The 288358-nt window shown below is 41.2% G+C and overlaps 5 protein-coding genes and 1 pseudogene across 10 annotated transcripts; all 6 read right to left on the reverse strand.

Annotated features, from left to right (window-relative positions):
* Positions 1–8771: 8771 nt before the first annotated feature.
* LOC125884445 (endonuclease domain-containing 1 protein-like) lies at positions 8772–12942 on the reverse strand. Its single transcript, XM_049569409.1, has 3 exons — positions 11863–12942; positions 10275–10621; positions 8772–9459 (listed from the first exon to the last, which is right to left on the reverse strand). Exons 2-3 carry the CDS (start codon positions 10587–10589, stop codon positions 8782–8784), a joined length of 993 nt encoding a protein of 330 aa, XP_049425366.1. The 5' UTR covers positions 10590–10621; positions 11863–12942; the 3' UTR covers positions 8772–8781.
* Positions 12943–20381: 7439 nt separating this feature from the next.
* Positions 20382–34463, reverse strand: LOC125884446 (uncharacterized). Its single transcript, XM_049569410.1, has 6 exons — positions 34186–34463; positions 26272–26616; positions 25697–25910; positions 25519–25583; positions 23106–23246; positions 20382–22622 (listed from the first exon to the last, which is right to left on the reverse strand). The coding sequence occupies exons 1-6, from the start codon at positions 34322–34324 to the stop codon at positions 21931–21933; spliced, it is 1596 nt and encodes a 531-aa protein (XP_049425367.1). The 5' UTR covers positions 34325–34463; the 3' UTR covers positions 20382–21930.
* Positions 34464–37313: 2850 nt separating this feature from the next.
* On the reverse strand, positions 37314–164675 carry LOC125884447 (NACHT, LRR and PYD domains-containing protein 12-like; annotated as a pseudogene).
* A 163-nt stretch (positions 164676–164838) lies between these two features.
* LOC125884303 (ribonuclease inhibitor-like) lies at positions 164839–189965 on the reverse strand. Its single transcript, XM_049569201.1, has 7 exons — positions 189955–189965; positions 189448–189624; positions 180862–181035; positions 176405–176578; positions 173405–173578; positions 168031–168204; positions 164839–167198 (listed from the first exon to the last, which is right to left on the reverse strand). The coding sequence occupies exons 1-7, from the start codon at positions 189963–189965 to the stop codon at positions 167189–167191; spliced, it is 894 nt and encodes a 297-aa protein (XP_049425158.1). The 3' UTR covers positions 164839–167188.
* Positions 189966–198925: 8960 nt separating this feature from the next.
* LOC125884451 (myelin-oligodendrocyte glycoprotein-like) lies at positions 198926–273983 on the reverse strand. The gene is made up of 5 exons (XM_049569419.1): positions 273876–273983; positions 200710–201087; positions 200407–200493; positions 199698–199810; positions 198926–199604 (listed from the first exon to the last, which is right to left on the reverse strand). Exons 1-5 carry the CDS (start codon positions 273970–273972, stop codon positions 199581–199583), a joined length of 699 nt encoding a protein of 232 aa, XP_049425376.1. The 5' UTR covers positions 273973–273983; the 3' UTR covers positions 198926–199580.
* Positions 223930–281105, reverse strand: LOC125884450 (uncharacterized). Of its 6 annotated transcripts, none has more exons than XM_049569415.1 (8): positions 280917–281105; positions 271455–271555; positions 269962–270035; positions 268670–269029; positions 266568–266654; positions 260997–261109; positions 225205–225293; positions 223930–224693 (listed from the first exon to the last, which is right to left on the reverse strand). In XM_049569415.1, exons 2-7 carry the CDS (start codon positions 271502–271504, stop codon positions 225282–225284), a joined length of 696 nt encoding a protein of 231 aa, XP_049425372.1. In that variant the 5' UTR covers positions 271505–271555; positions 280917–281105; the 3' UTR covers positions 223930–224693; positions 225205–225281. The 6 variants fall into 6 exon arrangements, with proteins under 6 accessions (XP_049425372.1, XP_049425371.1, XP_049425373.1 ...); XM_049569414.1 differs by lacking the exons at positions 260997–261109; positions 266568–266654; positions 268670–269029; positions 269962–270035 and adding exons at positions 228360–228472; positions 229062–229148; positions 231480–231839; positions 232774–232847 and having other exon boundaries at positions 223943–224693; XM_049569416.1 differs by lacking the exons at positions 223930–224693; positions 225205–225293; positions 260997–261109; ... (1 more) ...; positions 268670–269029; positions 269962–270035 and adding exons at positions 226923–228257; positions 228360–228472; positions 229062–229148; positions 231480–231839; positions 232774–232847 and having other exon boundaries at positions 280917–281068.
* Between the last annotated feature and the right edge of the window lie 7253 nt (positions 281106–288358).

The following is a 288358-nucleotide window of genomic DNA, read 5'->3' on the forward strand; positions in this document are numbered from 1 at the left end:
TCGTCCAACTAAACGCAAACCAGATGGGATGGCATGTCGCTGCAGGATGCTGTGGTAGCCATGCTGGTTCAGTGTGCCTTCAATTTTGAATAAATCCCCAACAGTGTCACCAGCAAAACACCCCCACACCATCACACCTCCTCCTCCATGCTTCACAGTGGGAACCAGGCATGTGGAATCCATCCGTTCACCTTTTCTGCGTCTCACAAAGACACGGCGGTTGGAACCAAAGATCTCAAATTTGGACTCATCAGACCAAAGCACAGATTTCCACTGGTCTAAAGTCCATTCCTTGTGTTTCTTGGCCCAAACAAATCTCTTCTGCTTGTTGCCTCTCCTTAGCAGTGGTTTCCTAGCAGCTATTTGACCATGAAGGCCTGATTCGCGCAGTCTCCTCTTAACAGTTGTTCTAGAGATGGGTCTGCTGCTAGAACTCTGTGTGGCATTCATCTGGTCTCTGATCTGAGCTGCTGTTAACTTGCCATTTCTGAGGCTGGTGACTCGGATGAACTTATCCTCAGAAGCAGAGGTGACTCTTGGTCTTCCTTTCCTGGGTCGGTCCTCATGTGTGCCAGTTTCGTTGTAGCGCTTGATGGTTTTTGCGACTCCACTTGGGGACACATTTAAAGTTTTTGCAATTTTCCGGACTGACTGACCTTCATTTCTTAAAGTAATGATGGCCACTCGTTTTTCTTTAGTTAGCTGATTGGTTCTTGCCATAATATGAATTTTAACAGCTGTCCAATAGGGCTGTCGGCTGTGTATTAACCTGACTTCTGCACAATACAACTGATGGTCCCAACCCCACTGATAAAGCAAGAAATTCCACTAATTAACCCTGATAAGGCACACCTGTGAAGTGGAAACCATTTCAGGTGACTACCTCTTGAAGCTCATGGAGAGAATGCCAAGAGTGTGCAAAGCAGTAATCAGAGCAAAGGGTGGCTATTTTGAAGAAACTAGAATATAAAACATGTTTTCAGTTATTTCACCTTTTTTTGTTAAGTACATAACTCCACATGTGTTCATTCATAGTTTTGATGCCTTCAGTGAGAATCTACAATGTAAATAGTCATGAAAATAAAGAAAACGCATTGAATGAGAAGGTGTGTCCAAACTTTTGGCCTGTACTGTATGTCTCCAACATCAATCTGCCTTCTTCTGACATTGCTTCTGTAACTACTAACACTCCTCATTTAAACAATGAGCATCCTGTTGCCACTTCTGTTCCTAAAACTACCAAAACTCTTAAGTCTGTGATAACTCCTGCAATTCCATCTGAGGTTACTGCTACTGTTCCAGCCATTACTGTTTCTGCTGCTGCAACCAACTACCCAGGTCCTCCAGACAGTATGTCTGTTGAACCAACAAGTCCTCACAAAACTACTACCATTCCAAGAAAGGCCATTACTATTCATCCAGCAACTACTACCCAACAATCATCTGCCATTGCCAAGCTTCCAACAAGTAAAATGCCCCAAACAACATCCATATATGCACCCTCTGCTGTCGCTGTTACATCAACCCCTTCTGTCAGTGCAGCCACAGCTACGACTCAGACAGCTATTATTTCTAAGGAAAGCACATCTACTAAACCCTCCTCAGCTACTGCTGTAGTTTCCTCTACGCCGCAAACAGCCACCACCACTCTCAGTAACATCTCTGTCACTTCAGACTCAACTGATCCTCAACTTACACTAGCACCAAGTACTACTGACCTTGCAAAAATGACAACTGAGCCATTAATTTCTCCAACATCTCAGAGTAGTTTGTCCGTTTCTTCAAGCAGCAAGGTTACCACTTTTCCTTTCACAGATTCTCTGAATCGAACGAGCACAGCTGCTTTTCAAACCACGAATGCTTCTCACCCGACATTCAGTGTTTCTCAGTCACCCTCCACCACTTCAGCAGCTCGTCTCATCATCTCCACTCACAGTCAACCATCCTCTTCAGCTCCTTCTCAAACCTCAGTCCCTCCAGCTACGTTTAAGCCCCCTCTTCCGCCTTCTAACTCCTCCACCCTGTGTCCTCCTCTTACACAATTCGCTATTTCTCAATATTACCAGAATGTCCTTGCCTACTACCAAGTGTTACACCAGTACCACAGTAACAACTAGCAAGTGTTTTATGCTGGAGTCTTTATACTTGACATTAAATCTCAATCATGCAGTGATGGTAGGCTACTAACGCTTGGATTAAAATGTGTTATCTCCTCTTATAAAATGAATCTAAGCATGAATATAATTCCAAATAATAAGAAAAAACACTCCTGAGATTATCTTGCACTTCAATGTCATGTCTTTGGTAATGAAAATAGTTATGTACACTGCAAATATTCATCATACTGTTTAAAATCTTGAGGAGAGTCTGAGTTTTACCTTCCAAAACCTTTCTTTTGAAGATGTTATATACTGATTTTTTAAAATACATTTTATCGTACATGTTTTGTAGCTTTGTAGTAACTAGCTCCAGCTGATTGACATGGTTAATTTGATGATTTAATTACATTTATTTGCCTCTTTAATGTGTTTTAAAGCATTTATTTGCCTTATGTACTGCATTTTTAATTGTCTCTGTGTTGGAAAGATGCTTTGCAAATAAACTCTCCTTACCTCCACCTAAATGCACAGTATTTTTCAATATTACAATGGAAAAACTGCACAAACACAGATCTCAAAACACTTTCTGGGTCCCAGCCGCTAATGGCGCCCATGGACGCCAGCAAAAATAATCATGTTCATCCTAAATTTAGGCAATGATAACTAAATTTTATTTTGAAAGAAAACAATCAAGTATGGTGTGCCTCAGGGGTGGGTCCTGGGACCAGTTTTATTCCCCTTGGGCACATCATTCAGAATCATGGTGTCTGTTTTCATTTTTATGCTGGTGATGCACAGATATACCTGGCCGTTAGATCCACACGTTACTCAGTAAATTCTGCCTTTTGCTGATCCCCTATCAGATAATGTCAAACCTGTTGCAAGAATGTTGACATCTGGTTTGACAGTAATTCAAGTTTTGGGCAGCATGTCACAAAGCTTGTGCGGTCATGTTTATATCATCTTAGAAATATTTCAAAAATGTCAGGGCCCCGAGGCTCTGGAACAGCCAGCCAGAGAAAATCAGGTCAGCCGAGTCAGTGATCTCTTTTAAGTCCCTTTTAAAACTTACTTTTATCGGAGAGCCTTTCCTTATTTTGCCTGAGTTTTAAGTTCATTTAGACTGTCTTTGATTTCCTCAGTTTTTATATTCCAAAGTGTTTTTATCAGTTTTTTGTAACTCTGTTTTGAAAGGTGCTTAATGAATAAAGGTTATTATTATCATTATTATTATCTTATTTTAAAAAAAACATTGCACAGTACTTATTGTTGCTTTAGTAACATGTGTTTTTTGTCTGGTATGGAACTGTTGCAAAAAACACAATGGCCTGAGAAATTTGCCAATCTTAATGAACTATTAGCTGATGAGTGAACTTCTTTGCTTTGCCAGGACCTGCACATAAATCAGGATGCCAGAAAAGACGGAGCTGGAAAGGGCTTTAAACCCACTTCATAATATAATGACCACCTTCTTCAGTCAGTTCAGGGAGCTGCTCCCAGCAAGGCTAAAGAGGCAAACGATAGCCAGAAGGCTAATGTTACAGCTAACGTTACTAGCCAGGAGGTAGCTAGTGTCAGTGAGGGAGCCATCAAGCCCATCATCACTTGTGAGAAATTTGAGGAGCGGGCGCCAGTTTACTGTTCTTTACATCACTGTGAGGTTACATTATGCCAGTTTTTAGACAAATGTCATTAAAAAGTTATGGTTGATTATGTTTTGTTAATTGTATGAATAATTTGTCCCTTTATGTGTTACATATTTTGGCAAATCATTTGCAGTACCTCTTTACAATCACATAATAATAATAAACTTTATTTATATTGCACTTTTCAAAGCAAAGTTACAAAGTGCTTTGGTGGAGATTCTCAGTCATCCAGGTCATGGTAACGCTATATCATAGGCAACTGGACTTGCTTGCGTTTCTTGAAGATGTTTCGCCTTTCATTGAAGAAGCATCTTGCTTTGGTTGAACTGGGATGAAAACACTTCAGGATAGTAATGAGGCAAGTAAAATCAGACAATCAAAATAATCAAAAAATGAATTGGAATATAATTGCTAGCAATAATATAATAAAAAATATTAATGAAACAACAATAATAATGAAACATATATGTTTGAAATAAGAAAAATATTACATAAATAAGGAAATAAGACACTGTTAAAAATGGTGTCACTGATTCTGTAAGTCTCAGGTCTTCAGTCAGATCAGGGTCAGACAGTTGTGTCTGTGAAATGAAAGTGCTTTAGATCAAAATGTCCACCAGGTGGGGTGATGGTCTCCCTTTTGAGGACGACTCTTAACATCTGTCCAGATGCTGTGGAAGCTCAGAGTGCTGTGAATGGATTCGTCTAACAGAGTCTGCTGCCTGTGTTTGCCCTGTTAAATTATCACCTCTTTACAATAAGTAAACCCCACTGTAGGGGCATTTCACAGAAATATACTTTTAAGAGTTGCCCTCAAAAGGGAGACCATCACCCCACCTGGTGGACATTTTGATCTAAAGCACTTTCATTTCACAGACACAACTGTCTGACCCTGATCTGACTGAAGACCTGAGACTTACAGAATCAGTGACACCATTTTTAACAACGTCTGATTTCCTTATTTATGTAATATTTTTCTGATTTCAAACATATATGTTTCATTATTATTGTTGTTTCATTAATATTTTATATTATATTATTGCTGGCAATTATATTCCAATTCATTTTTTGATTATTTTGATTGTCTGATTTTACTTGCCTCATTACTATCCTGAAGTGTTTTCATCCCAGTTCAACCAAAGCAAGATGCTTCTTCAATGAGAGGCGAAACGTCTCCAAGAAACGCAAGCAAGTCCAGTTGCCTATGATATAGCATTACCATGACCTGGATGACTGAGAATCTTCACCAAAGCACTTTGTAATTTTGCTTTGAGAAGCGCAATATAAATAAAGTTTATTATTATTATGTGATTGTAATGAGGTACTGCAAATGATTTGCCAAAATATGTAACACATAAAGGGACAAATTATTCATACAATTAACAAAACATAATCAACCATAACTTTTTAATGACGTTTGTCTAAAAACTGGCATAATGTAACCTCACAGTGATGTAAAGAACAGTAAACTGGCGCCCGCTCCTCAAATTTCTCACAAGTGGTGATGGACCTGGTGGCTCCCTCACTGACACTAGCTACCTCCTGGCTAGTAACGTTAGCTGTAACATTAGCCTTCTGGCTATCGTTTGCCTCTTTAGCCTGGCTGGGAGCAGCTCCCTGAACTGACTGAAGAAGCTGGTCATTATATTATGAAGTGGGTTTAAAGCCCTTTCCAGTTCCGTCTTTTCTGGCATCCTGATTTATGTGCAGGTCCTGGCAAAGAAGTTCACTCAAACATCAGCTAATAGTTCATTAAGATTGGCAAATTTCTCAGGCCATTGTGTTTTTTGCATACCAGACAAAAAACACGTTACTAAAGCAACAATAAGTACTGTGCAATGTTTTTTTTAAAATAAGATAATAATAATAATAATAATAATAATAATAATAATAATAATAATAATAATGATATTAATAACCTTTATTCATTAAGCACCTTTCAAAACAGAGTAAAAAAAAACTGATAAAAACACTTTGGAATATAAAAACTGAGGAAATCAAAGACAGTCTAAATGAACTTAAAACTCAGGCAAAATAAGGAAAGGCTCTCCGATAAAAGTAAGTTTTAAAAGGGACTTAAAAGAGATCACTGACTTGGCTGACCTGATTTTCTCTGGATGGCTGTTCCAGAGCGTCAGGGCCCTGACAGCAAACGTTCTGTCCCCTTTAATTTTCAGCCTCTGGAACAGACAAATGATCTCTGCCTTTAGACCTCAAAGTACTTCCTGGCGTGTACGGTACTAAGAAGCCTGAGATGTAGCTGGGAGAGAAACCATGAAGAGTCTTTGAAGTAATCAGTAAAATCTTCAAATCTATTCTAAAACATACTGGGAGCCAGTGTAAAGAGGCAGAAACTGGAGTGATGTGATCACGCCTCTTGGCAGCTGACTTCTGTACAGTCTGAAGTCCATTAATAGATCATTCAGGCAAGAAAAGAGCCTGTTGCAGTGATACAGGTGTGAAGAGATGAAGGTGTGTAAAGATGTCTTTAAAAGTAAAAATGGGTCGCATTTTTGAAATATTTCTAAGATGATATAAACATGATTGCACAAGCTTTGTGACATGCTGCCCAAAACTTGAGTTACTGTCAAACCAGATGTCAACATTCTTGCAACAGGTTTGACATTATCTGATAGGGGATCAGCAAAAGGCAGAATTTACTGAGTAACGTGTGGATCTAACGGCCAGGTTTATCTGTGCATCATCAGCATAAAAATGAAAACAGACACCATGATTCTGAATGATGTGCCCAAGGAGAATAAAACTGGTCCCAGGACCCACCCCTGAGGCACACCATACTTGATTGTTTTCTTTCAAAATAAAATTTAGTTATCATTGCCTAAATTTAGGATGAACATGATTATTTTTGCTGGCGTCCATGGGCGCCATTAGCGGCTGGGACCCAGAAAGTGTTTTGAGATCTGTGTTTGTGCAGTTTTTCCATTGTAATATTGAAAAATACTGTGCATTTAGGTGGAGGTAAGGAGAGTTTATTTGCAAAGCGTCTTTCCAACACAGAGACAATTAAAAATGCAGTACATAAGGCAAATAAATGCTTTAAAACACATTAAAGAGGCAAATAAATGCAATTAAATCATCAAATTAACCATGTCAACTAGCTGGAGCTAGTTACTACAAAGCTACAAAACATGTACGATAAAATATATTTTTAAAAAATCAGCATTTAACATCTTCAAAAGAAAGGTTTTGGAAGGTAAAACTCAGACTGCTGTGTACATAACTATTTTCATTGCCAAAGACATGACATTGAAGTGCAAGATAATCTCAGGAGTGTTTTTTCTTATTATTTGGAATTATATTCATGCTTAGATTCATTTTATAAGAGGAGATAACACATTTTAATCCAAGCGTTAGCAGCCTACCATCACTGCATGATTGAGATTTAATGTCAAGTATAAATACTTCAGCATAAAACACTTGCTAGTTGTTACTGTGGTACTGGTGTAACACTTGGTAGTAGGCAAGGACATTCTGGTAATATTGAGAAATAGCGAATTGTGTAAGAGGAGGACACAGGGTGGAGGAGTTAGAAGGCGGAAGAGGGGGCTTAAACGTAGCTGGAGGGACTGAGGTTTGAGAAGGAGCTGAAGAGGATGGTTGACTGTGAGTGGAGATGATGAGACGAGCTGCTGAAGTGGTGGAGGGTGACTGAGAAACACTGAATGTTGGGTGAGAAGCATTCGTGGTTTGAAAAGCAGCTGTGCTCATTTGATTCAGAGAATCTGTGAAAGGAAAAGTGGTAACCTTGCTGCTTGAAGAAACGGACAAACTACTCTGAGATGTTGGAGAAATTAATGGCTCAGTTGTCATTTTTGCAAGGTCAGTAGTACTTGGTGCTAGTGTAAGTTGAGGATCAGTTGAGTCTGAAGTGACAGAGATGTTACTGAGAGTGGTGGTGGCTGTTTGCGGCATAGAAGAAACTGCAGCAGTAGTTTGGGGTGCAGTAGTTGTGGGAAAAGTTGTGGTTGGATAAGTGGTAGGGGTCGTTGCTACAACAGATGTTGTGGTCATGGGGAGAGTGGTGTCAGTACAATAGAAGTTGTTGGTGTTTCTGTAGTTGTAGGTACAATGGTGCTAAGAGTGGTAGTAGCAGTAGTTGAGGGCACACTGGTTGTCGTAGTAACATGGCCAGTTGTAGTTGTGGGAGGGACAGATGTTGTACTGGGAGGGGAAGATGTGGTAGTAACAGGGGCTGATGTAGAGGTTCCTGGTGTGGTAGTAAAGAGGCTAGATGTGGTAGTATGAGGAGCAGATGTGGTACTGGGAGGGTCAGATGTAGGAGTGCCAGCTGTCGTAGTAAAAAGGCCAGATGTGGTTGTAAGAGGGGCAGACGTAGTACTGGGATAGACAGATGTGGTAGATATTGGGAGTGATGTGGAAGTATGAAGGCCAGATGTGGTAGTAAAAGGATCAGATGTAGAACTTGCAGGTGTGCTGGTAAAAAGGCCAGATGTGGTGGTAAAAGGGTCAGACGTGGTACTGGGAGGGACAGATGTGGTAGTAAAAGGATCAAAGGTGGTCGTGGGAGGGCCAGATGTACTTGGAGTGGTAGAAGGTGGGACAGATGTGGTACTGGGAGGGACAGATGTGGTAGTAAAAGGATCGGAGGTGGTAGTGGGAGGGCCAGATGTACTTGGAGTGGTAGAAGGTGGGACAGATGTGGTACTGGGAGGGACAGATGTGGTAGTAAAAGGATCGGAGGTGGTCGTGGGAGGGCCAGATGTACTTGGAGTGGTAGAAGGTGGGACAGATGTGGTACTGGGAGGGACAGATGTGGTAGTAAAAGGATCGGAGGTGGTAGTGGGAGGGCCAGATGTACTTGGAGTGGTAGAAGGTGGGACAGATGTGGTACTGAGAGAAGTAAATGTGGTAGACAGTAGGTCAGCTGTGGTACTAGGTGGGGCAGATGCGGTAGTGAGAGGCGCAGATGTTAAAACTGGAGAGGTCGGGGCGTCTCCCCCTTTCACGCTTGACTGTCCTATCAGATAAAGGCTAAAAATGCTCTTAAAAATATCTTAACAAAAAAAAGGAAAAAAAACAAACAAAAAAAAAACTGGAGAGGTAGCAGTAGTAGTGGGGGAGGCAGAAGTAGTTGAAATAAGTGGTGGGCATTGGCAAGTTTTCTTAAGTTTTGGGTAAAACTGAGTGACAGTTGTGCTGAGAGGACATTGTGTTCCAGGAAACACTTCAAATACTGAGTCCTGTGTACTCAGTTTCTTATAGAGCTCTGCCAAGGTCTTAGTCTGCAGATATTCAGAACTATCTTTGATGTTTTCACCCCAGTGCGCACTTGCTAGCCATGTATTCTCACTTTGACTGTAGCAGCAGAATGCTGACCACAGCATGGAAGGAATATTAACCCTGTCCTTTAGCTTGTCGTTGCCAGGCTGTGCTCCAATTACCAGAAAGCCTTCTGTAATATCATTGTTTTTGCAGTATTCATCCAGAACACATTTGACGCAGCTCTCCATTTTCTGCCAGCTTCCCTTGTTGAATATGCCTTCTTGTGGAACAATGTTGGTCAGGGTAAAGGTTGCTTTCCTGTCATTTTCAGTCGCTCCATAAGAGCATGGAAATAAATGTCCTCTGTCGTATACTGTTTGGTCTTTGTAATCATTATCCCCGGCCTGGTTGTTGTAGGTCTTGTTTTTGGATACGGGGATCATGTTCTTGTTGCTGTCTATGTCTTCAAGCTGTAACAATTGAAACAGTAAGTTACTGATGCAGTCAGGGTAGTTGTAAAGTAGATTAAAGACGCAAGTTCATTGTGACCTTGACCTTTGACCCCCAAAATCAGTTCATTGTTGTGTCCAAGTGGACGTTTGTGCCAATTTTGAGGAAATTCCCTCAAGGTGTTCTTGAGACATCGCCTTCATGAGAATGAGACAGACCAGGTGCCAATATCCTTGATTTTCAACCACAAAATTTAATCAGTTTATCCTAAAGTTCAAGTAAATATTTGTACCAAATTTTAGGATATTCTCTCTGGGTCCTTAGTGAGATAACATGCCCACACAAATGAAACAAACCAGGTCACAGTAAACTTGAACTTTAATCACCAATATCTAATCAGTTCATTCTTAAGTTCAAGTAGACATTTGTGCCAAAGTTTAGGATATTCTTAAAGGCCCTTCTCAAGATAACATGTACACAAGAATGAGACCACCCAGGTCACAGTAACCTTGACCTTTGACCACCAAAATCTAATCAGTTGATTGATGAGTCCCAGTGGACATTTGTGCCATATTTGAAGGATGGGACGGACCAACAGATGAACAACACAAAAACATAATGCCTCCGGCTACGGCTATCACTGACGCAGGGGCATAAAAATGGTAGAAACCTCACGAGGAGCATCTGAGAAGATTACAGGAGATGCTGTGGGCAGTGTGATTTTTGCAGCATAGCTAGATTTACAGTAGTAGGCTACATATGTTGTTTTGCAACTATGGAACATGCAGTGGCAGAACGATATACTGTATGTCAGCTGTTTATATAAAAGCGGTACCTGTGGTTCTATTTTCCAGTTAGGTGAGGGTCTCTTACCCCCGTCTACTCCTGTGTACTTGCTAGCAGAAAACACTGGAATCCTATTCTGCGTGTCGTAAACCGTCACAAATGTTCTCACGTTACTCAGAGTCTGGCAAATGACTTTGTATCTGCTCTTGTCCAGGATTTCCCCTCCCTCCAAGACTCCCGGCACATTTGGTGGAGTTTGCTCCAGGAGAAACTCTGAACACTTTGACATCGACTGCACCACTTCAGTTACTGAAGGAACGATGGAAAGGAGGAGGAGAGCAGCGAGGGGCAGGAGGCAACACATCTTCAGTAATGTCTCTGTCCAACACTGTATCACTGGGAGGAGAGAACAAAAAAGAATGATCAGCAAGACAATTAAGTTAGGCTGCACGTACAACTACAGTTGATTTGTTCTGTTTGCAACACAGTCAAAGGTCGACAGTTGCATGTCAAGTCAAATATTTATGTTAGAGTTGAAGACTTTTTCTCCACTCTACCAGGGAGCTTTTTCATCAGATGGGAGATCCAAAACTTTAAAACAGGGTTGTTCCCACTATGTATAAATTCTCCGTATCAAGGTAGAAATTAATAAAGAAGCCATGAACACATTCTCTGTTTAACTAACCAAATACCAACGTACAGGGTTAAGTGGACAACACCTAAAATAAATACCTTTTTCAACACAAAAATATATTTTTTACATGAAAGTGTTTTGAACAGTTGACAATTACTTCAAGAAGTTGGTCCAAACCAAAAACATTTTTGACATTTTGGAGTGGGATTGAATTAAAATAAGTTAAAACATCTTAAATGAAATAGTCTGACCATAAAATATCACCACAGCTTTTGGATAAACATGAATTTGCTCCAAATTAATTAAGCTTTTTTTTTTTTTTTTTTTGGGGGCATTTTTAGCCTTTAATGGACAGGACAGACAAGTGTGAAAGAGAGAGAGAGGGAATGACATGCAGCAAAGGGCCACAGGCTGGAGTTGAACCCACGCCACTGCAGCAACAGCCTTGTACATGGGGCGCCTGCTCTACCACTAATCCACCGACACCCCGATTAATTAATCTTTTTGAGGCCAAAGCAAAACGGGTTGGTTGTACTTAAATTTTTTAAGTTTGTCAGATTATAAAAGACTCATAGGACTGAGTCAATACTGCCAGAGTTGGAAATACTGAAAAAGATGTATGCAAATAGTTACCTTTACTATTTAAAGTTAAACCAGTGCATTCTGTTTAAGAGTGTATATTAAAGTTTTTATTTCCTTTTCCAAATTACTTGATTTGTTTTGATCTAGTGCTCAATCTTGACACGCTAACATCTATCTGTCTTTTTATGAAGTTAACAGTATTGTAGTATCAAAGTACTTTGTATGTGTCCAAATATTTTGCATTACATTCACATAAGATTGAGAATTACATCAGCATGTTTAAACAAGCTTGTTAGAAGTGCAAAATGATAAACTTGACAGCTGTGTTGTTTAGCATTTTCTTCAAATGTTCACTAAAATTACAAATATAAAGAATAAAATAAAGCATAAACAGCGGGAAGGAAATCAAAGAAAAGCTTACCGCCCTCAGGTGTCCTGAATATCAGCTGAGTTGACGTCCTTCAGTTCACACTGCAGTGGACACACAACTGTCTTCCTCAAATATCAACTGCGTCTGAGGAGGAAGTCTGATTTTTATTTTCTGCAGGAAAGTGGGAGTGTTCGTATCATCATTAATATGTTTACTCTTAAATAGCCCTTTTCTAGCCTGACCTAGAGTACACTCATTAGCACCGAGTGTGACTGACCTTTAATGAAGCACTTTCAAAGACACTTAAAAATGTGTTAAATAAAAACAACAATAACACAAAAAAACAAGAAAATGACAGAACAAGAAAACTGAAACATTTGAGCTAATGGCATTATAAACAGCCATGGCAGCGCTGCACATAAAATAAAGTGGACAATCAGCTTTAAAAGTTGAGTTTGGACAAAGTCTAGAAAAATCTGCACAGAGTAGAGGCCACAGGAGAGGTGTCAGTGCAGATGAAGAGGTTATATAAATAGTAAAGTATACTGCCGTTTGAGTAAAGCAATGTTTTTCTAATGGACGTCTAACTACAGAGGCCGAAGTGAAATTGCAAAATCACAAAAATGCAAACGGCCCCATCTGGAGCCAGTGTTTGGTTTGTCCATTTTGGGCTACTGTAGAAACATGGCTGTGTACCTGCTCCCTGTGTAGATATAAACACCTCATTCTAAGGTAAGGAAAACACGATTCTTAATTTCAGGTGCTTATACGCTGAAGACAACAAACTTTTTATATTATATTCCATATTGCCAATCTATCCCCCTAAATCCTACACACTGGACCTTTAAGTAACTTTAAAATTTCTGATTTACTAAAACTGAAACCAGCTCAACAAACATGATCCCTTAAAGAGCCGCCTTTTCTTCAGGGAGAACTAAATATGTCTCTGTCTTATGAATTTCTGATAAGCAGCTTTCACAGAAAGGTCTTGTTCCTTTTTTGAGGTGACCGTTTTGTAAGTTCATGTCAAAAAAAAAATCTTCGCAGCACTGGCTGATCGTTACGCTCACTGCTTTGAGCGCACAGTCATGACTGAGCGTTTCGACATTTTCCTCTCGTAATACCTGGGGATTTGAGCAGCTGCATAGTTAGAATGATTCGAGAGCCTTTGGTGGGAAAATCAACCAACACAATAAAGTGAATGGGATAAAAATCAGATTAGTGTCTGGGGCGTGTTCCCCCATTTCCCCATTTCAAGTGGAAACTATGACCTTGCATTTCACAGTTAAGACTAATAATCCTTCTCAGAATAACCATCAAAAGTGGAAGACTCCACTGCAGCTGCAGGGCGGCACAGGAAATCTGAACCGTAGCATTTCTATGTAAGAGAAATGAAAGTGTATGCTTAGAACTCCGATCCAACATGAATTCAGAGAATTGTTTTTAAGACAAGTGAAACATGCTGCACAGACAGACAGAGGTGAAGGTTCTTCTACGGCACTGGCAATGCAACTGACGCTGTCTTTTAGAAACTGCATATGTACGACTAGCTTGTAGCCATAATTGTGTTATATTGAGAAACGTAACTGTCAAGTTAAGTCAAGTATATTTTTATTATATAGCCCAATATCACAAATTCCAATTTGCCTCAGCGGACTTCACAACCTGTACGGCATGAGACACCCTCTGTCCCTACACCCTCGCAGCAGATAAGAAAAAACTCCCCTAAAACAAGTCTTTAACGGGGAATAAACTGGAGGAAACCTCAAAACGAGCAACTGAAGAGGGCTCCCTCTCTCAGGACAGACAGACGTGCAAAAGATGTGTGCACTAAATAAGTAGCATAATTACAATACAGGAATCCATATGCATAGAATGTGATCGTATATGAAAAAACAGCCCTCCCAACTTGTCAAATACCACCGCTTTGTCAGTGATTTTGATGTCAGAGACACACCAGACACTTCAGTTTTAGAGGCAGCAGGCAACAACCCAGGGCCTGGTTGTTCAAAGGGTATAACCCTAATAAAAAATAATCCAGTTCAGTCAGGAACACTTTAGTCAAAGAAAACTTTATTTCCATTTGCAGTATTATATTTGGTGGTATGGCTCTGTTCTGGGGCCCCTCTGCCTTTCCTCAGGCCTATGCAGAAAGCCTCTTCTACGTACCTACATGGAAAGCATAAAGCTGAGAGAGCACACCTCTCTGCCCTTCCATGCGCCTACACGGAAAGCCTAATGCAGGGAGAGCAGCATCAACGACAAACAGAAATGACATTGATAAGTCAGACACAGCATGAAAAGGAGGAGCTGGGGTGGAGGCAGGTTGCAAAGCAGCTTGCAGAGGAAGCAGCTGATGTTGCTGGGATGTGAGCTGAGTTGAGCTACAGGAAGACCGCCAGCCAGTCAACGCTACTCCTGCCTATGGTTTATAAGGCACTGCATCAAGAAATGGGCCACCTGAGAGTAGAGAGAGTACTGACTCTCATCCGAGACCGCTTTTATTGGCCTCACATGTAGAGGGATGTTGAGCATTACATAGCACGAGCGCATAGTTACAACAAACACCCCAACCAGCCAACTAGAGCTCCCCTCACCAACTTCATTACTACGTACCCATTCAAACTGGTTGCCATTGATTTCCTACATTTGGAAAAATGTAAGGGAGGTTAGGAATAAATGTGTGCAACACTTTAGCTTAGGAGTGATTTAGAAAAATTCTCAGAGCAACTCTGAGCAAGGAAGAGACATAAACTTTTACCTTAGTGAGGAGGTGTGGCGGACCCTGTTGCTAGGTATGATGCATTCTTTTAATAGATGTGATTGGTTGTCACAGACACACACTTCTGAGCCTGTAAGGTGAGGACACCCAGTGGAAATGAGATGAACTGCAGTGCTGACTGTGAAAGTGTTGTCAATGTTAGTGTGATCACTCTGCTGATGGAAGATTGAGACAGACCTAGACTCTTAGATCCTGCTAAAGATAAAAGTTATTCACAAAGCATGTGATCCATTAAGAGAGCTTCTGAGGTGAAACACTGTTAAGAGCGGAGAGGAGGATTTTTAAGAGTTTTTATACAGCGGCTAAAATTGCGGAAAAGCAAAGAGCAGCAGAAATATTCTCCAAACGCTGAATGACAGTGAATAAGTGAAACAGTAAAATGATGAAAGTGATTACAACATGTAGAAATTTGACAACTGGAAAAATGCAACAGCTCAGCAGTGATGACTTGGGCCTGCCTCTCCCATCAGCAGAGCGATCACACCAAGTTCCAAAACTTGCAGTGTGACACAGTTTATTTTGTTTCCACTGGGTGTCACCATCTTGCAGGCTGACAAAAGGGAAACCAATTACATCGCCTCACTAAGGTAAAGGTTCCTGTCCCTTCCTCACTCAGAGTTGCTCTGAGATCTTTCCTAAAGCACTCCTAAGCTGGGATCCGAGCTGGAAACTTTTTGGCCAAGTTAGGAGCTCTCTGAGAGCGTTCTTGTTTAAACAGATCGACTACAAAGAGATGCAAAAACACAACAAGGAGCCACAAAGAGACTTATGATGACTAAAAGGGCAAAACAATCACACAGAGACATAAAATGACTACAAAGAGTCACAAAGATACTACAAACAGATGTAAAGCTATTACACTCGAAACGATCACAGAGACACCAAATGACTTCAAAGAGATTGAGATGACAACAAAGAGACACAAAATGACAACAAAGGGACACAAAATGACAATAGACAAAAAATGACCCCAAAGAAATTTAAAATAACCACAAAGAGACACAAAATGACCACAAGGGACACAAAATGACCACAACGAGACACAAAATGACCCCACAGAAATTTAAAATGACCACAAAGGGACACAAAATGACCACAAATAAGCATAAAATGGCCACAAAGAGACACAAAATGACTACAAAGGGACACAAAATGACCACAAATAAGCATAAAATGGCCACAAAGAGGCACAAAATGACTACAAAGGGACACAAAATGACCACAAATAAGCATAAAATGGCCACAAAGAGACACAAAATGACTACAAAGGGACACAAAATGACCACAAAGAGACACAAAATGTCCCCACAGAAATTTAAAATGACCACAAGGGACACAATATGACCACAAAGGGACACAAAAGGGCCACAAAGAGGCACAAAATGACCACAAAGGGACACAAAATGACCCCACAGAAATTTAAAATGACCACAAGGGGACACAAAATGACCACAAATAGGCACAAAATGACCACAAAGAGGCACAAAATGACCACAAAGAGACACAAAATGTCCCCACAGAAATTTAAAATGACAACAAGGGACACAAAACGACCACAAAGGAACACAAAAGAGCCACAAAGAGGCACAAAATGACCACAAAGGGACACAAAATGACCACAAAGAGACACAAAATGTCCCCACAGAAATTTGAAATGACAACAAGGGACACAAAACGACCACAAAGGAACACAAAAGAGCCACAAAGAGGCACAAAATGACCACAATGGGACACAAAATGACCCCACAGAAATTTAAAATGTCCCCACAGAAATTTAAAATGACAACAAGGGACACAAAACGACCACAAAGGAACACAAATAGGCACAAAATGACCATAAAGAGATACAAAATGACCAAAAAGAGACACAAAATGACCCCACAGAAATTTAAAATGACCACAAAGGGACACACATTGACCACAAATCGGCACCACAGGACCCCACAGAAATTTAAAATGACCACAAAGGGACACAAATTGACCACAAAGAGGCACAAAATGACCCCACAGAAATTTAAAATGACAACAAGGGACACAAAACGACCACAAAGGGACACAAAAGGGCCACAAAGAGGCACAAAATGACCACAATGGGACACAAAATGACCCCACAGAAATTTAAAATGACCCCACAGAAATTTAAAATGACAAGGGACACAAAATGACCACAAATAAGCACAAAATGACCCCACAGAAATTTAAAATGACCACAATGGGACACAAAATGACCCCACAGAAATTTAAAATGACAAGGGACACAAAATGACCACAAAGAGGCACAAAATGACCACAAAGAGACACAAAATGTCCCCACAGAAATTTGAAATGACAACAAGGGACACAAAACGACCACAAAGGAACACAAAAGGGCCACAAAGAGGCACAAAATGACCACAATAGGACACAAAATGACCCCACAGAAATTTAAAATGACCCCACAGAAATTTAAAATGACAAAGGGACACAAAATGCCCACAAAGAGGCACAAAATGACCACAAAGAGACACAAAATGTCCCCACAGAAATTTAAAATGACAACAAGGGACACAAAACGACCACAAAGGGCCACAAAGGGCCACAAAGAGGCACAAAATGACCACAATGGGACAAAATGACCCCAAAGATACTTAAAATGTCCCCACAGAAATTTAAAATGACAACAAGGGACACAAAACGACCACAAAGGAACACAAATAGGCACAAAATGACCATAAAGAGATACAAAATGACCAAAAAGAGACACAAAATGACCCCACAGAAATTTAAAATGACCACAAAGGGACACAAATTGACCACAAATAGGCACAAAATGACCCCACAGAAATTTAAAATGACCACAAAGGGACACAAATTGACCACAAAGAGGCACAAAATGACCCCACAGAAATTTAAAATGACAACAAGGGACACAAAACGACCACAAAGGGACACAAAAGGGCCACAAAGAGGCACAAAATGACCACAATGGGACACAAAATGACCCCACAGAAATTTAAAATGACCCCACAGAAATTTAAAATGACAAGGGACACAAAATGACCACAAATAAGCACAAAATGACCCCACAGAAATTTAAAATGACCACAAGGGACACAAAATGACCACAAAGGGACACAAAATGACCATAAGGAGATACAAAATGACCAAAAAGAGACACAAAATGACCCCACAGAAATTTAAAATGACCACAAAGGGACACAAATTGACCACAAAGAGGCACAAAATGACCCCACAGAAATTTAAAATGACTACAAAGGGACACAAAATGACCATAAAGGGACACAAAATGACCACAAAGAGATTTAAAATGACCAAAAAGAGACACAACAAAGAGTTGAAAGCAAATACAAAGAGGATCATAAAACCAGAAAGAGACACAAAATTAGTTCAAAGAGATGCAAAGTAACTACAAAAGGCATAAGCAACTCTACTGGGAGAGACAGAGATTCAGAATGACTACAGAGACAAAGCAACAACAGGCAGACAGCAACGACTTGGGTCTGCTGTCAGTTCCTTTCAGTATTTTTTAATCCTGTATTATTATATCATGCAATATTTAATTTCTTTAATGACTAGAAATATTATAGATTCCAGAGGAGGTTTCATTTTCAACTCAGGCTTCTAAATTCAGAGGTGGACATCTTGTGTTACAGTTTGGATGAAAATGCCCACTAGGGGTCGTGAGATAGTCACGTATGAAATATGTGTTATGATCCAACACAAGAAAATTAAAAGAAGGCAATGTCATGGGTCATCCACCAGGGAGCACACAATTTTTATTTTGTAGAGGATATACAAAAGCTTCAACAATGTGCAAAGTTATAGATATATATATTATAGTGAAAGGATTAAAGCTTATCCAGACAAACTACTAATACTATTTAAAACTACAAAGCAACCTGAAAGAATAGAAGGAACCTCTGTAAACAACCCACCCATCACATCACATCCTAAGTACTGTAGCATACGTATGAAAGGTTAACAGGATTTTTGAAATAAAGGTTTTACATGCAACGTAACACACAGTAACAAAAATAATATCAAAAAGTGAAAAAAATAGAATACTAAAAGTATGAAATTGAATAAAATAAAATATTTTAAAATAAGTGCGTAGGTGCGAAGCAAAGTTTCTGGCCTGTTTCAGGAAAGTCACAGCTGATCTAAGGCCAAAGTGAAGAGGTAAGTTTTAGTCGACTTTAAAAAATATTTAGCTATTTATTGGTATGTTTAATAAATTTCATGTCAGTGTTTCCAAAGTGACGTAGTTCTAATTCCATTTTCATGTGCTGGCTTTGTCACTGGGAGGTGGAGGGGTTGGTGCGTCACCAAAACCTGATGACATGATGCCATGCTGCAGACCACAGTTTGAGACCCATGAACAACAATCCCGATTTTTTTTTTTTTTTCATTTTGTTTTGTTTGCAGGTTGTTGCTGCTTTTCCAGCTGCGTTGATGTGTGTTTTTTAGTGTTTGTGACACCGAACATTTGTGCCATCAAATGTCACTGTTTCCAGTTCTGTTTGTGCCACTGGATGTGGGTGTTTTCTATTGGTCCACTGCTGCTTTTCCAGCTATGACTATGTCACTGTGGTTGTTTTGTAAGCATCATTGCTACATTTCCAGTAGCATTTGGGGCCTCTTTTCTGGTGGGCCAGGGCTGCATTTTCTGTGTGTTTGTGCCACCAAATGAAGGTTATGCATTTGTGCTACTAAACATGGGTGTTTTTTAGCAAGGCACTGCCGCATTTCATGTCGCGTTTGTGCCCTTTAACGCAAGTGTCACTGCGTTTCCAACAGCATTCATGCCACCAAACGTAGGTGTTATTTGGTGAGCCCTCACTGCATTCACAGTGGGGTTTGTGATTGTACCACCAAACATGCACGTTTTTAGCAAGTCGTCACTGCATTCAGAGGTTAAAGCAAGAAAAAATTTTGTGCCTGGAATGTGGAGCACGCAAGATTTGTGTGCCTGAAATCTGAAATCTTTTCCAGAGCGGGGGGCTTGGTGTTGCGGTCACAAAATGAAGAAATATGTATGTATGTGTTGCAAGGGAACGTGTTTATTATCAAAACGAACAAAAAGATTATAGCTTTAGTAGTTACTTTTCAGATTAAACTTTTATAGCATAATGAGTTTATAAATAAAGATTAAACTTTCAGTGGTTACCAGACGTTTTGACTTATAGCTCCTACATCTCTTTGTTGCCTTGGTGCTACTTATTTTTAGAAGCTAAATCATTTAGGCTGTTTGCAAATTTGTATCGCGCTTGATGTGAATTAAACAGGCAGTTACGTCGCCTCTGGGCAAGCATGTCATCATTGAAATGGATCATATAATGTTGTGGTGGTGACTTTAAAACTTCAGCATATTGGATTTTTATTGCAGCTTTCGTTTCTGTCTGGTTTCTGTTACCTTACCTTCAAAATTACCGCTGGCTTACCGGAGCCTCTCCCGCTCCGTCTGTGCTCTGTGTCTCAATGTGACATGATGTGAACGCATGCACAGGTGTCAGTGTTGATTGGCTATCACTTGTGCTGTGTAAGGAGGGAGTTTTAAAATACATTTATTTGATCGTTTATCGATGAAAAAACGTCCGGTGCCGATTATGGTAAACAGTAGGTTGTGTTTACTCGCACACTGGGCGCCTAAATCATTTTCCCGGTTCTCACTTATATATATTTTTTTAGGGGCAAATGCGAGTGAAATGCTCGTGACTGCAGAGCACTTCTGCCCGTGCCAGACAGAAGCATCACCACAGCGGAAATCCGCGCTGTGCCGAGAACTTTAACCCCTGTGCATTTCCAGCGACATTTGTGATTGCACCGCCAAACATGGGCTTTTTTGGCAAGTTGTGACCGCATTTCCAGTGGCGTTAATGTAACCGAATGTGGGTGTTTCAAGCCACAACGTGATCTTTTCCTATTAGCACCAAGTGGTCTTTATGCCTAAACATAATCACGTTAACCACAGAATTGTGAAAATGTAAAGAAGGCTAATGTTTTAATGTATCTACTGAATAATATCGTACCAATGTGAAAAGTATCAATGGTTTGCAGAAACATGCAATCCCAACATTTACACTGGCAGTTTGGTTGGATCATCGCAGTGTTCTTGAAGGCAAATAGTTAACAAGGAAGTTAGCAATGTAGCTCGGTCCTAGCTCATTAAGGACTCTGAATGACAGACTTCTAAATGTTACAGGAAGTCTGTGCAGAGCAGCTTAACCTAGACTGTTGTGCTCTCTCCTCTTGGTTCTGGTTCATAGCCAGCTGCAGAGGTGTGAATGAGCTGAAGTCCCTCAGTATTTTTTTTTGGAAGCCCAGTAAAAGGTGCATCACAGTAATCGAGTCAAATTGAAATAAAGGCATGAATTAGCATCTTTCTGATTTTTAAATGGTCGTACTTCAGCTGTTTCTTAGGTAGAAAAATAATCTTTACCTCCGCCAAGGAGGTTATGTTTTCACCGGCATTGGTCTGTTTGTCTGCAAAATAACTCAGAAAGTTATGAACGGATTTTGATGAAATTTTAAGGAAAGGTGGATAATGGGACAAGGAACAGACGATAAAATTGGTGGTGATCAGTTGAAGCAAAGTGGATAAAATAATAAAAAAGTCTATCATCTGACAGCTTCAGCAGCAATTCCAATTTCTAAAAAGACGATGAAAATAGCGCCATCTGGTGGCCGGAAAGCACGTCTTGTTCTACTTGCTAAATATTGTTGTAATTCTAAAGTTAAAATTAATGTTCTATGTTGGAAAAAAAGAAAGTGAAAAATACAAAAAACCCATATTCTGTGTTGGTACAAAATAAAAACGAAATAAATACACCACAGTGCCTCCATGGTGAAGGCATATATGACCTAATAATGATAGTGATGCAAATAACCTAATTGTGATGCAGGCTGCAAAATCTGATGCAGAGGGGGAGGGAATATCGCCTACTTGGCGGAGGTCTGCAGTCTGAGTGCTTTTCTAGTTTCATTATGTCGCTGATGTGGAACTTGAAATTTAGATCTCAATCTAGGATCACACAAGGTTTGAAGACCAGAAACCTGAATCACTTTAAGTGTGCAGAGACTGTTTGTTTTAAACGTCTACATCCATCTATACACACTAGCAGGTCTTTGGTTCACAGGATGTGCTGCACTTTTCAGATCTGATGAATGAGCAGCAACTCATCAGTATCAAGAGTTTTGTAAACATCTGTAATGTCACTTTTTTCTCTTACAAAAACCACCCAAACTCCTATCCAACTTACAGCTGTGAGTCGATCACCTCAAATTTTAGTTTCTTACGCTCGCAAAAACAACGGATCACAGTTTTTCTTTGTTCTCATTCACAGCAACGGCTCTGAATCATCTTCTGGCAAATTTGCCAGAACCTTAAAGCGGTTATAAGACATGGCTGAGGTGGTGTATCTTCGCTGGATCTTGGAACTGTTTTGACGAGGCCGAGACTCAGACATACTCATCGAACGGACAACGTGCGTTTCCTCCGAAGGCAAGGCTGAAGAAGCACTTGGCAACGTAGCACTGCCATGTGTCAAAAGGGCAGGACTGCTGTGTCTGTGACTGCCTCTTTGGATCGGTAGGCCGGATGCTGGAATTCGCATTGCGACGCCAGGTTTTGAATCTTTGTTCTGGGGTAAATTCACAGATTTTGGATTTTTGCTACTGATTAAGGCTGCTGGTTTTGGATTGTCGTCGTGGGGAAACTGGTCTGGGAGTAGGTTAGTGGGTTCTGAGACGTCTGGTGAGGATTTGGAGGGATTTTTGTCAACCGTAGGTTGGTCATGCTGGCACACAACAGGACCCTGCATAGATCTAAGGTCCTTGAGTTCCTCAGTTAGTTGGCGGATGATTCCCTCTTTGTCACGAAGAGACGACTCCAGTTCACTGATTCTTCTCAGGTGCTCAGTGGTGGCATTTCCAGTGGGATCAGCCTGGTTTCTTGTGTTGTGACCATCTGCATTGCTGCGTGTTGAACTCTGTTGTGATGACTGTGAGAACCGCATTTTCCTTCTCCCCACTGTCAAAAGAAAAAGGTCTCTTTAGCACTTCATTACTGACCTTTTAGGTTTTATTACTATTATTACTAAAAATTCTCAGATATAAGAATAATAATAATAATAATAATAACAACAGAAATTTGCTGGTATGCTGTATCAATCTACAAATGCTGTTTGAATTAAACTCAATACTTCCTGTGTTGTTTGTTTTACAATTAAAGCTCTTCATCACCACTTCTCTATACTGTCGAAGCTTTTCTTGTCAATCAGCTGCAGCTAGTTAATCACCAGGAGCTAAAATGGCAAAATTTTGGGTTGAATTTGATTCAATCCAATGGAATCACAACAATCAGTTGATGTGGTAGTAGTCGTAAGCATTTCACATAAATCTGTGTCTTGTAGATATCCAGCTGCGGAAGCTGCCGGTGAGTTTGGGATGTAGCAGCTGCAGACAGAAAAATTAGCTTCCATCTCCTCCTAAACAAAAAGTGTTATTGACTTACCAGAGTCGCCACATTTCTTCCACAGGAGGGAAGTTAATGCACATGAGATTGATCCAGTTACAACTGTGGTTAGTAGAACAGCGATGATAATTAATGCAGTGCAGGAGGTGCCCTCTCTCTCTGTTCTCTTGAAGCAGCCATCTGAAATGATAATCAAGATTACACAGAAATAATATTTTAGATATACTATATACTTCACAAAGCCACCACCTAAATAATTTGAAAAGTCAGATTATTAGGTACTGCTTTTTTAGTGCCATTAATTTTAACTATCAACAGTCACACTTAATGTACAAGTCATTAAATAAATAATAAATGCATTTTAGTTTTCTTTTCTGTCTTATCTGATGAGGCATTACCTTTTGGTAAATGGCGCCAAAATTGGAGAAAAGGTATTGTATAGGCCTCAAAAGGGCACATGACTTCACAATGCATTGTGTGTAACCAGCGCCATTTTTACGGGCAAATTGTTTTGTTTACATTGCGTTGCGCTGGGAGAGAGACGTGAAGCGAGAGATTTAAATGGACCGGGCAAAGGAAAAGTGTGTTGGATGGTACCAAGACAAGCTGGACCCTATTCAAGGCTCGGTACCTTGACAAAATCCAGAAAATAGGTGGAGTGGATCCGTATGAGCACGGAGACTGGACTCGGGATTTAAAAGCCCTGCCGCCGTTGACTGAAGCTGAGCTTGTCCTCTATCTCGTCAGCGGGATAAGCTATTATACCGACGACGAATTTAGGAATGCCAAATCTTTAAGGACGCATGGGCAAGCAAACTTTGGGTGGGTGCAGGACCTCCGAATTTTACGCCTTAAAGAGAAGACCGTCGTCATTTCAGAGGTATGTAAACTTTCCTCACTGTGTCCCACCTCTGTGTGGTGCTGCCTGTTTGCTTTTTTCCACTTCGCTACATCACCCTTTGAGCCCTACTGGGGAAAGCAACCACCCAACTATGACAGGAAAAACTGGAAATATCACTTTGCAATTGTATGCCTCGACAAGTTGCACTTCATATCCATGTCTGTCCGGACTCATATGGAGCCATAACAGTCGACAATGCTTCAGATGTAGAGCTGCATCAAATTCTAATTAGTTCATTGTTGAGTGCAAGCAGACATTTGTGCCACATTTGAGAAAATTCCTTCAAGGTGTTCTTGAGATATTGCATTCACAATAATTTGACAGATTAGGTCACAGTGACCTTGACCTTTGACCACCAAATTCTAATCAGTTCATCTCTGACTCAGAGTGGATGTTTGTGCCAAATTTAAAGAAATTGCCTCAAGGCATTCCTGACATATCTTATAATTTTGGTGGTCACAGACCAAAATTCATCAGTTCATCTTTAAATCCAAGTGGATGTTTGTGCCAAATTTAAGGAAATTCCCTCAAGGTGTTGAGACATCACATTCACAAGAATGCAACAGTCAGGGTCACAGTGACCTTGACCTTTGACCACCAAATTCTAATCAGTTCAACTTTGACTCAGAGTGGATGTTTGTGCCAAATTTGAAAAAATTCCCTCAAGGCATTTCTGACATATCACTCTCACGCAATTGGGACAGATAGACAACCTGGGTCACCAGACTATCATCACAGGGCTGACACATAGAGACAGACAACCATTCACACTCACATTCACACCTACGGGCAATTTAGAGTCACCAATTAACCTGCATGTCTTTGGACTGTGGGAGGAAGCTGGAGTACCTGGAGGAAACCCACGCTGACACAGGAGAACATGCAAACTCGAACCCCACCCTGAATTCAAACCAGGAACCATTTGGCTGTGAGATGACAATGCTAACCACTGCACCACCGTACCCCCAATATAAATGTGAATATCTTAAATATAATAGTTTGACCACTAAATATCAACACAACTTTTGGATAACTACAAGGTTGGTTTTTCAAGGTCAAAGCAAAGCATGTTGGTTGTACTGACCTAACTGAGTTTGTCAGGCTATATAAGACTCACTAAATAATGCCAGAGTTGGAACTACTTAAAAAGATACATGCAAATTGTTACCTTAATTTTTAAAGTTGAAGCAGTGGACTATTTGTCAATGGAGTCTAACGAGAGTATAGATGAGGAACTGAAGCCGTAAACAGTTTCCTCGTTGGAACAGACTGTCTGACTGAAAGGTAAAGTGGAAAAAATATTCTAAATATAGCCTACATTTAAACTGATGTTGATTTGTTTCAGGGTTTGTTGCTGACACCCATCCACAGCAGTAGCTTAGCCTCCGTGTCCTCCTGCCTGCTTCTCCAAACTGGGGGCGTACTGATATTTACTGTCAGTACCACACTCCCAAGTAGCTCACTAAGTGCCCACTACAAAAAATCTGGGCTATCCCTTTCAATGTAAATTTAGGTTTCAGATGCAAGTGGATTGTTAAGGCTCCAGCGTACCTGGTACATGAATCTCTTTGTGCCTCATCTCGTTTATTTCAGGCAGGTGAACTCTGCAGGTGACCCTGTAATGAAAGACTTTAGTGTGGATTTTAACTAACACATGTAGAGTTTTCTACTGGCAAAAGGCAGCAGCTGAAATTGTAGCATAAATCTGAGCATTAAACTGAAACTGAACCTGCTGGCAGTCCGCACAGTCGCTCTCCTTGTAGCTGTGAAACACCGCGTTCTGGAATCTTCATCAATCTGTGGGTCTTCAGCACTGATGTTCTGTCCCTGGGCATCAACAAATGTTATCTCAGGCTGCGGGGACCAGCAGCTCGCCTCACACAGCAGAGTCACGTCATCACCTGCATCTAAAACCATTGAGAGTTTTGGCTCCGAAACTGCAGCTACAAAAAAACAAACAAACAAGAATTACACAAAGTATGCTAGGTATTATGCATCCACCACTTCTGTCAAAATCAGATTCATTATCAACATGGACAAGACATCAGGGAGCAGTATTATCTGGTCTTTGTGAGAGAGAGATATTTAAAGTTTTATATTTGATCAAATTAACCTCATAGGATAATGATGTAGTCAGCCAGACCTTTCTCCAGCCTGAGATAGGTCTGGCTATGTGAGAATACAGTGGTATCTTCTCATCTAACTCTGGGCAAGAAATTGAGTCAGTAAATTTTCCAGAATCTTTGAGGAGGCTGTAATGCACCGCCACAGCTTTTCCTACATAAATAAAGGTTTTAGACGTACCAACAACAAGCTCTATTCTAACGATCTCCTGGGGCGCACTCCAGATTATCTTGCATATGAATGTTCCTGCATCAGAGAGCTGCACGTTGGAAAGCCTCAACGAGATGTTCCCATTTTTCAGCTCATTCATGAAGAGGTTTGTCCTGAAGTGGAAGGCCGGGTCCTTCTCCGCAAAGGTCTCACAGCCCTGCCGGTACACGAGGGCGATCTTTTGATCCGTACTTCTGTGGAACCACTCCACTGTTGGGAAGTCACCATTATTGACATTGATGTGGCAGGGCAGGATGACCGTTTGGCCAGTAAAGGTCAGGATCTTCACTGGTGCACTCACCTTCTGGACGTCTCCTAGGAATTAAAACAAAAAACATGGTGTCGGTTAAATTCAGCAACAAACAGCATGAAAAACACAACAAATGCCAGACTTAATAAGGGTGGGGGAAAAAATTAATGCAGCATATATAGCGATACATGCCGACTCGCAAATACACATTTTAACACAACTTTTGGTGCTAGAATAATACAATCAATTGTTCTTTTGCTCCACTAGATGGTGCTGTAGTTTTTTTCCTGGTGAAGTAAGCAGAGGTCTCAGTCAGCAGTATTTGGCAGGAAGTTCATCTCAACAAAGAAGGAGACACCGGAGCACAAAATCAGAAACGTGCCATCTGTGATTAAATCAATCTTCTGGACTTGTTTGGTTTTTTAACATGGAAGGAAAGGAGGACTTGGATATGGCACATGCAATTTGCAATGCGTGTCAATCGGCATATGAGGATACTTTGGGAACACGACGAACATGAGGGCTCACCTCACACTCCACCATCCAAAAACAACATTGCCATTGACGGCCAAGCTAACGCTAAAGCATTCCAAGCTGTGCCAAAAACCAATCAGCACAGTTTCAAGATGAACCCCAAGATTAGTGTAAAGTAATATCTCCCCTTCTGTTCCTGAGTGATGATGTTGAATTTTGGCCAAAAGAGTGTCTTTACAGAGCATTATGATGTCACAGTGACCTCTGACCTTCTGGATCTAAAATGCCATGACTTTATCATTTTGTCCTATGAGACAATTGTGTGAAATTTTGTCATAATTAGCATACAAACTCTTGAATTTGGGCCAAAAACGTATTTTGTGCAATCACAGTGACGTTTGTGCTAAATTTGAAGAGAATTGCATTCACAAGAATGAGATAGATGCAAGGCCACAGTGACCTTTGATTTTTCAACCATCAAATTCTATTCAGTTCTTCTATAAGTCCAAGTGGACGTTTGTACCAAATTTGAAGAAAATCCCTCATGGACCTTTTGAGATATTACATTCACAAGAATTAGAAGGGCACAAGGTCACAGTGACCTTTGACCCTCTACCACCAAGTTCTAATCAGTTCATCCCTGAGTCCAAGTGGATGTTTGAGCCAAATTTAAGTAAATTCCCTCAAGACCCTCTTAAGATATAGTATTCACAAGAATGAGACGGACACAAGGTCACTGTGACCTTGACCTCTAACCACCAAATTCTAATCAGTTCATTGCTGAGTCCAAGTGGATGTTTGTGCCAAACTTAAAAAAGGAAAAAATGATCCGCACACGATAAAGCTCCCAATTAATTGTCAGTCAAGTGCCGTTTCGAGCAACGCAGGCTCTTCCTCAGACTTGTAATAGGATACAAACAGAAACGCCATCTTTAAATATCCACCGTAATCAGTGAGATGAATCACAGCTGTGTGCAAACCAGACATTTAAAAAATGAAAAAATACAGACAAAGATGTATTAATATAAATACAGTAGTCCAGCATAAACATGAAGAGTGACCTTAAGTACACACATATCTAGAGTACACATATATGTAAAAACGTCACCCTACATAAATATTAAAGTACACATCATATAGTACAAAACCAGCGAATACAAAATAGCCCAAAAGGTCCATACTTGCATAACAAATAGAGGCATATTATCCAAGATATATATATATATATATATATATATATATATATATATATATATATATATATATACAGGCCAAAAGTGTGGACACACCTTCTCATTCAATGCGTTTTCTTTATTTTCATGACTATTTACATTGTAGATTCTCACTGAAGGCATCAAAACTATGAATGAACACATGTGGAGTTATGTACTTAACAAAAAAAGGTGAAATAACTGAAAACATGTTTTATATTCTAGTTTCTTCAAAATAACCACCCTTTGCTCTGATTACTGCTTTGCACACTCTTGGCATTCTCTCCATGAGCTTCAAGAGGTAGTCACCTGAAATGGTTTCCACTTCACAGGTGTGCCTTATCAGGGTTAATTAGTGGAATTTCTTGCTTTATCAATGGGGTTGGGACCATCAGTTGTGTTGTACAGAAGTCAGGTTAATACACAGCCGACAGCCCTATTGGACAACTGTTAAAATTCATATTATGGCAAGAACCAATCTGCTAACTAAAGAAAACGAGTGGCCATCATTACTTTAAGAAATGAAGGTCAGTCAATCCGGAAAATTGCAAAAACTTTAAATGTGTCCCCAAGTGGAGTCGCAAAACCATCAAGCGCTACAACGAAACTGGCACACATGAGGACCGACCCAGGAAAGGAAGACCAAGAGTCACCTCTGCTTCTGAGGATAAGTTCATCAGTCACCAGCCTCAGAAATCGCAAGTTAACAGCAGCTCAGATCAGAGACCAGATGAATGCCACACAGAGTTCTAGCAGCAGACCCATCTCTAGAACAACTGTTAAGAGGAGACTGCGCGAATCAGGCCTTCATGGTCAAATAGCTGCTAGGAAACCACTGCTAAGGAGAGGCAACAAGCAGAAGAGATTTGTTTGGGCCAAGAAACACAAGGAATGGACATTAGACCAGTGGAAATCTGTGCTTTGGTCTGATGAGTCCAAATTTGAGATCTTTGGTTCCAACCGCCGTGTCTTTGTGAGGCGCAGAAAAGGTGAACGGATGGATTCCACATGCCTGGTTCCCACTGTGAAGCATGGAGGAGGAGGTGTGATGGTGTGGGGTGTTTTGCTGGTGACACTGTTGGGGATTTATTCAAAATTGAAGGCACACTGAACCAGCATGGCTACCACAGCATCCTGCAGCGACATGCCATCCCATCCGGTTTGCGTTTAGTTGGGACGATCATTTATTTTTCAACAGGACAATGACCCCAAACACACCTCCAGGCTGTGTAAGGGCTATTTGACCAAGAAGGAGAGTGATGGAGTGCTGCGGCAGATGACCTGGCCTCCACAGTCACGGACCTGAACCCAATCGAGATGGTTTGGGGTGAGCTGGACCGCAGAGTGAAGGCAAAGGGGCCAACAAGTGCTAAACACCTCTGGGAACTCCTTCAAGACTGTTGGAAAACCATTTCAGGTGACTACCTCTTGAAGCTCATGGAGAGAATGCCAAGAGTGTGCAAAGCTGTAATCAGAGCAAAGGGTGGCTATTTTGAAGAAACTAGAATATAAAACATGTTTTCAGTTATTTCACCTTTTTTTGTTAAGTACATAACTCCACATGTGTTCATTCATAGTTTTGATGCCTTCAGTGAGAATCTACAATGTAAATAGTCATGAAAATACATTACAAACATTTTACATATTTTATACATACCCCAAAGTAGAAGTACTCACAATGAAGGACTCAGGCTTAAAGCCGTCATACTGTACTACCTATAAGAGGCGCCTCTTATGTAAATTTTTAGTCAGGGTAATAGAAACACATTACATTGCACTCAGATTATAGATGAAGAAACAGATAAGGTCGAACCACATGAAAAAACACAGTACACAAATCACAGAAAAGGTCTGATGTCAAACTCTTCATTGAGCCCTTTAGGAGCTAAAGTGCCTAACGATGTATCCAGAATAAGTCCCTTTTAAGTAGCAAGGTGTTTATGTCCCCCCCTCTGCGTGGATGTTTAACAGTTTCTATTCCAACGTATTTTAGAGTAGAAATATTGTGTTTTGCTTTTGCAAAATGTACAGCCACGGGACTAGAAGCTACATTATTCCTAATGTTGCCACGATGTTCTGTTATGCGGGTTGTCAGAGGTCTTGTAGTTTTCCCAATGTAAGACAGTCCACATGGGCATATTAACATGTAAATGACATTAGAGGTTGAACATGTGATGATACCATTGATTAACAATTTTTTTCCTGTATGAGGATGATAAAATGAATTGGTTTTATGAGTGAAACGACACTGTTGACAGCGACCACATGGATAATTGCCAGAAGGTATATCACTCAGAAAGTGAGATGGTGGTGGCTGGGGGCACATATGGCATATGGCACATATGACTCCATTGTCTGTTCTTTTGGGTCTTGTAGAGGTCAGACATTCAGTTTGTGACATACTGGAAAACGTGAAGGCAGCGGAGCGACTTTGCTTCACGTAGCTCGTCTTCGCTGGACTCTGACTTCACCTCGGACGGGTCACACGTTTTTTTAGAAACCGACAACGGATCCCACACAAGAAGAAATGCAGGTGCGGCAAAAAATCTCCCACCAAGAGAACCATACCCGACCCGCCGGAGGCAGAAGAAATAATCGTTCAGACCCTCTCCAGTAAGCCCATTTCACACACACGCATATCCGCTCTCAACAAAGGCCTTTCATTTGTGCCCACAACACAATGTAATGAATTCCACACGATGGTTGACATGCAAAAATTCTTCCATAACTTGAGACTGAAGGAGTTTTTTGGAGGCCAGACGGCCCAGTCTAACTCGCTCTCTACCTCCCTACCCAACAGGATGTTAGAAGTTTATGATCCAGCACCCTTTCAATATTTATTTGGGATGTGCGTGTTATCTTTTTTTTCTGTGCCAAACTTAAGGAAATTCCCTAGGGGCCCTCTTGAGTTATACCGCATTCATAAGAATTAGATAGATGCAAGGTCACACTAAGCTTTGACCTGTCACCACCAAATTCTGAGCTGAGCCGAGTCCAAGTGGATGTTTGTGCCAAATTTGAAGAAAATTCCTCCAAGCATTCTTGAGATATTGCATTCACAAGAATTAGATGGACGCAAGGTCACAGTGACCTTTGACCACCAAATTCTAATCAGATCATCGTTGAGTCCAAGTGGACATTTGTGCCAAATATGAAGAAAATCCCTTCCAAGTGTTATTGAGATATCGCATTCACAAGAATGGGATGGAGAGACTTCATGAACCCATAATGCCTCCAGCCATGCTAACACTGGTGCAGAGACATACAAACAAAGTTAGCATGTAACTGATGAACTGTATTTAGCAGCTAAAAAGCCTGACGTATAAGTGTTAATGTTTGCAGCTTGTCTGTTCTGCTCCCAAGTGGCCAAAAAAAATCATTTAAAATAGGTCTAATCTTTCCCTTTGCAGTAAATCTTAAAACTCAGGACATACTGCACAGTCTATTACAGTTTGGCTGCTGGAGTAATGTTTTGCTGCGTCATGTCGTGTCATGTCTGAGGGCAGACTTTCAATTCTTCTTTGGTGTTTACATTTCTGTAAATGATCCAAATGTGCGTCAGTTGACCTTTTCACAACTCCAAGATTGTGTAACTTTTGTTTTTTAATGTTTTTTTCTTAGGGACGTCAGTAAATCAGTTCACAAATTTGGTCCAGACTGAAATGAAACAACAGATGATCCTCTGACCTTTCTTCTCAAGGTCGACATTTTGAGTGAAATGTTGCAGCAACTACAGGATGGATTGCAATGACATCTGGTTCAGATGTTCATGATTCCAACAGGATGAAATTGTTTTAACTCTAATTTAGAGTTGGGCAATTTGGACAAAATATTTGACCACCTACACATCAATACTGCGACAATATTGTAAGGTTTAGTATCAGTGCTTTCACAAAACATTTACAAAATGAGACTTTTGATAAATATCCGTCAGTCATTTGAATATAAAGCATTCACTTAATGACTGCCTTACTGATGTTAAAAAAGAAGGTTGTCAAAAAAAGTTTCTTCAGCTGAACTCAAAACAGAAATTGTTGTCGTTGGACGCCACGCGTGACAAAACTAATTCCCCCTTTGGCTGCTCCTATCAGACAGCATCAAACCTGCTGCAAGAACCTTGGAGTTCAATCATGTTAGTGCAGGGCTACCCAGAACTTTACATCTGTCCCACGGACGATAGACCTACACACTTATAAATGAGAAGGTGAAGGACGAACCCAAGGTGATATGTAAACTCATCTTCATTGGTCGACTACAAACATGACGTATCATCTCTTCTCCTAAATTTTAAAACTGGACGCAATGGACAAAGACTGAAAACGGAGACAATGACGGTAAGAAAGAACATTGATCAGCAAACATGAATGATTAAAACTTCTCGTGAGACCCTCCAGGTTACAGGTCACGTGCCAATTGCTCTCCTCAGCCACCAGAGTTCAAAATTACCGGCACACCACGCTCATAGAAATGGACTGTCCCACATACTAATCATAAGACACGTGGCAGGTATGCGTAGGCAAAACAAACCCTCTACCAAGAGACCAAGAGCCCTCACAAAAGCAGAAGTTAATAAGTGAAATGTACTTTTCACTGTTGCAAGTTGCAACAGTTGCAACATCTCCTTCCGTCTTCTTCTGAGTGATCATGTTTCAGTAAGTATCAGGCAGATGAAGGTTTAAAACATGAAACTTTGGTTGATGTTGTCCAAATAGTCTCAGAGTGACGGACAGGAATGCAAAAAGTGTTGCAACAGTCCCCAGTTTCCCCTTTTTTTTTGATGCCAATACGGTTTTTTTTTACCTTTTTACTTCAGTAAATATTTAAATGTAGGATTTTTACTTGTAACAGCGTGATATTTCTCTGTGGTGCAGCCAGACTAATTTAGGCAATAACCCAACATTAAGCGCAGAGGTGGGTAGAGTAGCCAAATATTGTACTCAAGTAAGAGTACTGATACTTTAGAACATTATTACTCAAGTAAAAGTAAAAAGTAGTCATCCAATCTAATTACTTGAGTAAGAGTAAAAGAGTATTTGGTGAAAAAACTACTCAAGTACTGAGTAACTGTTGAGTAACGTCTGATTTATTTGTAAAATAAGAACATGAATGTAATCAATCAAAAATAATAACCTGCAAATTCATGTATTTTAAACGAAACCCCTTTAACTAAAACAAAAATAAATTAAATCTTTACAAACATAACATAAATCAAGGCACAAGAAACACAAATATATTCTTATATATACTGTACATATATATATGTAATCATGTACTCAGAGGTGGGTAGAGTAGCCAGATATTGTGCTCAAGTAAGAGTATTGTTGCTTTAAAACAATATAACTCAAGTAAAAGTAAAAAGTATTTTGCATTTAAATGAAAAAGTGAAAAAGTACAATTTATCCAAAAAGTTACTCAAGTAAATGTAACTGAGTAAATGTAACTAGTTACTACCCACCTCTGATTAAGAGGAACAACAAGAAAACTAGTCAGGCGTAAAAATCACACCGTCTCTGACAGACGCCGAATTGCTTTCCCACTTTCAAGTGTCTTTTTACGCCAAAACTCAAACTGAAATAAAATGTAAGTCTCCCAGTGTCTCCCACATCGCGTCTGTGATGACTAATTCAAACAAAAATGGCACACAGTTTGGATCTGCGGTGCGTAAAGTAGCTGCAAGCGTCTGCTCTCTGGAATCGTTTAAGATTGTTATTATATTTAGAGGGGCATTTCAGGAATTACTGACTAAAATAAAGAGAAGAGAATGAGGAGCGGAGGAGAAGAAAGGAGTGGATAAGAAAGGAGGAGGAAAAACTAATTTATCCCCAAACGACGCCATTATTCAGTTACACTAAACGGAGACTTGCGTTTGTATCTAACACAGGCATTTATAATCCGTAGCAAGGTAGAATTAATAATTCATAAACTACAGATACAAACTTGTAACCTTACCTGCGCAACAAGACAGCAGGGCGGCGACCAGGAAAAGACGTCCAGGCATGGCAAAGACGCAAAAACACCGACACAGAGCTCTTGTAAATCTATAAGCGGTTTGGAAAACTATTAATTCAGTGTCCGACATTGGTTTCATGGCTCAAGGAGCAGCTCGAGGCAGACTGATGATCAATAGCTCATTCAGAAGTTTTACAGGAGGACGCGACGTGTTCAAGACGACTGCAAGAGGTAGGGCAGACTATGAATATCATGTGACTATAAGGGAGGAACCCAAGGGCATGTGCGTCTGCGTTTGTGTGAGTTTGGGGGCGGGGTTATTGTTGGTGGTAACCGAAACTGAAAGTACTATTGCCAAATTCACTCTCCTGTTTGGAGACCTGCTGATTACAGTCTGACACGTGGTCACTACCTTTTATCAAGCCCTGGCATCACCTGAGTATGGTGGGGTTACACACCCATAAATGTCCTGAGCACAGAAAGTGAAAAAACCCAGGCAGAGGGCAGAGTCTCTGCAGGAAAATACACTCCCACACACTTCTAGTGAGTCATACGTGATGACTGAGAGGGGTCACCTCTGTGTGAGTCTGAAGGAAAATCCTGCAGAGTAGGGCTATATCTTGAAATCATTATTACTCAGCTAAAATTGAACAGTTGGGACATTTCCAAACACCAAAACATTCATTTCCAGCTAACATGGACGCTGGCTCAGCAACATGCAAAATAAGAAGCTGCCCGTAGTAAAAAAAAGGAAGTCAGACTTTCATCATATTATCTGTTTTCAGACATCGTGTCCAGAAGCCAAGCAAGGTCAGAGAGGGATTACAACAAGCATAAAAGAAGAAAGAACAATAGCCTGTTAGTAATGTTTTGAGACACAAAGCTGACAATCTGCACTTCACAGTAACCAAACACTGGAGCAAACGTGTCAAAATTCACTTTATTTTTTAACTATATACCCATTATTTATACATATACCACTGTCTACTGGACAGTGTCAGGGGCTCTCCTGGCCTTCACCTGCAAAATGATACTCAAATGGACATGAACGCACCAGGAAGAGACTCAAAATGACTACAAAGAGACACAAATGCCAACAAAGAGACACAACGTGGCTACAAAGAAACACAAATGGCTACAAAGACACACAAAATGTCAACAAAGAGACACAACGTGGCCACAAAGAGACACAAATGGCTACAAAGAGACACAAAATGCCAACAAAGAGACACAAATGGCTACAAAGAGACACAAAATGCCAACAAAGAGGCACAATGTAAAGAGACACAATGTGGCTACAAAGACGCAAAATGCCAACAAAGAGACACAACGTACAAAGATACACAAATGGCTACAAAGACACACAAAATGTCAACAAAGAGACACAACGTGGCCACAAAGAGACACAAATGGCTACAAAGAGACACAAAATGCCAACAAAGAGACACAAATGGCTACAAAGAGACACAAAATGCCAACAAAGAGGCACAATGTAAAGAGACACAATGTGGCTACAAAGACGCAAAATGCCAACAAAGAGACACAACGTGGCTACAAAGAGACACAAATGGCTACAAAGAGACACAAAATGCCAACAAAGAGACACAACATGGCTACAAAGAGACACAAAATGACTACAAAGAGACACAAAATGACTACAAAGACATGTAAAGTAACAACAGACAGACTCAGAATAACCACAAAGAGACAGAAAATGCCAACAAAGAGACACAACATGGCTACAAAGAGACACAAATGGCTACAAAGAGACACAAAATGCCAACAAAGAGACACAACGTGGCTACAAAGAAACACAAATGGCTACAAAGACACACAAAATGTCAACAAAGAGACACAACGTGGCCACAAAGAGACACAAATGGCTACAAAGAGACACAAAATGCCAACAAAGAGACACAAATGGCTACAAAGAGACACAAAATGCCAACAAAGAGGCACAATGTAAAGAGACACAATGTGGCTACAAAGAGACACAAATGGCTACAAAGAGACACAACATGGCTACAAAGAGACACAATGTTGCTACAAAGAGACACAAAATGCCAACAAAGAGACACAAAATGACTACAAAGAGACACAAAATGACTACAAAGACATGTAAAGTAACAACAGACAGACTCAGAATAACCACAAAGAGACACAAAATGCCAACAAAGAGACACAACATGGCTACAAAGACATGTAAAGTAACAACAAACAGACTCAGAATGACCACAAAGAGACACAATATGGGTACAAAGAGACGTGAAGCAATTACAAAGAGACAACCAAACATGGCAGAAATGCAAAAACATCTAAACAAAATTCTTCGACATCGATACAGTGATGGGAAAAACAATAAATTCAGTGTCTGAAACTGGTGTCATTGTTCACAAAGCAGCCCGAGGAAGACGGACACCATTTCATTCAGAACTTTTACAGGGGGTGGTAGCATGTGGTTTGTCCGCTGTAAGATGATGCATTCAAGTTTCAGAAAGGAAACTGAGAACACGTGTGTGTGTGTGTGTGTGTGTGTGTGTGTGTGTGTGTGTGTGTTGGTGTGTGCAAGTAAGTAACCAAGTCTGGTATCTGATCACTACCTTTTTATGGAGCCCTAACTTCACCAAAACACTGTGGGGTTACACCTCCATCAACATCCCATACCCAGAAAATACACAGAAAATACAGACAGAGAGCACAGTCGCTCCGGGGACATACACCATCACACATTTCCTGTGCATCAAAAGTGATGAGTATGACTAAGGGATTACATCTGTATGAGTCTACTGTTTTTAGGAAAATCCTGCACAGCAGGCCATATCCTGAAATCATCCTAACTGAGCCAGAAATCAAATGGTTGCTCTGTCACCAGACCAAAACATTCATTTCCAGCAAACACGGAGGCGGGGATGGGAAATAAAAGGCTGCTCGTAATAAAAAAAAGGAAGTCAAACTACATACGGCCTCATGATATTGTCTATTTTTAGACATAATGTCCAGAAGCCAAGCAAGGTCAAAGAGGGATTACAACAAGCATAAAAGAAGAAAGAACAATAGCCTGTTAGTAATGTTTTGAGACACAAAGCTGACAATCTGCACTTCACAGTAACCAAACACTGGAGCAAACGTATCAAAATTCACTTTATTTTTAACTATATACCCATTATTTATACAAATACCACCGTCTACTGGACAGTGTCAGGGGCTCTCCTGGCCTTCACCTGCAAAGAGACACAATGTGGCTACAAAGACACTTAAATGACTGCAAGATACTAAAAGAGACCCAGGCCTGGAAAATGTGTTTGTGGAATGAAACTAAACAATATGAAGTTCTTCCTTTTGGACTGAAATGTCAGTTAATGTTTAAGGGGCATAAAATTATCTCCATCTACTGGTGACTGAAAGTAACTACAACAACACACACACACACACACTGATGCTGCTGCTTAAACGTCTCTGGATCCTCAGGACACAGCTGATCCTCTCATAGCCTCCATCTGATGAGAGAAGAAGACAAGAGAAGTTATAAACCAGCTGTCAGTCAGTGATGCAGCACATCCAGTATAAAGACTAGTAGGGACTTCCTGTTCAGAGCAGAGTGGAGCGGCTGTGTAGCGTAGTCGGCTTCCTTCCAGCTCTCATGTTAACGTGTTGGAGTGAACACACTGAGCTGGAAGCTCACAGACCTGTAGAGACTTTGGACATCAAGTCTGTTTACTCTGCAGATTTCACTCAAGTACACAGTGTAAATAAACTGCTGAGAGTCCTGAACGCATCATGGCTGCACAAACAGAGGGATTCACTTTAATGATGGATTTACTGAGTCTGTTAGAACAAATGACTGAATGAAGAACAAATACCAACATCCTTCATTGTAACACTATAGGCTATATAACACACACACACACAGCTGTAATCCATCTTTACTTCCTGTAGACATGAACACAACAACAGTCGTCTTCACATCAACTTAAACACATGATCTCAACAAGCTTCTCTCTGATCTGATTGGCTGACTGTTCTCTCTGTCTGTCTCTCTGTCCTCTTCTGAAGACTGTCACCATTCCTCTCTTTGAGCCACTGAGAAGGTCTAAGGTTTACAGGAAGTACTGGATCTTTGCTCTGATAATAACTGTGTTTAATATAATACTGCTGAAACCAGCATGGACCCACTCCAACCCTCAACTGACCTCAGAGTCTCCAGTTTACAGTGTGGACTCTCCTTCAGATCACACAGCTGCTTCACATCTGAATCCTGCAGGTTGTTATCACTCAGGTCCAGCTCTTTCAGATGGGAGGGGTTGGACTTCAGAGCTGAGGCCAGTGAAACACAGCTGATCTCTGACAAACTGCAGCTCTTCAGTCTGAATGAAGAATAAATGATGTAAATAAAAATCATTAATAATACAATCAGATGTGTTCAGGTGTTAAATGTGTAGCTCAACATTACTATGTCCTGATCAATGAGCTTTGCCCTAAACTGAGTAGAGTGACTTTGTCATTGTGTTATTGTGCTGATCCCAACAGGATGCAGGTTAAAGACTGGAAAATACAAAAAGTGAAAAACAGCTCTCATAAATATCATTGACAACGTGCTGCTACTTCAATAAAGATGTAGTGACTTCACCTCTTAAACTCTGCCAGCTCCACCAGTGGCTCCATCATCACTAACTCATGTTGTGCAGCCAAACACAAATCACTTATTTAAAGAATCATGAGGGTAAATTTAAGTTGAAATCAAGTGTTTAAAGCAGGGCTGTTCAATTACAAATTCAACTGTGCTTGTGTAAACCATGATTGTAAACCATAGCGGCGGTGAATGAGGGACAGAGCAGATTGAAATATGGCTTTCTACATGCTGAACATGTGTATTGATAAAGCACTGGCTTTTTCCTGCTGAAGGTGTTACTGCACTTATTTATAGTAACAAGTGTACTTGTTGTCAACTAACGGATGACAACAATGTCAAATAACGAATGAGGGTCACAGATATCTGGGTGTTTTCATCACTCTTGATTTGAATAACTTATTTGAGACAAATTACTCTCCATTAACTCAAAAAATTAAGATGGATTTGAAGACATGGACCTCTTTACTGACATCGTTCCTCTGAAGGATCAATGTCATTAAAATGAACATCCTTCCCTGATTAAACTACTTATTCCAAAATTTTCCATGTTATCTGACGCCGGCGTTTTTTAAGTCACTGAATTCTGATATTTTTTATTATGTTTGGAACAACAAACACCAAAGGGTTAAGTTCTCCAAACTTACTAAACCGAAGGAATTAGGAGGTTTATCTCTCCCTAACTTACAATTATACTATTGGTCGGCTCAGCTCAAAATGATGTCAGACTGGTTTACGTATAGGCAAGAAGCTTTATGGCTTAGTCTTGAGTCTCTAGCATGTTATCCCAGAAGACTTAAATCCCTACCTTTTATCAATAATATAGACCAAATGAAATCCCTTGATCACAACATAATCATTTACAACACATTATTGGTGTGGAAGGATGTGAGAAAACACTTAGATATCCTGTCTGTCATTTCTGTTGATTCTCCCCTAACGTTTAACCCTGATGTCCTGGTGCAGATCAGGAGTATTGGTTTGAGGGGGTGGTTGTCCAATGGCTGACTTGATTTTGTGGGCCTGCTGATCACCGAGCAGATTCTCTCTCTCTCTCCTTTGCTAACACTCATGTCCTGTTATTGCATCTCGCTTACTCGGCTCTACTGCATGTCACTAACTCGGCTTCTCCTCCGGAGCCTTTGTGCTCCACTGTCTTGCAGGTTACCTCGTATCGCAGCGGTGCCTGGATGGTGTGACGTGTGTGGTTGTGCTGCTGCCGTGGTCCTGCCTGATGCCTCCTGCTGCTGCTGTTATCATTAGTCATACTTCTACTGTTATTGTACACATATGATTATTGTCACATACACATACTGGCATATATTAATATATACCTGCAACATATTGTATCACAATAGCTGTAATTATTATTGTAACATTATTACTTAAATGAATGTTGTTGTAAGCTATTATCATTACTGTCTGTCCTGCATCTCTCTCTGTCTCTGTCTCTCTTTATGTCTCATTGTGTCATACGGATTACTGTTCATTTATCATGTTGATCTGTTCTCGACATCTATTGCACGCCTGTCCGTCCTGGAAGAGGGATCCCTCCTCAGTTGCTCCACATTGCTCTGCCACAGTCAATGGATTAAACCACTGAACAAGACAAATAGACTTCACTGTGGATCAGTATAATCAGCCTCAGAGGTGGAAAGAGTACTGGAAATTTGTACTCAAGTACAAGAACTGTCACATTGCTTAAATTGTACTCAATTACAAGTAAAAGAACTGGTGTTTAAACAATACTTAAGTAAAAGTACAAAGTACTCTTCTCAAAAACTACTCAGAGTATTAATTACTTTTAACCAATGGATGTTTTATTGCGTTGTCAATAGCAGGCATTCGATTCGATTCACCTGTATAAAATATCAAAAACAGCTCACCTTATACAGTGAAATTACTGCAATGATATGCCTATTATGAGGCAAGAGTGTAAACACATGGTGCACACATGAATACATGGGGCTCACTGACTCCACAAGAGTCACACCTTTCCAGTCAGCCCCAATTTATCCAACTGTCATACTGTTTAAGGACCCCAATATGCAGGAATAATAAAACAGAATAGGTGAAATTACATAAATACAGCACGCAAAATAACCGCGTGGGTTTTGCACAAAACTGCAAGGGATTAGAGTGAAGTGGATGTGTCTGTAAAGAGGTAACGCTTATCATACTAAAAACATTTTCATTCAGGTATCTTGAAGTAAGAGAACAAGGGACCCCTTGCTTGTGCCCTGTTTTCCATGCTAAACGTTAGCCTGAATTTGGAGCACCTGTGTCTACTGCAGTGGAGTTGTCCTTTCCTTACATCATATGTTAATTGGCGTGGTCGCGATCAGACAGCCCTATTGGCTACAAAGATGCAGATGAAAGGTTTGAATATTAATTCAAATTGTGGGCGTACTCAGTAGCGACTTATGATTTTAAAAGTAGCGAAGTAGATTACATGGTGTAAATTGTACTCAAGTATGAGTAAAATTACACACTTGAAAAAAATACTCATAAAAGTACAAGTACCCAAAAATCTACTTAATTACAGTAATGTGAGTATTTGTAATTCGTTACTTCCAACCCTGATCAGCCTGGGGCCTGTTGTTCGAAAGTAGAATTAACCAATCCAGGATAGGTGAGAAAGCGAGGCTGGAAAAATTCCCCTAAGTCCATCCTGGCTTAATTGGTTGTTCGAACGCCAAGCCAGGCTGAGGAGGCGCGGCCTCCGGCACTTATGAAGAGGTAAAACATATAATCATGAAGAAAGGAAACACTGCAGCGATAATAAAGCAGAGAGAGTGCATGGCAAACAATTGCGGACCGCCCTCTTCATACAAGGTACATTATTCCAGTATACTGTACATGGAATCAATCGTTTTATTCATTCATTAATCAACCAGTGGTGTTATGTGGACTGTCTGACTTTGGATTGTCTTGCAGTGTAAGACAAATTGACAAATTAAAAGAAAAACCTTAAGGAAACTGGACTTAGAAATTAAGAAACTAGAGAAAGAGGTAAGTGATTTTAATGCACATTGTAAGCATGACGCAATGTATTAATCAATGTTATTTCTCTCTTTCTCTCCCCAGCTCCAATCAGACAGTGACTGATCACATTATTTGTCATACTTTTTTATAGCACGTTTTTAGTTAAACAGTTGCCTTAATAAGGTTTTTTTTTTTGTTAACATAGCTGCCTTTATAAGGTGTTTTGTTAAAATAGCTGCTTTTTGCAGTTTCATTGTATAGCTGCTTATATCAGGATTGTATTTTCATGTTTTGTTTTTATAAAAAGTATAAATCGCTTAAGATAAAAGCAAGTCATCTGAGGAAGCAGATAGCACTGGCAGATGTCAAGCTCCAGTGTGAAAAGAGAAAGCTGCAGGACATGGAGCTTGACAGACAAATTAAAAGAAAGACCTTAAGGAAATTGGACTTGGAATACATTGACTGTGATGCAATGTATTAATCAATATTATTTCTCTCTTTCTCTCCACAGCTCAAAGCAGACACTGACTGATTTTGGTATTGTTGATTAAATAAAATGAAGTCAAAGAATATTGTGGTTTCATCTTCATGTTTTCATTCATTGATGTAAAGTACACTGGAGTTATTGGTCCAGTTAACTGGAAATATAATTTGGGAAGGTCATACAGTTATGAAACCTAATAACCACTAATTGTGTTAATGCCAAATACACCTACTTGTATGGTTATTCCAACAATTAATCCTTTTATTGGTCAGGATATGTGCATGTCAAAGTATATGACAAGCAGAATGTTTTGTTAAATGTTTTTTTTTTTATTATTGCAGGCTTAATGTATTTTGTTCAAAAATGAGGCAAATTTATGCGTAAGAACATGAAATGACGGTAAAACACATTGATTTCAGATCGCAGTGACAGCTGACTGGATAGATAAGGCACCAGGCTAAACTAAGCCTGGTTGTTAGCCTGGTCGGGACCAGGCTAAGTGCACAGAATAAATCTCCATGGCAACATATGTGCCTCTGCTTTCGAACAACTGAATCAATGCTAAATTAAGCCAGGATAACCAACATATCCCAGCTTAATCCCTTATCTAGGTTTCGAACAACAGGCCTCTGATGTCTGCAGTTTAGTGTCAACACAACTTTCACATCATAATAATCTCAGCACAGGAGTAAAAAATGGTGTCTGACCTCAGAGTCTCCAGTTTACAGTGTGGACTCTCCAGTCCAGCACACAGCTGCTTCACTCCTGAATCCTGCAGCTTGTTGTCACTCAGGTCCAGCTCTCTCAGATGGGAGGGGTTGGACTTCAGAGCTGAGGCCAGTGAAACACAGTCGACCTCTGCCAACCAGCAGCCCCTCAGTCTGAATGAAGAATAAATGATGGAGATAAAAATCATTAATAATACAATCAGATGTGTTCAGGTGTTAAATGTGTAGCTCAACATTACTATGTCCTGATCAATGAGCTTTGCCCTAAACTGAGTAGAGTGACTTTGTCATTGTGTTATTGTGGATCATCATGATGTCAGCCTTCTACAGACATCATCCAAGTGTCACCACAACATTCATTCACCTATTCATATCAACACAGATTAACAACATGCTGCTGATCTCAGTCAAGTCTGTATTTAGAGGATCAATATCAAATCAGACACGCTGGACTAAAACACTGTTCATTCATTCATTTCTTACATGACCTTCATACTGTATTTGTATATGGAATAAAAAGGAGAGGGACACATTTGTTCAAGTTTGTTCAACAGTCACATGCACATTAAAAGAGTTATTGGTGGCAGTAAATATTCCTCCTGTCCATACTGAGTGTGAAGTGGTCTCTTCTTAACTCAGCTACACTGTAAGAAATGTCTTCATAAGTTCAGATGAAACTAATATGAAGCTTCAGCAGTGTGAGTTATCCAAATCAAGAGGGTGTGGACCAAAGTTACAGACTGTTTAGCACCAAACTCCTCTTTGAGTTACTGTTCCTCCTCTGCAGCTCAACAAGAAACTGACATTTATTTATTTGGATAAACCCCTTGAGATGCACCATCTCGTTTCGAGGTCCAGACATATAACAAACATGGACTCAACAATACACAAAAACAGAAACCAATAGACAAAAACAAACAATACAGCAAAAAAAAAAAAAAAAAAAAAACAGAAGACAAACCACAGTTAAAATCATGACAACATTAGGACAATACAACCATAAGAAGGCCACAATGGCCAACACTGAAACAACAGCAAATAATGTATATGATTAAATCACCAAATCAGAGAGGTCACACAGTTTTACTGAAAACAAGAACAGGCCATCTTAAAATGAGAAGACAAATGACTCTTGTAAATAACAAACGATGAAATAGATCTGATGTTAGCTGGTAAATTATTCCAATCTGTTGGTGCTTTAAACATAAATGATCTTGTGCCGAATGATTTATTGACTCTAGGAACAGAAAAACAGAGATGGGTAGAATGTCTGATATGATAATTTGATGTATACGGTATAAGAAACTGCTGTAAATAAGGTGGATAATTAAAATAAATACATTTTTATATAAGATGTAACCAGTACATATGTCTTCTCACATTCAGTGATGGCCAGTCAAGTTTATTATACATTGTGCAGTGATGGGTGAAGTAAGGGCAACCTAGGACAAATCTGCAGAGTCTATTATAGGTTGTGTTAAGTGAAGCAAGATCAGATTTGTTATGTGACATCACAATAATCCATGATTGGAAGTGTCAGTTGAGTGGCAAGTTTCTTGCGGACATTGAATGTAAAACAGTTACGGGAGCGATATAACATATTAATACCAAAGTTGACTCTCCATAGAACATGATTTATATGAAGTTTAAAAGTAAGTTCAGAATCTAGCCATACACCGAGATATTTAAAACTGTCAACTTTATGCAATGATTAGCCGTCATTGCAGTTTATAACACAACAACCAGGTTTGGATTTCAATTTTGCTTGGTACCAAATATCATGATGTAGGATTTTGATTTATTGAGAGGAAGTTTATTACAAAATAACCATTCCTGTACTGAGGTGAAATCAGATTGAAGAGAGGACTGAATTTGTAGTATGTCAGGCCGGGATGTATATATGACGGTGTCATCGGCACGAAGTTGAACACGGCATGTAGCAAGACTTGATGGTAGATCATTTACATATATAGAAAATAACAGTGAGAGTTGACCCCTGAGGAACACCATGCTGCTGAATAAGCAGATCCGACTGAAATCCATTCAAGACAACACACTGTTTTCTGTTGTGAAGGTATGAGCTAAACCACTGAATTGCATTAAGAGAAAGGCCTATATTAGATAATAAAGTTTGTCTAACAGCAAATAACAATCAACAAAATCAAAGGCTTTAGTTAAATCAATGAATATCGCACCAGTGAGCTCACCATTATCTGCAGCAGAGAACACATCATTCGTAAACTTTAGGAGGGCAGTTGTTGTTGAGTAATTAGACCTGAAGCCAGACTGGAATGGTGATAATATATTATTGATAGTGACATAATGGGAGAGTTGATTATAAATTAACTTTTCAAATACTTCAGCAATGGAACAAATTATTGAAATTGGCCTGTAATTATTGGTGTCAAGTATATCGCCACCTTTATGGAGTGGAGGACGCGAGCCCATTTCCAGACAGCTGGTAACTCACAGGTGGACAGTGAAAGGTTGAATAAATCAGCAAGTGGATATATTATAACATGTAAAGCTAGTTTGATGAACCTGTTCTCTAGACCATCAAGTCCTATGCTACTGTTCATTTTCAATTCATTGATGGTGTTCTGGACCTCTAATGGAGAGATTTTCCTAAATGAAAAAGAACTGGAACATGCTGAAATATTGCTAGAAGTGCACTTAGGCAGATAGTATACAGGTAGTAGTGAGGAACAGACAGTCGAGAAATACTGGTTGAAGGTTTGGGCAATAGATAATGAGTCATGAAGTATAATATTATCAGCTCTTATTTTATTAATAGTATGTTTATTAGATGTACTAGTAATAGTTTTAATTTTATTCCAAAATTGTTTAGGGTTCTTAAAATCAGAGGTGAGAGATTCTTTATAGTAGTTGGATTTTGCATTACGGGTTTTTGTTTTGCTCATATTACGTAGTTGCTAGTACACTTCCCAGTCAGCATTATCTCGTGTTCGACGATAAGTTGCCCATGCTTTATCCTCTCTCTGAAGAGACTGATAAGTTCGGAATTAATCCAAGGGAGATGTTTGCCCTTAACTTTAACAGTTCTCCAGAGTGCATGTTTGTCCACGACTTCAGAAAATTCTTTGTGCAGAAAATCCCAAGCATCCTGAACATATGGAATAAGTTGATATCTATCCCAATTAATGTTTATCAGATTGTTAATAAACAGATCAATGTTCAATTTTTTAAACTGTCTGATTTTAATCAATTTAGGGGGTAATTTAGATAATTTAATCTTCCATACACAAAAACTATTGAATGATCACTGAAGCAATCGGACATGATACCAGCCTTCAAGATTCTATCAAGGTGACACAAGAATCCAGTCGAGCAAAGATTGTGTTCTAGGGGTGATTCGGGTTGGCTCATTAATTAGTTGAATAAGATTTATACTATTAAATAATTTTCTTTCTTTATCAGATGACTTATCCATCCAGTTTTTGTTAAAATCTCCGAGTAAGATTAATTCATTGCTACTGGAGATGGAATTGATGGTAGAGATCATGCAGTTGAAGGACTCAGCTGGAGAGGAGGGTATATATACTACCAATAGTGAGACATTTATTTACATGAAAATTTATCTTAATAAATATGCTTTCAAAATGTAGAGGGTCAATAGTAGGAACAACTAACTCGGTCACAAGATCAGAGGAGACATATATAGCCACACCTCCACCCCTGGAGCATCTGTCAGATCTGTATAGGACACAATTTGCAATATTTAATTCATTATCTGAGATGTTAGTGTTGAGCCAAGTCTCAGAGAGTGTAATAATGTTAGGTTTATGTAGAACAACCCATGCACGGAGCAAATCTATTTTAGGCAAAAGACTCCTTATGTTCATTTGAATTATTTTTAATCCCTTAAATTCATACAATTTGGAGGTAAAAATTAACAATGATACTGTTATTAGTCAAACATAAATGTAGTAAATGTAGTACAAAAAAGTACAGACATAAAAAATAAAAAAATAAATGAAAAAAAAAAATACATACAACAAGAAGGCACAGTAACCCAGAAACCAAATCCCAAGGCACTTCCGCAAGTAAACTTAACTGTGTAGGTGCAGACCGTCAACTAAAATTAAAGCTCAGTCTGCACTGATAAGAGGGGAGAAAAAGAGTAGCTCAGAAATGTATATCTAGATAACACAAGCGATAGCTAGTAATAACCACCGCCAGGGGGCAGTGTCACAAAAGTGGACTCTATCATGCCAGAAAACTGAAGGCAGAAGTGACGTTATCGACACTGAAATGTAAACAAGCAGAGTAATGAGACAGGTAAAAAGTCACCTGTTGCGTCAAAAGACAACTGAAAAACACTAAAGGTGGGTCAACACATCACCTTAGTAAGTCATGACATTGAAAGAAGATAAGCACAAAAGAAAAATTAAACTGAGGGAGAAAGTCACTTTGTTTGACCAACTGGATCTTCAAAAGCTAATCATAGCTGCTAGGCTAATGATAGCAACTGCTAGCAACTGACAGACAACAACCTCACCTCAACGGCACTTTATTATCCAGGAGAGTCTGTAGTGGACATGAAGACCGCTTCAGCATCTTTGTGGGTGAAGAAGCGTTGCTGTTTGCCATCCATAACAACACACAGCGTGGCGGGGTAACGGAGAAAGTACTTCAGATTGAGTTCACAGAGCTTACATTTGACTGGATCAAAGCTCAGACGTTGCCTCACCAGGTCAGGGCTGAAATCAGGAAAGATGAAGATGCACTTCCCATTGAACTCCAGATTCTTCTTCTCCCTGGCAAGGCGAAGAATTTTCATTTTTCTTTCTCGAGCTGCTTCACCCGGACGACCAACTCCTGTACATTATCCTCGTTTGCCCCAGCATGTTGTTGTAACAAGTCGACTTGTTCTCCCAAAGTAGTCAGGGAATTTTGAATGCTGGTTAGACTATTCTGAATAGGGTCAACTTTGGAATCGAAGTGAGATAGCATGTCCTCCCTGCTCTGCTGAATGGCGTCCCACAAAGTTTGCAGAGACATGCTTCCCTCCATGGTAGCAAACGCAAAAATTAAACAGATCCAGCAGCAAATTAAATCACTTTAAACACTGGTTGACTTAAACAAGGACAATGTTTAAGTGTCAAAAAGAAGGCATATAAAGCTACTTTTACTAGCACCAAGCAGACAAGTTTGAGTCGCGTTCACTCACACTGCGGCCATCTTTTTAGTCTGAACAAGAAAAACACTGTCAAACACTAAATACTGACTGTAACTCAGACGTCTGAAGCCTCATATTAGTTTAAACTGAACTTTTACACAGAACAAGACTGTGGATTTTGTCCTCCATCTGGTAACACTGGAGTCAGGTTATAAAGGGACTGCTTCACAGACAGTATGGACAGAAGGAATGATTACAGACATCAACTACCAAAGCAGCCAAAGCAGAAAATATTGGGTTTTCATCTGCAGTGACTTCATACGAATCTTATCCGTCTGACAGCGAACATGAAACAGTAAAATAAGGCAGATATCTGAAAGTACAAACAGCAACGCAGGAGAGAAACTAAACTTCAAACCACAGAGATTCAGTTAAAAGATACAAAACTTATGAACACACAGACACTTTGAAAACTCTGGGCTGCTGCACACACCAGTTGAGCCTCAACACACGCTTGTTGGTAGGGGACGGAGCCTGTCAGCTTCAGCTCCACTAGTTTGGAGTCCACATGTGTCTGTCTTTGCTTTTAGGTGGATTACAATAAGAAATGACACGTTTGGAAGATTTTATTCCACTTACAGTGACGTAACCAGAGGCTGTTAACTCAAGTAACGTCACCTGTGTGGGTCGAGGAGGAGGGAGAGAAACGCAGCCCAGCGACAGGAAAACACAGTAAAGACTCTCACAATGAGTTCAAATCAAGGCAGTGCACATAAACAAGGTAAATAACATCAATAAAATATTTGCTTTCTTTCAGGGGGGTGGGGGATCCCACTGATAGAGGAAACACTTGATAGCAACTGGGATTGTTCCACAGCACATCAGTCAACACATGGATGCATAGGGAAACAGGAGCCAGTGAATGCTTGTCATTTAGAAATGAGATCACATAGACGTATGAATCCAGATCATTAATGGTGCAGTCCTAATGGGCGTGTGAGTGTGAAAGAATATCAACCTGTCCTTAAAGTCCAAGATGTTTCCAGTGCAGACTATTTATTTGCTTATTGTTGCAGTCTAAAGGTCTGTGACTTCAAATGATTATGTGACGTTAACATGAAAACAAAGAAACCTCAGAACCTCAGGAATCTTAAATTCTGTTTGGATAAATCTCAAACTTGATGATGTCTAAATGTTCTCAGTCATCATTTCTCTGCCTTTCATAACCAACTGTTCAGCCATTTGGAAAGACACAACATTTCTGAAAACACTGAAAGCTTTATAACCTCAGTCAAGGACTTATATTATATATATCCAAAAACAAACAAACAAACACCTACATAAGCAAGTGAACTGACCTCAGAGTCTCCAGTCTACAGTTTGGACTCCAGTCCAGCACACAGCCGCTTCACTCCTGAATCCTGCAGGTACTGGTTGTGACTCAGGTCCACCTCTCTCAGATGGGAGGGGTTGGACTTCAGAGCTGAGGCCACGACTTCACAGTGAGTCTCTGAGAGTCCACACCTAGTAAATCTGACATGACACATATATTACAAAAATCTGTTATTGTCAAAGAGACACTTCATATTTACTTTATGGATCTGATGATAAAACAGTTTGAAATATCCTGTTTTGATGGACTGAAAATAGTTAAGAATAAAAAAAGAACACAAAGAATTCAAACTAATTAAAAGCTGTTCTCTATCGTCTCAAGACTATCTCTCCACTCCGTTACATATTCCATATGTACGGGGTATGATCCCCCTGCTTGTCAGGGTATGTGGATAATTCTTTAAGACACACCAGCTTGCCCGGCCACGCCCCATAGCGTAGCTATAAAGCGCCTTCGCTGGCGTGTAATCACTGATTGTTTGATCACCACTTGTGCGTCAGGGTGCAGTGTCTCACAATCCGTATTGGAAAAAAAAGACAAGAATTGAGTTGTAAGGAAAGAGAAGGAAGGTGTACAGCTTTGAGTCCGCTTACCTGTGTAAGTCGGGGCGTCTGTCTTCGGCAGCCTCCCTGGATTGCTGTGTCCTAGAGCTCTTTCTGCCCCGTGTCAGCAGAGTCATCATCCTGCCTGGTTGAGCCGGAGGTTGCCTGGCTCCGGCAGCGGTGGCTGTGTGTTATTCCCGGCGTATTGCTCGCGGCTCGTGAGCTGACGCGCTGGTGAGGTCCACGTTGAGCATTGTCTGCCGCTGGTCTGGTCGAGCCGGGTCTCTGACTCCCGGCTTTGGCGGAGTTTCACCCTGGCGTATTGCTCGCGGCTCGCGGGCTGATGCGCTCGGCGGCGCACCCTCTCCCTCTCCCAGTTCAAGCACTCCTCTGCTCACCCCCTCATAGCGTACCACTCCCACAGCGGCCGGCACACAGAGTAAACTTCAAACAAACAAACAAACAAAAAAATAATAAAATAAATAAATATAAGCAAGGTTAGCTGCGGTGCTACTGGCTAACGGTAAACAGGAAGTGGCGAAGTACTTCCGGGTTCCGGTCCCTGGCAGTATGGCATATCAGGAGGGACATTGCTGTGTGGATTGTGGGGTGGCCATGCCCCTAGAAGATGGGCATGATAGCTGCGTACTATGTTTGGGACATGAGCATGCTCTGGTTTCTAAGGAGAATCCTCAGTCGTGCATGGACTGTTTTATTTTGCCTGCACATACTAGGGAGGCTCGTTGTCACTTTTTTGTTGCAAAGCGTGCAGGCTCCCATGTTTCTGAAGGGCCTAGGCAGAAAACTGGGAGAAAGGCTGCAGCCTCGGAGGGGAGAAGGGAGTGTTCAGGAGCCTGGCAGGCTCCATTGCCTCCTCTTCAGCCCATGGTGGTCCAACCTCCGCTTAGCTCCTTCCTTCCCCCGCCTTCAGAGTTAGGCAGGGAGGAAGAGGAGGCTGAGGAGGACGTGGACGTGGAAACCGTCTGTTCCTCTGAGGACAATGACCTCTCTTGTGCACAGCAGACAGTGGGTAAAGTAACAAAAGGGGAGTTAGCTCGCCGTTTTGAGGACGTGATTAACAGGACTTCCAGGGCTCTGGGCGTTGCCCTCCCTGAGAACCCCCGAGCCGCATCCTCTAGGTTTGAGGAGGATATGGAGGTGCGCCCTGCATCAACCCAGGTGCCCCTCCTACTTGACTTTAAAGAGCTGCTGTGCCAGCAGTTCCATTCTCCAGCGGCCGCTCGCAAGTGGTCTGCGACATGTCGCCGGTTTTCCAATGTGCATGACAGGGACCAGATTGCCTGTGGACCACTTCCCCTAGTGGACCGAACCCTCACCCCACTAGTTTCTCCCTCCAGCTCCATCCTTGGTAATGCCACCTGCTCCAGCAAGAACTGCAGGGTTATGGATAGTCTGCTCACTAAGCTACATAAGGCTATGGCGGTGCAGACTCGGCTGGCCAATACCGGGGCTATTCTGTCCCTTTACCCACGCGACTTGTCTCGTCGGATTCAGGATGACACCAGTGTAGGTGAGGAGCTGCAGACGGCCTCCTCATGCTTCTCCTCGGTGATGAAGGAGCAGGCTGGGGCAGCAGGCAGTGACTTGGCTTCCTTCTGGGTGGTTAGGCGCCATTTGTGGCTGTCTCAATCCCAGCTCCAGCAGGGGGATAGAGACTGTCTGCTTAAAGTGCCGGTGGAACCCACTGCTATGTTTGGGCCTCATGCTACCGCCTTGATGCAGCAGGCACAGGAGAGCTGTCGCTGTGCGAAGGTCTCAGGGGGCCTTGCCAGGCGTGTCACGGGCTCTAGGGGGCCAAGGCCGTCTCAGTCACCAACTCCAGAGGCCTTGACATGGGGTCAAGGGGATGTCAGACTCCAGTTGGAGGCTTCCCGGCAGGGTAGGTACCGCCGACAGGGCAGAAGGAGAGGACCACCTGCTACAGCCATGGGGTCCTCCAAGCGCCCCCTGCCCTCCTGACAATTACCAGGCCCTGGCCAACCTGTCTCCTCCGCCTGCCTCTCGCGAGACGGCCTGGTTGGCCCTGGGAGCGGACCCATGGGTGGTCTCAACCATGACCCATGGATATCGTATCCAGTTTTCATGCCGGCCACCTGTAACAAGGAAACCCACCTTTACAACGGTGAGCAATCCTCAACAGAGACTAGTTTTGGCGACAGAACTGTCCACTCTCCTAGAGAAGGCGGCTATAAGGGAGTTGGCCTCTGGGGATCACCAGACCGGGTTTTTCTCCCGCTACTTCCTGACCCCAAAGAAGGACGGGGGGCTTCGCTCGATTCTGGACCTCAGGGGGCTAAGGAGCCAGATACCCATCTGGAGGGGTCACTGGCGGTTCCTGCGCTTTGGTTTCGCAGGCAGGGTGTACGAGTTTCGGGTGCTGCCATTTGGTATTTCTCCGGCACCCCGAACCTTCACTCGCTGTATGGATGCAGCCCTCTCCCCCCTGAGGCAGAGAGGGATCAGGATCCTAAATTACCTCGACGACTGGCTGGTCTGTGCAGTCTCAGAGGAGCAGCACCGCCACCACGTAACCCTGCAGTTGGAGCACGTTCAGCGCCTAGGTCTGCATCTGAACTACAAGAAGAGCAGGCTCCAGCCTTCCCAGGTGATGACCTTCCTGGGGATGGTCCTGGACTCGAGGAGGGCGACGGTTGCATTGACCCTGGAGAGGCAGCAGGATTTCAGAACTTGCCTCGCCCTTTTCCAGTTGCACGCTCGGGTCTCTGACTCTGCCTTCGCCTCATGGGCTTAATGGCAGCCACAGTGCAGGTGGTCCCTCTCGCCCTCTTGCACATGTGGCCCGTGCAGAGGTGCCTGCTGGGCTTGGGTCTGTGCCCTCAGAGGTCCCACTAGACCAAAGTGGTAGTCTCTCGGAGGCTCCACAGGGCCCTCGAGTGGTGGAAGGTCCCGACAAACATCGCGGTAGGCCGGGCTCTGGGTCCAGTGGTCTATTGCCAGCTGGTGTACACGGACGCATCCTCCTAAGGGTGGGGTGCAGTACACGAAGGCCGCGGCATCAGCGGTGTCTGGACCGGCCGGTGGCTGTGTCAGCACATAAATGTCCTAGAGCTGAGGGCAGTTCTCCTTGCTCTGCGTCATTTCCTGCCGAGGCTGAGGGGTCATCACGTCATTGTCTGCACCCACAGCACAGTGACGGCCGCTTGCATCAACCGGCGGTTGCCGGCTTGCACAGGGCAGGGGAGCCCAGGCCCCCCTGACCTGTGCAGGCTGGCAGCTGCTCTGTGGCAGTGGGCTCACCCGCTCCTCCTCTCACTTAGGGCCGTGCATGTGCCAGGGACACTGAACTGAGATATGGCGCTGCTTCGGCAGGGCAGGGGACGACCTGTTCGTGTCCAGGGAGTCGACACATTGCCCGCTCTTCTTCTCCCTAAGGAACGACGGTCCCCCCTTGGGGTGGGATGCTCTGGCTCATCCGTGGCCCCGGGTTCTGCTCTACGCCTTTCCTCCCTTCACTCTTCTCCAGCCTCTTCTCCAAAGAGTTCTGGTGCAGCAGGTGCGGCTTATATTGGTGGTACCTATGTGGCCCCACATGCTGTGGTTCTCAGCGATTCCGCCTCTGCTGGACGGGCCGCCATGGGAGCTCCCGCACCGGAGGGACCTCCTCTCCCAGGCGAACGGAGCCCTGTTCCACCCCTTTCCATCGGGGCTCAGGCTGGTGGCTTGGCCCCTGAGAGAGAAAGGCTCCTGGCCTTAGGATTGCCAGAGCCTGTGGTGGCGACAATGCAGCATGCCCAGGCACCATCCAAGAGGGCTGTTTATTCACACCGTTGGCAGATGTTTACCAACTGGTGTGAGTCTCAGCAGGTGGACCCCTACTTGGCTCCGGCTCAGATCCTGCGGTTCTTGCAGTCCCAGCTTGAGGCACAGAAAGCTGCTGTAACACTGCGAGGGTTGGTGGCAGCAATCAAGGCAGTGAGTATCGGCGAGTTTGCACTGAGTGCGGAGGACTGTGTCCTCATTTCCCGGTTCCTTCAGGGGGCCCAGCAACTCACGGTGCGTACCACTGGTCCGGCAGTTCCCCCTTGGGACTTGGATGTCGTCCTTGGGGCCCTTCAGCATTCCCCCTTTGAACCCCTTGGGGGTGCTGATTTGAAGTGGCTCTCCATGAAAACCGCCTTTCTGCTCGCCGTCACTTTGGCGAGAAGAGTGAGTGAAGTCCATGCCTTGTCGGTGCATGGTAAGTGTTGTTGGTTCTCTCCGGATGGCTCGAGTGTCGTTCTCCACCCCAACCCGGCCTTCCTGCCTAAGGTTCTTACTAAGTTCCATCTGTTTCAGTCAGTCGAGCTTAGGTCTCTCTCCTCTCCTAGTGCTAGCGAGGACGTTGAGCAGGGCCAGTCTGCTCTGTGCCTGGTCAGGACCTTGACAGAGTACATTTGGCGCACTCAGGCTGTCTGGAGCTCCGACCAGCTCTTTGTGTGTTATGACCCTGGGTGTTTAAGCAGGCCTTTGTTGAAGTCCAGGCTGTCACACTGGATCGTAGACACTATTCGGCAGGCTTATGTACTGTCGGGTGTGCCTGTTCCATCAGGGGGGCCTCCCTTGCTTCCATATGCTCCGCCGCCATGTGGTCATCCCAGTCGACCTTTACCAGGTTCTACCGTTTGAAAGTGGCCGCCAGCCCCTCGTTTGGGAGCAGGTGCTGGGCGTGGCCCGACGGTAGACATTTTTGTCTCCCCCTAAGCTTTGCGTCTTGCGGGCTGATTGAGCGGCTGCTCCGTGAACAGGATGACCTTTGTGTCTTGCGGGGCCCCTACCTGTCCCTCTTGGGTTAGCCTTGCCTTAGACAGCAACAACTGGATAAAAGCAGTTTTTAGGACTTCAGAAATCTCCTTTGGCAAATAATACAGACCTTATTTTAAATTTTTAAGCATGGTGGTGAATAAACTCAGGTATTATCTGCATGTCTGATTCTATAAAACACCTTCCAGAACCTTCTTATGGAGTAATAACTTTACTGCTTTCACTCAGAACCATCAAATACTGCCATACTGTGATGAAATGCTGCTGTGATTAAACCTCAACAACAACCTCTGAAGTCCATCATTTGTTTTATCAGGTTCACCTCCATCACACAAAGGTGAAAAACTGTAAAATATTAAATGATTATAAATAAATAGAAGAACTTTGTTAGCTTACCGAGCCTTTCTGCAGTTCCTCACAGCTAGAATCAGTCTCCGTTGTCCCTCCCTTGTTGTCTTGTATTTCTTCACGTCCAACTCATCCAGAACCTCCTCTGACATCTGCAGCATGTAGGCCAGAGCTGAACAGTGGATCTCTGAGAGTTCCTTCTCTGATCTGTTCTCTGACTTCAGGAACTTTTGGATCTCCTGATGTACTGAGAGGTTGTTCATCTCCAGCAGACAGTGGAAGATGTTGATGCTTCTGTCAGGAGAGATCTTGTTCATGTTCATCTTCTTCAGGTTGTTGATGGCTCTCTGGATGATTCCTGGACTGTTGTCTGTCCGACCCAAAAGGCCTCCTAACAGTCTCTGGTTGGACTCCAGAGAGAGGCCATGAAGGAAGCGGACAAACAGATCCAGGTGACCATTTTTACTTTGGAGAGATTTCTTCATGGCTCTCTCTAAGAAGACATCCAGGGAACTGTAATTATCCTCGTCTGTCCCCAGGAAGTCCTCCAGTACCTTTGTGTTCCTGTTGGTGAAACAGTGGAACAGGTAGACTGCAGCCAGAAACTCCTGAACGCTCAGATGAACGAAGCAGTAGACGGTTTTCTGGAAGATCACAGACTCTCTTTTGAAGATCTCTGTACAAACTCCTGAGTACACCGAGGCCTCTGTGACATCAAGACCACAGCGCTCCAGGTCTTCTTGGTAGAACATGATGTCTCCTTTCTCCAGATGTTCAAATGCCAGCCTCCCCAGCTTCAGAAGAACGTCCCTGTCAGCCTCCGTCAGCTCCTGTGGACTGGTCTCATGTCCCTCATCATACTTGTGCTTCTTCCTCTTTGTCTGAACCAGCAGGAAGTGTGAGTACATGTCAGTCAGGGTCTTGGGCAGCTCTCCTCTCTGCTCTGTAGTCAACATGTGATCCAGAACTGTAGCAGTGATCCAGCAGAAGACTGGGATTAGACACATGATGTGGAGGCTCCTGGATGTCTTCATGTGTGAGATGATTCGTCTGGACCGCTCTTCATCACTGACTCTCCTCCTGAAGTACTCCTCCTTCTGGGCGTCAGTGAAGCCTCGTACTTCTGTTACCCTGTCAACACATGCAGGAGGGATCTGATTGGCTGCTGCAGGTCGGGAAGTTATCCAGACCAGAGCCGAGGAAGCAGCTTCCCCTCGATGAGGTTTGTCAACAGCACGTTGACTGATGACTTCTGTGTGACATCAGTCACAACCTCATTGTTGTGGAAATCCAGAGCCAGTCTGCTTTCATCCAGGCCGTCAAAGATGAACAGAACTTTACAGACAGCGAGCTCCTCTGCTGTGACCTTCTGTAATGTTGGATGGAAAACACGGAGCAGAGTGAGAAGACTGAACTTCTCATCTCTGATCAAGTTCAGCTCCTGAACGAAAGCAGAATCACCACACTGACATCTTGGTTTTCCAAACCTCGGCCCAGTCCAGAGTGAACTTCTGCACTGTGAAGGTTTTTCCAACGCCAGCGACGCCGTTGGTCAGAACCACTCTGATGTGTTTCTGTTGCTCAGGTAAGGCTTTAAAGATGTGCTGACACTTGATTGGAGTTTCATGGAGGGTCTTCTTCTTAGAAGCTCTCTCATCTGCTTAACCTCATGTTGGGTATTAACCTCTTCACTCTGTCCCTCTGTGATGTAGAGCTCAGTGTAGATCCTGTTGAGGAGGGTTCCACTTCCTGTTTCATCACTTCCTTCAGTCACACGTTCACATCTCCTCCTCACACTGATCTTATGTTCATCTAAAACCTCCTGCAGACCACTGTCTGCTGAAAGAGAAGGAAACATGAGAGACTAAAGAAATAAATCTAAAATCTTAAGATTATATTGTTGATCGACATTAAAATAAGTAACATGAAAAAATGAAGGTTTTATACATTAGTTTGATAAAATCTTTCATGTCTACACTTTACAACACAAATAAACCAAGAAGAATCCTGTTTTCAGACATGATGACATCAGCAGACAGATGTACAGTCTTACTTTGTACAGTGCTGGTCTGACTGGCTGTCTGCAGTCCAGCTCTTGTTCTGGATCTGTCTCCACACTGGGGACAGGAGGAGTCTCCTGATGAAGCAGACTGGTCCCAGTATGAGCTGATGCACTGTCTGCAGAACCAGTGTCCACAGCTGGTAGAGACTGGATCCTTCAGGACGTCCTGACACAAACTACAGCAGGACGGCTGCTCCTCCACAGAAACATGACTCCTCTTCTTCTCTCTGTGGAGATGAACACATTATTTAGATCTCGTCCTGCAAACTGTGCTGAAAATTAGTTGCTTTATTCACACACTCAGTCACAGGCACTTCAAATATCTCATGGTGGAGCTTCATGAAAACCTCCCGAGTAATGTCGTGCTCCACTGTGAGACGACTTTCAAAAGGCAAAAAGCTCCCTCATGTTTTTCAACAGGCTCTTACTTTGTGTCTGAGGGTCCAGGTTCATTACTGAGGTCTGGAGGAAGACCTTTACTGTCATCACTCTTCAAAGACAGCTGACAGCTGGACACTGGAGACTCTGATCTGTCCCCGTCTGCCTCCAAATCAGCCATCTTCCCAAATCTGAGAGAACTGTAACACACATACACAGTGTGATGAAGTCAGTAACTTCTTATTTATAGGACATGATTACATATTGGCTGGGTATTTCTATGACATACAGTAGGGGAGAGCGGGGTCAGTTGGGACACTTTTGTACTGACACTAAATAACCACAAAATAAAAATAATAGTGATGAAAATAATTTGATCTCTGAACAGATACAGGCGTCTGCTAACAATCAGGTTTTTTAGAGTCCAACCCAAACGTGAAAGGCACAGTTTAGTTAATGTCAAGTATTTAACAACACAGAGACGTGTGGTCAGTGGGATGTGGTGATTCTTAAACTAACATGTGTACAGATGTGAAGCCCTGACTATATCTGACTGATCTTTAATGAAAGCTGTTGTCTTGTATCAAACATGAAGCTCATAGTCAGACACAGTTTATTCAGCCTGTGTAGTTGAGGGGACAGGTCAAACTGATATGATGCTGATTTACAGGAGAATTCATATGAATGGAGGTTGAACCATGAACATAAACTACAGGTCGCCTGTAAAGCATTTTAATAAATCAATCTATCAGAATTAAAACAAATGGAGACTGAGAACAAACTGATATATGAGTCTGATTATATTTGAATAAATCACCATCATATCTGACAGGATTTGTGTGTTCCTGTGAATTCCTGTACAGACTGAAGGCTGCTGGAAACTGTCTGACTTGACCGCAGCTTTTTGTCACCGCCTCCTGCTGCAGCTCTGATCTCGTCTACTCTCCAGGCGAGGCGCAGGTCATCTCCAACGAGCTGATCTGATCTGAGGGCGGAAACCAAAACTCACTCTAACAAAGAGCAGGGAGAGCTGACTGTACACTCAACATCTTCCTCTGCAACAAAACTGCGCCACAACCCCTCGGCAGAGTCCCCCTTTTCTCTCTGTGTGTCTATAAACTAGAGCTTTTCACTGTGACGCACATTCAAAGAGTTGACACAAGAGCGCGCCCGAAGCACCGGAGCGCGCAGATCCGTAGCTGCGCGCAGGCCTCAAAGCCTGGTTGTAAAAACAGCGTCAGATGATGGTGGTGGTAAAAGCAAGTGTGATGATGAAGCTGTGAAGATGTGGCACTGACCCAACCGACCCTACTCTCCCCTAGAACACACTAAACAATGAATAAACATCAACACTCACCGTGTCTCACACCACCTGTCTTCCTCTCACTGCTCTGTGCAGTTTAACATGGAGTCTGAACACACCACTGACTTTATACTTTCACTTTCGTTGTTCCTCTCTGTTGGCACCTCCCCCCCTTTTTATTGACAGTAACACAGAGACTTGAGTCTCTGTTATTAGGGTCATTATTATTATTATTTTGGTGCATAAACATCAGAAATCAACACAACAACAGCCAGGCTGCCTCTGTTCTCTTCTCTGTGACGCTGACTGGTGGTGATTCTTAAACTAACATGTGTACAGATGTGAAGCCCTGACTATATCTGACTGATCTTTAATGAAAGCTGTTGTCTTGTGTCAAATATGAAGCTTATAGTCAAATATGAAGCTTATAGTCAGACACAGTTTATTTATTTTAGAATATTTTAATGATTGTAATGTCTGTCAGTAAACACCCAGTTTATTGACTTATAGTCCTCGTCAGTCAAAAAAAGCTCTACATGTGATTTATATCTTGTTATCTGCAGGAACAGACGAGTTCAGCACTGGTCATCAACTTATAGGACATATATATGAATATGACAGCAGCGATCGTTGCACGTTTCCATGGCAACGAGTAAAACAGTCTCAAGGGCTGTCTGTCAGCCGCTCACAGACTTTATGTGATGACGGTAAATACGTCGCCCAACTGAAGATGGTGGACATGTGGATTCAGCCTCCGACTTCACCCTAACTTTTGGTCACCGCCTCCTGCTGCAGCCGCCTGCTCTCGTCCACTTTACAGGCGAGGTTCACCTGGAACGATTCACCTGATGCGTGTAGATGACGTGATTCTCGTGGTTAACTAGCACCCACTCCTGGACTTTCCCTCTCCCACACACTGGCCCACACTGGCACTCTCACTCCACTGTTAGACAACATGAAAGAAAGGAAAAACGCCCGCACATTAGCGGGTCTCAAACCAGCAGGTAGTTGTAAAGTATACTGGCACTGACTCAGTCTGGAGCCCTGATAATATCATCAAATGATTCAGAGGACCTGGAGAAATTCCTCCATGTCAGGGGCAAGGCTGAAAACCAACCCTGAAGGCCTGTGACCTTTGACCTTCCAGGCTGCATTGCATTCAAAACCAACACGACTGCATAAAGGATGTTACTACATGGACTGAGGAACACTTTGGAAACCCACTGTGGGTAAACACAGTTCATCGCTGCGTTTTACCTCACTGAACGCAGGAGCTGCTGGTCTACCGCTGCCTCCATCCGTTAGCTTGTTTGTGCTGTTGTGTGTTTTAAAGGGTTAGTTCACATTCACCAAAGTCACACATGAACACAATAACGGCTTCAGTCCCCCGTAGGAAATCGCTGCTTGACAGCAAGCTAAAGTGGTTAAAGGTTAGACAGATATTGTTTTTATTTCTAGGTGGCTAAAATATATTTTGCCGCTGCCCTCGTCCACAGCAGGACATTGCTGAGCTTCCATGTCGGTACTCCTGCCTGCTTCTCCAAACTGGGGGTGTGTTGACTGCCATCTACTGCAGGTAATACACTGACTGTGGGTACGTGTCTCATACAGCCTCACTTCAAAAGATCCAAACTGTCCCTTTAATATAAACTGTGTGTCACAGAAATGCTTTTTCTTTTTCTCTCATCGGCTCCATACGATTCATTTATCTTTAGTATTTATTCAGGGCAGTTTGGCTCCATGTTCTTTCACAGCAAAGCTCCAGAAACACAAACAGACAGAATCAATACAACAAACAAGGTGCAGTTATTATAGGCAGGTTTTTTCTCCTCTGAACTTTAAATTTGAAACGTCAGGATTTCTTCTTCTTTGTGTTGTCGTCACATTGCACTGCTGGTTTTATGCATGAAGAGCTGAAGACAAATGTAACTTGAGTGAAACCCCCCTCACCTCTGACAGTCAGCCAGCTGTCTGCTGATCCTCCAGCTCCAGAGACACAGTTACATTTGTAGAGTCCTTCATCAGATGGAGAAACACTGTGGATGGTCATGTTTCCTGTGGAGCTGCTCCTGATGAAGACGCCATCTTTATAGGAATCAGCTGTGAGGTGGAAGGAAGACATTGTGACTCTTGGTCTGCAGCTCAGAGTCACATCACACAGAGGGAAATACATGACTTTATGAACACACTTTATGTTTCTCACCTCTGTTCTCATCTGAAATATCAATATGATAATCCAGCTGAATGGTGGACACGCAGAGTCCAGAGTGCTGCTCAGAAAAGTCTCAGAAACAGAACACAACAAGACAACAAGGATCTGACATGAACTTATTAAACCCACTGAGTGCTCATGGAAATATCTGCTTTATTTATTTGTTATAGTGTACCGTGCTCCTGGCCCGTATTCTGAATTTGTATCTGAATTCTCAGAGTTTTTATCCAGTTTAGTTCTTAAATCAGATAAAGTTATTATTGTAGGCGATTTTAACATTCATGTCGACGTTGATAATGACTCCCTGGCTACTGCGTTTATCTCATTATTAGACTGCATTGGCTTCAGTCAGGGTGTACATGAACCCACTCACTGTTTTAACCATACCCTCGATCTAGTTCTGACGTATGGAATTGAAATTGATAACCTAAAAGTCTTTCCACAGAATCCCTCGCTATCGGATCATTATCTGATTACTTTTGATTTCTTTTTACTCGATCACACGCCACTCAGCAACAGTTACTATACTAGATGTTTATCAGATAGTGCTGTCGCAAAATTTAAGGAAAAGATTACTCCGTCATTAAATTCAATACCAAGTCCTCAGTAACAGAGGTTTCCCGCACCGACTTTGATCATTTTGTCGATAGCGCCAGAGGCTCGCCAAGTAACAACACTTGACTCTGTAGCTCCTCTTAAAAAGAAGTTAAAAAAGCAAAGAAAATTCGCTCCTTGGTATAACTCTCAAACCCGTAAGTTAAAACAAATATCACGAAAGTTTGAAAGGAATTGGCGATTAACCAAACTGGAAGAATCTCGCTTAATCTGGACAGACAGTCTCAAAACTTATAAGAGGGGCCTCCGCAATGCCAGAGCAAACTATTACTCAGCATTAATAGAAGACAATAAGAACAACCCCAGGTTTCTTTTCAGCACTGTAGCCAGGCTGACTGAGAGTCAAAGCTCTATTGAGCCTTGTATTCCTTTAGCCCTTAGCAGTAATGATTTTATGAGCTTTTTTAATGACAAAATTCTAACTATTAGAGGCAAAATTCATGACCTCCTGTCCTCAGATAGTACCTATCTAACCTCAAACACAGCTGTAAAACCTAATATATATTTAGATTGCTTCTCCCCAATTTCTCTTCAAGAATTGACTGCAGTGATTTCTTCATCTAAATCATCAACGTGTCTCTTAGACCCCATCCCAACTAGGCTACTTAAGGAGGTCTTTCCTTTAGTTAACACTCATATATTAGATATGATCAATATATCCTTATTAACAGGCTATGTACCACAGTCTTTTAAGGTAGCTGTAATTAAACCTCTACTAAAAAGCCCACCCTGGATCCAGAGGTGTTAGCCAACTATAGACCAATATCTAATCTTCCCTTTATGTCAAAGATCCTTGAGAAAGTAGTCGCAGACCAGCTGTGTGATTTTCTCCATGATAATAATTTATTTGAGGAATTTCAGTCAGGATTTAGAGTGCATCATAGCACTGAGACAGCTCTAGTTAAAATTACAAATGACCTTCTGATTGCTTCGGACAAAGAACTTCGCTCTGTACTTGTTTTATTAGATCTTAGTGCTTGACACAATTGACCATCAAATTCTACTGCAGAGACTGGATCACTTAATTGGCCTAAAAGGTTCAGCACTAAGCTGGTTTAAATCTTATTTATCTGATCGCTTAGTTTGTTCACGCTCATAATGAATCGCCATTACGCACATCAAAGTTTGTTTTGGAGTTCCGCAAGGTTCTGTGCTCGGACCAATCCTATTTACTCTATATATGCTTCCTTTAGGTAACATCATTAGAAATCACTCTATAAATTTCCATTGTTATGCGGATGATACACAGTTGTATTTATCGATGAAGCCAGAAGAAAGTAATCAATTAACTAAACTCCATAATTGCCTTAAGGACATAAAAACGTGGATGAGCACCAATTTCCTGATGTTAAATTCAGACAAAACTGAAGTTATTGTTCTTGGCCCCAAACAACTCAGAGACTCTTTATCTGATGACATAGTTTCTCTTGATGGCATTGCTCTGGCCTCTAGCACTACCGTAAGAAACCTCGGAGTAATATTTGATCAAGATTTGTCTTTTAATTCTCATTTAAAACAAACCTCACGGACTGCATTTTTTCATCTGCGTAATATTGCGAAAATTAGGCCTATCCTGACCCGAAAAGATGCAGGAAAAATTGGTCCACGCTTTTGTTACCTCTAGGCTGGATTACTGTAACTCTCTGTTATCAGGTAGCTCTCGTAAGTCTTTAAAAACTCTCCAGCTAATTCAGAATGCAGCAGCACGTGTACTAACAGGAACTAAGAAACGAGATCATATTTCTCCTGTTTTAGCTTCTCTGCACTGGCTCCCTGTAAAATCCAGAATTGAATTTAAAATCCTACTGTTAACTTATAAAGCTCTAAATGGTCAAGCATATCTTAGAGAGCTCATAGTGCCTTATTATCCCACCAGAACACTGCGCTCTGAGAACGCAGGGTTACTCGTGGTCCCTAAAGTCTCCAAAAGTAGATCAGGAGCCAGAGCCTTCAGCTATCAGGCTCCTCTCCTGTGGAATCATCTTCCTGTTACGGTCCGGGAGGCAGACACCGTCTCCACATTTAAGACTCGACTTAAGACTTTCCTCTTTGATAAAGCTTATAGTTAGGGCTGGCTCAGGCTTGCCCTGTACCAGCCCCTAGTTAGGCTGACTTAGGCCTAGTCTGCCAGAGGACCCCCCTATAATACACCGGGCACCTTCTCTTCTTCTTCTTCTTCTCTCTCTCTCTCTCTCTCTCTCTCTCTCTCTCTCTCTCTCGTATTCTATTACTGCATCTTGCTAACTCGGCCATTCTGGATGTCACTAACTCGGCTTCTTCTCCGGAGCCTTTGTGCTCCACTGTCTCTCAGATTAACTCATATCACAGCGGTGCCTGGACAGCGTGACGTGTGTGGTTGTGCTGCTGCCGTGGTCCTGCCAGATGCCTCCTGCTGCTGCTGCCATCATTAGTCATTAGTCATACTTCTACTGTTATTATACACGACTATTGTCACACATGTATACTGCCAGATATTAATACATACTTTCAACATATTGTACCACAGTAGCCAGAACTATAACTATAATATTATTACTTTCAATAATGTTGTTGTAAGCTACTGTCATTACCTGCATCTCTCTCTCTCTCTCTCTCTCTCTCTCTCTGTCTCATTGTGTCATGTGGATTACTGTTAATTTGTTATGCTGATCTGTTCTGTACGACATCTATTGCACGTCTGTCCATCCTGGAAGAGGGATCCCTCCTCAGTTGCTCTTCCTGAGGTTTCTACCGTTTTTTTTTCCCCGTTAAAGGGGTTTTTTTGGGGAGTTTTTCCTTATCCGCTGCGAGGGTCATAAGGACAGAGGGATGTCATATGCTGTAAAGCCCTGTGAGGCAAATTGTGATTTGTGATATTGGGCTTTTTAAATAAAATTGATTGATTGAATTGAAAATTGATTAAATATTGATCAACTCCATGCAAACATTCAAAATCAGACTCAAATGATCAGATGACTCAAGATGAGGGAACAAAGCACTGTTAGATTTAAAATTTAAAGTAAAGCTCATCAAAAACCTGAGAAGATGTACAGATGGTGAAAGGTACGTGGAATAAAAGTATAAAGTCGATGGAAAGTACAAGGAGCTCAAAATGTTGCTCAAGTACAGTACTTAGTTACATCCCACCACTGCTGTGTGAGCATGTCCACATACTTTTGTCCAGATAGAGAAGTTTTTGAAATGGAATGATTTATTTTCTGAGCCCACTAGATGGCGCTCTTGCTTTAAAGAAAACAGCTCAAGGACAGACAGTCCAGTGTACCTGTAACCCTTTGTTGAACAGAGAGCGCCATCTAGTGGGCTCAGAAGATAAAGACAAAGCTTCATGAGGCTTCATTTGCTCATCACTACTTGTCGCCTACTTTACTTGAGTATTTCCATTTTCTGATACTTTATAGGCCACTTTTTATTCCACTACATCTCAGAGGGAAATATTGGACTTTTTACTCCACTATATTTATTTGATAACTTCAGTTACTTTGTAGATTCTTAATACAAAATACCATCAACTAATAAATGATGTTATTATAGATTAAACTACGCAGCAGTTTATAAAGTCATTAAAATGAGCTCCATCTTTACCAGCTGCAACATTAAAGTGATGAACACATGAATGCATCAATAATTATAATCCATAATATAAATGGACCATTCTGCATAATGAGCACTTTAACTTTTGGTACTTTAAGTGTATTTTGATGCTGATACTTTTGTACTTTTACCAAGCAGTAACACTTTGAATAAAGAACCAGTGATGGAGTATTTTTAAAGTAAAGATCTGAACACTTTCACCACTGGAAATATGTAAGAGTGTTCTGATGTCAAAATGTGGGTTCACCATCATGAAACCAAAAATGTAAATGCAGTGAAAATATTCTAAACATAGTGTAAACTGATTTTGATTTCTTGAGGTGGCTTAAAAACATTTTGTCTCCATTGATTTATTGTGTCAACACACTGGTGTCTGCTGCAGTCAGTTACAGAATATAATGACTCATATGAAATAACCTGAACACACAGAAGAATAAAGAAGATGTTTACAGAAATATAATCTGACTCTGATGAGAATGATTCAATGCACATGCAGACTTGTGCATTCTGACATCAACCTCTGAGATACAGGAGAACAAGAAAATGAACATCAGTTCTCCATCTTTCCACAGTGTGGCAGTCTCACAGAGCCAGCTCTATCTCCACAGCGCTGTGTCAGCACCAGAGAAAGGTCTGCAATCATCCATTATGTTTCTGATATATATATATGGGAGGAAAACACTCCGGATTGCTTTTGTTTCTTTAATCCAATCACAGTCGTCCTGGGCGGAGCTAAGCCCAGGATGCATATTATTAGATCATTCTGCTGTTGACAGTTTTTCTTTGGGGACATCATTTGCAGTTGAAAATAAATACAAGTATATGTTATCATAATACTCAGCATATCGCAAAACGTTTAAAATGGCAATAATATTATATCTTGATCATATCATAACGTGGGGCCTCCGATCCTTATTAACAGTCGTCACTGTGTGATTCAACTTTCAGAATCAGAAATACTTTATTGATCCCCGAGGAGAAAGTGTGATTCGTTACAGCCACTCTGATGTAAAGACTAAAGAATTATCAGTAAAAATAGGAGTATGAAATAGAAGCATGTGAATATAAAGTAATACAATTCAATAAAATAGAAATAACAATGTTTAACACTAGTACTTAAGATAGTAAGAATAAAATATCTTCAGTGTGCTGAGTCTGTGAGTGTGTAAAAATATACAGATATGTGCACTGTGCTACATTACACTGTATAAACTACTGTTACATTCAGAAATATAAAATATGTATTGTGCTATAACGGTTACTACAATATATACATCCACAGAATAAAGACAAGAATAAGAATAAGAGCTGTGGAGGTGAAGCCTGATGATATTCAGCTCTAGAGGAGCTGGTTAAAACCACAGATGAGTTGCTGTATGTGGCTCCAGCAGATCGTCATGACAACAGTAACACAGAAGCTCCTGTGAAGTGGAACCGGTCGGTACATTAGTTAAGTCACGGTGACTGGAGCATGCTGCTACCAGAGTTACAAGATGTGACATATCAACTCTGACTGGCCGAGACCGAAAACAGATCGACATCAGGCATGATAGTCCTGCAAGACGGAGTCGGGGCTTTTCTGAGGTGCGTTCAAGTTGTTTGATTTGTTGTAGATTTTAAAACAATTCCCTGAAACAAGAAAGCAGACACGCCTTATTGCACGATCCAAATCTTTGACACAACTCGCCATCTTCAGTGTGTGTTAGCTCGCTGGTTGTTGTTGTTTCCTGTAGTGAAGGGGATTTGGAAACACTAACACGCAGATAGTTAAAGGAAGGGAGAATGACGGCTGTAATCAGCGGCCCCATGGCAGGCTGATAGCCACAGTCCACATCCAGAGAGCCAGACTAACAGGGTGGAGACAGGCTCGGACTGGTAATCTGGCAATTCTGGCAAACGCCAAATGAACTGGACCACCAGCAAAGTGGGGAAAAACATTGTAGGGAATAAATGGACCTGCTGGTTTTGGCTGACTTGATGTTGGAACAGCTCATCTGATCAGAGGTTACACGGCTCCAAAGCACACTACCTATTCTGAAAGGCAGGTGCAGTGGTACGGACTGTTGTCATCTCCCCACCCCGTTTAAGTGGTTCTGTCCATGTGGTGTCAGAAGTGAAGCAGAAAGAAACAAATGGAATAAAGACAGAAAGAGCAGAGTTGAGTCTAGAATATAAATGAAATTGTTAAAGGAGAAAACTGCAAAAGGTGGAACCTCCAGATGAAAAATGCCAGAGCCGAATTTTGTTCCCAGTCCGACCCCATGTCGTCATTAAGAGTAAAAATCTGCAGTCAGATTCAGGTGACGTCCAGGTGGAGGGTGGAGGAGGTGGCTGAGTGCAGAGCAGGAGGAGTTTCAGTGTAGGAGGACAGAGCAGTCATTGACACACTGATGATGACACTGTCAGATCCAGAGGAACACACAGCGATGATGGTGGACTTCACATTGTGTCTGACAGTGGAGCTGATCTCAGAGCAGTTCAGGCTGCAGCACTGAGAGTCATCTTCACCTGTGATTCCTGTCAGTCACTGCTGGATGAAGCTCTCCTCGCCAATCTACCTCCCAGTAACATGGTCCAGTCAGAGTCTCCCTCTGGATCATCAGGACACAGCTGATCCTCTCAACACGTTCACCGTCCTTTTTTATCAAACTGCAGATGGCTTCCATCTGATGAGAGAAGAAGACAAGAGAAGTTATAAACCAGCTGTCAGTCAGTGATGCAGCACATCCAGTATAAAGACCAGTAGGGACTTCCTGTTCAGAGCAGAGTGGAGCGGCTGTGTAGCATAGTCGGCTTCCTTCCAGCTCTCATGTTAACGTGTTGGAGTGAACACACTGAGCTGGAAGCTCACAGACCTGTAGAGACTTTGGGCATCAAGTCTGTTTACTCTGCAGATTTCACTCAAGTACACAGTGTAAATAAACTGCTGAGAGTCCTGAACGCATCATGGCTGCACAAACAGAGGGATTCACTTAGGGTGATCATATTTTGATTTCCAAAAAAGAGGACACTCGGCCAGCCACTACATAGCCAACTTAAATGATACTCGCAGCTTACTCAAAGATGCCTTATCATTTTAATATATTTAAAATTTATATTTATGGATAGAAAATTCAGTAATATAACAAAATAATGTCTCTCAAAGACAGAAATTCAGATAGGCCCCAATAGGGACACATACACACAGTGGAGTGTGGCGATCCAAGCCCGACGGTACCCGACAGGTCAGCCGGGTTTGGTCAAAAATGTAGCTATAAATTGTATTCGGGCTCGGGTCGGATTTGGTCAGCTTTCAGTGAAAATGTAGTGTAAAACTAAATAAAATCCTATTGTCTTTCCTGTTTATTGCTTGGGCACTGTTATTTACGTGACAACACCTGAACATAACACACACAGACACACAGTGGCTGTTTGTTTCTACCTCTCGCCTTGCTGGAAGTCTCGGACCTCCAGCCGCCCGCCTCCGCCTTGATTAAACGCTGAAAATAAAATAAAAGAGGGAGACAGGTTTTTCCTATTTTATCTTATTTTGTTTTATTTCTCCCTCTCCTCTCGCTGGAAGCGGACCTCCGCCTCCCGCCTCCCGCTCCCGTCTCAAACACGGAGGTCTCCCTCTCCGCTGAGCACGCCCGGCCTGTAAATAGCCTGTAACCATAACAACTGTGTGACACAAACTCAGTGCTTTGGTCATTAAATAATGTCGGGCTCAGTTCGGATTCGGCAGAAATATGCTGCCCGTGCCGCACTCTAACACACACAAACCCAAACACACGGAAAACCGGATATTATCATCAGTTTATAAAAACCCAGACGCCCGGATGCCCCGGACGGGACATGAAAAGTGGACATTCAGTCTGTTAGAACAAATGACTGAATGAAGAACAAATACAAACATCCTTCATTGTAACACTATAGGCTATAACAGACACACACACACACACACACACACACACACACACACATACACACACACACACACAGAAACAGGAAAGCATAACAGGTCCCCTGTTATCAAGGTCAGATTTGATGGTGTGACAGTTTGATGAAGGAGGACAGCTGTCTCTATACATGTTGTGATGCTGTCAGCTGTAATCCAGCTTCACTTCCTGTAGACATGAACACAACAACAGTCGTCTTCACATCAACTTAAACACATGGGGCTCTAGTTTCCCAGCGCAGCGCAGGTGGCGCAGGGTGGCGAGCTAGAGCTAGTTTCGAGCAGTGCAACCTGTATGTGGCGCAGGCGCGCTCAGTTTGGTAGTTTGGCAGACCAAGGTGCGCTGAGATGGGTGTGGCGGTGCAGCAGGGGGAGGTGTCGACAGATCCAGCTTGGCGGCTTGGCGGTTGACAGTTTCGTGCCAAAAGGCTTCCCTGAAGGTCCGCTAAAAGCTCGCCAACTGAAACCACGTCTACTGTCAGCGCAGGCGGAGCGCTACCGGTGTAAGCCGAAGTTTGGCTGACTGGCGGACAGTGCGCACACGTCACCAAAACCTCACAGGCAGGTTTCCAGAATATCAGGCACATTAATAATGCAATAAATACCCAAAAAAAAAACACTATTCAATGCAACTATCTGCAGTCAGCACATAAATGTATCTCTATATCGACTGTCCCGTCACATCTGATGTCAGATCAAAGGGGATTGGCACCGTTTGGCACGTTTGGCACGTGTAATGGAAACCCAACCTGATTTGATTAACACAGCTGCAAAATAATGAGTTCACATCCCTCTCAGCCAACCACAAACAGCCACTGCATCAGATAGGGAGTATATATTCAGCATCTGTCATCTTAGAAAAGTCAAAAGAAAAGAAACAGAGTGAGACTGCGAGAGAGAAAGAGAGAGCGCACGCGCGCACGGGAGAAACGCAACACTGATTTACAATTGTGGTGACCTCCTCCCAGGCTACCTTTGCATCATCAGCCCGTGGAGGTCTGCTCGCAGTTCTGTATATTCAGACACTGCGAGCTTGGACCTCCCGGACCAAAACATCAATTTCCTCCTGAGAGAAGTTTGGCCGTCTGATGCTGCTGCTCTCTTCTGCCATGGCAAATTGAGTAAACTCTCATTACGCCGTCGCACGGCGCATTTAAGGGCAAGGAGAGGGGCTCATTTGAGTTCACATTACATGAAAGCACAGGGGACAGTATAGAGAAAGTCCCCAGGTTTCATATATTTTTAAAAAATAAAGTGAAACCAGCCCCGAACCTAATGGTGGGAGAATTTGGGGATTTCCAGGCCTAGGTCATGTTTGGACAAGGGCCCAAGGGGCCTGCCACCAATAGATTTGGACCAGATGGAAAAGGACTAAAAAGAAAAAGAGCTGCCACCAGTAGGTTTGGGCTTAGGTGGGAAGGATTAAAGGAAAAGGGTGGAGATTCTCTCGAATCTTCACCAGCATAAAAGGAAGAGCGCAGAGAGTGAAACTTCAGTCTTGCTCTGGAGCCTGACTCATAGAGTTGTATGTGTTGATGCTTGTGAATACATTAAACTCGACTGCACCAGATTCTTCTGACTTCTGATTCTTTGACTCTAGTGTTTCTCTAAGTGTCAGCCAACTGAACCTAAGATACTAAATCAACTCAGAGGACAATCTGCAGGAGAAGTAGAAGACGAGGTCGGGAGCCATCTGGCCCACTTCCAGGCACCGATTTTCACTTCTACAAGTGGCGAGCCAGCCAGGAGAGAGGGGAAGTCAGAACTGGAGAGCAGTGGGCTGCACGCCAGACATACAGGTGGCCACCAAAATATGGTAAGCAGAGCTTTTGTCTGCCTAAACCAGGTGTGTCTGGGGTGCAGTGCTGGGGCCACCCAGGTCAAAGGTATTTGGCAAATTTCCCTCCTCTAAAGAACCTAATTGTGGTGTGCTGATTGATTAAGGAACTAATTAAGGGCATTATTGAGATACAACTGACATCACTGGAGACGGTCGAGTCTGGTGCAATAAGTGTGATCTTGGAGCGGAAAGAGTGTATGTGTGTGTTAAATGTATGGTAACCAAGGTAAGAAGAGATAGTTAGAGTATTTAAAGTATTAAGAAGACAAACAAAAATAAGAAGTGCACAAGTGTAGAAGAAACCTGTAAGAGTTATACAGGAAGAGAAAAAGAACCGGTAAAAGAGGAAAGAAACAGAGTAAATAAAGAGAAAAGAGATAAGTGAAGCATATCCGTGGTTATCGCTGCCTATCTTGCTGGCACCCCTTTAAGCCTGTAGAGGCGGGGGTGTTGTGTCAGACGGCAGGTCCGCGCGCGAGTGAATGCCAAATAAATAGAAGAGAAAATAAAGAGCTAAGTACATGAGAGCATATCTGCGGATACCGCTGTCGACCTTGCCAATATTCCATTCCAACAAGGGCAGGAGTGGTGTGTAGGGAGGACAGGACTGAACGGGCAGAATGCCAAAGAGTTAAACAATAAAAGAGAACAGTCAGCAGATCGATCAGTGTATAAAGTTGTAACATACCTAAGTGTAACATATAAAGATTGTTGTAAATACAGTAAAGTGTGAAATAAAGATGTGAACAGTAGTTGTAAATACAGTAAAGTGATGAATAAAAAGTAAATGTAAAATAAATAAAAAATACTAGACGACTGACCTAACAGACATAAGGAGGGGGTGAGGCATACAAACAGTAGAAAAGACCTAACCAATAAATCAAGCACATAAGCTTCACCATTGTAATAAACTTCAATGAGGTGAGATCAGACAGAAAGGAAAAAGGGAGTACCTAAAATAGATGGAAGTGGGAGACGATAGTGGAGATGAGGTCATAGAAGAACACTACAGTACAGAGGGTCCTGTAGAGTACAGAGGGATACGCACACACTTTTGGTTGGAAAGAACCTACGTAGATAACGAAGGGGCTGAGCATTGGCAGGACGAGCAAGAAATTAAACAGAAGCTCTGGCAAATCACTAAATTCATCAACTTGAAAAGAGTAAAAGAAGAGTTTCCAGGTGCCCCGTGGGAAAAGATTTTGCGCAGACTGTGGGTCCCTTACTCACTAAATCCTCTATTGCAGAGCTTGTGTGATAATTATAAGAACAGACCAGTAGCTTCACTTCCTCTGCACCATATAAGTATACGAGGCCAAGAGGGAGTGAGATACGCTCCACGGCTGCAGATTGTTGTCGTGCCCAGAAAAGTTGAGTGGGAAACAGGTAAATTTGGGTGTTTAACCCAGGTTCCCCAAGGGGACAGGTCACACAAATTAGAGTACAACCCATATAGAGAAAAGAAATATAAAACTGCCATAACAGTAGGGAAAATCATAGTACTAATACGTACAAAAGAAACAGACGAACAGCCAGAGATCCCAAGAATTAGCGAAGCCAAACAAGGCTTCATGGGAGCCAACCAGGGAAAGATGGAAAAAGGGGTCTTAACCCCAGTGGAGGTAGTAATGCAGCAACACCCAAGTCGAGTGAAACGCATTAAATGATGTGTGAGCAAATGGCACAAAAGAACATCAGGAACAAATCGTTGGCCTATGGAAGGTACTTTCAATCGAGCATGCTGTGATGAAGTAGAGTCAGAATTAAGACACATTGAAGCTAAAGACATCAAAGCCAGCTATAAGATAAAGAACAAAAGAGCTAAGGAGAGGGAAGTGCTAGGATGGTTCAGACAAGCAGGAGGAAGAAGACAGATGGTGCAGCTGGAGGAAAAGAAAAAAGAACACCAGGATCAGGAAGAAGTGACACCTACAGCTCCGTGATGCCTACAGCACCACCCCTACCCACACCACCACCGCCCCCATACCCACAGGAGCCAACACAGCCAACAATAGGACAATATCCACTAAGAGATGCAAAAGCCATGGAGATGGAGGGTCGATTACAAGGGAAATTCACAGCGACCTTAACTAAAAATACTAAGCAAGAGGTGAAGAAAAAGAAACAGCAGGAACCACGGAAAAAGCTACCACTGGAAACAGCGCTTCCCTCAGAGACGGACAGTACTGACGGATTGTCGGATGATGACGGGGACACAGAAGCCACTGACTTTGAATTATACACCAAGGCACATAAGGGCAAAAAGGGAAGAGATGCTGAGCAACCAACCTGGAAATGACAGATCTCGCCAGTGTGGAAGACTCTCCCCCCAGGGAGAGGCGATTGCACAAAAGGAATGAGAAGCCGAGGCGGGAGGACGGATACGAGTCCCTCCATTCAAGCTCCGAGCCTATGAAAAAGTCTTCTCACCATTCAAGCTGCTCGAGCCTCCTCTTTGGGGAATCCAGGTCCCCCACGGCAGTATCACGGAGGAATGAGGAGGAGCCAGTGTCACAATCCAGACCCCTGAGTGCCCTGATGGAACAACAGTTGCAAGAATGGTTGGAATGAGAGGCGGAGCGCCTTCAAAGGCGCCAGGACAAAGAGCGTCAACAGGTGGCCGCCATCGACCCCACATCTCACCCAGGTCAGAAAATGAAAAATGAATCATCCAATGGGTGCGGGGGTCCCGAGGAAGGTGCCCCAAGGGGAGCTTCACCGGGGGGTACTCAAGACATACAGCTACTTCAGCAGTTGGAAGGGGTGGCTCGAAGAGCTGAAGATAGAGTACAGCGCATGGCTCAGGAATTGGAGAAATTAAAAGAGCAGCTGGAGGAGGATGGAGCCTCCCAGCAGAGACAGAGGGAACCCCAAGTTAGCCCCACAACAGAGCATATCACTCTGACACTCCAAGGCACTATGGAGACCGATAGAGCACAGTCAGAGGAAGCACAGGCCACTGACAAAGGACAGAAAACAGACAGAAGAAGCTAAAACCAAGTTGGCATGACACTAAGAAACGGGAAAACAGTAGGTGATCAACTGATGGACCTGTCAGATGAAGAGAGAGAAGGTTCCATGTGCCCCATTATAACAAAAACTGGTGGAAGAAAGCAGAGCCCTGGCCCTTCATGGACATGATAGGCCTGACAGAGTCTACCAGTGCTCACAGATGGAGCTGATAAATGGATCATGGCTTTAGAAGAAACCACAGCTGGTATACAGTTGGCTGTAGGAGATATTAAAGCTATACTCACCTATGTGGCAGGAAAACAAACCACCAAGGAGATATTCACGGAAGCTCACTTAGGAACAGCCATTGGAACCAATGTACACGATGGGGTGAGTTTTGGAGACTACTGTTCCCGGGTGTGGCAGCAACTGAGAGCACACTACCCAGCAAAGAGAGACCCATCCAAGGTGGAAGGAGAGACCATGGGGGAGGATGAGTGTCCCTCCAAGTTCCTACACAGCTTCCAGAAAAGGTGGAAGGAAGAAACAGGGGAAGCATGGAATGCTAATAAAACGATGAGCCTGTTCAAAATGATGGTTAAAAAAGCCATGCCGGGGGATGTACAGCGACGCCTGGAAGGTGTGGTAGGACCGATGAAGATGGATTGGCCACTGTTTTCAGAACACTATCCATCATGTGGAGCTCTACAGAAAAGATAAAAAGAAAATGGAAGAGGATAGCAAACAGCTAGCCAACAAGCTGACGCAGCTGCAGCTGGGAGAGCTAAGTAAGCTGGTCAAAAGGAAAAGAGAAAGAAAAACTAAAGTTCAGGCCCCATGGTAATGGCAAACCAAACAGCTCCCCAGGCCGTCCAGCCCCAAGTGCCTCTGCAACCACAGACCCAAACACAGCAGGAAATGACAATTCTGCCAATACCACGCATCACCATTACTATTACCAGCAGCAGGCACCAAGAGGCGGAGGCAACCAGCGGCCCCCAAGGGGGCGGGGCCGAGGTGGACCCAGAGGAGATACAACGTTTCGAGGAGGCTGGAAGGGAGGCCGAAACAACATACCAGGAAACCAGCACGTGTTCCAGCAAACCGCGCCCAACCAGTAACCAGGCCCGCCAGACATGGGTACAGGTTATCCAGGAGCCAACCCAGCTCCACCTGATAACCTGTGCTGGGGGTGTGGTCAACCAGGCCATATACGGGCCCACTGCCCTAGTAATCCATGGGACGGTCCAGCACAAAACTGGCCCAACACGGAGCAGGGACGCCCCTGGTAGGGGTGCCCGAAGAAGCCTGAGGGGGAACTAATGTCACCAGCAATATCACTGCAGTCACAACATGAACCAATCATACCTGTTGTCATCCACGACCATGAATACCCTTTCATGGTGGACACAGGAGCTACATATTCATGCATTGGAAAAGAAGGTTCTAGGTTCCCCCTCTCCACATCATCTATAAAGACAATAGGCTTCTCTGGGAAATCACAAGTCATACCACTGACGGAACCCGTTCCAATGCTAATTGCAGGCAAAGTTATATGCGCGCCCTTGCTATATTCAGCTCATACCCCAGTAAACCTATTAGGGAGAGACATTCTATGCCCATTAAAAGCAAAAATCATGTGCAGCCAAGATGGACTGTATTTGGATTTCCCGGACGAACCCCCACAGAACATGATGCCACAGCTTCCCCTGGGCAAAACGCAAAAACAACAAGCACTTGCCTACTGGCTCCAGCTGACACCAGAAGAGTCACACCTCAAACAGGCATGGACTGAATGGGAGGTGTGGATTCGACTTCACTATGACACAGCACATACCCCCACTCTGCCACTGCATTGCACTCATGTATGACAAAGATCTGACTCATGTAGATTACCAAGAATGTTGGGATGTTCCCTCTCTCCCTCCCTCTGTTGTCTGGGTGGTTTCAGGTACCTAATTCCACGCCGCATCACATTGTTAGTGGCAGAAGGTTATGAGTCTCATCATCTTGGTCCTATGGTCAGCGTGCTCTGCAGGTGCAAGAGTGGGTACCCAAAAAGAACAAGTACATTCACATCTCAAAAGATAAGCAGTTTATCAGAATCTCAGTCAAGGTAGGTGATGAAGCAGTAGCAGATAAGGTAATGGTAGATGGAAGCACACCCACACACATGGTAGTCGCCGCAGAACATGGTGAAATGCTAAACCAGGTCCCACCCCAGTTGTGGACAGCCCATAGGACCGATGTAGGCTTAATAAAATCAGCCCAACCTGTTCACATTAAGCTAAAGCCACACATCAATCTACCATATCAGAGGCAGTATCCTCTCAAGCAGCATGCGATTGACGGTATCAGGCCAACGATTAAGGGTCTGTGGAAGCAGGGTGCTGGTTAAAATCAAAAGCCCTTGCAACACACCCATTTTTCCCATCAGAAAACCAAATTCAACAGACTACCGTTTAGTCCATGATTTGAGGGCAGTTAATGCAGTGGTAGATGGCGAAGTACCACTCGTTCCAGACCCACACACGTTGCTATCGAACATTCCACCAGACACCCAATGGTATACAGTGATCGATTTGTGTTCAGCCTTTATCAGTGTACCACTACATCCAGATTCTCAATATCTGTTTGCCTTTACGTACGAAAATCAGCAATATACGTACTCGAGGCTTCCACAAGGGTTCTCCGATTCGCCGATATTTAACCGCATGTTGACACAAGATTTAGCAAGTTTAAACATGCCAAGCACAGTTTTGCAGTACATAGACAATCTGTTAATCTGTAGCCCCACAAAAGAACAATGTGAAAAAGACTCCATTGCCGTGCTCACAGCTTTAGCACAAGGAGGGCATAAGGTCAATAAAGATAAGCTGCAATTCTGCCAGCAGTCTGTAGAGTACTTGGGCAGACAGTTGAGTGGGGACAAAAGATGTATTGTACCATCTCAGTTAGAGGCAGTAATCAAGGCCCCTCAACTGCAAACAGTGGGCCAGATGTTATCTTTTCTGGGCATGGCAGGCTACAGCAGGCCGTGGATTTGTGACTATGCCATCAAAACTGCTCCACTCAGGGCTCTGATAAGGGCAGCAGGGCAAACCAATAACGCAGCACAGTTGGTGTGGACAGAGGTAGCAGAAGGAGCGTTCCAAGCTCTAAAAGTAGACATGCAATCCGCTCCAGCGTTGGGGACTTCTAACTATGCTAAACCTTTTCATTTATATGTAGCTGAAAGATCAGGCTTTGCTTGTGCTGTGCTCATGCAAGACACACCTACAGGGAAGCAACCTTTAGCATATTACAGTACCAAGCTAGATAACAGAGAAGCTGGGCTGCCGCCCTGTATCAGGGGCTAGCCGCAGCTGTATTTGCATTTCAGAAGGCATCATCACTGACCATGGGACACCCAGTGACGTTGTATACTTCCCTCCAACTTCATGCGCTACTGACAAGTCCACGATTTGTTTTAACACAAGCCAGATGCACGGGCTATGAGGTGATCCTATCAGCCCCTGAACTCAACATTCAGTGCTGTACTATCATTAACCCTGCCACCAAACTGGTGTTACCAACAGAAGTTACGCCACATGATTGTATTCATGATACAGACAAATTTATGCGTGCTAGAGAAGATCTTTTTTTGATGGGTCATGTTTCCGTGATGCCACTGGTAGCCACGCCGGCTACAGGGTTGTTCAACTCGATAACGATGGCCAGAACTTTGTCACATTGCAATCATGTAAACTCTCTCAGCCATGCTCAGCCCAACTCACAGAAATAAAAGCCCTAACAGCAGCATGTAAATTAGCAGAAGGAAAGTCATTAAATGTATATACAGACTCAGCGTATGCCTATGGCGTTTGTCACGTTCATGCTAACATATGGAAACAATGAGGGTTTTGCAGAGCTGACGGCACTCCTGTCACTCATGGAGATGCCATCCTTGAGCTATTGGAAGTAGTAATGGTAGTGACCATTGCGCAAGGGGGGAGATCCTACGGAAATTGCAAGCAGTATGGTGGTCACCATTCATGGCAGCTACAGTAGACAGAGTACTAAGCAAATGTGAAACTTGCACAAGATACAACATCAGGAAAGTTTTTACAGCCCTCTGGCACATATACCACCTCCAGACGGACCCTTTAGACACCTCATGCTAGACTACATAGACATGGGAACACAGTCGAGAGCAAGAGGAATGAGGTATATCTTGGTGGTTATATGTAGATACAGTAGATGGGTGGAGGCAAAAGCCACCGCAAGATGAGACCACAGAACAGTTGCCAAATTTTTGTGTCAAGAAGTCTTCCCAAGGTTTGGGATGCCAGATACTATATCATCAGACAATGGGAGCCACTTTGTGTCCAATGTTTTGATAGAGACACTAAAGAAATTAGGAATTAAACAAAAGTTTGGCTGCGTATACCATCCCCAGTCACAGGGAGCAGTAGAAAGAGCAAATGGTATCTTAAAGGCCAAAATAGCTAAAATAGTGGCAGATAGCGGAGATAAGCTCAATTGGGTGGATGCTTTACCGCTTGCTCTAATGTCAATGCGCTCACAAGCCAGCAGAGTCACGCATCTAACACCGCATGAAATGCTTACGGATTGACCCATGCCAATACCATATTTGAGAGGTCTCTACGAAGGGCCCTCGCTGGAACAGCTGCAAGGTGAAATGTTTGATTACTTACAAAGTCTGACTCGTATCCACAGGGCTGTGTTCCAGCAGGTGAAAGCCACCACTGAGGACAGAGGGGTCGAAATCCCAGAGGACCTTCAAAGAATACTTCCTGGAGAGTGGGTGTACGTCAAGGTGTTCAAAAGGAAGTGGGACCAGCCACAAAGGGAAGGTCCATACAAGGTCATATTAGCCACACCAACTGCCTTGAAAGTAGAAGGTAAGGACGCTTCCATCTTAACCACTGCTGCAGACCTAACAACCCAGAGAGACCTATACCTCGGCCTAGAGCCAGGCAGAGAGCAGCTCCCCCAGATCCACAAGGGGAGGGCGAAGCCGCCCCAAGGGAAGTAGAGGGTCATCCAGAGGGGGAAGGTGATGCCTCCCTGCAGGAACAGGGGACCAGGAGGTCAGCACGCTTGGCGCTCAGACGGGACCGGGGCAGAGTTCGGAGTGACAGCAGTGGGTCGCTGCCAGAGAGGGTGTCATCAGAGAGTACCTCGGAGGGAGGCACCCCGTCCACAGTGGCTGGCGATGAACCTCATGAGTCGTCATCTGATGGCCGCAGGGACGGTGATGAGGGCCCAAGCACAGAAAGAACAGAGAGAGCAGAGGGAGCAGAGGCAGAAGGAAGAGAAGGAGAAGAGAGCAGCAGCTCAGAAAGCAGCAGCCCAGAAAGCAGCAGCTCAGGAACAGGCGAGGCAAGAGACACAGAGGTCAGACGCAGACACAGGCAACGCAGACAGAGGAGACACAGGCTCCAGAGAGGGACCAGCCCCTCGGTAGACCAGACCAGGGAAGGCCTGAAGGCTCAGATAATACTGGGGGAGGAGTTAGATTAGGTATAATAGCGGCAGTATTACTAACCCTATTGCTCATCCTGGCAGGAGTGAAACAAAGTGAAGGAGCAGAGCAAGGTGGACAGAGCCAGGAGCAAGTAGGCAAGTGTGCAGTGGCACTAGGGACCATAGCCGCAAAGCAGGGCAAGATACCATACAGAGAGATAGTACAATTAACCTATTATAAATCGCATACTTACAACGATATATTGGTGGAGGGTCCAGGAAACATTAGGTTGCATGGCCAGTCCATAGGACCACGCTGTAGTGCAGAAGGTAGGGTGACAGCAAGAGTTAGGTGTGACACCAGAGGTTGCACCGACATAGACACAGGCGCAGCATACCTATAAAGGTAGCCCGCCAGTGGCTCCAGTTGGATCCAGTGCCCCAGAGAAAATCAAGGGATGTGAGGGAACGGAGAGTAGAGGTAATAAGAACAACTACTTGGAAGTCCAATTAATTCTATCAATGGCTAGAATACTCCGCTAAACAAGTCACCAATAGCTCATGTATAGCATGTATAGCACAGGAAGAGGGGCTTACCCAGGGTCAGGCCTCTCCCAGACATAGAGGAATGCGCACGCACATTTTTCTGTTTTACACAGTGTACCATGTGGATGGCAGCAGGGAGAGGGAAGCACACTAATAACACTGCAATTTGTCCTGTAAGTCCTAAAGGCGCCCCTGAACCAATCAAACAGGAGTATCAAGTGTCTCCAGTAGTGCATTTGGCACGAGATACTGTATTCCCATTTTGTATAGCACAAGGAGATGGGATAGAAAGCGTGCTAGACAATTCCACCTCCCTCAACACCTCCAAAGAGGCAGAGGAGCTGATCCAGTGCAGGTATGAAAATATCACGAATGACGGAGTTCCTACATCCTGCAGGCGGGAAAAGATATGTAATACCACTGAAGAAGCCAAAATTCAGTGTGAACAGGTAATCAGCGGTGCTTCAAAGAATTCAACTATATGGTCAGGCAATTGTACAAATGCCGCTTGGGTAGGGATTGGTGATCTTAGTAACGGCACAGAGCTATTGGCAGACATATTTTGGATGTGTGAGAGCGATCGCCAGGTACAAGCTGTACTACCAGCAAATTTGACAGGAATCTGTGCCCCAGTAATGCTAACGGGACAAATTATGATAATAAGTCTAAACAACAGTCTAAATAACAGTACTTCACACAGGTCTCGTAGATCGACTGACACTCAAACACACCTCTGGAAGGAGGATGGTAACATATACATTACATATGATCAGGTACCGTACGGGATGCCCGAGGGGCATCAGGCTATATCAGAGGACTGGATATCGTGGGCCAGAGGATGGGGTTCCGTGCCCCTTGGTGGATACTTTGTGAACGCTCAGTACATAGAACGTAATAGCCGCTGGGTAAATTATTTGTGGTATAATCAGCAAAGATTTGTAAACTGGACCATAGAAGCGTTACAAGGAGTAAGTGAGCAACTGCATGCCACATCCTTGATGACGGTGCAAAACAGGCTCATTATCGAGACGATGCTTGCTCAAGACCAAGGGGCCTGTGATGTGATAGGAGAAGATTGTTGCACTGTCATCCCCATGCACACAGGGAGGATGGCAACTTAACCGAGCCTTAGACAACATACGTACATTAAGAGACCAACATGTGCAGCACTCAAATTGGAACACTAGGATTTCCTCAATTTGGGATTGGCTAGCAAAACTATCCCCTGGGAAGATTTTACGAATGATAGGAGTGCTGTTGGGACTTATTGTGTTGACCCTTCTTATAGTAGCTTGTTGTGTTATTCCCTTAGAGCGGTTAGTGTTCAGAAAGGCCATGGAAACCCACATGGGACAGTTTGTCATAATAGACCAAGGTCTACGACTCCATCAAGGTGCAGAGCCATATGAAGACATGAGTGGCTCTCAGGGAAAGGTTCCAAAGGATCAAGACCAGATCACAGGGCGTTATGTCAGAAACCAATATGAGATAATGCCACGAGGCATGGCATAGAATTAAGTGCTGAAGGGAGAGGTAGACAAACCAAAAGGTGAAGTGCATCAAAGACGTCCTTTACAACCTTAAGATAGGTGCAGAATATGGCTGAGAACTGGAGAACCCCATATCCATACCAGCAGAACCCGGGGGGCCACCCTGGGTTCCAGTGCCAACAGCAGGGGCCAAATGTGCCAAACCAGCCTCCTCCGCCATATCCACAATCTCCACCTCCACTGTTCCACCCAGGGTTACCCTGTCCGATGGCCAGCTGTCCTGCACCGGCCTCTACCCCAGCGGAGGCGCTCCCCAGATGATGCTGTAGCAGCTCTACGCTCAACCCCAGCCATCAATTCAGCCACCAACCCAACCTCCCACCAATTCCCTGCTCTGCTACATATTGCAAGAGATCCCGGACCCGGTCGAAGCCCCCAGTCAGAGTGGGGCCCACCAAGAGGTGCCCAACCCAATCACCAGTAACACTAATCCGGATGGCAAAGTCCAGGCGGGTCCCAGCCGAGAAGGAAGCCAGGGGGATGTGAATCCAGGCCTGCAGTGTTCCCAGTACCTGGTGCAAACCACATTAAAGGTTCAGACAACCACCACAGCACAGGCACCACCTAAAAAAAGAAACCTTAAGGACAGTGCCCGCACTAGGTTGCTGTCATTGCACTCCCATGATCCATCGTCATCGTCAGAGGATGATATTGGACCATTGCCATCCTACTCACCTACCAGCCCACCGCCTATAATGCAACTCACACAGGCATACCAGGAATCCCACAGTGAGGGTCACCTGTCAGTACAGGCCCTATCACAAGAAACACATGAGGTCTTGGAACAGGAGTACGGGGTGTGTCCAGAATACGTGGAAAGTCGTCTCTGGAGCCTGCCTGATGGAGTGCCAACTATGAAAAGGCATTTGGACTTGGAAAAAGAACTGCGCACCCAGCTCCATCCTGTTCCCGCAGGCCCATTCCGCCGACTTGTGCGCAGTTACCCCCAAATACTGCGGAAGAGACTCCGCAGAATCCACTTTGCCTCCTACAAAATCAGAAAGGTTGAAAACAAACGGCTGCAGAGGGAACACATGCGGCTAACTGAACAGGAGACACGTGACCTGCGTAACCAAGTCCTGGAGCTGACCCAGGCTAGGGATGCCTTACAACAACAACTGGTCAGATATCAAGCCTTACAACAGGAGGTTGGAATGCTGAGGGACCAGGTGGCGTTCTATCGGCGCCTGAGGATGGTGGGCACATCTGCTTATGTGTCTGATGGACAACAACCAGACAGTAATACTGGCTAAGAGTGACATGTATTTTGTCAACTGTGACCAATATATAAGAAGGCCATTATAAAATAATCATGCATGCAATCATGCAAATCATTATTGCATAATGCTCACGCAGTGTGATTAGTTAGCAGAAGGCACACTGGAGTTTATGTGTGATATTTACTGATCATAGCTAAGTGGTATGGGACTATGTAGCCACATAGGGGTGAATGTAGTGTAAGATTTAATCTTTAATCAGGTAAAGGTGTTATACTGCATAAGTTGATTAAGAGTAAAAGTTCATATAACAATGTTTTATGTATAAGTTCCTATAAAACTGTTTGTTATGCATTTATGTGTGATTAAACAATGTTATACAAGTCTATGTATTCAGAACACAAGGTTATGTATTCACACTGAAGAGCACATATATACCACACCATGTACTGTTTAATAATAACACACACTCTAAAAGTTCACATTGCATGAAAGCACAGGGGACAGTATAGAGAAAGTCCCCAGGTTTCATATATTTTTAAAAAATAAAGTGAAACCAGCCCCGAACCTAATGGTGGGAGAATTTGGGGATTTCCAGGCCTAGGTCATGTTTGGACAAGGGCCCAAGGGGCCTACCACCAATAGATTTGGACCAGATGGAAAAGGGCTAAAAAGAAAAAGAGCTGCCACCAGTAGGTTTGGGCTTAGGTGGGAAGGATTAAAGGAAAAGGTTGGAGATTCTCTCGAATCTTCACCAGCATAAAAGGAAGAGCGCAGAGAGTGAAACTTCAGTCTTGCTCCAGAGCCTGACTCATAGAGTTGTATGTGTTGATGCTTGTGAACGCATTAAACTCGATTGCACCAGATTCTCTTTGACTCTAGTGTTTCTCTAAGTGTCAGCCAACTGAACCTAAGATACTAAATCAACTCAGAGGACAATCTGCAGGAGAAGTAGAAGACGAGGTCGGGAGCCATCTGGCCCACTTCAAGGCACCGATTTTCGCTTCTACACTGTGCCAGAGTGCACGGTGTGCCAAACTTGCAAAATCTGCCTGGCCACACCCAGTTGGCAAAGCGCAGGTGCGCGCCCCGCCTCGCCCGGTTTGCAAAACTAGAGCCCATGATCTCAACAAGCTTCTCTCTGATCTGATTGGCTGACTGTTCTCTGTCTGTCTCTCTGTCCTCTCCTGAAGACTGTCACCATTCCCTCTTTGAGCCACTGAGAAGGTCTGAGGTTTACAGGAAGTACTGGATCTTTGCTCTGATACTAACTGTGTTTAATATAATACTGCTGAAACCAGCATGGACCCACTCCAACCCTCTACTGACCTCAGAGTCTCCAGTTTACAGTGTGGACTCTCCTTCTGATCACACAGCAGCTTCACATCTGAATTCTGCAGGTTGTTGTAGCTCAGGTCCAGCTCTCTCAGATGGGAAGGGTTGGACTTCAGAGCTGAGGCCAATGAAACACAGCTGATCTCTGACAAACTGCAGTAACTCAGTCTGAATGAAGAATAAATGATGTAGATAAAAATCATTAATAATACAATCCGATGTGTTCAGGTGTTAAATGTGTAGCTCAACATTACTATGTCCTGATCAATGAGCTTTGCCCTAAACTGAGTAGAGTGACTTTGTCATTGTGTTATTGTGCTGATCCCAACAGGATGCAGGTTAAAGACTGGAAAATACAAAAAGTGAAAAACAGCTCTCATAAATGTCATTGACAACGTGCTGCTACTTCAATAAAGATGTAGTGACTTCACCTCTTAAACTCTGCCAGCTCCACCAGTGGCTCCATCATCACTAACTCATGTTGTGCAGCCAAACACAAATCACTTATTTAAAGAATCATCAGGGTAAATTTAAGTTGAAATCAAGTGTTTAAAGCAGGGCTGTTCAATTACAAATTCAACTGGGCCGGATTTTAAACCAGAAAATGTTGATGGGCCAGACATTTTCAGTCCACAGGTAGGCTGTCTCAGATACATTTTAAGATAAGTGACAAACTAAGTTAAACAGACTACATACACACAGCTTTCATTTTACTTTGTCTTTAACTATTTGCTATTGGTCCCACTAGTGTGATGTGCTTGTGTAAACCATGATTGTAAACCACAGCGGCGGTGAATGAGGGACAGAGCAGATTGAAATATGGCTTTCTACATGCTGAACACGTGTATTGATAAAGCACTGGCTTTTTACTGCTGAAGGTTTTATTGCACTGTATTTATAGTAATAAGCGTACTGGTTGTCAGCTAACAGATGACAACAATGTCAAATAACGGATGAGGATCTCAGATATCTGAGTGTTTTCATTTCATCACTCTTGATTTGAATAACTTATTTATCACAACATGATCATTTACAACACATTATTGGTGTGGAAGGATGTGAGAAAACACTTAGATATCCCATCTGTCATTTCTGTTGAGTCTCCCCTAACGTTTAACCTTGATGTCCTGGTGCAGATCAGGAGTATTGGTTTGACGGGGTGGTCTCTCTCTCTCTCTCTCTCTCTCTCTCTATCCTTTGCTAACACTCATGTCCTGTTACGCATCTCACTAACTCTGCTCTACTGCATGTCACTAACTCGGCTTCTCCTCTGGAGCCTTTGTGCTCCACTGTCTTGCAGGTCACCTCGTATCGCAGCGGTGCCTGGATGGTGTGACGTGTGTGGTTGTGCTGCTGCCGTGGTCCTGCCTGATGCCTCCTGCTGCTGCTGTTATCATTAGTCATACTTCTACTGTTATTATACACATATGATTATTGTCACATACATATACTATCATATATTAATATATACCTACAACATATTGTATCACAATAGCTGTAATTATTATTGCAATATTATTACTTAAATGAATGTTGTTGTAAGCTATTATCATTACTGTCTCTGTCTCTCTTTCTGTCTCATTGTGTCATACGGATTACTGTTCATTTTCATGTTGATCTGTTCTGTACATCTGTTGCACGTCTGTCCGTCCTGGAAGAGGATCCTCCTCAGTTGCTCTTCCTGAGGTTTCTACCATTTTTGTTTTTCCTTATCCGCTGTGAGGGTTGGTGGGTTGGTGGGTGGGTGGGTGGGTGGGTTGGTTGGGTGGCTGGTTGAGAGGGCTTATTTCTGTATGAGTCTATACACTGTTTTGAAGGAAGATCCTGCAGAGTTTATCTTTAAGGTTTTAGCTCCACATTGCTCTGCCACAGTCAATGGATTAAACCACTGAACAAGACAAATAGACTTCATTGTGGATCAGTATAACATCAACCTGATGTCTGCAGTTTAGTGTCAACACAACTTTCACATCATAATAATCTCAGCACAGGAGTAAAAAATGGTGTCTGACCTCAGAGTCTCCAGTTTACAGTGTGGACTCTCCAGAAAACCACACAGCTGCTTCACTCCTGAATCCTGCAGGTCGTTGTCACTCAGGTCCAGCTCTCTCAGATGGGAGGTTGGACTTCAGAGCGGAGGCCAGTGAAACACAGCTAATCTGTGACAACCAGCATCCCTCCAGTCTGAATGAAGAATAAATGATGTAGATAAAAACCATGAACAATACAATCAGATGTGTTCAGGTGTTTAATGTGTAGCTCAACATTACTATGTCCTGATCAATGAGCTTTGCCCTAAACTGAGTAGAGTGACTTTGTCATTGTGTTATTGTGGATCATCATGATGTCAGCCTTCTACAGACATCATCCAAATGTCACCACAACATTCATTCACCTATTCACATCAACACAGATTAACAACATGCTGCTGATCTCAGTCAAGTCTGTATTTAGAGGATCAATATCAAATCAGACATGTTGGACTAAAACACTGTTCATTCATTAATTTCTTACATGACCTTCATACTGTATTTGTATATATGGAATAAAAAGGAGAGGGACACATTTGTTCAAGTTTGTTCAACAGCCACATGCACATTAAAAGAGTTATTGGTGGCAGTAAATATTCCTCCTGTCCATACTGAGTGTGAAGTGGTCTCTTCTTAACTCAGCTACACTGTAAGAAATGTCTTCATAAGTTCAGATGAAACTAATATGAAGCTTCAGCAGTCTGAGTTATCCAAATCAAGAGGGTGTGGACCAAAGTTACAGACTGTTTAGCACCAAACTCCCTCTTTGAGTCACTGTTCCTCCTCTGCAGCTCAACAAGAAAAACACTGTCAAACACTAAATACTGACTGTAACTCAGACGTCCTGAAGCCTCATATTAGTTTAAACTGAACTTTTACACAGAACAAGACTGTGGATTTTGTCCTCCATCTGGTAACACTGGAGTCAGGTTATAAAGGGACTGCTTCACAGACAGTATGGACAGAAGGAATGATTACAGACATCAACTACAAAGTGCACTCAGTAGAGTGCAGACCTCTGCCAGGCGACTGCATTACAGCTGTGACTCTAGACAACAACACATGCTGCTCAGCTGCGACCGATGGAGTTGTCAGTGCACATAAACAAGGTAAATAACATCAATAAAATATTTGCTTTCTTTCAGGGGGGTGGGGGATCCCACTGATAGAGGAAACGCTTGATAGCAACTGGGATTGTTCCACAGCACAACAGTCAACACATGGATGCATAGGGAAACAGGAGCCAGTGAATGCTTGTCATTTAGAAATGAGATCACATAGACGTATGAATCCACATCATTAATGGTGCAGTCCTAATGGGCGTGTGAGTGTGAAAGAATATCAACCTGTCCTTAAAGTCCAAGATGTTTCCAGTGCAGACTATTTATTTGCTTATTGTTGCAGTCTAAAGGTCTGTGACTTCAAATGATTATGTGAGCGTTAACATGAAAACAAAGAAACCTCAGAACCTCAGGAATCTTAAATTCTGTTTGGATAAATCTCAAAATTGATGGTGTCTAAATGTTCAAATCATCATTTCTCTGCCTTTCATAACCAACTGTTCAGCCATTTGGAAAGACACAACATTTCTGAAAACACTGAAAGCTTTATAACCTCAGTCAAGGATTTATATTATATATATCCAAAAACAAACAAACAAACACCTACATAAGCAAGTGAACTGACCTCAGAGTCTCCAGTCTACAGTTTGGACTCTCCAGTCCAGCACACAGCTTCTTCACTGCTGAATCCTGCAGGCTGATGTTTCCACTCAGGTCCAGCTCTCTCAGATGGGAGGGGTTGGACTTCAGAGCTGAGGCCACGACTTCACAGTCAGTCTCTGAGAGTCCCCATGAAGTAAATCTGACATGACACATATATTACAAAATCTGTTATTGTCAAAGAGACACTTTATATTTACTTTATGGATCTGATGATAAAACAGTTTGAAATATCCTGTTTTGATGGACTGAAAATAGTTAAGAATAAAAAAAGAACACAAAGAATTCAAACTAATTAAAAGCTGATTCATGACCAGAATTACTGCCTCGTGGTCGTATGCTTCACCAGTCAAGTTACACTTACAGTTTACATCCATGTCTGTCCAGACTCATGTGTGTCCTTGACAGTAGACAATGATTCAAATATGGATGTTGCTGCAAAGAAGCTACTTATTCTAAAACACAGGCGCTTCACACACATCTTCAACCCGACAGCACAGAAGATCTATACAATCAGCACAGTTTCAAGATCAGTGTCACCAACTCAGTCTCTGACCAAATGTCTCCCTTCTGTTCCTGAGATATGACATTAAATAATGACCAGAAACATGTTTCCACAAAACATGATGATGTCACAGTGAAGGTGACCTTTGACCTTTAGGGTATAAAATCTCATCACTTCATTATTTTATCCTGTTAGACATTAGTGTGAAGTTGTGTCATAATTAGTGAATGAATTCTTGAGTTATGGCCAAAAACATATTCTGTGAGGTCACAGTGATCTTGACCTTTGACCACCAAAATCTAATCAGTTCATCCAACTGGACGTTTGTGCCAAATGTAAAGAATTTCTCTCAAGGTGTTCTTGAGATGTCATGGACAGACTGACAACCCAAAAACATGATGCCTCTGGCCACGACTGTCGCCGGCGCCGAGGCATGAAAAAAGAGACAGCAACAACCGGATAAAAGCAGTTTTTAGGACTTTAGAATTCTCCTTTGGCAAATGATACAGATCTTATTTTAAATTTTTAAGCATATTGGTGAATAAACTCAGGTATTATCTGCATGTCTGATTCTATAAAACACCTTACAGAACCTTCTTATGGAGTAATAACTTTACTGCTTTCACTCAGAACCATCAAATACTGCCATACTGTGATGAAATGCTGCTGTGATTAAACCTCAACAACAACCTCTGAAGTCCATCATTTGTTTTATCAGGTTCACCTCCATCACACAAAGGTGAAAAACTGTCAAATATTAAATGATTATAAATAAATAGAAGAACTGTGTTGATGAACTCAACAGCTATAAACACAACCAACTGAAACATCTACATGTTTTGCACTCACAGCATTTGAAACAGCTCAAGAACATCTGTGACAAAATACAACAGACACATCATTTGAACATTTTATGAATAATAAGAATTTCACAGTGTGTATATTTGAAGAATTAAACTACTAATCTACAATGATTTATGATGTTAATCACATCTGGACTTACCGAGCCTTTCTGCAGTTCCTCACAGCTGGAATCAGTCTCCATCGTCCCTCATCTGATGTGTTGTATTTCTCCACGTCCAACTCATCCAGAACCTCCTCTGACATCTGCAGCATGTAGGCCAGAGCTGAGCAGTGGATCTCTGAGAGTTCCTTCTCTGATCTGTTCTCTGACTTCAGGAACTCTTGGATCTCCTGATGTACTGAGAGGTCATCTCCAGCAGACAGTGGAAGATGTTGATGCTTCTGTCAGGAGAGATATTGTACATGTTCATCTTCTTCAGGTTGTTGATGGCTCTCTGGATGATTCCTGGACTGTTGTCTGTCCGACCCAAAAGGCCTCCTAACAGTCTCTGGTTGGACTCCAGAGAGAGGCCATGAAGGAAGCAGACAAACAGATCCAGGTGACCATTTTTACTTTGGAGAGATTTCTCCATGGCTCTCTTTAAGAAGACATCCAGGGATCTGTAATTATCCTCGTCTGTCCCCAGGAAGTCCTCCAGTACCTTTGTGTTCCTGTTGGTGAAACAGTGGAACAGGTAGACTGCAGCCAGAAACTCCTGAACGCTCAGATGAACGAAGCAGTAGACGGTTTTCTGGAAGATCACAGACTCTCTTTTGAAGATCTCTGTACAAACTCCTGAGTACACCGAGGCCTCTGTGACATCAAGACCACAGCGCTCCAGGTCTTCTTGGTAGAACATGATGTCTCCTTTCTCCAGATGTTCAAACGCCAGCCTCCCCAGCTTCAGAAGAACGTCCCCGTCAGCCTCCGTCAGCTCCTGTGGACTGGTCTCATGTCCCTCATCATACTTGTGCTTCTTCCTCTTTGTCTGAACCAGCAGGAAGTGTGAGTACAGGTCAGTCAGGGTCTTGGGCAGCTCTCCTCTCTGCTCTGTAGTCAACATGTGATCCAGAACTGTAGCAGTGATCCAGCAGAAGACTGGGATTAGACACATGATGTGGAGGCTCCTGGATGTCTTCATGTGTGAGATGATTCTGCTGGACCGCTCTTCATCACTGACTCTCCTCCTGAAGTACTCCTCCTTCTGGGCGTCAGTGAAGCCTCGTACTTCTGTTACCCTGTCAACACATGCAGGAGGGATCTGATTGGCTGCTGCAGGTCGGGAAGTTATCCAGACCAGAGCCGAGGGAAGCAGCTTCCTCCATGAGGTTTGTCAACAGCATGTTGACTGATGACTTCTGTGTGACATCAGTCACAACCTCACTGTTGTGGAAATCCAGAGCCAGTCTGCTTTCATCCAGGCCGTCAAAGATGAACAGAACTTTACAGACAGCGAGCTCCTCTGCTGTGACCTTCTGTAATGTTGGATGGAAAACACGGAGCAGAGTGAGAAGACTGAACTTCTCATCTCTGATCAAGTTCAGCTCCCTGAACGAAAGCAGAATCACCACACTGACATCTTGGTTTTCCAAACCCTCGGCCCAGTCCAGAGTGAACTTTTGCACTGTGAAGGTTTTTCCAACGCCAGCGACGCCATTGGTCAGAACCACTCTGATGTGTTTCTGTTGCTCAGGTAAGGCTTTAAAGATGTGCTGACACTTGATTGGAGTTTCATGGAGGGTCTTCATCTTAGAAGCTCTCTCAAGCTGCTTCACCTCATGTTGGGTATTAACCTCTTCACTCTGTCCCTCTGTGATGTAGAGCTCAGTGTAGATCCTGTTGAGGAGGGTTCCACTTCCTGTTTCATCACTTCCTTCAGTCACACGTTCACATCTCCTCCTCACACTGATCTTATGTTCATCTAAAACCTCCTGCAGACCACTGTCTGCTGAAAGAGAAGGAAACATGAGAGACTAAAGAAATAAATCTAAAATCTTAAGATTATATTGTTGATTGACATTAAAACAATTAACATGAAAAAATGAAGGTTTTATACATTAGTTTGATAAAATCTTTCATGTCTACACTTTACAACACAAATAAACCAAGAAGAATCCTGTTTTCAGACATGATGACATCAGCACACAGATGTACAGTCTTACTTTGTACAGTGCTGGTCTGACTGGCTGTCTGCAGTCCAGCTCTTGTTCTGGATCTTTTTCCACACTGGGGACAGGAGGAGTCTCCTGATGAAGCAGACTGGTCCCAGTATGAGCTGATGCACTGTCTGCAGAACCAGTGTCCACAGCTGGTAGAGACTGGATCCTTCAGGACGTCCTGACACAAATTACAGCAGGACGGCTGCTCCTCCACAGAAACATGACTCCTCTTCTTCCCTCTGTGGAGATGAACACATTATTTAGATCTCGTCCTGCAAACTGTGCTGAAAATTAGTTGCTTTATTCACACACTCAGTCACAGGCACTTCAAATATCTCATGGTGGAGCTTCATGAAAACCTCCTGAGTAATGTTGTGCTCCACTGTGAGACGACTTTCAAAAGGCAAAAAGCTCCCTCATGTTTTTCAACAGGCTCTTACTTTGTGTCTGAGGGTCCAGGTTCATTACTGAAGTATGGAGGTTCACGTATGGACCAGTCACTCTTCAAAGACAGACAGCTGGATACTGGAGACTCTGCTCTCTGTCTGTGGAAACAACAAATGTTTGACACATATTATTAGTCCTTGTAAAGACCAGAGGAAACATTACAACAAGTCTATATATACACATATATAAACACACACACACATATATATATAGTAGGGCTGCACGATATTGGAAAAAACTGACATTGTGTTTTTGTTTTTGTTTTTTGCAATATATATTTGCACACACACATATATACAGTATATGTATATATATATATATATATATATACACACACACATATATATATATATATATACACACACACACACATAAACATACGTGGACACCACATACACACACATATACACATACAAACGAGAGGATCACACACACACACGGCTCAGACAATCAAACCACACAACAGTTAAAAACAGTTACATTCAAGAGTGTGGTAGTTTGTAATCATGGTTTTAAACTGGCCTGTAGATACAAGTGCATCAAGTTGTAGCGTTTGCTGTAAGGTGTTTCATGTATGTGCAGCACAAACACTAAAGGCAGTTTTCCCAAGCTCAGTATTTGCACGGGGGACTTCAAGTGTCAGCCAATCACTTCATCGCGAGTGGAATAATGACTATTGGACCAGTTTAATAAGGAGGATACAAAAAGAGCTGGAAATAAATGTGGAATTATGAAATACAAGTCCCCCCAAAAATAAAAAAGGCCTTTGAAAATGAAAAATAAATAAATACATAAAAACAGTTTTGTCTTCAGGTCAGTTTACAGTAGAAACAGTCTCTTACTTTGTGGCTGAGGGTCCAGGTCCATTACTGAAGAGTAGAGGAAGATCTTTACTGTGGTCACTCTTCAGAGACAGCTGACAGCTGGACACTGGAGACTCTGATCTGTCCCTGTCTGCCTCCAAATCATCCATCTTCCCAAATCTGAGAGAACTGTAACACACATACACAGTGTGATGAAGTCAGTAACTTCTTATTTATAGGACATGATTACATATTGGCTGGGTATTTCTATGACATACAGTAGGGGAGAGCTGGGTCAGTTGGGACACTTTTGTACTGACACTAAATAACCACAAAATAAAACTAATAGTGATGAAAATAATTTGATCTCTGAACAGATACAGGCATCTGCTAACAATCAGGTTTTTTTAGAGCCCAACCCAAACGTGTTATTGATTTATAACAAGGTAGGAACTATAAACAAGACAGTCCTAACTGTCCCAGGGAGAGCAGACACACTTTGGACTCCTGTGTTAGCTCCCAACAAGCATTCAGCTAACACTAACACAACCTGATAGGCCTGAAAATCAACTCAACCATATGTTTTTTGCATGTAGCACAACTAAAAACAGTATGGTAGAAGACAAATGACAAAATAGCCAAATTATTTGCTTACATGCTGTAGACTTCAAAACTGTGAATAAATTGTGAGGAACAGTCAGACAGTCTCCATTTTGAGGTTGAAAGTGAACAGGGTGTGGCTGAGCATGGTGGATGACACAGTTTCTTTCTACCTTGCTAAATAGGCGGCACTGTCCGACCCCACTCTCCCCTATAACAGACTAAATAACGAATCAGAATAAAAATCAGCAGATTAATCAATAATGACAGTAATCAGTATTTTTATAGTATCAACACTCACCGTGTCTCAGACGACCTGTATTCCTCTGACTGCTCTGTTGACCTAAAAATGGAGTCTGAACATGCTGACTTTGGACTTTCACTTCCAGTGTTCACTGTATTCACCTCTTCCCCTTTTATTCACAGGAAATGTGAATGTGTTATTATGTGATGCAGTCTCTGGCCCAGACATGTCCAAAGTGCATTTGCATTCTCTCTGTTCACCTCACAGTGGCAGGAGTGTCATACAGTTTGTAGACATGCACCAAGCAAGGAAAATACAAAAGAAGGAAAGGTCATGATGTCAGTGACAGCGTACGATGAGCCAGACTTTGGTGTCAGTTCTGTTGGAGTCACACTATAATCTATCACATCTTTGTTGTTTCAGCTTTGACTGAAAAATCCTTCCACCAGATTAAAAGCACACCTCATGTGATGCTGACTGATGTTTTATATCTAAATGTGTGCGTTTGTTTAACTTGTTATTGGTCTCCAAACAGATCATGGCTCTGTCTCAAGCCCCTGGTTGTCATATATCAGCTCAGGAAGGACCCAAATGCAGAGCAGCAGGCAGGTTGAAGGGTTAAACAGGAAACTAGAAGAAAAAAAAGGTGATTAAAAGTCCAAAAGAAAGAGGAACCAAAAACTAAAGTGAAAACCAACCAGGATAACATGATGAACACAGGGACGAACCAAAACAGAACACAAGTCGTAATTACCGATATGTGACCGTTGTGTTGTCACGGAACGTAGTGTTTTCACGCGTAGTTTAAACTTCAAACCCGTGGTCGATGTTTTAATATAGAGCCCACTTGAATGTGAGGTCCGCTAGATGACAGCGGTGTCAGCGCTCATAGATAATAAACATGTGTATGAGCGCTCAGGCTGCCCCACAGAGAGCAGCCTCTCTCAGGTAGTCATTTTAAATTCGTCGCTGATATCTCTGTAGTGGTTAAACTGCTTTTGTTTTTTCCAGGTGAACCAAGTCTCCATAAAAATGCAGACAGAAAGCATAATGATAAGACAAATGCAGTGATGGACAGTAACTAAGTATATTTACTCAAGTACTTAAGTACAAATTTGATGTACTTTGGGTATTTCCATTTACTTAGAGGGAAACACTGTACATTCCACTCAAGCTACATTTATTTGATAGCTATAGTTCCTGTTCAGATAGTTTGTTTTATATGTTGTTGTTTCATATTTACAAGTTGCTGTGTGTTGTTATACATTAGCCTAGTACACCAGTGACAGGTGTTAAAATTAGTTCTACCATGACAACATTTAAATGCTGCTTACATGTAGCATACGTGTAAATGGATCAATTAATACTCAATACATATTCATGTGTATGATGATCACAACACTTGAAATTGGGTCACTCTGCATCATGAGTACTTTGAACTTTTCATTTGAAGCAGGCCTACATTTTGCTGACAATACCCTGATACTTTTACTCAAGTCAGATTTGCAGCACTTTGACTTGTGACTGAGGTTTTGTTCTTTGTTGTGATATTACTACTTTTCCTGGGTACTTTGTCCACAACTGGACAAACATATCAAACAATAGAGACATGCAAGCATCGCACGTCTCATCCTCATCCTCCGCTGTCTTTCTGGGATCTGCCTCCTCAGCTGGGCAGCCTCCTCCTCAGCCTGCAGGTACAGAAATCCTGCTGCAATAACTGCACCAAGACGCCTTCTCCGATCCATGTCAGTTATTGATTTTTGATTTCCATCTCGCCAATGCTCACGATCACAATAACCACCAACTCTCCACAAACTTTTCCCCCTGCAGCTGGCTTTTGATTATAATCAGAGGTCAGCTGCAGGAAAAAGGTTTTATGAGACATTTTATGAAAATATTTTGGCTATTTATATGTTTTTGTGTGTCAGTTATATATGTTGAAACCTTAAAAACATATACATATTAACTTCTTACAATGACAATGAAAAGACGCAGGGCTGGGCTGTGTTTATATTGTTTTATTCTAAATGCACGTATACAACACAGTACAACAGCCAAGGCGAGCGGAGGTGGTGACATCATCAAGTTCGCTGCTGTTCCAAAAGCAGAAATGACTGTACTCCCATCCTCCCGTTCTTGGGAAGTCTGGACTCTCGTGGACTTGCCAAGTCCACAAGTCCGAACTTGAGTATTGAAAAACGGCTAATGACTGGGAGCCTGATTTGATTTGTTTCCTTTGTTTTAGACCAAAATGATCTTTATTCTGTTGTAGTGTTCTCAGATCTGGAACAGAAAATGTACCCATACAGGCCAAATCACCGCGACATCATGCAAACAGATCTCTGCAGTTGTAAACTATTTCCAGTTATTTACTCGGGAGTGATTGTTGTTGTGACATCAGCTGTAACTGTAACATTTAAAGATATATAGTGAATCACAGCGGTCTCTAATGAACCAAATCTACCTGCACAGAAGCTTCATACAACTTTTGGTGGCAGAATAATAGTCAGTTGCTTTTTCGCTCCACTAGATGGTGCTGTTGGCTTTTCCCGGTGAGGTCAGCAGAGGTCTCAGTCAGCAGCATTTGGCAGGAAGTTCATCAGAAATAAGGAGAGTGGCGTCTGTGTTTAAATCAAACGTCTGGACTTATTTTGGATTTTTTAACACAAAAGGAAAGGAGGACTTGGATATGACACATGTGATTTACGAACAGAGTAACATGAGAATAAAACACTGTGGGAATACTACGAACATGAGGGCTCACCTCACACTCCACCATCCAGAGATAGCGTTAGCTGCTTCTTCAGGACTAGGAAATGTGTATTTATTTGAATCGCCTCACTATTATACAATATATACATAGATACACACAGACACACACAGACAATGACTCACACAGACACACAAACTGATGCTGCTGCTTCTCTGGATCATCAGGACACAGCTGATTCTCTCTATATATATAGTTGACATGACCACCATCTGATGAGAGAAGAAGACAAGAGAAGTTATAAACCAGCTGTCAGTCAGTGATGCAGCACATCCAGTATAAAGACCAGTAGGGACTTCCTGTTCAGAGCAGAGTGGAGCGGCTGTGTAGCATAGTCGGCTTCCTTCCAGCTCTCATGTTAACGCGTTGGAGTGAACACACTGAGCTGGAAGCTCACAGACCTGTAGAGACTTTGGGCATCAAGTCTGTTTACTCTGCAGATTTCACTCAAGTACACAGTGTAAATAAACTGCTGAGAGTCCTGAACGCATCATGGCTGCACAAACAGAGGGATTCACTGTAATGATGGATTTACTGAGTCTGTTAGAATAAATGACTGATGGATAGATATATCATGTTAAATGTTCTACATGTTCATCCAAAGATTGAACAGCAACGCATCAGCTGTGATTACTGAACTTCAGCAGAGCTTCTGCTCTGTATAAAGAACACATGGTTACTAAATGTAATGATGGTTCTATAAAATCAGAGCCAGTGATTTGTAGGCTTCAGTCAGACTGATCTCGGAGCTGTGACAAAGATGAAGACAACAAACACGTTAAGGAGGACATATTATGCTCATTAACAGCTTCATATTTGGATTCTGGGTTTCTACTAGAACCTGTTTACATGCTTTACTGTTCAAACTAAAATTACTGCCTCATAGTTGTATGCTTTATAAAGAAATCTTAGCTTCAGTAGAAAAAGCGAACACAGGGTATTCAGAACAGTCTGAAGTCTGAGGTTTTTCTTCACAGGGATTACTTTTACATACATTTAATTTTGGCCACATTTAATACCAACATCCTTCATTGTAACAATATAGGCTATATAAAACACACACACACACACACACACACACACACACACACACAAAGGAGAGCATAACAGGTCCCCTGTTATCAAGGTCAGATTTGATGGTGTGACAGTTTGATGAAGGAGGACAGCTGTCTCTATACATGTTGTGATGCTGTCAGCTGTAATCCAGCTTCACTTCCTGTAGACATGAACACAACAACAGTCGTCTTCACATCAACTGAAACACATGATCTCAACAAGCTTCTCTCTGATCTGACTGGCTGACTATTCTCTCTGTCTGTCTCTCTGTCCTCTCCTGAAGACTGTCACCATTCCTCTTTGAGCCACTGAGAAGGTCTGAGGTTTACAGGAAATACTGGATCTTTGCTCTGATACTAACTGTGTTTAATATAATACTGCTGAAACCAGTATGGACCCACTCCAACCCTCTACTTACTCCAGAGTCTCCAGTTTACAGTGTGGACTCTCCTTCAGATCACACAGCAGCTTCACATCTGAATCCTGCAGGTTGTTGTAGTTCAGGTCCAGCTCTCTCAGATGGGAGGGGTTGGACTTCAGAGCTGAGGCCAATGAAATACAGCTGATCTCTGACAAACTGCAGTTCCACAGTCTGAATGAAGAATAAATGATGTAGATAAAAATCATTAATAAAACAATCAGATGTGTTCAGGTGTTAAATGTGTAGCTCATGTGTAGCTCTACATTACTTTTTTTTATATACTTTATTATTAATCCCCGAGGGGAAATTCAACTTTCAATGAGCTTTGCCCTAAACTGAGTAGAGTGACTTTGTCATTGTGTTATTGTGCTGATCCCAACAGGATGCAGGTTAAAGACTGGAAAATACAAAAAGTGAAAAACAGGCCTAGGGCCACGGGCTGTCCTGTCCTCCTTCTGCATCAATCAATCAGAAGTCATGGAGAAGAAAAACAAGAAGAAGAAGCGCAAGGAAGGCGTGGAGAAGATTAGGGAAAAAAGAGACAGGCATTGCTGCAAATGCTGCAAAATGTCAGAAACTGACAACCCTGTTTTCTGCTGCTGGACCATCCTCTGCAGCATCAGCAGCAGCACCTGTGGCGACAGCTCTGGTGTGTGACCAGGTGGGAGATGCAACTCAGGTAAGGCGGCTGTAATGTGATCATTTTTTTGCTAGCTTGCTAACTTTTAGCACAGTGCATGTAGTTTAATTTTTGCTGTCAGAACGTCACTACTGTGTACAGACTAGAGCCAGACAGGGCTCAGTGGCATTAGTCAACATGGTTAAGTAGTTAAAAAAGTAACGTTAGTAACATCTGATCTATCATTATCTCTTGTGTATTCCCCTTAAAGCTGCTGAGGTAAATGCAACTCTGCTGTCTTTATTACTTTGCTAATTCATCAACATTAAAATGTCATTTTTCCTTTTGTGTGGGCATTGTTGGAAATTGAGACAGTCTGGTATATGCACTGCGAAGGGAAAATGTAATGTATTGTTCTTAGTGTATTATTCGCAGTCAGATTATAAAACTTAAGCTGTACTTTTTCAGTATTTAAGAGCATTTGATTGTGCTTATCTGAGGCACCATCTATAGGTTAATGTGTTAAACATTTTCTATAGAACATAAATGAAATTTAAATATTCTAACAGTAATGTTCCTGCATATTTAAAATATTAAATATCAAACAACATGATGTAGCAAAATGTTCCTCAATACATGTAAGTGAATTTTGACATTTCAAGTACATTTACTATATGTTAACAGTTAGTAGGGCTACAGAATAATATGTTCACTCAAGCCTACATAAAAATAAACTTAATGGTCACTCAGATTAAGCGTTCTGTTAGTGTATACTTTTCAACATCTTCTCCTTTCACAACACTTGGAAATTTTTGGATGAATTAAAGCCTCTTTCTTTTAGAAGCATTCAGAAGAGACCATCGCAGCCTTTTACTAACCTTTACTAAACCTGGTTTAGGGTGGAACCATTGTGTACTTGGGAATAACACACATATAGTACATTACATTACACAGTGCACTTTTTCACCTGTGTTTACTTATCAATCAAAACACAATTTTTCATTACCTGTATTACTGTTTATTGTAATGCAGCTTTTTCACCTGTTCTTTTGGGAATTCCCAAAACTTCAACCTAATGTCTCTCTTCACATCTCCTGCCAGGTTGAGTCACCATCCCCACAGAAGGACTGTGGCAGGATGGAGAGGAGAGCAGCCTGGTTGTACTAGTCCAGGTAAAGCCATATTCATACATAACATTTTTTAATTCATCTAGAGTAATGAATTAAACATTCATTAAAAAGTGCTTAACATCACAATACTGTACTACATTTAAATTCTACCATTTTAACATTTTACTGATGGTACTGTTTCAGAGGTTTACTAACATAAACAATCTCTTATATAGACTGAAGATGATCATGCATCCACCGCCTGCATCCCTAGAGAGGTACCAAAATAATAATCTCAGCACAGCAGTAAAAAATGGTGTCTGACCTCAGAGTCTCCAGTTTACAGTGTGGACTCTCCAGAAAATCACACAGCAGCTTCACATATGAATCCTGCAGCTTATTGTCACTCAGCTCCAGCTCTCTCAGATGGGAGGGGTTGGACTTCAGAGCTGAGGTCAGCGAAACACAGCTGATCTCTGACAAACTGCAGCTCTCCAGTCTGAATGAAGAATAAATGATGTAGATAAAAATCATTAATAAAACAATCAGATGTGTTCAGGTGTTAAATGTGTAGCTCAACATTACTATATCCTGATCAATGAGCTTTGCCCTAAACTGAGTAGAGTGACTTTGTCATTGTGTTATTGTGCTGATCCCAACAGGATGCAGGTTAAAGACTGGAAAATACAAAAAGTGAAAAACAGCTCTCATAAATATCATTGACAACGTGCTGCTACTTCAATAAAGATGTAGTGACTTCACCTCTTAAACTCTGCCAGCTCCACCAGTGGCTTCATCATCACTAACTCATGTTGTGCAGCCAAACACAAATCACTTATTTAAAGAATCATCAGGGTAAATTTAAGTTGAAATCAAGTGTTTAAAGCAGGGCTGTTCAATTACAAATTCAACTGGGCCGGATTTTAAACCAGAAAATGCTGATGGGCCAGACATTTTCAGCAGCAGGCAACCTATTGGAAACTTTTGTTTTAGCTATTGGTGATGACAAATTTCTAAACAGGTGCAAATTACTGTGGTAAAAGTAGCAATGTTTTTAGTGTCACATTTGAAATTATATAAAAAGTAGTCACATATCTGACAGAGGAACATCACATAATGCAGAAACAGAATAAAGAAGAGCTGTCAATGCACAGAAGCATAACAAGTGACATTAACAGTAACCCAACACACACGCACGCACGAATCACACATACACACACACACACACACACACACACACACACACGCCAACCCCAAATTCTTGTTTGGCATTTCTTCTCACTATATTTGTGTTTTCAGGTGTTGTATCTCTTTGATTCCTGCTGCTTGCAGTCTGGCATCTGGTCACCACCTTTTTATAAAGCCCTGACCTCACCTAACACAGGCAGAGGGCAGAGTCTCTGCAGATAAATACACCACCACACACTGAGAGTGGCTCATAAGCAAAGGCGGACTGGCCATCGGAGTACCGGGAGATTTCCCAGTGGGCTGCTGGGTCAGTGTCGGCCGGTACAGCCAGAGGAAAAAAAAAAGAAGAAACTTTGAGCACAGTTGGGCTGGCCTTTAATATGATAACCAATGTTCACAGTTTCTCTAGTAGTGTTTGGCTCATCATCTTTGGCCCATGTGGGTGTGTCACACCCCTTTCACCTCGTCGTTGAGCTGTTGGCCAATCACAGCCGAGGGCTGAGGGCCACGGGCTGTCCCATCCTCCTTCTGCATCAATCAATCAGAAGTCATGGAGAAGAAAAACATGGAGAAGAAGTGCAAGGAAGGCGTGGAGAAGATTAGGGAAAAAAAGAGACAGGCATTGCTGCAAATGCTGCAAAATGTCAGAAACTGACAACCCTGTTTTCTGCTGCTGGACCATCCTCTGCAGCATCAGCAGCAGCACCTGTGGCGACAGCTCTGGTGTGTGACCAGGTGGGAGATGCAACTCAGGTAAGGCAGCTGTAATGTGATCATTTTTTTGCTAGCTTGCTAACTTTTAGCACAGTGCATGTAGTTTGCTTTTTGCTGTCAGAACGTCACTACTGTGTACAGACTAGAGCCAGACAGGGCTCAGTGGCATTAGTCAACATGGTTAAGTAGTTAATAAAGTAACGTTAATAACATCTGATCTATCATTATCTCTTGTGTATTCCCCTTAAAGCTGCTGAGGTAAATGCAGCTCTGCTGTCTTTATTACTTTGCTAATTCATCAACATTAAAATGTCATTTTTTCCTTTTTGTGTGGGCATTGTTGGAAATTGAGACAGTCTGGTATATGCACTGCGAAGGGGAAAATGTAATGTATTGTTCTTAGTGTATTATTCGCAGTCAGATTATAAAACTTAAGCTGTACTTTTTCAGTATTTAAGAGCATTTGATTGTGCTTATCTGAGGCACCATCTATAGGTTAATGCGTTCAACATTTTTCTATAGAACATAAATGACATTTAAATATTCTGACAGTAATGTTCCTGCATAATTTTGACATTTCAAGTACATTTACTATATGTTAAGAGTTAGTAGGGCTACAGAATAATATGTTCACTCAGGTTTACATAAAAAAAACTTAATGGTCACTCAGATTATGCGTTCTGTTAATGTATACTTTTCAACATCTTCTCCTTTCACAACACTTTGAATGTTTTGGATGAATTAAAGCTTCTTTCTTCTAGAAGAATTCAGAAGAGACCATCACAGCCTTTTACTAACCTTTACTAAACCTGGTTTAGGAGGAACCATTGTGTACTTGAGAATAATACACATATAGTACATTACATTACACAGTGCACTTTTTCACCTGTGTTTACTTATCAATCAAAACACATTTTTTTATTGCCAATATTACTGTTTATTGTAATGCAGCTTTTTTTCACCTCTTCTTTTGGGAATTCCCCAAAACTTCAACCTAATGTCTCTCTTCACATCTCCTGCCAGGTTGAGTCACCATCCCCACAGAAGGACTGTGGCAGGGAGGGAGAGGAGAGCAGCCTGGTTGTACTAGTCCAGGTAAAGCCATATTCATACAAAGCATTTTTTTTTCATCTAGAGTAATGAATTAAAGATTCATTAAAAAGTGCTTAACACCATACTAGTGTACTACTATTAAATTCTACCATTTTAACATTTTACTGATAGGGTTGTTTCAGAGATTTACAAACATAAACAATCTCTTATATAGACTGAAGATGATCATGCTTCCACCACCAGCATCCCTGCCCCGATCCCTGGAGAGTGGACCGGTCAGGTACCAAATTCCCAGGCTGCTTTTTTGCCCCAGTCCGCCCCTGCTCATAAGTGATGACTGAGAGGGATTATTTCTCTATGAGTCTATACACTGTTTTGAAGGAAGATCCTGCAGAGTTTATCTTTAAGATTTTAGCTCCACATTGCTCTGCCACAGTCAATGGATTAAACCACTGAACAAGACAAATAGACTTCATTGTGGATCAGTATAATATCAGCCTGATGTCTGCAGTTTAGTGTCAACACAACTTTTACATCATAATAATCTCAGCACAGGAGTAAAAAATGGTGTCTGACCTCAGAGTCTCCAGTTTACAGTGTGGACTCTCCAGAAAATCACACAGCAGCTTCACATCTGAATCCTGCAGCTTGTTGATACTCAGGTCCAGCTCTCTCAGATGGGAGGGGTTGGACTTTAGAGCTGAGGCCAAAACACAGCTGATCTCTGACAAACTGCAGCTCCTCAGTCTGAATGACGAATAAATGATGTAGATAAAAATCATTAATAATACAGTCAGATGTGTTCAGGTGTTAAATGTAGCTCAACATTACTATGTCCTGATCAATGAGCTTTGCCCTAAACTGAGTAGAGTGACTCTGTCATTGTGTTATCGTGCTGATCCCAACAGGATGCAGGTTAAAGACTGGAAAATACATAATTGTGCAGCCAAACACAAATCACTTATTTAAAAGAATCTTGAGGGTAAATTTAAGTTGAAATCAAGTATTTAAAGCAGGGCTGTTAATATACTGCAGTACAGATGCTTGATTATCAGGAATGGTGTCGTGTGAAATGTCCTGAACACAAGTATTTCAGATATTGTCAGGAATGATAGAGCAACTTTTCTTCTTTTTCTTTGTTTTTGATGGCACTTCCAGTTGTTTAGATTTTCAAGGTAGAAATGTGCGACTTTTACTCTGGAATATCTCAAAATACTGATACAGTAAAAATACTTGAGGTCTGTGTCTGTATGTTGTCAGACATGTCCTCAACATCAGGAATAATCTTTTTCATTTTCATTTCCAGCAACACAAAAATCAAAGAATAAAGACATCTCCCTCACAAGTTAGTGGTATTTACTTTTTAATTTATAAGGGACACTGGTAATTAATTTGACTCTTATTCTGAATATAATTCATTTAATTGTATTTCTATAATGTTATGTATTTTATAACACCTTAATTTGAAAATCAAAAGTCATCATTCTGCTAACTTTGCTAAGTCTGTCACTAGCTCCCCCCATCAGCTCCATCTGGGCTGTTTGAAGGCATTATTCAGTGTAACACATATTAATGTCAGTACATGGATGCACTACAGTTGTAGCATTAGCTGATGTCACCATGGAGATTAGAGTGACTGCCAGCTTGACTGTAGTTCACTCTGCTACATTACTAACTGTACTGACTAGCTGTAGCTGGGTAGCTACCTCGCTAACACTGCAAACAGATATGATAAACATGAGTAACATGACAGCTGTCAGCGGCAGGATTATATTTGACTTTTAATAAAACTTAACCAGTGTTTAACTTTTCAGCAATGTACCTCATAGTTTGCAACTATTACTGTGAGCACACCGCCTGACTCTGCTCCATCTTTTTAACTGTGATGCCTACCTTGGTGCCGGTGCTGAGAGTCTAGAAACAATGGGAGCGCCCTCATTTCCCATCATGCCTATCTAGTGCTGATCTAGTGTTTATTTAGGAGTATTGTGTTTTCTGTTAGGCCTATATGCTCCAGAATGCAAATGTGACTGTGTATTAATACAAAGTCACAGTGTTTATAATGTGTCTGTTCAGAACATGGTGGCTCATGTTGGTAATTGTCATTTTTGTGCTGGTTTAGAGTTGCAACCAATAGAGAGGTGGCTGTTACATTTCTTGAGACCAGCTGTACTTTCTAACATCATCTGAACAAATGTAATGTTGGGATTTATAAAGAGCAACTATTGCATTAAGTATCAGTACTTAGATACACCTTGTGGTGCAACCTGGACACATCTTCAGTGATGTTCCCGGGGTCATTGGGTGTTTCGGGTCTTACATCAGACACCCTCACCCGGGTGACCCAGCTGGGGGTGATCAGGCCCCGACTTGTGTCCAGATAGCGCACTACGCCACGCATCCCCCCTCCTCAACCAGAGCCAACATGAGGCCTTTTCAGCAGCCTCCAAGATGTTCTTAATGGCTCTCTGCCTGTGCAGCCCACAGATTCCTAGGAGTCCCAGGACCCGGTGTAAAGACTGGCCTGTGAAGTCCCTGCAGCCCACTTCAATAGGCTCACAGCGGGCGCCTCTTCCGTCCTGTTCTGACCTCTACACCTGCTGAGGAGACCTTGGAGTCAGCGGAATCTCGGTAGAGTAGGACTTCTCTGGCTCGGGTGACCCTGAACTTCTCTGCCAGACTGCTGAATGGAAGCCGCAGCTTGTTGTTATTGTTGTTATGCCCAAACAGCGCAATGCTGCTTAGGCTCCGTGGCAGGCCCAGCCACCTCCGTAGGAATTGGCTCATCTTCCTCTCAAGGCCCTTCACGATGGTAATGGGGACTTCATAGATTAGCAACAGCCAAAGGAAATGAGGCAGGATGCCATGCTGATAAATCCAGGCCTTAAACTTTCCAGGAAGCCCTGACTTGTCCACAGCTGAGAGCCACGTGTCGAGATCATTGCTGGTACCCTGGCGTGCAGCAGTGTCCTTCAGATTGCTAGTGAAGAGCTTTCCCAGGCTCTTCACTGGCTTTTCTGACACAGATGGAATTCTAGTGTCTCCCAGAGTGAAGCGGAACTGGGTGGTTACTTTTCCTTTCCTTACGACCAAAGACCTAGATTTTGCGGGCTTAAAACTCATTCTCGCCCATGACATGAGCCGTTCCAGACCTTGAAGGAGCCACCTGCATCCGGGCACTGAAGTTGTAGTTACCGTGAGATCATCTATGAATGCTCTAATCGGGGGTTGTCGGGTGCCAGATCTGGACAGTGGGCCTCTGCACTCCACTTCCGCCGACTTCACAAGCATATTCATGGCCAATGCAAACAGGGACACAGATTGTGCAGCCGGTAATGATACCCTTCTCCAGATGATGCCACTCTGATGTTGAAGCCCCAGAGGACACCCTCAGACTAAAGTTGTTGTAATAGTCGAGGATGAGGTCTCGGATCTTCTCTGGGACATGGTATCTTCTCAGGGCCAATTCCACCAGCTTGTGTGGAATCGATCCATAAGCACTGGCAATGTCCAGCCACAGCGCTGCCAAGTCCCCCTTGCTCTCTCGTGCCTCTCGGATCAATTGGGTTACCACCCTGTGTGTTCGATACACTGGAACCCCTGGGACTCCGCCCTTTTGCACCGAGATGTCTATGTAGCTGTTCTTTAGGAGAAATCCCATGAGGCGATTTGCAACAATCTTGAAGAAGGCCTTACACTCAACACTGAGGGGAGATTGTCCTGAAATGCTCAATGTTGCTAGCGTTCTCCTTCTTGGGAATCCACACGCCTCTGCGTATCTCTACTGCTGGGGTACTTTCCTTCGTCCAGATCACTCTGAAGATCTTCCACAGACGCGTTCCAAAAGCCTGGGGCAGTGTTTGAAGACCTTGTATGGAACTCCACTTGGGCCTGGTGCTGAAGCTGTTCTGGCAGATTTGATGACCTCTTTGACTTCCCCAAAGGATAACTTCAGTATTTTTCAACCTGGGCCCTATTTCCCCATGTGTATGTGTGCGTATGATTCATAGGTACAACTCGTTTTAAAATTGGTTCAGTATTGAGGGAGGCGGATGCAGCCGGCAGCCGCGAAATGAGCTAAAACGGTAACGGGGGCAAATGCGTCCCATATAAGTTTGTGCATTAAAAGTGCTTTTTTTTCACCACTGACCAGTTCAGATCGCCAGTGCTATCTCGGTAAATAGCATACTAAGCATTTCCTTACCCTTCACTTCCTCTGGGCTGTGTGTGACGTCATCTCACCGTAGTCCTCTGGTAAAAAATGGTTGGAGCAAACAAACATTTTCCAGACCATTTCCACAGGCGTGTTGGGATTGATGTCCAGCTCAAATAGCCATTGTTTCATCCTGTCCATATTTTTGATTGGTACTACGTGAAACTTCACTCTGCTCCATGTCTTCGGCTTGTTACCGCAACCTTTTACCATACATGTGTAAACCATGATTTACAACAACACTCTGTAAACTTTTCACAAACTTTCTGGTGCGTCCAGCTGACGATACCACAAATGCAAGGCTGTAAGCAATAACTATGGCAACGGCACTGTCTCAGGTGCGCACTGTGTCACACCGCCCAGTGGTTTACTCAAGAAAGTAGTTCCGAGTATTTGCTTCATGTGTCGTAATGTTACTTAATTATACATTATTATTTCATAGCGTGGGGAATGCGCAAGCCATGTGTTTTCCACTAGAGCATTTTGGAGTCATCTGATGGTGTATTTGATTAGTTTTGACGGAGAGAAGGGGCTATACCATTCACCTCCATTTTGTGCGCTGAGCAGCAGGCAGCTCTGCCTCACGTTCTGTTGTTCTTGTTACTCTAACAAGAACAACTACTTAATCAGGTTAATTAGAATGATCCACAACAGTTGGTATGATAAACTGACCTGTTTATTGTTAACAGGGTTAAATAAACAAACTTTAAACTGAACATTAACATTAAATAAAAAATATAGCTGGTTTGCTTTGGCTGCTTTGGGCCCTTAATAAATACAAAATAAATCAACACAAGTAATATATAGTGTAAACCAAATAAAAATATCACTCTCAAAAAAAAACAGAGCAGAAAACAAATAGTCAGTTAACTAAATTGACCGCTACTCCTACCCTCCGTGTGTGTCTGCCGTCTGCATGCTGGCCTGGTGGATTGATAGTAAGAGCTCGGCGGATCACTGGAATGGACTGCTTGAATCGCGGAGTGCTGGGCTGGCTTGAAAGCGGATCGGACTCCGTGAAAAACCGGATCGGAGCTCTTGGATCTGCATTTTTCCATGCAGTCCGATCCGATGTCGATGCCCATTTTTGCTAATATCGGCAACCGATACCGATCCAAATATCGGATCAGGACATCCTAGTAAATAACATCAATAAAATATTTGCTTTCTTTCATGGGGGTGGGGGATCCCACTGGTAGAGGAAACACTTGATAGCAACTGGGATTGTTCCACAGCACATCAGTCAACACATGGATGCATAGGAAACAGGAGCCAGTGAATGTTTGTCATTTAGAAATGAGATCACATAGACGTATGAATCCAGATCATTAATGGCAAATGTTCTAAATCATCATTTCTCTGCCTTTCATAACCAACTGTTCAGCCATTTGGAAAGACACAACATTTCTGAAAACACTGAAAGCTTTATAACCTCAGTCAAGGATTTATATTATATATATCCAAAAACAAACAAACAAACAAACAAACAACTGCATAAACAAGTGAACTGACCTCAGAGTCTCCAGTCTACAGTTTGGACTCTCCAGTCCAGCACACAGCCGCTTCACTCCTGAATCCTGCAGGTAGTTTCTACTCAGGTCCAGCTCTCTCAGATGGGAGGGGTTGGACTTCAGAGCTGAGGCCACGACTTCACAGTGAGTCTCTGAGAGGTCACTGAATGTAAATCTGACATGACACATATATTACAAAATCTGTTATTGTCAAAGAGACACTTTATATTTACTTTATGGATTTGATGATAAAACAGTTTGAAATATCCTGTTTTGATGGACTTAAAATAGTTAAGAATAAAAAAAGAACACAAAGAATTCAAACTAATTAAAAGCTGATTCATGACCAGAATTACTGCCTCGTGGTCGTATGCTTCACCAGTCAAGTTACACTTACAGTTTACATCCATGTCTGTCCACACTCATATGTGTCCATGACAGTAGACAATGATTCAAATATGGATGTTGCTGCAAAGAAGCTACTTATTCTAAAACACAGACGCTTCACACACATCTTCAACCCGACAGCACAGAAGATCTATACAATCAGCACAGTTTCAAGATCAGTGTCACCAACTCAGTCTCTGACCAAATGTCTCCCCTTCTGTTCCTGAGATATGACATTAAATAATGACCAGAAACATGTTTCCACAAAACATGATGATGTCACAGTGAAGTTGACCTTTGACCTTTTGGATAGAAAATCTCATCACTTCATTATTTTATCCTGTTAGACATTAGTGTGAAGTTTTGTCATAATTAGTGAATGAATTCTTGAGTTATGGCCAAAAACATATTCTGTGAGGTCACAGTGATCTTGACCTTTGACCACCAAAATCTAATCAGTTCATTGTTAAGTCCAACTGGACGTTTGTGCCAAACGTAAAGAATTTCTCTCAAGGTGTTCTTGAGATGTCGTGGACAGACTGACAACCCAAAAACATGATGCCTCTGGCCACGACTGTCGCCGGCGTCGAGGCATGAAAAAAGAGACAGCAACAACTGGATAAAAACAGTTTTTAGGACTTCAGAAATCTCCTCTGGCAAATGATACAGATCTTATTTTAAATTTTTAAGCATAGTGGTGAATAAACTCAGGTATTATCTGCATGTCTGATTCTATAAAACACCTTACAGAACCTTCTTATGGAGTAATAACTTTACTGCTTTCACTCAGAACCATCAAATACTGCCATACTGTGATGAAATGCTGCTGTGATTAAACCTCAACAACAACCTCTGAAGTCCATCATTTGTTTTATCAGGTTCACCTCCATCACACAAAGGTGAAAAACTGTCAAATATTAAATGATTATAAATAAATAGAAGAACTGTGTTGATTAACTCAACAGCTATAAACACAACCAACTGAAACATCTACATGTTTTGCACTCACAGCATTTGAAACAGCTCAAGAACATCTGTGACAAAATACAACAGACACATCATTTGAACATTTTATGAATAATAAGAATTTCACAGTGTGTATATTTGAAGAATTAAAGCTATAGTGCGTAACGTGTCCATAAATGTCCGTTCACCCAAGCCACTACTAGAGGAGATGACACAATGCTGATCAGCCGATCGGCTCCTCTACCATGTCGTGGTATTTTTTAATATATATCATTTTTAGTTTGCGTGTCGACCGGCGACATTCCCGCACTGACGCACAGGAAATGCTTCCTCACAACAAGAAGGGAGGGGGAGGAAGAGAGTCTCATAGCAAGAGGTAGAGCGTAGGTAGAAAGAGAAAGCAACAAATAAGCGGCCGAGACACGGTTCAAAAGTGGATCTTACCACAAAGAAAAAGCCTGGACGTTCGGCTGAAGGTCTATAAGCAAAGAAGGAAAGCGACCGACAGAGAAGGCAAACAAGGGTTTGTATTGGCATCGCTTTTCCTCGGTGGAGAGCCCTGAAGGAAGAAATTGGGCTGAGGGCAGACACAGATGTTGCCTTGCTGCTGTTGGATAAGTAAGTGACTTGGTTTATAATTATATCATGAGTAGTATGTGTTGCTGTTACATGTACTGGACCTAGTACTTTATTATTTTCTTGGAAATGGTGCTCTGAACGTAATGTAATGTTAACAGCCTGGTGTTACGTTGTGTAGCGTTGTGTACACGGTGTGTGGCGAGTGTTACTTTGTGTACAGAGTGTTAGTCCGTTACATGGAAGTGCCAGCTTATTTGTTGTAATAACACTTTATCCGCTGGGAGGCGACAGAAGTTACTCACTATAGCTTTAAACTACTAAATGATTTATGACGTTAATCACATCTGGACTTACTGAGCCTTTCTGCAGTTCCTCACAGCTGGAATCAGTCTCCATCGCCCTCGACTGTTGTGTTGTATTTCTTCAGATCCAACTCATCCAGAACCTCCTCTGACATCTGCAGCATGTAGGCCAGAGCTGAGCAGTGGAACACTGAGAGTTTCTTCTCTGATCTGTTCTCTGACTTCAGGAACTCTTGGATCTCCTGATGTACTGAGAGGTCGTTCATCTCCAGCAGACAGTGGAAGATGTTGATGCTTCTGTCAGGAGAGATATCTTCAATGTTCATCTCCTTCAGGTTGTTGATGGCTCTCTGGATGGTTTCTGGACTGTTGTCTGTCCAACCCAAAAGGCCTCCTAACAGTCTCTGGTTGGACTCCAGAGAGAGGCCATGAAGGAAGCGGACAAACAGATCCAGGTGACCATTTTTACTTTGGAGGGATTTCTCCATGGCTCTCTGTAAGAAGACATCCAGGGATCTGTAATTATCCTGGTCTGTCCCCAGGAAGTCCTCCAGTACCTTTGTGTTCCTGTTGGTGAAACAGTGGAACAGGTAGACTGCAGCCAGAAACTCCTGAACGCTCAGATGAACGAAGCAGTAGACTGTTTTCTGGAAGATCACAGACTCTCTTTTGAAGATCTCTGTACAAACTCCTGAGTACACCGAGGCCTCTGTGACATCAAGACCACAGCACTCCAGGTCTCCTTGGTAGAACATGATGTTTCCTTTCTCCAGATGTTCAAACGCCAGCCTCCCCAGCTTCAGAAGAACGTCCCTGTCAGCCTCCGTCAGCTCCTGTGGACTGGTCTCATGTCCCTCATCATACTTGTGCTTCTTCCTCTTTGTCTGAACCAGCAGGAAGTGTGAGTACAGGTCAGTCAGGGTCTTGGGCAGCTCTCCTCTCTGCTCTGTAGTCAACATGTGATCCAGAACTGTAGCAGTGATCCAGCAGAAGACTGGGATTAGACACATGATGTGGAGGCTCCTGGATGTCTTCATGTGTGAGATGATTCTGCTGGACCGCTCTTCATCACTGACTCCTCCTGAAGTACTCCTCCTTCTGGGTGTCAGTGAAGCCTCGTACTTCTGTTACCCTGTCAACACATGCAGGAGGGATCTGATTGGCTGCTGCAGGTCGGGAAGTTATCCAGACCAGAGCCGAGGAAGCAGCTTCCCCTCGATGAGGTTTGTCAACAGCACGTTGACTGATGACTTCTGTGTGACATCAGTCACAACCTCATTGTTGTGGAAATCCAGAGCCAGTCTGCTTTCATCCAGGCCGTCAAAGATGAACAGAACTTTACAGACAGCGAGCTCCTCTGCTGTGACCTTCTGTAATGTTGGATGGAAAACACGGAGCAGAGTGAGAAGACTGAACTTCTCATCTCTGATCAAGTTCAGCTCCCTGAACGAAAGCAGAATCACCACACTGACATCTTGGTTTTCCAAACCCTCGGCCCAGTCCAGAGTGAACTTCTGCACTGTGAAGGTTTTTCCAACGCCAGCAACGCCGTTGGTCAGAACCACTCTGATGTGTTTCTGTTGCTCAGGTAAGGCTTTAAAGATGTGCTGACACTTGATTGGAGTTTCATGGAGGGTCTTCATCTTAGAAGCTCTCTCAAGCTGCTTCACCTCATGTTGGGTATTAACCTCTTCACTCTGTCCCTCTGTGATGTAGAGCTCAGTGTAGATCCTGTTGAGGAGGGTTTCACTTCCTGTTTCATCACTTCCTTCAGTCACACGTTCACATCTCCTCCTCACACTGATCTTATGTTCATCTAAAACCTCCTGCAGACCACTGTCTGCTGAAAGAGAAGGAAACACGAGAGACTAAAGAAATTAATCTAACATCTTAAGATTATATTGTTGATCGACATTAAAACAAGTAACATGAAAAAATGAAGTTTTTATGCATTAGTTTTATATAAATTAAAGAAGGCTCCCGCACACTGTCTCACTCACTGCTGAATGAATGATTTTAACGACATATTTTTAGCTACTGACTCTGGTGACAATGTCATTCTTGTGCTTTTAGATTTAACGGCTGCATTTGATACAGTGGACCACAAAATTTTAATATCTCGTCTAGAACACTGGGTGGGTATTAGGGGTTCAGCACTGGAGTGGTTTCGATCCTACTTAGCAGACCGAACCTTCAGTGTCAACATTGGTGACTTCACGTCCTCTTGTGCATCCCTCCCATGTGGGGTACCACAAGGTTCGGTCTTAGGCCCTCTTCTGTTCTCTCTATATTTGCTCCCACTGGGGTCCATTTTATGCAAACGCGGTATATCTTTCCACTGCTATGCAGATGACTGCCAGATTTACTTGCCCCTTAAAAAGAAAAATGCACCTTCCTTGGGACCACTTTTTAAGTGTCTTAATGACTTAAAGGCCTGGATGGCACTAAACTTTTTAAACTTTAATGAAAACAAAACAGAGGTGATGGTCTTTAATGGTACTGTTAGGACCCCACCCGTTGATTTGGGTTCATTGGCTCAATATACTAAACCACCATCACAAAGCTTGGGGTAATAATGGATCTTGGGCTTAAAGGGAAATTTCGGTTTATTTCAACCCGTCTCCTAGTGACATAGAAATAATAGTTAGCATGTTAGCCGTTAGCCTAGATACAGCCACAGTGTCAGACCTGTTAAAACTTAATTGAACGGGCATCCTTTCAAGTGCAAAGTTAGTCCACTAAACAAGCTTTTTCTCCACAAAGACCGCCTCATATCATTAGGATAAATGTCAGAGAACATATAGAAAACGACATGTAAACGTGTTGTTGCTGGAAGGCTTTAACTCTGGAGATTGGTGGTGTAACGTTACCTGTGAATGCTGTGCCCCAGTGCCCACAGAAGAGGAATACCTCTGTTGCAAGGAACGGGACCGGTTGCGGCCTTAGCCAAATGGTAAACAACAAACATGGCAGCACACCGGTAAGGTAAGACAACACGTTCACATGTCGTTTTCTATATGTTCTCTGACATTTATCCTAACGATATGAGGCGGTCTTTGTGGAAAAAAGCTACTATGCGCCCCGGCTGTATCTAGGCTAACGGCTAACATGCTAACTATTATTTCTATGTCACTAGTGACTTGAAATAAATTTAGGACGATAGGAAACGGGTTGAAATAAACTGAAATTTCCCTTTAATATCGACAGTCAGATTAGGGCAGTTGTGAAGTCGAGTTTCTTTCAACTGAGGCAGCTAGCAAAAATAAAACCTCTTCTCCCAAGGCAACACTTAGGCCTTTGATCCCGCATTACTTATGTGCTGTCCTTAAAATGTTTTACTGGTTTTATATTGTGTTATTTTATTGCACTTTGGTCTGGACGACCTTCATCAGGTATAATAAACAGACAGCATCACACCACTTGCATATATATACATAGGCTGTCTCATGTCAACCAATCAGAGCACTGGAGGAATTAATTGGACTGATGAGCATCAGCATCACCTGTCAGGAAATGATATAATAATAAACTAGAAAAAAAAATATAGAAAAAAGTATACATCATGATAAATCTGAACATCCATAAAAGCCCTTTTAACTCTACAAATGATAAAACAATCAAGAGTAAAACATATATCTAAAGGGATCGAGGGGAAGGATGTATAAATATTCTAAGTAAGGGCATCTAATGCCAGTTCAGTGAGGCAATACACAATTTCTATAAATATATAAGATCATGAGGTTTATTTAAAGTGTACAAAGAAGTAGAAAAATATTTGAATATTTAAATAGTGATAAGGACCAAGTATAAATAGGAAAATCATGTCAGACAAGGGAGAATGTTTCACAATGTTTTTGCCAGCTCCAGAATGCACCAACTGGGTCAGGCAGAAAAAAATAAAATAGTGCTCCGATCTTTTTTTAACAAACAAAAAACATCCAATATAGAAAAAATACTTGACATGAGACAGCCTATGTATCTATATGCAAGTGGTGTGATGCTGTCTGTTTATCATACCTGATGAAGTTCGTCCAGACCGAAACGTTGTGTGACTCTCAATAAACCATTCAGCAGTGAGTGAGACAGTGTGCGGGAGCCTTCTTTAATCTATATATTTCGGTCTGGGCGCCTTCCTCCTACGCACCTGCCGTTGTTCGGGTGTGCAGAGATTTTTCCATTTTTTTGAAGAATACATTAGTTTTATAAAATCTTTCATGTCTACACTTTACAACACAAATAAACCAAGAAGAATCCTGTTTTCAGACATGATGACATCAGCAGACAGATGTACAGTTAGTGATGTTACGTCTGATGCAGAAGTACCGAGGCCTGTGTCGAGCAAAGGGGGCGTGTCCAAATGAAGCCTGTGTCGAAGCCTGTATCGTTTTTCAGAATATCACGTGGCCGAAGACAAACGAGGCCCCGTTTGTCTTCGGTCACGTGACTGCCTCGTTGTGTGATTCGAGCATTCGAGTTGTTTAAAAAGGTGCGGGAAATACAGGAAGCGTTCGGAGGTGCAGAGGATTGAGTGAGAGACTGAAGAGACTGACAATATAGAGAATATATCTACAAAAATGGAGCCACCCAAAAAGCGAAGGACATCTGCAATTTGGAAGCATTTTGACTTGATATCTCCCAAAAAGGTAAAATCTAACATACATCTGCTGAAAAAACAAAACAACATAACAAATATATGTGTGTGTGTGTATATATACATACACACACACACACACACACACACATATATATATATATATATATATATATATATATATACATATACACACACACAGACGTGTGTATATATATAATTTCGTCTTACTTTACAATACCTCCTATGGGGATTCTGACATAATACTTGTATCATTTTGTGTACAGATCCACTGAGATGTTGCCCACATGTAATATCACAGTAGGACTGCTGTACATCAAATCAAACCAGCAGATGTCAGTACTCCCAAATGAGCTGTTAAACGGGGCTTCATGTGATTGGCCTTTTGGCGAAGCAATGGCCAGAAAGATTCGATACGTTCACGGGGCTTCATCACACCATCACTATGTACAGTCTTACTTTGTACAGTGCTGGTCTGACTGGCTGTCTGCAGTCCAGCTCTTGTTCTGGATCTGTCTCCACACTGAGGACAGGAGGAGTCTCCTGATGAAGCAGACTGGTCCCAGTATGAGCTGATGCACTGTCTGCAGAACCAGTGTCCACAGCTGGTAGAGACTGGATCCTTCAGGACGTCCTGACACAAACTACAGCAGGACGGCTGCTCCTCCACAGAAACATGACTCCTCTTCTTCCCTCTGTGGAGATGAACACATTATTTAGATCTCGTCCTGCAAACTGTGCTGAAAATTAGTTGCTTTATTCACACACTCAGTCACAGGCACTTCAAATATCTCATGGTGGAGCTTCATGAAAACCTCCTGAGTAATGTTGTGCTCCACTGTGAGACGACTTTCAAAAGGCAAAAAGCTCCCTCATGTTTTTCAACAGGCTCTTACTTTGTGTCTGAGGGTCCAGGTTCATTACTGAAGTATGGAGGTTCACTCATGGACCAGTCACTCTTCATAGACAGACAGCTGGATACTGGAGACTCTGGTCTCTGTCTGTGGAAACAACAAATGTTTGACACATATTATTAATCCTTGTAAAGACCAGAGGAAACATTACAACAAGTCCTCCAACCCATACGAGCGAGTTACTGAGTGTGAGATGGATCGGCAGTTTGGTGCAGCGTGCAGTGACAGATTGTGTGTGTGCAGTCTCTTACTTTGTGTCTGAGGGTCCAGGTTCATTACTGAAGCCGGGAGGAAGACCTTTACTGTGGTCACTCTTCAGAGACAGCTGACAGCTGGACACTGGAGACTCTGATCTGTCCCCGTCTGCCTCCAAATCATCCATCTTCCCAAATCTGAGAGAACTGTAACACACATACACAGTGCGATGAAGTCAGTAACTTCTTATTTATAGGACATGATTACATATTGGCTGGGTATTTCTATGACATACAGTAGAGCGGGTCAGTTGGGACACTTTTGTACTGACACTAAATAACCACAAAATAAAAATAATAGTGATGAAAATAATTTGGTCTCTGAACAGATACAGGCGTCTGCTAACAATCAGGTTTTTTAGAGTCCAACCCAAACGTGAAAGGCACAGTTTAGTTACATGTCAAGTATTTAACAACACAGAGACGTGTGGTCAGTGGGATGTGGTGATTCTTAAACTAACATGTGTACAGATGTGAAGCCCTGACTATATCTGACTGATCTTTAATGAAAGCTGTTGTCTTGTATCAAACATGAAGCTCATAGTCAGACACAGTTTATTCAGCCTGTGTAGTTGAGGGGACAGGTCAAACTGATATGATGCTGATTTACAGGAGAATTCATAGAAATGGAGGTTGAACCATGAACATAAACTACAGATCGCCTGTAAAGCATTTTAATAAATCAATCTATCAGAATTAAAACAACTGGAGACTGAGAACAAACTGATATATGAGTCAGATTATATTTGAATAAATCACCATCATATCTGACAGGATAGGAGTGTTTCTGTGACTTGCTGTACAGACTGAAGGCTGCTGGAAACTGTCAGGAAACTGTCAGACAGTCCTGCGCCAGTGTTGCCAAGTCCGCTTATTATAAGCGACTTTGGGCTTGTTTTTATGTAAAGTCGCTTACACATATTGGTAGTTGTGGGTCACGGTTTTTTTGGGCTTATCTCTAAAGCGTAGTTGCTTATTTGGGCTTGTTCCCAGCTCCATAATAAGTTGTCAAGCAGATATTTTCGATATGTTATTTAAACGTAGGATAGTTTGTCTTGCCTGTTCCCTCTGTCCCTCCCCTTTCCCCATACACACAGGAGACAGCAGAGTATTTTCCCACCCACATCCTGCTTCTAATTGGCTCTGACTCTGATGCAACGAGTACTAGCCAATCAGAGGCAGAGCAGGGTAATGTATTTTTTTTTCTGGTAAGGAAAACATCAGTCCTGTAACTAAAAGAAAAAGTTAGATGAGTACATAAAAAGCAATAATAAATAAAGAATTTGTGAATTCAGGATGATATTTATTTGTGTGTGCAAATTTTAATTATCAGAGGTTTACTGTGTATATAATGTACTTGGTACATCAGTCTATATTTGATATCCCATCTGTTTTCTAATGTTAAATAATGTTAAAAGGTGGTTTAACTCCTTCTTGTAGTCATTGTCCTGAGGGGTATTCCAGAAAGTGGGTTTAGTGAAAACTCAGAGTAGGTTAACCCTGAGATGAGGGAAACTCTGGGTTTTCAGTTCCAGAAAGAGAGGTAGGCCTAAATCAAACTCTGAGTCAGTCACCATGGCAACAGACTCTGTGAATCTAACCTGCTCCTTTCCTCATTCATTCAGTCCGTGTCAAAGCTTGTATGGAAGTGCATTCATTAGCGGAGATTTACCGTCTGTCACAGTCTAAATCCTGCTGGATATTAGTTTGTTACTCAGGACTGTCTTAAGTTACTGAATTTATGCACATCAATCATTTCTTTGGACATCAGTTTTTGTCTTTACATTCAAATATTACACAGCGAGAATTCACCCTCAGCTCAGAATCAAACCTCTGTCCTTTTTATATTCATTATTTTGTATAACCCTGTGCACAAGGATCAGACTGTCAGTCTGTTAGAGCAGCTCCCAAATGTTTATTGCACATAATGTGTAGGTCTAATTATTTAAATTTTAAAAGTCGGTATGAAGCTTTAGACACGTAGTATCAATGACTAATGATCTCTGTCACTGATGTCACTGGTCACACTGATGGAACATAATTCCTATAGCCTAATATTGGGGATTATATGTTCATATTTCTGAGTGAGCAATGGTGCAGCGTTTCACTGTCTTTAAATTTACTACATTTGTAGCTGAAATAAAGTCACTGAATGCTGTTGAGTCAAGATACAAATAGATGTGCAACATTTTAAAATCTACTGTATTTTAACCTCAATGTCTTTTCAAGTGCAAATCACCAAACATATTATTACTGGGTCAGACTGTGAGTTTACAGTCATGTCTTTGATCTATAGCCTCGCCTATATGTTTTAAATCTTCTGCCTCCTGTGTTTTTCCTCATCAGATTAAATCTGAACAAATATATTATTATATATAATTAATATAATGTAATGTATCTACAGCCTGATACACAGTCAGATTCCACCACTTTATCTTCATTAAGGAAATGTAAGTCTGATAAATGATGAATAAACTTTTTTATTAACTTTATGGTTAACTTATTTACACTTCGCTCTGACTCAGGCTCTTCTTTTAAAGATAAACGTGCACCGTCTGCTACACATGCATTAATATCTCTACATCCACTGGATTAAAATGGAGGCGCAGTCTTTTATTAACCTGTTGCCATGGTGAATCGTGGAGTCGGAGCTCCATTGATGATGGCTTTTTATTGTCGGCTTAACTCAAATCAGCTGTTCTGGAACCGGATACTCAGAGTTTCCCATCTCAGAGTAAGTCAACTCAGAGTTCAGGGATAGACTCAGAGTTTGTTGAACCTCCTACCTGGAATACCCCTCTGAAGCTCAGGGGGGAGAAAAATAAATAAACTGTGTACCATGGGTACAGTTTTGCAAAACTGCGCAGTTTACTTATCTGTCCACATGGTTGCAAATTGGCAATCTGTACCCAAATAAATAGGCTATTGCAAATAAATGTTGTTTTAATGTGTAACTATTGAAATGTTCACAAGGGCTTTCATAAATTCCTACAATGTTGCGGCACTGCCGCCTTTGCAGGTTAAAAGTTAATGACAGCGACTTGAAGTGAGGAGGAGCAACACGTGTCCGGCTTGTCAGCGCAGCTGTACCGACACAGCTGCGCTGACAAGCCGGACACGCTCACTTTTGCATGTGATGCAAAATATTAAAATAACGTCACGCTAACCCATCTGCTATAAACCCAAGAAACTCCCAAATTGGAGATGTGGCGTTTTTCTTTGCCACCAAAGCCACAGCGGTGTCAGTGTTGGCTGCCACGCTGACTGGTAGTGATCGACGTAAGCCCCCCCGGCGATTTAATCATGTATTGGCAATGTAGAGCAATGACAATCCACAATATGACATTTTGAGGCCATCGCACAGCCCTAATCAACACTCACCGTGTCTCACACCACCTGTCTTCCTCTCACTGCTCTGTGTAGTTTAAAATGGAGTCTGAACACACCACTGACTTTAGACTTTCACTTTCGTTGTTCCTCTCTGTTGGCACCTCCCCCCCTTTGACTCATTTATTGAGAGTAACACAGAGACTTGAGACTCTGCTATTATATTAGGATTATTATTATTTTGGTGCATTAACATAAAAAGTATTTAACTTAGAGTAGAATAAGATATAATATCTTTATTGTCATTGTGCATGTACAACCACATTTAATGCAGCCTCCTCAGAGCAAACTCTCCATGGCTCCTGAAAGTGGTGGCCTTTGCTCTTGACTCTACTGTTCTTCACATAGCACAGTTGGGATGGGGGCGACAAAACATCGGGAACGTTGTGGAATGCTCAGAAAACGTCTGTTTGGAACAACCATCAATTTTCCGACAGTTGATACGGACACTTTAGAGTCACCAGTTAACCTGCATGTCTCTGGACTGTGGGAGGAAGCTGGAGCACCTGGAGGAAACCCACGCTGACACAGGGAGAACATGCAAACTCCACACAGAAGGGCCACCCCACCCTGGGTTCAAACCAGGATGCTCCAGACTAACTTCTTTTCCAGTCAGAGCACTGTCGCCTCTGACTGGAAATTATAGGAGCACATTTTAAATCATCCTGCAATGCAACTATTCACATTTTTGGTTAAAGGTTAGACAGATATTGTTTTTATTTCTAGGTGGCTAAAATATATTTTGCCGCTGCCCCCGTCCACAGCAGGACATTGCTGAGCTTCCATGTCGGTACTCCTGCCTGCTTCTCCAAACTGGGGGTGTGTTGACCGCCATCTACTGCAGGTAATACACTGACTGTGGGTACGTGTCTCATACAGCCTCACTTCAAAAGATCCAAACTGTCCCTTTAATATAAACTGTGTGGCACAGAAATGCTTTTTCTTTTTCTCTCATCGGCTCCATACGATTCATTTATCTTTAGTATTTATTCAGGGCAGTTTGGCTCCATGTTCTTTCACAGCAAAGCTCCAGAAACACAAACAGACAGAATCAATACAACAAACAAGGTTCAGTTATTATAGGCAGGTTTTTTCTCCTCTGAACTTTAAATTTGAAACGTCAGGATTTCTTCCTCGTTTTTTCGTCACATTGCACTGCTGGTTTTATGCATGAAGAGCTGAAGACAAATGTAACTTGAGTGAAACCCCCCTCACCTCTGACAGTCAGCCAGCTGTCTGCTGATCCTCCAGCTCCAGAGACACAGTTACATTTGTAGAGTCCTTCATCAGATGGAGAAACACTGTGGATGGTCATGTTTCCTGTGGAGCTGCTCCTGATGAAGACGCCATCTTTATAGAAATCAGCTGTGAGGTGGAAGGAAGACATTGTGACTCTTGGTCTGCAGCTCAGAGTCACATCACACAGAGGGAAATACATGACTTTATGAACACGCTTTATGTTTCTCACCTCTGTTCTCATCTGAAATATGAATATGATAATCCAGCTGAATGGTGGACACGCAGAGTCCAGAGTGCTGCTCAGAAAAGTCTCAGAAACAGAACACAACAAGACAACAAGGATCTGACATGAACTTATTAAACTCACTGAGTGCTCATGGAAATATCTGCTTTATTAAATACTGATCAACTCTGTTAGAGCATGTGTTAGATTTAAATATTAAAGTAAAGCTCATCAAAAACCTGAGATGTACAGATGGTGAACGGTACGTGGAATAAAAGTATAAAGTCAATGGAAAGTACAAGGAGCTCAAAATGCTGCTCAAGTACAGTACTTAGTTACATCCCACCACTGCTGTGTGAGCATGTCCACATACTTTTGTCCAGATAGAGAAGTTAGGAGTTTCTGAAATGGAATGATTTATTTTCTGAGCCCACTAGATGGCGCTCTTGCTTTAAAGAAAACAGCTCAAGGACAGACAGTCCAGTGTGCCTGTAACCCTTTGTTGAACAGAGAGCGCCATCTAGTGGGCTCAGAAGATAAAGACAAAGCTTCATGAGGCTTCATTTGCTCATCACTACTTGTCACCTACTTTACTTGAGTATTTCCATTTTCTGATACTTTATAGGCCACTTTTTATTCCACTACATCTCAGAGGGAAATACTGGACTTTTTACTCCACTATATTTATTTGATAACTTCAGTTACTTTGTAGATTATTAATACAAAATACCATCAACTAATACATGATGTTATTATAGATTAAACTACGCAGCAGTTTATAAAGTCATTAAAATGAGCTCCATCTTTACCAGCTGCAACATTAAAGTGATGAACACATGAATGCATCAATAATTATAATCCATAATATAAATGGACCATTCTGCATAATTAGCACTTTAACTTTTGGTACTTTAAGTGTATTTTGATGGTGATACTTTTGTACTTTTACCAAGCAGTAACACTTTGAATAAAGAACCAGTAATGGAGTATTTTTAAAATAAAGATCTGAACACTTTCACCACTGGAAATATGTAAGAGTGTTCTGATGTCAAAATGTGGGTTCACCATCATGAAACCAAAAATGTAAATGTAGTGAAAATATTCTAAACATAGTGTAAACTAATTTTGATTTCTTCAGGTGGCTTAAAAACATTTTGTCTCCATTAATTTATTGTGTCAACTCACTGGTGTCTGCTGCAGTCAGTTACAGAATATAATGATTCATATGAAATAACCTGAACACACAGAAGAATAAAGAAGACGTTTACAGAAATATAATCTGACTCTGATGAGAATGATTCAACGTACATGCAGACTTGTGCATTCTGACATCAACCTCTGAGATACAGGAGAACAAGAAAATGAACATCAGTTCTCCATCTTTCCACAGTGTGGCAGTCTCACAGAGCCAGATCTATCTCCACAGCGCTGTGTCAGCACCAGAGAAAGGTCTGCAATCATCCATTATGTTTCTGATTGACAGTTTTTCTTTGGGGACATAATTTGCAGTTGAAAATAAATACAAGTATATGTTATCATAATACTCAGCTTATTGTAAAACATTTAAAATGGCAATAATATTATATCTTGATAATATCATAACGTGGGGCCTCCGATCCTTATTAACGGTCGTATGTCACTGTGTGATTCAACTTTCAGAATCAGAAATACTTTATTGATCCCAGAGGAGAAACTGTGATTCGTTACAGCCGCTCTGATGTAAAGACTAAAGAATTATCAGTAAAATAGGAGTATGAAATAGAAGTATGTGAATGTAAAGTAATACAATTCAATAAAATAGAAATAACAATGTTTAACACTAGTACTTAAGATAGTAAGAATAAAATATCTTCAGTGTGCTGAGTCTGTGAGTGTGTAAAAATATACAAATATGTGCACTGTGCTACATTACACTGTATAAACTACTGTTACATTCAGAAATATAAAATATGTATTGTGCTATAACGGTTGCTACAATATATACATCCACAGAATAAAGACAACAATAAGAATAAGAGCTGTGGAGGTGAAGCCTGACGATATTCAGCTCTGGAGGAGCTCAGCGGTTAAAACCACAGATGATTTGCTGTATGTGGCTCCAGCAGATCGTCATGACAACAGTAACACAGAAGCTCCTGTGAAGTGGAACCGGTCGGTACATTAGTTAAGTCACGGTGACTGGAGCATGCTGCTGCCAGAGTTACAAGATGTGACATATCAACTCTGACTGGCCGAGTCCGAAAACAGATCGACATCAGGCATCATAGTCCTGCAAGACGGAGTCGGGGCTTTTCTGAGGAGCGTTCACAAGTTGTTTGATTTGTTGTAGATTTTTAAAACAATTCCCTGAAACAACAAAGCAGACACGCCTTATTGCATGATCCAAATCTTTGACACAACTCGCCATCTTCAGTGTGTAAGTTGTTAGCTCGCAGGTTGTTCTTTCCTGTAGTGAAGGGGATCTGGAAACACTAACACGCAGATAGTTAAGGGAAGGGAGAATGACGGCTGTAATCAGCGGCCCCATGGCAGGCTGATAGCCACAGTCCACATCCAGAGAGCCAGACTAACAGGGTGGAGACAGGCTCGGACTGGTAATCTGGCAATTCTGGCAAACGCCAAATGAACTGGACCACCAGCAAAGTGGGGAAAAACACTGTAGGGAAAAAAATGGACCTGCTGGTTTTGGCTGACTTGATGTTGGAACAGCTCATCTGATCAGAGGTTACACGGCTCCAAAGCACACTACCTATTCTGAAAGGCAGGTGCAGTGGTACGGACTGTTGTCATCTCTCCCCACCCCGTTTAAGTGGTTCTGTCCATGTGGTGTCAGAAGTGAAGCAGAAAGAAACAAATGAAATAAAGACAGAAAGAGCAGAGCTGAGTCTAAAATATAAATGAAATTGTTAAAGGAGAAAACTGCAAAAGGTGGAACGTCCAGATGAAAAATGCCGGGGCCGAATTTTGTTCCCAGTCCGACCCCATGTTGTCATTAAGAGTAAAAATCTGCAGTCAGATTCAGGTGAGGTCCAGGTGGAGGGTGGAGGAGGTGGTTGAGTGCAGAGCAGGAGGAGTGGAGGAGTTTCAGTGGAGGAGGACAGAGCAGTCATTGATACACTGATGATGATACTGTCAGATCCAGAGGAACACACAGGGATGATGGTGGACTTCACATTGTGTCTGACAGTGGAGCTGATCTCAGAGCAGTTCAGGCTGCAGCACTGAGAGTCATCTCCACCTGTGATTCCTGTCAGTCACTGCTGGATGAAGCTCTCCTCTCCACTCTACCTCCCAGTAACATGGTCCAGTCAGAGTCTCCCTCTGGATCATCAGGACACAGCTGATCCTCTCAACACATCCACCGTCCTGTTTATCAAACTGCAGATTACTCCCATCTGATGAGAGAAGAAGACAAGAGAAGTTATAAACCAGCTGATGCAGCACATCCAGTATAAAGACCAGTAGGTACTTCCTGTTCAGAGCAGAGTGGAGCAGCTGTGTAGCGTAGTCGGCTTCCTTCCAGCTCTCATGTTAACATGTTGGAGTGAACACACTGAGCTGGAAGCTCACAGACCTGTAGAGACTTTGGGCATCAAGTCTGTTTACTCTGCAGATTTCACTCAAGTACACAGTGTAAATAAACTGCTGAGAGTCCTGAACGCATCATGGCTGCACAAACAGAGGGATTCACTTTAATGATGGATTTACTGAGTCTGTTAGAACAAATGACTGAATGAAGAACAAATACCAACATCCTTCATTGTAACACTATAGGCTATATCTCACACACACACACACACACACACACACACACACACACACAGCAACAGGAAAGCATAACAGGTCCCTTGTTATCAAGGTCAGATTTGATGGTGTGACAGTTTGATGAAGGAGGACAGCTGTCTCTATACATGTTGTGATGCTGTCAGCTGTAATCCAGCTTCACTTCCTGTAGACATGAACACAACAACAGTCGTCTTCACATCAACTTAAACACATGATCTCAACAAGCTTCTCTCTGATCTGATTGGCTGACTGTTCTCTCTGTCTGTCTCTCTGTCCTCTCCTGAAGACTGTCACCATTCCCTTCTTTTAGGCACTGAGAAGGTCTGAGGTTTACAGGAAGTACTGGATCTTTGCTCTGATACTAACTGTGTTTAATACAATACTGCTGAAACCTGCATGGACCCATTCCAACCCTCTACTGACCTCAGAGTCTCCAGTTTACAGTGTGGACTCTCCTTCAGATCACACAGCAGCTTCACATCTGAATCCTGCAGCTTGTTGTCACTCAGGTCCAGCTCTCTCAGATGGGAGGGGTTGGACTTCAGAGCGGAGGCCAGTGAAACACAGCTGATCTCTGACAAACTGCAGCCCCACAGACTGAATGAAGAATAAATGATGTTGATAAAAATCATTAATAATACAATCAGATGTGTTCAGGTGTTAAATGTGTAGCTCAACATTACTATGTCCTGATCAATGAGCTTTGCCCTAAACTGAGTAGAGTCACTTTGTCATTGTGTTATTGTGCTGATCCCAACAGGATGCAGGTTAAAGACTGGAAAATACAAAAAGTGAAAAACAGCTCTCATAAATATCATTGACAACGTGCTGCTACTTCAATAAAGATGTAGTGACTTCATCTCTTAAACTCTGCCAGCTCCACCAGTGGCTCCATCATCACTAACTCATGTTGTGCAGCCAAACACAAATCACTTATTTAAAGAATCATGAGGGAAAATTTAAGCTCTACCTAACTTACAATTATACTATTGGTCGGCTCAGCTCAAAATGATGTCAGACTGGTTTACGTATAGGCAAGAAGCTTTATGGCTTAGTCTTGAGTCTCTAGCATGTTATCCCAGAAGATTTAAATCCCTACTTTTATCAATAATATTGACCAAATAAATTCCCTTGATCACAACATAATCATTTACAACACATTATTGGTGTGGAAGGATGTGAGAAAACACTTAGATATCCCATCTGTCACTCCTGTTGAGTCTCCCCTAACATTTAACCCTGATGTCCTGGGGCCGGTTGCACCAACTGGTCTTAAGTCTGGTCTTAAGCTAAGTCGGTCGTAACTTGGCGTTCTAAGTCCGACCTAATAGTTACGCCGGTTGCACCAACAGGGCTTAAGCCTTCTTCTCACTGGCCGTAAATCTTACACCGAGTCAAGAGCAGGCGTAAGGTCATTCTCAAGCTGCTCTCATGCACTCTAGAGCGCAGAGAGCGCAACTTGATTACGGCATGTCTCATCCACCGTCTGTATACGAGCAGGCATTTAGACAAGAGAGGGTAATTAGGGACAGAAGCAATTAGACATAGCCTATATAATGACGAGGAGCTGATTGAGAGGTTTCACTTCGGTAGGAGACATCTGTTTGAACTTCCTGAAGAGCTGTCACCAGATTTACAGTTTGTGTTGGGCTGCAACGCAGCATTACCACCAGCCTTCCCACCAGGCAGGGGAATCCTCCCCAAATACGTCAACAGTGATGTCACTGTAAATCGAGGTTTTCGGGGAGGACCCCCGCCAGTTGGATGATTTTTTTTTGGAAGAGATGTATTTTTTGCCTTGCTAAGAAGATCTTTCCACTTCTTCCTCATGTCAGCCTCTGTATGAAGGCAGCCAGAGTCTGAACACGTATTGATGTGCCCCGTTATCTCTGCCCATACCGACTGTTTTTTCTTAATTGTGATACGTCTCTCTGCTGGCTGTAGGCTACAGCTTGATTAATTTTCTAATTTCAGTGTTGGTAAAGTTTTTCGTTGATCCTTCATGTTTTCTTCAAATCTTAAACTGTAAATAAACTATCAACACAGATGAGAGGGGCTGTCAACTGTCAATTGTCATCTGTCAAGCACACGGGGTGATTCAGCGGCGCGTCATTTAATGTCACCGTGCTCCTCTAGGCAGGCTGCATGGGGCATTCCGGGGGCATTCACATGGACGCACACAGCTAAAACCAGTGTAGCTAAGACCAGGCGTAAGCCCTGTAGGTGCAACCGGCGTAAGTCCACTCCTTAAGACTGGTCTTAACAAAGACCGTCTTAGGAGTTACGATCAGGTTTAGTAAAGACCAGTTGGTGTAACCGGCCCTTGGTGCAGATCAGGAGTATTGGTTTAACGGGATGGTCGTCCAATGGCCAACTCGATTTTGTGGGCCTGCTGATCTAGGAATCTCTGAAGTCATATAAAATCGAGCAAATTAGAACAGATTTTAATATTCCCCACAGAGACTTTATCACGTTCATGATGTGTCATACGGATTACTGTTAATTTATTATGCTGCGTTGTTCTGTACGACATCTATTGCACGTCTGTCCGTCTTGGAAGAGGGATCCCTCCTCAGTTGCTTTTCCTGAGGTTTCTACCGTTTTTTCCCCCCGTTAAAGGGTTTTTTTGGGGAGTTTTTCCTTATCCGCTGTGAGGGTCCTAAGGACTGAGGGATGTCGTATGGTGTAAAGCCCTCTGAGGCAAATTGTAATTTGTGATATTGGGCTTTTTAAATAAAAGTGATTGATTGAAATTGTATCTCCAAATTCGTTATTCTACAGAATCTCTTTCAAGGAAGAATATGATTCGTTTCAAACTGTCTGAGTTAGAAGATGTATTGGTTTCAGCCAGGTCTCCCAGGGGTGTAATTTCAAAGCTTTATACTCTGTTGTTTCACTCTGACTCATCTGTGTATGATTCCCTGTTGTGGGAGCATGACCCGGGGGTAACATTTAGCTCTGCTGATGAGACTAAAATCTGCAAGAGGAACTTTCTGAAATGCACTTTTTCTATACATCAACAAAATTTTAATTTGTTTCATGGGATTTATTATACACCTGTCCGCCTCCAGGAAATGTTCCCCAAAAGCTCAAACCTTTGTTTTAAAAGGTAAAACACACAAAGGTATATTTTTTCATGTGGTCTGGTCAAGTCAGTGTCTCTTTTTGGAAAGGGTTCATTCTGTATTTCAGGAGGTTACGGTCAAATGGTTGTCAGTGACTCCTTCATTCTACTTGTTGCACCATATTTCATTTCTTTGATAAGGATGTTAAATCTCTGTTAACAATTCTTTAAACTCGGCAAAAAAGTACATCTGGCTGCGATGGTCTGCTCCACAGCTCCCCACGGTTGGCATGTGGTTATCGCAGAAATCAGCTGTGTTTCCTCTGGAGAAACTGAATAATCTTGCCTAGAATTGTGGACTTTTGTCAATTCTGGTACTTTGAGCACAAGTCTACCGTAGTCAAATTGCCTGTATGTACACACGTACTTGGCCAATAAAGCTGATTCTGAAAATTCGAACAATTTCTGGCAATGTGGGAACCAATAAAACTTTTCCTCCAGAAATGATGACCTGCTTATTCCCAGAGGGTAGTAACTGATTGCTCCATCTGATTGCTCCATCCAACACCCCTAATTTTTTTTTTTTTTTACTGTATGTCTTTTTTTTAACAAGCTAGAAAAGTGTCAAAACCATACAGTACTTGGTTGAAATGTAATATTTTAACAACAAAAATACAGCCCCCCCCCCCCATATTCATTTGCATTTCATTTCAAATAAAAGTCCAAAATATAAGCCCAAGGTCCATTTTTGGCATTTTTGGTATTCACTATAGGGGGCTGGTTTACTCCAGAAACATACATACTGTTTATGTGTATGTTGAGGAGCTGCTGTATCAAAATGAGTTGTCTTCCCCCAGAAATTATGGTTACGTTATGTTTATTTCATGATTCCAATCCATTCCTCTTTTGCTGTGGCTCAGCATTTAAATAACCTTTATCAGATTTGATGGTTTAGTCACAGATTTTCCCAAAAAGTGTTGTGCTTTTCTTTCACAAATGTGGGAATGAAATTGCGTTAAAATGTACAAAACAGTGAAATTCATCTTGCCTGGCCGGGCACCTCTCTGGGTGCTCAGCACCCCTAAACCTCTGATCCTAGGATCGCCCCTGTTGTGGATCAATATAAATCAGCCTGATGTCTGCAGTTTAGTGTCAACACAACTTTCACATCATAATAAACTCAGCACAGGAGTAAAAAATGGTGTCTGACCTCAGAGTCTCCAGTTTACAGTGTGGACTCTCCAGAAAATCACACAGCTGCTTCACTCCTGAATCCTGCAGCTTGTTGTAGCTCAGCTCCAGTTCTCTCAGATGGGAGGGGTTGGACTTCAGAGCTGAGGCCAGTGAAACACAGCTGGTCTCTGACAAACAGCAGCCCCACAGACTGAATGAATAAATGATGTAGATAAAAATCATTATTAATACAATCAGATGTGTTCAGGTGTTAAATGTGTAGCTCAACATTACTATGTCCTGATCAATGAGCTTTGCCCTAAACTGGGTAAAGTGACTTTGTCATTGTGTTATTGTGCTGATCCCAACAGGATGCAGGTTAAAGACTGGAAAATACAAATAGTGAAAAACAGCTCTCATAAATATCATTGACAACGTGTTGCTACTTCAATAAAGATGTAGTGACTTCACCTCTTAAAGTCTGCCAGCTCCACCAGTGGCTCCATCATCACTAACTCATGTTGTGCAGCCAAACACAAATCACTTATTTAAAGAATCATGAGGGTAAATTTAAGTTGAAATCAAGTGTTTAAAGCAGGGTTGTTCAATTACAGATTCAACTGGGCAGGATTTTAAACCAGAAAATGTTGATGGGCCAGACATTTTCAGCAGCAGGCAACCTATTGCAAACTTTTTTGTTTTAGCTATTGGTGATGACAAATTTCTAAACAGGTGCAAATTACTTAAGTAAATTTAGTGATGTTCTTGGTGTCACATTTGAAATTTAAAAGAAAATACAGATATATCACATATCTGACAGAGGAACATCACATAATGCAGAAACAGAATAAAGAAGAGCTGTCAATGCACAGAAGCATAACAAGTGGCATTAACAGTAACTAATAACACACTCTAATACACACACACACACACACACACACACACACACACACACACTTCCTGCATTTACCTTTAAGGTCAAGGGTTTATGAAAATACACAGGATAACCACTAATCTGCAACCATCATCAACCGTCATCATGCCACTCTAACATCATCAGACTAGGTAGCCTAGGTCCCTCAAGGTTATTCCTTAAAGGGCCAGTGTGTAAAATGGGTTGAAAACAGTGACATCAGTGGTCAAATTCTAGATTGCAGGGCTCACTCGCTCACCCCTCCCGTCGGGTAAATGACGGTGGCCTCGTAGGGACAAAAAGCCTTGCGCACGAGTTTTTCAGGAGTAGGTCTATATAGCGATGAGGTGAATGTTTATTTAGAAATCTAAACCATGTTACGATATTGTAATGAATCCCTCACGAGCAGGAGACCAGAGGAGCGTTTGGGAAAAGGCCCGTTTATTTTGAGCACTCCAGAAACTCCGGTAACACCCCAGGGGGTAAAAGACTCTGTCCCAAACTCTGACTCTTCTAGCGTAACAGACACACTTCATAACTTTACACACATACTCGTTGACCATACTGAGTGGGGACCCCCCTCCCCTCTCTGCTCCACCAACCTCGAGCCCGCACACTGACTGACAGCGTAGCCGGTAAACAGAGCTCAGCTGTTTATTTAGCCTAGCGATATCTCCGGACTATAGTAGCTGCAATGGACGACTTTGAACGAGATTTTGAAGAGTTTCTTGTAGCGGACACAGACCCAGAGCCATACCTGTTTGAGCCGGAGCATACAGATGAGGAACTCCATGTGTTTGATGCTGAGCGGGTGAGAAGAGAGGCTGAATGCACAGAATGGGATTCGGTGCTACCATCGTTGGGGAGATGTATCATCAGGAGGAAAAGCGCCACAGAGAGTGCATCACAAGGAGTGAAGTTGTGTCTTCTTTTCCTCGCAGATGACGGTTCAGGTTCATTCTCTCCTGTTGCGTGGTAAGTGTGGTCCATTCGCAAACTTTATAACTAAAAAAACACTTCACTACTCTCTATCAACGAACTACTAACACTCTCTGCTGTTTCCTCCTTGGATTGTCCACTCGGGGTGCCTTACATACATGGGGGCGCAATATGGCGACCTCTCTAAAGCAAGGCCCTTGCTATATATGTATATGTATATATATATATATATATATATATATATATATATAAAAGCATAATTATAAGGCTACAAAAACCAAATGAATTTTATTTGATAGCGATTATACACTTGTATAAACATATTAATGGGTAGAATATTCAGATTCAGATTCAGATTGACAATAAACCATGCCAAATATTACACACTGGCCCTTTAAGTCAGCTCCGGTCCAGCTCATAAATCATATGGCACACATTTATTCAGGTCAGGTTATTGTTCTATTATTCAAGTGTTCTCTGATGACAGTCCATGGGGCAACTTGGTCGTTTTCATTGTCTTTCAGGATTGAAGTTGCTTTCTCCATTGACAATAAGTCTAACCCTATGGGCCCTAGGCCTTTTTGGGGTATTTTTACTGCCTTTACTTTTGAGCTCATATCACAGTCATTATAAAGGCTACATACACATGCTATATCTTGGTTTTTTTTTCAGTACAATCTGGGCTAACCAGATTTGCCATCATTTCATGTCCTTCTATGTGCCTGTATTTTATATTGATTTTTATATAAATGAAAAAACAAATCCGTGTGACTAAATTTGTTTTTACATGCATCTCACAATAGCAAGTTGGAAAATGACATATTCTGCCCAATATGAAGAGGGGAGTATATAAGGGCAATATAAGAACCATGATGGTGGGACATTCTGTCACTTCACAGTTGTCCGAAACATGTGGTTTGTGCCAGGCGGACATGATTGCCAGTATTTTTTCATTATTGCAAGAAATTCCATTGACTCATTCACAAGTCAAAAATGTGTTTTATCTGAAGGAAACATGCAATATTTACATCTAAGATCATAGAAAAATAGTCAACCGAGTGCAATGATGTCCTCCAAGATAATATTTGTTTCTCAGTTTCGTGTCCCCCTCAATGTATATGGTGACTACTGCCCTGTCAGCATGCATAATTAGGCTGCAGTAAAACTGCTGGCTAAAGCTAAACGTAGATACAGTAAGATCGTTATTCACGTCAGCGGCAATGACACCTGGTTACGCCAATCGGAGGTCACTAAAATTAATATTGCCTCGGTGTGTGAATACGCTAAAACTATGTCGGACTCCGTAGTTTTCTCTGGACCCCTCCCAAATCTGACAACTGATGACATGTTTAGCCGCATGTCATCATTTAATCGCTGGCTGTCCAGGTGGTGTCCAGCAAACAATGTGGGTTTCGTTAACCAGTGGCAAACTTTCTGGGGAAAACCTTGTCTTATTAGGAGAGACGGCATTCATCCCACTTTGGATGGAGCTGCTCTCATATCTAGAAACCTGGCAAAGTTTATTAGTAATTCAAAACCCTGACAACCCAGAGTTGAGATCAGGACTCAGAGTCGCAGTCCTATACATTTCTCTGAGCTTCTAGTGCAATTACCCACCCATACTTTTATACAAACGGTGTCTGTCTCCCGACCACCTAAATTATCTAAGTCTAAAATTAAACAAAAAGGTGTGCATAACAACCCCATAAAAATTAAAACCTCTTCTGTGACAGAAAGACAAAACAGGATAATTAAATGCGGACTGTTAAATATCAGGGCCTGTATTCACAAAGAATTCTAAGACTAAAAGTAGCTCTTAGTGACATCATTCTAAGAAAAATCTTAGAATTCCTCAAATTCTAAGATTTTTCTTAGAATTTTCCCTTGGTAAGATAAAAGTTATTCACAAAGCATCTTAGGCCTTAAGAGAGCTCCTAAGGTGAAAAACTGTTAAGAGGAGGGAGGAGGACTTTTAAGAAGCTGAAGAGTGTCTTAAACAGAGAAGATGGCAGAAAGACAGAGAGGAAGGAGAGATATTCTCCGTATATTTAACAACAGTGATTTAATAAGATGCTACCGGCTTGATCGTGCAGGGATAATGTTTGTGGTTGACCTCATCAGGGATGAGCTTACTTTTCCCACCCAGCGTAGTAACGCAATAACGCCTGCTTTGGATTGCAGCATGCACCAGCGCTTCTCACACTCATTGCTTGTGCGTAAAAGGAGAGGGAACGACGCATTGATTTGTCGGGCAATGCGCTCCCAAGTCTGCCTCTTCCCTTGTGCCATGATCCCAGGACCGAATTTCCTTCTTAAAACTCCTTTGTTCTCCTCCAAGAGCTGTGCCAACAGCAGGCACTGCTCTTCTGTCCAGTTCGGCTTTTTTTCCTCCATTTCATGCGTTGTTTTGGTCATTCTGCCAAATCAAACCGCTTTTTACAAGGAGGCCAGCAATCACAGTAATTGCTGACAGCTGAGTCTGCATCCACCATTAATATCAAATAGATTAAGTAGTAAAATTACCAGCATGGCGAGTAAACATAACAATAAGCAAATCAATATAATAATTGGCATGTGAATGAGGTACGTTGAAACATTTTGAAGCTGTGTAACAATTAATTTAATTTTGCTGAGTTTCATCATCATGACATAAAATTATTTTCACGATTACACATTTCTTAATACAGTCTAAGTTCTAGATCGGTTGATTTCACTGTCCATTCATTACTAGGAGCGCATTTTTTTTTGTAACAACCAATCACAGCTTTTAGAAGACTGCGTCATACCTAGCAACGGGGTCAACCACACCTCCTCACTAAGATAAAAGTTTCTGTCCCCTCCTTGCTCAGAGTTGCTCTCAGAAACTTCCTGAATCACTCTTAAGCTAAGATTCCTTGCTAGGAATTTTTGGGCTAAGTTAGGAGCTCTCTGAAAGGACTCTGAGAATCTTTGTGAATACGGGCCCAGGTCTTTATCATCGAAAGCAGTGTTAGCAAACAAGCTAATATCAGAAAATCATTTTGATCTACTCAGTCTCACTGAAACCTGGTTGTGTCAAGATGAATATGTTAGTCTAAATGAATCCACTCCTCCCAGTCATAATAATACCCACATTCCTCGAGGCAGCGGCCGAGGAGGGGGAGTTACAGCCATTTTTAACTCTAGTCTGTTAATCAGCCCTAAACCTAAACTACATTATAATTCATTTGAAAGCCTTGTTCTTAGTCTTTTACATCCGACCTGGAAAACCTCGCAGCCACTTTTATTTGTTATAGTGTACCATGCTCTTGGCCCGTATTCTGAATTTGTATCTGAATTCTCAGAGTTTTTATCCATTCTAGTTCTTAAATCAGATAAAGTTATTATTGTAGGTGATTTTAACATTCTTGTCGACGTTGATAATGACTCCCTGGCTACCGCGTTTATCTCATTATTAGACTCCATTGGCTTCAGTCAGGGTGTACATGAACCCATTCACTGTTTTAACCATACCCTCGATCTAGTTCTGACACATGGAATTGAAATTGATAACCTAACAATCTTTCCACAGAATCCCTCACTATCGGATCACTATTTGATTACTTTTGATTTCTTTTTACTCGATTACATGCCACTCAGCAAATGTTACGATACTAGATGTTTATCAGATAGTGCTGCCGCAAAATTTAAGGAAACGATTCCTCCGTCGTTAAATTTAATACCATGTCCTTCAGTAACAGAGGTTTGCTGTACCGACTTTAACCTCTCCCGAATTGATCATCTTGTCGATAGCGCCCAAGGCTCACTGCGAACAACACTCAACTCTGTAGCACCTCTTAAAAAGAAGTTAACAAAGCAAAGAAAGTTCACTCCGTGGTATAACTCTCAAACTCTTACGTTAAAACAAATATCGCGAAAATTTGAAAGGAATTGGCGATTAACCAAACTGGAAGAATCTCGTTTAGTGTGGGCAGACAGTCTCAAAACGGTTAAGAGGGGCCTCCGCAATGCCAGAGCAAACTATTACTCAGCTTTAATAGAAGAAAACAAGAATTACCTCAGGTTTCTTTTCAGCACTGCAGCCAGGCTGACTGAGAGTCAAAGCTCTATTGAGCCTTGTATTCCTTTAACCCTTAGCAGTAATGATTTTATGAGCTTTTCAATGACAAAATTCTAACTATTAGAGATCATGACCTCCTGTCCTCAGATAGTACCTATCTGCCCTCAAACACAGCTGTAAAACCTAATATATATTTAGATTGCTTCTCCCCAATTTCTCTTCAAGAATTGACTGCAGTGATTTCTTCATCTAAATCATCAACGTGTCTCTTAGACCCCATCCCAACTAGGCTACTTAAGGAGGTCTTCCCTTTAGTTCACCCTCATATTTAGATATGATCAATATATCCTTATTAACAGGGTATGTACCACAGTCTTTTAAGGTAGCTGTAATTTAACCTCTCCTAAAAAAGCCCACCCTGGATCCAGAGGTGTTAGCCAACTATAGACCAATATCTAATCTTCCCTTTATGTCAAAGATCCTTGAGAAAGTAGTGGCAGACTAGCTGTGTGATTTTCTCCATGATAATAATTTATTTGAGGAATTTCAGTCAGGATTTAGAGTGCATCATAGCACTGAGACAGCACTAGTTAAAATTACAAATGACCTTCTGATTGCTTCAGACAAAGGACAAGCAAAGGACTGTACTTGTTTTATTAGTGTCATGGACTCTGCTGGAGCTTCTTAGCCCCACCCTCCTGCTGCTCCTCCTGCTCACACCCCTCTGCTCATCCTCCAGTCAGCCCTGCCAGCTTTTCCCACCAGTACTCTGTCCACACCCATTTGCTCTCCCCCTGCATTGACTGTCTGCCAATCAGTGACCAGCCTGCTCAGCCACCATACACCTGTTCCTTATCTTCTCATTATCCCCTCAGTATTTATACCAGTCAGTTTCCCCCTGTTGTTTGCCAGATCGTTGTTAGTGCTCATGCCTGCCTCGTATTCCGCCTGTTTCCTTATTTTGCCTGATGGATTTATGACCTGTGCCTGTTTACCTGGTTTGTGTTTTTACCTGATGCCTCTGTACCTCTGCCTGATCACTTTGATTTTTGGTTTTGACTCATGCAATGGACTGTACTCTTCTCTACTGGGAAAACTCAGTAAAATTTTAGTTTTTGCCTTATTCCTGCCTCTGCCTTGTGATTCTGTGTGTGGGTCCTCTCTGTTTCATGACAATTAGATCTTAGTGCGGCATTTGACACAATTGACCATCAAATTCTGCTACAGAGATTGGAATACTTAATTGGCCTAAAAGGTTCTGCACTAAGCTGGTTTAAATCTTATTTATCTGATCGCTTTCAGTTTGTTCATGTTCATAGTGAATCATCCTTACATACTAAAGTTTGTTTTGGAGTTCCGCAAGGTTCTGTGCTCGGACCAATCCTATTTACTCTATATGTTTCCTTTAGGTAATATCATTAGAAATCACTCTGTAAATTTCCATTGTTATGCGGATGATACACAGTTGTATTTATCGATGAAGCCAGAAGAAAGTAATCAATTAACTGAACTTCATAACTGCCTTAAAGACATAAAAACTTGGATGAGCACCAATTTCCTGATGTTAAATTCAGACAAAACTGAAGTTATTGTTCTTGGCCCCACACAACTCAGAGAAGTCTATAATTTTTGATTCTGTTCTGTCCCATGCTCCTCCTGTCTGCCCTGCCTTTCTTCGCTCCCGCATAATAAATTCCTCCACTGCCACTAGGTTTGCAGAAGCTTATAGAGAAGCCCCCAACATCACTAACATCGAGTCTGCACCATCTCTTGTAAGCACAGAGGAACTGCTGTCATCATTCAATAGTACTGTCTCATCCACCCTCGACTCTGTTGCACCAGTAAAAACCAAAAAGTGTAAGCCCTCTGTCTCACCATGGATTAACAGTAGAAATATTAGAGAAATAAGGAGGTCAATCAATTTTATTTATAAAGCCCAATATCACAAATCACAATTTGCCTCACAGGGCTTCACAGCATACGACATCCCTCTGTCCTTATGACCCTCGCAGCGAATAAGGAAAAACTCTCCCAAAAAAAAACCTTTAACGGGGAAAAAAAATGGTAGAAACCTCAGGAAGATGACATAGTTTCTCTAGATGGCATTGCTCTGGCCTCTACCACTACCGTAAGAAACCTTGGAGAAACATTTGATCAAAATTTGTCTTTTAATTCTCATTTAAAACAAACCTCACGGACTGCATTTTTTCATCTCCGTAATATTGCGAAAATTAGGCCTATCCTGACCCGAAAAGATGGAGAAAAATTGGTCCACGCTTTTGTTACCTCAAGGCTGGATTACTGTAACTCCCTATTATCAGGTAGCTCTAGTAAGTCTTTAAAAACTCTCCAGCTAATTCAGAATGCAGCAGCACGTGTACAAACAGGAACTAAGAAACGAGATCATATTTCTCCTGTTTTAGCTTCTCTGCACTGGCTCCCTGTAAAATCCAGAATTGAATTTAAAATCCTACTGTTAACTTATAAAGCCCTACATGGTCAGGCTCCGTCATATCTTAGAGAGCTCATAGTGCCATATTATCCCACCAGAATACTGCACTCTGAGAATGCAGGGTTACTCGTGGTCCCTAAAGTCTCCAAAAGTAGATCAGTCAATCTCTCCTGTGGAATCATCTTCCTGTTGCGGTCCGGGTCACCGTCTCCACATTTAAGACTAGACTTAAGACTTTCCTCTTTGATAAAGCTTATAGTTAGGGCTGGCTCAGGCTTGCCTTGTACCAGCCCCTAGTTAGGCTGACTTAGGCCTAGTCTGCCGGGGGACCCCCTATAATATATCAGGCACTCCACCTGCAGCGGCTGCCGGGATGGTGCTCTCACCCCCGGCTGCTATGTGGACCAAAATAGGAGCCAAGCATATTCCGGTCCTTAGCTCCACACCAAGCCGGTCTGCACACCCGCCGCTCTGGACGGATGTGGTTTGTGGCGAAAAGATTCTGCCCGCCAAGGCGCCACCATCCGACCTGTCCTCCTCACTGCCTGCGTCTGGTGCTGCTGCCTCCTCTCCACCGGCCGTCTGCCCTCCTGCTGATGGTACCGACCGGTCAGCCGTCCGGTCCTCTGTAGGGCAGAAAAGCAAACATCTGGGGAAGTATTCCTCCTTTCGCCGCAAGTTGCTGAGGGAGGCTGTGAACAGGCACTCTAGCATCCCCCGCTCTCAGCCACAAGAGGAGCAGTCTCATCCACCCTCGACTCTGTTGCACCAGTCTCCAGGGCTGGATCACATTCTCTCACCACAACCCTCCCCCGCCGAGTCTGCCCATCCACACCTGGTCTCTCAGACTGCCACACCTGGAGCTGCTGTGGCCGCCACTGAGAACCAGGCACCTTCTCCCCTTTCCCCCCCACTGCCCTAATCGTTGGTGATTCAATCGTCCGACGCATCCGGTTTGCAAACGCGGTCACGCACTGCTTCCCTGGAGCCACGGCCCCCGACATCCTGGAAAAGCTCCCTGGCATCCTGGAATCAGCTCCCCATACAATTGAAAAAAATAATTGTTCACTGCGGCTCGAACGACACTGCCTGCCAGCAGTCGGAGCGGACAAAAAGTCATTTTATTGATTTGTTTAAAGCTCTTAACAGCTGTGGAAAGTCTGTTTTTATCTCTGGTCCACTCCCCACACTGAGTCGTGGCGCTGTTCGTTTTAGCAGGATTCTTTACCTCCACACCTGGCTCCAATCCACTTGCACAGCACACAATATTGGTTTTATTCACAACTTCGATCTGTTCTGGGAGCGCCCCTCTTTCTTTGGTCGTGACGGTCTTCACCTGAGCATGCTGGGGAGTCGCATGCTTGCCTCCAACTTCCAGCATGCTGTGAGATACGCACAGGTCTGACAATTTGTTTCACACACCTGTCCACCTGACTGCCCATCTTCTCCCACTCTGACAACAAAGTCTGCCACTCCTCTGACCCACGCCAGCTCCCCCAGGTGGATTGACCATACTACTGTTCAACCTCTCCCTATTCCGGTCCATACTACAAACAGACTCATAACAGTCTCTTAAACCAGTCATTTCAGTAAATTTTGACAATCTAATTACTATTGCACATTCCATAAATCCATCCACACCTTCCCATCCCTCCAAATTTGGTCTGCTCAATGTAAGGTCACTGTCAAACAAATCATTTGTCTGTCAAGATTTTATTCTGTCACAAAACTTGGACTGTGTTTTCATCACTGAGTCATGGCTTACCCCCGATGACCCCTCCCCTCTCATTGAAGCAACTCCTACAGGCTACTCCCATTTTCATCAACCTAGGTTACATGCACGAGGTGGTGGAGTTGCTGTAATCCACAAAAATGCCCTTAAGTGCTCCACCATGCCAGTAGACCATTTCTCATCTTTTGAATCCATATCTTTTATAATTGATGGTTCCCCTCCTGTTGTTTGCCTACTAGTGTACAGACCACCAAAACCCAATGTTAATTTTATTACAGAATTCTCTGATCTCCTTTCCCACATTACTCCAAAATATGACAATATTCTCGTTGTTGGAGACTTCAATATCCACACCTGCTGCCCCTCTGAAGCCATGACCTGTGATTTCATGAATTTGCTTGAATCATTTAATCTCAGTCAATCTGTAAATGAACCAACTCATGTTAAAGGTGACACACTGGATTTAGTTCTCTCCTCTGGTCTCACTATCTCAAACCTTGTAATGGAAGATTTTCTTTTATCCGATCATAAGTCTATAATTTTTGATTCTGTTCTGTCCCATGCTCCTCCTGTCTGCCCTGCCTTTCTTCGCTCCCGCATAATAAATTCCTCCACTGCCACTAGGTTTGCAGAAGCTTATAGAGAAGCCCCCAACATCACTAACATCGAGTCTGCACCATCTCTTGTAAGCACAGAGGAACTGCTGTCATCATTCAATAGTACTGTCTCATCCACCCTCGACTCTGTTGCACCAGTAAAAACCAAAAAGTGTAAGCCCTCTGTCTCACCATGGATTAACAGTAGAAATATTAGAGAAATAAGGAGGTCAATCAATTTTATTTATAAAGCCCAATATCACAAATCACAATTTGCCTCACAGGGCTTCACAGCATACGACATCCCTCTGTCCTTATGACCCTCGCAGCGAATAAGGAAAAACTCTCCCAAAAAAAAACCTTTAACGGGGAAAAAAAATGGTAGAAACCTCAGGAAGAGCAACTGAGGAGGGATCCCTCTTCCAGGACGGACAGACGTGTAATAGATGTTGTACAGAACAGCTCAGCATAATAAATTAACAGTAATCCACATGACACAATGAGACAGAGAAAGAGAGAGAGAGAGAGAGAGAGAGAGAGAGAGAGAGAGAGAGAGAGAGAGAGAGAGAGAGAGATGCAGGTAATGACAGTAGCTTACAACAACATTATTGAAAGTAATAATATAGTTATAGTTCTGGCTACTGCGGTACAATATGTTGAAAGTATGTATTAATATCTGGCAGTATACAAGTGTGACAATAGTCATATGTGTATAATAACAGTAGAAGTTTGACTAATGACTAATGATGGTAGCAGCAGCAGCAGGAGGCATCTGGCAGGACCACGACAGCAGCACAACCACACACGTCACGCTGTCCAGGCACCGCTGTGATATGAGTTAATCTGAGAGACAGTGGAGCACAAAGGCTCCGGAGAAGAAGCCGAGTTAGTGACAAGCATGCAGAAAGGCAGAGCGGAGATGGAAGCGGGACAAATTACACATCTCATTTCAAGGATCTGTTAAAAAAATACCAGCAGGCAGTCAAAAATGCAAAGGCTCAATATTTTTCTGACCTCATTAACAAAAATTTTCACAATCCCAGGGTACTTTTTAATGTACTGAACTCTGTCTCCTCCTCCATTTCCACCTCCTGTTTAGAAGCTTCAGTATCTAAATGTGAAGATTTTCTACATTTCTTTACAAAAAAAGTAACCGACATCAGAGCCAGTATTACTCCACCCGTAAACAGCCTATCCATCTCCTCCAAGAACACTCCAGTCCTAAATTCCTTGTACCCCATATCTCTACCAGAACTTCATATCATTTCCTCTATGAAGACCTCCACCTGTTCTGTTGACATCATTCCAACTAAATTTCTCAAGGAACTCATCAGCACCATTGGTCCCAGTATTCTTTCAATTATCAATAGCTCCCTGGAAACCATCCTTGTTCCCCATTCTTTCAAACATGCAGTAGTTCAGCCTCTTTTAAAAAAACAGAATCTTGATCCTTCAGTCCTTAATAATTATAGACCAATTTCCAAACTTCCTTTCCTATCAAAAATTCTTGAAAAAGTAGTCTTTAATCAACTGTTATCCCACCTGGCTCAAAACTGCATTTTTGATAAATTCCAATCCGGCTTCAGACCTCTTCACAGTACAGAAACCGCTCTACTCAAAATAACAAATGACCTTCTTCTAGCTGCTGATTCAGATAACTGCTCCATCCTCCTGCTCCTGGACCTCACCGCAGCTTTTGACACAGTAGATCACTCCATTCTCATAAACAGATTACACAAATGGGTGGGGGTCTCTGGTTCTGCCTTAAACTGGTTTTCATCATACTTATCAAACAGATCCTTCAGTGTTTCCATCAGTGACTCATCTTCTTCCTCAGCTCCCATTTTCTGTGGTGTTCCCCAAGGTTCCATTCTCGGTCCAATCCTCTTCTCCATTTACTTGCTTCCGTTAGGCCAAATTATCCAAAAACACAATATTTCTTTCCATTGCTACGCAGACGATATTCAGATCTACCTCCCCCTAGAGCCTAACAACCATAACAAACTCACAGACCTCAATAACTGTCTTGCAGATATCAAGTCCTGGATGTCCACAAACTTTCTCCAGCTCAATGAAAATAAAACTGGGGTTATTTTATTTGGTCCACAGCATCTAACAAACAGTATTTCACCCTATCTTGGTCCATTAGCCCCATCTGTCAAATCACGTGCAAAAAATCTTGGAATCATATTCGACCCAGCATTGAAATTTGATAAACAAATCAACCAAGTAGTAAAATTAAGCTTCATGCAGCTCCGCACCATCTCCAAATTCAAATCATTTCTCAGTTCCGCCAACCTGGAGAAAGTCATCCATGCCTTCATATCATCCCATCTTGATTACTGCAACTCACTATATCTTGGTATACCTCAGTCATCCTTATCCCGTCTTCAATTAGTTCAAAATGCAGCAGCAAGAATACTAACAAGGTCAAAAAAGTCAGATCACATCACTCCTATTCTTGCCTCCCTACACTAGCTGATTGGTTCTTGCCATAATACAAATTTTAACAGTTGTCCAATAGGGCTGTCGGCTGTGTATTAACCTGACTTCTGCACAACACAACTGATGGTCCCAACCCCATTGATAAAGCAAGAAATTCCACTAATTAACCCTGATAAGGCACACCTGTGAAGTGGAAACCATTTCAGGTGACTACCTCTTGAAGCTCATGGAGAGAATGCCAAGAGTGTGCAAAGCAGTAATCAGAGCAAAGGGTGGCTATTTTGAAGAAACTAGAATATAAAACATGTTTTCAGTTATTTCACCTTTTTTTTGTCAATTACATAACTCCACATGTGTTCATTCATAGTTTTGATGCCTTCAGTGAGAAGGTGTGTCCAAACTTTTGGCCTGTACTGCACCTACAACATATTGTACCACAATAGCTGTAATTATTATTGTAATATTATTACTTAAATGAATGTTGTTGTAAGCTATTATCATTACTGTCTATCCTGCATCTCTCTATGTCTCTGTCTCTCTTTATGTCTCATTGTGTCATACGGATTACTGTTCATTTATCATGTTGATCTGTTCTGTACGACATCTATTGCACGTCTGTCCGTCCTGGAAGAGGGATCCCTCCTCAGTTGCTCTTCCTGAAGTTTCTACTATTTTTGAAGAGATTTTCCTCAACTGCTGTGAGAGTCCAAAGGACAGAGGGATGTCGTGTGCTGTAAAGCCCTGAGGCAAATTGTTATTTAGGATATTGGGTTTCATGAATAAAATCGACTGATTGATTGATTGATTGAGATTGTTTCTATATGAGTCCATACACTGTTTTTAAGGAAGATCCTGCAGAGTTTATCTTTAAGGTTTTAGCTCCACATTGCTCTGCCATAGTCAATAGATTAAACCACTGAACAAGACAAATAGACTTCATTGTGGATCAGTATAATATCAGCCTGATGTCTGCAGTTTAGTGTCACCACAACTTTCACATCATAATAATCTCAGCACAGGAGTAAAAAATGGTGTCTGACCTCAGAGTCTCCAGTTTACAGTGTGGACTCTCCAGAAAATCACACAGCTGCTTCACTCCTGAATCCTGCAGCTTGTTGTCTCTCAGGTCCAGCTCTCTCAGAAGGGAGGGGTTGGACTTCAGAGCTGAGGCCAGTGAAACACAGCTGATCTCTGACAAATTGCACTCCTCCAGTCTGAATGAAGAATAAAATTAGATAAAAACCATTAATAATACAATCAGATGTGTTCAGGTGTTACATGTGTAGCTCAACATTACTATGTCCTGATCAATGAGCTTTGCCCTAAACTGAGTAGAGTGACTTTGTCATTGTGTTATTGTGGATCATCATGATGTCAGCCTTCTACAGACATCATCCAAATGTCACCACAACATTCATTCACCTATTCATATCAACACAGATTAACAACATGCTGCTGATCTCAGTCAAGTCTGTATTTAGAGGATCAATATCAAATCAGACACGTTGGACTAAAACACTGTTCATTCATTCATTTCTTACATGACCTTCATACTGTATTTGTATATGGAATAAAAAGGACAGGGACACATTTGTTCAAGTTTGTTCAACAGCCACATGCACATTAAAAGAGTTATTGGTGGCAGTAAATATTCCTCCTGTCCATACTGAGTGTGAAGTGGTCTCTTCTTAACTCAGCTACACTGTAAGAAATGTCTTCATAAGTTCAGATGAAACTAATATGAAGCTTCAGCAGTCTGAGTTATCCAAATCAAGAGGGTGTGGACCAAAGTTACAGACTGTTTAGCACCAAACTCCCTCTTTGAGTTACTGTTCCTCCTCTGCAGCTCAACAAGAAAAACACTGTCAAACACTAAATACTGACTGTAACTCAGACGCCTGAAGCCTCATATTAGTTTAAACTGAACTTTTACACAGAACAAGACTGGATTTTGTCCTCCATCTGGTAACACTGGAGTCAGGTTATAAAGGGACTGCTTCACAGACAGTATGGACAGAAGGAATGATTACAGACATCAAGTGGAGTTGTCCCTCCTGACTTCCTTACAGGCAAGATGGCGGCTAAGATAAAAAACAACAACAACAACAACACAGGACTAAATCATCTCATATTGTGACCAACTTCAGTGGATCATCACATATCCTGTATGGAATTAATCTGTAGATGCTCCGTTTCAAAATGAGACCACAGTTTCCTATCGACCACGAGAGATCATTGAGCATACAGTCATAAATGTCACACAAAATATGTGTCTTCACAATAAAAGTCCCATGTTGTTTTGTTATTCTAGCTTTGTTTAGCTTTTATTGTGAAGCAGCCAAAGCAGAAAATATTGGGTTTTCATCTGCAGTGACTTCATACGAATCTTATCCGTCTGACAGCGAACATGAAACGGTAAAATAAGGCAGATATCTGAAAGTACAAACAGCAACGCAGGAGAGAAACTAAACTTCAAACCACAGAGATTCACTTCAAAGATACAAAGCTTGTGAACACACAGACGCTTTGAAAACTCTGGGCTGCTGCACAGACACCAGTTGAGCCTCAACACACGCTTGTTGGAGGGGGCGGAGCCTGTCAGCTTCAGCTCCACTAGTTTGGAGTCCACATGTGTCTGTCTTTGCTTTTAGGTGGATTACAATAATAAATGACACATTTGGAAGATTTTATTCCACTTACAGTGATGTAACCAGAGGCTGTTAACTCAAGTAACGTCACCTGTGTGGGTCGAGGAGGAGGGAGAGAAACGCAGCCCAGCGACAGGAAAACACAGTAAAGACTCTCACACTGAGCTCAAATCAAAGCAGTGCACATAAACAAGGTCAATAACATCAGTAAAATATTTGCTTTCCTTCAGGGGGGTGGGGGATCCCACTGATAGAAGAAACACTTGATAACAACTGGGATTGTTCCACAGCACATCAGTCAACACATGGATGCATAGGGAAACAGGAGCCAGTGAATGCTTGTCATTTAGAAATGAGATCACATAGACGTATGAATCCACATCATTAATGGTGCAGTCCTAATGGGCGTGAGTGTGAAAGAATATCAACCTGTCCTTAAAGTCCAAGATGTTTCCAGTGCAGACTATTTATTTGCTTATTGTTGCAGTCTAAAGGTCTGTGACTTCAAATGATTATGTGACGTTAACATGAAAACAAAGAAACCTCAGAACCTCAGGAATCTTAAATTCTCTTTGGATAAATCTCAAACTTGATGGTGTCTAAATGTTCTAAATCATCATTTCTCTGCCTTTCATAACCAACTGTTCAGCCATTTGGAAAGACACAACATTTCTGAAAACACTGAAAGCTTTATAACCTCAGTCAAGGATTTATATTATATATATCCAAAAACAAACAAACAAACACCTACATAAGCAAGTGAACTGACCTCAGAGTCTCCAGTCTACAGTTTGGACTCTCCAGTCCAGCACACAGCTGCTTCACTCCTGAATCCTGCAGGCTGTTTCCACTCAGGTCCAGCTCTCTCAGATGGGAGGGGTTGGACTTCAGAGCTGAGGCCACAACTTCACAGTGAGTCTCTGAGAGTCCACACCAAGTAAATCTGACATGACACATATATTACAAAATCTGTTATTGTCAAAGAGACACTTTATATTTACTTTATGGATCTGATGATAAAACAGTTTGAAATATCCTGTTTTGATGGACTGAAAATAGTTAAGAATAAAAAAAGAACACAAAGAATTCAAACTAATTAAAAGCTGATTCATGACCAGAATTACTGCCTCGTGGTCGTATGCTTCACCAGTCAACTTACACTTACAGTTTACATCCATGTCTGTCCAGACTCATATGTGTCCATGACAGTAGACAATGATTCAAATATGGATGTTGCTGCAAAGAAGCTACTTATTCTAAAACACAGACGCTTCACACACATCTTCAACCCGACAGCACAGAAGATCTATACAATCGGCACAGTTTCAAGATCACTGTCACCAACTCAGTCTCTGACCAAATGTCTCCCCTTCTGTTCCTGAGATATGATGTTAAATAATGACCAGAAACATGTTTCCACAAAATATGATGATGTCACAGTGAAGGTGACCTTTGACCTTTAGGATATAAAATCTCATCATTTCATTATTTTATCCTGATAGACATTAGTGTGAAGATTTGTCATAATTAGTGAAAGAATTCTTGAGTTATGGCCAAAAACATATTCTGTGAGGTCACAGTGATCTTGACCTTTGACCAATGAAATCTAATCAGTTCATTCTTAAAGTTACAATGTGTAATTTGAGATTGATTTGGCTTTTGCCAAGTCTGACGGTCGACGGTCTGACGTGCTGACGTATTGCGGTAAGCGAATTGTGTCATTTCCGGTGTTTCTGTGACAGCGTCTCTGTACTGCTTGGGTGAATTCTACTAGCCTGCTTTCTGCTTTCTCACTTTAGTTGCTTTAACATCTACTTCAAGTCTTAACCCACACTGGTTCTGTTTAAGCACTTATAGCTCTCCTCCTTTCTATGACTTTCTCGCTAATCTCTTAGCTGTTGTTTGCACGTTACTAGCCTTGGTAGCTACATTAGCTCTACAGTTAGCGATGGCTTCTCCCTCTGCTCTTTCTTGCTCAGTGTGCCAAATGTTCAGTTATGCCTCTGCCTCCTTTAGCGACAGTGATAAATGTAATAAGTGTAGCTTATTTGCTGCGTTGGAGGCGAGGCTTAGTGAATTAGAAGCGCGGCTCTGCACCATGGAAAACCATTCAGTAGCTGCGGTAGTTAGCCAGCCCCCTGTAGCCGGTGCAGAGCCACATAGCATAGCCTTAGCCTCTGCTAACTGTCCTCCGGTAACTCCCGTTCAGCCGGGAGGCTGGGTTACGGTTCGCCAGAAGCACAGCTCCAAGCCGAAGCCCACGGCTCACCACCAGCCTGTTCACATTTCCAACTGCTTTTCCCCACTCAGCGACACACCCTCTGAGGACAAAACTCTGGTTATTGGCAGCTCTATTCTGAGAAACGTGAAGTTAGCAACACCAGCAACCATAGTCAAATGTATCCCTGGGGCCAGAGCGGGCGACATTGAATCAAATTTAAAACTGCTGGCTACAGCTAAACGTAGATTCAGTTAGATTGTTATTCATGTCGGAGGCAATGACACCCGGTTACGCCAATCGGAGGTCACTAAAATTAATATTGCCTCGGTGAGTGAATATGCAAAAACGATGTCGGACTCCGTAGTTTTCTCTGGACCCCTCCCAAATCTGACCACTGATGACATGTTTAGCCGCATGTCATCATTTAATCGCTGGCTGTCCAGGTGGTGTCCAGCAAACGATGTGAGTTTCGTTAATAATTGGCAAACTTTCTGGGGATAACCTGGTCTCATTAGGAGAGACAGCATTCATCCCACTTTGGATGGAGCTGCTCTCATATCTAGGAATCTGGCAAATTGTATTAGTAATTTAAATCCCTGACAACCCAGAGTTGAGATCAGGACTCAGAGTCGCAGTCCTATACGCCTCTCTGAGCTTCTAGTTCAGTTACCCAGCCATAGTTTTCTTAGTTTTATACAAACGGTGTCTGTCCCCCGACCACCTAAATTATTTAAATCTAAAATTAAACAAAGAGGAGTTGTGCATAACAACCTCATAAAAATTAAAACCTCTTCTGTGACAGAAAGACAAAACAGGAGAATTAAATGCGGTCAAATATCAGGTCTCTATCGTCTAAAGCAGTGTTAGTAAATGAATTAATATCAGATAATCATATTGATTTACTCAGTCTCACTGAAACCTGGCTGTGTCCAGATGAATATGTCAGCCTAAATGGGTCCACTCCTCCCAGTCATAATAATACCCACATTCCTCGAGGCAGCAGCCGAGGAGGGGGAGTTGCAGCCATTTTTAACTCTAGTCTGTTAATCAGCCCTAAACCTCAACTAGATTATAATTCATTTGAAAGCTTTGTTCTTAGTCTTTTACATCCGACCTGGAAAACCTCGCAGCCACTTTTGTTATAGTGTACCGTGCTCTTGGCCCGTATTCTGAATTTGTATCTGAATTCTCAGAGTTTTTATCCAGTTTAGTTCTTAAATCAGATAAAGTTATTATTGTCTGAGATTTTAACATTCATGTCGACGTTGATAATGACTCCCTGGCTACCGCGTTTATCTCATTATTAGACTCCATTGGCTTCAGTCAGGGTGTACATGAACCCACTCACTGTTTTAACCATACCCTCGATCTAGTTCTGACGTATGGAATTGAAATTGATAACCTAACAATCTTTCCACAGAATCCCTCACTATCGGATCATTATTTGATTACTTTTGATTTCTTTTTACTCGATTACACGCCACTCAGCATCAGTTACTATACTAGATGTTTATCAGATAGTGCTGTCGCAAAATTTAAGGAAAAGATTCCTCCATCATTAAATTCAATACCATGTCCTTCAGTAACAGAGGTTTCCCGTACCGACTTTAACCTCTCCCGAATTGATCATTTTGTTGATAGCGCCGTAGGCTCGCTGCGAACAACACTCGACTCTGTAGCTCCTCTTAAAAAGAAGTTAACAAAGCAAAGAAAGTTCGCTCCTTGGTATAACTCTCAAACCCGTAGGTTAAAACAAATATCGCGAAAGTTTGAAAGGAATTGGCGATTAACCAAACTGGAAGAATCTCATTTAATCTGGGCAGACAGTCTCAAAACTTATAAGAGGGGCCTCCGCAATGCCAGAGCAAACTATTACTCAGCTTTAATAGAAGAAAACAAGAATAACCCCAGGTTTCTTTTCAGCACTGCAGCCAGGCTGACTGAGAGTCAAAGCTCTATTGAGCCTTGTATTCCTTTAGCCCTTAGCAGTAATGATTTTATGAGCTTTTTTAATGACAATATTCTAACTATTAGAGGCAAAATTCATGACCTCCTGTCCTCAGATAGTACCTATCTAACCTTAAACACAGCTGTAAAACCTAATATATATTTAGATTGCTTCTCCCCAATTTCTCTTCAAGAATTGACTGCAGTGATTTCTTCATCTAAATCATCAACGTGTCTCTTAGACCCCATCCCAACTAGGCTACTTAAGGAGGTCTTCCCTTTAGTTCACACTCATATATTAGATATGATCAATATATCCTTATCCTTATCCTAAAAAAGCCCACCCTGGATCCAGAGGTGTTAGCCAACTACAGACCAATATCTAATCTTCCCTTTATGTCAAAGATCCTTGAGAAAGTAGTCGCAGACCGGCTGTGTGATTTTCTCCATGATAATAATTTATTTGAGGAATTTCAGTCAGGATTTAGAGTGCATCATAGCACTGAGACAGCTCTAGTTAAAATTACAAATGACCTTCTGATTGCTTCAGACAAAGGACTCGTCTCTGTATTTGTTTTATTAGATCTTAGTGCAGCATTTGACACAATTGACCATCAAATTCTACTGCAGAGACTGGATCACTTAATTGGCCTAAAAGGTTCTGCACTAAGCTGGTTTAAATCTTATTTATCTGATCGTTTTCAGTTTGTTCACGTTCATAATGAATCATCCTTAGGTACCAAAGTTTGTTTTGGAGTTCCGCAAGGTTCTGTGCTCGGACCAATCCTATTTATTCTATATATGCTTCCTTTAGGTAACATCATTAGAAATCACTCTGTAAATTTCCATTGTTATGCGGATGATACACAGTTGTATTTATCGATGAAGCCAGAAGAAACTAATCAATTAACTAAACTCCATAACTGCCTTAAAGACATAAAACCTGGATGAGCACCAATTTCCTGATGTTAAATTCAGACAAAACTTAAGTTATTGTTCTTGGCCCCACACAACTCAGAGAGTCTTTATCTGATGACATAGTTTCTCTAGATGGCATTGCTCTGGCCTCTAGCACTACCGTAAGAAACCTCGGAGTAACATTTGATCAAGATTTGTCTTTTAATTCTCATTTAAAACAAACCTCACGGACTGCATTTTTTCATCTGCGTAATATTGCGAAAATTAGGCCTATCCTGACCCGAAAAGATGCAGAAAAATTGGTCCATGCTTTTGTTACCTCAAGGCTGGATTACTGTAACTCTCTATTATCAGGTAGCTCTAGTAAGTCCTTAAAAACTCTCCAGCTAATTCAAAATGCAGCAGCACGTGTACTAACAGGAACTAAGAAACGCGATCATATTTCTCCTGTTTTAGCTTCTCTGCACTGGCTCCCTGTAAAATCCAGAATTGAATTTAAAATGATACTGTTAACTTATAAAGCTCTAAATGGTCAAGCTCCGTCATATCTTAGAGAGCTCATAGTGCCATATTATCCCACCAGAACACTGCGCTCTGAGAACGCAGGGTTACTCGTGGTCCCTAAAGTCTCCAAAAGTAGATCAGGAGCCAGAGCCTTCAGCTATCAGGCTCCTCTCCTGTGGAATCATCTTCCTGTTACGGTCCGGGAGGCAGACACCGTCTCCACATTTAAGACTAGACTTAAGACTTTCCTCTTTGATAAAGCTTATAGTTAGGGCTGGCTCAGGCTTGCCCTGTACCAGCCCCTAGTTAGGCTGACTTAGGCCTAGTCTGCCAGAGGACCCCCCTATAATACACCGGGCACCTTCTCTCTCTCTCTCTCTCTCTCTCTCGTATTCTATTACTGCATCTTGCTAACTCGGCCATTCTGGATGTCACTAACTTGGCTTCTTCTCCGGAGCCTTTGTGCTCCACTGTCTCTTAGATTAACTCATATCACAGCGGTGCCTGGACAGCGTGACGTGTGTGGCTGTGCTGCTGCCGTGGTCCTGCCAGATGCCTCCTGCTGCTGCTGCCATCATTAGTCATACTTCTACTGTTATTATACACATATGACTATTGTCACACATGTATACTGCCAGATATTAATACATACTTTCAACATATTGTACCACAGTAGCCAGAACTATAACTATAATATTATTACATTCATTAATGTTGCTGTAAGCTACTGTCATTATCGTCTGTCCTGCATATCTCTCTCTCTCTCTCTCTCTCTCTCTCTCTCTCTCTGAAGAGGGATCTCTCCTCAGTTGCTCTTCCTGATGTTTCTACCGTTTTTTTTCCCCGTTAAAGGGTTTTTTTGGGGGGGAGTTTTTCCTCATCCGCTGTGAGGGTTCAAAGGACAGAGGGATGTCGTATGCTGTGAAGCCCTGTGAGGCAAATTGTGATTTGTGATATTGGGCTTTATAAATAAAATTGACTGATTGATTGATTGATAATTTACGTGGTTGTTTATTAGCAAATATCAACTATTGCTTTCATAAATATATATTTACTAAAGTGTAATGAAATTCACATACAAATGGAAGCTTTCTCATAGGCTTAGAATGATGTCTCTATACACAAGCAGGGCGCGGTCTGCTGGAGGCTGCCCTCTTGCGTCGCCATATTTGAATACAGTGGCCAAAAGGGGTATACGCGCTTCGCATTTACCTCGAACTTGCCGTCACTGGAGACGGTTAAGGTGCAGCTCAATCCGGGGCGCTTCTGCGTGAACCGGCTTTGTACTTTTATGAATCTGTCGCACTTTAAATGGAGGACCACACATATGTTTTGCCCCGTAAGAGGGAAACCACGCCACCAAATAAAAGAAAAAGATCAGATAAGCGAGGATGGGACAAAACGCGAGTGAATGTCAGCGTTGCTTATTCCAGGTGGATTTCACAAGGGATGCGGAGATTGCCTGCTTTCTGCTAGACAGGTAATTCAATCTGATATTTTAAAATCATTTTGGCTTCATGTTTGCAACTACTTTTCCCTCTCATCTAAGTTCGAATGATGTTACTTGCTGCGTAAGTTACTGTGAATCTAAAACGGTGGAGACAGCTAGTTTTGTTAGCTACATTGGCACTAGCCCGTCTCGATTCGGGGGCTACATTGGCACAGACTACCGAGACACTACCTCCTCGCCTGGCCGTTCCTGCACCGCCTCTACCCTCTCGCCCCCTTCCTCCCTTTGGTCTTCCTCCTCTCCCTCCTTCTCTTCCTCTTCCTCCTCTCCCTGTGTCCTGTGGAAGAACACTCTGGAAACGCATATATTATAATCGTACCAACCTATATTTGCTGCACTGTGCTGTGACTATCACATAAAACGTGTTATTTTAACATTACTGTGCTAATGTTTGCTCGTGTTACCAAAACAATTAGAAATAAAACACTCCTAACATATATCTCACAGATAACCTATATCTCACTGGTAAGCTATAACATATCGTAACATGGTTTAGATTCCTAAATAAATATTCACCTTGTCGCTAGATACTCCTGAAAAACTCGAAAAACTTGTGGATGATGCCATCTCTGCTGTCTGTGCAAGGCTTTTTGTCCTACGAGGCCGCCGTCACTTACCCGATGGGAGGGGTGAGCAAGTGAGCGCTGCAATCTAGAATTTGACCGCTGATGTCACTGTTACTCACGATTTTTACACACTGAGGCTTTAAGTCGTTTGTGCCAAATGCAAAGAATTTCTCTCAAGGTGTTCTTGAGATGTCGTGGACAGACTGACAACCCAAAAACATGATGCCTCTGGCCACGACTGTCACCGGCACCAAGGCATGAAAAAAGAGACAGCAACAACTGGATAAAAGCAGTTTTTAGGACTTCAGAAATCTCCTTTGGCAAATGATACAGATCTTATTTTACATTTTTAAGCATGGTGGTGAATAAACTCAGGTATTATCTGCACGTCTGATTCTATAAAACACCTTACAGAACCTTCTTATGGAGTAATAACTTTACTGCTTTCACTCAGAACCATCAAATACTGCCATACTGTGATGAAATGCTGCTGTGATTAAACCTCAACAACAAACTCTGAAGTCCATCATTTGTTTTATCAGGTTCACCTCCATCACACAAAGGTGAAAAACTGTCAAATATTAAATGATTATAAATAAATAGAAGAACTGTGTTGATGAACTCAACAGCTATAAACACAACCAACTGAAACATCTACATGTTTTGCACTCACAGCATTTGAAACAGCTCAAGAACATCTGTGACAAAATACAACAGACACATCATTTGAACATTTTATGAATAATAAGAATTTCACAGTGTGTATATTTGAAGAATTAAACTACTAATCTACAATGATTTATGATGTTAATCACATCTGGACTTACAGAGCCTTTCTGCAGTTCCTCACAGCTGGAATCAGTCTCCGTCGTCCCTCGTATGATGTGTTGTATTTCTCCACGTCCAACTCATCCAGAACCTCCTCTGACATCTGCAGCATGTAGGCCAGAGCTGAGCAGTGGATCTCTGAGAGTTCCTTCTCTGATCTGTTCTCTGACTTCAGGAACTCTTGGATCTCCTGATGTACTGAGAGGTCGTTCATCTCCAGCAGACAGTGGAAGATGTTGATGCTTCTGTCAGGAGAGATCTTGTTCATGTTCATCTCCTTCAGGTTGTTGATAGCTCTCTGGATGATTTCTGGACTGTTGTCTGTCCGACCCAAAAGGCCTCCTAACAGTCTCTGGTTGGACTCCAGAGAGAGGCCATGAAGGAAGCAGACAAACAGATCCAGGTGACCATTTTCACTTTGGAGGGATTTCTCCATGGCTCTCTTTAAGAAGACATCCAGGGATCTGTAACTATCCTCGTCTCTCCCCAAGTCCTCTAAGTATGCATAATTATCCTGGTCTGTCCCCAGGAAGTCCTCCAGTACCTTTGTGTTCCTGTTGGTGAAACAGTGGAACAGGTAGACTGCAGCCAGAAACTCCTGAACGCTCAGATGAACGAAGCAGTAGACTGTTTTCTGGAAGATCACAGACTCTCTTCTGAAGATCTCTGTACAAACTCCTGAGTACACTGAGGCCTCTGTGACATCAAGACCACAGAGCTCCAGGTCTTCTTGGTAGAACATGATGTTTCCTTTCTCCAGATGTTCAAACGCCAGCCTCCCCAGCTTCAGAAGAACATCCCCGTCAGCCTCCGTCAGCTCCTGTGGACTGGTCTCATGTCCCTCATCATACTTGTGCTTCTTCCTCTTTGTCTGAACCAGCAGGAAGTGTGAGTACAGCTCAGTCAGGGTCTTGGGCAGCTCTCCTCTCTGCTCTGTAGTCAACATGTGATCCAGAACTGTAGCAGTGATCCAGCAGAAGACTGGGATTAGACACATGATGTGGAGGCTCCTGGATGTCTTCATGTGTGAGATGATTCTGCTGGACCGCTCTTCATCACTGACTCTCCTCCTGAAGTACTCCTCCTTCTGGGTGTCCAGTGAAGCCTCGTACTTCTGTTACCCTGTCAACACATGCAGGAGGGATCTGATTGGCTGCTGCAGGTCGGGAAGTTATCCAGACCAGAGCCGAGGGAAGCAGCTTCCCCTTGATGAGGTTTGTCAACAGCACGTTGACTGATGACTTCTGTGTGACATCAGTCACAACCTCATTGTTGTGGAAATCCAGAGCCAGTCTGCTTTCATCCAGGCCGTCAAAGATGAACAGAACTTTACAGACAGCGAGCTCCTCTGCTGTGACCTTCTGTAATGTTGGATGGAAAACACGGAGCAGAGTGAGAAGACTGAACTTCTCATCTCTGATCAAGTTCAGCTCCCTGAACGAAGCAGAATCACCACACTGACATCTTGGTTTTCCAAACCCTCGGCCCAGTCCAGAGTGAACTTTTGCACTGTGAAGGTTTTTCCAACTGACACCGTTGGTCAGAACCACTCTGATGTGTTTCTGTTGCTCAGGTAAGGCTTTAAAGATGTGCTGACACTTGATTGGAGTTTCATGGAGGTCTTCATCTTAGAAGCTCTCTCAAGCTGCTTCACCTCATGTTGGGTATTAACCTCTTCACTCTGTCCCTCTGTGATGTAGAGCTCAGTGTAGATCCTGTTGAGGAGGGTTCCACTTCCTGTTTCATCACTTCCTTCAGTCACACGTTCACATCTCCTCCTCAGACTGATCTTATGTTCATCTAAAACCTCCTGCAGACCACTGTCTGCTGAAAGAGAAGGAAACATGAGAGACTAAAGAAATAAATCTAAAATCTTAAGATTATATTGTTGATCGACATTAAAACAAGTAACATGAAAAAATGAAGGTTTTATACATTAGTTTTATAAAATCTTTCATGTCTACACTTTACAACACAAATAAACCAAGAAGAATCCTGTTTTCAGACATGATGACATCAGCAGACAGATGGACAGTCTTACTTTGTACAGTGCTGGTCTGACTGGCTGTCTGCAGTCCAGCTCTTGTTCTGGGTCTTTTTCCACACTGGGGACAGGAGGAGTCTCCTGATGAAGCAGACTGGTCCCAGTATGAGCTGATGCACTGTCTGCAGAACCAGTGTCCACAGCTGGTAGAGACTGGATCCTTCAGGACGTCCTGACACAAACTACAGCAGGACGGCTGCTCCTCCACAGAAACATGACTCCTCTTCTTCTCTCTGTGGAGATGAACACATTATTTAGATCTCGTTCTGCAAACTGTGCTGAAAATAATTTGCTTTATTCACACACTCAGTCACAGGCACTTCAAATATCTCATGGTGGAGCTTCATGAAAACCTCCTGAGTAATGTTGTGCTCCACTGTGAGACGACTTTCAAAAGGCAAAAAGCTCCCTCATGTTTTTCAACAGGCTCTTACTTTGTGTCTGAGGGTCCAGGTTCATTACTGAACAATGGAGGCTCACCCATGGACCAGTCACTCTTCATAGACAGACAGCTGGATACTGGAGACTCTGCTCTCTGTCTGTGGAAACAACAAATGTTTGAAAACATATTATTAGTCCTTGTAAAGACCAGAGGAAACATTACAACAAGTCTATATATACACATATATAAACACACACACACACACACACACACACATATATATAGTAGGGCTGCACGATATTGGAAAAAACTGACATTGTGTTTTTGTTTTTGTTTTTTTGCAATATATGTTGCGATATTAAAAAAACACAAGAATTTTCACCAGATGACTTAAAGTAAGAAAAATAAAAACTAGTGTATTTTACTCACCACAACTGCAGAGGCTACCAGCTTCATTTGAAACAGACTACATTATAAACGGTCCATTATTCATTAATCCCTCTGTGATTTTACATTTTTACTTTTAATCCGCTCCCATTGCCTCGATAAAGTTAATGCATCACGCTGTTATTTCAAACTCAACACTTCCTGAAACTGTTTCAAATTAAAAGCCCCTTATAACCTCGGCTGAGAGAATCCCTCCATTTTCTAAATAGGCTTTTATTGTGAAACATTTGTAGGAACTTGTGGAGGATTCAGTGGCTTTTATGTTTGCGTACGGTGCTTCAAATGTAGCTCCTGCCATCTGCTGACGCTTTTAGGTGACTACAACAACATTTCGGCTGGCACATGAACAGACACAGTGACTCAGATAATAGTAAAAGTAATAAAAATAGGACAAGAATAACCTGATGACATGAAAGACGACTGGGGGATAATTGGTGAGTACCATCGTGTAGTGTGTCATGTGTGTCGGCCAAGTCACGGCACGATTTTATGGCTCCACAATCGTGTAATGTCACATAGTGACTTTCAGAACTGACAGAGATTGTCGTTTTTCCGGTAATGACATTTTACTGCCTTCTGATTGGCTACAATGGCCTTACAGTTAGGAGTTATATCGCCACCTACTGCTTTGGCGTGTTTATTACATTGCTTGATAGTGGAATTTGCGGTGTCATGTGGACGGAGGTATTTTTATTACACCACTCGTATGGATGCAGATTTTTTAAAAACTGGAGGCCAAAAAAGTTTGGTTTTAAAAATACCCGTGCTCATGTGGACTAGGCCTCAGAGCTGCTTTTCTGAAGCAAAACAAAAGTTTACATGTTCTAAAAAAAAGAGAAAACATTGCATGTGTCCTGCGATGTGACTATGCAGGAAGGACGGCAAACACATCCTTTTTTTCAATAAAAGCTTTCAGTGCAGCCGTTTGTTCTGATTTTAAAGAAAACATACATTCCAGTTCGTTCAACACATTTAACATCGCAGTTTCAAAATCAGTAGCCATGATGGTACATTATACACATAAACATACGTAGACACCACATACACACACATATACCATACAAACGAGAGGATCACACACACACACACACACGGCTCAGTCAATCAAACCACACAACAGTTAAAAACAGTGACATTCAAGAGTGTAGTAGTTTGTAATCATGGTTTTAAACTGGCCTGTAGATACAAGTGCATCAAGTTGTAGCGTTTGCTGTAAGGTGTTCCATGTATGTGCAGCACAAACACTAAAGGCAGTTTTCCCAAGCTCAGTATTTGCACGGGGGACTTCAAGTGTCAGCCAATCACTTCATCGCGAGTGGAATAATGACTATTGGACCAGGTTAATAAGGAGGATACAAAAAGAGCTGGAAATAAATGTGGAATTATGAAATAAAAGTCCCCCCAAAAATAAAAAAGGCCTTTGAAAATGAAAAATAAATAAATACATAAAAGCAGTTTTGTCTTCAGGTCAGTTTACAGTAGAAACAGTCTCTTACTTTGTGGCTGAGGGTCCAGGTTCATTACTGAGGTCTGGTGGAAACTCTTTACTGCGGTCACTCTTCAAAGACAGCTGACAGCTGGACACTGGAGACTCTGATCTGTCCCCGTCTGCCTCCAAATCAGCCATCTTCCCAAATCTGACAGAACTGTAACACACATACACAGTGTGTTTGAATTATTATATATACAGACAGACGCGTCACGTCAATAGAAACCGGGGGGGTACGTGCCCCCTCAGATTTGAGGGATGATTTTTTTTTTTCAACCAATTTTATTTTACTTACTTTACCTTACTTATTATTTTACCATCTAGCTATGATCAGTGGTCATATTGAGTGAAATGTATTCTAAATAATCTCCTTCATCTCAGGCCCATTTAGTGGCCGTAACTTGCATAAAATGCATAAATGGTAATTTACGCATTATTTATTAGGATTTAGGGGAGATTTCCTGTTAGTAGTGATCACACAGGGCAACAGAGCAACCATCTTGATAATAAACGATCTTTGGCCGATCATGTGACCGCTCACAGCTTTCCCATTGGATTTTAGCCACCCGGGTCTCCCATTGGACAGCCGATCTTAGCGGCTTGACATCTAGGCTTCCGGGTAAGCTATAAACACACCGATGGGATCGATGTAAAGGCTTAAGTGTCCTGCTTTCATTAAAAAAAGAATTACATCGCTCTTATTTTCCGTTCCGGAAATAGAGAGAGGGACCTGGCTGCAGACCTCCAACCTCCACGGGTGACAGGAAACACGTGACCTCCATGGGTGACAGGAAACACGTGACCTCCACCGTTGACATGAAACACGTGCGCTAGCGTAGTATTTGCGCATGTGCATACTTCATTGAGACGTATGCATTGAGAAAGCGGCAACAACGGTTTTGTGCAATATTATCATAGAAACGACAAAAGTATATCTTGGCGAGTGACAAGAGGCGAGGTAAGGTATGTTGAAATAAAAACAAAAAACAAAGTGTTGAGTGGCTGTAAGCATTTAATGAAAGCAGACCTCCAACCTCCTGTCTGCCTGCTATACAAACAGCTACGCTAATTTTAGCATTGACTTTAGCTAAGTTCATAAACTGTATGATCCACAAATCTCATAGCCTGATCTGACTGTTGATATATTACCATGCACTGCGTTTACTAGTGAGACTGTGGTGTGTTTTTAATGTCGTTTTATAGAGTTTGGGGAACCCCAGACTAGAGCATATAATGTTATAATAACTATAAAGGAACCCTTGTGTAATAAAGCTAGATTTATGCACTGTTTCTTGAAGAAGTGTGTGTTGATTTTATTGTGAAAAACAAAAGACAAACTGCTGGTTTGTGTGATGCCACAGCTCTTTGCAATAAAATTATCCTTATATAAAGTGTAAGACATTGACACACAAGATGACAGTGCATTATGTTACATCTCATCACGTTGTTGTTTTATTATATTATCTGTAGATCTCTATACCTAACATTACAAAATTAGCATACCACTACAGGTATTTTCCCTGATTAATTCATAACAGGTGTTTGACAGTGATCCCACAGTAATAAGCGCTGAATCATGATTTTACTAGACGCCTCCTTTTTGTCCTCTTCTGTCTAATAATACTAGTAATCAGTTATTTCTCCAGAGCTCTTTGACACCAAAGAACATGAATTAAAGTGTCACATAATTAAGTTGTGACTATTTTATTTTATTTTTGTTTAGTGACATGAATACTCAAAAGGGAGAATTGTAATTGTAATTTCCTACCCGTGGCAGACAAAGGGGTGTGAAACACACCTTAATGAGCGTTTCTCAGGCATAAATGTGTAGGTCTCTCCATGTTTGGGGTCTTTCTTCACTCTGACCGCTTGTGTGTTGAATGACCTTTTCTTTGCAAAGAAAATAAATTCTCATTCTTCACCAGTAGCAGAGAATTTCCACAACACTGTCAGGTGTTAAAATTGTTTATAAATAAGTGTTTCCGTGAACAGAAGCAGCAGTTGAAAAAACACTGCTGTAAGAGGGAAGGTAATGTGATTAGTGAAGTGCATGTAAACATAGGGCGTGTAGCATGCAGTTGATGTTGGCCTGACTATGACCAAAACTAACCATCTGTAGGGCCTGCCTTTATCACTCTCTGGGAAACCAGGTCTTAGTATAGTAATGTATACTGTTTTGCAGATGCATCCATAAATCATACACTCTGGAGGCCGGTTAGAGAGGACAGCCTTCTCCGGTGCAGAGTGGGGTTGTCCTCTCTGTCCAAAGTTTAGAAGCACATCATTACTGTGGTCACACACTGAGGCTTGAGGCTCATGGCCAGTGGGAGAAAGTTTTGATTTGTCTGTTAAAATAAACTAATAAAAATGATGTTGAACTGTAGTGATGTCTTGTTTCTTTCTCTTTGTTTTGATGGATAAGGGGGACATGTCTCATGCAATTTTTGATCTTTTTTTAAAAGTCAAGTTTTTATTGCTTTTTGAAAGACATTCAAGATTTTTTTTTAATCTGGAGGTGGAGGTGGTGTACATAAATAAAAATTAACAAATAAGTCTAGAAAGAAAAGGGAAAAAAAACAAGCAAGCAAAGAAAAAAATATGTTACACATATATCCTGATACATGACTATACAGGATCACATAATCACAGCAATTTTTGATAAAAAAAATTCACATGATGTGCTGTCAGAACTTGGTTAATTTAATTTAGTCATTTAAAATAGGTTTTAATTGCTGGGGTTTATTTATCTTAAACAAAACGTGTTTATTTTAACATTATTACTGGTTTCGGTTTGTTTATTAAATTATTTATAAGAAATTGTTTATTTTGTTATTTTTATTTTTATATTATATATAATTATTGTTTCATAATAATTTGTATATAATATATATATATATATATATATATATATATATGTGTGTGTGTGTATGTGTGTATGAATGTGTGTTACTATTCATTAATATTTTTATTTATAATTTATTTCTGTGTGCAAAATTGCACGTTTTAAGAACCAAACATCGAGTACATAGAATACGAACATTTTCCGCTGTTGAGTTAACGCATTTCGTATCAACTGCGAAGGCCGAAGTTTTTAAAAATCATTATTATTTACTAAATATACAATAATACACAATAAAAGCCCGAAGGTCTGCCGCTACAAGAAGAACTTCCGCTGCTGAGGTCCTGTGTTTCCTGTCAATGGTGGAGGTCACGTGTTTCCTGTCACCCATGGAGGTCACGTGTTTCCTGTCACCCGTGGAGGTTGGAGGTCTGCAGCCAGGTACTCTTGGGGGAAATAGACGCGAAAAAGTACAACTATACCCCCCCCGCCCCCCCGGTATCGCCGGTGATGACGGCGATCTAACCCAAGGGGGTGGGCAACGTCCATTCCGACATCCCACCACTCCGACATGGGCCTCTAATTGTCTAAATGGCAACACTTAATTTTCCATCCACCAATTTTTTTCTCCTATGGTCGGAATGACGCAATTTCTTTCTTTTTTTTTTTTTTTTTTTAAACATCCTGCCTTTCCGACAATTCCTTTAATGGCCTATTTTTTTACCCAAAAGATTTTGCACTAATGATATGCCGGCGCAAATACGGCCTAACTCCACAACCTCGCAAACCAACTTTAATAATCTATTATCAAAATCTCCTGAAATGTCAAATATCAAAATACAGGTATTAATGTAACTCGGGCGAGTCTGAAACATGTTAGATTCCTGTCTGAATCACAGGGATCACTGACTGTAAGCAGAAATACAGTGTCAGTGACCTGTCACAGCAGCCAGCTGGAGCGGAGCTCTCCACAGAGCCCATGCGTCTTTATGCACGCTGGCAGCATATGCAACAGCAATAATTGCAATTACAGATAGCCTATCAATGACAGCGCTCCAGTTACAGTTCTGGAGGCCCACCCACAATCAAAATCCTGGCGCCGCTACTGCCGTGGATGTTTATACTTTTGGAAATCTGCGTGGTGTGAAAGATCCATGCATAATGATTGCGAGCATGGACAACAGGCATCTTGTCTGTGGATTTCGCAGACCAAAGTGTCATGTACAGATTTTACATGTAATGGGAGCGGCTTTGAGTTTGGGCCCTATCCAACCTCAAGGCGTTGTGCAGCAGCGGCCCAAAATAAGTGATTTGAGGGCATCCCCCCAAAAAATTCGTGCGCGCGCATAGCGCATGAACCACAATCCACTATGCCCCCTCACATTTTGGGGTTGCATGACGCCCCTGTATACAGACTGAAGGCTGCTGGAAACTGTCAGACTTGACCGCAGCTTTTTGTCACCGCCTCCTGCTGCAGCTCTGATCTCGTCTACTCTCCAGGCGAGGCGCAGGTCATCTCCAACGAGCCTAAAGTTTAGAGAGTGTCCGTGCACTGATCTGATCTGAGGGCGGAAACCAAAACTCACTCTAACAAAGAGCAGGGAGAGCTGACTGTACACTCAACATCTTCCTCTACAACAAAACTGCGCCACAACCCCTCGGCAGAGTCCCCCTTTTCTCTCTGTGTGTCTATAAACTAGAGCTTTTCACTGTGACGCACATTCAAAGAGTTGGCACAAGCGCGCGCCCGAAGCACCGGAGCGCGCAGATCCGTCGCTGCGCGCAGGCCTAAAGCCTGGTTGTAAAAACAGCGTCAGATGATGGTGGTGGTAAAAGCAAGTGTGATGATGAAGCTGTGAAGATGTGGCACTGACCCAACCGACTCTACTCTCCCCTAGAACACACTAAACAATGAATAAACATCAACACTCACCGTGTCTCACACCACCTGTCTTCCTCTCACTGCTCTGTGCAGTTTAAAATGGAGTCTGAACACACCACTGACTTTATACTTTCACTTTCGCTGGTCCTCTCTGTTGGCACCTCCCCCCCTTTGACTCATGGGAAATTATTTATTGCGAGTAACACAGAGACTTGAGACTCTGCTTAGAGTCGAGCTTTGGGACTCCTCAACAGTCTCTGTTATTAGGGTCATTATTATTATTATGGTGCATTAACATCAGAAATCAACACAACAACAGCCAGGCTGCCTCTGTTCTCTTCTCTGTGACGCTGACTGGTGGTGATTCTTAAACTAACATGTGTACAGATGTGAAGCCCTGACTATATCTGACTGATCTTTAATGAAAGCTGTTGTCTTGTGTCAAATATGAAGCTTATAGTCAGACACAGTTTATTTATTTTAGAATATTTTAATGATTGTAATGTCTGTCAGTAAACACCCAGTTTACTGACTTATAGTCCTCGTCAGTCAAAAAAAGATCTACATTTGATTTATATCTTGTTATCTGCAGGAACAGACGAGTTCAGCACTGTTCATCAACTTATAGGACATATATATGAATATGACAGCAGCGATCGTTGCACGTTTCCATGGCAACGAGTAAAACAGTCTCAAGGGCTGTCTGTCAGCCGCTCGCAGACTTTATGTGATGACGGTACATACGTCGCCCAACTGAAGATGGTGGACATGTGGATTCAGCCTCCGACTTCACCCTAACTTTTGGTCACCACCTCCTGCTGCAGCCGCCTGCTCTCGTCCACTTTACAGGCGAGCTTCACCTGGAACGATTCACCTGATGCGTGTAGATGACGTGATTCTCGTGGTTAACTAGCACCCACTCCTGGACTTTCCCTCTCCCACACACTGGCTCACACTGGCGCTCTCACTCCACTGTTAGACAACATGAAAGAAAGGAAAAACGCCCGCACATTAGCGGGTCTCAAACCAGCGGGTAGTTGTAAAATATACTGGCACTGACTCAGTCTGGAGCCCTGATAATATCATCAAATGATTCAGAGGACCTGGAGAAATTCCTCCATGTCAGGGGCAAGGCTGAAAACCAACCCTGAAGGCCTGTGACCTTTGACCTTCCAGGCTGCATTGCATTCAAAACCAACACGACTGCATAAAGGATGTTACTACAAGGACTGAGAAACACTTTGGAAACCCACTGTGGGTAAACACAGTTCATCGCTGCGTTTTACCTCACTGAACGCAGGAGCTGCTGGTCTACCGCTGCCTCCATCCGTTAGCTTGTTTGTGCTGTTGTGTGTTTTAAAGGGTTAGTTCACATTCACCAAAGTCACACATGAACACACATGGCTTCAGTCCCCCGTAGGAAATCGCTGCTTGACAGCAAGCTAAAGTGGTTAAAGGTTAGACAGATATTGTTTTTATTTCTAGGTGGCTAAAATATATTTTGCCGCTGCCCTCGTCCACAGCAGGACATTGCTGAGCTTCCATGTCGGTACTCCTGCCTGCTTCTCCAAACTGGGGGTGTGTTGACTGCCATCTACTGCAGGTAATACACTGACTGTGGGTACATGTCTCATACAGCCTCACTTCAAGAGATCCAAACTATCCCTTTAATATAAACTGTGTGTCACAGAAATGCTTTTTCTTTTTCTCTCATCGGTTCCATATGATTCATTTATCTTTAGTATTTATTCAGGGCAGTTTGGCTCCATGTTCTTTCACAGCAAAGCTCCAGAAACACAAACAGACAGAATCAATACAACAAACAAGGTGCAGTTATTATAAGCATGTTTTTCTCCTCTGAACTTTAAATTTGAAACGTCAGGATTTCTTCTTCTTTGTGTTGTCGTCACATTGCACTGCTGGTTTTATGCATGAAGAGCTGAAGACAAATGTAACTTGAGTGAAACCCCCCTCACCTCTGACAGTCAGCCAGCTGTCTGCTGATCCTCCAGCTCCAGAGACACAGTTACATTTGTAGAGTCCTTCATCAGATGAAGAAACACTGTGGATGGTCATGTTTCCTGTGGAGCTGCTCCTGATGAAGACGCCATCTTTATAGGAATCAGCTGTGAGGTGGAAGGAAGACATTGTGACTCTTGGTCTGCAGCTCAGAGTCACATCACACAGAGGGAAATACATGACTTTATGAACACGCTTTATGTTTCTCACCTCTGTTCTCATCTGAAATATGAATATGATAATCCAGCTGAATGGTGGACACGCAGAGTCCAGAGTGCTGCTCAGAAAAGTCTCAGAAGCGTACACAGAACACAACAAGACAACAAGGATCTGACAGGAACTTATTAAACTCACTGAGTGCTCACGGAAATATCTGCTTTATTAAATATTGATCAACTCCATGCAAACATTCAAAATCAGACTCAAATGATCAGATGACTCAAGGTGAGGGAACAAAGCACTGTTAGATTTAAATATTAAAGTAAAGCTCATCAAAAACCTGAGAAGATGTACAGATGGTGAAAGGTACGTGGAATAAAATATAAAGTCAATGGAAAGTACAAGGAGCTCAAAATGTTGCTCAAGTACAGTACTTAGTTACATCCCACCACTGCTGTGTGAGCATGTCCACATACTTTTGTCCAGATAGAGAAGTTAGGAGTTTTTGAAATGTAATGATTTATTTTCTGAGCCCACTAGATGGCGCTCTTGCTTTAAAGAAAACAGCTCAAGGACAGACAGTCCAGTGTGCCTGTAACCCTTTGTTGAACAGAGAGCGCCATCTAGTGGGCTCAGAAGATAAAGACAAAGCTTCATGAGGCTTCATTTGCTCATTACTACTTGTCTCCTACTTTACTTGAGTATTTCCATTTTCTGATACTTTATAGGCCACTTTTTACTCCACTACATCTCAGAGGGAAATATTGGACTTTTTACTCCACTATATTTATTTGATAACTTCAGTTACTTTGTAGATTATTAATACAAAATACCATCAACTAATAAATGATGTTATTATAGATTAAACTACGCAGCAGTTTATAAAGTCATTAAAATGAGCTCCATCTTTACCAGCTGCAACATTAAAGTGATGAACACATGAATGCATCAATAATTATAATCCATAATATAAATGGACCATTCTGCATAATGAGCACTTTAACTTTTGGTACTTTAAGTGTATTTTGATGCTGATACTTTTGTACTTTTACCAAGCAGTAACACTTTGAATAAAGAACCAGTAATGGAGTATTTTTAAAGTAAAGATCTGAACACTTTCACCACTGGAAATATGTAAGAGTGTTCTGATGTCAAAATGTGGGTTCACCATCATGAAACCAAAAATGTAAATGCAGTGAAAATATTCTAAACATAGTGTAAACTGATTTTGATTTCTTGAGGTGGCTTAAAAACATTTTGTCTCCATTGATTTATTGTGTCAACACACTGGTGTCTGCTACAGTCAGTTACAGAATATAATGATTCATATGAAATAACCTGAACACACAGAAGAATAAAGAAGACGTTTACAGAAATATAATCTGACTCTGATGAGAATGATTCAACGTACATGCAGACTTGTGCATTCTGACATCAACCTCTGAGATCCAGGAGAACAAGAAAATGAACATCAGTTCTCCATCTTTCCACAGTGGGCAGTCTCATAGAGCCAGATCTATCTCCACAGCGCTGTGTCAGCACCAGAGAAAGGTCTGCAATCATCCATTATGTTTCTGACATTATATATCTCTATATATATATATATATATATATATATATATATATATATATATAGATATAGATATATATCTATATATATATATATATATATATATATTTATATATATATGGGAGGAAAACACTTCGGATTGCTTTTGTTTCTTTAAACCAATCACAGTCGTCCTGGGCGGAGCTAAGCCCAGGATGCATATTATTAGATAATTCTGGTGTTGACAGTTTTTCTTTGGGGGCATAATTTGCAGTTGAAAATAAAGACAAGTATATGTTATCATAACACTCAGCATATCGCAAAACATTTAAAATGGCAATAATATTATATCTTGATCATATCATAACGTGGGGCCTCCGATCCTTATTTACGGTCGTATGCCACTGTGTGATTCAACTTTCAGAATCAGAAATACTTTATTGATCCCCGAGGAGAAACTGTGATTCGTTACAGCCACTCTGATGTAAAGACTAAAGAATTATCAGTAAAATAGGAGTATGAAATAGAAGTATGTGAATATAAAGTAATACAATTCACAAATGCCAGGGCCGAATTTTGTTCCCAGTCCGACCCCATGTTGTCATTAAGAGTAAAAATCTGCAGTCAGATTCAGGTGAGGTCCAGGTGGAGGGTGGAGGAGGTGGTTGAGTGCAGAGCAGGAGGAGTGGAGGAGTTTCAGTGGAGGAGGACAGAGCAGTCATTGACACACTGATGATGATGATGATACTGTCAGATCCAGAGGAACACACAGGGATGATGGTGGACTTCACATTGTGTCTGACAGTGGAGCTGATCTCAGAGCAGTTCAGGCTGCAGCACTGAGAGTCATCTCCACCTGTGACTCCTGTCAGTCACTGCTGGATGAAGCTCTCCTCTCCACTCTACCTCCCAGTAACATGGCCCAGTCAGAGTCTCCCTCTGGATCATCAGGACACAGCTGATCCTCTCAACACATCCACCGTCCTGTTTATCAAACTGCAGATTACTCCCATCTGATGAGAGAAGAAGACAAGAGAAGTTATAAACCAGCTGTCAGTCAGTGATGCAGCACATCCAGTATAAAGACCAGTAGGTACTTCCTGTTCAGAGCAGAGTGGAGCAGCTGTGTAGCGTAGTCGGCTTCCTTCCAGCTCTCATGTTAACATGTTGGAGTGAACACACTGAGCTGGAAGCTCACAGACCTGCAGAGACTTTGGGCATCAAGTCTGTTTACTCTGCAGATTTCACTCAAGTACACAGTGTAAATAAACTGCTGAGAGTCCTGAACGCATCATGGCTGCACAAACAGAGGGATTCACTTTAATGATGGATTTGCTGAGTCTGTTAGAACAAATGACTGAATGAAGAACAAATACAAACATCCTTCATTGTAACACTATAGGCTATATAACACACACACACACACACACACACACACACACACACACACACACACAGAGAAACAGGAAAGCATAACAGGTCCCCTGTTATCAAGGTCAGATTTGATGGTGTGACAGTTTGATGAAGGAAGACAGCTGTCTCTATACATGTTGTGATGCTGTCAGCTGTAATCCAGCTTCACTTCCTGTAGACATGAACACAACAACAGTCGTCTTCACATCAACTTAAACACATGATCTCAACAAGCTTCTCTCTGATCTGATTGGCTGACTGTTCTCTCTGTCTGTCTCTCTGTCCTCTCCTGAAGACTGTCACCATTCCCCTCTTTGAGCCACTGAGAAGGTCTGAGGTTTACAGGAAGTACTGGATCTTTGCTCTGATACTAACTGTGTTTAATATAATACTGCTGAAACCAGCATGGACCCACTCCAACTCTCTACTGACCTCAGAGTCTCCAGTTTACAGTGTGGACTCTCCTTCAGATCACACAGCTGCTTCACATCTGAATTCTGCAGCTTGTTGTACCTCAGGTCCAGCTCTCTCAGATGGGAGGAGTTGGACTTCAGAGCTGAGGCCAGTGAAACACAGCTGATCTCTGACAAACTGCAGCCCCTCAGTCTGAATGAAGAATAAAAGATGTAGATAAAAATCATTAATAATACAATCAGATGTGTTCAGGTGTTAAATGTGTAGCTCAACATTACTATGTCCTGATCAATGAGCTTTGCCCTAAACTGAGTAGAGTGACTTTGTCATTGTGTTATTGTGCTGATCCCAACAGGATGCAGGTTAAAGACTGGAAAATACAAAAAGTGAAAAACAGCTCTCATAAATATCATTGACAACGTGCTGCTACTTCAATAAAGATGCAGTGACTTCACCTCTTAAACTCTGCCAGCTCCACCAGTGGCTCCATCATCACTAACTCATGTTGTGCAGCCAAACACAAATCACTTATTTAAAGAATCATCAGGGTAAATTTAAGTTGAAATCAAGTGTTTAAAGCAGGGCTGTTCAATTACAAATTCAACTGGGCCGGATTTTAAACCAGAAAATGTTGATGGGCCAGATATTTTCAGTCCACAGGTAGGCTGTCTCAGGTACATTTTAAGATAAGTGACAAACTAAGTTAAACAGACTACATACACACAGCTTTCATTCTACTTTGTCTTTAACTATTTGCTATTGGTCCCACTAGTGTGATGTGCTTGTGTAAACCATGACTGTAAACCATAGCGGCGGTGAATGAGGGACAGAGCAGATTGAAATATGTCTTTCTACATGCTGAACACGTGTATTGATAAAGCACTGGCTTTTTACTGCTCAAGGTTTTATTGCACTTATTTATAGGAACAAGCGTACTTGTTGTCAACTAACGGATGACAACAATGTCAAATAACGGATGAGGGTCTCAGATATCTGGGTGTTTTCATCACTCTTGATTTGAATAACTTATTTGAGACAAATTACTCTCCATTAACTCAAAAAATTAAGATGGATTTGAAGACATGGACCTCCTTACTGACATCGTTCCTCTGAAGGATCAATGTCATTAAAATGAACATCCTTCCCTGATTAAACTACTTATTCCAAAATCTTCCATGTTATCTGACGCCGGCGTTTTTTAAGTCACTGAATTCTGATATTTCTCATTATGTTTGGAACAACAAACACCAAAGGGTTAAGTTCTCCAAACTTACTAAACCGAAGGAATTAGGAGGTTTATCTCTCCCTAACTTACAATTATACTATTGGTCGGCTCAGCTCAAAATGATGTCAGACTGGTTTACGTATAGGCAAGAAGCTTTATGGCTTAGTCTTGAGTCTCTAGCATGTTACCCCAGAAGACTTAAATCCCTACCTTTTATCAATAATATAGACCAAATAAATTCCCTTGATCACAACATAATCATTTACAACACATTATTGGTGTGGAAGGATGTAAGAAAACACTTAGATATCCCGTCTGTCACGTCTGTTGAGTCTCCCCTAATGTTTAACCCTGATGTCCTGGTGCAGATCAGGAGTATTGGTTTGACGGGGTGGTCGTCCAATGGCTTACTCAGTTCTGTGGGCCTGCTGATCTAGGATTCTCTGAAGTCGTATAAAATTGAACAAATTTTAATATTCCCCACAGAGACTTAATCAAGTATCTCCAAATTCGTTCTTCTACAGAATCTCTTTCAAGGAAGAATATGATTCATTTCAAACTGTGTGAGTTAGAAGATATATTGGTTTCAGCCAGGTCTCCCAAGGGTGTAATTTCAAAGTTTTTTCTAATCTTTCTGAAATGCACTTCTTTTTCTATACATCAACAAAATTTTAATTTGTTTCATGGGATTTATTTTACACCTGTCCACCTCCAGGAAATGTTTCCCAAAAGCTCAAAACTTTGTTTTAAAGGTAAAACACACAAAGGTATATTTTTTCATGTGGTCTGGTCGAGTCAGTGTCTCGAAATTTTTTGGAAAGGGTTCATTCTGTAGTTCAGGAGGTTACGGTTAAATGGTTGTCAGTGACTCCTTCATTCTCCTTGTTGCACCATATTTCAGACAATTTCTTTGATAAGGATGTTAAATCTCTTAACAATTCTTTTATACTTGGATAAAAAGTGCATCTAGCTGCGATGGTCTGCTCCACAGGTCCCCACGGTTGGCATGTGGTTATCGCAGATATCAGCTGTGTTTCCTCTGGAGAAACTGAATAATCTTGCCTAGAATTGTGGACTTTTGTCAATTCTGGTACTTTGAGAGCAAGTCTACCGGAGTCAAATTACCTGTATGTGCACACGTACTTGGCCAATAAAGCTGATTCTGATTCTGATAATTCAGACAATTTCTGGCAATGTGGGAACCAATAAAATTTTTCCTCCAGAAACTATGACCTGCTTATTCCCAGAGGGTAGTGACTGATTGCTCCATCTGTTAATGTCAATGTCACATTTCTGTACAATCTCTTTCTTAAAAACGTATTAGCTTGTTCATTCTTAGTTGTAATAACCTGCAGCATTTGTTCTTTTGAGGTGTTTTTTTGCATGGATATTCTCCTCTATACTTTTCTGTCTTGTCTGTGTTTATGTCTCGGGGGTTGTTTATGTTGGTTGGCTTTGTTTGTTCATATAGGTGTGTGCTTTATTTGGAAAATCTAATGAAAAAAAAAAAAACTAAAAAAAAGTAAAAGATGAAAGAGCTGATAATGAAGGAGCTTATTGATCCCACGGTCTTGATTAATTTTGCCCCAGGCTGTTTAATACTGGGTCTCAGTATCAATCTACCTGGGCCACTCCTAGGGTTGCTTCTGGGCCAGATATATCCTGCAGGCCGCCAAGTGAGTAGGCCTGGTTTAAAGGTTTGGGGTGAATTTTCAAGTCATGTTTCCTACTTAAATTAAAGGTATGCTATGCAGGATTGTTGGTTGCAGTTTGTAAACACACTTGCCAGTGAAAGTTAAAGTAAAAGCTAACCCCAGATTCATTCTTGTTTGGCATTTCTTCTCACTATACTGGCATTTTCCACTGTAATATCTCTTTGATTCCTGCTGCCTGCAGTCTGGAACCTGGTCACCACCTTTTTATAAAGCCCTGACATCACCTGAGCGCTGTGGGGGTAAACGCCCAGAAACCTCCCAAACACAGAAAAAAAGAAGAAAGTAAGAAAACACAGATAGAGGGCAGAGTCTCTGTAGATAAATACACCACCACACACTGGCCCTCATTTATCAAACAAACATATGGCAGAAAACTCTCCGTATGACCATTTCCACACAAGGCTCTGCATTTATCAATTTGGACATAGGCGGATGCTACGATCAAATCTCACGCCAGGTCTAAGCTCGTGTACGCAAGATTGAGTCAGTGTGGATTTGCGGTGCAGCACAGCAAAACCTGTCTGAGTCTGAAAATAATTATTAAACAAACCTCAAACTTGTCATCTCAGCACAAACAGCCACATATTCAGTAGACCTACGTATTAAAAAAGGATTCCCAAAACAAATAAAACAATAAAATAAAATAATAGCCTACGTTCTTACTGATAGGCCCTACTAATTTTTTGGGAAAATAAAAAATGATAGGCTAAACAGCCTAAACATGTCAACTATACATTTAATAGATTGGCCTATACATTATACTCTAAAATTTGACATATAGCCTACAAACAGAAATCTGTGCCGTTTGATGTGCTGGCGCAGCCAGATGAACCAATGCCCAGGGCACCAGCCTCCACTGGGGGCTATATGGAGGAGACAGGACCTCATTCATCGCTTCTAAAATGTAAAGTATACCTTAAAGAGGCAACAGACAGCATTTTTGCCTATATATACCATTATGTAAATAATGTGGGTTGCACAGGGTAGTATACACAAAAAAATCAGACTATCAGCGTTTACATAGGTTACTTAATGGCTTTGCAATCTTTGCAATGAGCTTCTGCCACCGGTGCTGAAATTTCGCGGAAAATATCTGCTTTACGGCAGGAAACGCGTCATGTATTGCCAAATTGGTCGGTCAGCCAGTCAGGGACTGGAGCTGGTCCTTATGAGGAACTGGCCGGGGCATGAGATAGTTGAGTCAGGAGCACAATGGCAGACGGACCAAGTTTGGAGACAAGTGAAAAACGGCCTCCCAAAATAAAACGAGCTCCTCTGTGTGAGGAGGCGAGGATGCACAAAAAGGAGAGTGATAAAAGAAGAGGAAAAACAAGAGTAAACCTCAGTCAGGCGTTCAAGAGATGGAGGGAGCTCCGTGACCAAAGAGGCTTCAACACCGGTGTCCAGCTAGCTTTCTTTCTAATGGATCAGTAAGTAACACGGCTAAATGTTAGCTAGACCAGAGAGGACCGTACTGTACTGGCTGCTAGTTCATTCCTAGCTGGCCAGCATCGCAAATCGCCGCAACCAGGGACCGGGTAGCGAGTGTTGCTCAGCTGACATCCTCGTTGCCATTCTACAGCAGCGGTCCCCATCAGGGTCAGGCTGGGGTCTGGTTGGCCTCCTCCAGTCTGCGTGCTGCTGCGCCTAAGGGCAGCAACATGCTTTTTTGTTGCCAGCGTTAATTCTGACCACTTTTTCTTGACCTAAACGTAAAGAATTGTTACTTGATCAACTACCAGGCATAGGCTATTGGGCTGTGGATGAATAAAAGATTCATTTTTTTATTATCATCATCATTAGGCATAGGCTACTTATTGAGAATTTATTCAAACCTCAGCTGGAATCCGTTTGTCAACAGCGACGGTGTTGATTGCCTCCATGATCTTCTTCCAGACAGCGTTTTTATGGGCTTACTTTTTTTCCTCCACCTCAGACGTGAGAGTGTCGATTTCCAGCTCGGAAAAGTTTCTCTTCTTTGCAATATTTCTCCTCTCCATGTTGTGATCTCAAAGGGCGAGGTCTCTGAACCACGAATATTTAAGGGCGTGACATCAAAGCCTGATCATTCGTACGCTGGGATTGGTCAGATACAAACGTTTCATAAATCACGTGTGTTCTATCGTAAGATGAATCCTGCCCGCTCAGATCTACACCCATTTCAATGCAGGATTGATAAATGAGGGCCACTGAGAGTGGCTCAGAAGTGATGATTGAGAGGGATTATTTCTGTATGAGTCTATACACTGTTTTGAAGGAAGATCCTGCAGAGTTTATCTTTAAGGTTTTAGCTCCACATTGCTCTGCCACAGTCAATGGATTAAACCACTGAACAAGACAAATAGACTTCATTGTGGATCAGTATAATATCAGTCTGATGTCTGCAGTTTAGTGTCAACACAACTTTCACATCATAATAATCTCAGCACAGGAGTAAAAAATGGTGTCTGACCTCAGAGTCTCCAGTTTACAGTGTGGACTCTCCAGAAAATCACACAGCTGCTTCACTCCTGAATCCTGCAGCTTGTTGTCTCTCAGGTCCAGCTCTCTCAGATGGGAGGGGTTGGACTTCAGAGCTGAGGCCAGTGAAACACAGCTGATCTCTGACAAATTGCACTCCTCCAGTCTGAATGAAGAATAAAATTAGATAAAAACCATTAATAAAACAATCAGATGTGTTCAGGTGTTAAATGTGTAGCTCAACATTACTATGTCCTGATCAATGAGCTTTGCCCTAAACTGAGTAGAGTGACTTTGTCATTGTGTTATCGTGCTGATCCCAACAGGATGCAGGTTAAAGACTGGAAAATACAAAAAGTGAAAAACAGCTCTCATAAATATCATTGACAACGTGCTGCTACTTCAATAAAGATGTAGTGACTTCACCTCTTAAACTCTGCCAGCTCCACCAGTGGCTCCATCATCAACTCATGTTGTGCAGCCAAACACAAATCACTTATTTAAAGAATCATCAGGGTAAATTTAAGTTGAAATCAAGTGTTTAAAGCAGGGCTGTTAATATACTTTGATGCAGTAGAGATGCTTGATTATCAGGAATGGTGTCGTGTGAAATGTCCTGAACACAAGTATTTCAGATATTGTCAGGAATGATAGAGCAACTTTTCTTCTTTTTCTTTGTTTTTGATGGCACTTCCATTCATTCATTCATTCATTCATCTTCTAACCGCTTCATCCTCTTGAGGGTCGCGGGGGGGCTGGAGCCTATCCCAGCAGACATCGGGCGAGAGGCAGGGTACACCCTGGACAGGTCGCCAGACTATCATGTGAATGGTTGTTTGTCTCTGACACATAGAGACAAACAACCATTCACACTCACATTCACACCTACGGACAATTTAGAGTTATCAATTAACCTAGTCCCCAATCTGCATGTCTTTGGACTGTGGGAGGAAGCCGGAGTGCCCGGAGAGAACCCACGCTGATGCGGGGAGAACATGCAAACTCCGCACAGAAGGGCTCCCACGCCCGGGATCGAACCGGCAACCCTCTTGCTGTGAGGCGAGAATGCTAACCACCAGACACCACCATGCCGCCCGATTGCACTTCCAGTCGTTTAGATTTCCAAGGTAGAAATGTGGAACTTTTACTCTGGAATATCTCAAAATACTGATACAGTAAAAATACTTGAGTTCTGTGTCTGTATGTTGTCAGACATGTCCTCAACATCAGGAATAATCTTTTTCATTTTCATTTTCATTTCCAGCAACCCAAAAATCAAAGAATAAAGACATCTCCCTCACAAGTTAGTGGTATTTACTTTTTAATTTGTAAGGGACACTGGTAATTAATTTGACTCTTATTCTGAATATAATTCAATTAATTGTATTTCTATAATGTTATGTAGTTTATAACACCTTCATTTGAAAATCGAAAGTCATCATTCTGCTAACTTTGCTAAGTCTGTCACTAGCTCCCCCCATCAGCTCCATCTGGGCTGTTTGAAGGCATTATTCAATGTAACACATATTAATGTCAGTACATGGATGCACTACAGTTGTAGCATTAGCTGATGTCACCATGGAGATTAGAGTGACTGCCAGCTTGACTGTAGTTCACTCTGCTACATTACTAACTGTACTGACTAGCTGTAGCTGGGTAGCTACCTCGCTAACACTGCAAACAGATATGATAAACATGAGTAACATGACAGCTGTCAGCGGCAGGATTATATTTGACTTTTAATAAAACATAGCCAGTGTTTAACTTTTCAGCAATGTACCTCATAGTTTGCAACTATTACTGTGAGCACACCGCCTAACTCTGCTCCACCTTTTTAACTGTGATGCCTACCTTGGTGCCGGTGCTGAGAGTCTAGAAACATTAGCAGCGCCCTCGTTTCCCATCATGCCTGTCTAGTGCTCATCTAGTGTTTATTTAGAAGTATTGTGTTTTCTGTTAGGCCTATATGCTCCAGAATGCAAATGTGACTGTGTATTAATACAAAGTCACAGTGTTTATAATGTGTCTGTTCAGAACATGGTGGCTTATGTTGCTAATTGTCCTTTTTGTGCTGGTTTAGAGTTTCAACCAATAGAGAAGTGGCTGTTACATTTCTTGAGACCAGCCGTACTTTCTAACATAATCTGAACAAATGGAATGTTGGGACTTATAAAGAGCAACTATTGCATTAAGTATCAAATAAAACCCTGTAAGAATATTATGATGGGATATAAACAGCTGTTGACATTAGCGGACAAGAATATTGAAGGTATGATTGTCTCTTTCATTCAGCCAGCCCGGAGAACCAGATGAGCTCCTCTGGTATGTCGGTTTGGGCCCACGGGCAGTACGTTTGACACCCCTGGTTCACAGGTTAGGAGTGAATAATGCAGTCATTTTTCTGCTGAAATTAAAGTTATGTCATGCAGGATTGCTGGTTACCGTTTGTAAACATGTTCAACAGCTCAGGTGACGGTAAAAGCCAACCCCAAATTCATTCTTGTTTGGCATTTCTTGTTGCTAAATTTGCATTTCTTTCAGTGTTGTATCTCTTTGATTCCTGCTGCTTACAGTCTGGCATCTGGTCCACACCTCTTTATAAAGCCCTGAGTTCACCTGAGCACTGTGGGGGTACACGCCCAGAAACTTCCCAAGCACAGACAATAAGAAGAAAGTAAGAAAACACAGGCAGAGGGATGAGTCTCTGCAGATAAATACACCACCACACACTGAGAGTGGCTCATAAGTGATGATTGAGAGGGATTATTTCTGCATGAGTCTATACACTGTGTTGAAGGAAGATCCTGCAGAGTTTATCTTTAAGGTTTTAGCTCCACATAGCTCTGCCACAGTCAATGGATTAAACCACTGAACAATACAAACAGACTTCACTGTGGATCAGTATAATATCAGTCTGATGTCTGCAGTTTAGTGTCAACACAACTTTCACATCATAATAATCTCAGCACAGGAGTAAAAAATGGTGTCTGACCTCAGAGTCTCCAGTTTACAGTGTGGACTCTCCAGAAAATCACACAGCTGCTTCACTCCTGAATCCTGCAGCTCGTTGTTACTCAGCTCCAGCTCGCTCAGATGGGAGGGGTTGGACTTCAGAGCTGAGGCCAGTGAAACACAGCTGATCTCTGACAACCAGCAGCCCCTCAGTCTGAATGAAGAATAAATGATGTAGATAAAAACCATTAATAAAACAATCAGATGTGTTCAGGTGTTAAATGTGTAGCTCAACATTACTATATCCTGATCAATGAGCTTTGCCCTAAACTGAGTAGAGTGACTTTGTCATTGTGTTATCGTGCTGATCCCAACAGGATGCAGGTTATAGACTGGAAAATACAAAAAGTGAAAAACAGCTCTCATAAATATCATTGACAACGTGCTGCTACTTCAATAAAGATGTAGTGACTTCACCTCTTAAACTCTGCCAGCTCCACCAGTGGCTCCATCATCACTAACTCATGTTGTGCAGCCAAACACAAATCACTTATTTAAAGAATCATCAGGGTAAATTTAAGTTGAAATCAAGTCTTTAAAGCAGGGCTGTTAATATACTTTGATGCAGTAGAGATGCTTGATTATCAGGAATGGTGTTGTGTGAAATGTCCTGAACACAAGTATTTCAGATATTGTCAGGAATTATAGAGCAACTTTTCTTCTTTTTCTTTGTTTTTGATGGCACTTCCAGTCATTTAGATTTCCAAGGTAGAAATGTGGAACTTTTACTCTGGAATATCTCAAAATACTGATACAGTAAAAATACTTGAGTTCTGTGTCTGTATGTTGTCAGACATGTCCTCAACATCAGGAATAATCTTTTTCATTTTCATTTCCAGCAACCCAAAAATCAAAGAATAAAGACATCTCCCTCACAAGTTAGTGGTATTTACTTTTTAATTTATAAGGGACACTGGTAATTAATTTGACTCTTATTCTGAATATAATTCAATTCATTGTATTTCTATAATGTTATGTAGTTTATAACACCTTCATTTGAAAATCGAAAGTCATCATTCTGCTAACTTTGCTAAGTCTGTCACTAGCTCCCCCCATCAGCTCCATCTGGGCTGTCTGAAGGCATTATTCAATGTAACACATATTAATGTCAGTACATGGATGTACTACAGTTGTAGCATTAGCTGATGTCACCATGGAGATTAGAGTGACTGCCAGCTTGACTGTAGTTCACTCTGCTACATTACTAACTGTACTGACTAGCTGTAGCTGGGTAGCTACCTCGCTAACACTGCAAACAGATATGATAAACATGAGTAACATGACAGCCGTCAGCGGCAGGATTATATTTGACTTTCAATAAAACATAGCCAGTGTTTAACTTTTCAGCAATGTACCTCATAGTTTGCAACTATTACTGTGAGCACACCGCCTGACTCTGCTCCATCTTTTTAACTGTGATGCCTACCTTGGTGCCGGTGCTGAGAGTCTAGAAACAATGGCAGCGCCCTCGTTTCCCATCATGCCTGTCTAGTGCTCATCTAGTGTTTATTTAGAAGTATTGTGTTTTCTGTTAGGCCTATGTGCTCCAGAATGCAAATGTGACTGTGTATTAATACAAAGTCACAGTGTTTATAATGTGTCTGTTCAGAACATGGTGGCTTATGTTGCTAATTGTCCTTTTTGTGCTGGTTTAGAGTTTCAACCAATAGAGAAGTGGCTGTTACATTTCTTGAGACCAGCTGTACTTTCTAACATAATCTGAACAAATGGAATGTTGGGACTTATAAAGAGCAACTATTGCATTAAGTATCAAATAAAACCCTGTAAGAATATTATGATGGGATATAAACAGCTGTTGACATTAGCTGACAAGAATATTGAAGGTATGAGTGTCTCTTTCATTCAGCCAGCCGGAGAACCAGATGAGCTCCTCTGGTGTGTCGGTTTGGGCCCACGGGCAATACGTTTGACACCCCTGGTTCACAGGTTAGGAGTGAATAATGCAGTCATTTTTCTGCTGAAATTAAAGTTATGTCGTGCAGGATTGTTGATTACCGTTTGTAAACATGTTCAACAGCTCAGATGAAGGTAAAAGCCAACCCCAGATTCATTCTTGTTTGGCATTTCTTGTTGCTAAATTTGCATTTCTTTCAGTGTTGTATCTCTTTGATTCCTGCTGCTTACAGTCTGGCATCTGGTTCCCACCTCTTTATAAAGCCCTGAGTTCAGCTGAGCGCTGTGGGGGTACACGCCCAGAAACTTCCCAAACACAGACAATAAGAAGAAAGTAAGAAAACACAGGCAGAGGGCTGAGTCTCTGCAGATTAATACACAGGGTTCCTACACATTTGGAATTTCAAAATTCCATACTTTTCCATACCCAAATTTCCAGACTTCTCTGGGTTTTTTGGGGTTTTGTTTCCAGAGAATATGCAACATCTGAGTAAATACATCAGTGTCTCATATTTCACATCATATTTAATTATTCTTAACAGCTGATTGTAGCCAAGTACCATAATGCAGTGATGCAAACACAGGTATGGTGAAAAAAGAGAGAGCCTCTGAACTTCTAGGGGGGTATGCCCCCCCGGGAAGAAAAGTTTGACTATTTTAAAGTTAAAATACATCAATCTGGTGCACTTCGGGAGCACATTTAGGAGGCTAGATAAATGAAGAACTTTGTATTTCCGTAAACAATTTTGGCCACAGTAAGCTAAATATCTAAAATACGCATTAACCAAGCTAAAAAGGCCAGAGAATGTCATGAGCAGAAGTCCCCAGTTTGCTTAACAAAGTGACAGTGTTCAAAAAAACAAACAAAAGCAATATAGGCTATATGTTAATAGGTCAGTATTAATATTTTATTGTTCCAAGTTTTCTATTTCCACTCTGGTTTTAAAACAGTTTCTAACAAACAGAGAGATGCTTTATAACCACACTAAACACATATCCTAATGATGATTTTAGCTGCATTTTAATGGTGCACACTTTAATTTATCGTCAGAGTGACAGCTGACAGTGTGGATGATTTTGTACTCTGCAGCTCAGAATAACTTGAGACACCTGATAACTGGAAATAAAAACTAAAGAAATAACCCACATTGTTAACTACCTCCCGTGATTATAAATATAATATTTTGATCAGATAGACCTCATCAGTCATTAACTACCTTTACACTCTTTGGTTTGGTAGCAGAAACAGTCTGGAATTATTTTAAAGTTCTATTACAGTATGTGATATTAAGAATGATTTCATCCTGTCATCAAACTAAATAGCAAAAAATACTCTGTACTTAAGTCATAATAATTCTTAAATGTGCCTTAGCCCACTTTTGATATTTATAAATTATTATTATTATTATTATTATTATTATTATTATTATTATTTCTAGTCTCTACATCTGTTCAATCAGACAAGCTGATGTTCGCAAAATTATTGACAAGGATTTTTTATCTGTTTTATCCTTTCTTATTTTATTCTGTTGTAGCCTATGATTACAGGCTGTTGTTACTTAGTTGAAAATAACTGTCACTGAAACAGAAGTTTTTTACAGATAGGCTACCGTTTCATCTCATATGAGTATGAGTTCATGATGATAATGATGATGTCGCTCCTAATTAACAACTCCACCTCTTTCACACGAACGCGCTCATTGCTGGGAAACACAGAGATGACAAAGTGAGTTGATAACCAGCTTTGTAGTACTGGTTATCCAGGATGGGCGCCGTTAGGCTCTGTGAAGCCAGCTCACCTAAAGAAAGCCTGGCTATGTTAAACGTGCATCGTAGAACAGGCCGACCGGGGGAGAGCGAGTATCAGAGCGGAGACAGTGGAGTGACGGACCGTGGGAGAGAGAAAGGCAGGCGAGCAGTGACACACATCCTGCGACTAGAGTTGCTTTACCTGCGACAGCTGTTTTATTTTTATTCTCCCTTTCCTCAATGCAGTTCCATCATGTAGCGTGACAAAAATAGGATTTATTATGAATCGTTAAGGGCATCTGTCAGTTAAATTATTTTTGGAAATACCTAATGTTCTATTTTAGAAAACAGTATTTTAGAAGAGTGGTAATAGTCTGGAAACATAAATATTTTTCCATACTTTATTTTTCATTTTCCATACTTTTTAATACCTGGAAATTGATCAAATTTATTTCCATACTTTTCTATACTTTCCATACTTGCGTAGGAACCCTGAATACACCACCACACACTGAGAGTGGCTCATAAGTGATGATTGAGAGGGATTATTTCTGCATGAGTCTATACACTGTTTTGAAGGAAGATCCTGCAGAGTTTATCTTTAAGGTTTTAGCTCCACATTGCTCTGCCACAGTCAATGGATTAAACCACTGAACAATACAAACAGACTTCACTGTGGATCAGTATAATATCAGTCTGATGTCTGCAGTTTAGTGTCAACACAACTTTCACATCATAATAATCTCAGCACAGGAGTAAAAAATGGTGTCTGACCTCAGAGTCTCCAGTTTACAGTGTGGACTCTCCAGAAAATCACACAGCTGCTTCACTCCTGAATCCTGCAGCTTGTTGGAGCTCAGCTCCAGCTCTCTCAGATGGGAGGGGTTGGACTTCAGAGCTGAGGCCAGTGAAACACAGCTGGTCTCTGACAACCAGCAGTTCCTCAATCTGAATGAAGAATAAATGATGTAGATAAAAATCATTAATAAAACAATCAGATGTGTTCAGGTGTTAAATGTGTAGCTCAACATTACTATGTCCTGATCAATGAGCTTTGCCCTAAACTGAGTAGAGTGACTTTGTCATTGTGTTATTGTGCTGATCCCAACAGGATGCAGGTTAAAGACTGGAAAATACAAAAAGTGAAAAACAGCTCTCATAAATATCATTGACAACATGCTGCTACTTCAATAAAGATGTAGTGACTTCACCTCTTAAACTCTGCCAGCTCCACCAGTGGCTCCATCATCACTAACTCATGTTGTGCAGCCAAACACAAATCACTTATTTAAAGAATCATCAGGGTAAATTTAAGTTGAAATCAAGTGGTTAAAGCAGAGCTGTTAATATACTTTGATGCAGTAGAGATGCTTGATTATCAGGAATGGTGTTGTGTGAAATGTCCTGAACACAAGTATTTCAGATATTGTCAGGAATGATAGAGCAACTTTTCTTCTTTTTCTTTGTTTTTGATGGCACTTCCAGTCATTTAGATTTCCAAGGTAGAAATGTGGAACTTTTACTCTGGAATATCTCAGAATACTGATACAGTAAAAATACTTGAGTTCTGTGTCTGTATGTTGTCAGACATGTCCTCAACATCAAGAATAATCTTTTTCATTTTCATTTCCAGCAACCCAAAAATCAAAGAATAAAGACATCTCCCTCCCAAGTTAGTGGTATTTACGTTTTAATTTATAAGGGACACTGGTAATTAATTTGACTCTTATTCTGAATATAATTCAATTCATTGTATTTCTATAATGTTATGTATTTTATAACACCTTCATTTGAAAATCGAAAGTCATCATTCTGCTAACTTTGCTAAGTCTGTCACTAGCTCCCCCCATCAGCTCCATCTGGGCTGTTTGAAGGCATTATTCAATGTAACACATATTAATGTCAGTACATGGATGCACTACAGTTGTAGCATTAGCTGATGTCACCATGGAGATTAGAGTGACTGCCAGCTTGACTGTAGTTCACTCTGCTACATTACTAACTGTACTGACTAGCTGTAGCTGGGTAGCTACCTCGCTAACACTGCAAACAGATATGATAAACATGAGTAACATGACAGCTGTCAGCGGCAGGATTATATTTGACTTTTAATAAAACTTAACCAGTGTTTAACTTTTCAGCAATGTACCTCATAGTTTGCAACTATTACTGTGAGCACGCCGCCTGACTCTGCTCCGACTTTTTAACTGTGATGCCTACCTTGGTGCCGGTGCTGAGAGTCTAGAAACAATGGCAGCGCCCTCATTTCCCATCATGCCTGTCTAGTGCTCATCTAGTGTTTATTTAGAAGTATTGTGTTTTCTGTTAGGCCTATATGCTCCAGAATGCAAATGTGACTGTGTATTAATACAAAGTCACAGTGTTTATAATGTGTCTGTTCAGAACATGGTGGCTTATGTTGCTAATTGTCCTTTTTGTGCTGGTTTAGAGTTTCAACCAATAGAGAGGTGGCTGTTACATTTCTTGAGACCAGCTGTACTTTCTAACATAATCTGAACAAATGGAATGTTGGGACTTATAAAGAGCAACTATTGCATTAAGTATCAAATAAAACCCTGTAAGAATATTATGATGGGATATAAACAGCTGTTGACATTAGCTGACAAGAATATTGAAGGTATGATTGTCTCTTTCATTCAGCCAGCCGGAGAACTAGATGAGCTCCTCTGGTGTGTCGGTTTGGGCCCACGGGCAATACGTTTGACACCCCTGGTTCACAGGTTAGGAGTGAATAATCCAGTCATTTCTCTGCTGAAATTAAAGTTATGTCATGCAGAATTGTTGGTTACTGTTATGGCTGTGGCCGTATATTGTAACATTTATTGCATGTATATTGTTTTTTATGTGAGAGTAAGACCTCTTTTTTTTCTGAGGATCTGTGCCAGGTGGCTCCCATCTCCTTCCCTGACTGGTGGGTTCTGGCTGGTCGTGGCTGCTGCCGATTGGCTGTCGCGAGGGCTTGGCTCTGGTCGTGGCTGCTGCTGATTGGCTGTCGCGGGGGCTTGGCCTTTTTAAACCCCGGCCATCTGTCAAATTTCGAGGGCACAGAGGGAGGCGCGGGAGGTGGATGGTTGTCGTTTGACGGAAGAAAACGATTCATTGAGTAGTGAACAAACTGTAATAAAAGCAAAGTTAAACCCTGAAAAGGTCTGTGTAGATCTGTAAATGGCAGGGTCTGGAGGGGGGGTGAGTGGGGAGAGGATGGATGAAGAATATACTGATTGGAATGAAGTGAAGTCGCGGTACAAAGGGAACGGGAAGAGAAATCTGAGTCAAGACAGTGGCTCAGATTATAGAAGTGGAAATGAGAGTGGTAAAGAGGAAAATGGATGAGGATAAAATGAAGATCTTGATAAAGTTCAAAGAAGGGCAAGATATCAAAACTGTTGGACCTGTAGCTTTATCACGCTACCTACAAGGCAGCATCGGAGGAATTGAGAAAGCGAAAATCTTAAGTGATGGAAGTCTTGTTATCTTGTGCAAGAATGAGGGGCAACAAGCCACAGCCCTCCAGCTTAAACAAGTGTGTAAAAAGGAAATCAGTGCTATTAAAATGTTTAAGAGCCGAACAAGTGTTAAAGGGGTGATATATGGAATCCCAATTGAAGAAGATCTGGAGAAATTAAGGGAAAACATCAAAGGAGGAACAGTGGAATGTGAGAAGACTGAAAACTTGGAGGCTGGGGAAAAGGTTGATAGTATGTCAGTCCTGCTGGAGTTTAACGAAGGGAAACTACCAGATTCAGTGTTTGTTGGTTTCATGAGATACAATGTCAGAGAATATGTTCCTCCACCTCTGAGATGCTACAAATGTCAGAAATATGGACATATTGCAGCCTATTGCAAAGGCAAACAGGTATGTGGAAGGTGTGGAGGAGAACATGAATTTGGAAAATGTGAACCTGGAGCTAAGTTGAAGTGCTCAAACTGTGGAGGAGATCATAGCGTGGTCTATAGAGAATGTGAGGCAAGGAAAAAAGCTAAAGAAATCCAACAAACAAAACATGGGGAAAAAATTTCATATGCTGAAGCTGTCAGGAGAGTCCACGGAAATCAGGAAACTAAGATGGTGCCAAGACAGGAGGACAAAGGAAAGTGCTGCCAAGTGAAGGAAGATACATTGATTGTCAGTAAAAAAAAAAAACTTCCTGTATTTTATGGCTGAAGTGATTAATTGTACGTTCCAAACAAAACATAGATCGGACAAAACAGCAATAGTTGTGAAAAGCGCCAATCGCTACCTAGATATAAAAGGGATAACATGGGAACAGGTGTATGAAGAGCTGAAAAACAAGGAAAGGTTGAGGAAAGATGAGGTGGCACAGTCACAAGTCTGATTTAAATAAAATTGCTTCTGCTTCAATGGAATGCGAGAAGCTTGATAGCTAATGGGCAAGAATTAAAAAGATTGATTCATGAACAAAGAAACAAGCCAGATATTATTTGTATTCAGGAAACATGGTTAAAACCTCATCTGAGTTTTGTGATTAATGGTTATATATGTGAACGTAATGACAGAGTAAATGGTTCCGGGGGAGGATGTGCAACATTCATTAAGCAAGGAATACCGTATAGAATCCTAGGGAGTGGGAGTAGCTTGTAATATATAGTAGTGCAAATTTGGGGGAAAAAAATCACAATATGGTTATCATAAATTTTTATAATCCATGTAAAAGAATCGAAATAAGCGAAATAGAATTAATAGAAGGTCAAAATGAGAAACAAGTCATATGGTGTGGAGACTTCAATGCTCATAGTACATTATGGGGAGGAGGTAAAACAGACCACAATGGGTTGGTAATAGAGGAGATAATGGATAATAAAAATTTGGTATGTTTGAATGATGGCTCTTCAACAAGAATAAGTCATAGATCACAGTCTAATTCAGTATTAGATCTAACTCTGGTTTCACAAGAGATTGCAAGCATAGCCATGTGGCAGGTAAACAAAGACACAACAATAGGTAGTGACCACTATCCTATAACATGCAAGGTGGGTAGAGGAGAGAACAGTGTGACAGTTAGCTCAATAGAAAGGTGGATATTCAAAACAGCTGATTGGGAAAAATTCAAGTATCTTAGTAAGGAAGGTATGAAGCAAGTGAAATTAAATGAAGATATTGATAAAGTGAATAGGGACATAACAGAGGTTATAATTGAGGCTGCAAAGCAAGCTATTGTTGAGAAATGTGGAAGGAAAAATAAAAGGCTAGTACCATGGTGGACAGAAGAGTGTGCTAAAGTAATCAAGAATCGAAACAAAGCATTTAATGAATTCAAAAAGGCAATGAATTTTGATAAGTTTGTGGAATACAAAAGAGAACAAGCTAAAGTAAAGAGAATAATCAGAGAAGCAAAAAGGAACTATTGGAAGAAATATTGTGAAAGTCTTGGCAAAAGCGCTCCCATCAATGAGGTATGGGGAGTAATTAAAAAGATGAGTGGAGTGAGGAAAGAGTGGAATTATCCAGTTCTGGAGAACTGGATAATTCTCCAGAATGGAGAGTCTATGAAATGGAGAGTTCATAGTAATGCAAATCTTAAAGAGGAAGAAAGAAAAGCAAGAGAAAATACAAAAAGGCAGAATGTAGAATATCTAGAGAGCAATAAAGCTCAAGAAAATACGTTAAACTCTTTGTTTACACTTGATGAAATGAAAAGAGCAATTATGAAAGCAAAAATTACCTCTCCAGGAAAAGATAAAATAAGTTATGCAATGCTGAAACATTTAAGTGATGATACATTAATGTTTATATTGGAATTATTCAACAAGATATGGACTGAGGGAAAGCTTCCAAATGGTTGGAAATTAGCAGTGATAGTTCCAATCAAGAAACCAGGGAAAGAGTCAGGCAAAGCAACAAACTATCGACCTATTGCCTTAACTTCGCATTTAGGGAAAATAATGGAAAGAATGATAGTAGAAAGACTAACATATTACTTAGAGGTACGGAATTTGATATCAAAATACCAAAGCGGTTTCAGGAAAGGGAGGAGTACGATGGACCCATTAGAAAGGCACAAACTAATAAGAAATAGTTGCTGCAGTCTTCTTTGACGTAGAAAAAGCTTATGATATGTTATGGAGAGAGGGAGTATTGATAAAAATTTAAAAAAAAAAATAGGAATAGAGGGAAACATGTTTAATTGGATCAAAGATTTTCTAAATAACAGGAAAATACAGGTAAGAATAAATAAAAGTTTTTCAGAGTGCTTGCCGGTAGAGAATGGAGTACCTCAAGGAAGTGTGATGAGTCCAATTTTATTTTCTATCATGATAAATGATATATATAGTTCAGTTACAAGTGATGTAGGAAGATCTCTTTTTGCTGATGATGGAGCAATATGGAAACGGGGGAAAAATTTAAAATACATTGTGAAGAGTTTACAAAGAGTAATTGATAATGCAGAGTCATGGTCTATGAAATGGGGATTCAGATTTTCAGTGGAGAAAACCAAAACTATATTCTTTACCAAAAAGAAAATACAACAGGAATTTGAGTTCAACATATATGGGAAAACTTTAGAAAGGGTGAATGTGATAAGGTTTTTAGGAATGTGGTTTGATACCAAACTTACATGGAAGGTGCATATAGGTAAGATAATTGATAAGTGTAAAAAAGTATTAAATGTAATTAGAAGTGTAGGAAGTAGAGAGTGGGGAGCTGATAAGAAAACAATGACAATGCTATACATAGGGTTCATAAGATCCACATTGGACTATGGATGTATAGCATATGGATCTGCATCTAAAATACATCTGGATGAAATAGAAATAATACAAAGTGCAGCTTTAAGGATATGTTGCGGGGCTTGTAAGACTACCCCAATCCCTGCATTGCAAGCTGAAATGGGGGAATTGCCAATAGATTGAAGAAGACTTCAAATAAGTTTGGTATATTGGGTAAATTTAAAAGGACATAAAGAAGATCATCCGACAAGGAGGGCTCTGGAACCATCATGGGAGCATAGTAACAGTAAGCAAAAATGTATAGGATGGACATTAGAGGAAGAAGCAAGGAAGTTAGGGATAACAGGCAAAGACTTTTGTTCAGCTGCAGCGTTTCCACATATCCCTCCATGGCTGTTACCAGGAGCGGAGGGAGATGTATCATTGACAACAAAAATTAAGAAGAGTAAAAATTGTGGAGAGATGACTACAATGCATCTAGGTAACTATTATGGGTATATTAACATTTTTACAGATGGATCAAAAAGTCCAGAAACAGGTCAGGTAGGTGCAGCTTATGTGATACCTGAATTAGAATTAAAGAAAGCTGTAAGGATAAGTAATGATGTATCAGTGTTTACTGCCGAAATTGTTGCAATAATTCTAGCGTTGCAATGGGTTGAGGAAATAAAACCATTAAGAGCCATAATATGCACAGACTCATTGTCAGCATTGGAAAATATGCAATCAGGCATTTCAGGTTGTAGACAGGACCTTATATATGAAATATTTGTGTTACTTTTTAAAATTCAAAGATTAGGGATGCATGTAAAATTAGTTTGGGTACCAGCACATGTAGGAGTGCAAGGAAATGAACTTGCAGACAGGTATGCAAAGAAAGCTCTTAAATATGATAAAATTACAGCAACAACTAAGACGAGTAAAGCAGAAACTAAAACTTAAATAAAGCAAGAAATCAAGAATATATGGCAGAAACGTTGGAATAACGAAAGGAAAGGAAGAGATGTGTTTTTTATAAACCCCTCTGTAGGGGGACTGAGACAGGGAGGCAGGAACAGGAGGGAGGAGGTTATTTTATCAAGGTTAAGATTAGGACACACAGGACTAAGTAAAACGTTATTTGTGATAGGGAAACACAGAAATGGAGAGAGCAGCGTTTGTAAAGAGGAAGAAAGTGTTAAACATATTTTTATGAAATGTCAAAAGTATGAGAGGGAAAGAGAAAAATTAAAAAGAAATATTTAGCATAAAAGAAATGTTAGATAAGCCCTCGACAGATAGAATAATGAGTAGAGTATTTGAGTATCTTAGAAGTACAGGACTAGATAAACGGGTATGAGTGTTTGTTTTATTATGCAAAATGTAGTCTGTAAGCCTGTACAGTAACCACACAGACCGAAGGGTGGCGCTAATGCACTGTCATAGTTTGCTACTGCCGTTAAAGAAGAAGAAGAAGAAGAAGAAATTTCGAGGGTCGTTTTGACAGCAGCGTTCCTCCTCCTCGTCCCGACGCCAAACCTGCCTGTGCCTTAGTAAACTGATTATTGTGTTTTGTGACTGGAGAGCGGTGAGCTTTAGCTGAATGGTTAGATTGTTGTTTGTGTCCTGCCGCTACGAGCGGTGAGCCGTTTGTCTGCAGCCGACCCGTTGCAGCACAGTTACCGTTTGTAAACACGTTCAAGAGCTCAGGTGAAGGTAAAAGCCAACCCCAGATTCATTTAGGGCTGGGCGATAAAACGATAGCGATATCTATCGCGATAGACACGTGATCGATATCAATAGAAAATACGTTCGATAAAACGTCTAATAAAACAGGAAGAAAATCACCGTCCTGAACCGCAAGGCATTGTGGGGGATGTAGTTCCAGCGAGGGCTTCAGCCTCTCCCGGCGCTCCCGGCCCAGCTAAGCAAGTTTGGTTGCATGAACAAACTCACTCACTCACTGCTTGTAACGTACGTAACGTTCCAACAACCTGTTGAGTGAGACGCACACTAGCAGTTTCATGTTTGGTTGCGCCTTCGTGCCTCGTGTCTGCAACTCATATGATGGTGATTTATTCAAATATAATCAGACTCATATATCAGTTTGTTCTCAGTCTCCAGTTGTTTTAATTCTGATAGACTGATTTATTAAAATGCTTTACAGGCGATCTGTAGTTTATGTTCATGGTTCAACCTCCATTTATATGAATTCTCTGTAAATCAGCATCATATCAGTTTGACCTGTCCCCTCAACTACACAGGCTGAATAAACTGTGTCTGACTATGAGCTTCATGTTTGATACAAGACAACAGCTTTCATTAAAGATCAGTCAGATACAGTCAGGGCTTCACATCTGTACACATGTTAGTTTAAGTGTTAATATACAATAGACTGTCTAGGAAAGGTCAATTCGCCAGTTTGGCAGTACTTCAGATTTTATAATTAACCAGTATATTTATTTATTTGACTGTTTTTCATGGTTATGTTGACCTCTTTTTCCCCTGTGTTCGTTTGTTCATTACTGAGGAAAGGTTACATTTAAAATAAAAAAGTGTTCAAATTTCATATTTTTTTCGTCTGGTCCTTATTTCAAATAGGTTTTAAAAAATTCAATAATTATCGATATGAAACACTTCACTTCACAGGAGTAAAAAATGGTGTCTGACCTCAGAGTCTCCAGTTTACAGTGTGGACTCTCCAGAAAATCACACAGCTGCTTCACTCCTGAATCCTGCAGCTTGTTGTTGTCACTCAGGTCCAGCTTTCTCAGGTGGGAGGGGTTGGACTTCAGAGCTGAGGCCAGTGAAACACAGCTGATCTCTGACAACCAGCAGCCCCTCAGTCTGAATGAAGAATAAATGATGTAGATAAAAATCATTAATAAAACAATCAGATGTGTTCAGGTGTTAAATGTGTAGCTCAACATTACTATGTCCTGATCAATGAGCTTTGCCCTAAACTGAGTAGAATGACTCTGTCATTGTGTTATTGTGGATCATCATGATGTCAGCCTTCTACAGACATCATCCAAATATCACCACAACATTCATTCACCTATTCATATCAACACAGATTAACAACATGCTGCTGATCTCAGTCAAGTCTGTATTTAGAGGATCAATATCAAATCAGACACGTTGGACTAAAACACTGTTCATTCATTCATTTCTTACATGACCTTCATACTGTATTTGTATATGGAATAAAAAGGAGAGGGACACATTTGTTCAAGTTTGTTCAACAGCCACATGCACATTAAAAGAGTTATTGGTGGCAGTAAATATTCCTCCTGTCCATACTGAGTGTGAAGTGGTCTCTTCTTAACTCAGCTACACTGTAAGAAATGTCTTCATAAGTTCAGATGAAACTAATATGAAGCTTCAGCAGTGTGAGTTATCCAAATCAAGAGGCTGTGGACCAAAGTTACAGACTGTTTAGCACCAAACTCCCTCTTTGAGTTACTGTTCCTCCTCTGCAGCTCAACAAGAAAAACACTGTCAAACACTAAATACTGACTGTAACTCAGACGTCTGAAGCCTCATATTAGTTTAAACTGAATTTTGACACAGAACAAGACTGTGGATTTTGTCCTCCATCTGGTAACACTGGAGTCAGGTTATAAAGGGACTGCTTCACAGACAGTATGGACAGAAGGAATGATTACAGACATCAACTACAAAGTGCACTCAGTAGAGTGCAGACCTCTGCCAGGCGACTGCATTACAGCTGTGACTCTAGACAACAACACATGCTGCTCAGCTGCGACCAGTGGAGTTGTCCCTCCTGACTTCCTTACAGGCAAGATGGTGGCTGAGGCAAAAAAAACAACAACAACAACAACACAGGACTAAATCATCTCGTATTGTGACCAACTTCAGTGGATCATCAGATATCCTGTATGGAATTAATCCGTAGATGCTCCGTTTCAAAATGAGACCACAGTTTCCTATCGACCACGAGAGATCACTGAGCATACAGTCATAAATGTCACACAACATACAGTACAGGCCAAAAGTTTGGACACACCTTCTCATTCAATGTGTTTTCTTTATTTTCATGACTATTTACATTGTAGATTCTCACTGAAGGCATCAAAACTATGAATGAACACATGTGGAGTTATGTACTTAACAAAAACAGGTGAAATAACTGAAAACATGTTTTATATTCTAGTTTCTTCAAAATAGCCACCCTTTGCTCTGATTACTGCTTTGCACACTCTTGGCATTCTCTCCATGAGCTTCAAGAGGTAGTCACCTGAAATGGTTTCCACTTCACAGGTGTGCCTTATCAGGGTTAATTAGTGGAATTTCTTGCTTTATCAATGGGGTTGGGACCATCAGTTGTGTTGTGCAGAAGTCAGGTTAATACACAGCCGACAGCCCTATTGGACAACTGTTAAAATTCATATTATGGCAAGAACCAATCAGCTAACTAAAGAAAAAAGTGGCCATCATTACTTTAAGAAATGAAGGTCAGTCAGTCGGAAAATTGCAAAAACTTTAAATGTGTCCCCAAGTGGAGTCGCATAAAAACCATCAAGCGCTACAGCGAAACTGGCACACATGAGGACCGACCAGGAAAGGAAGACCAAGAGTCACCTCTGCTTCTGAGGATAAGTTCATCAGTCACCAGCCTCAGAAATCGCAAGTTAACAGCAGCTCAGATCAGAGACCAGATGAATGCCACACAGAGTTCTAGCAGCAGACCCATCTCTAGAACAACTGTTAAGAGGAGACTGCGCGAATCAGGCCTTCATGGTCAAATAGCTGCTAGGAAACCACTGCTAAGGAGAGGCAACAAGCAGAAGAGATTTGTTTGGGCCAAGAAACACAAGGAATGGACATTAGACCAGTGGAAATCTGTGCTTTGGTCTGATGAGTCCAAATTTGAGATCTTTGGTTCCAACCGCCGTGTCTTTGTGAGGCGCAGAAAAGGTGAGCGGATGGATTCCACATGCCTGGTTCCCACTGTGAAGCATGGAGGAGGAGGTGTGATGGTGTGGGGGTGTTTTGCTGGTGACACTGTTGGGGATTTATTCAAAATTGAAGGCACACTGAACCAGCATGGCTACCACAGCATCCTGCAGCGACATGCCATCCCATCCGGTTTGCGTTTAGTTGGTTGGACGATCATTTATTTTTCAACAGGACAATGACCCCAAACACACCTCCAGGCGGTGTAAGGGCTATTTGATCAAGAAGGAGAGTGATGGAGTGCTGCGGCAGATGACCTGGCCTCCACAGTCACCGGACCTGAACCCAATCGAGATGGTTTGGGGTGAGCTGGACCGCAGAGTGAAGGCAAAGGGGCCAACAAGTGCTAAACACCTCTGGGAACTCCTTCAAGACTGTTGGAAAACCATTTCAGGTGACTACCTCTTGAAGCTCATGGAGAGAATGCCAAGAGTGTGCAAAGCAGTAATCAGAGCAAAGGGTGGCTATTTTGAAGAAACTAGAATATAAAACATGTTTTCAGTTATTTCACCTTTTTTTGTTAAGTACATAACTCCACATGTGTTCATTCATAGTTTTGATGCCTTCAGTGAGAATCTACAATGTAAATAGTCATGAAAATAAAGAAAACGCATTGAATGAGAAGGTGTGTCCAAACTTTTGGCCTGTACTGTATATCTCGGTATTTTCTACAAAATGAGCTACATGTTCAGATGTTTGAGATGTCACATGCACTTCTATAGAAACAGTCTGTGATCAGAATAAAATGCAAAGACAGGGATTATTTCACAGTTTGAAAATATACAGCTGCACGACATGGAAATGAAGAATGATGTAAAATGAGTAACAGGGCTGTACGTTAACGTTTTGCACACAGCACTGAAAGGTTTGCAGCACAGGACACTAAAGTATAACATGAGTATTAAAGTGTCAGGTAGGTTTGAAATAAATAGAAATCTTTGTGGGCGAAGCTAAAAAGACATTTTCCATCTGTTGGCCTTTCAGATGAATCTAGTGCTACAAAATGATTTAAATATCTTGGGGGATGTGAAAGGGAGGCGGCTGTTGTGACAGTACGGAAACAAGGACAGCTTTATATTGCATGAACTGTTGACTGTTGAACAGAAATTAACATGGAGTCTTAATTCCTAATGAAAAACAGCAAACGAAAATGTGCATGTTAAATTATATCAAAGTGTGACATAAACTGTGTAATAAATATGTTTACACTGAATCAGTGATAAGATGTGTTGTCCTCATCACCCAAATGTTACAAAAAAAAAAAACAGAGATTTGGGGCAATTTTACTAAAAACATGGTGGAGCTGCTGAATGGATTTGTAGCAGTGGCTGTTAGCAGTTAGCTCCACTTGTTAGCCGCTGAATGGCAGCGGAGCAAGCGGCCACCAGCCGCCAGACTTCACAACTGAAATATGATATAACTGTCTGTCCTCCTCAAATGGATTGGTAACATCTTCAGTTTTACAGACAGGTATCATTCATTGAGCTATTTTTTTAAATCAATGGCGAAAGCTTATAGAAGGAGGAAATTCAAAAACCATTTTCATCCCACACATTGTCTCTTACCTGTGGGAGTTGGTGTTGGCGTTAGAGGATGTAACTATTTTTTTAACTACTGAGGTGTAGATCTATGTTAACACCACACCTACACACTGCCTCGTCGTTACTAAAATTAGATATATGGATGGAAAAGTCTCACCTGCAGGCGTATTTCTTTGTACATGAACAACAGGATGTGTAACGTGTCAATCAAACCTGACACAAACTTTTATATAAAATGACTGCAGATCAGTCACATAAATAAAAATAAATATATATATACGCAATAATCGTAAATACAACAGTAAAAAATAAAATGAATAAAAATAGAAATAAAATAATATTAAATTAAATTAAATTAAATTAAATTAAATTAAATTAGATTAAAGACAGTTCAATTAAAAGCCAGTCTAAAAAGGTAGGTCTTGAGTTTGCATTTAAAAAAAAATAAACACAATCTCTGTGTTCCTCAGGTCTTCAGGAAGGCTGCTCCACATGGACCACAGTGATGAAATTATGCCTCACCATGGCCATTAAAAGGCCACTTGCAGAAGACCTGCGGGTTCTAGAGGGTTCATACGACAGAAGCAAATCTGATAAATAGTAGGCCTAAGACCATTAAGAGCTTTATCAATCTTTTAGCAGCTGGTCAGGATGCTATTGCAAAATTTTAAATCTGCTCTCTCCTCTGCTGCTGTCAGCTGTCATTTTAGGCACCCAGTTCACCTCCAGCCATCGTATCCAGACTCCAGGACGAGCTCAACAAAGGTCCATAAATGTCTTGTTAACGCGCTATGCATTCACCTCTGATGAAAAGGAGTGGTAAAATGACCAGTTGGTGGTCGTATATATTGATTGTTCTGTTGGTGAATTTAATTCATAACAGTCAGCTTTTGAGGAGACAGAAATGAGTGTGGGCGTCTGTTGATTTGTGTGTGTGTGCGTCTATGTGCAGACAGGTCGGGGCGTGTGCCCTAACTGTCCCAACAGTCAGGTCATCCTAACCCAAATGCTCTCCCAGACCTTGATCGCACAAGAATTACTCATTTTACAAATTTACTGTGGGATTGTTGTAACTGGAGGCGCCCACTGATGCCTAGATACAGGCAACAGACACTGATGCAAAGACTCTGGTTTATGGGAGGAAATAACTCAAAGTTTCCATCAGCTCTGGATAAAACAGCCTTTGAGTCAATGCAAATTCCCAGAGCTGGAAATGTTTGTTTTTCTGCCATCTGCTTCCTTTAATAGATAAATGTTTTTAACAGAGGAGCACGAACAGAGAAAAACAACATGCTTTGTTTTTTAACTTTATAAATATGGAGAAATAAAAAACTTTCCAACAAGTCTCAACTTTCACTTTCAGATTTTATTTTTGTTTTTCAGCCTGAGGCATGTTCCTACCTATTTATACACTCGTCACTCGTTAAACAACATGACATGAAGTTAAAATGGCCACATGCAGACAAAAATACTGCACCTCAGGTAGACCTACATACAACTAATCTGTGAGTGTGTGTTAGTGTGTCTGTGAGGGACGCAGCTCTCTCAGTGCGTCATGGTGAAGATGGCAGGCAGCAAAGAGTGATGATAGTCAGCTGAATTAAGTTAAGAATTAAGTTCTGCAGCTCTGCATAAGGGAGGATGGCGAGGCGTTCAGGTGCTGCTCACTAACAATGGTTTTATTGCATCCTTCACCACACAACATGGCCTTCTCATGAGGTTAAGATGTAGCCCTTAGGTTTTCTCTCTCTGTGCGAAAACACTTTAGTTTTAGTCACATTTTAGTCATTTTTATCCATGTTTTAGTCAACGAAAATTTCATTTAGACAAATTTTTCTACAAACTTTCATTTCTCCAGCAGTGTTCAAGAGGTTTAAGGGCGGATTTACGAGCACACACTCACTGATAATTTATTCAAAAGCTCAACATCTGTGTTTATGCTCTCAGAAACAACTCTCTGCAACATGTTAGTCTAGAGGTTTAAACTCGTGTCTCACAGAGTTGGTGATTAAAACTAATCACCAAACATCTCTGGCAGAGAAAACTGATCTGAGTTCAGACTGTTTACTTACAACACAGCTACACTCACAGATAACTGAGCCTCCTGTCAAACAAGATCAAACCATAAACCATCCTGAGACAGCCTGAACTGAGTGGAGTCCAAGGATCAGCTGTGAAGTCCGGTGGCTGGTAGCCGCTTGCTCCGCTGCCATTCAGCAGCTACCAAGCGGCGCTAACTGCTAACAGCCACGCTACAAACTCCACAAATCCATTCCGCAGCTCCACCATCCACAGTCAGACACACGGCTGATTATTTACTGCTGAATTACAGCTCACAACTCGCACCAACTGCGGGACGCTGCTCCGGTGTGAGTGTTTTTGCTGGTGCAGACTATTTACTGGAGTTTACCTGCCTGACGCTCATGCGACATTTGAAGATAATCAATGTCTGATAGTCAACCACTAACATTTTCATCACGTCTTGTCTCGTCAGCAAAATGAAACATAGATTTCGTCTCAGTTTTTATTATCAAGATCTATTTTAGCTCGTCATCGTCTCATTTTCATCATGGGAAAAAAGGACGTTGACGAAAAAATTTCGTCACAGTTTTCACCAACGAAACTAACACTGCGCTGTTGCCCAGAGAAAAACATTATGTGGACACAAGCCCTTAGTTGTCACCTGTGGTATAGAATGAAAGTGAATGGGAAGCGAACATTCACCAATTTTAATTTCGCCGCGTGACCGTACCCTCAAGAAGAGACGTCTGGACAGATAGTAGTGAGGCAAGAAGGACCAACAAACTAAAAAAGTGAAAGATGGTTCTGAAAAGCTGAAGTCACTTATTATTCATCTGGTGGTGTAGCCAGTAAATCCCCATGACCTAATGAGTCTGAAGGTACTGTCCGCAGAGAGAAGGGAGAGGAGAGAGCACAGTCCAGTGAGTCCAGACAAGACATCTGTTCAACCATTTGTGAAGTGCAGCAACTGAAGTGGTGAAGACGGGGCAGCCCGAGTCAAACAGTCCAGGGCTATTTTAGATTCCCGGTCTGCCCCTAGTCAGACACCAGTTCTCATATAAGCAGCTGGTGACACAGTCTGTTCATTATCATCCCATGTGGCTGACAGCTGTGGGTCATCACTGATACGTTAGTCACAGCACAAATGATGTAAACACCCTGTAATCATTCGCACGCTGTATTTGGCAACTAATCATAACTGGCCAAGTATGTGTTCACATACAAGGTGGTCTTTTGTTGCTTTCAATGTACTTACACAGAAATAAACAGCCTGTGAAAACAAGGACCACAAAACATAAACATCAGGTGACTGTGGAGGCCACTGGAGTACAGTGAACTCATTGTCATGTTTGAGATGATGTGAGCTTTGTGACACGGTGCGTTATCCTGCTGGAAGTAGCCATCAGAACCAGTCTGGCCATTCTCCTCTGACCTCTGACCTCTGGCATCAACAAGGCATTTTGGCTCACTGGATATTTTCTCTTTTTGCGACCATCCTCTGTAAACCCTAGAGATGGTTGTGTGTGAAAATCCCAGTAACTACTCAGACCAACAACCATTCCACATTCAAAGTCACTTAAATCACCTTTCTTCCCTATCCTGATGCTCAGTTTGAACTTCAGCAGGTCGTCTTCACTGTAATTTTTTTCCCATTTGACAACAAAGAATCGGACAATGAAATGTAAGTTAAAGCCCCTCCGCGCCACACACATACAGAACACATGTCCATAAATCTAACTCACAAGAGAATTAAATGAAATAAAAACAAGAGAGGGGATTTAAAAGGCACAGAAAATTACCTCTGACTCATTACCAGGTAACTGCAGGTGCTTTCCCAGTATATGATCTCAAAACTGAAAGACTGTAGTACTTTGACTACAGGTGGTTGCATGCTTCTGGGCTGAGGTGAAATATGTCTGTAAAGTATGCACATGTTCAGTCCATGTAAAAAAAAATTGACCTAAATCTCCCAGCAGTAAACATTTAAACCAAATAATGACCCAGAAATATAACGCCAAAAATGTGCCACTGAATTCTATTTTTTCAGGCACTATCCTCCTTTAAATCACCCTGAGCTTAACACCACTGTGATGTGTCCAAAAAAGTTCTTAGAGGATCTACTTTTTGGTATCTAGAAGAAAAATCAGGGCCTAGAACTCCTCTGTGTCTATGAGCTGTAGATGTAGAAAAACAGACTAAACATCATAAGAAAGAACCGGCTTAAAATAACCACTTACATCATTTATGTTGTACTTGATGGCTGCTGCATAACCTCCCAGTGACCTGCGTCTCTTCACAGCTCACAGAGAGCTCCAGAGTTTAAAGTGCATTTAAGCTCGGCTCACTCGGAGGAAAATGTTGGCATTGTACATTTCTGCAAACCACAGACACGTTTGTAAGTTTCTCCCTTACCATGTCAGCTTTTCTAAAGTGACTGAGTATATGTGTCGACTTTGTCATTGGGAGGTGTAGGGGGTGATGGATGGAGTGCTGCCTAGGTGAGATGGCTACCAACCACCGTTCGAGACCAACAAAAAAACAAGAACATTTGTTTTTTTAGCAAAACATTATGGTATTTTGCAGCACCAAACCAGGTGTCTCTTAGGGGGGACTTTGCCGGCATTTCCAGCCACAATTGTGGAACCAACACCATGTTTTTTTAACGAGACATCAGGGCATTTCCAGCTGTGATTGACACCAAACCAGGTGTTTCTTAGGGGGACTTTGCCGGCATTTCCAGCTACAACTGAGGCAACAAAGCCACGTTTTAATGAGACATCAGAGTATTTCCAGCTGCTATTGCAGCACTTAAACCCGGTATTTTTTAACAAGACAACTGGTTATTTCCAGCTGCGACTGTGACTCGTTTTTTTAACGAGACATCTTGGCATTTCCAGCATTGATTGTGGCACCAAAAACCACGTTTTTTAGTGAGACATGGGGGCATTTTTAATTTTGATTGTGGCACCAAAACTGGGTGTTTTTGGCAAAAATCAGTGCATTTCCAGCACTAGTTGGGATGACAAAATCAGATATTTTAAGCCAAAACATGATCTTTTCCTAACCATAACCAAGTGGTTTTTGTGCCTAAACATAACCACGAGTTAACCACCTCATTGTTGAAACATAAAGAAAAGTGAAGTTTCAACCTATCCACTACATACTAAACGTACAAATGTTAGGTACCAGTGGTTTGCAGAGACACACAATGCTAACATTTATTCTGCCAACTAGGTTTTTTGGACTCAAGTATAACATAGATAACTATATTGCGGCACACACTTGTGCAGCAGCTTTTGGCTCAGATGTCCTGTGTCTTTTGTTTCATGTTCTTTGTTGGAATGCATCACTTGAGTGTCACAACTAATTTTGTTGTATTTCTATGCAATGACAATACAGGCCTTCTAGTTTTAGTTTTAGTTCTAGCTGTAGGTGTGCATTTTGCAATGCAAAGTCATGCAAAGAGAGATGAAATGTTTCTGTGTGTCCAACCGTCACATGCAAAGCTATCTGGAGACAAAATTCAAATTACATCAACGTTTTACAGAAGCAATCCAGTGTCAGTGCTGACACAGCTGATGCTGAAAAAGGGCATCAGTGCAACATACTATACTTTCAACTTTATTGTCCCCAAAGGGAAATTTGCTTTGCAGGTAGGTAAAAACAAACACATAAAAACATAGAAAGCACATTCACACAAGTTTTGACACGACACTGAAGGGTAAGTACACAAATACCCTGGGGGGTGACTGAGAGTAGAGTGTAGAGTGCATCATAACTGTTCATTTTTTAAACATACATACGTGCATTAAATGGAGAGATGTCAGAGCGAGGGGGCTGCCCATGGACAGGCACCCTGAGCTGTTGAAGTCGGTGCCTTACTCAAGGGAACCTCAGCAGTGCCCAGGAGGCATCCTTGCACCTCTCCAGCCACCAGTCCATGCTCCATATTTGGTCCAGATAGCAACTATAACCAGCGACCCTCCAGTTCCCAACCCAAGTCTGTGTGGACTGAGCTACTGCTGTTTCTGTCATCAGCACAGGGGTGAAACTTTGAGCCCAAATCAGAGAAACGTAGAGGATTTTCTAGCAGTAGATTGCTTCCCTTCATACTATAAAAGCCTCCCTCCTGCAGGTCCACTGTGTCCAGCTGTGGCTGGACGGGTCTGACTCCTCAAATTAACAGGGAAAAATCCAGGCTAGATCGGTGTGTAGTGTTCTCATCTTTATGAACAACCAATGTAGTCTTGAGGAAACCACTTAGACTACAGGTCCTTTCATATGCTAAAGAGGAAAGAAAATGAGTAATTAGTCAGCTGTCAGCATGTTAGCATCATTGAAACACATAAACCTCAAAAAATAAAGGCTCTGACGTACCTCCCGTTTTTGATACTTGTGTATCAAATATCCTGTGACTCCAACAACTATGATCGCCAGCAAGATGCAGAAAACCACAATTAGGATCACTCTGCTCCGACTAGACAGCCCACCTGACAGGAGCAAACAAAAAGAGACGATAAGAGCTGATGTTAGAAAACAACAAACACACAACATGAATGTGACTCAGTGTCAGGTCTGATAAACTCTAAAGCTTTAGTTATAATCCATCAGATTTCAGCCCTGAAACACAAAATGCAGCGACTGTCTTGTGTTGTAGATTATCGGTGATCGCTGCCGGTGCTAAACTTAAAGACAGATATATTAAGTTTCCTGTGACTGCTTCACAATAAAAGCCACCTCATGTTTCACCAGTTGAACTCTTTTAATGTGAAGCAGCAGCAGTAGGAAATTAAGTATCAATGAGGTAAAATCACATTGTGTAACATGCAGACATCGTTCCCTGTGAGCCAGCTGTGCATGAGTACAATTTGAGTCCAGTGCAGGAATGGCGGACCCCGCCACTAACTAAGATAAAAACAGAATTTGACTGGCTATTGCTGAAAAAACCCACATCATTAGAGACATTTTGAAAATCTTATAACAAGGGTAAAGGAACTTAAAAACAACATGTTTATGCTGATAACATTAAAAAGTTGGAAATTAAAGACTTTTCTCTCCTCGCACAAAGTTGTAATAATTGTCTCACTTTTAACGTCTTTGTCTTCCGTTGGATCAGGCGTTTGTAGACTGATGGGTTGCAGTGGTGTTTCTGTTGTCTGAGCTGACTTTGGCTCTGGAAAAACAGAAAATCCAGTGACTTACAACTTTACATTTAAAGGAGACGACAGCAGTTTCTTATTGCTAGCAAACATATTCAAGGTTCTGATCTTGTATTATATTTGGCACTGTATAGACAAGACAAAATGTTGATGTGTTAAACTGACTTTAACTCATCTGTTGTTGCAGCTTTAATTTGGACCATCAACAACATTTCAACAGATTAACTCACCAACAACAAGATAGACAATTGAATACTGCGTTTGGCTCTTTAACTTCGGGATGAAACATTTGAATCTTCCTGCGTCTGCAAGCGTCACATTAATGATCTTGAGCGATATGTTGCCTTGTCTCAGGCCATCTGCGAACAGCGCTGTCCTGTCCATGTACGAGGAGATCTTCATGTCCGGGACCTCGCGGGTGTCGCGGTACAGATGCACATACTCGACCCGGCTCAGTCGATCGTTGGGGTCAGGCTGGAGGTCGGGCCTCGACCACTCCACCGTCAGTTGTGCCACGTTGACAGGAGGCTCCACGTGACATGGCAGGATGATGTCATCCCCTGGAGCAACCACGACTGGTTGAGATGGACCAATCACCTTCGACTCACCTGAGAAACAGAGGATACATTTAAAACCTTTTGGAATCTGCTTTGTTGTATGTTGATTAGAATACCTCGTGGATTTATCTCCACTATTACTTCCAAGTAATTCCAAAAGTTTCTATAAATTCATGTAAGTTTAAGTTAAGTTTGTGCTAATTTTGTGATAAATATAGGCTCTTGTGACTCTTGCAAGTGTTGGTGGTGATTTTTGTTGTTGTCGTTGGGCGGTGGTGGCGTGTGACTGCGAGTCACTCATCGGGATGAGGAAATCCACTCACTAGTTTGTTAACTCTCCTTAGCAAGCAGCTAGCTAGCCAGGTTGAGGTTTTTAAATCTAAATATCAGCAAACATGGAGGAAAGATGGAGGACAAAGGGACACTGAGATGAAATAGCATCCTGCTAGCTATACAGGCATTAGAGATAAACTGGATGACCTCCATGCTGCATCAGTTTTTTTAACAGGATATCAGGAACTGTAATATCCTTTGATTCACCAAAACTTCCTGGACAGCGGCAGTCAACCAGGTCCCTGTTTTTCTATTTGGCGATCTGACAGAGCAGAGGACTCTGGCAAAAGAAGGAGGGGACATGTGCTTTACGCTGAATAAGGACTGGTGTGATGGTGGGAGTGTGAGGTGCTGTCCTGTTCCTGCACCTTATTAGAGGTGACTGCAGTGCGGTGCTGCCCATGTTTGGCAACCATACAACAGTCTAACCATCTGTCTAGGTCCATGTATGGACAGTGTAGCAAATGTTGATGAAGAGTAGTGAATGATGAAGGAGATCACCCAGCAAGCATTTTTTGGTTTAAAAAACGTCTAATAGCCGTACATGAAGACTTGATGTCTAGGCTAAATCACGGGTGAATTTGGGCTGGCAGTGAAAATTTGGTAGGCGTCTAACCACAGCCAAAGTGTAGTCATCAATTAGACGGCTATGTAGCGACCATGTCCAAAAAATGGAGATATACATTTTTAAATTACTGTTGACTCTCCATACGTGATTGAATATCATCCCGCACGCCATCTGCAATGGCGAAAATTACATTCAATCAATTTCAAAATTAAATAGGCTAGATTTGGGTTACATGTAGCTAGACTAAATCAGAGCTAAATGTAGCCAATATGTTTAAATTACGACTGTTGCTTGCTGGGCATAGTTCAGATCATAGTCACAATGACTAAGCAGTTAACCGCATCTGTTGATAAATGTTTTGACTTTGCAAGAAAAATGACAAGTGCACTGAAGAAAACAAGTAGAAGTATGATATCAGCTGTCACACTTTAAACAATCATTTGTATTAGTGTGTATGTAGTGTCCTCATGGTGACTGTTTCCTAGCACTTATCAAAAGAGGATGTTTGATATGATAATCGAGGTGACATTCTGTGTGTTGATATCATTCCCTAATTTGGAGATTGTCTATCAGTAACCTGTTCATGTGTAGGTGATGTTCCAGACAAGACCTGCTCTTGACAAATCATACATGAGGGAGTGCAAGAACTGATGTAATGGGAGGACTTGTTTGTTGAAAGCACTCTGCCATACTATAAAAATAGCACTCTCCCTTGCTAGTCAGAGACCCTTCTGTTGTATTGTTGTATGTATGCCAGAATACTCTCCCAGGCCTGCCCAATGCATCACTGCAAACTCTAACAGCGGGAAGATTTAACCCAACAGTTAAATCATTCCACAACCAGAAACCATGGATTACCAGAACCATCCAGAAACACGGACAATTCTGAAGCAGCAGCCACCGATGTAAGAAGACACAAAAAAGACTAAATTATCTGTAATCTGTCTATTGTCATTTGCTAATCCAGGGACGAGTCGCGAGGGCAGCAGGCCAAGCAAAGCACCCCAGACGTCCCTCTCCCCAGCAACACTTTCCAGCTCCTCCTGGGGGACCCCAAGGTGTCCCCAGGCCAGATGAGATATGTAATCCCTCCAGTGTGTTCTGGGTCTGCCCCGGGGCCTCCTACCAGTGGGACGTGCCCGAAACATTTCTAATGGGAGGCGCCCAGGAGGATTCTGATCAGATGCCTGAACCACCTCAACTGATCCCTTTCAATGCAAAGACAAAGCAGTGGCTCTACTCCAAGCTCCCTCCGGATGTCTGAGCTCCTCACCCTGTCTCTAAGGCTGAGCCCAGACATCCTTCTGAGGAAACCAATTTCAGCCGCTTGCATCCACGATCTCATTCTTTCGGTCACTACCTGAAGTTCATGACCACAGGTGAAGGTTTGGGATGTAGATGGACCATTAAATCGAAAGCTTCACCTTTTGGCTCAGTTCTCTTGAAACTGACCTTAAACCAGGTGTGTGACACAGAACATGATGACCGGGTTAAAGACTAAACCAAAGGTAACCCACAACCCATATGATGTCATGGGTTTAAAGAGAGCGTGTGATTTTGTTCCAGACACCACAGGCTTGAACCAGCTTTAAATGGCTTTTGACAGCTGATCAGCTTAGGACACACTTTAAATCTAAAAACATAAACAATAAAGAGGAACAGAAGCTCAAACTTCTCCATCACATGCTATGTAGTGCTGTATATAGGTCAAGGTAAGGTAAACTTCCTGAGGGGCACTTTGAGATACAGACAGTAGCCATAACAGACAGTATGATGTAAGCATACAGAATCCAGTATGACACACCGTCAGGGCCACTGCTTGTTAAGATCAGCAATAACATACGGGACAAAGGAGGATCTGTAGCAGCTTAGTGCTGCATTTAGGAGGCAAAACCTCTGCCCTGATGGAAGCATCCAAAACTCAACATGGAGGGTGTTGAGAGTCTGAGACAACAGACCGAGCTTCAGAGGTGACCCTCTCTTCATACAGATGCTGGAGGTCATTTAAAGTAACACCAGTGATCTTACACCACAGCTTGACCACTTTTTCCAACCTGTTCTTGATTTTAAGGCTCAGATTACCAAACCAACAGACCATGTTAAAGGAAGGAACGGACTCGATCAAAGAAAAATAGAATAATTTCATGATCGTCCTTTCTACATAGAAACTCCTCACCTTCCTTAAAAGAATAGGCGTTGGTTTGACACAGGTGCACCTTGTTTATCGCCCACGGAAAGCAGCTGCACACGACATTTTCAGAACAAAATAAAACAGGCTGCAGTGAGGGTCTCTCTCCATGGGATATTTAAAAATAAAATTGTGCATTTAGTCCTTCTCAGGCAAGCTCAGGGGTTTAGTGTTGCTGTAGCCCACAGGAACAACGCTCCATGATGCTTTCCATTTTCTCAGAGTGAGGATAAGAATATATAGAGTTCACATACCCTGGTCATAATTAATACATATAAATACTTGAAGATCCACTCATTACTAAAAGTAAAAACCACTCTCTACTGACCAATCAGACTGCAGTGTTCACAGCTCCACCTTTTAGTACCAGATCTGTGTGTTAGGTACCCCAACAGAGGGGGGACCAAAAATGGGGACGGTACAGAACAGTTCCTTTGGTACCATCCACAAGTTTTTTTGTTTTTTTTAAAGATATTTTTTGCCTTTAATGGACAGGACAGTTAAGTGTGAAAGAGGGAGAGCGAGAGGGGATAACATGCAGCAAAGGGTCACAGGCTGAACTCAAACCCAGGCTGCTGCGGCAACAGCCTTGTACATGGGGCGCCTGCTCTACCACTAAGCCACCGACGCCGCCCATCCACAAGTTTTCACAGTGGAAACAGAAAAAAAAAAGCGTGACAAACTGAACTGAACCGCACTGCTCGGTGGAAACAGGGCCTAAGATGGTGCCCAGATACTTGCACTGCTGCCACCGGCTCCCCCTTTATCCAGCAAAGAGCAGGACGACAGGGCCTCCTCTGAAAATCAATAAACATCTCACTGGTCTTAATGTGGAGGAAAGAGTGGCCACACCAAAAAAAACCCAAAACAAATTCATCCAGCACTGAGTCATGATCATATTCTGATCCATGAAGAAGGCTTACAAATACTCGTCCGCATACCTAGAGACGAATCTTGATGAGTGATCACTCTGACATTCATTTGTGTATTTGAGAAAGAACACATCCCTGGGGGGATCCAGTAGAGGATAGATGGGTACTGGACTGTATGATGATATGCAAATGTTGAGTTTCTCTTCCAGTATCTAATGCAAACCAGCAGTGCCACAAAGTCTGCTTTGACACTGTCAGACAGATGTTAGTTAAATTAACCGAGGTGAAGTTAGTTTGGCGTTGGATATTCAATAGATATTCCCATATTCATTTTGGGTTCAACAGTGATTTCCACCTCCCTCTCATAGGCAGAAAACAGTGAGCAACATACAGTAGAAAGGTGGAATACCCCCAGTTGCCAACACACACCCAAACACTCACTCCTGTTTTAAAGGAATTTCAAAAAAAATTAATTTGGTTTTCAGTGAAAAAAAAAGTCTATTTTCTTCAATAGCTTTCACATTGCTGGACCCAGACACCCCACACCAGTGTAGAATGGTTTGTCCACCTGGGCTGTGTAAGGAGAAATAAGAAAATAGACTTTTTTCACTGAAAACTGATGGAGTTTATTTAAAAAAAATGGTATAAAATAGAAAAAGCACTGAATCCATTTAAAAAGAGGTGTGCCTTATTAGCACCTTGGCATTAAACCATATGTTTTTACTGCTGAGCTCATAGTTAAATGTGTCATAGCCTACTGGACGACATACTATAACAGAACATATATATGTATATATACATATATACATAAATTTGTATGACATCAGTTTATCAATCAATCAATCAGTTTTATTCAGAAAGCTCAATATCAAAAATCACAATTTGCCTCAGAGGGCTTCCACATCCCTCTGTCCTCAGGACCCTTCAGTTTATTGACCTGTTGTAGACAGTATTAGAGCATATGGATCATTTCCTAATCAATGATCATGATTAATTCAGCAGATCAAGTCTGAGCACTGTCACAAAGAAAAACTACACATAACTACATATGTCAGATTAGAACATGACAAAAGCAAAGTTCATTGTCATATACAGCTGTTTAGATGCGTACACTCAGGAGATTAGTAGCCTATAGTAAATTAGTTAGAATAGCATTTTGTAGTCGTTGCTATGGTAACAAAACGATGCCAACGGCTGATAGGAGAGCTTACCTTTAACAGGTGTGAATCCACACAGCAGGCAAAGGACGATGAGGTGAGGATTATAGGCGACATTGAAACACTGTTACTGAGCTCCTCCATGTCCATTTAAAAGTGTGCGACCGTAACTCAGACACACTGATGACTAACTTCAATCAAGCTGTGCAGGTGGAAAGTTTCGTCTAGTCCCGACACATTTCACCAGTGACCTCACTGATCCTCCGCCTACAGGGGGAATACCCGTGCTATGTCGTCGTCTCGTAACATTATGATACTGTAATTAATCTATATTCATTTTCTTGCCCTCTAGCAGCGAAAATTAAATGATAAACACTGGTAATAATAATTATATTTGAGCATAAACTGTTTATTCTTCAATAAGTTGTGTGTGGTGCAGCAAACAAACTCACCTGAGGACGGTGCGAGCTACTGGAGTTACTCAGTCCATGATGGGCACAGTTTGGGGTGTGATCTTGAGTCAGGATGAGAGGTGCACTTTGTAAAAGAGAAGCTGGAAGTTAAAAAACACAGTGTGGTCTGGTCATGTTCCATGTGGGCTGCAGAATCACTTCCTTGTTCAATGGTTTGAGTCTCACAGATCAAGCTGACGGAAAGAGGAAGGAGGGAGTGTCTTAAGGGCACAGTATCAACCTTTTAATTCGATATTTCATTGTTTAATATTTGTGTATTGTCTTGTTTTTAAGAGTTTCAATGACTACAGACAAGTTATTATTTTCTTTATTTACTTGGTAATTATAAGAGTCAAAAATTACATTCGCTTTTCATGAAATGATCCAAATCAGAAGGTGGATTTAATTAATATCCTCACGTGCTTCTTCACCTTTCTCTCACATCATGATCACAAGATGTTATGACTCCGCAAAATTCTAATCTGAGTTTTGGTGATGACTCACAAAGCTCAGTGCAAGTCATTATAAACAACAATACAAAATATACAGTATCTTTTTAAGATATAAGAATAAACCTTATATTATGGCAGGCCTATTTTCCAAACACAGTAGTTTGAATTAATTGAATTTGTGGCTTAAACATTAAATATAAAGATTCAATATAAAGAAATATTAAATATAAAGATTCAATATAAAGAAACATTAAATATAAAGATTCAATATAAAGAAAAAATAAATATAAAGTAATATGATTTTTCTAAACTTTATTGTTTTTATAGTAGCCCAGAATGGACAAACCAAACCAACAACCCGGACTTTTACCCAAGGGCCTGTGTTTGCTTCCAATGACAAAACAATGTTTTTTCTAAACCCAACCATGAGCTGTTGTTGACATCTCGGCGTTGGTCACGGAATGTCAACGGCAAACGCAGAAGGATAGCATGTAATATGTAGCCATGACAGTCTTGGGATGAGAACGTGCTGAAATGTCTTTAATTTCATATTTCATCAAAATAAAAGTCCTCTGCTTAGGGCTTAGGAAGTCATACTTCTGCGTCACAACAATACTGTCTGCACCCACATAGAGCCTACACTGGAGCCTGATGTGCACCTCTCCAGATATGTAACCACACGTTGCAGTGACGCAGACCTCCTGTCTATTTCTGTAAGCTGAAACCATTTCCCTCAGTGGAAACAAAGCTTTATTTACTTTAATTTCACAGATAAGAAACAATAAATTGTGAAGACAATAAAGCCTCCACTAAAATAGCATTTTAAGTCTTGTGTGTGATTTATCCTGGCTTCATATGAGCAGAGGAAATCTCTGCTAGTCACTAGGCTAATTTATACAATGTAAAATGCCATAGGCTTGTGCTAATAACGTTAGCATGTTGTATTTGTTTGGAAAACGTGTTTAGTATAAGACAGTTGTTTTGTCAGTGAACCTTGTGAGTTGTAATGGAGCCAAATTTTGTAACAGTACCTTTGTTAAATGTTGCTGTTGTCCCTGGCTTCATATGAAAAGAGGAAAAGTCTGATAGCCACTAGGCTAATTTATACAATGTAAAATGCCATAGGCTTGTGCTAATAACATTAGCATGTTGTATTTGTGGGGAAAATGTGTCCAGATAAAGTTAAAGTTTAAGATAAAGTTTGTCTGTGAATGCTGTGAGTTATAGTGAAGCTGATTTGTGTACTTGTGTTTGAAATTGTCTCTATTAAGCCATGTTTAATGAATTCAAATAAACACAAGAAGTTTGTGCTCTAGAGAAAGGATCAGCACTCGGTGAATAACCTCCTAAGCCCTATGATAAGCTGTTATGGCAAGGCTTAACTATACAGACCAGTGAGCGGTGATAACTAACATGTCTTTGGGGTCATCAGGTGGGAACCTCCTTTCACCAGTGTTTCGTCTAGTTGGTCTCATGACACCTCCAGGAGGCTAGACAGTGATCTCTGGCGTCCCAGAGACACTCCCTTAATGCCAGCTCTCACTGCTCCCCGCACCAACCCAACAACCTCCTTTACCTTACTTACACATGGCTTTCTCAGCCCAAACAGCACTGCCACCTTCAACAAACCCAGACTCCGTACATGTGAGCTCCAGGTAGAAGCAGTGCTGATACTACCTTTCCTAGCACATTCACCACACTCTGTTTCACAGGCTACATAGCATAACTACGATATAAGCTAAAGTTAAAGGAGATAAATAAACTTACAGGATCAGCAAACACACTCACCTTGCAGCATGGTCTCAAACAAAAAAGATTCAAATAGGCCACTCCCACACTTAAATAACCTTCCTCTTCCTGGACTTCCTCCTGAGAGGAAGTGGATCTCTCCACCTGATCTCAAGGAGTTATGTACCCTGTTTAGTAGCTCCCCCTGCTGGCCCCCAACTGACATTATTTCTACACTTCCAGATCCATTGGCTACACCTAATTGCTTCATCTGACATTTCCCTCACTGTCTTCCTCAAACTCTGTCCCCGCACTCAGAGTTCCCCCAGGAGCGAGACAGCTGATCTTGCTATGAATCCCCTACACCCCACTTCCACTGGACAAATCCTAGTCTTCCATCCTTGCTGCTCAGCTTCTGCTCCTAAGTCTGCATATCTAAGCTTTTTTCTTTCATAGGCGTCTTCCACTGAGTCTTCCCAAGGAACTGTCAGCTCAATGAAATAAACTGTCCGTTGAGTCACTGACCACAACACTAAGTCAGGCCTCTGCCTGGTACAAACTATTTCCTGGGGAACAACAAGCTTTCCCCCTAAATCTACTTGCATTTCCCAATCACAAGCACCTTCTAGGCAGCCCCACCTTGCCTCCTTACTAACTTATCTCTTCTGTGTTTCTCTCCTCACGGACAAACTGAATTGCTAAACTCCTATCCTTAACACCTTCCGAATTCACCTGTCTTCGTTTCCCTTCGATGCCTGCAGCTAAACATTTCAACACCTGGTTATGTCGCCATGTATATCGGCTTTGTGACAAGCTAACTTTACAGCCTGACAAAATATGCTTTAAGGTTGCGTGAACACAATGGGCATGATGGGTCCTCATTTACCCACAGTTTTAGGTTCTGGGGGGTTGGTAACACATCGTATGTAGCCCCTACCAGGAATCTAATACGATTCTCCTCCATACTCCACAGGTCCCTCCAACTGAGCTTCCTCTTCTCTACACTTTCCCAATTCAACCACTGTCCCTGTTTAGCCTGGGCCACTACCTTTGCACCCCTTAGTACCTCCTCCTGTCTGATCTGTTCCACAACCAGCTTTCTTTTATCTTTGAGACCTGCTGTATTCCATACCGGTTTGCCTGAGATACTGGCAGCTGAAGTATCCCTTTTCCATACAATGTAACACTACTTAGGTACCTAGGAGTGCCCAACCACTTCCTAATATAGGAGCTAACCGACCTTTCAATTCTCTCCACAACGGATATTGGAATTTCGTAAATTGACAATGGCCACATTAACCTAGGATATAGCCCAAATTGCAAACACCACAACTTCAACTTTCCTGGAAGTTCTGATGTGTGTTTAATGTGTGTTTAATTTGTGTTTAATGTGTGTTTAATTTGTGTTAAATTTGTGTTTAATGTGTTTAATTTGTGTTTAATGTGTGTTTAATTTGTGTGTAATGTGTGTTTAAATTTGTGTTTAATGTGTGTTTAATTTGTGTTTAATTTGTGCTTAAATTGTGCTTTATGTGTGTTTAATTTGTGTTTAATGTGTGTTTGTGTTAAATTTGTGTTTAATGTGTGTTTAATTTGTGTTTAATGTGTGTTTAATTTGTGTTAAATTTGTGTTTAATGTGTGTTTAATTTGTGTTTAATGTGTGTTTAATTTGTGTTTAATGTGTGTTTAATTTCTGTTTAAAGTGTGTTTAATTTCTGTTTAATGTGTGTTTAATTTCTGTTTAATGTGTGTTTAATGTGTGTTTAATTTCTGTTTAATATGTGTTTAATGTGTGTTTAATGTGTGTTTAATTTGTGTTTAATGTGTGTTTAATTTGTGTTTAATGTGTGTTTTTCACAGGAACCTGCTGCCTACTAGTGTTTTGGAGGTGTGCCTGCAGAGTGACACAGACACACCACTGCACAGGTATAAATGTTTACAATGCCACAGGCCATGTGTGTGGGCTCTGCATAGAGCTGACACACAAGTATAAATCTTGAGTGGATGTTTCAAATACTGAGGGGGATGCACCAGCAACTGAAATACGCAAGTGCTCATAACTCAGTGGTTATTATGAGTCAAACTGACTTCAAATGTTGTGCAGTGCATCTCCTTCACATCCCTTCACATTTGCTATTTAAAAAACAAATTGTGGGTCACCAGGTTAAAGAAAGTAAAACATGTGACATTTGTGGTCAGCTCAAGGATGTGTCGCAGCCCCTCAGGCTGCCACTCAGTCTGTCAGTCGACCAACAGCCAAGCAGCATGGAGATCACAGCACTGTGCACCATTATCGGTGAGTACTATATAATGTTTATGTGCATTATTACGAGACAAATATGTGACGTGTGTATGTTGGCATCTGTAATATTGGGATCTGTTTTTGATTTGCAAGGTTTTACTAAATCTATTTTGCATTCTTATTTTAAAATATAAAGCCCCATTTGTGATGTCAGGATGACACTACCTGTTTTCATATGTGGGTGATATGTGAAGCTTTGACTACATCTACTGTATGCTACATGGCGCAGTTGCAAAGCTGTGAGGTGGCACATGGTGTCAACTTTGGGTATCTATTATAGATAGGTGGCAAACAGCCCTTTGGCATCATCAATCGCAAATAAACTCAACACAATTAATTTACAGCTTCTAATCAACCCCCACAGTAGATGCAACCATTCTCCAGCTATTTTGCCAATAAGCTGCAGAGAGGAGCTTAAATTCACTCAGTTGTTTTTCAAATCACATCCGGTATGAAACAAGGAAGCAACAAAATGCAATGAAGGTGACAGGCCGCGCTTGGGTTTATTGTTCGCCTCTGTGAGACAGACTTCTGTTAGTTGCACTGTGAACACATTTACAATGCAAATCTCATTTTGTCACCATCTCTATGTTACATTCAGCTTCTCTGAGAGTCGTTCCCAACAGATCCCATTTCTTTGTGAATGAGCCTGTTACGCTGAGCTGTGATGAGCCTGGAAACTCCTCTGACTGGAGAGTTAAGAGAAACACATCCAGGCATACAAACGAAGAGTGTTCCATAACGTGGGAAGAAGAAATGGATCCCAGTGCTTCATTGATGACGTTTACGCATTGGACAATGGAGTGTACTGGTGTGAGTCCGAGCTGGAGAGTGCAGCAATGCCAACATCACTGTGACTGGTGGGTTTATATGGCTCATTTCCACCAGTAGAGGACGAAATACGAACTTAGTCTTGTGTTAGAAAAAGATCCTGTTTGTCATTAGAATGAGAAACTTTGTTGAACTTAGTATTTCAAAATAATGACCTATATCTTGAAATATTGAGTTAGAAACTTAAAATAATGAAAAATGTATTAAAAATAATAAAACTCAGTATCCAAAAACATGAGATAGTATCTTAAATTAGAAGAAACTCTTAAAATAATGACCTAATATCTCAAAATACTGAGGAACTTTCTCAGAATAATTACTTAGTATCTAAAAAAACAAGAAACTCAATGTAATGACATAGTATCTCAAAATAACAATAAACTTTTTCAAAATAATGACTTAGTAAAAAAACAAGAAACTCAAAATAATTAGTTAGTATCTCAAAATAAGGAGAAACTTCCAAAAAATTACATAGTAGGTCCATATAAAATAAAAGAGTTTTTTAAATATATATATATATATATATATATTAAGTTAGTCTTTCAAAATAATGAGTTTATAGCCTAAATAATGACATAGTAAGCTTTTATCAAAATGACGACTTATTTTTCTTAAAATATTAAGTTATTACTTTTAAAACAATGAGTTGAAACCCAAGAAACTCAATGTAATGACTTAGTATCTCAAAATACTGAGAAGCTCTCTCAAAATAATGGCTTAATTTTCTTGAAATATTAAGTTAAAAACAATTTAAGTTTAAAACAATGAGTTGGTATCTCAAAATAAAAACAAAATGTTTGCCCATCTCAAAATAATGACTTAGTATCTCAAAATTACAAGAAACTGTCTAAAATCATGACTTTATATCTTAAAACATTAAAATAATGAGAAACTCTCAGATTAATGACTTAGGGCATGTTCCAATACCAATATAGGTGGGTTTACTCAAGTGGGCCCCACATGGGTTATGCTACAGCTACCTGGGTACCAAGTGGGTATGGGCCCGTAATGGGCCATCTTATCCTGGTCCCACTTGGGTAAAACCACCCATTTGGGCAGCTGGCATGGGACCATTATGGAACCCTTGGACAGCCCCATAAAGGGCCCATTTTTCAGCTCATTTACTACTCATATGGGCCCCACATACAAATGTTGGCTGGGTCACATTACGATAACATGCCAGGGATTGGGATTGGGCCTAAGTATCTCAAAATAAGGAGAATAAGAGTTTTTAAAATATATATATATATATATTATACTGTTAGTCTTTCAAAATATAATGACACAGTAAGCCTATCTCAAAATGATGACTTTTCTTGAAATAATAAGTTAGTATATATGAAAATAATGACTTAGTATCTCAAAATAAAGACATAGAAGGCACATATCAAAACATTTTTTTTTATCCGTAAATAATAAGTCAGTATTTAAAAATAATGGCTTAATAAATCAAAACATTGACGTAGAATGTCTAAAATAATGACGTAGTAGGCCTATCTTGAAATGAAGAGAAAGTTTACTGGCTCATTATTTTGAGACTTCTGTAGCTTTATGAACCTACCAGCTGCTAAATATCCAACATGCAAACCCTCAGTTACACACCCAGCATGTCTAGTTCACCAGACTTCACCAGAAAATGACCTCTAAACTTTTTCCTGACCTTTCTGCTGCTGTGTCGCTCAGGTGGCTCTGTGATCCTGGAGGGTCCTGTCCTCCCTGTACAGGAGGGACAAGCTGTGACTCTACGCTGCATAAATAAGACAACCTCCTCCTCCAATATGACGGTTGGATTTTATAAAGATGGCTTCTTCATTGGCAGCAGCTCAACAGGAAACATGACCATCAACAGTGTTTCAAAGTCTGATGAAGGTCTGTACAAGTGTGGCATCTCTGGAGCTGGAGAATCACCAGACAGCCGGCTGGTTGTCACAGGTGAGACGAGCTCCAGCCATGTTGTTATAGCCCTTAAAATAAGATGAATATCAGGAGTTAGATGAGAAGATTGACGAACATGATCAATGCGTTTTTGCATCAAGGTCAAACTGTGTTTTTCTCATCTTTTGTGTTTAAGCTGGGCGTCCTGAATCTTTTCAGTCCCCTCTGGTGCGCATTCTACTTCCTGTGGTGGGCGTCTGCCTCTTGCTAGTCTCTGTGATGCTGCTGTGCCTCTGGAGGAGCCACAAAGGTCAGCCTGTTTTCGTAAACAAAATGACATTTTATACACCGGTGTTTCAGGGTTACCTGTGTCATAGAGGGGATCAGACCAAACCTTAAAGTGGACAAAAGTTCAAGTTATGAAGTTACGGAATTAGAATATTTACACAGCAGCTTGGACAGAGATAAAAACAAAGGTTTGAAGATTACTGACGGCATCTTTCATGTCTTTTATTATTAAAAGCTTGAGTTGTTTTTTAAATTCCAGAGCTTCAGTGAATGAATTGTTTCTAAAAATGAACAGACAAAACAGGCGCAACTGTGAACGTCACCACCTACGCAGGCCTGACTGCGATGGTAACAGTGGAATGTGCACACTACATAAAGGACCATGAAATATTTCTTTTATGCTTAGAAGAGCGACAAAAAGGTTTTGTGTTCCTGACATCAGTGGGAGGTGGAATCATGCACTTCTGGTTTCTGGTGTCACACATTGCTTCTTTGTTGATCGGAAAGACTGACTAGTTCACAAGTCTGGTTGACAACTTTAAGACGTTGGTGGATAAATCATTTCATTCTAGAAAACTGAAACAAAAGTCAACAGGTTGAGAGAAAAGCATGAGCACCGGGTGCTTTCATTTTATCTTATCTTTCCCTTCTTCTGTAAATATTCAGTCTGATGAATACGGAAAAGTTGATCATGTTAGTGTGGGGCTACCCAGAGCTTTACATCTGTCCCACAGACGACAGGCCTACACACTTATAAACAGCACCTAGAGGAAGATCAGCTCTGCACTCAGGGTTTCAGGTAAAGGTTGCAACCTCAGGCGCAACCTGCTGCTTCGCTCTTGAAAGCTGACACAAAAAAGGTGCAAGAGTAGCACCCAGCGCTTGACCTCGCGTTTTCCAGACAGTTAAAGACGCAAACATCATGCATCATTCCAATACCGGGGTCGAGGACACTGTCTTGTTTCTCCTCCACAGAGCGCTGTCCTTCCTGGACCAAGGAAATGGCTCACTGAGGATCCTCTTCTTCGACTTTTCCAGCGCATTAAACACAATCCAACTCCTTCTCCTGCAGGAAAAACTGTCCACAATGTGTGTTGACCCCTCCATCATGTCTTGGATCACAGACTACCTCACTGACAGGCCGCAGTTTGTCAGGCTGAGAGGCTGCACATCAGACACTCCCCCAATCCCAAATGGATCCCTTACAGACTTGTTGACTCAAGCCCTAAGCCCTCACAGACCTAGGACCAATTAGGTTAAGAGCTAACCTGATGGAGAACTGGGACACCACTTCCCCTCACGTAAACGTGGAAAAAAAACAATGGGAAGGGCCAAGACAAGGGCTAAGGGGAAGAAATGGAATTGGTCCTTGGTCTGTAAGGGCTTGAGTCAACAAGGCTGTAAGGGATCCATTTGGGATTGGGGGACTGTGACCAGCAGCAAAGGAGCACCACAGGGGACTGTACTCTCCCCCCCTCCTCTTCATCCTATACACTGCCGACTTCCAGTACAACTCAGACACATGTCATATGCAGAAGTTTTCAAACGACACTGCCATTGTGGGGTGTATCAGGGGAGGCACTGAGGAGGAGTACAAGAACACTGTGGAGGACTTCGTGAAATGGTGTCGACTGAACCAGCTGCAGATTAACACCGCCAAAACCAAGGAATGGTAGTTGACTACAGGAGGACAAGTCCCCACCTGAAGCCAGTTTCCATCGAGGGGGCGGAGGTGGAGGTAGTCACCTCCTACAAGTACCTTGGCCTGCAGCTGGACAGCAAGTTGGATTGGTCTGTAAACTCAGACCACCTCTACAGGAAAGGGCAGAGCAAGTGATACTTCCTGAGAAGGCTGGCTTCCTTTAACATCTGCAGGTGATATATCAGTCTGTGGTGGCCAGCATCCTGTTCTATGCTGTGGTGTGCTGGGGGGGGGGGGCTCAGCCTGAGACTGGACAAACCCATCAGGCATGCCAGCTCTGTGGTGGGCATGGAACAGGAGTCTGTGGTGGTCATGGCAGAGAGGGGAACCATGGACAGACTGCTGGCAATTTTGGACAATGACAGCCACCCTCTGCACACTACCATCAGCTCTCAAAGGAGCACGTTCAGTGGCAGACTGCAGTCACTGAACTGTTCCATGGACAGACTAAGAAAGTCCTTTGTCCCCAGAGCAGTCAGACTGTACAACAGCACCTGCACTAACTAACTTCTTATCCCAGTAGACTCATTTTTAGCTACTTTAAGCCACTTCTGCCACTTTACAACACATAATGTATTTTATGCCTACACTTTTATTACCTCCGCCAAGGAGGTTATGTTTCAGGTGTTGGTCTGTTTGTCTGCAAAATAACTCAAAAAGTTATGAACAGATTTTTAGACAGACAGAATTTTAAGGAAAGGTGCATAATGGGACAAGGAACAGATGATACAATTTTGGTGGTGATCAGTTGAAGCAAAGTGGATAAAATAATAAAAAAGTCTATCATCTGACAGCCTCAGCAGCAATTCCAATTCCTAAAAAGATGGTGAAAATAGCGCCATCTGGTGGCCGGAAAGCACGTCTTGTTCTTCTTGCTAAATATTGTTGTAATTCTAAAGTTGAAATTAATGTTCTGTCTTGGAAAAAAAGAAAGTGAAAAATACAAAAAAACATATTATATTCTGTGTTAGTACAAAATAAAAACGAAATAAATACACCAGAGTGTCTCCATGGTGAAGGCATATATAACCGAATAATGATAGTGATGCAAATAACCTAATTGTGATGCAGGCTGCAAAATCTGATGCAGAGGGGGAGGGAATATCACCTACTTGGCAGAAGTCTGCTCTCTCTGAGTGCTTTTCTAGATATTCTTGTATTTTACCTTTCCTTGATTTTATATTTTAAGTATTATTTTAATTGGAATGTGTGTCTTATGGAGCAACTGCAAGTGAATTTCCTTCGGGATCAATAAAGTATCTATCTATCTATCTATCTATCTATCTATCTACTGTGTTTACAATGTTACTGATACTATTCTTTCTCACAACTTCAACTCAAACCATTGTGTTGCCCCGCTCAAAATTTATCATTTGAAAATATAAATATCATAAACATGCAGGCGACTAGTTGACTAATGGCCCTAAATGACGACGACTGGTCGACTAGGAAAATTCTTAGTCGGGGCAACAGAAAAACAGTGCCACAGCAAATCTTAAATTATTTCACCACAACTCAGGTGAACTCCTACTGCAGCAGCCGCTCCTGTGACACAACACACTATACTTACCTAGCCGCAGGCAAACACTGTTTAATATTAAAGACACTCATACCTTTCTACTGCCACTACCACCACTCCTGGACTGTTAGGACCCTTTACATAAACAAATGTATTTAATAATCCTGTCATTTTTTTTGCAATAAAAGAATACAACACATTCAATATTTACATTAAAACCAATACACGATTTGCAACCCTGCATTAACTTTGCAACAAATTAATTCTATTTAAAACACAAGGTTTGTTCAGCTCACCAGGCAAGCATGTGCAGAGGAGTGAGGCTCACACACCTGTGCTCCATGAGCCTCATAATAGCTTCACTTGACTTCCCAAATAGTTGCCTGGGTCCTAGTGTCCGCCTGCTACACATGGTGGCCCTGGCCCTGGCCTGACCACTATTCACAGTTAACGAAATTTTGACCCAAACTTCGTCATGCTACTGCAGCTCTATTTTAATATTTGCATTTTTTTTTATCTTCATACTGTCGTCCAAAAGCCCAAAACCTCAAGTTTTCATTTCCCTTTTCTGGTTTATTTTAATTTGCCTTAAACAATGAGAACTTAAATGTAAACTCAGCATGGGTGTAACAGTGAGGAGTGTTGTGTTGCAGGTCAAATTGACCCTGATGATGTGTCGTACACTGATGTCACCATCACAAAGGAAGGTCAACCAAAGAGGGACAGAGGTAACACACACACACACACACACACACACACACACACACACACACATAGATACACACACATTGTTCACGCCTCCCACCTACTTTTGATCCACAAGTGTAACATGTGACACAATGAGTGATCACCGAAGTACAGTAAAGAAAAGCTAAGCACTATCTAAAGCAGTTAAAGTTAGCCCCAATGCTTGCTTTTTATTCTTTGTGTAAGAACTGTCCACCCCACCACATACAGTACTGTACCTTGCTTGCTGATAGTTCAGTAGTTTCCGTGTGTGTGTCCTCCTCAGAAACGGATGCAACCCTCTACTCAACAATCAAAATAGGACCCACCTGAGAGGAAACAGTGTTGAAATGCGTCCCTCCCCACACATCCAACAACCTCTCCTTCGAAAAGCATGTCAATCAAATCACCAGTACTGCCTCCCTCCACCTAAAAATCAAAGCTCGTCTCCGCGCATCGCTCCCCCTCTGCTGCTGAGACCCTCATCCACGCCTTCATCACATCTAATTGACTGTAACAGCATCTTTATGATACATTATCCTAAGTCCTAAATAAACTCCAAGTACATCCAGAGCTCTGCTGCCTGATCACATCACCCCTGTCCTCCTGATCCTCCACTGGTTCCCTACATCACATCCAAGTCAAAGTCCTTCTACTCACTCACAAAGCCCTCCATAACCAGGCCCCCTCCCACCTCACTGACCTGCTCCACTGCCACACTACTTCCTGCAGCCTCCGCTCCTCTGATGCTGACCTCCGGACTCCACCACTCAGGGCAGAGCACCAAACCTGGGATGACAGAGCCTTCTCCATAGCTGCCCCCTCCCTCTGGAACTCATGTCTGAATGCTATTATGTGTATTTTACTGTATTCTATTTTATGATCTTTTATAACTAATGTAAAGTGTCTTTAAGTAACATGAAATGCACTCAATATAATATATTATTATTATTTTCATTTTATGAAACTGAACAAATATTCAGTGCATGTTTGTAGAAAATACGGTGGATTACAGTCTTCTTTTTCTCAACATTGCTTTCCTTTTATACTTTATTTTTATTTGTCTACTCTGTCTCACCTCCACAGGTTTTGTTTTGTATTAATCTGTCCCATTTTTAACAATTGTACTAATAAACTACACCTGATCAACTTAATACAGTCAGAATTACAGTCTATGCACTTACGCAAACGTAGAAAAACATTTGCATAAATACACACAGACATGTTTAAAACCTTTGAAAATACAACACATTCTCACTCTCAAATTGTCACATGACAAACTGTGACGCTCTAGGTCCCCCTCCAGCGTCAGTTTTGGACGCTCAGGGAAGGCGTGTCAACTTCTGCTCCTTACATGCAGTGTGTCTCTTCAAAATAAACTTCAGTTTTCACAGAAAAAGTACAGCTTCCTCTTGTGGCACTTTTGATACGCTAACAATGTAGGTAAAACACTTTATTTTAAGTTAATTTCCTTAGGTTTAGACAACAAAACTCTGGTTAGATTTATAAATTAACATCATGGTTTGGCTTCAAATTCACACAAGAGATGAACAGCAAGCACCCAGGTGAGGTTCAGAGTTTGTTTGACCTGTCCACCACCCCTCCCACACTCCCTAGATGGACTTTATTGCTCTTTATATCACAGTAGTTCCCGCATGGTGCGTATCCATTACAAAAAATCCCCCTGTGTGTCAATGTCTGACGCAATCGTCTACTGACAAAACAGCGGTATTCGATGAGTCAGGCTGTTGCCTGCTGTGTCTGAACCTGCACCCAGTGCAAATTATATCACCATTAAAGGTGCCACTGTGCATCAGTGGCTGATGCTGTCATCGCTGATGAGTTGAGAGTCAGAATGGGCTGAGGTACCCTTCAGCATCAGTTTTGGACACTCAGGAAGGTTTCATCTCCACTCTCAATACACTTACAACGTTGGTAAAACATTTAATTTCTAGGTAAATTTCTTTAGAGTTAGGCAACAAAACTCTGCTTAGATTCGTAAAATAACATCATGGTTTGGCTCCTGGGTGAAAGTCGGATCCATCCACCACCACTTCCACCCAACCTGTTCAGACTCCGCTCTCTTAACTTAGGTTGTTGTCCTGCAGCATGTCCCTCTGACACTGCCCTGCTGTGTATCATGTCACCGTAAAAGGATGGCTTTTTTCATCAGTGTCTGATGCCGAAAGTCACTGCTCAAGCGCCAATACTCGAGACCGGGTTGTAGAAACTGCCGTTGTCGGATGCTTATCATCTGCCACAAGGAGTGCCTCTGCGGGTCTATGTCTAACACAATCGTCCACTGACAAAACAGCAGTATATGAATAGTTAGGAAGGAGAATGGGCTGAGGTACCCCTCCAGCGTCAGTTTTGGGTGCTTAGGGAAGGTGTGTCAATTTCCGCTCGTTTTCCGCTTTGTTTTTAGGTGTACTTTAAGCAACAAAAGTATGTGGTTAGGTTTTGGTTTGACTTTAAAAAGTAAGTTTTTTAGTAGCATAATGTAGTCACATAACACACCTTACACATGTCACCAGGCATACATCATTTGTGAGGTAGAAATAGAATTAAAGCCATTTTCATATGCATCGTTGCCATTGCAACCAATGCAGCAGGCAACTTTCCATGTGCACAAACCAACTTACAGAAAGTCCCAAACTCACTGAGGTAAAGTTTAACAGTAACAACCAAACAAGCAGTGGAGTCGTACATTCTGAAATAAGCAATCAATAGCTTTTGAAATATCACTGATATTCCCTGGTTCTTGTGTAAACTGAAACTGTTGCTGCCTCTGGAGTTTCCTCAACCTCCCCTCCTAATCATTTTATGCAGACTTGACTCGTGATGTACAACAGTTGCTCAGAGTGTCGGGAAATGCCGCCACCCAGTGCGTCTCATAACGCCCTGAAGGGTGTCTCGGTTCTTCAGTATCGCTGAGGGCCGCTGACCAAGCTTCACTCGCATCTGAGGAGTTGGAGGTGGGATCCAGTTGTACAACGAATTTGAAAGCTCTGCCTTTGTTTCAGCCTTGCGTTCACCCTGTTTCTTTCTCTCACAAAATTAAGGCAAAAAGTTGAATTTAGAATTTTTGTGAATTCAACTGGCTGGACAAGAATAAAAACTGAAACACGACAGAGGGAGTTTTTCTGTTCATCTGTCAACAGATGTAAATTATCTTGAAACTCCGCTGTGATTTGCTCAGGAAGTAGTCTCGAAGCGTGGGTGTACAGGAAGTTTCACCTGTCTTATTTGTAATCCTATTTTTAGAACTGCACAGTATCTATTATTTATTATCTTACTATGAACAGGCTCTTTAAACAGGTGCGCCTTCATTCCTTTCAATAATGATTTACTCCACTTCCTCATTGCCTGCCTGTTATTTTCCCACTATGAGCTTACACATTCGTCAGCCTGCTCATACAGGGATTTTGATACCTAATGAGAAGAACCTTACTAGGTGCTGATTTTGATCACATATCATTCATTTTTTAACTGCATTTACATAACTGTATTTTATTGGATAGTTCAGATCTGCTTCACATTAATGTGTTTGACATGTCAGTGAAACCACAGAAAGATTTAACCTTCTGACACCCAAGCTTTTGTTTGGTATGCATTTTTGATTTCTCTGTTTGAGATAAGTCGTACCTGTTAAGTATAAAAAACAGCTAAGAATTGTCTTGGAACAGTTAATAGTCCGCATATGGAGACATTGGGAGGACTTTTGATAGTCACAAGTGTGTAATAACGTCTAAAACTCTTAATTTCAACGCCTAAAAACAAGGCGGTCTCACCCCAAAGTTGTCAAAATGCAGCACTTGAGCAGTGTCTTGTGGCGTCAGACACTGACGAAAAAAGCCGTCCTTCCACATCGGCATGATACGGTCTCCATTATAATTTAAAGGCACTTGGCAGTCAGGGAAACGCGAAGGGGCAAGAACAAAAGTTAAGGCTGCAAAAGTCTGCATAGGGTAGGTGGGTGGATGGGTCCAACAAACACAGACTTTCACCCAGGAATGTTGTGTTCGTGTCCAAACCCTGTTCTTTTTTCTGAAACCTAACGTCATGTTTTTGTTGTTGGAAGAAAACAAACGTCAATTTGCGGTGTTGTACTAACGTAGTGCTTTTATTTTGAAAGAAACTATGCAAACTTTACATTTCCTATGAAAACAGAAGTGTATTTTGAAAGAAGACAATGCATGTAACAGGCAGAACTTGACACGGCATCCCAGAATGTCAACAACCAACACACCCAGGGTACCTTGACCAAACGTCTATATGTGACGAGATTGTTTGCGAAACAGGTAACAGATAGGATTTGTTTTATTTAGCTTGGCGCCACCTAGTGGTGTTGCATCGCACTGTCGCAATGACCAAATTGACCGTGGGGATCAAAGATCGCTGCTTGACAATGTCCACTCAAGAGTTAAACTCAAATTTCTCACATTTTGGTTTTCAAAAGCTATTATAAGTCTGTTATATGCTGCCCTAAGTTATAAGCTAACGTTATTATAAGTCTGAGTAGGCTTATTTTGTAATTACTTCCGTCAGTCACATAAGTAACTTTGCTACTAGTTAGCTAACAGTAGCAAGCTATTGTTATTGCTAGCTAGCTTACATGTATGGATGTAGCTTGTTTTAGTAAGTTAGATAACGTCTGTAGGGTGGTAGGTCAGGTTCGATCCCTTATCAGGACGAGGGTCTGGGTCTCATTCCGACATGGACCTGGGAGCAGCCGGAGGGAACGTGAATGAATTCTTTTCAGCTGCCATTGTGCTCATGACTCAACTATCTCATGCCCAACTCCTCCTAAGGACACGCTCCAGTCCCTGATTGGCTGACCGACCAATTTTGCAATACATGACGCGTTCCCTGCTATAAAGCAGATTTTTGCCGCTGAAATGTCGGCACCGGTGGCAGAAGCTTATTGCAAAGCCACTAAGTAACCTATGTAAATGCTGATAGTCTGATTTTAGTGTGACCACTACCCTGTGCAACCCACATTATTTTCATAATGATATATTTAGGAAAAGATGCTATCTGTTGCCTCTTTAACATAAAGCCACAGCCAAAAGCTGCAAATGTAGCTTAGCGTAAATACAGGAAACAGAGCAAAAACAGTTGTTTGCCTCTATCCAAAGATGTACAGACATTAAATTGCAAACCTCATCCAACTATAAGCAAAAAAAACCCCTAATAAATGCATTAACCAAAATGTTGACCCTTTCCTTTAACTAGACTTTTAAAGAACTTTGTCTTTTCAACCAAATTTAGCCAGTTTTAACCGAAATGTCTTGCAAACCATCAAAACAATTCTTACCTGATAATGACGTAAAAAGTGCCTGACTCATCTCTCATATGAGACGCATGGATGCCAGATGGGAAACAACCAGAAATACAAGTTCTCATCCATAGTATCTTGTGACTCTCCTGGCATCAACACCAAGGAAATACAGTAGTAGTATCCTTGTAGAGAGCCTAATTCTTTCCCTTTACCATCATCAGGGAGGTTTTCATTCTCATCTGATCAATAGTCAGCTGTTTTCTGGGGCTTTTTTTAGTAACAGATGCTACTGAGACTTATTCTGCATCCAGTTTCCTCCTACAGTCTGAACACAGTCTGCCTGTATGTGACTAAGAGTGTTTATCCTCAACATAACATGCGTAAACCTGTCCTGAGGCTGTGTCTCACTTCTTGCTCAATGCATGCTGTGATTGGCTCCAGCCCTTCCATGACACTCGCAGGGAGGGCATGTCATGTTTATCATATCATAACTTTTAATCTCTGATCCAAAAATAAACCAAGCGGTAGCCCCACCACATAAAAGACAAGAACGTGACAGTGCTCTCTGAATACAAAGCCTGATGGTACACGTTGACACCTTGATACTGGTCATGTAATAACTTCACTGGCTTTAAACTGTGTTTATGTGCCGGTTTTGTGCAGTTTACTCTTGTAATTTTGAAAAATACTGTGCGTGCAGTTGCAGGCAAGGCAAGTTTATTTGCATAGCATCTTTCTGACACAGAGACAAAATAAAAAATGCAATAAGGCAAAAACAAACACAGTGAAGAGGCAAATACAATTAATTCAATCATCAAATTAACCATGTCTACTGCCTGAATCTTTACAAGGGATCATAAAATTAAAAATAATTTAAAAAAAAAAAAGTCATTACATACACACACACACCTGTGTCTGTTTTTGTGTTTGAAGTGCCCCCTAGTGGTCGATTTGAATAAAACTTTCAGGTTGTGATTCAGGCACTGATGTGGAGGTGCCCTAGTTTTGTGATGACTGGATCAAGAAGTTAAACACATTAGTGCTGGTCTGGTCAGTTGGTTCAGTTTGCTTTGGTTTCTGGCTCTGACGCCACTGCTCCTGCACATTGCGGCAAAAAGACTGTATTGTTACATGACAGTTTCCTCAGGAGGTCTGTTGTCAATGTCAACTTTAGAGTGGTTGTTTTTATCCACTACCACCACGTCCTCTCCCAGAATTTTAACGAGGTCCACAGCAACTCTTCTTATCCTGATGAAATGGTTGGTTTGGGTCCCCCGTGGGGCATCTTAAGGCAAGTCCAACACAGACAAGCAGTAGAGCTGCTGCCAGTCCCAGTCCAACGTAGAGGCCGATCCTCTCCCGACTCCCTGGTTGTAGGCTCACTGTTTCAGCAGTTGTGGTAAAAGATAAAGAGTCAAAGACTTCCTGAAGTGGAAACTTTTCAGTAAAACAAATTAACCACAGCAGATTGAGAGAAAACTTTTGCATCAAAAGGGCTTCAATATAATCCTATTTGGCATCACTGGCAGTCATCATGAAAGTGCAACGCCATAATTTTTTACTTCACCAAAGCTGCGATGTGCATATTAAAGATATGAAGTTTGGCTTGCTACAAACTGTGTGCAGAAATTCTCCCAAAAGTACCACAATGCTTCTGTTGAGTGACTGACGAAAGTATTTGGAGGGATACTTGAAATCAGGCCTCATCCTCTGACTTTCCTTTCAGTTCATAATATATATATATTTTTGTTAATGACCAAATACCTGCAAAACTGGGTAATTCAGCTCAGGCAAAGTTTCTGTTTAGTGCTTATTAGTGTGCCAAAATGCTAAACTAAGATCCTTAGACTCTTTGTATAGTTTCATTTACTGAATTCTACTGAATCAACTTACCAGTGACAGTGAGCCGACATGTAGCAGTGCTATCACCATAATTTGTTGACACTTCACATATATACTGGCCCGAGTCATTAGTCCTGAGTCTGGACACATGAGCAGAAACACACACATGAACAACATCTGTACCATGACAATGTAGATGAGGTAAACATGGTTATGGATAAAAACAATGAATTTTTGGCTAATTAAATATTCTATAATTAAGGATCTTTTATTTTGTGTGAAAATCAACAAGAATGAACCAAAATCAACAAGAATGAACCAAATCCACTAAGAACGAACCAAGATCAACAAGAACAAACCAAATCCACCAAGAACGAACCAAAATCACCAAGAACGAACCAAGATCAACAAGAACGAACCAAATCCACCAAGAACGAACCAAAATCAACAAGAACGAACCAAATCCACCAAGAACGAACCAAGATCAACAAGAACGAACCAAATCCACCAAGAACGAACCAAATCCACCAAGAACGAACCAAGATCACCAAGAACGAACCAAATCCACCAAGAACGAACCAAAATCAACAAGAACAAACCAAAATCACCAAGAACGAACCAAATCCACCAAGAACGAACCAAGATTACCAAGAACGAACCAAATCCACCAAGAACGAACCAAAATCACCAAGAAGGAACCAAAATCACCAAGAACGAAACAGCAGTGGCAGTAGCATCTACAAAAAGAGCAGATTAATGAATTAATACACTAGGTGGGCTACATTTCTGTAAGCTCGTGTTGACATCTTAAAATCTTACATGTGTTCTGTCTTCTGCATATAATGTGTATTTTGGGAAACCGTAGGCTATAATTAAGCCTGACGACTCATCTGATTTAATATCGCCTTCAGAATTATCCGACACCACCACCACCACCATCAGTGAGCCCTCCACCAGCAGACATGGTACCACCAGTACTGCTTCTGAGGAGAGAGAAATCCCTGACCACAGGCAAGCAAAGAAAAGAGGAAGTAACTATTTGGGGATAGACCCCATGATGATGATGATTTTGATGATGATGATGATGATGATGATGATGATGATTTATGAAGATTGCTTTGTATTTCAAAGTAAATCACCCCTGGTTATATTTAAGCTAACATTAGTTAAGATGCATATTGATGCCTAAACGAGTAGACGAGCTTGGGCATAGTCAGAATAATATTATTATGTCATCATGGCTGACATCTGTCCTGTCCTCCTGACCTCAGGCGCCACCTGGGAAAATGATTTCAGTATTGCTTGATACATGTTTTCTGTTACCCAGGAAAAAGGAAGAGAGAGATGACAACCAGGATGCTCTTCTTGCATACCTGGTTGAATCAGATGAGAGGGCCGAGGCGAGAGAGGAGAGGATGATGACACACCAGGAGCAGAGCACCACTACTCTGCTGGGGCTGGTGGAGAGGATGGTCTCTGCCATACAGGGTGTCAGCACCCGAATCAAGGACAAAATTAAACAATTGCAATGAAGGCCCTTCACTTTAATTTCACTGTTATTTATGTCCAGAAAACTGACGTTATTTATTTATAGTTAAGTTTATTGTATTGATGATTCTTTGTTTACATTTTATACTTAAAGATTTATAGATTACTTTATATGAAGTTAAGATGGTGTTAATGTTTGAAGAGTGAACATTTAACCACAGTCTGTTACTGTATATGTTTTTTCATATGTAAGGAAGACATTTCACATTTTTTTAAAAGAACTTTGCTGTCAGTTTTTATTTTCAATTATTCTGAAACAAAGGCAGTGTAAAAGAGACATTCTGTCAATAAAGAACTTTGCCAACATAAATGCCACTTCTCTCTCAACATCAAAAAACAGTACACAATAACTAACTAAATATAGAGCTGGATGCATATGGAGTGGCAAAGAAAAATATGCATTGTAGTTGTGTTTTTCCTGGGTCAGTCGGCCGGTATCCAAAACAGGCTTCATCAGCCAGCATTTCAGTGGGTATGCAGGGTCTCCAATTATGTAGTGTCCTATGTCATGTCCAGCAATATTGACAGTGTGTTGTGTGAAAAACTGTCCATCTCCCACAATTTCCCAGAAATGGGACTGTCTCAGCACGCGTGCATCATGTACACTACCAGGAAAGCCTACACACACATCCCAGAACAGACCCTTGCCATCAACAACACCTTGTAGTATAATGGAGTGCCATCCCTTTCTATTATAAAAGTCACGTGGGAACAATTCAGGTGCTAAGATGGGGATGTGGCTGCTGTCTATTGCTCCAACGCATTGAGGTGCCCTCCACCTGTTGTCAAAATATGTAGCCATCTCAATCAATTTTCTGGTATCAGGGGTCTTGATATGGTCAGAAAGCAGCACCTTTATGACTGCATAGCAGAAGTCCTGCACACAACGGCAAACTGTAGAAATACCAACGCCAAAAAGGTGACTCACACTCCTGTATTCATTGTTGGTGGCCAGTCTCCACAGGGCGATGGCAATCCGTTTATTCACAGGCATGGGCAGACAGTAGTTCGTGGTGCAGGACAGGGCCTAGACAACAGCAGATGTAACTGAAGGACTCCCGCAACACCCGAAAGCTCCATATGAACATGTCGTCATCGAAGCCAGGAACAACACCATCCCACCATTCCTGTGAATGTGGATGTGCCCACACCCTCTGTCTTTTCATGGCGTTTATGATTGCCTGTGAAGTTAAAAGTTCCATTCAATTTCCACTACCAGTCCAGGCTCCATATTTGGTCCAGATAGCAACTATAACCAGCGACCCTCCAGTTCCCAACCCATGATTCTGTGGACTGAGCTACTGCTGTTTCTGTCATCAGCACAGGGGTGAAACTTTGAGCCTGAATCAGAGAAACGAACAGGATTTTCTAGCAGTAGAGTGCTTCCCTTCATACTATAAAAGCCTCCCTCCTGCAGGTCCACTGTGTCCAGCTGTGACTGGACGGGTCTGACTCCTCAAATTAACAGGGAAAAATCCAGGCAAGGTAGGTGTGTAGTGTTCTCATCTCTATGAACCACCAATGTAGTCTTAGGGAAACCACTTAGACTACAGGTCCTTTCATTTGTTGGAGAGGAAAGAAAATTAATAATTAGTCAGCTGTCAGCATGTTAGCATTATTGAAACACATGAACTCAAAAATGAAAGGCTCTGACGTACCTCCCGTTTTCGATACTTGTGTATCAAATATCCTGTGACTCCAACAACTATGATCGCCAGCAAGATGCAGAAAACCACAATTAGGATCACTCTGCTCCGACTAGACAGCCCACCTGACAGGAGCAAACAAAAAGAGACGATAAGAGCTGATGTTAGAAAACAACAAACACACAACATGAATGTGACTCAGTGTCAGGTCTGATAAACTCTAAAGCTTTAGTTATAATCCATCAGATTTCAGCCCTGAAACACAAAATGCCGAAAACGACTGTCTTGTGTTGTAGATTATCAGTGATTGCTGCCGGTGCTAAACTTAAAGACAGATATATTAAGTTTCCTGTGACTGCTTCACAATAAAAGCCACCTCATGTTTCACCAGTTGAACTCTTTTAATGTGAAGCAGCAGCAGTAGGAAATAAAGTATCAATGAGGTAAAATCACATCGTGTAACATGCAGACATCGTTCCCTGTGAACCAGCTGTGCATGAGTACAATTTGAGTCCAGTGCAGGAATGGCGGACCCCGCCACTAACAATAAAAACTACTACAAATACAAAATTTGCCTGGCTATTGCTGAAAAAAACAACACACCATTAGAGACATTTTGAAAATCTTATAACTTTAAACATGAAGCCTGACTGAAAAACAAGGGTAAAGAAACTTAAAAATAGCATGTTCATGCTGAGAACTCTCACTTCTCACTTTTAACGTCTTTGTCTTCCGTTGGATCAGACGTTTGTAGACTGATGGGTTGCAGTGGTGTTTCTGTTTTCTGAGCTGACTTTGGCTCTGGAAAAACAGAAGTTTCGCAGTGACTTACAGCTCTACATTTAAAGGAGACGACAGCAGTTTCTTATTGTTGACAAATATAAAATAATAGAACTTTAAAATATTTAAGCTTCTGACCTTATACATATACACACATATATATATATATATATATATATATATATACATAGACATAAATATATATATATCTATATATAGATATACATAAAGACATAGATATACATACATACCGATATATATATATATATATATATATATATATATATGTATATATATATACACACATACATACATACATACATACATATATATATATATATACACATACATACATACATACATATACATATATATATATATATATATATATATATATATGTAATTCCAGAATAGACATGTTTTTTTGTATCGTATAGAGAAGACAAAATGTTGATACATCAAACTGACTTTACATTAACTACATGATGATACAGTCGTGTGATTTTGTTCCAGCCACCACAGGCTTGAATCAGCTTTGAATGGCTTTTGACTGCTGATCAGTTTAGGACATAATTTATTAAAATCTCAAGCATAAACAATAAAGAGGAACAGAAGTTGAAACTTCTCCATCACATGCTATGTAGTGCTGTATATAGGTCAAGCTCAGGTTCAACTTCCTGAGGGGCACTTTGAGATACAGACAGTAGTCATGAGTACAACAAAACAGACAGTATGATGTAAGCATACAGAATCCAGTATGACACACCGTCAGGGGTGAATCATGGACATCAAGGGCCACTGCTTGTTAAGATCAGCAATAACATACGGGACAAAGGAGGATCTGTAACGCTTAGTGCTGCATTTAGGGAGGCAAAACCTCTGCCCTGATGGAAGCATCTAAAACTCAACATGGACGGGGTGTTGAGAGTCTGAGACAACAGACCGAGCTTCAGAGGTGACCCTCTCTTCATACAGATGCTGGAGGTCATTTAAAGTAACACCAGTGATCTTACACCACAGCTTGACCACTTTTTCCAACCTGTTCTTGATTTTAAGGCTCAGATTACCAAACCAACAGACCATGTTAAAGGAAGGAACGGACTCGATCAAAGAAAAATAGAATAATTTCATGATCGTCCTTTCTACATCGAAACTCCTCACCTTCCTTCTTAGCATTGTAACCAAAAGAATACAGAATACAGCTCTCTGAAATAACAATAAATATTGACTACGGTCATATTTGAAGTACATTCAGCACCAGCAGCTTGAGTACAAAAGACGCTGTATTAGATTTCTATCTTAAAACAATAGTGGTGGAAGCATACTGCTAAGAGAGTGACTAAACATTTGATTTGTAAATGGTTTGAAAGGCAGGGGACGACTTAACCTGCTTCTTCAACAGCTTCCACTTTAGTTTGTCGTGGAAGGAGTGGAAATGTTTACAGAAACGCACATGTAATAATGACAGTCATTACATGGATTATACTTATGTGTCGAATCAGCGCCATCTGCACCTCCCCAGAAATGTAACTACACGTCACAGCGACGCAGACCTCCTGTCTGTTTCTGTAAGCTGAAACCATTTCCCTCAGTGGAAACAAAGCTTTTATTTACTTTAAGTCTTGTGTGTGATTTATCCTGGCTTCATATGAGCAGAGGAAATCCCTGCTAGCTGCTAGGCTAATTTATACAATGTAAAATGCCATAGGCTGGTGCTAATAACGTTAGCATGTTGTATTTGGAAAACGTGTTTAGTATAAGACAGTTGGTTTGTCAGTGAACCTTGTGAGTTGTAATGGAGCCAAATTTTGTAACATTACCTGTGTTAAATGTTGCTGTTGTCCCTGGCTTCATATGAGTAGAGGAAAAGGAGGAAACTGAAACTGAAATGCTCATACCTCGGTGGTTATTATGAGTCCAACTGACTTCAAATGAATCCTTATACAAAGCCAAAAGATTCTCTGGCAGGATTTAGATTTCCTCTGCAAAGCAGCATGATTTTCTGTCACTACTTCAGAAGCAGATTTAAAATTCCAAAACATTTGCTATTTTGCTTGCTACAAATGTGTGCAGAAATTCTCCCAAAAGATCCACAATGCTTCTGTTGAGTGACTGAAGAAAGTGTTTGTAGGAATACTTGAAATCAGGCCTCTGTTATCCTTTAACTCTGTGCCATCATCAGGTCAAAATAATTATTGATTTCTTTGGTTTATGACCAAATACCTACAAAACTGGGTAATTCAGCTCAGGCAAAGTTTCTATTTAGTGTTTATTAGCGTGCTAAAATGCTGAGCTAAGATCCTTCGACTCGTTGTATAGTTTCATTTACTGAATTCTACTGAATCAACTTACCAGTGACATTGAGCCGACATGTAGCAGTGCTGCCGCCATAACGTGTGAACACTTGACACATGTACAGTCCTGAGTCATCAGTCCTGAGTCTGGACACATGAAGTCTGAGTCGTCCCTCTCTGAGGACGTCTTTGTCACACTGGACTCGTCCTGTAAACTGTTCATCCTGAGACTCTGGGACCTCAACACCTCCATGTAGATGAAACAGGACTGATGGTCTGAGATCAGTTAACAGTTCACAGTAGATATAAAGGGAGTGGAGGGAGCTGCCAGGTTTGGTGGTGAACATCCACTCCAGTGTGATGTTGTGGTTCTCCTCTGCCTGATAGGAGGTCTGTGTCACATTGACTACAAATGTTCCTGTTGAGGAGACAGAGCAGTCAAACACGAAAAATTAGAAAGGATAAACAGAGTTAAGAGAATGATAAATTGCTTTTTTACACCACTATTTTTACAATATGTATTAAGTAGTATATTTACGTTATAATATATTTTCATAAACTTATTTCGTAAGTTTGTTCATGATGCATTACCCAAGTGCATCATAAATGCAAGATATATATTTAGGACTTGAGTTTTGTATTCATCAAAGTCATAAAGACATGAAATATATAATAAACTGTGAGCTGTGTGGTAAAGTCAAGACATTAATTTAGAAAAACGTTATGAATTAAAAATGTTAAAGGTGATCACAGTAGATAAAAGTTCAATCATTAAAAACTCAAATCAATGCATATGTTCTTGATGTTTGCTGCCATCTGCTGGTTATTTTTAGATTCTTTCTCAGTTACAAGTCAGGCCCAGTGGAGTAAAGGCATCAAGACAAATAGTGCAGAAAGTGTGTAACGCTTTTTTCCAATTTTGAAATAAAAACACTGACTATTACCCCGCGCTTGCTGTTCTACCTGTTGTTCTCCTCAATATTTGATAAATGCTTTAATATTTTCAACTTGAATTATTGCATCCATACCATGACAATGTAGGTGAGGTACACATGGTTGTGGATAAAATGATGAATTTATGGCTAATTAAATATTCTACAAAATAGCTGTTTATGTCAAACATAATGTAATTAGTTCAGGATGTTCTATTTTGTGTGAATTTTGGAGCACCCTGCATCCCACTGAAAGTACTGGTAATCTGGATTTGGTAATCCAACACACTGGACCTTCAATAGTTTACAGATGTTCTCACTGACATATTTTAAAATGTCAAAGAAATAACAAGGAAAACGTGCTTTAAAGTGTATTTTGTCTTTTCTTTTTCTGGGTAATAACAGAAGGTGTAAACTAACCACAGACACTGGAGGTCAGGTTGATGAGCAGCAGGATGATGTAGATCACCTTCTTCCTGTGAGAGGAGACAGAGCTGAAGAGGAATGTGATTCATCATGATCAATACAGGGGTGAGAGAGACAAGACAGCACCCAGCCTTGATTATGGGTCAGAAACAATAGGTCAGTTTACATGCACACTAATATTCCACTATTATTCCCAGTATGAGAATATTTGGACTTTGATGTAAACATGTAAACAGCATATTCTGTTTGGATATTCTGAATTAGACCTTTTTCCAAATGTTGCATTTTCCAATTAAGCCATATGGGACGTTGGTATTTTTGGATTTTAACAGCATTCTTTGGACATGGAGGTAGAGCATTCAGTATTCCATCTCAACTGGGTTTATTACTGCAGTTTGTGAGACACAGCTTCTTGTTGCAACACGTTCTCATCTCAGCATCAAATACTGAAACTTTGTCAGTGGACCTAAACGGCAAATATGACATGCTAGATTCTCTCCTGTGTCAGGTTGTTACAGCGTGTCAATTTACACTTGTTACACACATTGTGACTTTTCAAAATACGCTTTCATTTTCACAGTAAACGCAGTTTCTGCTCGATACATGCATTTGGTCTTTTCAAAATAAAACTTACAATGTAGGTAAAACACTTGGGCAGTTTCCATACATCATGTATGTGTAACGTATATCAGGACGTTTAATGTACATCATTAAATCAAGGTTTTGATAGCATGTCTTTCAAGAAATACGCATTTTATTTTCCGAATCTTTATTCACTGAATGTACATGATCTTTAACTTCTTAGTTATAAAGTGCAGCAGGAATGAGTCCTAAAAAACGGAAGTGAGTCAGCATTTTAGCACTGGTCTGTGGTTAACACAAGCTTGAGAAATTTTCAGGTTTTGTTGTACGACATAAATTGGGTCAATAAAGTTAGCAGTTGCCAACGAGCGGCTAAATGAGACTGCAGAATGTCATCATGCCTAACAGCCAAGGTTATCATAATGGAAACTAGACTAAAAACTACAACAGGGTGTAAGAAAACATTTTAGTCAACTGAAATAAAAATAAAAAGTAGCCTTTAGAAAAAAAATAACTGAAAGGATATTGTGTACTTACAAATCTAAAATAATACACTGGACACCTCTAGTTTTAGTCTTTGTCAGTGTGGTCAAATTTGTCATGAGGAGGCATTGGTTCATATGTTTATTGAGACTGGGAGGAACTGGCTTCACAAAGTGTTGTGCTGGATTCAGGTTGTGGCCAAAGTAGAAGGAAGCATTTCCACAACAGACAAAATAGTAGCTCAATGCGCCACTTCTGCCTACAAGACAAACTTGGAGGATCACAGGCAGCATGGCTTTGAGCCAACCAAAACTAACAATAAAGCTTTTTATTTCTCAGAATTGAAGCACTAACTCAAACATTAACATTAACATTAACATTAACATTAACATTAACCCATCATACTTGTTAGAAAGACTTAACTCACCATCTGTGGAGCAGCTCTGACCTCTTGACGTACGAGGAGAACGACGTCATCACCTGGAGCAGCCACGATTGGTGGAAGTTAACCAATCACCTCAGATTCACCTGAGAAACAGAGGATAAATTATTCATGCCCAGCTTCCAGAGACAATAGGTTGTCAACAGTGGTTCTACACAGCAAGCTTCAGAAATACACAATTTTCTTGAAACCAATTTTAATGATTATTTTCATCAGTTAGTTATTAGACAGTGAGTAAATGAAATGCTAGATTGTGCAGGGACATTTGTGGTCAATGTGCTCAACTACACTTCCTCAGATAAAAGTTTCTGTTCCTTCCTTTCTAAGAGTACTTCCTTAAATCACTCCTAAGCTAGGACTCCTTAGTACAGGTTTTTAGGCTAAGTCAGGAGCTCTGAGAGTGTTCTCAGAATGTTTGTGAATATGACCCGAGAGTTCGATCCTCTGCCTGACCCTCCCTGTGTCCAAGACTATTCATTAATTAAACAGTCTAAGCTAATTAATTGTTCTATATCATCATGCTATTATTTATATACGTAGGGATTTTAATACCAGAGGTGGAAAAAGTACTGAAAAATTCTACTCAAGTAAAAGTATCCTTACTTTGATGAAATTCTACTTACAAGTAAAGCTACCCATCTAAAAATCTACTCAAGTAAAAGTAAAAAGTAGTTTGTTTAAAATGCACTCAAAGTAGAAGTTACTTAGTTACTTCCAACAACTTGATGGGGGTCACTCCTATGCAGTGCAAAAATGGTCCAGAGGTCATAAATCCAATCCAAAAACTGGTTATTTTTTTATGATGAACCACAGAATTCAATTCAGTTTAGGGCTGCACAATATCATTAGAGCATCACCATCGCAATGTGCTCTTGTGCAATAGTCACATTGTGAGACTCACACTATAAGTTCATCATATCATCAATATAATATTAGTCAAAGGCAATATGCCTGCTTATTTTGCTGGTTAATACTTAAGGTTGTGAAGTTCTCAGTTTCCATGACAGTTTGATTGTAAAATGTATATTTCATGCAAATACAGCCTTTCCAACTCCCAAATGATGACGTCTTTCCAAATAGAGCTGTTCAAGTTACAGCAATACACTGTATATTGCAATACATATCGCAGTATACAAAATTGTTGTCGCATTGTCAGTTTTGTCTAATGTTGTGCAGCCCTCACTCATTTTGACTCACCAACACAACTGTTAGACTGATGACACACAGAGCAACTTTTTGAGCAATGTTGTTGGGCATTATTCTCAGGGATGCAAACAGGTGTATGGTCAAGAAAGAGAGAGCTTGTCGAAGCGAAATTCTGAGTATTAAAATACACTAACACTAATTTGGAAGAATACTGTGTATTCCAAAACAGAACAAATCAGAGTTCCCCCTATATGCAACTGGCAGGTGGTGCTCCGCTGCTGAAATATGACCGCTGCTGCTGATTTATTTTTCTTTTTTTGTCTTAGCTCTTTGTTATATTATTTGGCGCTACAGACGCTTCATATCCAGGTCAATTCACACTCTTGTGAGTAAAGCATATAAGAGGAGAGGAGTGGGCTCTGTCTGATCTCTTCATAAACTAAAGTTATATTATTTTTCCGCATGACGGACGCTTCATATAATAACATTATATTATTTATTGTGTTACGATGAAACATTTCACTTTATAACGTGATGACTTATATTGTTTACAGGACGTCATTTCTGTCTCTGCATGGTCGCACTTGTACTGCTGCATTGCTGCCACCGCTCCCTTGATCCAACAAGGAGCAGGACGACAGGGCCTCCTCTGAAAATCAATAAACATCTCACTGGTCTTAGACACATTAATGTGGAGGAAAGAGTGGCCACACCAAAAAAAACCCAAAACAAATTCATCCAGCACTGAGTCATGATCATATTCTGATCCATGAAGAAGGCTTACAAATACTTGTCCGCATACCTAGAGACGAATCTTGATGAGTGATCACTCTGACATTCATTTGTGTATTTGAGAAAGAACACATCCCTGAGGGGAGAAGAAAGATGGGTGCTGGACTCTATGATGATATGCAAATATCTAGTTTCTCTTCCAGTATCTAATGCAAACTGCAGTGCAGTGCATATGTATGTGTTATTTTGATATTACTTCAGTTTATTGACCTGTTGTAGACAGTATTAGAGCATATGGATCATTTCCTAATCAATGATCATGATTAATTCAGCAGATCAAGTCTGAGCACTGTCACAAAGAAAAACTACACATAACTACATATGTCAGATTAGAACATAACAAAAGCAAAGTTCATTGTCATGCACAGCTGTTTAGATGCGTACACTCAGGAGATTAGTATAGTTAGTTAGAATAGTAGTTTGTAGTCGTTGCTATGGTAACAAAACGATGCCAACAGCTGATAGGAGAGCTTACCTTTAACAGGTGTGAATCCACACAGCAGGCAAAGGACGATGAGGGTGAGGATTATAGGCGACAGTGAAACACTGTTACTGAGCTCCTCCATGTCCATTTAAATGTGTGCGACCGTAAATCAGTAAAGATTGATGACTAACTTCAATCTAGCTGTGTGGGATGTTTCGTCTAGTCCCGACACATTTCACCAGTGACCTCACTGATCCTCCGCCTACAGGGGGGAAATACCTGTGCTATGTCGTCGTCTCGTAACATTATGATACTGTAATTAATCTATTCACAAGTTTCTCCAGAAGCCTATAGGCACTGCCATGACAGACAACTACTTCCGCTATCTGGCAACCTGTGTAACAAATCATTTTTAATTAATAATTTGATCTCTTCTATAATCTTGATTTTATGTTTTTAACTGAAACATGGCCTGACAAAAACACAGGTAATGCTGTTCTAACAGAATCAGCTCCACCCAACTACAAATTTGAATCTGAAACACGAGAAAACAAAAAGGGTGGAGGTGTCTGTGCAATATTTAGAGATCATATGGTTATGCACAGGTTGTCATTTGGGGTGTTTTCATCACAGAAAAGGGAGTGCCGGAGGGCCGAGCGGAAATGGCGCAAGTCAAAGCTTCATGTTTATTATGAAATTTATAAAGAAAAGTTGTACGTGTTCAACCGGATGTTACGTAGAACAAGGGAGAGGTACTTTTCGGAAATTAATGGAAACTGCAGTAACAACTCGCGTGTCTTATTTGCAACAGTGAACAGATTAACAAACCCTCCAGCTCAACTGCCATTGGAACTGATCTCCACATCTAAGTGTAATGAGTTTGCAGTATTCTTTTGCGACAAGGTTCAGACCATTAAAAATGCCATCAGCTCCACAACACCAATAACAACCCTGCAGCCACCTACACACTTAGAGCTGACTCATTTTGCACCTGTAACTGACAAAACTGTCCAAGAGATCATCACCAGTCTGAGTTCGTCTACATGCTGCCTCGATGTGTTACCCACTAGATTTCTAAAGTCTGTGCTGAGCAGTTTGTTACCACCACTCGCTCACATAGTTAACATGTCACTACAATCTGGAACATTCCCAAAGGCCTTGAAAACTGCGGTCATAAAGCCTCTCCTAAAGAAGAGCAGTCTTGATGCCACAGTACTGAACAACTACCGGCCCATTTCAAATCTGCCGTTTTTAGGCAAAGTCCTTGAGAAAGTTGTTTACCAACAGCTTACTGACTTTCTCCTAAAGAACAACTCCTTTGATGTTTTCCAGTCAGGTTTTAGACCCCATCACAGCACTGAAACCGCTCTTATTAAGGTGACAAATGACATCCGCCTCAACACTGACGCAGGCAAAGTCTCAGTTTTAGTCCTTACTAGTTACTAGTTACTAGTGTGTAACTTAGCCATACTTTTGTGTTTTTCAGACTGTACACCTGACTTCTCTTCAACTGCCTCAGACCAGACCAGGAGCTCAAGTCCTGCACATCCCCCTGAACCAAAGATGCACTCGGTCCATACACAGTGGGTGGACCCTGCACGACAGGATCATGATTATTGCCAGATGGCCAGCAGAAAAGACGTGCAGGATAAGATGACTCAGTGTGATGAGATTGGCTACTTCCTGCTTCAAAATGATGCTGCTTTGCTCTACACTGGTATATCCCTAGAAACATTTAACATTCTTGTGTCAGCTTTGGAAGGGTATGCCAATAATTCATTTACAATGTCTGTGCAAGATCAAGTTCTCATGACACTTATGAAATTAAAGACCAACCGTGTAGTAGGTGATCTGAGTAGACAGTTTCATGTATCACTGAGCATGGCTAGCAAAATAATCTCATATTGGATTGACAAACTAGAGGAAGTTTTGCGACCTCTAATTCCATGGCTTCCAAAAGAAACTATTCGTGCAACCATGCCTGCAGCTTTTAAGAGTAACTTCCCTAATACAACATGCATTGTGGACTGCAGTGAAAGCCTCTTACAGAAACCCAAAAATCTTGATTCAAGAGGGGAATCATACAGCCATTATTATTCACATAACACAGTGAAATACCTGGTAGCGGTTGCCCCATGTGGACTAATTATGTTCATTTCTCCAGCATATGGAGGGCGATGCAGTGACAAATTCATCACCATGGACTCAAGCATATTGGACTACTTAATGCCTGGAGATGAGGTAATGGCGGACAGAGGCTTTACCATAAAAGATTTGCTGTTTGAGAGAAAAGTAAAATTGGTAATGCCTTCTTTTACAAAAAAACGTGGACAACTAACTGAGGAACAGGTGACAAGCACCAGACGAATTGCACATGTAAGAATTCATGTTGAAAGAGCAATCAGACGTTTGAAAGTATACAAAATATTATCACAGGTTGTTCCGATCAGCATGGCTCCTTAAACAGACAAGATTTTAAGAATATGTGCTGCTCTTGCCAATTTAAGGAGGATCTCATTCGTGATTAGAAATAAATCAGCATGAAATCAACATGCGGACTACTTTTACAGGGCTATTAAGGACATTGTAAAGGACTGTCAAATGAAATGGTGCTGTAATAGTTGAAAAATGGATGGGTACAAAACATGTATGGAGTTATGGATTTAATGTGAACATTCTTTGCATGTTTGTTATTTTGTACAGAATGTGAATATTTTTGCATTTTATTTTACAATGTATAAACTGTATACATTTAGTGTCATCACTTAAAACAATGAATCCATGTCACCTTTAACGTTACTTTGAATTTGTTTAAACTCTGTTGTACAGAATGCAAATACTCATGCATTTCATTTGTATAATATAAACTATGTACATTTAGTGCTATCAGTAACAATTAATTCTTGTCACCGTTAATGTAAAGCTGCAACAATTAATCGATTAGTTTTCAAGTATTAAATTAACCCCTAACTATTTTGACAATCGATAATAAATATTATTTTAAAGAAAAAATGTCCAAATTATCTGATTCCAGCTTCTTAAATGTGAATATTTTATGGTTTCCCTTGTCCTCTATGACAGTAAACTAAACATCTTTGGGTTGTGGATTTTGAGCTTTGGCAAACAGCGATCATCATTTTCACTATGAATGTCGTTCCGATTCGCTTAATGTATGGCACACATTAATGTACACGCCACATGTGCAGATGTGCACTAAACCTTGCCCATTATTTCAATGTATCTTTCATTTAGCTTAAGCCATCCTGCAGCATATTCCTCTACAAGCCGAGGTAGCATACGTGAGAAGTAAAAACCTCTCAAGCGCTTTACTAGCTCCCGCACAAACGCCTCGTCATACTGCACTGTAAAAGAAACATGCTCACTGGGTGTCCAGATCAGAAGTGTAGCAGACTTTAGACCTGTGCAAAACATTGCAAGCTGTACTTGCATGTAGTATCCCCTGCTGCCAGTTTTCTGCAGCTGCAGCTCTCGATATCACTGCATTTCTGAGTAAGCTGATTAGTGAGTGAGAGTTGGGTTGGCACAGGACATTTTATTTCGAGAAGCACACGTGTGTCAATGACCCCATCCGGACTGGCAGAGAGCCATGGTTCTTGGACACTTATAACAGTGCCCTTGTGAGTAATGTTCATGCCCTGTTCTTTCAGTTGACGGCAAGCTTTAACTTCATTTTCTTTACCATAGTTAGTAGCATAGTTGCCACGAAAGGAGGGTATATGTGCTCACAAAGAAATTTGTCACTGCTTGTGGCTGCATGTACAGGAACCTTTTTTGCTGAGCTTGCTGTAAGTCTGATTTTTCTACAGTTGTGCCACAAATCAGATGCACTTTGCTCTCTCGTTTCTAATTCTAGTTGAGCTGCTTGTGCATCACAAACTTCAACATATGCCTGGTAAAATGTCTTGCATGGGTCGCAGCTGAGACCATAACTGTGTACCTGGTGTGGTTGACAAATCTTGTCATCAACTGCACTGTTTCCCCTGCTAGGTTGTTCTGCAGATGATGAGGCATTATAACACTTTCCTATTAAGGTGTTCTTGAGGGAAAAAAGTGGTTGGATAGGGGCTTTGTCTACACTGTCTCTGAAGTCTTTGTGTGACAGATGATGAGGTGTATTTGGGAGTGATTGAGTCACTACAGCTCTACAGTTCACACTATTGCTGTTCTGCCCTGTGTTGTCTGAAGTTGATCTGACTCAGACGTTTCGGCTCAAGATTCTTTGATGTCCCTGCATTCCACCTGCGCTGCTCATCTGTACATGCAAGCCCTGTCTTTCCACTGACCACTGCATTCTGCACCTGCAGTAATGACATCAATAGTATCTTCATTTCTCCACTTGCTATTGACATTACTATTAAGTATGAACCAGAGGTGGGTAGTAATGAGTTACATTTACTTGAGCAACTTTTTGGATAAATTGTACTTTTAAGAGTAGTTTTAATGCAAAATACTTTTAACTTTTACTTGAGTAATATTGTTCTAAAGTAACAGTACTCTTACTTGAGTACAATTTTTGGCTACTCTACCACCTCTGGTATGAACTAAGCATGATAAGTAGATTAGATTCAACTTTATTATAATTCAGATTATTTTATTAATCCCAGAAGGGAAATTAATTTGTCTGTCAGCTCATCTGCCATTCATCATTGAATTATAGAGTCTGATGGCTGTGGGTATTAAAGATCCTACATATATATTATTTTTATATGTGTGTGTGTGTGTGTGTGTATATATATCAAACAATAAATGTTACATATTTTGGATTTATGAATACCTTCCATAGAATAGCTGCTGCATGGCTACATGATTTCCCTAACCCGGCAATACACGAGCAGCATGACCCACGCTGTATGTTTAGCTTGATTGACGCTCTGGCTGGGCTCTACTGCTGCCTTCAGAAATAAAAATTCACCGTGTTTCTTGAACAGTACTGTACCTATTTTGTTACTATGCAGGTAATTATATGCTTCTGTGCTTTTGTAATTCCGTAATTCCTCGCCATCAACACCTTCGGAAAATACAAAGTAATTAACAATGTCGATGTAGCTAACATCGGGCCATTGCTTCATGTCATCTACCCACTCCGTGAGGAGTGATGGGTGAGGCACTGTTACAGAACTGTCCTCACGACTTTCTAAAACAGCTGTACTGTGTATCCACCTCCGATTTTTGTCCATTTGCATCATGTCCATGGCGAAAAGCCGGTGTTTACGGTGGCTTTCACCGCTAGCTCAACCGTAAACACCGTTAAACCGGAAGTGCTTTACCGGTTTCCGGTTTGAAACAGGAAGTCAGGAATCAAGTCAGGAAAAAGGTGAATAGTTATTTTTTTGCCCTCTAACAGCGAAAAATTAAATGATAAACAATGGTAATAGGGTGAATTCAGGTAATGTGGGACAGTTTTTGGTAGATGCTCCGTAGACTTATATAAAAACTATTTACTTGCTCCAATGATGTTTCATTAAATCATTTTTGGTCTTATTAACATTTTATGTTTGAATTCAGTGGGAATACAATCTTTTTTTAGAAGCCACACACCTTCAAACATAACATGACACCCTCTTTCAGCATGCATGTTCAGGTAATGTGGGACAGTTTGTTTGGTAAAGTGGGACAGTCATTCTTAGATTTAAAAAACAGGCCTCTTTGCGGTGAATACAAATCATTTCAATTAACAATTAACAATTAACAATTAAAGTTAGGGTACTTTTCAAAGACAAACCAACAGCTGCTGGTCACCTTCTACCGCTCCACCATCGAGTGTGCTGCTGACGCAGTGCATCTCCCTGTGGTATTGTGGATGTTCGGCTGCAAACAAAAAGGTACTGCAGTGGGTGATAAAGATTGAACTAACATTGATTTTTAATAACTGCATGATGTATTTTTGTATGAAATTATTTATTAATTAAGAATTATTTATGAATTAAGAACAGATAATAGGAAAATAACAGGAAACAGAAGAGAACAGAAAAACAGTAACGCCTTGCTGAAAATATCCAGTTTTAACACCACAAAATCATGAATGTCTTGCTTAAAATATCCAATTTGATCACCACAAAATCGTCAGTGTCTTGCTAAAAAATGCTATCGCCACAAAATCATGAACATCTTGCTAAAAATAAACAGTTTTATCGCCACAAAATTATGAACATCTTGCTAGAAATAACCAGTTTTATCAACCCTGACCAACCCTGACTAACAGTGTGTGAGAGTCTTGCTAGGCATAAATTTATGAAACAGAAGATTAAAACACTATTTCTGAATATTTTCAAAGTGGTAACGTTGTGAAAACACTGATAAACACCCACAACTGTGACAGATTATGTTTAAATGTGCTCTGTATTTGTGTCGCGACAAAGCATTGACTGCTTGCAAGCTAACACGAGATAGCCAACAATGTTACCTATAGCTAGCTAAATGAAATGATGGAGTAGGCCTAGTTGTAGTTCTACAAAGGTTAAAACTTAGGAGGGTTAGGGTTAGGGCCAGTTTTATAGCATAAATAAAGCATAACACGCTGTCCCACTTTACCTTAACAATGCCCCACATTATCTAACATGTTCAGCTAATGTGGGACAGTGACATAAATCATGTTTTCATAAAAACAAAGGATTATTTTACACTTTTTTCTCCTGTTTCTCAACCAGTGTTTAACCTACTTCATTATGAAACAGAAGTATAGGTTCTTACCTGATTTAAATTTCATTAAAAGCCTTAACATTGAAAAACTGAAACCCACTTGCCGCTGAACTTACCAAGCATTTGTGCTGTGCAGACCTCCTGTGAAGATAGGCCACGCCCACTCTGACGATGTCAGACCAACCCAAACCATTGTTTAGTGGCAAGAAGTGTTGTAGCAACAATTCAAGATCAGTTTTGATCATTGTGTATTGATTTTGACCATATAAAATCATCACATTGCGTACACGTCCCACATTACCTTTATTCTGCCTAATAATTATATTTTAGCATCATATTTTTATTCTTCAATAAGTTGTGTGTGGTGCAGCAAACAAACTCACGTGAGGACGGTGCGAGCTACTGGAGTTACTCAGTCCATGATCGGCACAGTTTGGGGTGTGATCTTGAGCCAGGATGAGAGGTGCACTTTGTACAAGAGAAGGTTTAAGTTCAAAAACACAGTGTGGTCCGGTTATTTTCCATGAGGTCTGCAGAATCACTTCCTTGTTCAATGGTTTGAGTCTCACTGATCAAGCTGACGGAAAGAGGGGGGGAGTGTCTTAAGGGCACAGTATCAACCTTTTAATTCGTTTAGTGTTTTTGAGCTTGAGTTTTAATGACTGCAGAAAAGTTGTTTTTATATCAATATTTTTCTCCCTTTTTGTTTATTTACTTGATAATTATTAGTCAAAAATTAAATGCAAGTTAAATGTAATCTATCCTCATGTGCTTCTCCAGTGTTCTCTCATCCCAGGATACATTTGCATGTGGGGCCCATGTGGGTAGTAAACACTAATACAATACACTACAACACACTTGTAGAGAGCCACATTCTTTCCCTTTACCCTCATCAGGGAGGTTTTTATTCTCATCTCATAAATAGTCAGCTTTTTTATAGTCAGAGAGTTACTCTGCACGGTCTCCAAAATGCATCCAGTGTCCTCCCACAGTCTGAACACAGGCTGCCTGTACATGTAACTAAGAGTGTTTGTCTTCAACATAACAGCGTTAACCTGTCCTGTGTCTCACTTCTTGCTCAGTGCATGCTGTGATTGGTGTGTCAGTGGAGCACAGATCTCCATCAGGCAACCAAGTGGCTGCCCAGACTGATAGCTACTCACTTACTCAGTGTAGAAGCCCAAATAATAAGGAAAATAATCAAATCAAGAAAATCTGCATGTCCACAAAAGCAGGCACGCAAAATGCTCCAATCCTGAAATGCTCCTGGTGTATTAGTACATTGTGCAGCCAAGGGGAACAAAGCTGGGTGGCAGAAAAGTTGCGGCCTCCACCGGCCGGTTAACATGACTGAAGTAAATTGAGTTACAGTTACAGCTCAATTTGGCCATTTAATTGGTCTACTGTCCTTGTCCCAGTATACAAGCACAGGAGGGGAATTGATTTATGGACCGAAGTCCAGCTCTGCTCCCTCTTTCAGCTTGTTGGACTGTAGTGGTTATTCTTGATCCTATAACCACTGTGGTGGCTGAGCAAAGATATGTCTGACTCGACGATCCAAAAACTTCAGTGCTTCAATGCTCAGAAGATGTAAATTTAAGTCTAAATAAAGATTCAAAGAGAAACTAAGGATTCTATAAACACTGAAGCAAGGTCAGTCTCTGTATCAGGCCTTGAGGATGGAAGCCTCTCCTTGCTTTATCCCCATCCATCCACAGCCACTAGATGGGGTCAGCTCAGAGACCAGAAAGAGGTTATGGTTTGTTAACATAATTTTGGCTCCTACAGGACCTGTCTCCAGTTCACTTCTTAGGACACAGACCAAACAATCGAGTGTCGTCCAGCTGTTCCGACTCGTTTCTGAGCAGGTCGCCAGCCATTCTGTGTTTTACTCCCATCCATGTCTGTCAAAATATTTAACTCTTCCAGCTGACACAGGATGAACTGTGTCTCCTCGTCCGTCCAAAAATGCACAGCTCTAGATGTAGATTTCACAATGTTGTTACTGGCTTCGTCTTCTGTTACGATTTAATGCTATTAGACTTCCAGGTCAAAGGCTGTGGCGGACACTGTGGAGCATGCAGTGCTTAGACCACTTTGGCTTTGCTTGACTGTATACATGCAGGAGGAATTTGACTCTAATCAGATTATCTGGGTGTGTTAGTCTGGATTTGAGAAATTCGATTTAGTACAATTTCAGTGGGACTGAAATGTTTAGGTGTATTTTAAAAGTCCACTTTTACGGTGCTTTCACACCTGCCCTGTTTGGTTCGGTTCAAGCGAATTCAAGTTCATTTGCCTCCTAAGTGCGGTTCGTTTGGGCAGGTGTGAACACAGCAATCACACAGCAAAACAACCGGACCTAGACCTTGTAGGCACATGACCACACATAATCTGAGGGGACCCCTCCATTATTGACCCCATCAAACAAAATGGGGGCGCTAGAGAGCTCATTTCTTATCTAGGCCTAACCGTTATATGGATTTTTACTAAACTTGGTAGATATGTAGAACAGGACGCCTCAAGGTGACTGGAGAAAGTTAACTCTAATTGGCAGCTGGGTGGCGCTATAACAACAGAAAAATGCTTAAAAATGGCTAAAACGCAACTGATCACTGTGGCTCCCCCTGTGGACCAATGTTGTTGATTCTTCTTCTAATTTTTGGTATGACTGTGTCATGGTATGGTATGCTGTACATAATCATGGAAACTGTCAGTAAGTCATTCTGTCTGTCCCACGTTTTTCTACTCACTGACGTGGTCAATCTATGTGAAACTACACATAGGCATTGAGGACTGGCATAGGCAGAAGGTGACAAAGCTACCAATGGGTATGGACTAGTTCTTATTATTTTTAGTGATATTTATATTTGTCTGACAGTTTCGATACAGTGAGGATACTTGTTGTCATTGTTGTAATTAGTGCCATTTGTAGTTCTACTGTGGTTAATCTATTGGTCTTGTTTGTCTGTTTTCTTTTTTGTTTTGTTTGTTTTTGATTATTGTTTTGTAGTTTTCCTGTTTTCTTGTTGTATTTTGTTTCTTTTTGCCGTTGATTTTTAATTATGTATTTGTTTGACACTATGATGTCATGTTTGCTTGTGTGGACCCCAGGAAGAGTAGCTGCCACCTTGGTAATGAGTAATGGGGATCAAAATAAATAAAGCTTTACTATTGTATTCTTCACAAATAAACAGAACATTGAGAAAGTATTAATTGGGAAAAAAAATAAATAATCAAAAACCAGAAAGGACACAAAATTAAATGTGCTCTTCAAAAGTATATTTCTCTGAAATGCCCCTACAGTGGGGTTTACTTATTGTAAAGAGGTGATAATTTAACAGGGCAAACACAGGCAGCAGACTCTGTTAGAGGAATCCGTTCACAGCACTCTGAGCTTCCACAGCATCTGGACAGATGTTAAGAGTTGCCCTCAAAAGGGAGACCATCACCCCACCTGGTGGACATTTTGATCTAAAGCACTTTCATTTCACAGACACAACTGTCTGACCCTGATCTGACTGAAGACCTGAGACTTACAGAATCAGTGACACCATTTTTAACAACGTCTGATTTCCTTATTTATGTAATATTTTTCTGATTTCAAACATATATGTTTCATTATTATTGTTGTTTCATTAATATTTTATATTATATTATTGCTGGCAATTATATTCCAATTCATTTTTTGATTATTTTAATTGTCTGATTTTACTTGCCTCATTACTATCCTGAAGTGTTTTCATCCCAGTTCAACCAAAGCAAGACGCTTCTTCAATGAGAAGTGAAACATCTTCAAGAAACGCAAGCAAGTCCAGTTGCCTATGATATAGCATTACCATGACCTGGATGACTGAGAATCTTCACCAAAGCACTTTGTAACTTTGCTTTGAAAAGTGCAATATAAATAAAGTTTATTATTATTATGTGATTGTAATGAGGTACTGCAAATGATTTGCCAAAATATGTAACACATAAAGGGACAAATTATTCATACAATTAACAAAACATAATCAACCATAACTTTTTAATGACGTTTGTCTAAAAACTGGCATAATGTAACCTCACAGTGATGTAAAGAACAGTAAACTGGCGCCCGCTCCTCAAATTTCTCACAAGTGGTGATGGGCTTGATGGCTCCCTCACTGACACTAGCTACCTCCTGGCTAGTAACGTTAGCTGTAACATTAGCCTTCTGGCTATCGTTTGCCTCTTTAGCCTGGCTGGGAGCAGCTCCCTGAACTGACTGAAGAAGCTGGTCATTATATTATGAAGTGGGTTTAAAGCCCTTTCCAGTTCCGTCTTTTCTGGCATCCTGATTTATGTGCAGGTCCTGGCAAAGCAAAGAAGTTCACTCAAACATCAGCTAATAGTTCATTAAGATTGGCAAATTTCTCAGGCCATTGTGTTTTTTGCATACCAGACAAAAAACACGTTACTAAAGCAACAATAAGTACTGTGCAATGTTTTTTTTTTTAATAATATAACAATAATAATAATAATAATAATAATAATAATAACCTTTATTCATTAAGCGCATTTCAAAACAGTTACAAAAAACTGATAAAAACACTTTGGAATATAAAAACTGAGGCAATCAAAGACAGTCTAAACAAACTTAAAACTCAGGCAAAATAAGGAAAGGCTCTCCGATAAAAGTAAGTTTTAAAAGGGACTTAACGGAGATCACTGACTCGGCTGACCTGATTTTCTCTGGATGGCTGTTCCAGAGCGACGGGGCCCTGACAGCAAACGTTCTGTCCCCTTTAGTTTTCAGCCTCTGGAACAGACAAATGATCTCTGCCTGTAGACCTCAAAGTACGTCCTGGCGTGTACGGTACTAAGAAGCCTGAGATATAGCTGGGAGAGAAACCATGAAGAGTCTTTGAAGTAATCAGTAAAATCTTCAAATCTATTCTAAAACATACTGGGAGCCAGTGTAAAGAGGCTGAAACTGGAGTGATGTGATCACGCCTCTTGGCAGCTGACTTCTGTACAGTCTGAAGTCCATTAATAGATCATTCAGGCAAGAAAAGAGCCTGTTGCAGTGATACAGGTGTGAAGAGATGAAGGTGTGTAAAGATGTCTTTAAAAGTAAAAATGGATCGCATTTTTGAAATATTTCTAAGATATAAACATGATTGCACAAGCTTTGTGACATGTTGCCCAAAACTTGAGTTACTGTCAAACCAGATGTCAACATTCTTGCAACAGGTTTGACATTATCTGATAGGGGATCAGCAAAAGGCAGAATTTACTGAGTAACGTGTGGATCTAACGGCCAGGTTTATCTGTGCATCATCAGCATAAAAATGAAAACAGACACCATGTCTCTGAATAATATGCCCAAGGGAAATAAAACTGGTCCCAGGACCCACCCCTGAGGCACACCATACTTGATTGTTTTCTTTCAAAATAAAATTTAGTTATCATTGCCTAAATTTAGGATGAAAATGATTATTTTTGCTGGCGTCCATTAGTGGCTGGGACCCAGAAAGTGTTTTGTGATCTGTGTTTGTGCTGTTTTTCCGTTGTAATATTGAAAAATACTGTGCATTTAGGTGGAGGTAAGGAGAGTTTATTTGCAAAGCATCTTTCCAACACAGAGACAATTAAAAATGCAGTACATAAGGCAAATAAATGCATTCAAAACACATCAAAGAGGCGAATAAATGTAATTAAATCATCAAATTAACCATGTCAATTAGCTGGAGCTAGTTGCTACAAAGCTACAAAGCATGTACCATAAAATGTATTTTAAAAAAATCAGCATATAACATCTTCAAAAGAAGGTTTTGGAAGGTAAAACTCAGACTCTACTCAAGATTTTAAACAGTATGATGAATATTTGCTGTGTACATAACTATTTTCATTACCAAAGACATGACACTGAAGTGCAAGATAATCTCAGGAGTGTTTTTTCCTATTTGGAATTATATTCATGCTTAGATTCATTTTATAAGAGTTAACACATTTTAATCCAAGCGTTAGTAGCCTACCATCGCTGCATGATTGAGATTTAATGTCAAGTATAAAGACTTCAGCATAAAACACTTGCTAGTTGTTACTGTGGTACTGGTGTAACACTTGGTAGTAGGCAAGGACATTCTGGTAATATTGAGAAATAGCGAATTGTGTAAGAGGAGGACAGGAGTTAGAAAGCGGAAGAGGGGCTTAAACGTAGCTGGAGGGTCTGAGGTTTGAGAAGGAGCTGAAGAGGATGGTTGACTGTGAGTGGAGATGATGAGACGAGCTGCTGAAGTGGTGGAGGGTGACTGAGAAACACTGAATGTTGGGTGAGAAGCATTCGTGGTTTGAAAAGCAGCTGTGCTCGTTTGATTCAGAGAATCTGTGAAAGGAAAAGTGGTAACCTTGCTGCTTGAAGAAACAGACAAACTACTCTGAGATGTTGGAGAAATTAATGGCTCAGTTGTCATTTTTGCAAGGTCAGTAGTACTTGGTGCTAGTGTAAGTTGAGGATCAGTTGAGTCTGAAGTGACAGAGATGTTACTGAGAGTGGTGGTGGCTGTTTGCGGCGTAGAAGAAACTGCAGCAGTAGCTGAGGAGGGTTTAGTAGATGTGCTTTCCTTAGAAATAATAGCTGTCTGAGTCGTAGCTGTGGCTGCACTGACAGAAGGGGTTGATGTAACAGCGACAGCAGAGGGTGCATATATGGATGTTGTTTGGGGCATTTTACTTGTTGGAAGCTTGGCAATGGCAGATGATTGTTGAGTAGTAGTTGCTGGATGAATAGTAATGGCCTTTCTTGGAATGGTGGTAGTTTTGTGAGGACTTGTTGGTTCAACAGACACACTGTCTGGAGGACCTGGGTAGTTGGTTGCAGCAGCAGAAACAGTAATGGCTGGAACAGTAGCAGTAACCTCAGATGGAATTGCAGGAGTTACCACAGACTTAAGAGTTTTGGTAGTTTTAGGAACAGAAGTGGCAACAGGATGCTCATTGTTTAAATGAGGAGTGTTAGTAGTTACAGAAGCAATGTCAGAAGAAGGCAGATTGATCAAAAGAGGTGCCAAAAATGTCCCTGCCACCGTTCCTGAAAATGCATTTCCAAGTCCAGTAAATAATCCTGTTAAACCAGCTCCTAGACCCCCGAGAGACAAGCCACTGCCTGCGATAGCTAATGATGGTACTACACCTCCTCCTCCTGCTGCTGCTCCTGCTGCTGCTCCTCCTTCATTTCCTCCCTGCTCCACTCTGTTTTTGTTTTCATCCTCATGTTTCTTCTTTGTAGTTGTGGTAGTGGTACTAGTTGGAATGGAAGTTGTTTGGGGTGCAGTAGTTGTGGGAAAAGTAGTGGTTGGATGTTGTGGTCATGGGGAGAGTGGTTGTCAGTACAATAGAAGTAGTTTCTGTAGCTGTAGGTACAGTGGTGTCAGTACAATATAAGTTGTTGGTGTTTGTGTAGTTGTAGGTACAGTGGTGTCAGTACAATAGAAGTTGTTGGTGTTTCTGTAGTTGTAGGTACAGTGGTGCCCAAAGTGGTAGCAGCAGTAGTTGAGGGAGTACTGGTTGTCGTAATAACGTGGCCAGTTGTAGTTGTGGGAGGGACAGATGTTGTACTGGGAGGGGAAGATGTGGTGGTAACAGGGGCTGATGTAGAGGTTCCTGGTGTGGTAGTAAAGAGGCTAGATGTGGTAGTGTTAGGAGCAGTAGTAAAAAGGCCAAATGTGGTTGTAAGAGGGGCAGGCGTAGTACTGGGAGGGACAGATGTGGTAGATATTGGGAGTGATGTGGTAGCCAGAGGGGCAGTTGTGGTATTAAAATGGTCAGATGTAGAAGTTCCAGATGTGGTAGTAAAAAGGCCAGATGTTGTAGAAAGTGGGCCCGATGTGGTGCTGAAAATGGTGGAAACTAAGACTGATGTGGCAGTAATGGCAGCAGATGTAGTTGTAAAAGGGCCAGATGTGGTACCTAGAGGGGCAGATGTTGAACTTGGAGGGCCAGATGTAATAGTAAATGAGGCAGATGTGGAATCTGACGGAGCAGATGTGGTAGAAAGTTGGCCAGATGTAGAAGTTGCAGGTGTGATGGTAAAAAGGCCAGATGTGGTACTTGGAGTGGTAGAAGGTGGGACAGATGTGGTACTGAGAGAAGTAAATGTGGTAGACAGTAGGTCAGCTGTGGTACTAGGTGGGGCAGATGTGGTAGTGGACTGGAGAGGTGGCTGTGATTGTGTGTGTGTGTGTGTGTGTGTGTGGGGAGAGGATGGGCGTAGTTTAAGTAGGTGGTGCTGGTGGGCATTGGCAAGTTTTGCTTGCAGCATTAAGTTTTGGGTAAAACTGAGTGACAGTTGTTTGGAGAGGACATTGTGTTCCAGGAAACACATCATATTTTGAGTTTGGTGTACTCAGTTTATTATGGAGGTCTTCTAAGGTCTTAGTCTGCAGATATTCAGAACTTTGATAGTTGATGTTTTCACCCCAGTGTGCAGCTGCTAGCCATTTTTTCTCACTTTGACTGTAGCAGCAGAATGCTGACCACAGCATGGAAGGAATATTAACCCTGTTGTTTAGCTTGTTGTTGCCAGGCTGTGCTCCAATTACCAGAAAGCTTTCTGTAATATTATTGTTTCTGATGCAGTATTTATCCAGAACACATTTGACGCAGCTCTCCATTTTCCGCCAGCTTCTTTGGTTGAATGCCTTTTCTTGTGGAACAATGTTGGTCAGGGTAAAGGTTGCGTTCTTGTCATTTTCTGTCATTCCATAAGAGCATGGAAATAAATGCCCTCTGTCGTACACTCCATTGTTTTTGTAATCATTATCCCCGGCCTGGTTGTTGTAGGTCTCGGATATCTCACTCATGTTCTTGTTGCTGTCTATGTCTTCAAGCTGTAACAATTGAAACAGTAAGTTACTGATGCAGTCAGGGTAGTTGTAAAGTAGATTAAAGACGCAAGTTCATTGTGACCTTGACCTTTGACCCCCAAAATCAGTTCATTGTTGTGTCCAAGTGGACGTTTGTGCCAATTTTGAGGAAATTCCCTCAAGGTGTTCTTGAGACATCGCCTTCACGAGAATGAGACGGACCAGGTGCCAATATCCTTGATTTTCAACCACAAAATTTAATCAGTTTATCCTAAAGTTCAAGCAGATATTTGTGCCAAATTTAAGGATATTCTCTCTGGGCCCTTAGTGAGATAACGTGCCCACACAAATGAAACAAACCAGGTTACAGTAATCTTGAACTTTAATCACCAATATCTAATCAGTTCATTCTTAAGTTCAAGTAGACATTTGTGCCAAAGTTTAGGATATTCTTAAAGGCCCTTCTCAAGATAACATGTACACAAGAATGAGACCACCCAGGTCACAGTAACCTTGACCTTTGACCACCAAAATCTAATCAGTTGATTGATGAGTCCCAGTGGACATTTGTGCCATATTTGAAGGATGGGACGGACCAACAGATGAACAACACAAAAACATAATGCCTCCGGCTACGGCTATCACTGACGCAGGGGCATAAAAATGGTAGAAACCTCACGAGGAGCATCTGAGAAGATTACAGGAGATGCTGTGGGCAGTGTGATTTTTGCAGCATAGCTAGATTTACAGTAGTAGGCTACATATGTTGTTTTGCAACTATGGAACATGCAGTGGCAGAACGATATACTGTATGTCAGCTGTTTATATAAAAGCGGTACCTGTGGTTCTATTTTCCAAGGGGTTTTGGGCCTCCCACCCCTGTCTACTCCTCTGTACTTATTAGCAGAAAACACTGGAATCCTATTCTGTGTGTCGTAAAGCGTCACAAATGTTCTCACGTTACTCAGAGTCTGGCAAATGACTTTGTATCTGCTCTCATTCTGGATTCTCCCTCCCTCCAAGACTCCCGGCACATTTGGTGGAGTTTGCTCCAGGAGAAACTCTGCACACTTTGACATCGACTGCACCACTTCAGTTACTGAAGGAACGATGGAAAGGAGGAGGAGAGCAGCGAGGGGCAGGAGGCAACACATCTTCAGTAATGTCTCTGTCCAACACTGTATCACTGGGAGGAGAGAACAAAACAAATGATCAGCAAGACAATTAAGTTAGGCTGCACGTACAACTACAGTTGATTTGTTCTGTTTGCAACACAGTCAAAGGTCGACAGTTGCATGTCAAGTCAAATATTTATGTTAGAGTTGAAGACTTTTTCTCCACTCTACCAGGGAGCTTTTTCATCAGATGGAGAGATCCAAAACTTTAAAACAGGGTTGTTCCCACTATGTATAAATTCTCCGTATCAAGGTAGAAATTAATAAAGAAGCCATGAACACATTCTCTGTTTAACAAACCAAATACCAACGGACAGGGTTAAGTGGACAACACCTAAAATAAATACCTTTTTCAACACAAAAATATATTTTTTTACATGAAAGTGTTTTAGACAGTTGGCAATTACTTAAAGAAGTTGGTCCAAACCAAAAACATCTTAAATTAAATAGTTTGACCATAAAATATCACCACAACTTTTGGATTAACATGAATTTGCTCCAAATTAATTAAGCTTTTTGAGGCCAAAGCAAAACGTGTTGGTTGTACTTAAATTGAGTTTGTCAGATTATAAAAGACTCATAGGACTGAGTCAATACTGCCAGAGTTGGAAATACTGAAAAAGATGTATGCAAATAGTTACCTTTACTATTTAAAGTTAAACCAGTGCATTCTGTTTAAGAGTGTATATTAAAGTTTTTATTTCCTTTTCCAAATTACTTGATTTGTTTTGATCTAGTGCTCAATCTTGACACACTAACATCTATCTGTCTTTTTATGAAGTTAACACCAAATAAAATATCTAAGATTTGTAGCTTCATCCTGACTTGTATTGATATTGCAGTATCAAAGTACTTTGTATGTGTCCAAAAATTTTGCATTGCATTCACATAAGATTTTGCAAAAACAGATTGCAGCACAGGAAATCTGAACCGTAGCATCTATATTTAAGAGAAATGAAAGTGTATGCTTAGAACTCCGATCCAACATGAATTCAGAGAATTGTTTTTAAGACAAGTGAAACATGCTGCACAGACAGACAGAGGTGAAGGTTCTTCTACGGCACTGGCAATGCAACTGACACTGTCTTTTAGAAACTGCATACGTACGACTAGCTTGTTTACACAATTGTGATATATTGAGAAATGTAACTGTCAAGTTAAGTTGAGTATATCATTATGATATAGCCCAATTTGCCTCAGCGGGCTTCACAATCTGTATGCGGCATGAGACACCCTCTGTCCCTACACCCTCGCAGCAGATAAGAAAAACTCCTAAAACAAGTCTTTAACGGGAATAAACTGGAGGAAACCTCAAACGAGCAACTGAAGAGGGCTCCCTCTCTCAGGACAGACAGACGTGCAAAAGATGTGTGCACTAAATAAGCAGCATAATTACAGTACACACTCCCAAATTGTCAAATACCACTGCTTTGTCAGAGAGCAACACACAGAGTCATCTTTGGTGCCAACATGATACACACCAGACACTTCAGTTTTAGAGGCAGCAGGCAACAACCCAGGGCCTGGTTGTTCAAAAGGTGTAATCTGGATAAAAATGATCCATGTCAGTCAGGAACACTTTAGTCAAAGAAAACTTTATTTTCATTTGCAGCACTATATTTGGTGGTATGGCTCTGTTCTGGGGCCCCTCTGCCTACGCATGAAAGCCTTCTCCATGCGCCTACGTGTGTCACGTTGAGTGACGGACCTGTCAGCCTAGGTGTCATTCTCTTCTGTGAATTCTGATAAAATACTTTTTCACTATGTCTGGTGAAACTCTTGTGGTTTTATTTCTCGTATCAATGGTAACCATGGCAACAGGAACAATCCCTTTTTGTTCTGGTCACATGTTCAACACACAGTTGCTGAAGACAAAAATTTAGCTCAGAATAGTTGTTAGTCGTTACAGACACGGACAGTGCAACAGGTACCAGAGCTCCGCAGAGACATTTAAAAAAAAAATGCTAAGTTTACATTAGTTAAATATTTGTTAAAAAATAAATCAGTATTTGCTGAACTGAAGGCAAATTGCTTTAGAAAAGAACCAGCGTTGGCGGTTAGCCACCAAGAGTAGCAACTGGGACTAACCACAGGCAGTCTATGGGACTAACTAGTTTACTGCTGCTTCCACTATCTCAATGGAAGTTCGCACAACTTAATTTCTACAGTAGTGCCCTGAGGAATAACGTAGATAAAGAGCAGGAAAGTTGATATAGAGCAGGCGGGTCAAACAAACTGGTGTTTTTTTTCTGAATCATAACCACATACTTTCATTGCCTGAGCTTAAGAAATTCAACATGAAAATGAAGTGTTTTACCTACGTTCTAAGTTTACTTTGAAAAAAGCATGTTGCGAGCAGAAACTGTATATTTCCTGTGAAAACAGAAGTTTATTTCTTATTTCATTTCTGAATGTCTGATTCTGACACTGGAGGATACATAGTATGTCATATTTTGACGTGTGTCCCCTGACAAAGTGGCGATATTTGACGAGTTGGGATGAGATCATGTTGGAAAAGATGGATCCAGGAGGATGTCAAGCAGCCACACGACCTCCTCTGCGCCATGTAACTTGGAAAGAAGACAGGCTACACAAGCACAACTGTAGCACATCATTCTCACAGGTAGAAGAATGAAACAACTCCAGGGGTTGTATTTGCAAACATTCTGACAACACTCTCAGAGAGTTCCTAACTCAGGCTAAAACATTTTAGCAAGAAGTTGTAGGGATAAGATGTGCATCTATGTCATCTCTAATCACTGGCCAAAAGGTGGTAAACAGATTTGCAACAAGGAAAAGTTTGCTGTGCGAAGGGAAAGACAGAGACTGCACATTGATGGTGAGGGTTTACTCTACAGAATGACCGCCAGCAAGTCAAAGCGATTCTGCCTAAGAAGTTCCATGAGCTGGTTTATAAGGCACTGCATCAAGAAATGGGCCACCTGAGTAGAGAGAGTATTGACCCTCATCCGAGACCGCTTTTATTGGCCTCACAAGTAGAAGGATGTTGAGCATTACATAGCACGAGCGCATAGTTACAACAAACACCCCAACCAGCCAACTAGAGCTCCCCTCACCAACTTCATTACTACGTACCCATTCAAACTGGTTGCCATTGATTTCCTACATTTGGAAAAATGTAAGGGAGGTTAGGAATAAATGTGTGCAACACTTTAGCTTAGGAGTGATTTAGGAAAGTTCTCAGAGCAACTCTGAGCAAGGAAGAGACATAAACTTTTACCTTAGTGAGGTGGTGTGGCTGACCCTGATGCTAGGTATGATGCATAAGTAACTTATTACTCTGCACAGAGAGTAATATTGTAAAGTAATGCATTACTTGCCCAGCTTTGCTTTACCTCTATATTTTACACCAGAGACATTAGGGATGAAGACACTAATATGAAATCTATTCATGGAGGAGATTGATGCCTATTTGAGTAAAAAGTAAACTCCTTAGCTGTGTGAGTAAATGCCCAACACACATCCATGAGGCTGAAATCAGAGAGTAAATGCTTTATGAGATTGAGTTTTGCTGGTTCTGTCAGTTTTGGATTAAAATGGTATATCAGAACCGTAGGCTACTGTTTGAGCTTACCTTTAACAGGTGTGAATCCACACAGCAGGCAACGGACGATGAGGTTGAAGAGTGTAGGCGACAGTGAAACACTGTTACTGAGCTCCTCAATACCCGTAAGCTTAATTTAACTTCAATCCAGCTGTGTGGGATGTTCTCCAGACTAGACCCGCCCTATTTCCCCAATGACCTCATTCAAACTCCGCCCTAGAAACTTGAAGGAAATCGCTTTAGGTGTCTCATGACATTATAAAACATAATTATGATGCTATAATTAATCTATATTTATTTTTCTTGCCCTCTAGCAGCGAAAATTAAATTACAAACAATGGTAATAATAATTATATTTGAGCATAAACTGTTTATTCTTCAATAAGTTGTGTGTGGTGCAGCAAACAAACTCATGTGAGGACGGTGCGAGCTACTGGAAGTTATTCAGTCCATGATCGGCACAGTTTGGGATGTGATCTTGAGTCAGGATGAGAGGTGCACTTTGTAAAAGAGAAGGTGTAAGTTAAAAAACACAGTGTGGTCCCGTGTATGTTCCATGAGGGCTGCAGAATTGCTTCCTTGTTTGTTGCTTAAAATTACACACATCCTACTGACAGAAAGACAGAGGAGGGAGAGTGTCTTAAGGGCACAGTATTAACCTTTGCATTCGATATTTAATTGTATAATATTTGCATATTGTCTTGTTAGCGTTTAGTGTTTTTGAGCTTGAGTTATAATGACATTTGTTTTTAACAATGATTTATTGGCTCCATAAGTGAAAAACTGATGGTTTTTTTTGCATTGACTCCAAATGTTCGCATGAGAGTGAAATTCAAAATGCTGTAAAAAAAATTCAGTTTTTGAGATAAAATTCTGATATTTTCCAAACATCATCTACAATGGCTCCAAAATGTTGTCTTTTTTTTAATGAACATTGAAAATGTATTTAGCAAGAATTTGCAAGTATATGTTTACAGTACCGTTTACAGTCAAACATTTTGATGCACTGTAGGCTCAATTTTTGATAAATCAAAACTCTGTGTGGATCGTGTGTGTAGGACAGTCTGAAGATGCTCTGTAGCAAGTTTGGTGTCAATTGAGTAAAAATTGTGGGAGGAGATAGGTTTAAGAAGTTTTTTTTTTTTTTGAAACAAAAAAAAAACAGTGATGAACTTCATAATTTTTAATAGGTTTAAATGTACAAAAGTGCCTTCAGTATTGGGGCTATAGTTTGATGAAAGTTGTGAAGTTGAAGTTGAAGTTGAAGAAGAAGAAAATCAAGAAAATCTGCACGTCCACAAAAGCAGGCAGGCAAAATGCTCCACTCCTGAAATGCTCCTGGTGTATTAGTACATTGTGCAGCAAAGGGAACAAAACCAGGTTGCAGTCATGGCAGCCAGAACATGGCGCAGCTGTGCCTAGTAGAATTGTCCTTCCTGGCTCCCTTACAGTCAAGATGGCAGCAAAGATAACAAAAAATGGTGGATTATTTATGTCATATCATACCTCACTTTTTTTTGGAACTGATATGCCCCCTTTCAGCCTGTATTGAACCTTTTTCCGGTTGACCTTTTACATCGTAGACCAAACAATTGACAAACAAGTTAACTATGGTTAGCCAGCAGCAAACTGGTACCATGGTGGACAACTTTACAGCTATGTACATTTCATCCATCCAAAAATGCACGGCTCTGAATCTCGCCATGTTGTTAAAGGCTTCTTCTTCTGTTATGAATTGAAAGCTTTTGACTTCCTGGTCAAGACCTGGGGCAGAAACTGTGGAGCATGCTCAGAGCGCCTTGGCCAGTTTTTGTCTGATTGACTGTATACATGCAGGAGGAATTCAACTCCCAACTGTATCATCTGGATGTGTTAGCTCGACCCAGAAATTCGATTTAGTACAATTTCAGTTGGACTGACATGTTTACATGTATTCAAAAAGTCAGATTTTAGTTGGACTAGCGCAATAATTGATTTTCTCTAATGTCATATAAATGTACTGACTGATGGTCTAAAACAGTCAAACAGTTTTTTCGGCTGTTACGAATCACTGCAAACAGGACAGGTGCTTGAGCATAAACGTGTATACAAAATACTAGGCTGATTGGTCCAGTAGTTTGCGAGATGAGCTGCAGACAGACGGATACTCGCACACATACATGCACACAGACGACCAAATGCATGATCCCTCCCACAAACCAAAATCACCAAGAACAAAGGACCTTTTTTTCTCCAATAACCCATTCAATCAATAACAGAAGTTATAACAAACAATCCAAATTAGAATAATTTTGCTCTGCTGCCATTCAGCGAACAACAGGCAGAGCTGCTAACAGCCTCAAACAATCAAACTCCACAAATCCGTTCAGCAGCTCCACCATCCACAGTCAGACACAAACAGCTGATTATTTACTGCTGAATTATAGCTCACAACTTGCACCAACGGCTAATGCTGCTCCGGTTTGAGTGTTTTAGCTGGTGTAGACTATTTACTGGAGTTTACCTGCCTGTTGCTCATGCGATATTTGAAGATAATTACAAGCACAGCCCGTCTCTGCTTTCAGTGTCTGATAGTCGACCACTTACATCTCCGTCTCATCTCAACAAAAATGAAACATAGATTTTGTCTTAGTTCAGATCTATTTTAGCTCGTCATCGTCTCATTTCCATCATGGGAAAAAGGCTGTTGACGAAAATTTTTTGACGGACACCGTCACAAGTTAATTTTTCTTTTCCATTTAAGTTGTAGCCCCTCCACAACACACACAGACCATACATACAAGTATTAAAATGACAAGAGAATGAAATGAAATAAGACTATTGAGAGAAGCTGCTACTGCAGCACTGAAAGCAGGTGTTTATTAACGAGACGTCAGGCATTTTCAGCCGCGATAGTGACATCAAAACCATGCTTTTTAGCCAGACACTGGGGCATTTCCAGCACTAGTTGTGATGACAAAATTAGATATTTTAAGCCAAAACATGATCTTTTCCTAACCATAACCAAGTGGTTTTTGTGCCTAAATATAACCACGAGTTAACCACCTCATTGTTGAAACATAAAGAAACATGAAGTTTCAACCTATCCACTACATACTAAACGTACAAATGTTAGGTACCAGTGATTTGCAGAAACATACAATGCTAACATTTATTCTGCCAACTAGGTTTTTTGGACTCAAGTATAACATAGATAACTATACTGCGGCACACACTTGTGCAGCAGCTTTTGGCTCAAATGTCCTGTGTCTTTTGTTTCATGTTCTTTGTTGGAATGCATCACTTGAGTCTCACAACTAATTTCATTGTATTCCTATGCAATGACAATACATGCTTTCTAGTTGTAGTTCTAGTTGTAGTTGTAGGTGTGCATTTTGCAATGCAAAGTCATGCAAAGAGAGATGAAATGTTTCTTTGTGTCCAACCATCACATGCAAAGCTATCTGGAGACAAAATTCAAATTACATCAACGTTTTACAGAAGCAATCCAGTGTCAGTGCTGACACAGCTGATGCTAAAAAAGGGCATCAGTGCAATATACTATACATACGTGCATTAAATGGGGAGATGTCAGAGCGAGGGGGCTGCCCATGGACAGGCACCCTGAGCAGTTGGGGGGTCGGTGCCTTACTCAAGGGAACCTCAGCAGTGCCCAGGAGGCATCCTTGCACCTCTCCAGCTACCAGTCCATGCTCCATATTTGGTCCGGATAGCAACTATAACCAGCAACCCTCCAGTTCCCAACCCAAGTCTGTGTGGACTGAGCTACTGCTGTTTCTGTCATCAGCACAGGGTGAAACTTTGAGCCCAAATCAGAGAAACAGGATTTTCTAGCAGTAGAGTGCTTCCCTTCATACTATAAAAGCCTCCCTGCTGCAGGTCCACTGTGTCCAGCTGTGGCTGGACGGGTCTGACTCCTCAAATTAACAGGGAAAAATCCAGGCAAGGTAGGTGTGTAGTGTTCTCATCTTTATGAACAACCAATGTAGCCTTGAGGAAACCACTTAGACTACAGGTCCTTTCATATGCTGGAGAGGAAAGAAAATGAATAATTAGTCAGCTGTCAGCATGTTAGCATCATTGAAACACATGAACTCAAAAATGAAAGGCTCTGACGTACCTCCCGTTTTCGATACTTGTGTATCAAATATCCTGTGACTCCAACAACTATGATCGCCAGCAAGATGCAGAAAACCACAATTAGGATCACTCTGCTCTGACTGGACAGCCCACCTGACAGGAGCAAACGAAAAGAGACAATAAGAGCTGATGTTAGAAAACAACAAACACACAACATGAATGTGACTCAGTGTCAGGTCTGATAAACTCTAAAGCTTTAGTTATAATCCATCAGATTTCAGCCCTGAAACACAAAATGCCGAAAACGACTGTCTTGTGTTGTAGATTATCGGTGATCGCTGCCGGTGCTAAACTTAAAGACAGATATATTAAGTTTCCTGTGACTGCTTCACAATAAAAGCCACCCCATGTTTCACCAGTTGAACTCTTTTAATGTGAAGCAGCAGCAGTAAGAAATAAAGTATCAATAAGGTAAAATCACATTGGATCACATGCAGACATCGTTCCCTGTGAACCAGCTGTGCATGAGTACAATTTGAGTCCAGTGCAGGAATGGCGGACCCCGCCACTGACAATAAAAACTACCACAAAGAGGTAAATACAGAATTTGACTGGCTATTGCTGAAAAAATACACATCATTAGAGACATTTTGAAAATCTTATAACTTTAAACATGAAGCCTGACTGAAAAACAAGGGTAAAGAAACTTAAAAATAGCATGTTCATGCTGAGAACTCTCACTTCTCACTTTGGCTCTGGAAAAACAGAAGATTCACAGTGACTTACAACTCTACATTTAAAGGAGACGACAGCAGTTTCTTATTGTTGACAAATATAAAATAAATAAGCTTTAAAATATTTAAGCTTCTGACCTTATTTTTGTTTATTTTTTGGTATTGTATAGAGAAGACAAAATGTTGATACATCAAACTGACTTTACATCAAAAAGTGACACTCATATGTTGTTGCAACCCTGACAAAAAAAAAAAAAACATAAAAAATTCTGGCAGCACCACTGACATCTTCAAATGTCTTGTTTTGTGTCAACAACCAGTCCAAAACCCAAAGATTGACTGTGATATATAAAAAAAAAAGAAATGCAAAAAAATCTGAGTTTTTCTTCATAAATGACTTAAATGATTAATCGATTATCAAAACACCCATCAATTCATTGATTTATCATTTCAGCTCTAAGAAAGTTTTTCCTTGGACTGTCAAAAATGTTGAATAATTTGAACAATTAAAAGTTAATGAAATGTTCTTAGCAGCAGAAATCTCCCCTCAAACTGGCCTTGAAACTGACCTTAAACCAGGTGTATGACACAGAACATGACACCCAGGTTAAAGACTAAACCAAAGGTAAACCACAACCCCATGATGATACAGTCAGAACAGAAGTTGAAACTTCTTTGTCACATACTACATAGTGCCACAGAAATACTACAGAAAACGTGTTTAGTATAAGACAGTTGTTTTGTCAGTGAACCTTGTGAGCTGTAATGAAGCCAAATATAGAAACGCTACCTTTGTTAAATGTTGCTGTTGTCCCTGGCTTCATAATGTTCTTTGTTGGAATGCATCACTTGAGCTGCTAGGCTAATTTATACAATGTATGTCATGCAATGACAATACATAACGCTTAGCATGTTGTATTTGTTTGGAAAATGTATCCAGATAAAGACAAGTGTTTGCAATGTGAAAGTGGTGCTGAAAAAGAGAGATGAAATGTATCCATCTGTGTGTCCAACCATCACATGACCTAAGCTATCTGAAGGACAAAATTCAAATTACATCAGAGAGCACAGAAGTAATCCAGACATGATACCTGTTTAACCGTCAGTCAAGTGCTGCAAGTGAAGTAATGAAGACATAAGAGAATAAGGATAAGTAAAGCAAGGGTTGGCTTTGGCTGGCTGGTTATCCTTTTGTAGTAAAAATATAACTTAAGAGATGAACAAACAACACAAAGAGTGCACTTGCAGTGTAACACAACAGGTTGTAATTTGTGATGACAAAATCAGGTATTTTAAGCCACCAGTCCATGCTCCATATTTGGTCCATAGCAAGTATAACCAGCGACCCTCCAGTTAACCCAAGTCTGTGTGGACTGAGAAACTGCTGTTTCTGTCTATCACTACATACTAAACGTACAAATCAGAGAAACGTCAGGATTTTCTGCAGAGACACACAATGCTTCATACTATAAAGCCTCCCAACTGCAGGTTTTTGGACTCAAGCTGTGGCTGGATAACTATACTCCTCAAATTAACAGGGAAAATCCAGGCAAATGTCCTGTGTAGTGTTTCTCATCTCTGTTGGAATGCACCACTTGAGTGTCACAACTAATTTTGTTGTATTCCTATGCAATGACAATACATGCTTTATAGTTTTAGTTGTAGTTCTAGTTGTAGTTCTAGTTGTAGTTGTAGGTGTGCATTTTGCAATGCAAAGTTATGCAAAGAGAGATGAAATGTTTCTTTGTGTCCAACCATCACATGCAAAGCTATCTGGAGACAAAATTCAAATTACATCAATGTTTTACAGAAGCAATCCAGTGTCAGGAGCTGACTAGCTGATGCTGAAAAAGGGCATCAGTGCAACATGCCATACTCATGTCAGGTCTTAAATGGAGAGATGTTATAATCCTGCCCATGGACAGGCAGCCTGAGCAGTTCGGTGCCTTACTCAAGGAACCTCAGCAGTGCCCAGGAGGCATCCTTGCACCTTCCAGCTACCAGTCCATGCTCCATATTTGGTCCGGATATAACTATAACCAGCAACCCTCAGTTCCCAACCCAAGTCTGTGTGGACTGAGCTACTGCTGTTTCTGTCATCAGCACAGGGTGAAACTTTGAGCCCAAATCAGAGAAATCAGAGGATTTTCTAGCAGTAGATTGCTTCCCTTCATACTATAAAAGCCTCCCTCCTGCAGGTCCACTGTGTCCAGCTGTGGCTGGACGGGTCTGACTCCTCAAATTAACAGGGAAAAATCCAGGCAAGGTAGGTGTGTAGTGTTCTCATCTCTGTGAACCACCAATGTAGCCTTGAGGAAACCACTTAGACTACAGGTCCTTTCATATGCTGGAGAGGAAAGAAAATGAATAATTAGTCAGCCGTCAGCTTGTTAGCATCATTGAAACACATGAACTCAAAAATGAAAGGCTAGAAAACAACAAACACACAACATGAATGTGACTCAGTGTCAGGTCTGATAAACTCTAAAGCTTTAGTTATAATCCATCAGATTTCAGCCCTGAAACACAAAATGCCGAAAACGACTGTCTTGTGTTGTAGATTATCGGTGATCGCTGCCGGTGCTAAACTTAAAGACAGATATATTAAGTTTCCTGTGACTGCTTCACAATAAAAGCCACCTCATGTTTCACCAGTTGAACTCTTTTAATGTGAAGCAGCAGCAGTAGGAAATTAAGTATCAATGAGGTAAAATCACATTGGATCACATGCAGACATCGTTACCAGCTGTGCATGAGTACAATTTGAGTCCAGTGCAGGAATGGGGACCCGCCACTGACAATAAAAACTACCACAAAGAGGTAAATACAGAATTTGACTGGCTATTGCTGAAAAATACCATCATTAGAGACATTTTGAAAATCTTATAACTTTAAACATGAAGCCTGACTGAAAAACAAGGGTAAAGAAACTTAAAAATATCATGTTCATGCTGAGAACTCTCACTTCTCACTTTGGCTCTGGAAAAACAGAAGATTCACAGTGACTTACAACTCTACATTTAAAAGGCGACAGCAGTTTCTTATTGTTGACAAATATAAAATAAATAAGCTTTAAAATAGTTAAGCTTCTGACCTTATTTTTATTTATTTTTTGGCATTGTATAGAGAAGACAAAATGTTGATACATCAAACTGACTTTACATCAAAAAGTGACACTCATATGTTGTTGCAACCCTGACAAAAAAAAAAAAAACATAAAAAATTCTGGCAGCACCACTGACATCTTCAAATGTCTTGTTTTGTGTCAACAACCAGTCCAAAACCCAAAGATTGACTGTGATATAAAAAAAAAAGAAATGCAAAAAAATCTGAGTTTTTCTTCATAAATGACTTAAATGATTAATCGATTATCAAAACACCCATCAATTCATTGATTTATCATTTCAGCTCTAAGAAAGTTTTTCCTTGGACTGTCAAAAATGTTGAATAATTTGAACAATTAAAAGTTAATAAAATGTTTTTAGCAGCAGAAATCTCCCCTCAAACTGGCCTTGAAACTGACCTTAAACCAGGTGTATGACACAGAACATGACACCCAGGTTAAAGACTAAACCAAAGGTATGATGATACAGTCAGAACAGAAGTTGAAACTTCTTTGTCACATACTACATAGTGCCACAGAAATACTACAGAAAATGTGTTTAGTATAAGACAGTTGTTTTGTCAACTAGGTTTTTTGGACTCAAGTATAACATAGATAACTATACTGCGGCACACACTTGCACAGCAGCTTTTGGCTCAAATGTCCTGTGTCTTTTGTTTAATGTTCTTTGTTGGAATGCATCACTTGAGTGTCACAACTAATTTCATTGTATTCCTATGCAATGACAATACACGCTTTCTAGTTTTAGTTTTAGTTGTAGTTGTAGTTGTAGGTGTGCATTTTGCAATGCAAAGTCATGCAAAGAGAGATGAAATGTTTCTGTGTGTCCAACCATCACATGCAACGCTATCTGGAGATAAAATTCAAATTGCATCAACGTTTTACAGAAGCAATCCAGTGTCAGTGCTGACACAGCTGATGCTGAAAAAGGGCATCAGTGCAACATGCCATACATACATGCATTAAATGGAGAGATGTCAGAGCGAGGGGGCTGCCCATGGACAGGCACCCTGAGCAGTTGGGGGGTCGGTGCCTTACTCAAGGGAACCTCAGCAGTGCCCAGGAGGCATCCTTGCACCTCTCCAGCTACCAGTCCATGCTCCATATTTGGTCCAGATAGCAACTATAACCAGCGACCCTCCAGTTCCCAACCCAAGTCTGTGTGGACTGAGCTACTGCTGTTTCTGTCATCAGCACAGGGATGAAACTTTGAGCCCAAATCAGAGAAACGTAGAGGATTTTCTAGCAGTAGAGTGCTTCCCTTCATACTATAAAAGCCTCCCTGCTGCAGGTCCACTGTGTCCAGCTGTGGCTGGACGGGTCTGACTCCTCAAATTAACAGGGGAAAATCCAGGCAAGGTACGTGGGTAGTGTTCTCATCTCTGTGAACCACCAATGTAAACCACTTAGACTACAGGTCCTTTCATACGCTGGAGAGGAAAGAAAATTAATAATAGGATATTAAACATCAATGAGGTAAAATCACATTGGATCACATGCAGACATCGTTCCCTGTGAACCAGCTGTGCATGAGTACAATTTGAGTCCAGTGCAGGAATGGCGGACCCCGCCACTGACAATAAAAACTACCACAAAGAAGTAAACACAAAATTTGACTGGCTATTGCTGGAAAAATACAACACACCATTAGAGACATTTTGAAAATCTTATAACTTTAAACATGAAGCCTGACTGAAAAACAAGGGTAAAGAAACTTAAAAACATGTTCATGCTGATAAATCTCACTTCTCACTTTTAATGTCTTTGTCTTCCGTTGGATCAGACGTTTGTAGACTGATGGGTTGCAGTGGTGTTTCTGTTGTTTGAGCTGACTTTGGCTCTGGAAAAACAGAAGATTCACAATGACTTTGTGTGTATACATATATATATATATATATTTGTATCGTATAGAGAAGACAAAATGTTGATACATCAAACTGACTTTACATTAAATACATGATGATACAGTCGTGTGATTTTGTTCCAGACACCACAGGCTTGAATCAGCTTTAAATGGTGTTTAACTGCTGATCAGCTTAGGACATAATTTAAATCTCAAGCATAAACAATAAAGAGGAACAGAAGTTGAAACTTCTCCATCACATGCTATGTAGTGCTGTATATAGGTCAAGCTCAGGTTCAACTTCCTGAGGGGCACTTTGAGATAGAGACAGTAGTCATGAGTACAACAAAACAGACAGTATGATGTAAGCATACAGAATCCAGTATGACACACCGTCAGGGGTGAATCATGGACATCAAGGGCCACTGCTTGTTAAGATCAGCAATAACATACGGGACAAAGGAGGATCTGTAACGCTTAGTGCTGCATTTAGGGAGGCAAAACCTCTGCCCTGATGGAAGCATCCAAAACTCAACATGGACGGGGTGTTGAGAGTCTGAGACAACAGACCGAGCTTCAGAGGTGACCCTCTCTTCATACAGATGCTGGAGGTCATTTAAAGCAACAGCAGTGATCTTACAACACAGCTTGACCACTTTTTCCAACCTGTTCTTGATTTTAAGGCTCAGATTACCAAACCAACAGACCATGTTAAAGGAAGGAACGGACTCGATAAAAAAAGAATAGAACAATTTCTTGATCATCCTATCTACATCAAAACTCCTCACCTTCCTTAAAAGAATAGCTGTTGGTTTGCCTTCTTACAGATGCTGTCAGTGTTCACATCAAAGTTCAACTTGTCATCTAAAACCCCGTTTCCAACAAACACTTTCGTTATGATGCCAAAAGTAACCCTTCAGACATGGTCCTTACACCCTAGCATTTCCATTGCAAACAGTACCCTTAAATGTGGGCGGGGTTGTTGTCACTCACTGTATTACGTGCTTCTTCAACAGCTTCCACTTTAGTTTGTCGTGGAAGGAGTGGAAATGTTTACAGAAACGCACATGTAATAATGACAGTCACTACATGGATTATACTTATGTGTCGAATCAACGCCATCTGCACCTCCCCAGAAATGTAACTACACGTCACAGCGACGCAGACCTCCTGTCTGTTTCTGTAAGCTGAAACCATTTCCCTCAGAAGTCTTACACAGATAAGAAACAATAAATTGTGAAGAGAATAAAGCCTCCACAAAAATAACATTTAAAGTCTTGTGTGTGATTTACCCTGGCTTCATATGAGCAGAGGAAATCTGTGCTCATCGCTAGGCTAATTTATACAATGTAAAATGCCATAGGCTGGTGCTAATAACGTTAGCATGTTGTATTTGTTTGGAAAACGTGTTTAGTATAAGACAGTTGTTTTGTCAGTGAACCTTGTGAGTTGTAATGGAGCCAAATTTTGTAACATTACCTGTGTTAAATGTTGCTGTTGTCCCTGGCTTCATATGAGTAGAGGAAAAGGAGGAAACTGAAACTGAAATGCTCATACCTCGGTGGTTATTATGAGTCCAACTGACTTCAAATGAATCCTTATACAAAGCCAAAAGATTCTCTGGCAGGATTTAGATTTCCTCTGCAAAGCAGCATGATTTTCTGTCACTACTTCAGAAGCAGATTTAAAATTCCAAAACATTTGCTATTTTGCTTGCTACAAAATGTGTGCAGAAATTCTCCCAAAAGATCCACAATGCTTCTGTTGAGTGACTGAAGAAAGTGTTTGTAGGAATACTTGAAATCAGGCCTCTGTTATCCTTTAACTCTGTGCCATCATCAGGTCAAAATAATTATTGATTTCTTTGGTTTATGACCAAATACCTACAAAACTGGGTAATTCAGCTCAGGCAAAGTTTCTATTTAGTGTTTATTAGCGTGCTAAAATGCTGAGCTAAGATCCTTCGACTCGTTGTATAGTTTCATTTACTGAATTCTACTGAATCAACTTACCAGTGACAGTGAGCCGACATGTAGCAGTGCTGCCGTCATAACGTGTGAACACTTCACACATGTACAGTCCTGAGTCATCAGTCCTGAGTCTGGACACATGAAGTCTGAGTCGTCCCTCTCTGAGGACGTCTTTGTCACACTGGACTCGTCCTTTAAACTGTTCATCCTGAGACTCTGGGACCTCAACACCTCCATGTAGACGAAACAGGACTGATGGTCTGAGATCAGTTAACAGTTCACAGTAGATAAAAAGGGAGTGGAGGGAGCTGCCAGGTTTGGTGGTGAACATCCACTCCAGTGTGATGTTGTGGTTCTCCTCTGCCTGATAGGAGGTCTGTGTCACATTGACTACAAATGTTCCTGTTGAGGAGACAGAGCAGTCAAACACGAAAAATTAGAAAGGATAAACAGAGTTAAGAGAATGATACATTGCTTTTTACACCACTATTTTTACAATATGTATTAAGTAGTATATTTACGTTATAATATATTTTCATAAACTTATTTCTAAGTTTGTTCATGATGCATTACCCAAGTGCATCATAAATGCAAGATATATATTTAGGACTTGAGTTTTGTATTCATCAAAGTCATAAAGACATGAAATATATAATAAACTGTGAGCTGTGTGGTAAAGTCAAGACATTAATTTAGAAAAACGTTATGAATTAAAAATGTTAAAGGTGATCACAGTAGATAAAAGTTCAATCATTAAAAACTCAAATCAATGCATATGTTCTTGATGTTTGCTGCCATCTGCTGGTCATTTTTAGATTCTTTCTCAGTTACAAGTCAGGCCCAGTGGAGTAAAGGCATCAAGACAAACAGTGCAGAAAGTGTGTAACGCTTTTTTCCAATTTTGAAATAAAAACACTGACTATTACCCCGCGCTTGCTGTTCTACCTGTTGTTCTCCTCAATATTTGATAAATGCTTTAATATTTTCAACTTGAATTATTGCATCCATACCATGACAATGTAGGTGAGGTACACATGGTTGTGGATAAAATGATGAATTTATGGCTAATTAAATATTCTACAAAATAGCTGTTTATGTCAAACATAATGTAATTAGTTCAGGATGTTCTATTTTGTGTGAATTTTGGAGCACCCTGCATCCCACTGAAAGTACTGGTAATCTGGATTTGGTAATCCAACACACTGGACCTTCAATAGTTTACAGATGTTCTCACTGACATATTTTAAAATGTCAAAGAAATAACAAGGAAAACGTGCTTTAAAGTGTATTTTGTCTTTTCTTTTTCTGGGTAATAACAGAAGGTGTAAACTAACCACAGACACTGGAGGTCAGGTTGATGAGCAGCAGGATGATGTAGATCACCTTCTTCCTGTGAGAGGAGACAGAGCTGAAGAGGAATGTGATTCATCATGATCAATACAGGGGTGAGAGAGACAAGACAGCACCCAGCCTTGATTATGGGTCAGAAACAATAGGTCAGTTTACATGCACACTAATATTCCACTATTATTCCCAGTATGAGAATATTTGGACTTTGATGTAAACATGTAAACAGCATATTCTGTTTGGATATTCTGAATTAGACCTTTTCCAAATGTTGCATTTTCCAATTAAGCCATATGGGACGTTGGTATTTTTGGATTTTAACAGCATTCTTTGGACATGGAGGTAGAGCATTCAGTATTCCATCTCAACTGGGTTTATTACTGCAGTTTGTGAGACACAGCTTCTTGTTGCAACACGTTCTCATCTCAGCATCAAATACTGAAACTTTGTCAGTGGACCTAAACGGCAAATATGACATGCTAGATTCTCTCCTGTGTCAGGTTGTTACAGCGTGTCAATTTACACTTGTTACACACATTGTGACTTTTCAAAATACGCTTTCATTTTCACAGTAAACGTACAGTTTCTGCTCGATACATGCATTTGGTCTTTTTCAAAATAAAACTTACAATGTAGGTAAAACTTGGGCAGTTTCCATACATCATGTATGTGTAACGTATATCAGGACGTTTAATGTACATCATTAAATCAAGGTTTTGATAGCATGTCTTTCAAGAAATACGCATTTTATTTTCCAAATCTTTATTCACTGAATGTACATGATCTTTAACTTCTTAGTTATAAAGTGCAGCAGGAATGAGTCCTAAAAAACGGAAGTGAGTCAGCATTTTAGCACTGGTCTGTGGTTAACACAAGCTTGAGAAATTTTCAGGTTTTGTTGTACGACATAAATTGGGTCAATAAAGTTAGCAGTTGCTAACGAGCGGCTAAATGAGACTGCAGAATGTCATCATGCCTAACAGCCAAGGTTATCATAATGGAAACTAGACTAAAAACTACAACAGGGTGTAAGAAAACATTTTAGTCAACTGAAATAAAAATAAAAAGTAGCCTTTAGAAAAAAAATAACTGAAAGGATATTGTGTACTTACAAATCTAAAATAATACACTGGACACCTCTAGTTTTAGTCTTTGTCAGTGTGGTCAAATTTGTCATGAGGAGGCATTGGTTCATATGTTTATTGAGACTGGGAGTGAACTGGCTTCACAAAGTGTTGTGCTGGATTCAGGTTGTGGCCAAAGTAGAAGGAAGCATTTCCACAACAGACAAAATAGTAGCTCAATGCGCCACTTCTGCCTACAAGACAAACTTGGAGGATCACAGGCAGCATGGCTTTGAGCCAACCAAAACTAACAATAAAGCTTTTTATTTCTCAGAATTGAAGCACTAACTCAAACATTAACATTAACATTAACATTAACATTAACCCATCATACTTGTTAGAAAGACTTAACTCACCATCTGTGGAACAGCTCTGACCTCTTGACGTACGAGGAGAACGACGTCATCACCTGGAGCAGCCACGATTGGTGGAAGTTAACCAATCACCTCAGATTCACCTGAGAAACAGAGGATAAATTATTCATGCCCAGCTTCCAGAGACAATAGGTTGTCAACAGTGGTTCTACACAGCAAGCTTCAGAAATACACAATTTGTCTTGAAACCACTTTTAATGATTATTTTCATCAGTTAGTTATTAGACAGTGAGTAAATGAAATGCTAGATTGTGCAGGGACATTTGTGGTCAATGTGATCAACCACACTTCCTCAGATAAAAGTTTCTGTTCCTTCCTTTCTAAGAGTACTTTCCTAAATCACTCCTAAGCTAGGACTCCTTAGTACAGGTTTTTAGGCTAAGTCAGGAGCTCTGAGAGTGTTCTCAGAATGTTTGTGAATATGACCCGAGAGTTCGATCCTCTGCCTGACCCTCCCTGTGTCCAAGACTATTCATTAATTAAACAGTCTAAGCTAATTAATTGTTCTATATCATCATGCTATTATTTATATACGTAGGGGATTTTAATACCAGAGGTGGAAAAAGTACTGAAAAATTCTACTCAAGTAAAAGTATCCTTACTTTGATGAAATTCTACTTAAGTACAAGTAAAGCTACCCATCTAAAAATCTACTCAAGTAAAAGTAAAAAGTAGTTTGTTTAAAATGCACTCAAAGTAGAAGTTACTTAGTTACTTCCAACAACTTGATGGGGGTCACTCCTATGCAGTGCAAAAATGGTCCAGAGGTCATAAATCCAGTCCAAAAACTGGTTATTTTTTTATGATGAACCACAGAATTCAATTCAGTTTAGGGCTGCACAATATCATTAGAGCATCACCATCGCAATGTGCTCTTGTGCAATAGTCACATTGTGAGACTCACACTATAAGTTCATCATATCATCAATATAATATTAGTCAAAGGCAATATGCCTGCTTATTTTGCTGGTTAATACTTAAGGTTGTGAAGTTCTCAGTTTCCATGACAGTTTGATTGTAAAATGTATATTTCATGCAAATACAGCCTTTCCAACTCCCAAATGATGACGTCTTTCCAAATAGAGCTGTTCAAGTTACAGCAATACACTGTATATTGCAATACATATCGCAGTATACAAAATTGTTGTCGCATTGTCAGTTTTGTCTAATATTGTGCAGCCCTGACTCACCAACACAACTGCTAGACTGATGATACACAGAGCAACCTGTTGAGCAATGTTGTTGGGCATTATTCTCAGAGATGCAAACATGTGTATGATCAAAAAAGAGAGCTTGTCGAAGCAAAATTCTGAGTATTAAAATACACTAACACTAATTTGGAAGAATACTGTGTATTCCAAAACAGAACAAATCAGAGTTCCCCCTATATGCAACTGGCAGGTGGTGCTCCGCTGCTGAAATATGACCGCTGCTGCTGATTTATTTTTCTTTTTTTGTCTTAGCTCTTTGTTATATTATTTGGCGCTACAGACGCTTCATATCCAGGTCAATTCACACTCTTGTGAGTAAAGCATATAAGAGGAGAGGAGTGGGCTCTGTCTGATCTCTTCATAAACTAAAGTTATATTATTTTTCCGCGACGGACGCTTCATATAATAACATTATATTATTTATTGTGTTACACGATGAAACATTTCACTTTATAACGTGATGACTTATATTGTTTACAGGACGTCATTTCTGTCTCTGCATGGTCGCACTTGTACTGCTGCATTGCTGCCACCGGCTCCCCCTTGATCCAACAAGGAGCAGGACGACAGGGCCTCCTCTGAAAATCAATAAACATCTCACTGGTCTTAGACACATTAATGTGGAGGAAAGAGTGGCCACACCAAAAAAAACCAAAACAAATTCATCCAGCACTGAGTCATGATCATATTCTGATCCATGAAGAAGGCTTACAAATACTTGTCCGCATACCTAGAGACGAATCTTGATGAGTGATCACTCTGACATTCATTTGTGTATTTGAGAAAGAACACATCCCTGAGGAGAAGAAAGATGGGTGCTGGACTCTATGATGATATGCAAATATCTAGTTTCTCTTCCAGTATCTAATGCAAACTGCAGTGCAGTGCATATGTATGTGTTATTTTGATATTACTTCAGTTTATTGACCTGTTGTAGACAGTATTAGAGCATATGGATCATTTCCTAATCAATGATCATGATTAATTCAGCAGATCAAGTCTGAGCACTGTCACAAAGAAAACTACACATAACTACATATGTCAGATTAGAACATAACAAAAGCAAAGTTCATTGTCATGCACAGCTGTTTAGATGCGTACACTCAGGAGATTAGTATAGTTAGTTAGAATAGTAGTTTGTAGTCGTTGCTATGGTAACAAAACGATGCCAACAGCTGATAGGAGAGCTTACCTTTAACAGGTGTGAATCCACACAGCAGGCAAAGGACGATGAGGGTGAGGATTATAGGCGACAGTGAAACACTGTTACTGAGCTCCTCCATGTCCATTTAAATGTGTGACCGTAAATCAGTAAAGATTGATGACTAACTTCAATCTAGCTGTGTGGGATGTTTCGTCTAGTCCCGACACATTTCACCAGTGACCTCACTGATCCTCCGCCTACAGGGGGGAAATACCTGTGCTATGTCGTCGTCTCGTAACATTATGATACTGTAATTAATCTATTCACAAGTTTCTCCAGAAGCCTATAGGCACTGCCATGACAGACAACTACTTCCGCTATCTGGCAACCTGTGTAACAAATCATTTTTAATTAATAATTTGATCTCTTCGTATAATCTTGATTTTATGTTTTTAACTGAAACATGGCCTGACAAAAACACAGGTAATGCTGTTCTAACAGAATCAGCTCCACCCAACTACAAATTTGAATCTGAAACACGAGAAAACAAAAAGGGTGGAGGTGTCTGTGCAATATTTAGAGATCATATGGTTATGCACAGGTTGTCATTTGGGGTGTTTTCATCACAGAAAAGGGAGTGCCGGAGGGCGGCGGAAATGGCGCAAGTCAAAGCTTCATGTTTATTATGAAATTTATAAAGAAAAGTTGTACGTGTTCAACCGGATGTTACGTAGAACAAGGGAGAGGTACTTTTCGGAAATTAATGGAAACTGCAGTAACAACTCGCGTGTCTTATTTGCAACAGTGAACAGATTAACAAACCCTCCAGCTCAACTGCCATTGGAACTGATCTCCACATCTAAGTGTAATGAGTTTGCAGTATTCTTTTGCGACAAGGTTCAGACCATTAAAAATGCCATCAGCTCCACAACACCAATAACAACCCTGCAGCCACCTAGACACTTAGAGCTGACTCATTTTGCACCTGTAACTGACAAAACTGTCCAAGAGATCATCACCAGTCTGAGTTCGTCTACATGCTGCCTCGATGTGTTACCCGCTAGATTTCTAAAGTCTGTGCTGAGCAGTTTGTTACCACCACTCGCTCACATAGTTAACATGTCACTACAATCTGGAACATTCCCAAAGGCCTTGAAAACTGCGGTCATAAAGCCTCTCCTAAAGAAGAGCAGTCTTGATGCCACAGTACTGACAACTACCGCCCATTTCAAATCTGCCGCTGCTTAGGCAAAGTCCTTGAGAAAGTTGTTTACCAACAGCTTACTGACTTTCTCCTAAAGAACAACTCCTTTGATGTTTTCCAGTCAGGTTTTAGACCCCATCACAGCACTGAAACCGCTCTTATTAAGGTGACAAATGACATCCGCCTCAACACTGACGCAGGCAAAGTCTCAGTTTTAGTCCTTACTAGTTACTAGTTACTAGTGTGTAACTTAGCCATACTTTTGTGTTTTTCAGACTGTACACCTGACTTCTCTTCAACTGCCTCAGACCAGACCAGGAGCTCAAGTCCTGCACATCCCCCTGAACCAAAGATGCACTCGGTCCATACACAGTGGGTGGACCCTGCACGACAGGATCATGATTATTGCCAGATGGCCAGCAGAAAAGACGTGCAGGATAAGATGACTCAGTGTGATGAGATTGGCTACTTCCTGCTTCAAAATGATGCTGCTTTGCTCTACACTGGTATATCCCTAGAAACATTTAACATTCTTGTGTCAGCTTTGGAAGGGTATGCCAATAATTCATTTACAATGTCTGTGCAAGATCAAGTTCTCATGACACTTATGAAATTAAAGACCAACCGTGTAGTAGGTGATCTGAGTAGACAGTTTCATGTATCACTGAGCATGGCTAGCAAAATAATCTCATATTGGATTGACAAACTAGAGGAAGTTTCGACCTCTAATTCCATGGCTTCCAAAAGAAACTATTCGTGCAACCATGCCTGCAGCTTTTAAGAGTAACTTCCTAATACAACATGCATTGTGGACTGCAGTGAAAGCCTCTTACAGAAACCCAAAAATCTTGATTCAAGAGGGGAATCATACAGCCATTATTATTCACATAACACAGTGAAATACCTGGTAGCGGTTGCCCCATGTGGACTAATTATGTTCATTTCTCCAGCATATGGAGGGCGATGCAGTGACAAATTCATCACCATGGACTCAAGCATATTGGACTACTTAATGCCTGGAGATGAGGTAATGGCGGACAGAGGCTTTACCATAAAAGATTTGCTGTTTGAGAGAAAAGTAAAATTGGTAATGCCTTCTTTTACAAAAAAACGTGGACAACTAACTGAGGAACAGGTGACAAGCACCAGACGAATTGCACATGTAAGAATTCATGTTGAAAGAGCAATCAGACGTTTGAAAGTATACAAAATATTATCACAGGTTGTTCCGATCAGCATGGCTCCTTAAACAGACAAGATTTTAAGAATATGTGCTGCTCTTGCCAATTTAAGGGAGGATCTCATTCGTGATTAGAAATAAATCAGCATGAAATCAACATGTGCGGACTACTTTTACAGGGCTATTAAGGACATTGTAAAGGACTGTCAAATGAAATGGTGCTGTAATAGTTGAAAAATGGATGGGTACAAAACATGTATGGAGTTATGGATTTAATGTGAACATTCTTTGCATGTTTGTTATTTTGTACAGAATGTGAATATTTTTGCATTTTATTTTACAATGTATAAACTGTATACATTTAGTGTCATCACTTAAAACAATGAATCCATGTCACCTTTAACGTTACTTTGAATTTGTTTAAACTCTGTTGTACAGAATGCAAATACTCATGCATTTCATTTGTATAATATAAACTATGTACATTTAGTGCTATCAGTAACAATTAATTCTTGTCACGTTAATGTAAAGCTGCAACAATTAATCGATTAGTTTTCAAGTATTAAATTAACCCCTAACTATTTTGACAATCGATAATAAATATTATTTTAAAGAAAAAATGTCCAAATTATCTGATTCCAGCTTCTTAAATGTGAATATTTTATGGTTTCCCTTGTCCTCTATGACAGTAAACTAAACATCTTTGGGTTGTGGATTTTGAGCTTTGGCAAACAGCGATCATCATTTTCACTATGAATGTCGTTCGATTAAGCAATGTATGGCACACATTATTGTACACGCCACATGTGCAGATGTTCACTAAACCTTGCCCATTATTTCAATGTATCTTTCATTTAGCTTAAGCCATCCTGCAGCATATTCCTCTACAAGCCGAGGTAGCATACGTGAGAAGTAAAAACCTCTCAAGCGATTTACTAGCTCCACAAACGCCTCGTCATACTGCACTGTAAAAGAAACATGCTCACTGGGTGTCCAGATCAGAAGTGTAGCAGACTTTAGACCTGTGCAAAACATTGCAAGCTGTACTTGCATGTAGTATCCCCTGCTGCCAGTTTTCTGCAGCTGCAGCTCTCGATATCACTGCATTTCTGAGTAAGCTGATTAGTGAGTGAGAGTTGGGTTGGCACAGGACATTTTATTTCGAGAAGCACACGTGTGTCAATGACCCCATCCGGACTGGCAGAGAGCCATGGTTCTTGGACACTTATAACAGTGCCCTTGTGAGTAATGTTCATGCCCTGTTCTTTCAGTTGACGGCAAGCTTTAACTTCATTTTCTTTACCATAGTTAGTAGCATAGTTGCCACGAAAGGAGGGGTATATGTGCTCACAAAGAAATTTGTCACTGCTTGTGGCTGCATGTACAGGAACCTTTTTTGCTGAGCTTGCTGTAAGTCTGATTTTTCTACAGTTGTGCCACAAATCAGATGCACTTTGCTCTCTCGTTTCTAATTCTAGTTGAGCTGCTTGTGCATCACAAACTTCAACATATGCCTGGTAAAATGTCTTGCATGGGTCGCAGCTGAGACCATAACTGTGTACCTGGTGTGGTTGACAAATCTTGTCATCAACTGCACTGTTTCCCTGCTAGGTTGTTCTGCAGATGGTGAGGCATTATAACACTTTCCTATTAAGGTGTTCTTGAGGGAAAAAAGTGGTTGGATAGGGGCTTTGTCTACACTGTCTCTGAAGTCTTTGTGTGACAGATGATGAGGTGTATTTGGGAGTGATTGAGTCACTACAGCTCTACAGTTCACACTATTGCTGTTCTGCCCTGTGTTGTCTGAAGTTGATCTGACTCAGACGTTTCGGCTCAAGATTCTTTGATGTCCCTGCATTCCACCTGCGCTGCTCATCTGTACATGCAAGCCCTGTCTTTCCACTGACCACTGCATTCTGCACCTGCAGTAATGACATCAATAGTATCTTCATTTCTCCACTTGCTATTGACATTACTATTAAGTATGAACCAGAGGTGGGTAGTAATGAGTTACATTTACTTGAGCAACTTTTTGGATAAATTGTACTTTTAAGAGTAGTTTTAATGCAAAATACTTTTAACTTTTACTTGAGTAATATTGTTCTAAAGTAACAGTACTCTTACTTGAGTACAATTTTTGGCTACTCTACCACCTCTGGTATGAACTAAGCATGATAAGTAGATTAGATTCAACTTTATTATAATTCAGATTATTTTATTAATCCCAGAAGGGAAATTAATTTGTCTGTCAGCTCATCTGCCATTCATCATTGAATTATAGAGTCTGATGGCTGTGGGTATTAAAGATCCTACATATATATTATTTTTATATGTGTGTGTGTGTGTGTGTGTGTATATATGTGTGTATATATATATATATATATATATATATATATATATATATATATATATATATATATATATATATCAAACAATAAATGTTACATATTTTGGATTTATGAATACCTTCCATAGAATAGCTGCTGCATGGCTACATGATTTCCCTAACCCGGCAATACACGAGCAGCATGACCCACGCTGTATGTTTAGCTTGATTGACGCTCTGGCTGGGCTCTACTGCTGCCTTCAGAAATAAAAATTCACCGTGTTTCTTGAACAGTACTGTACCTATTTTGTTACTATGCAGGTAATTATATGCTTCTGTGCTTTTGTAATTCCGTAATTCCTCGCCATCAACACCTTCGGAAAATACAAAGTAATTAACAATGTCGATGTAGCTAACATCGGGCCATTGCTTCATGTCATCTACCCACTCCGTGAGGAGTGATGGGTGAGGCACTGTTACAGAACTGTCCTCACGACTTTCTAAAACAGCTGTACTGTGTATCCACCTCCGATTTTTGTCCATTTGCGTCATGTCCATGGCGAAAAGCCGGTGTTTACGGTGGCTTTCACCGCTAGCTCAACCGTAAACACCGTTAAACCGGAAGTGCTTTACCGGTTTCCGGTTTGAAACAGGAAGTCAGGAATCAAGTCAGGAAAAAGGTGAATAGTTATTTTTTTGCCCTCTAACAGCGAAAATTAAATGATAAACAATGGTAATAGGGTGAATTCAGGTAATGTGGGACAGTTTTTGGTAGATGCTCCGGTAGACTTATATAAAAAACTATTTACTTGCTCCAATGATGTTTCATTAAATCATTTTTGGTCTTATTAACATTTTATGTTTGAATTCAGTGGGAATACAATCTTTTTTTAGAAGCCACACACCTTCAAACATAACATGACACCCTCTTTCAGCATGCATGTTCAGGTAATGTGGGACAGTTTGTTTGGTAAAGTGGGACAGTCATTCTTAGATTTAAAAAACAGGCCTCTTTGCGGTGAATACAAATCATTTCAATTAACAATTAACAATTAACAATTAAAGTTAGGGTACTTTTCAAAGACAAACCAACAGCTGCTGGTCGCTCCACCATCGAGTGTGCTGCTGACGCAGTGCATCTCCCTGTGGTATTGTGGATGTTCGGCTGCAAACAAAAAGGTACTGCAGTGGGTGATAAAGATTGAACTAACATTGATTTTTAATAACTGCATGATGTATTTTTGTATGAAATTATTTATTAATTAAGAATTATTTATGAATTAAGAACAGATAATAGGAAATAACAGGAAACAGAAGAGAACAGAAAAACAGTAACGTCTTGCTGAAAATATCCAGTTTTAACACCACAAAATCATGAATGTCTTGCTTAAAATATCCAATTTGATCACCACAAAATCGTCAGTGTCTTGCTAAAAAATGCTATCGCCACAAAATCATGAACATCTTGCTAAAAATAAACAGTTTTATCGCCACAAAATTATGAACATCTTGCTAGAAATAACCAGTTTTATCAACCCTGACCAACCCTGACTAACAGTGTGCGAGAGTCTTGCTAGGCATAAATTTATGAAACAGAAGATTAAAACACTATTTCTGAATATTTTCAAAGTGGTAACGTTGTGAAAACACTGATAAACACCCACAACTGTGACAGATTATGTTTAAATGTGCTCTGTATTTGTGTCGCGACAAAGCATTGACTGCTTGCAAGCTAACACGAGATAGCCAACAATGTTACCTATAGCTAGCTAAATGAAATGATGGAGTAGGCCTTGTTGTAGTTCTACAAAGGTTAAAACTTAGGAGGGTTAGGGTTAGGGCCAGTTTTATAGCATAAATAAAGCATAACACGCTGTCCCACTTTACCTTAACAATGCCGTCCCACATTATCTAACATGTTCAGCTAATGTGGGACAGTGACATAAATCATGTTTTCATAAAAACAAAGGATTATTTTACACTTTTTTCTCCTGTTTCTCAACCAGTGTTTAACCTACTTCATTATGAAACAGAAGTATAGGTTCTTACCTAATTTAAATTTCATTAAAAGCCTTAACATTGAAAAACTGAAACCCACTTGCCACTGAACTTTCCAAGCGTTTGTGCTGTGCAGACCTCCTGTGAAGATAGGTCACGCCCACTCTGATGATGCCAGACCAACCCAAACCATTGTTTAGTGGCAAATTCAAAGATTCCGAATTCAAGATCAGTTTTGATCATTGTGTATTGATTTTGACCATATTAAATCATCACAATGCGTAAACGTCCCACATTACCTGAATTCACCCTAATAATTATATTTGAGCATAAACTGTTTATTCTTCAATAAGTTGTGTGTGGTGCAGCAAACAAACTCACGTGAGGACGGTGCGAGCTACTGGAGTTACTCAGTCCATGATCGGCACAGTTTGGGGTGTGATCTTGAGCCAGGATGAGAGGTGCACTTTGTACAAGAGAAGGTTTAAGTTCAAAAACACAGTGTGGTCCGGTTATTTTCCATGAGGTCTGCAGAATCACTTCCTTGTTCAATGGTTTGAGTCTCACTGATCAAGCTGACGGAAAGAGGGGGGGAGTGTCTTAAGGGCACAGTATCAACCTTTTAATTCGTTTAGTGTTTTTGAGCTTGAGTTTTAATGACTGCAGAAAAGTTGTTTTTATATCAATATTTTTCTCCCTTTTTGTTTATTTACTTGATAATTATTAGTCAAAAATTAAATGCAAGTTAAATGTAATCTATCCTCATGTGCTTCTCCAGTGTTCTCTCATCCCAGGATATATTTGCATGTGGGGCCCATGTGGGTAGTAAACACTAATACAATACACTACAACACACTTGTAGAGAGCCACATTCTTTCCCTTTACCCTCATCAGGGAGGTTTTTATTCTCATCTCATAAAATGTCAGCTTTTTTATAGTCAGAGAGTTACTCTGCACGGTCTCCAAAATGCATCCAGTGTCCTCCCACAGTCTGAACACAGGCTGCCTGTACATGTAACTAAGAGTGTTTGTCTTCAACATAACAGCGTTAACCTGTCCTGTGTCTCACTTCTTGCTCAGTGCATGCTGTGATTGGTGTGTCAGTGGAGCACAGATCTCCATCAGGCAACCAAGTGGCTGCCCAGACTGATAGCTACTCACTTACTCAGTGTAGAAGCCCAAATAATAAGGAAAATAATCAAATCAAGAAAATCTGCATGTCCACAAAAGCAGGCACGCAAAATGCTCCAAGCCTGAAATGCTCCTGGTGTATTAGTACATTGTGCAGCCAAGGGGAACAAAGCTGGGTGGCAGAAAAGTTGCGGCCTCCACCGGCCGGTTAACATGACTGAGGTAAATTGAGTTACAGTTACAGCTCAATTTGGCCATTTAATTGGTCTACTGTCCTTGTCCCAGTATACAAGCACAGGAGGGGAATTGATTTATGGACCGAAGTCCAGCTCTGCTTCCTCTTTCAGCTTGTTGGACTGTAGTGGTTATTCTTGATCCTATAACCACTGTGGTGGCTGAGCAAAGATATGTCTGACTCGACGCATCCAAAAACTTCAGTGCTTCAATGCTCAGAAGATGTAAATTTAAGTCTAAATAAAGATTCAAAGATAAACTAAGGATTCTATAAAAACTGAAGCAAGGTCAGTCTCTGTATCAGGCCTTGAGGATGGAAGCCTCTCCTTGCTTTATCCCCATCCATCCACAGCCACTAGATGGGGTCAGCTCAGAGACCAGAAAGAGGTTATGGTTTGTTAACATAATTTTGGCTCCTACAGGACCTGTCTCCAGTTCACTTCTTAGGACACAGACCAAACAATCGAGTGTCGTCCAGCTGTTCCGACTCGTTTCTGAGCAGGTCGCCAGCCATTCTGTGTTTTACTCCCATCCATGTCTGTCAAAATATTTAACTCTTCCAGCTGACACAGGATGAACTGTGTCTCCTCGTCCGTCCAAAAATGCACAGCTCTAGATGTAGATTTCACAATGTTGTTACTGGCTTCGTCTTCTGTTACGATTTAATGCTATTAGACTTCCAGGTCAAAGGCTGTGGCGGACACTGTGGAGCATGCAGTGCTTAGACCACTTTGGCTTTGCTTGACTGTATACATGCAGGAGGAATTTGACTCCTAATCAGATTATCTGGGTGTGTTAGTCTGGATTTGAGAAATTCGATTTAGTACAATTTCAGTGGGACTGAAATGTTTAGGTGTATTTTAAAAGTCCACTTTTACGGTGCTTTCACACCTGCCCTGTTTGGTTCGGTTCAAGCGAATTCAAGTTCATTTGCCTCCTAAGTGCGGTTCGTTTGGGCAGGTGTGAACACAGCAATCACACAGCAAAACAACCGGACCTAGACCTTGTAGGCACATGACCACACATAATCTGAGGGGACCCCTCCATTATTGACCCCATCAAACAAAATGGGGGCGCTATAGAGCTAATTTCTTATCTAGGCCTAACCGTTATATGGATTTTTACTAAACTTGGTAGATATGTAGAACAGGACGCCTCAAGGTGACTGGAGAAATTTAAGTCTAATTGGCAACTGGGTGGCTCTATAACAACAGAAAAATGCTTAAAAATGGCTAAAACGCAACTGATCGCTGTGGCTCCCCCTGTGGACCAATGTTGTTGATTCTTCTTCTAATTTTTGGTATGACTGTGTCATGGTATGGTATGCTGTACATAATCATGGAAACTGTCAGTAAGTCATTCTGTCTGTCCCACGTTTTTCTACTCACTGACATGGTCAATCTATGTGAAACTACACATAGGCATTGAGGACTGGCATAGGCAGAAGGTGACAAAGCTACCAATGGGTATGGACTAGTTCTTATTATTTTTAGTGATATTTATATTTGTCTGACAGTTTCGATACAGTGAGGATACTTGTTGTCATTGTTGTAATTAGTGCCATTTGTAGTTCTACTGTGGTTAATCTATTGGTCTTGTTTGTCTGTTTTCTTTTTTGTTTTGTTTGTTTTTGATTATTGTTTTGTAGTTTTCCTGTTTTCTTGTTGTATTTTGTTTCTTTTTGCCGTTGATTTTTAATTATGTATTTGTTTGACACTATGATGTCATGTTTGCTTGTGTGGACCCCAGGAAGAGTAGCTGCCACCTTGGTAATGAGTAATGGGGATCAAAATAAATAAAGCTTTACTATTGTATTCTTCACAAATAAACAGAACATTGAGAAAGTATTAATTGGAAAAAAAATAAATAATCAAAAACCAGAAAGGACACAAAATTAAATGTGCTCTTCAAAAGTATATTTCTCTGAAATGCCCCTACAGTGGGGTTTACTTATTGTAAAGAGGTGATAATTTAACAGGGCAAACACAGGCAGCAGACTCTGTTAGAGGAATCCGTTCACAGCGCTCTGAGCTTCCACAGCATCTGGACAGATGTTAAGAGTCGCCCTCAAAAGGGAGACCATCACCCCACCTGGTGGACATTTTGATCTAAAGCACTTTCATTTCACAGACACAACTGTCTGACCCTGATCTGACTGAAGACCTGAGACTTACAGAATCAGTGACACCATTTTTAACAGTGTCTTATTTCCTTATTTATGTAATATTTTTCTGATTTCAAACATATATGTTTCATTATTATTGTTGTTTCATTAATATTTTATATTATATTATTGCTGGCAATTATATTCCAATTCATTTTTTGATTATTTTAATTGTCCGATTTTACTTGCCTCATTACTATCCTGAAGTGTTTTCATCCCAGTTCAACCAAAGCAAGACGCTTCTTCAATGAAAGGCGAAACGTCTCCAAGAAACGCAAGCAAGTCCAGTTGCCTATGATATAGCATTACCATGACCTGGATGACTGAGAATCTTCACCAAAGCACTTTGTAACTTTGCTTTGAAAAGTGCAATATAAATAAAGTTTATTATTATTATGTTATTGTAATGAGGTACTGCAAATGATTTGCCAAAATATGTAACACATAAAGGGACAAATTATTCATACAATTAACAAAACATAATCAACCATAACTTTTTAATGACGTTTGTCTAAAAACTGGCATAATGTAACCTCACAGTGATGTAAAGAACAGTAAACTGGCGCCTGCTCCTCAAATTTCTCACAAGTGGTGATGGGCTTGATGGCTCCCTCACTGACACTAGCTACCTCCTGGCTAGTAATGTTAGCTGTAACATTAGCCTTCTGGCTATCGTTTGCCTCTTTAGCCTGGCTGGGAGCAGCTCCCTGAACTGACTGAAGAAGCTGGTCATTATATTATGAAGTGGGTTTAAAGCCCTTTCCAGCTCCGTCTTTTCTGGCATCCTGATTTATGTGCAGGTCCTGGCAAAGCAAAGAAGTTCACTCATCAGCTAATAGTTCATTAAGATTGGCAAATTTCTCAGGCCATTGTGTTTTTTGCAACAGTTGCATACCAGACAAAAAACACATGTTACTAAAGCAGCAATAAGTACTGTGCAATGTTTTTTTTTTTTTTAAAAAAAAGATAATAATAATAATAATAATAATAATAATAATAATAATAACCTTTATTCATTAAGTGTCTTTCAAAACAGAGTTACAAAAAACTGATAAAAACACTTTGGAATATAAAAACTGAGGAAATCAAAGACAGTCTAAATGAACTTAAAACTCAGGCAAAATAAGGAAAGGCTCTCCGATAAAAGTACGTTTTAAAAGGGACTTAAAAGAGATCACTGACTCGGCTGACCTGATTTTCTCTGGATGGCTGTTCCAGAGCGACGGGGCCCTGACAGCAAACGTTCTGTCCCCTTTAGTTTTCAGCCTCTGGAACAGACAAATGATCTCTGCCTTTAGACCTCAAAGTACATCCTGGCGTGTACGGTACTAAGAAGCCTGAGATATAGCTGGGAGAGAAACCATGAAGAGTCTTTGAAGTAATCAGTAAAATCTTCAAATCTATTCTAAAACATACTGGGAGCCAGTGTAAAGAGGCAGAAACTGGAGTGATGTGATCACGCCTCTTGGCAGCTGACTTCTGTACAGTCTGAAGTCCATTAATAGATCATTCAGGCAAGAAAAGAGCCTGTTGCAGTGATACAGGTGTGAAGAGATGAAGGTGTGTAAAGATGTCTTTAAAAGTAAAAATGGGTCGCATTTTTGAAATATTTCTAAGATCATATAAACATGATTGCACAAGCTTTGTGACATGCTGCCCAAAACTTGAGTTACTGTCAAACCAGATGTCAACATTCTTGCAACAGGTTTGACATTATCTGATAGGGGATCAGCAAAAGGCAGAATTTGTTGAGTAACGTGTGGATCTAACGGCCAGGTTTATCTGTGCATCATCAGCATAAAAATGAAAACAGACACCATGATTCTGAATGATGTGCCCAAGGAGAATAAAACTGGTCCCAGGACCCACCCCTGAGGCACACCATACTTGATTGTTTTGTTTCAAAAATAAAATTTAGTTATCATTGCCTAAATTTAGGATGAACATGATTATTTTTGCTGGCGTCCATGGGCGCCATTAGCGGCTGGGACCCAGAAAGTGTTTTGTGATCTGTGTTTGTGCAGTTTTTCCATTGTAATATTGAAAAATACTGTGCATTTAGGTGGAGGTAAGGAGAGTTTATTTGCAAAGCGTCTTTCCAACACAGAGACAATTAAAAATGCAGTACATAAGGCAAATAAATGCTTTAAAACACATTAAAGAGGCAAATAAATGCAATTAAATCATCAAATTAACCATGTCAACTAGCTGGAGCTAGTTACTACAAAGCTACAAAGCATGTACCATAAAATATATTTTTAAAAAATCAGCATTTAACATCTTCAAAAGAAAGGTTTTGGAAGGTAAAACTCAGACTGCTGTGTACATAACTATTTTCATTGCCAAAGACATGACATTGAAGTGCAAGATAATCTCAGGAGTGTTTTTTCTTATTATTTGGAATTATATTCATGCTTAGATTCATTTTATAAGAGGAGATAACACATTTTAATCCAAGCGTTAGCAGCCTACCATCACTGCATGATTGAGATTTAATGTCAAGTATAAATACTTCAGCATAAAACACTTGCTAGTTGTTACTGTGGTACTGGTGTAACACTTGGTAGTAGGCAAGGACATTCTGGTAATATTGAGAAATAGCGAATTGTGTAAGAGGAGGACACAGGGTGGTGGAGGAGTTAGAATGCTGAAGAGTGGGCTTAAGCGTAGCTGGAGGGACTGAGGTTTGAGAAGGAGCTGAAGAGGATGGTTGACTGTGAGTGGAGATGATGAGACGAGCTGCTGAAGTGGTGGAGGGTGACTGAGAAACACTGAATGTTGGGTGAGAAGCATTCGTGGTTTGAAAAGCAGCTGTGCTCGTTTGATTCAGAGAATCTGTGAAAGGAAAAGTGGTAACCTTGCTGCTTGAAGAAACGGACAAACTACTCTGAGATGTTGGAGAAATTAATGGCTCAGTTGTCATTTTTGCAAGGTCAGTAGTACTTGGTGCTAGTGTAAGTTGAGGATCAGTTGAGTCTGAAGTGACAGAGATGTTACTGAGAGTGGTGGTGGCTGTTTGTATAGAAGAAACTGCAGCAGTAGTTTGGGGTGCAGTAGTTGTGGGAAAAGTTGTGGTTGGATAAGTGGTAGGGGTCGTTGCTACAACAGATGTTGTGGTCATGGGGAGAGTGGTGTCAGTACAATAGAAGTTGTTGGTGTTTCTGTAGTTGTAGGTACAATGGTGCTAAGAGTGGTAGTAGCAGTAGTTGAGGGCACACTGGTTGTCGTAGTAACATGGCCAGTTGTAGTTGTGGGAGGGACAGATGTTGTACTGGGAGGGGAAGATGTGGTGGTAACAGGGGCTGATGTAGAGGTTCCTGGTGTGGTAGTAAAGAGGCTAGATGTGGTAGTATGAGGAGCAGATGTGGTACTGGGAGGGTCAGATGTAGGAGTGCCAGCTGTCGTAGTAAAAAGGCCAGATGTGGTTGTAAGAGGGGCAGACGTAGTACTGGGAGGGACAGATGTGGTAGATATTGGGAGTGATGTGGAAGTATGAAGGCCAGATGTGGTAGTAAAAGGATCAGATGTAGAACTTGCAGGTGTGCTGGTAAAAAGGCCAGATGTGGTGGTAAAAGGGTCAGACGTGGTACTGGGAGGGACAGATGTGGTAGTAAAAGGATCAAAGGTGGTCGTGGGAGGGCCAGATGTACTTGGAGTGGTAGAAGGTGGGACAGATGTGGTACTGGGAGGGACAGATGTGGTAGTAAAGGATCGGAGGTGGTAGTGGAGGGCCAGATGTACTTGGAGTGGTAGTAGGTGGGACAGATGTGGAACTGGGAGGGACAGATGGGGTAGTACAAGGAGCGGAGGTGGGAGTGGGAGGGCCAGATGTACTTGGAGTGGTAGAAGGTGGGACAGATGTGGTACTGGGAGGGACAGATGTGGTAGTAAAAGGATCGGAGGTGGTAGTGGAGGGCCAGATGTACTTGGAGTGGTAGAAGGTGGGACAGATGTGGTACTGAGAGAAGTAAATGTGGTAGACAGTAGGTCAGCTGTGGTACTAGGTGGGGCAGATGCAGTGAGAGGCGAGATGTTAAAACTGGAGAGGTCGGGGCGTCTCCCCCTTTCACGCTTGACTGTCCTATCAGATAAAGGCTAAAAATGCTCTTAAAAATATCTTAACAAAAAAAAGGAAAAAAAACAAACAAAAAAAAAACTGGAGAGGTAGCAGTAGTAGTGGGGGAGGCAGAAGTAGTTGAAATAAGTGGTGGGCATTGGCAAGTTTTCTTAAGTTTTGGGTAAAACTGAGTGACAGTTGTGCTGAGAGGACATTGTGTTCCAGGAAACACTTCAA

Source organism: Epinephelus fuscoguttatus, linkage group LG23 (assembly GCF_011397635.1).
Source record: "Epinephelus fuscoguttatus linkage group LG23, E.fuscoguttatus.final_Chr_v1".
Taxonomy (NCBI): domain Eukaryota; kingdom Metazoa; phylum Chordata; class Actinopteri; order Perciformes; family Serranidae; genus Epinephelus; species Epinephelus fuscoguttatus.

Bases quoted from the DNA above. Each gene is read 5' to 3' on its own strand.
- LOC125884303 (XM_049569201.1), bottom strand. The intron at 176,579-180,861 runs GTCAGACACCAT...TTCTTCATTCAG, and splicing joins TGTAAACTGGAGACTCTGAG to ACTGAGGGGCTGCTGGTTGT. The intron at 168,205-173,404 runs GTCAGACACCAT...TTCTTCATTCAG, and splicing joins TGTAAACTGGAGACTCTGAG to ACTGAGGGGCTGCAGTTTGT.
- LOC125884445 (XM_049569409.1), bottom strand. From the start codon at position 10,589: ATGTGTTGCCTCCTGCCCCTCGCTGCTCTCCTCCTCCTTTCCATCGTT. The intron at 9,460-10,274 runs GTACCGCTTTTA...CAATTGTTACAG, and splicing joins ACTGGAAAATAGAACCACAG to CTTGAAGACATAGACAGCAA.
- LOC125884450 (XM_049569413.1), bottom strand. From the start codon at position 271,504: ATGACGTCGTTCTCCTCGTACGTCAAGAGGTCAGAGCTGTTCCACAGA. The intron at 269,030-269,961 runs GTTAGTTTACAC...TCTCCTCAACAG, and splicing joins CCTGACCTCCAGTGTCTGTG to GAACATTTGTAGTCAATGTG. The intron at 261,110-266,567 runs GTGAGAAGTGAG...TGCTCCTGTCAG, and splicing joins GGAAGACAAAGACATTAAAA to GTGGGCTGTCCAGTCAGAGC.
- LOC125884451 (XM_049569419.1), bottom strand. From the start codon at position 273,972: ATGGACATGGAGGAGCTCAGTAACAGTGTTTCACTGTCGCCTATAATC. The intron at 201,088-273,875 runs GTAAGCTCTCCT...TCTGTTTCTCAG, and splicing joins TGGATTCACACCTGTTAAAG to GTGAGTCGAAGGTGATTGGT. The intron at 199,811-200,406 runs GTGAGACAATTA...TGCTCCTGTCAG, and splicing joins GGAAGACAAAGACGTTAAAA to GTGGGCTGTCTAGTCGGAGC.
- LOC125884446 (XM_049569410.1), bottom strand. From the start codon at position 34,324: ATGAAACCAATGTCGGACACTGAATTAATAGTTTTCCAAACCGCTTAT. The intron at 25,584-25,696 runs GTTCAGTTTCAG...CTTTCATTACAG, and splicing joins ACTGTGCGGACTGCCAGCAG to GGTCACCTGCAGAGTTCACC. The intron at 22,623-23,105 runs GTAAGTCAATAA...TTCTTTTGACAG, and splicing joins GAAGAAATGTGGCGACTCTG to TGGGGAGAAGGAAAATGCGG.